Source organism: Rissa tridactyla, chromosome 5 (assembly GCF_028500815.1).
Source record: "Rissa tridactyla isolate bRisTri1 chromosome 5, bRisTri1.patW.cur.20221130, whole genome shotgun sequence".
Taxonomy (NCBI): domain Eukaryota; kingdom Metazoa; phylum Chordata; class Aves; order Charadriiformes; family Laridae; genus Rissa; species Rissa tridactyla.
Genome location: NC_071470.1, coordinates 15,380,179 through 15,624,768, shown reverse-complemented (window position 1 = coordinate 15,624,768; position 244,590 = coordinate 15,380,179). Strand labels below are relative to the sequence as shown.

Here is a 244,590-nt window from a genome sequence, read left to right as displayed (position 1 = left end):
GTAGTGGCCCCGGACCCCGCGGCCCCGGCCGGGCTATCCTCCGCCCCGCGGCTCCCCGGCACCGACACCCGCGGACCCTGCGCGCCCCCCGCGCTCCCCCCCTCCCCCCCCCCCACCCCGCGCTTTGGTCGTGCCCTGCTCCTCCCTCTCCCCCCGCCGCGGAGCGCAGTGGGCCAGCCCACCCCGATATAAGAGGCGGGTGGGCGGCTCCGCGCCGCAGCGCTGAGGGCTGCGGGGGTCGCCGAGTCGAGCGCCGCCGGGAGGGAGACATCGTCGTGCTCGGGGCGCAGCCTGCCTTCTTCTCGATTCCCCACCGCCCGCCTTCTTCCCGGCTCCCCGCCGACCTGCAGTCATGGCCTGGCAGCCGATGGAGATCAACCCCGAGGTGCGCGACGGGCGGCGGGGCCGTGGGTAGGGGATGGGGAGCGAGGGGCGAGATGGGGCCGGGGGCAGGCGGTGTGGCGCCGTCTCTCCCCCGCACTCACCCTTCTTTTTTTTCCCTCCCCTTATTGTCTTCCAGATGCTGAACAAAGTGAGTCTCCGCCGCAGGACCGCCGCGGGCGGACGGGCGCCGCCCCTTCTCCCTCCATCCCTCGGCATCCTGCCCTGCCGGGGCAGCGCCGGCCGGAGCGGGGCAGCGCGGTACCGCTACGCCGGGCGCGGCCGCACCTGCGGAGCGGCGCCGGGGCCGCGCCCTGCCCCGGCGGCGGCGGCGGCGCCCCCTCGGGTGGGCGGTGTCTGGTGCGCGGCCGGCAGGGGGCGCCGCGGGGCCGCGCGTTGTGCTGTGTCACCGGGGCGCGGCGGCCCGGGGGGGCGGCCGGGCCCCGTTGTTGAGGGGCGTGTAGGTGGGGGGGAATGGGGTGACCGGGCCACCCGCTCGTTGTGCCCCGTACAGGTGCTGTCCCGCTTGGGGGTGGGTCCCGGCTGGCGCTTCGTGGACGTGCTGGGCTTCGAGGAGGAGTCGCTGGGCGCCGTGCCGGCCCCGGCCTGCGCGCTGCTGCTGCTGTTCCCCCTCACCGAGCAGGTAGGCGGTGGGGGGGGGGGGTGGTTGTGCCCCTCCTGGACCGCTCTCCTTCACAAGCCCGCTGGGCTGCAGCCCTGGAGGTGACAGTGGGATGGGCTGGGTTCAGGCACACGGCCTGTGGCTGCCCCGGTGCTGTGTGGCAGCTGGTGCCCTGCGGGGCTTCTGTCACCCCGGCTAGGCCATCTCTGGCACAGATTTCCCTGGAGGGAAAAGCAGGCTGTTGTCACTAGGGATGCGTGTACCTGCTGGCTGCTGTCATCTCTGCAAGCATCAGGTGGTTGGGAGTGGGCTTGGTTTGCAGTGAGGCTGGTGGGTGGTACCTGCTTGGCCCCAGCCTCCGAATAGCCTGAACTAAAACGAACTGAGCAACAAAATAAGGCCTCTTATTTCAATACCCCTCTTAACGCTTTGGTCTGTGTATCAGACTGAGGAAAAAATACAAGCAGTCTTGAGAGCAAGGAACAGCAGTTCTATTACCATGCTGAATCATTGCGTCTGGAGAGGCCTAGATTGCTTCTCTGTGACTAATGCATTTTGTCCACTAGATGCTAAGGAAGTAGATGAGGAGATGGATGTTGAAATAAACTATATTTAACAGGTTCTTTAAAAGAAGAATTTCAGCCTTTCAGTAGTGATGGATTTAACGCTTGTCTGGACATTGTTGTGATGGGGAGGGGTTAATGAAGGGAACCTAAAGGTACAAAGGCAAACTATTGCAGAGGTGCTGAGTAGTCTCATTAAACAGACCAAAACAATTGAGAGGGGATATAAAAGAGCCTATCCATTATATGATTTTCCCATCCCAAGCTATTTCCAGTGTACAGACAGATGGAGAGGCTAAGAACAGTGCCTTTGGATATGTCTGAGTCATGCAGGTAGTCCATTAATACTTGGCCTATGTCCAATACAGACATAACGATGCCTTACTGGACTTATGCCACGAAGATGACTTTATGGGTGAATCTGTCCAGTCCTGGTATTGATTCTCCTGCACAACTTGCTTGTCTAGTAGTTTGCACAATAAAAAGATGTCACTCTGAAATGCTTAAAACGGTTACATGTTTACAGCATGAGAACTTCAGGAAACAACAAACTGAGAAAATAAAGGATCAAGAAATCAGTTCCAAGGTGTATTTCCTGAAGCAGACAGTCAGTAACTCCTGTGGGACAATTGGTCTGATACATGCAGTTGCTAATAATAAAGACAAACTGAAGCTTGGTGAGTATGAATGTTCTGAAGTGGTTGAATTTCCATTTTCTTGTGACAGAAATCGAGTGGGTATAGGCTATAGGAGGCACCTGGGGTGTTCATGCAAGCCATGCCAAGGTGTGCTCTAGTGCTTCAGTTGGTGAGTGGGTCTTTCAGCTCTTGGAGAGGCATGTGTGGTCTCACCTGCTGCCTGAATTGCAGAAAGGAACTTTGACTCCTGTCTGGGAGTTGCAGAGGTACCATCCTAGTGAGCAATGCAAGAGGGAAAAGGGCAGGGAGTAGCACTGGCCAAAGTCTGTTTGTAACTGGGAAGTATCATGTTCAGAGGTAGCTGTTGACACTGCTGTTAATCTCAACTGAAGAGAGAAGGTTATTCATGCTACTTAATGCCTAATGTAAACAGACTTGCTCAGTGTAGTTTGTAAATCAGTCTAAAACATGTTTTCATTTTGCTGGGAAAGTAGTATAAGGGTTAGTAAGTAAACTTTTCCTGCAGAGGTAATAGTTTTGATGGTTCTCTTCCTATAGAAAAGGGTATAAAACTGCCTTAGGCAGCTGGTGGCTGGAAACCCCTAGAAAATGGGATTGCAAGGTATTGACAAAATAGGGTTGTCAGAGTCCAGAAAATACTTAATTATTCAAAGCTAGAGATCTGCGAAATATAACTTAGTTTTGTTATTCCAAGAGAACTTGTTAACTCTTTGGGTGGTGTGGGATTCCTTCTTATACACAGGAAAACACATATGGAAGGCTAAATGAGAGCAGCTTTGCTTTACTCTTCTGGAAAGGATTCTCTGAAATAACACGCTCTTGATGAGTGAAATGAATAATGCAGCACATCACGTAAGACCTACAACTCGGCACATCTTAACACTGCACTAGTAATCTATGTTCTGGAAAACCACAGTAAGCCTATCAAGAGCAAGTGCTGTGTTCTTTGAAGGCAGGGAGACAACTTCATCTACCCATATTCTGTTAGTTGATATTTAGGTGTCCTCACAGCTGGCACCTTTCTTGAATTTCTTCAAAATGGGACCAAACACCTCTGCCAAATCTGCAAGGTGGAAATCAGAAAAGCTAAATCCCATTTGAAAGTGAGTTCCAAGACAAGCACCCAGAGTACCCTGAAGCACCTGAACTCAGGCTGTTTGTGTAGATTGTTGTTAATAGCATCTGGATAAATAGCTTGCTTCAAGTGGTAGTTACAATATGCTTATGCTGGACGTGGTTCCAGGCTAAATGCAGTGACTCCTGGTTAGTGCAACAAATGTTGACTACTGTGGGCTGCACCTGAACTGTAACTGATGCTTTGCTTATACTGAATAAAATCTTTGATCGTCTTGTGTAGATGAGGGGTCTGCCCTGAAGAAGTTTCTTGAAGAAACAGCTGATATGTCTCCTGAAGAGAGAGCTAAGCATTTTGCAAATAATAAGGTACATGAATGATGCAAACTGCTGACACCTGTTGGCACTTAAGGATGTAGTAACCTTTATCTGCTTTCTCTTAAGGCTATACAAGAAGTCCACAATTCGGTTGCACAAGAAGGACAATGTCGGGTAAGATATGAATGTGTAAAATCTTGGGAGCAGGGGTTAATGAAGGTGGTAGAGCAATACAATTTTTTTTTTGTCTGGCACATAGCTGTTGCAGCTCATGAGGAAAGAGAAGTGAGTGACTCTCAGGTAAATGCTTGTGCAGGGTTTTCTCTTCAAACATGGAAAATTTGGGTTCAGACCCAAACCTCACCCAGTCTGAAAATGTGAATGTATATTAGGATTTCTGGTGCTTGACCTTTTAGAGGTCTTGGCAGAAATATCTTCAGCTGAGCTCAAGTTTAATCCTTTGCTGTTGACACGTCCTCTGTCCTGTAGTCACAAGTAGGGTTTGCAGGACTAGGCTTTTTTCAGCCTAACAAAGGTGTCTAATGGTCTCTCCTAAGGTTGAGGACAACAGTATGAACTTCCACTTCATCCTGTTTGTCAACGTGGATGGACATCTGTATGAATTGGGTAAGGTCCTGAGGACACTGCAGTTGGACTGGGCTTACTTTACACTGTACAGCAGTGTTGGGGGCTCAGGCTAGATGCTTGATGCTAATTAAGCTGTTTGCTGAGGCTCTCAACTCTCAAAGCCAACACATAATTTCTACCTTCACATGAAGACTTTTAACTGAAGGTGGGTTGTACTGAAGGCCTAGAACTTCTTGTAAAGGATGTAATTTCCTGTAGAGCTGGGAATACTTGGTCCCCTCCTCACTCAAGCTGTGTATTGACAATTTATTCTGACTTGCCCAGTATCTTCATGTGTGTATTTGTTTCTTGGGCCCAGCATGCTCAGTTCTGCTAATTTGGAAGTAATACTAGTACACTGACTGATACGACTTTATTTCACAGATGGGCTTATGCCATTCCCTGTAAATCACGGCACAAGCTCGGATGACTTGCTATTGACGGTAAGAGTTTTCCCTTGCTACTTGTTTCCTTGAAAACAAGGCTTTTAAGAGGGTGAGCGGTGTGTATTCAGTGTGTAGGGGCTGCACCTACTTGCTGTACAAGTTGGTGATTCTTATACTGTGGTAACAAGGCAGTATTGTGCCACAAAGCTAGATACCTCTTAAGTGTGTTTATTAGCTGGTGCTGCAGGACCTTGTAACCTAGTTGGTGGGACCCAGAGAGGAGCTGCAAAGACTTGATCTCTACAGCAAGTGTATTCTGATAGTCTAATTGGCTTTTTCTTTTCCTTCCAAGGATTCTGCTAAGATCTGCAGACAATTTACAGAACGTGAAAAGGGGGAAGTTCGTTTTTCTGCTGTGGCTTTTTGCAAGTCTGCTTGAGGCTCTGAAGAGATGCAAGGAAAACAGTCTTAATAGCACACCAGTAAATGCAGTCTAAACTCCAGTGCTTCAGTACTTGTTAAACACAGCTGTTCTGGTAACTTAAATTGTTTCCACCTTTTGCTATACACAGGAGCAACATCAGCTGAGCTTATGCAAAAGGATGAGCTCAAGTTTTAATGTGAACAGTTTGGACACATCAGATGTCTTTAGACTTTTTTCACATGTTAAGTAGAAAATGCTTAACAGGGCTTGTTTAATCTGTATCATGTGATTTGAGCTGTTGGTTGATATTTCCTTGTCTTTAATGAGAATAAAACATTCTGCTGGAAGACAAGTAGACTAAGTGATTACTGTAACTTTCTCCAAAAGGAGTTGTGTGGCATCCTCTATAAACCTTGTTTTCAAAGGGACCCTCAAAGCTCTCCTTGCAGTGGAAGTTAATGTCAGCCTCAGGTTAGCAGGACAATTGCTTTTTCTAGTGTCCCAAAGGCCTCTAAGGATGGAGAGACGCACCACTGTTTGTGTAGCATGTCCCAGTGCTTTACTACCCTTCTGGTAAAGCTTGTCCCAATGTCCAGTCTGAAACTTAAGTGGCAATTTGCCATCCTGAATACATTTTAGTTAGAGGGGTAGGGTGTGATAAACACTCAACTGCCAACCTGAAGCTGTCTGCTCCTAAACAGAGGGTATTTGTATTAATGGTCCAAGCAATAGAACACCCACTTGAAAGGGTTGGTGGTGTGTTTCCTCATAGGAGACAAGTTGTTTTGGGTTTTTTTTTCCCCTTACCTGTGGTTAAAAGAAATCTGGCTAATGCCGAACACAATCTTTGGGTAGTGAGTGTGCGCTTACTAACTTGTGATTGAGTTAGCCTTAAAAGAGGTTATACTACCTCTCCCAAAATTACCTGAAAAAGGAGAAACCCACACTATGTGAAATCTTAATACTGGGATGAAACTTTGGGTTTGGAGGAGATAAATATTTTATATATATTATGTATTCCTTGACCACCTGAGTCTGGCTGCTGTTTATCTGCAGCTCCTTGCTGATAGCTCAGGTAACTGTAAGAAGGGATAAAACGCCCTTAACCTCAGGCCTTTCTTCTAATGCTTTATGTCCTGGTCTGTGCCTGCCAGCCATGTTGTATGGTGCTGGGTAACGTATGTTCTTAGGTGGTTGCTGGTGCTCTGTGTATGTTGCAAGCATAATGGCTTCCAAGCTTTTTTGGAAGGTAATTTAAAAATATAAGCTTTGATTAAAGCCACGTGTGGTCTGAAGGTGTTGGGTTACTGGGCCTTGTTACTGCTTGTATAATTGCCTGATAGCTGAAGCTAGCGGGCGGTTGCAACACATTTTAATTCAAATTTTGAGGATTAGCTAGAGCTCAGTGTACTTAATTCAATTCTGAACATCAGTCTCCTTCAGTTTCTGTTAGCAGGGAGGTGAAAGCTATCTGCGGGGGAAAGGTCTGTTGCGTGTCACTCGCTGTTATCTACAGCAGCATCTTATGCTGCCTGTTGGTGGTTGTGGCAGGGTGGACAGACGCCTCCTGGGGCATCTCTGCTGCAGCCTCCGGCTCCAGCGCAGGCTCGGAGCCGTGCCTGCGGCTCAGGCTGCTTAGCAACAAAGGCTGCAGGAGAGGAAATGCGTGTGGCATGAGCGCAGGAGGATGGAAGGAGCAATAAAAATCAGATATGGTGGGAGGGGACAGGAGAGAGCAGAGTCCAGCCAGCTGTATGTCGTACCTGGGGAAGCGTGTTCTAATTCTGCAGGGGACCATTTTCATGCCTTTAAGGCCACTGCTGAGGGTACCTGCCATAACTCTGCCTGCGTACAGGTACTATGTCAATGCTGAAGCAATGTGAAAGTGCCTTTGAGATACCTCTGTATTTTTCTTACAGTGATTGCAGCAGTAAAATGTTACTGGTTTTGTTTTTGTTACCTTTGAACTCCTACACTTCCTTGATTTCCTGTGCATCCTCCCTAATTTAAGTAGCTCTTTTGACCCTCTCCATTTCTCATCTAAGCTCCTACATGTTGTTCCTGAATTTACCCCTAAATTTTCACTGTGACAATTACTGAGAAGGGCAGGAGCTTGTGAAGCCTGTTTTGTGTTTTATGCCTGCTCTGAGAGAAACCTGCAACTGGCAGTTTGCCGCTGCTGCTCTTCCAGGTATGTGAGAAGTCTATTGAGCAAATTGCTTAATTTGAATTATCAGGTTCCTGCCATGTGGAGCGGGTCCAGAGGAGGGCCACAAAAAGCACCTCTCCTGTGAGGACAGGCTGAGAGAGTTGGGGTTGTTCAGCCTGGAGAAGAGAAGGCTCCGGGGAGACCTTATAGCGGCCTTCCAGTACCTAAAGGGGGCCTACAGGAAAGACGGGGACAAACTTTTTAGCAGGGCCTGTTGCAACAGCACAAGAGGTAATGGCTTTAAACTGAAAGAGGGAAGATTTAGACTAGATAGAAGGAAGAAATTTTTTATTATGAGGGTGGTGAAACACTGGCCCGGGTTGCCCAGAGAGGTGGTAGATGACCCATCCCTGGAAACACTCAAGGTCAGGTTGGACGGGGCTCTGAGCAACCTGATCTAGTTGAAGATGTCCCTGCTTGTGGCAGGGGAGGTTGGACCAGATGACCTTTAAAGGTGCTTTCCAACCCAAACTATTCTATGATTCTGTGATTTTTGTGCAGCCTTCCAGTGCTGGACTTTCGGCAGCTAATATATAGAACTGTCCTTGGAAATACTTGAGAAATATTTAAGAATCTCATGTAGGATTTCAGGCTTATCTCTTTAGACCTGTGCACTGCTAATTTAGAACCGTATCCAGTGTTGACTGTGCACAATTTATCATTTTCTTAACAGTTTTCTTCTCGGCTGTGTTGAAAGCTGTAGTTAACCTGTTCTGTAGGTGGCAGCATTGGGAAACTTTCAGCAACAAGTCTGATTCAGGAGCCACCAATGGCCAAACTGATCCAGGCGCAATGTTACTCAACCACGTATGTAATGTGAAGTCCACAGGTTGTCCTATGGCTTTCAGTGGGACCACTCGCATGCTTCAGCACACTTCTGATTTCAGAGCCAAATATCCAATCCTTAATTTAGTCAAAAGTTAACTTAGGCGTGATGTAATGTCCAAAGCCTCTGACACTTTTCAATAGCTTTGGCTTAGCTCCATAGCTTATTTGCAGCTGACGCAGCACTACACCCCTTCTTTGTCCAGTATATACTGCTGTGCAACGTATGCACTATTTCCATGCTAAATAGGATTCTTTTTGGGGGGAGTAAAGAAAGAAAGGGTAGGAATAACTCCAGCAGCATCCAGCTTTTGATGCACAGACCAGTTTATCAATCTATGAATACTTAAGGTGGAGAACTAGTTATGTGAAAAAGGGAACTAGACATACTAATATCCTCTGCCTTTGATGCAAAGGCACCGGGGGGCTCTTGGGGCCAGTCCCATTAGCCCGTGTGCTGGGCCTAGGGAGAAAACAAGAGACTGGCCATAAACCTCATCACAGGATCCCTCTCCTGGCACTGCTGACAGCCGAGAGGAGGCTGATGACAGGACCACAGCTCGGTGAGACCGTGGACCAAATGGGAGCAAACAAGAACTGGGCAAAATGCAGCCAGATGCTGAGTAACAGCATTAAAATTCCTTTGTGGCCAAAGGAATTTAAAATATCACTTGCATTTTGTCATTTTTAAATTATTGCACAGGATGATATTAAGTTACAGGGAGCGGTTGATATTCCAAGTGCTTCGAACCCAAAGGACCTCAATAGATGAGAGAATGGGGCTAGAAGAAACCTCACAGAGGTCAACCCGGTGAGGTGCAGAGCTTGGAACCTGGCTGGAGCCACCAAGGCTGGGAGGTGGTGGGGCATGTTGCAGCCCTGCTCTGCAAGCCCTAGGTCTTGCGGCAGGTGCCAAATTTAATACAAGCCCGTGTGTTTTGTGTTTTCCTCGCAAGTAAGGCAGATTGCATACTATGTTGGGAGTTGTTGGGAGGAGGAAGGCCAGCAGATGGAGGGAAGTTATTATCCATCTCTGCTTGGCACTGGTGAGGCTGCACCTGGAATAGCATGTTCAGTTCTGGGTTGTCCCATCTCCATCCCCCCACCCCACCCCCTGCATCAGTCCAAGAAGGACATGGAGGAATCTGGTGAGGGTCCAGTAGAAGACTACTGAGGCAGCCAGAGGCAGGAAGCATACGGCCTACATGGAGAGGCTGGTGGAGCTGGGCAGGTATAGTCTGGTACGGAGCAGACTAAGGCAGATCTAATTGTGGCCTACAACTACTTCAAGGGCAGTTGCAAAGATGACAAAGCCAATTTTTTTTTTTTCCTGGTAGTAGGAGATGGTACATCAAAGGGCAGTAACCACAAATTGCAGGTTGGAAGGTTCAGTTCAGGACATCCAGAAACTAGAAGAGTACTCCTTCACTGGGAAGGTAGTACAGTACTGGAACAAGCCATCAGAGAAACAGGGGCATCTCCATCCTTGGAAATTTGCCAAGGACTAGGATTTAACAACCAGCTTCTGTTAAATTGCCCCAGATTACCTGTTACAGTATGAAAAAATTGGAGCAGCGAGCAGAGTTGTTCCAGCCTTGGGAAGGGAGTGCTGTGTTGCTTGATGAGGAGCTAACTGTGAGTCTCCTCCCTGTGCCATGTGTAGGGGATCATTCCCTGCAGAAAGGGCTGGAGGCTGATGTGCTGACAGCTGCTTTTCTGCTCTGGCTGTGGTGGAAGGACCAGAATGGCTGCAGGAACAGCAGCCGATGTGCTGAGGAGGTGGTGTGGTTTTTGCTGCTGATGGGAAGGTTGTCTCTTCACAAAGAGTTGGGGAAAAGCAGAGGCCAGGGGCAGATCTGAGGTAGCTCTTCCATGGTCAATGAATCAGAAATAGAAGTATGGGGAGTCATCCCCATGGGTGGCTTCCACCTCCTCCTGTTTCTTGCCCATGCTGCATGTGTTGGTGTAGAAGCACTTCGACACCAGAGGCTGACTGGTCTGTCGGCCATGTCACTTTCTTAGAGTGACATGAAACGCACTTTAATTCCTTTGAGGTATGTGAGAGACTGGAACCTCAAAATAATTGTTTCAAAGCTTGCTTAAGCTTCTGCAAATCAGCGGCAGGCTTGCAGGCCAGTAAGAAGCTTGCTTGTGTCTATTTAACACTTTCTGCAGACCATTCTTTTGCTTATCAGTCACTACCCACGATTGCCACCAGCTGAAAAGGGTGTAGGCCTTTGGTTATCAGAATGGCCAGACCCTGCCTACCCCAAGGCTTGCCTGGACTTGTCCCGCTACCTCAAACTCGCTGAGATACAATGACTGTGCTGAACCCAGCTCTGCCCAAGCAACAGAGGCAGGAAAAGCTCATATGGTGACCGTGTTAAATGACAATTAGCTGGGCAAAGGCCACCATCACGCTGACTGGTCAAGCTATAGGTCGACCTGGACTATAACTGGTATGGTGACCCACCACAATTGGGACCAGGACCCCCACCACCATGACGACTTGAGAACCACGGATCAACGGGATGCCGCTGAACTCCAGAGGACTGTCGGAACTCAGTTGGGGCTGTGATGGTGACTATAGTCTTGCTGTGCTCCATAATACTGCTTCTCCTTTCTGCCTTTCCTCGTCTTGGTGACTATTGTTGGGGAATAACAATAGAGCTACAGTGATCGGCATCTAACCTCGTTTGTGTCTGAATCTCACGCTTGGAATCATTGCAAACCTCTCCTGGGCCTAACATAGTTGGACCGGGATGTAAAATGGTATCTCACTGGTGTTCTCCTGTTGGCTCCTTCCATAACCTCAGGAGCCCTTTCCTCATCTCTCTAAGACTTCAAGTGTGCTCCCGTGTACCCAGCATGCATCAGAGCAACAGGCTGAGGGCCCTCATTAGCACCCCATCCTTCTACCTTGGTGTGTTCTCCTTCTGTGGTGACTACACAGGCAAGCCTGATATTGTCCCACTCCCCCTTCAAGCCTAGTTGAAGGCTCTGTCAATGAGCTCCACTTACTCCTGAGCAAAGACCCCCTTCCCCATTTCAGAAAGATGACACCAGCAAGCCTCATGCTGTGCAGGCCGCCCCAATCTCAAAAACCACAAAACTGTGCAGGTGACCCGAGCCATGGAGATATAGACTCTGTCGGTCTCTTTATTCCATGGCTGCTGCACACAACTGGAAAGAGAGAGGAGAAAATACCCTGTGGTCCAGATTCCCTTACCAACTGTCCTGATGCACTGGAGTCTCATTTGATGGCTTTTGGACTCTGTGTTGTGGCTTCATGATCCCCACGTGGAAGAGCAGTAATGGGTAATGGTCCGAGGTCCGTACCGGGCTGGGAAGTTTCCTGTGATGTCCTTAACTTGGGCCCCAGGGAGGCAGCAGACTTCCCTAAGAGGAGGCTCTGCCTGGCATAGTGGAGCCTCGGTTCCCCGCAGAAGGGAGTCGCCTACAACTCTAACCCATTTCTCCTTCGTCGTCAAGGTGGTCGTGATATGGGATGTAGGCCTTTCTGACCTCGGGCACACCTCTGGGGAGATGGACCGTCCTCCCCATCTTCATCCATTGACTGGCCTTCCCCATCCAGAGCCTCCTACCTGTGGTACAGAGGCACCTGGGAAGGTAGGCTGGGCAAGGAGGGGATTCTCCTGCCACCCTGCCTGTGGACTTGCCTCCATTCACTCCTTTCCTTGAAGCTACTCTCTTCAGCCTGGTGGGGGGAGCTTGCAGGATGCCCTTCACCTTCTTGGGTTTTTTTTTGGTGGCTGTTCCTGTTTCTGTCTCGGGGAGGGCAGAGCAAGATTCCACCAGTCTATCACTTCCTTGGGCTCCCTGATGACCCTAAAACCTCCCAATACCCCTCTGTAGACACCTCAAAACCAACTGGAGACCCCCGCAGCCCCTCCCAAATCCCGTCAGGAGCCCCTAAAGTCCCAGAAACACCCTCTTAACCCCCTAATCCCCCCCAGGACCCTCCTCAGTCCCACCCATGGCACCAAAAACCCCCTCAATATCCCCCAGAGGGAACCCCAAAACACCCATGGGAACCCCACCAAGTTGGATAGACCTGTACAGGTCTTCGTATGTGGTCCTACCTGCTAGACTTGGGTATTTTATGGAGACTGCCAGGGGAGTTGCATTTGTTCGTGGTGGCTGGGGTTGAAAATGCAAATGCTAAGTGGGAAGACGATTAGGAGTCTGTTGCAGTACACGTAGCTCCAACAAAACTTGCAATACTGTTGTGTTTGTGGCATTTTTAGTGGCATTGGTGGAAAGAGGCGGTTTGTGTTTTGAGGTTCCCTTCAGCCTTCTGCCTGGCTTTGCAAATCTGACTTGAGCATGCGCTCTGAGGAAATGTGGGCCTTGAACCCGGGAGTGTTGCTGCTTAAAAGCACTGGCTCTGGCGATAGCTTCTCTTAAATACAAGTGTTTTTCGGGTACCGAGCTTCCAACGCGAGGCTCGCAAGAATTCTTCTGTTCTAACTGCGGTAGATGTTCATGGCAATAATGCCTTACAATGAGCAAGAGACACTGCTACTTGTGAAAACGTGCTTTCTCGGTCTACCTTCCTCTTTCCCAAAAGCCCCTTTCCCCTTCTTTGCTTTCCTTTAAAAGCTTGGGGTCTTTTAGAGACAGTGCCTAGTGCTCTGTACATCTTTTATTTCCTCTGCTGTGTTGGTCCACCGAGCCCAGGGACTCCAGGGCTCTGCCCCACGGCAACGTGGACCGCGGGAACGCACAGCTCGGCCGCAGAGAGGGGCTGCGCAGGGGCTCAGGGCCGGTCCTGGTCCCCCCCACCTCTGTGATGTCGTTATGGGGCACGTTCCGGAGCCACCAGGCAGGCAGGGGTTCTACGAGGGTGTTGGAGGGAGGGCAAGGACACACTGCTGTCGGCACCCCAGAGAGAAGCATCTCCCACTGCCTGAGGCTTCCACGTGGGCGATAGCTTGTCTGGCACCGCGTCCTCATCCTCAGCCAGGGAGAGGAAGATGAGTGCTCGCACCGCCTTCCATGGGCTTTGCCTGGAAGGGAACCTGGGCAACGTGATCATCATCGTGGATGGTGTTGAATTCGTTGCCCACAAGACGATCCTGTGTAGCTGCAGTCAATACTTCAGGTGAGTGCTTGACAGAGGAGGGGATGGGGCCCAACAGTATTTCCCGCTCTGTGCCACACGGCCTTCGTGTATCTCCAGCGCTTACCTCGGCACTCCAACTCTCCTCCGGCAGTTCCCCCTAGTCCTGGGACCTCCCCGGACACCAGAATTCATCCGCACACTGGGGTCGAAGAGCAGCGCTGGAAGTGGTGTCTGACGAGGCCCCAGATGCGGTGCAGGGCTGGGAGCGTGGCCAGCCTGGCTGCTCTGCTGTCAGGCGGGAGGCTTTCCTCCCCCACACCCCGTTATTCTCTGGTGCTCTTGCTGAAGCGAGGTGCCCACTCGCCCTGTGCCTCTCCGTCCACAGCCAGAGGCTGTCACTCCGTTTTAAAACAGGCGGCTAGGAAACCCTTCCTTGAGAAAACTCCACGGCCTCCCAGCATGGGTACTGCTGGTGCCCAAACTGGTGCCCGGGGAAGGAGGCAGAGGGGATAACGGGGTCAGGGTTTAACGCAGCAAGGCCGCTTTCTTCCCCAGCGCTGCTTTGTTTTTTTCAGGGCTTTGTTTTCCAGACACTGGAGCAATGCCGAGAAGACCGTCTACAAAATCCCCGGCACTTCCCCTGAAATGATGGGGCTCATTATCCAGTACGCCTACACCGGGACGGTGCCGGTCACAGCTGACAACGTTGTCAGTTTGCTGATCGCCGCAGACCAGTTCAATGTCCTGGGCATCATCAGGCTGTGCTGCGAGTTCCTGAAATCCCAGCTCCACTTGGAAAACTGCATCGGCATCTGGAGATTCACGGGCCACTACTACTGCCCTGACCTGCGAGAAGCAGCCCACGACTTCATCCTGCGGCACTTCGAGGAGGTGACCAGGGCGTCCACAGAGCTCCTGGAGCTCTCCGTCAGCGACCTGGAGCGCCTCCTGGAGGAGAAGGAGGAGCTCCCTCTGAAAGAAGAGGCCGTGTTCGAGGCCCTTCTCAAATGGCTTGCTCATGACCTGCAGGCAAGGAGGCAGCACGTTGCAGTCTTGCTGGGCCAGGAAGGCTGGAGGAATGGACAGAAGGGCTTTTTTTTCTTTAAATAAACTCAGCGTTACTGACAGTTAAGACACTTTTGAACTCCTACGTGCGCAAGGGTATGCGTTTGTAGTTCCTATTCCCTGTACTTACACGTCACTCTTCCAAATCTGCAAGTGCCATTTCTACCAGTTCCATATGAACTAGATTGTCCCAGAAGGTCCTATTGACCGACTCCTTGAGGAGCTGGAAGTTTGCTTTCCTCAAATCCAGGGTCCTGACTTTCCTCTTCCCCCCGACACCCACACCCCTCAGGACTCTGAACTCCACCGGTGCCTGACCACTGCAGCCCAGGCTGCCTCCAATCTTGATCTCACCCGTTAGCTCATTGGCGTTGGTGCCCATCAGGTCCGGTATGGCCTCTCCTCTGGTGGGGCTGTCTCTTACCTGGCTTAAGGAGTTCTCTTCCAGGCACTCCGCCGCGGGAGTCTCCGACAGCTCGCCGTGCTGCTTTTCCGGCAGCTGCGGGGCTGGTTGAAGCCCCCCGGCAGGACGAGAACCTGTGAGCGCGATGCCTGCCGCTGTAGCTGGAGGAAGCAGGCGCTGCCAAGAGGCTCCCCTTGATCGGGCGGCCTGTAGTAGACACCAGCCACAAGGCTGGGTTTCTTGCCTGGCTCTCTAATTCTTACCCATAAGCTTTCAACCTGCTCTTGGCTATTCTTCAGAGACAGCTCTTCACGCTCCCTCCGTTTCTTGACCTAGAGGGCAGCCCCTCTGCCCCTCCTTCCTTCCTTCCCCGTCACTGGCCATCCATTGCCACACTCCAGTCATGGGATTCATCCCACCGAGTTTCAGTATTGTCTAGTAGGTGTCAGCTTTCTAGCAGCACGGCGGCTTCCAACTCCTCCTCTTTGTGGCTCCTGCTGGGTTGGTGGCGGTGGGAGGTTGTGGGGGCTGGCTGGGCAGTGCGCTGGCTTGGTTTTGTTGGTAGCTTTCCTGGGCAGGTTTGCTGGGTAGGTTTCCTGGGTACCTGAACTGGGCAGGTTTGCTGGGGATGTTGGCTCAGGACTTGTCTGGGTCGTTGCCTCGATAGTTGGCTGGGTAGTTGTCTGTGTAGTTTTGCTGGGTAGGGTGGCTGGGTGGTTGAGTGGGTATGTTGCCTGGGTGGTCGGCTGGGCAGCTGTGCTGGGTAGTTTTCTTCTCTGTGTACTTTTCTTTGGTTGGTTGGGTGTGTGGTTGGGTGGGTGGTTGGGTGGGTAGTTTCCTTGGTTCGGGTGGGTGGGTGGGTGGTTGGCTGGTAGTTTTCTTGTGGCTGTCCAGGTATGTTGGCTGGGTAGGGTGGCTGGGTAGCGGGCTCAGTGTTTGGCTCAGTAGATTTCTTGGGTAGGTTGGGTGGGTGGCTGTGTGGTTAGATGGGTGGTGGCGTGGCTGGGTGGGTGATTGGGTAGATGGCTGGGTAGGTTGGCTGGGTAGTGTGCTCAGATGGCTCCGCCTGGGGGAAGAGCGGTAATGGGTAACGGTCCGAGGTCCGTACCGGGCTGGGAAGTTTCCTGTGATGTCCTTAACTTGGGCCCCAGGGAGGCAGCAGACTTCCCTAAGAGGAGGCTCTGCCTGGCATAGTGGAGCCTCGGTTCCCCGCAGAAGGGAGTCGCCTACAACTCTAACCCATTTCTCCTTCGTCGTCAAGGTGGTCGTGATATGGGATGTAGGCCTTTCTGACCTCAGGCATACCTCTGGGGAGATGGACCGTCCTCCCCATCTTCATCCATTGACTGGCCTTCCCCATCCAGAGCCTCCTACCTGTGGTACAGAGGCACCTGGGAAGGTAGGCTGGGCAAGGAGGGGATTCTCCTGCCACCCTGCCTGTGGACTTGCCTCCATTCACTCCTTTCCTTGAAGCTACTCTCTTCAGCCTGGTGGGGGGAGCTTGCAGGATGCCCTTCACCTTCTTGGGTTTTTTTTTGGTGGCTGTTCCTGTTTCTGTCTCGGGGAGGGCAGAGCAAGATTCCACCAGTCTATCACTTCCTTGGGCTCCCTGATGACCCTAAAACCTCCCAATACCCCTCTGTAGACACCTCAAAACCAACTGGAGACCCCCGCAGCCCCTCCCAAATCCCGTCAGGAGCCCCTAAAGTCCCAGAAACACCCTCTTAACCCCCTAATCCCCCCCAGGACCCTCCTCAGTCCCACCCATGGCACCAAAAACCCCCTCAATATCCCCCAGAGGGAACCCCAAAACATCCATGGGAACCCCACCAAGTTGGATAGACCTGTACAGCTCTTCATATGTGGTCCTACCTGCTAGACTTGGGTATTTTATGGAGACTGCCAGGGGAGTTGCATTTGTTCGTGGTGGCTGGGGTGGAAAATGCAAATGCTAAGTGGGAAGACGATTAGGAGACTGTTGCAGTTCATGTAGCTCCAACAAAACTTGCAATACTGTTGTGTTTGTGGCATTTTTAGTGGCATTGGTGGAAAGAGGCAGTTTGTGTTTTGAGGTTCCCTTCAGCCTTCTGCCTGGCTTTGCAAATCTGCAGACACAGCTCTTCACTCTCCCTCCATTTCTTGACCTAGAGGGCATCCCCTCTGCCCCTCTTTCCTTCCCTGTTGCTGGCCATTGATCCTGAGGAGGACCCTTAAGGGTGACAGGGAACCTTACTGGAAACAGGTTCAGAAAAAGCGTGGAGAATACTTTATAACTAAATGGGGAAAGGAGAGAATTCCTTCTTGTTTTTTCACAGTCATCTTTCCAGCAGTACTATAAACAACATGAGAGAGTTTAATGAATTTTCCCAAATCCTTGAAGAATTGCCGTGCATCAGAAATGTAGTTCTAGATGAAGCCTAATGCACAAGCAACAACCAGCATAGAACTGATTTGAAAATTTCTTATGCGCTTTTTGCTTAAATGAGTTTCAGATGGGGTTAGCTGATATTGTAAGGCCTGCAGCAGGATATAAAAAGTGAGGCAATCTGCATGAAGTTGGAGGAACAAGACCAAGCAAAGGTATTCCAGTGGGTTTAGCATTTCAAGCAGAGTACCATAAAAAAACAAGACAGTCAGTTCCATTGCTTAAGAACACTCAGTACCATACTGAGGGTTATTATTACTTACAGCGCCGCAGCCAGACTGAATTGCATTTTCTTTTCGAGTCTTTAAACATGTGCATGTTAACATCTTACCAGAACAGCTTTGACTCTTAATGTATGAAGAGTGGGACACTTTTACTGTCCCCACTTTGCAAGTAAGGAACTGAGATTCAGTGATTTGCCTAAGGTGGTGCTTGAAATTGATGGCAGGGTTGGAATTAAAACTAACTTTATAACTACACGTGGAGCTTTTTGCAGGCAGAGTTTTATATTTACACTAGTTTGGCTTGGGGCCTGAGTTAATATACCTTACCTCTTAGCATGGCTTATTAGCTAAAGCTCAGTGTTCGGCTAACCACAACTTGATTGACTTGGAGAACAGTCAGGTGAACTCATGTCTGTCTGCAAAAGAGGGTCTGTATTGACGTATAGTCCCTTGAGCCCCCTTCTAACGCCTCCAGATATTTCTCCAGTAGACTTCTATTGGAGATTCAAGAATATAACTTTCTCCCTCGTTTTCCCCCTCCCGTTCTGCAACAATGTTTAGCAACACCAGGAAGCTGCGGAGTCTGCGTAAACCTGAACTGCAGATCCTTCCAGAAAAGAGGCTGGTTGCAGTGTTCAGGCTTCCTGACATACAGAAGAGTCAGGTGGCAAAGTTGTGGCCTTGTTCCTGGGGGTTTTATGGAATGGCTTGAAGAAGTATCAATGAAGGAAAAAGATAGTTCAGAAAATAATATCATTGTTTGGCTACCTTGATACTTTTTCTGACTTTACCAACCGTTCTTTCTCCTTTCACTGAACAATGGACCTGAAGGTCAAGTCGTGCCAATAAACAGCATATTTGTCAGGATCAATTTTTACTGAACAAAGCGAGAGAAGCGATAGTGGGTGGTTAAGTTTTCCCTAGGTCAGAAAGCAGCTATTAGAGTTTTCTGATGCAGCCCGATGCTACACACTGAGGCAGACATGATCTCCTTAAATATGACACACAGTTTGGGACTTGGCCTTCAACTTTCTGTATCCCAACAAGGCAGAAAGTAACACGCGCTGTGTTTTGAGAAATGATGGGCACGGGCAGCAGTGATGGCAAACTTGCCTGTAAAATGTCACGCAAATCTTTTATAAAAGGTGGCAAAATCCTCTGTCTGGTTTGAATCAGTCTGATGCGTGTTCATGGCCCTGGATGAGGCTGTGAGGCTGAGGAAAGTTTTCCTGCAGGCACACGGTTGCTCTCTGGGAAAGCGCGGTGTTTCAGGGCGATGACAAACTGCTGGTTGGGCAGCCGGGGATCTTGCACAACATGTTTTACAAAAGTTGCTTCATTTCTACCGCCCCATGTGCCGCGGCTGCTGCAGGGATACATGTCACTGGGATGAGTGACTTCAATCCTTTGCTTGGCTGCAGTTTGGATGTGGAGAGCTTGTAGCTGCCAGTCTTGAGGCTTGGTACGGGAGAGAGCCCCTGGAGAGCCTGGGACCGCTGCCTCTGTTTCCTGCAGGGAACAGGCTTGCTATGTTGCAAGCCGAGAACCACACACTCACGGACAGACTGAAAGAACATGGGAAGAAATTAGTTTAAAAATCTCCTTGACTTTCAAAACTTGAGATATTTCTCCCACCAGCAGTTAACAATATGCAGGTCTTAGGGTTGTGGGTTTTTTTAATCCTATAGGCTTGGCTGGAACATTTGAAAGGAGAATCCACAAGTGCACTTGGGCCCCTGCGAGATGCAATCAAAAAGAGACAAATAATGCTTCTCAAAAAACTGAAATATTAGCTCCACAGCAACATTATTTCTGTTACTGACGTTCATTTGATATATGTGTATCAGGAAATGTAATTTTACCACTCTGGCAGTAGACTCCATCAGATTCAGTGGGGCAGGGAAAAGTTCTCTGCTCAAATATGCTAGCTAAATTCAGCTCCTAGGCTGCCGCAGGAGAACTTATTTTTAATTACTGTGTACCACTGATTTTGCAAAGCACCTCAGCTCGCGGTCAGTCCATGATTTCAACTGAAATCAAGCCTTCAGCTAGGCTCGAGCACATGGTTGGAGTTATGTTTAGGCTGAAGTGACTTCCTTAGTCAGACACTTGATGATATTTCCATGTCTGCTGATATTCAGAGCCTGATCCCATCGTATTAGGAGGGCAAAAATCCATTTGCTTTCAAGCGGAAGCCTCTCACTTGGCATTTTTCACTCTGGATTGGACAGGGAATTAGCAAACTGCCAATCCTTCTTACAAAATTATACTAATTCTACTACATCAAGCGGGACAGCTTTCCTTGGAATGATTAAACTTTTCCAAGATTTCATATCCTCACTCATCAGACTCCATTTACCGCAGGAAATTACAGTTAAGCTGCACGAAGACTTTCCCTGACTAAATCCAATGTTTATAAATTATAACCAGGCAGAAAATGTGAATCTCAACAATGTAACTATAGTCTGAAGCGTAAGCCTTCACAAATTCAACTGCTTTCCAAAATATTTTTTACCGCAGCAGTAACATGAGTTTGTATAAATAAAGTATACATTTTTAGCATATTTGCATACTGCAATATAATATATAACGTTTGTGTGTATTAGGAGAGCACAGACCTGTGTGGGCTGTCTCTGCCTTCATTCTCAGACAGGAGATTTTTGGACTTTTCACCAGCAGTGACCACCAACAGAGAAACTTCCTTCTGTTCAGGGTTTTTTTCCATAAGAATGCTGCTGGAAAGCTTCTTAAGAAACGAGCTCTATAAAGCTTCTTAAGAAATAAAACAATAACAAGTTGGATATGGTTTATCCAGTTCCACATTATTCTTCATGTTTATGGCAAGATCTCAATATTCTTCCTTCCAGTACTTCAGCAGTCTTGCCAAGGTATGCTTCTTCTTATATCCGCACAATAACTTCATACATACAGTACATGCCAACAGGTGAAGAAAAGGCTCTCTCCAGAGAAAAAAGCAGAACTAGGGGCAATGAGGGACAGAACCGGTCACACAGTTTATCTTTAGGTTTTCTTGCACTGTCCTGAACAAATCACTGACTGGACCCAAATTCATTACTTTCTCTTATGCACGTAACAGATTTCATACCTTATCCACATTGTGTAAAATATGCAGCATACAGCATGAATCGTCATAATACAGAGAAGAGTTTAAAAACTTTAGGTCTACGTAAGAAATCATAAAACTTAAATGCAGACAACACATCCTGCATGGTACTTCTTTAAAATGCTTAAGATAGATCTACTGCTCAGAAGCATATTCACGTGTAAGAGGAAAAGAATTTTTTAGGAACAAAAAGAAGATCGGTTACGGCATTGAATTTAGGGCAAGTTTTTCATACACTGACTACTGGAATAGGCTAGCATTTAAATCTCTAGGGTTTAAATTAGGGTCTTAGTACCTAAATGTAGGTGCAGAGAGACTGGGCTCCAACTATATTTTGTTGAGCTCCTCTTCTTTATGGATGATCGCAAGCCACCCCTCCAGGTATCCCTCTAGAACACTGCCAAAGCCAACAACAAAATCCCCGGCGGCGAATGTATGGGATGGGGAGTGTAAATTAGGGAACTTCAACATCAGGTTAGTGCTTGGCCATGGCAGAGTGAGTGGCCAGGCCCTCGGGGAGAGAGAGGACTTCACCCCTTGACTCTACACGGAACCAACAACAGCTAAACTAGGCATGACACTCAGCATTCCCATTTAGGACCAGCTTTAAAAAGGAAAATAGCTCCACTGTGCACCGACAAATTCAGCTTAATTGAAAATGTTAGCACCCAGGAGAATTCTGGCCCGTGACCTAGATAATACAGAGGCAAACCATTGTGTGACTGCGTCTCTTTAGTAAATGTAGTACCACAGTCAGCAGTCTGCAAAAATACTCATTTTCAAAGCAAGCTTTCAGTGAAGCTTTCAGAATGACTTCTGTTTCAGGAGGGAAACACAGATGCAGGAACTAGAAAGGGCTTTCAATGCCTGCTTGTTTCTTTCTTTATATTCATTCTTAGCTGGAGCAAAAGAAATGTTCGTGCATATTTTATTTGCAAATAAAGCATGAACTGTGAAATCCATCATAAAGCAAAAGGCTACACAATGGTACCCTTAAAAAAAAATCTGTCCAGTGTATACAAGGTAACTAGCTGGAGGAAACCTCTACAAATACTAACAGGTATATTCTTTATAAGCTGTGAAAAGAAAGAAATCACCCATAATGCAACAAAGTGCACTGCAATTCATGTCATTTCTTGCAGGGAATTGTAGTTGAACTTTCTGCATCGAAAATGGATAGGACACCCAAAATTATTGGAACGAACTACTGGAAAAGGCTTCCCAAACTCCAGCCGATGCATGCGTATGGTATTCGGCTCTACAACAGCTGCCCACAGGACCGATGGACAGGCCTCTCATTTCATGGTTCATTTAAAACTATAGCTGATCTGAAAAATGTTCATGGTCTGGAATGGTCTTCTTACATAGAAATGTACTGTATTCTAACACACAGATTTTGTACTTGAATCAGTAATGACTTTCACTGATGTCTTGTGGCCCAGATGTGCTGGTTTTAGTACATCTCTCGGTCTGGTCGTCTGGGGAGTCTTCAGGATGAGACACAACAGATGGACAGAAGAAACCCAGGTCTGCATTCCTTCACAGCAGCCAGACAGCGTGAGCTATGCTGGAGTTTAACTGATATGCAATGATGCGGGGGCTGTTTTCCACAACGGCCTTTGTCTTAAGATATCCCCTCAGTTCCCACCATATCTCGAAGGGTGACAGCCTCCCTCGATCGTGCACAGAATACCTCTGCCCAAGAGACTCCATGGAGCTCTCATCTCATGATTCTCATTGTCACGCCCTTATTTTTGTGGAGTGTCATCTCACTCTGTGCTACTTTCTACAGGCTGGTGGGCAATTAGAAAAAAAGAAGTATTCACTTAGATGACAGGCAAAGCAAGGTGTCAGCGGGGAAAGAACTACAGGTCTGTATTTCTGGAGCAGCAGCATCTAGACTCTCATCTCAGCTAGTCAGACTTCTGTGTTTTAACAACTTTTTTGTTACTTCCCTAGAACTAAGATCCTAAGCATTAGTCCTGCAGGAAGGCAAATTTTAATTCTCCTCACTCATTCAAAATATTTTCCCCAAACCTAAGATGTCAAAGGCTTTTGAAAAGATAACACAGCATTTTCTGTGAATACCAAATACATTTTTAAAGTAGTTTTCAGTAGTGGAAGAGTTTAAACTGTTTCTTTAAAAAACATCTGTGATTTTTTGTGTTATTTCTTTTGTTTTCGTATTCTCACAGTTGTTTTGCAAGTGTTGAAAATGGAAGCACATTGCTGTAAGCACATTGCACAAGAAAGTCAGATGCAGTGAAACTGTTTTTTTCGATCTTGTGTCCTCTAGAATCAGGGTCTGAATGAAGCAAGTTCAGGCAGGAAGACATTATAAAAGTAACTGGCATTAATCATTCCTTTCATTTAGCTTAAGAACAGTTCATCCAGTTTCTTCAGGGTCATAAAACCAGCTCCTAAGCCAGATGAAAGGAGGTTGTAGAGAGGTGGGGGTTGGTCTCTTCTCACAAGTAACAGGCGATGGGATAAGAGGAAACGGCTCAAGTTGTGCCAGGGGAGGTTTAGACTGGATATTAGGAAAAATTTCTTCACTGAAAGCGTTATCAAGCATTGGAACAGGCTGCCCAGGGAAGTGGTTGAGGCACCATCCCTGGAGGTATTTAAAAGACGGGTAGACACAGTGCTTAGAGATATGGTTTAGTGATGGTTTTTGACAAGAGTTAGGTTGATGGTTGGTCTAGATGATCTGAAAGGTCCCTTCCAACCTAGATGACTCTATGATTCTATGAAGTTGGTGGCAAAATGCCAAATGATGGTAAACGGTACTACATCAGATCCTGCGTCTTCTTTTACTCACCAAACCATAATCTACAGACTTACTAGAGGCAGAGAGAGAGTTTGCAAACCAAAGCCATTATTGCCCAAAGCAATGCTTAGTGATAAGCCACAGTGCTGTAGCCAAGTGGTAGAAAAAAGCGGGGGTGGGGGGGTTAGGCTAGGTCACCAGAGCCTCACATTAGATGCATCAGCTTTCTCCAGCAAACTACACGTGGGCTAATTCCTCAGTCAACGGCGAGTGTGGCAAAGCCCCGCTCCTGCACGCTCCATCACTCAAGAAACCTCAGCCATGATCCCCTACAAAACCAACAGGAGGAACGAGGGGCTTATGGCTGGGGAGCAGCACAGAATGCAACAAGCTGAGCGGGGCATTGCTGAACTTAGCAGGTGGGAAATACTGAGTCTAGGCACTGGTTTACTCCAAAAGGAGTCAAGCACTTTGTGATGGCAAGAAGGAGGTGTTTATCTCTGCTTAATACTCTTACCATGAATACCCTTCTAATGTTAGGTGCCCTTTTAAATGAGAGAAAAAGAGACACGACAGACAGCCCTAGGTTATGTCCCTTCTCTGGCTAGGCTTTTTTGGCTTCTTCTTCTTCTTCTGCTCTGCGACCAAAACATGTGCTGAAGCCCTCTATGTTCAACTAAGTTTAACTACTAAGCTATTTGGCACTTCATGGGGAATGATTCTCTCTCTCTCTTCCTGCAGTGGTCTTACACTTTGTAAGCAACGGAATAGTTACTAGAACAGGGACTTGAATCTGATTCTTCCACACCACTTTCTAACTCTTCGTCATGAAGCCAACATCTCCCCTTGGCTTAATGCATATCCAGTTTCTTTACGCAAACCATGATTCAGAGAGCTGTACAGCTCACTGTACACTGCAACTATCTGCTGGTGGTTGCCATGTCCGAAAATAGGGAAGCACCAGCTTGCAGGTACAATAGGGAGCTCAAGGTAGACCCCTAACCTCCCAGTCAGACCCTTTCCCACTCGGTGGTAACTGGACGTGCACACTGACAATTATAAGACTTTGCTCAATTCTGTCCTGTGCAAAGCCTCACCTATGTACCTTTAGTAACCCACCCCCTTGGCAAGGGGAAGGCCAAGTTTAAGAGTCTCCTAGCACTTAACTGAGACCACCAAGCAGCTCTGTGTTACCAGGAGATGGAGGCCCGCTAGAACAAACAAATGCGAGACTGGGACAGCACTGGCAGGAAAATATCGTCTGAGGGAAGTAGGGAGGGGGAAGCTGAACAGGTTTTCTGAGGATTTCAGTAATGCCTAAAGATTCAGTACAGTACTCGGAGTTTTCAGTTGGATTTAACTTCTAGTTACAGCTGATGATTAAAACAGTGGCCTGGTTGCTGAAGGTACAAAGTAAGGTTTTTGAAGGCAATGAGACCTCAGTTTGCAGGCTGGTGCTGTGTTCCTTCTGTAGATGGCACTGTAACTTACCAAATGCTTTGCTTCCCTGCCCATTATTTTTTCTAAGGCTATCAGCATTATGCCGTCTCAAAAAAGCACACTGAAGGTAAAAAAACCCTCAAAACCATCGGTAACATCGAGATGTACCTCAAATCACAAGTGTGATTTCTGGTCTCAAGAGCATTATAGTGTCATATGGGATCTGATCAAAAAGCATCCTAGTTCAGTATCCAGCCTCTGTGAACAGCCAATAGCATGACCTTGGTGTAGAATATAAGAGGAGACTAAACACATAGTGGTGTGCCCTTACATGCCGTACCAGCTTACAAGAAGCTGAAAGGCCACCATACAGGCAGATGTGGTATCTCTACATTTAATATCCCTTGACAGATTTCTCTTCAGGGGATTTCTTCAATTGCTTTTGCACTCATATAAAGTTTAAACACCCACAGCAAACCAGATGGTCCTGGTTGAAACGTAACTTCTGACTTTTTTCCAGAGTGAACATAAACCCAAATGCACTGTAAGACATTTGAAGCAATTAATGTGCAAATGATTATGATTACGAGCAGGAGCTAACTAAAAACAACTGCTAACACATGACAAGGCATACATGGTTTCCTCCATTATCTTTCTTTTTGCACATAACTTCTTCACGATAAGGACTCTTCTATCTTAACAACACCGTGTATAAATGGCACTGTCAGCATCCCTAGTGCTCATCGCCAGTTTAACAAACAATATTCTCAGTAACACCAGTTCGCTTAACTCTATTTATAACCACAAAACATTTCTAAAAATATCATTGGATGAAAACACCCTCCATAAGATGACAGGTTAATTCAACAAATTTACAGGAGTATCAACAAATTACCTTCATTCACAGAGTGAAACGCCTTTGTGGAATCCACCTGGACAGTCCAAAGCCTGGCTTCTCCTCTCACAGCAAGGTGGGCTTGGTAAGTATTACAGACAGAAAGCTACCACAGCACCAACAAACACCACATCCCTGAAAGCAAAGTAACGAGTAGTTACACACATCCTAGATCCTATACATTCCACACACTGAGAAAAAACACGCCATTCCTTTTTAAGCTGTAACGAAAGGTATATTTCTACGTAATGCAACTATCTCAATTGTGCCCCAAAATACTTCATGTTATTTCTTCAGTAACCTCAAAATATATATATTAAAAAGTTTTTAAAGCAATATCAATATTCTGTTTCCAGTCCCAGGTGCAACTTTAGTTGCGTATATAATTTTAAGATAAATTATCCTCATATACCTTCCTTTCCAAGAGTACTCCTGCTGTTATCACCCAGAACTAGTAACTTGTAAATATCTATGAAAAAAATTAACCACTTTATCTTTCGGAAATTTACAGCAGCATTCTTCAAAAGTAAATACACAGATAGTAGAATGTATACAATAACTGAGCCAGATTTATACAATAACTGAGCCAGATTTACGATTACGATTATGAAGAAATAGGCCATGGTTTATACCCGATAAGCACAGTGTATTTATTCTGCAGAGAGCAAAAGATTTATTACGTGTTTAAGCATTCATTTCCTTATTTTTGTGCATGTTTTCTGTAAAGGATGTGTTAACTGTATTATGATCACTTGAGAACTTAAATGGGTTTGGAAAATCAGTCCTAAGTTTCGCAATCATTCACCATGTTATAAACTAAGGCTATCTATTGATGTAAACATCTCCCTCCGTACTTCTGAATGATGTTTCTGTAAGAAGAAATCAGTCAGAGGATGGCTTTTGTGTTATAATGTTCCGATAAAGTAATTTCAATTCAGGCTTTGAGGGCCAGAAAATTGAAGAGGGAGATGAGGAGTGGATGCTGGATGTTAGGATGCTCTCCCCACCGTACAGCCTCCTCTCTGGGACGAGCTGCAGAAACCCCATCTCTCTTTCTCCTCTCTGGGTTTCACAGCCTTGAGCATTGAAAAATACAAAAGTATTCACAAAGTCCATGTGCTCTTGCCGAGCTCATGAGGGGGATACAGCAGAATTAGTAAAAAAACCAACAAAGGTCCATATCTGATGTATGGAAAAGTGGATTATCCTTTCACCCCGCCCCCGCCTCAGAGCTCCTTCTCGCCTGCCCAAGGGCTGAAGAGTTTTCCCTGCATTGCTCCTGGAGGCACCAGCACTTTCAAGCCCTTGGAAAACAAGAGCCATACAGTCTTTGCAGTGAAGCAGCCCTAAGAACCGGCAGGTTTAATGGACCATATGTAGAGTGCTCACACTTCTCCACGGCACCTCCAGCCTGTGCATATGCACACCAGGATGGTTTCCAGCTGGGCTCTCCTATGCAGGGAGTGCCTTCTGCTGCTTTCAGCGCTCTGTACTCAGCTCTTTCAGCAGCTCAAGAAACTAACTGCTGTAGAAAGCACAAAGGAAGACTGTAGCAACCTGGTGATGCTGGGACATGCCCACAGAATGCCATAGAACATGCCTTGAAGAACCACTGTTTCTCCAGAAGGAGATGTCATGATCTCCACACATAAACCTCCATTTTCCTTGCTGAAATGCCCCCCCTCCTCTAGGTTTAGATCATGAACACTTGAGTGCTGTATCTTCTCCAAAGTACAAAGGCAGTATTGGCTCCTAGCAAGACAGCAAAAGGATAGAGTTTCACATCGCAAGAGCTTCCACAGCTGACAGCTCAGTCACTCAGCACTGCTGGAAAATCTTCCACTCTGTAGAACCACTTGCATGCCTTTCCTGACTCACTGGGGTGAAGATCCCACAGGTCTTCATTGCCAACAAGATTTGACAGTCTTTATTCCTGACAGGCTTATGATTTCCCAGTTTCACTGAGGCATGTAAGATGTTGCCCAATCTCACAAGATGCTTCAGAGACTGGTCATCCCTTCCTGCACAACAATCTTTGCTACATTCTGGTTGCAAAGGTGGTCTATAAAGAGAACGATTTGCTATGAAGCTTGATTGAAAAGTCTGGAAGTAGTGCACAGACACAAATTTGGCATATAGATGGGTCTAATTCAGCACTGAAAACTGATTAAAATACTAATTTTCAGAGAAATATTCTGCAAACTGTCTAGAGTTAACTGGAGGCCCCTCGTCCTTTAGAAAAGGTTGATGCTGAACTGAAGTTTGTCAATTGATGAATTATTCGTTTTCCCTGTGCTGTCTGACCTGAACTTAGAGCTATGACTTCTACAAGGTTTTCTTACTGCTAGCACTCCAATCTCTTAGACACATGCCATCATTTTGATCTTTTGCTGACCTACTAGCATGCTAAGCAAACATGGTGTCTTAGGACTGGAATTTTTTAAGGCACGGATGGGACTTAGGTGCTTGATCCCATTAATTTTGATGAGCTTTGAGCACCTAACTCCTTTAATGTCTTATGAAAATCCCTATCCAGTTTCCTGGGCATGGGTCGTCAATCCAGTGAGGACACATTCCATGAATTCTATATTTCAGGAAGAAAAAACACTCCGTATGGTCCTTATGACTCACATGGTCCTTGTGAAAAGCAATGATTAATGAAAAAATGTAGATATACTCCAAAGCGTTGGCTTGGATTAGCTACAGGTATGACAGTTCTGCAACCTGTGGATTGCCTGTCCTTTCTGCTGGCTAGATCAGGAGCTCTTGTGATAGGCAGTCCCACCAGTGCCCCAAAAATGCCAGAGAATAAGAGTCAACAGGTATTGCCAATCATTCAAGTAACATGGATTGTCAACTCCCAGAAAGTACTTTCCGTTCTCTTGAGTGATCAGTTGAGGTTTTCTTGACCTTTGGGCTTCTTTCGGAGGCCCACAGAGGAGCACTGAGGCCTCTAAACTGGGAAAAACTCCAGACACTTTTTCTGGCCAGACAGAAAGACATAATTAAAAAAGTAATAATAAGAGAAAGTTATGAAAATAACTTTAAAGGCATTTTCCCCCCCAATTTTGCTATTTTAAGGGCAGCCCTCATGAACTTTTTTGGCTGTACACTCAATAGCAGTGATTTCTTGGCAATCTCATTAGCTCCACTTTTGTATGAGTGGGCAGCTCTCATTAATAAATCATTTAGCAGTTCAGACAGTGATTCAACAAAGTGTAATATCCTTCTCTTCCCTGACAGTTTGTCAACATGGACTACGGTCCAACAGACAGACCTATGTCACCGCATCCACTCCTAAAGCAGGCTGGAAAGGAGCCAACTCTGCTCCAAAATGTGCTCCACGGTACTTGGGCTTGAGGGAATAAGCCAGTTTGTCAAGCCAGAGTCAGTGGTACAGTAAAGGCTTTACTGGTTTGGAGTTGGCTCATGTCTGACCAGCTGGGAGCAGAATGAACTTATGTCTGGGTTCGAAAGAGCAGAGTGAAAAGCTTACGTGAACCCTCCAGGCCCTGAGAGGTGTGGAAGGCCCTGCTGGACCCACACTCTTGCAGGATAGAGCCTTCTACCTTCACAGAAGTTCCCCAGGATTTCTACGAAGTCATGTTTGACCTCCAAGAGGTCCAGAAGACAGCAGAGGAAGTAATTCTCTAAGGAGCACTGAATGATTATAAGAAGGTCCAGCAAATATTCATAATACCGCTTGTTTCTTTAATACTTAAATGTTGCACATATGTCAAGAAGTATTCTATATCTGTGGTCACACATAACGTTTTCTGCCATCAGTAGCTCCAGTGAATGGGTTTTCAGCTGGTGTGTGCAAGTGGTGAAATAATATTGCTAAGATATATCAACCTGTTGGTGCTTGCAGTTTAGAGAATTTCAAGAAAGGTTGCTGTCTGGGGAGATGTCCACCAGTCCTCCTAACTCACAGTAGTAATTTAGGCGGGGTTGCAAATAATACTCCATCCTTTGAAACGGTGGGTGGAACAAAATAAAGAAAACATAATAGCTTTCATTTTGAGTTTGAACTGATGGCTGTTTTTGACACCCTAAGTCTTATGAATATGTGACCATCCATGTCTGCGATGGCATGACGGATGCCGTCTGTCCCTGTTGCACCAAAGCACCTCCACAGGCTTTGATGAGTGTCTTGTTCTGCAAGGATTGTCAGGCCACAGGAGATCACTGAGCAAGAGAGCCTGCCTTCAGGGAATCAACTCACCCATATCGTACGCTACACTGCTTTCTCTTGCTTCCTTTGCTAAATATTATCCTTTAGAAATTCAATACGTAGGAGGAAAAAAAAAAACGCCACCCAATATTCCTGTGTCATGGAACTAAACTCTAATGTTGCTAAATAAGATATATTGTTGTCCTGCTGCATGAAGATGATTTTCTTCTTGTTTTCTGCCCCTGCTTCTCATCTTCCTTCCCATCTTCCACTTCTGGCTGCCTATTTCCTTGTCTTGAGTAAATGCATATTCCAATTCACTGTGTGAACCAGCTAACACCCCAAACAAATTTGGATAAAGCCCAGAGTTAATTCCAGATACAGTTTTTCCCTTTTGATCTGTTCCACGGGGAAAGTTGCTAAGAAAAGAAAAGGGAAGATATCGTTCACCAGTTCTTTCTGCATGATGTAACTCACTGCTAAAAGTAAAGGGGGAATGTGATGTGGCTTTTCCCAGATTTCTCGGACCTTCACAAGCAGCTACCTAACAAATAGCTGTTCTAACATCTGTGAGACCATTTTTTGCTGTTCCTTTTGCACATTTGATAAAAACAACGTGGTTTGGTGACCTACATGGTTACACCACCACTACAGAAAATTTGTTATACACCAAGAAAATGAATATCAGAACTCAGGAATTTACTTTGGAAGCTAGGAGCCGGTTTCCAAATCACCTTTTTTGCCATGTATAGTTTTTTATTTTCATCCCACTTGACACCAGCTTGGCAAAACTTTCTAACTGACTTTGTTGCATGCTGTCTCATACATGATAGCCCCTGCCTTCTCCCAAATATCACAACTCAGTAGCACTCGTTTGAAGCTATGGCTTGCTGCAGAGGTTTGCAGGCTGCTGAACAGCCTGCTCTGGCAACTTATTTCATGTACTGAGCCTAGAAACACTCAGCCACACTTAATGAACTTGCAGCTGGCATGGGCTCTCTAAGCATGTTAGCCAACTTAAAAAACCCTCTTCCTAGGTGATGGCATGATGAAAGAGGCATTTAGAAACATCATCCCGAGAGTACCAAAACCCCTCTACCATGTAACGTCACTCCTTACCAAGAAAGACTTGAGTAAATCTGTATGTTCGAAAAAAATTCACTCAGGATGGGGTAAGATGCGATGGGGTAAGATGCATACTGGGCGGGTGGCAGCAGGGGAAGGCGCTGCATTTAAATGGGCAGAATGCAGAATCAGCTGGAAGACTATTGCAAGTACAAACTGGAAGTGGAGATTCCTGCTCCGCATCGGACTGCGTTTGGAAGAACACCCTGCTTCCACTTCCAGTCTTTAATGAAGAAGGTTGTAAGAAAGTAGCTGAAAAGCAGTCCAACTCAGAAAAAAAGTGGAAGGGAAATACCGTTCGCCCTTCTGTACTGCTTCCAGCTCAGCATAGAAGCAAAGGCTGTTTGTTGTTTTTGCGTTAAACAAACCGGGTGTCACACTGGCAGGTACACAAACCTACAAGCATCGGCTCCCCACCAACGTGCTTTTGTTTTAACGAGCTAAAAAGATCCTTGATAGCAGCTGGTGAAAGGCTCATTGTCTTGCCACATCCTTTCCCCGACTTGACCGGGTCAAGAGAGTAGAACTGGGCAGCTCTGGGAGCAGAGAGCAGGGTGGGAGACCCACGCCTTCCTCCGGAGCCCTCTTTCAGTTGCTGGTTTGTGCGTGTGGTCATTTTCCTTTCATAATATGTATTTTACGGGAGGCCCTGGAAAGAACATTTATGGACCTGGACCTTACTGCACTTGGTAGCTACAAATACAGAATGAAAGGATGCTCTGTGGCCTGACAAGTTCACTGGTTTTGTGCTCAGGTGTATTCTTTCCTTTAACTTTGGTACCTCTTTCCTCTTTCTTTTGAGTTGCTTCACTTCCCTTTCAGCACACCTCCTTCTGTCAATGCTGCCTCCATTTGTTTTTTACATAATTGCACTTCAGTCAACCCAGTTTATGTCTTTTTAACCATGTGTAACTTAGTATCACTTGTGATATTTCTCCTTTCCCTAGCCTTCTTTCTGCTCTTCTTTCCTGGTGGTTTCCATGGTTTGTATTTGCTGTGCTGCCTCTCCACCTACTATATGTGAAGAAGAGGAAGGAAGAATTACCTGGGACCAGAGAGACAGAGAATGGGGTTGAATGTAGGCAGAACCGAGAGACTGGAGACTACGGCAGGCTAGGATGGAGAAAAGCAGGCTGGTGGAGAAAAAATAAGATGTTCGTTAAAGAGGATGCTGGATATAGGAATTTCCTACACCAGAGGAAAGGCAGGTCTTGCTGAGAACAATATAAAGAAGGAAGGAAGCGGTTGTTTGGGAGAGTTGGGAGAACTGACCATGGCTGCGGATGAAAGGAGAAGCTGAGCCAGGCTGGGTGCGATCAGCAGGGCCGTCAGCCTGGAGACAGCCTCCAGGAGAGGCAGAACCAAGTGTCAAAACCACAAAGGAGGGCCAGGCAGGGAAAAACCCACACCTACAAGCACAGCAGCACTCAAAACGCAGAGATATTGATCAGGGATTTGCTGCACAGGGAACAGAAAGGATGGTGAAAGCCCCCAAAAGTTTACTTTGTAAGCGACATTGAATATTTACAGACATTTATGCATGTGATCTCTCATTTTGAATCTCCTGCACTCTGATTCATTAGGCTTATAGCTAGTTAAACAGCAATGTGTGGTAGTATATCAGATCCTGGATAGTCAACAGCTTTTAAAATCTAAATTTAATTAAATTTAATTAAATGCAAAGACAGGCAAATAGGAAAACGTCAAATGCTGCTCAGCTACCAGGTGACAACTGGATGTATTAGCTTTCAAAAATCAGCATAAAATTCCAAAATAGAGAAAAACCGCTTCACAAAAGGCCTTCACACTCGCCCAGGACAGGGTGAGAAGGGATAATACTGCTTTTCTCCAAGGAAAGAACAAACTCGGATGGTCCATCCACTCCTGTAATTCCCAGAACGACACAGAACATGAATGCCAAGCCTGACAATATGTTGCTGAGTGAGGGGTAGCAGAGAGAAAGTGACTGTGATAGAAGACAGCATGGCAGGGATAAACAAACAGGTGCTGTCAGCCAAATGCTGAACGCTGCAAATGCACCACAGCAGATGCCCTGATTAAATAAAATGTGAAGTCACAACATTTGTCTGAGTGATTGAAAAAAATCAACATGCTCTCACGATTCATTGATTTTTTCATGAGAAGTTAAAATAACTAAAGCTCTGGTGTTACTTTTCTTTTAGCTTGTAAGTTTGTAAAAAAATAAATTGAAAAAACCTCTTGAATGGTTTCCTCTGAGTCATTTTTCAAAATTAGGTTTTCTCTTTCTCTTGCTTCTGAGTGGATATCTTTACCAGCTTGCTCTCAAAGACAGCTGGCATGTCATGGAGAATTGAACTGTCTTTGAATGTAGTTTTATCAAGGAATAAAATGCTAAACTTCTGGCAAAGATCTCTTCCACCACCTTCCTCTGCCTTGATAGATGCTGCTGTAAGGGCTCTTCTCATCTGCTCACCTCTCAGTTCACACTTTCACACATGACAAGCTGTGAAAGTGCACAACCTGCCTTCAGTAGTGAGTAAAAAAATCTCCAAATACTCTCCAGCAGGATTAATATCTGTTGAGAGGTCTTAATACCAAAGATGCCTTATGCCAGGGCTGCCCAAGTCCCGCACCATCACCAGGTTCCTCTTTGCAATGGTCTGAGCCCCGTGATGGCTCAGGGGCTGCACCTCTGAGCAGCTTTAAAATAACCTAGAGGTTATACGCATCTGGATGTGCCTGCCCCTGTTTTATTCACTAGAGAACGAAGGAATTCCATGCAGAATTTTTACAATAAATACCATACGGCCTCAAGTTCTCTGTGTGACATTCGGTGGTTTGTTGAAGAACAAGAAAACCAATGAAATGTATAAAAGTCCTGAGCAAACAATTGAGAAGATATTTAGCCAGAGCAGTCTGCTTATGGCTCGGCTCAGATTTCTCCAAAATCTGGCACAGGATTGCACAAGGTCCCCAACTATGACCATTATGGCCTGGGGGGAAAAGAAGCTCTGGTCAGAGAATATCAGACAGGGCTGACAGATTGCAGAGGAGATAAGGAGGCAGAAAAGCCCCGGTGCCAGCAGGATAACTTCCCTTCTTAACCAGCCCAGGGGCCCCCATGGTTTAAGGTATATTTATAAAAGCTCACAAAGAAAAGACTAATAAGCCAGGTAAAACAGAATAGAAACAGAGGATCTTTTAATGTTCTACCCATTTGCTCTTTATGCAATGTTTTTTGGGTAAAAGTAATTTTTTCCAAATGCAGTGTGTCCATGTTGCTGGAAGCATGTTGTGTCAGATCCGCTTTGAAGAAAAAGGTTTATTGTCAGGTTCGTAGAACCAGAAAAAAGAGCAAGAGCACAAAGATGCCACCTAGGAGTAGTTTTGCACAGAGCTCGGTCTCGAACACCAGACCCGTTCCTTCAGGGAGACCCATCTCAGCAGCAGAAGCTGCCCAGGGCACAGCTCCCTCCCTGCAAGCTGTTCGGCGCTGCTGCCGGATAAGATCAGGCCTGCCACGACACCAATCAGGCCTTATTAACTCCCTGCTCCTGCTATGCAAGCCGATTAAAGATTTTAGACGTTATGTCGAAGACAAAAAGGAACAGGACAGTTCCTCTTCCAGCGGAGAAAACTAAATTGGGTAGAAGACCAAATTAATGCAAGTTCAACCCTCACTCTGCCCGATACTGTACCTTCCAAAAGGCCTCTATTTCTCTCCCTGCGCACAGCAGCAGAGAGAACCCTGATAATCAGAGAAGACCCTCTTCTTCTGCTTATAGCTTCTCCTATAACTGCCATAATACACATTTTTCCACAAATACTTGCGCATAGGCACGGTCTCCTTTCAGGAAGAGGGGACGCACCTGGACAAAGATATGCAGCTCGGCACTGATGTTGGCTTCGCCATAGGTTTTCCCCTGTATAATAAGCACAGAGGCAAGTTTGTTGCAGGTGATAAAGACTACTGAGACTCTAACTTGAGTTTTACTGGAAAGAAAACCCAAATCTAAACCAAAGCTTTTGTTTTAAAAGAAGACAGTTTTGCAAACAGCTACAAGAAAAATTCTCCTATTTTCTTGCTGTTCCATTGCAATGTTTCTGGTAATGATTCCGGTGAGGAGCAGCAGAGTGACCTCAGGAAAACCTTGCTGGAATCTCTAAGGTGCTTGTTTTCATATTTTGCCTCCTGTACCAGTTGCCAGGGCAGCTGTAATAGGGACAGCAAAACCGATGAAAAACCTGTAGCTGCTATAGAAGGGGCTTAGAACAAGCCCTGCAACTCCTCAGGCAGATGGTGGTTTAAAAAAAAAAAAAGCAAGCTGGCTGATGCTAGAAATGTGTTTCCATGGGAACGGGGAGGTAGGGATGCTGCCTCATACTTGACCAAATGGGAAGCAGGTTCAGGATTAGGATTAGGACAGAAGTGGCCAGATTCCTGCTGCCAATCAGGGTGACTTTTACACTCCTTTTACACGACAGACGTCTAAAGGACTGCACTAGCTCCACAGCTGCATGTTTTTTGTGTGGATTTAATCAATTTTAAAAGATGTGTATGCTTGTATGTAGATGTGCGTACAAGAGTGTGTATAAGAGTATGCATTAAAAGCACATCACCTTTACTGATCCATGAAAACCGAGTATATAAATGAGAAACGAATGTCCACCTCTCAGTTTAAGACAAGGTACGTGATGGTGGTCCCTGTATCAAACGGTTGCTCTGTGTGGTATGGTGCTTACCTCAGCCCATTCTGGCTCTTCTAGTTCTCCGAGAGATGATGCTGAGATCACCAGGCAGCAAAATCATACATTTGATACCGCACAGTAATAAACAAAAAAAAGAGATAGGGTAATTATTTTAAATTGTTAGTCTCCCGCTGCCCCGAGAGAATAAATCTAATTGATGTCTGATATACATCAGTGTTATTTAAATATTACAAGAATCAGAAAACAGTTTGTGTTAGCATAAGCATTTCAAAATACACTTATAATTTATCTTTAAATGTTTGAGATTAGATTACCATTCATCTAGTTTTTATCTGGTTGCAGTTCTCAGAAAAATCCCTATAAAATCATCTCCTGTTTTTAGGCCCTTTGTTATTCCAGTAAACTTCAAACAATAAACAAAGACCAAAACAAAAGGTAGAGAACAATAAAGACAAAGTCCGAGAATGGAAATAGAGTTAAATATACGCATTTACGTGATATATTTATATTTGAAGAGTTAGGGGGTTTTTGACTAATTTATAACAATAAACGAGATTCAAAATCCCGAGTTTTGAAATGAGGCCAATTCATGCCTAAAATAAGGGCATGTTGAAGAGTAGATCCTACAGTTTTCTTCTTGTCAAAATTTGTTGACAACGATCACAAACTGAAAATGTGACCAGTTATGACTCCTCTCAAAAAAACCCCATAGTAGTAAGGGTTAATGTCCACATACCTGTGTTGCCAGCATGCAGATATCTTTCTATGCTTGAATAAATATAAACAAGTAACTTTAGCTCCTCTTTCAAAAACTTATGAGTGGAGATTTTTGCGATTCAACTTTACAAAGGCCTTGAGAAGAATTTTTCTTCCTTATTTCCTGAAACTTCTATACTTAACCTCAGGCTCAGGAGCATCTGTTTGAGCTAGGCCTACTCACACGATGCAAGTTCGGTGTGCAAGTCTCTGCAGGACAGAGTTTTCTTACCCTGCATGAAGAGAAAAAAAAAAGTATATTCACATACGGGGTTTTTAAGCACACCTTGATACTTGCTTTGCTTTTGGACGAAGAGAAGCACTGTCTGGTACTGTCCTGACCCTCATGTATTTTTGCAAGGCCCCATTTGCCCCTCAGCAGCAGGAGGAGATGTCTGCAGGAGCGTCTGAGGCACCTGCAGGAGCCCTGTGGCCCCTGGGCAGCTGGGTGAGCGTCTGGGCAGGGAAGCGAAGCCTTTTCCTGCTGCAGGAGGGGCTGGAAGGTCTCAGGTGCTTCAAGCAATCATAGAATCATAGAATGGTTCAGGTTGGAAGGGACCTTAAAGATCACCTAATTCCAATCCTCCTGCCGTGGGCAGGGGCACCTCCCACTAGACCAGGCTGCTCAAGGCCCCATCCAGCCTGGCCTTGAACATCTCCAGGGGTGGGGCCTCCACAACTTCTCTGGGCAACATGTTCCAGTGTCTCACCAACCCCACAGTAAAGGATTTCTTCCTGATACCGAATCAAAATTTACCCTCTTTCAGTTTAAAACCATTACCCCTTGTCCTATCACTACGTGCCCTTGTAAAAAGTCCCTCCCCATCTTTCCTGTAGGCCCTCTTTAGGTACTGGAAGGGGTATAAGGTCTCCCTGGAGCCTTCTCTTCTCCAGGCTGAACAACCCCAGCTCCCTCAGCGTGTCCTCACAGGAGAGGTGCTCCATCTTCTGATCATTTTTGTGACCCTCCTCTGGACTCGCTCCAACAGGTCCATGTCTTTCCTGTGCTGACGGCTCCAAAGCTGGACGCAGCACTCCACAATAACTTCAATTAACGTTAACGTGTTTAACGCAACAGCCGCAACCAGCAGCTCGCCGCCTGCACGGCCGGCTCCGTGCCCTCCAGGAGCTGCGGGGTGTGTGGGGGATCGGGGTGCGGGGGATCGGCTGCCCCCCCAAAACCTTGCCATCGTCCCCCCCCTCCCCCGCAGGGTGCCCCCTGCTCCCAGTGGATGCTCCCGGCGGGGGGGCGGCGGCGTCGCGGGTATTTGCATGGGGCTGAAGGCAAAAGCGGCTTCTCCCGTCTGTTTTATTTTTAGCCGGCAGCTCAGCGCAGCGCAGCGCGGTTCCGCTCCGCCGGCGGGGCGGGCGGGGCGGCGGGTGAGGGAGGACCGAGCCGGCGGGGCGGGCGGACCGGGCACCGGCGGAGAGAGAGAGAGGAGAGGAGAGAAGAGAGAGGTTACCGCAGGCGAGCCGCAGCCAGGCGGGCTGCGGAGCTCCGCCGCACCCCCACCACCACTCCGGGCCCTGCCAGGCAGGGAGAGGCCGGCCTCCGGTGTCCGTCCCCCCCCGCCTCCCGCCGCTGCGGCCGCGGCTCACCTCGGGCTGGCGGCCCGGTGCCCGGTCGCTCCGCCGCCGCAGCCCTGCAGATGGCCGGTGCCGGGCTGGAGCTGGGAGAGGTTCAGCCTCCCCCCGAACCCCCCCAGCCGGACCTGGCCTTCACCGAGGCTCAGAAGTGGATCGAGGTAAGGAGGGCGGGTGCGGGCGCCTGAACACCCGCATCGGGGGCGACACGGTGTCCTTCCCGCCCCTCGGCGCGGGGACTGGAGGCGTTTTATTCCACGCCGAGCTCCGTCCCGGCTCCAGCCCCCCCGCCGGCTTTGCTCGCTGCAGGGAAGGCGGCCGGGGCCCGCCGAGACGCTGCTCAGCCCCCGCGCAGGGTGCGCGCCTTTGGATGGACCCATGGACCCCTCCTCCTTCCCCCCCACGCATCCCTTCCAAACTTAATCCCTTAATCGCATTTCCCCTCCCCGCCCCCGGGGTTGGGGTGAACGGGGCGGCTGTAAACAGGAGCCGCGCAGGTGCGCGGAGCGGGCGCGGAGGTGTCCCCCCGGCCGCGGCGTCCCGGGGGCGGGCGGCGGGGATGTGTGTCGTGTCCCCCCCGCCATCCCTCACACGGGTCCCTGCGGGGGAAGCCTCTGTCCCTGCGCCCCCGCGGCCGCGCAGCGAACGCTCCGCAGTGCGCGGAGAGGCGGGCCGGGGGCGGGACACACACACACACACACACTGGGTGCGCGGTGTCCCGCGGGGGGGCAGCCCCGCAACCCCTTCTCCCATCGCTCAGCCGAGGCGCGGAGAGACCGTCAGTCCCTCTCTTCAGGGCAGAAAAATAGCGCTGTTTGCTGTTTGCTCGCGCCGTAAAACGCAAAGACGGGCAGGTGGCGGGTGAAATTCAATAGTTAAATGTTTTGGCATGTAACAATAGAGACACTTTAAATAGCTTTTCGTCTGATTGCCGGTACGGAACACGCGTGAAGGTGGTATAAACCCAGATACCAGGGTAACAGCTCCCTTCAGCTGCGGGCTTTCGATTTAATCTGCAGCTTTTAGTAAGCCTTGGTGGAGTCTGTTTTCTGACAGTGGTTAGGCAAATTGCTGTTGAAATTGTTGTGACTTTTAAGATTCCCCGAAGCCCTGGGAATTTCAGACTGTAATGGTTCACTCCAATATCAGCTGGAAAGGTAATGCTGTGTCAGACTTCAGGGAATTGGCACTGACACAGTAAGCCGGCTGGTGTAGGTCCAGAGGCAGAAGAACAATGAGGAATGTGAAAAGGAGGGCTTTTGTGCCAAGGAAAGGTGAGCATGCAACCTGGAAGAGGAAAAGTGGAGTGCGTGTAAACATTAGTTGTCTTGGGAAGATGAGTACGGTGGTTTCTATGTAGCCTTCTTTATAGTACAGGAACAAGAGAGAGGCACATGACTCTGTCGTACAGAAGATACATAAAATACCTTGTGACTTCTGCTGACTGCTAATGAAGCCAAGAACTCAATGGTGAAGCAATTCTCTGTAGGTAACAAAGCTGCCAGCGATCACTCCAGGCATGATAATAATTAAGGGACTATAAGTCTTCCTGTATAAGAGCAGAAACTTGTGGGTCAGGCGGAAACTTCCCTCTTGGGCAGTTAATTCTGCAGTTCACTGTGGCGGGAGGTCTCGTGCCTGTTCTTGTGCGACCCGGAGCCTGGTGAGCAGAGCAGAAGGGCTCTTGTGCCCTCCATGCAGGCCCGAGAAGTCCACGCCTACAAAGGAAGCTGGCTATAACTTCTTGTGCTTCCTCCTTCACTTTTTTAATTGGCTTGATGCATGAATGACAAAGCTGTGATGTGCTGTTACTATTGCCACTGTCGTCTTGCCTATGGGAGTGTGTCAGGAGCCTGGAACATCGCCATGGCTGTGGTGCGAGAGGGAAGCATCTGCCTTTCCAGCAATGCCCAGAGTGGATGATCCTACTAAGAGAAAGGAGGAAGAAGCTCCCAGTCAAGCAGACGTGGCTTAATTTGCCTAACACATTATATTCCCTTTTAATTCCAGTTTGGCTTAAACTCTGGAGCAGGAGAGTTATTATCTCTTCCAAAAATCTGCTCAGCATTCGCCATTCTAAATCTGGATGATTTGGACTGAGCGAATTATGCAGAACTTGACACATTAGTCCCAAGTTATTGAAAAGCAATGGCAATCTTAAAAAGAAATAAATAAAAAATTGAGAAAAGTTATAGGTATCAACATTCAGCGTGCCAAGCCCTATTGATTTGGGTGAAAACCAGAAATAGGAGTCATACTGTGTCTGGCTACCAGACCCATCTGCTTCAGCTGGCTCTGTAATTTTTCTCTCACCAATTTATTCTTTGGCCTAGAGATGTTAGCAAATGTCCAGTGTGTCGTGTCTTCCAGCTCGCCTCTGACCATTTAAAAGGTCATGTCTCTCAAACGAAAATAAAAGAAACCATTATGGTTGCAAGCAGGGGCTGGTGGACCTCCCTAGTACGGAGAAGAGGAGAAGACAGGCGAGTGAGGATGTTAGTGGTGTGAGGCAGTTTAAAACCTGTCTTATGCTGTAAAATGGTGCCATGCAAGGAAATTAAAGCAGAAATGTACATATTGAAAACTGAGCTTGCTGCGCATTTTTATTTCTAATGATTAAGTTGTGCGAGTTGCTAGTTGGATTCTCATCTGGTTTAAATCCTTGTGTGAGTGCTGTCACCATTGTGTAGCGCTGACAGGAATCCACCCTGCGGTCTGCAGCGCATTTCTCCTCTGGTGGGGCTGGGAAGGGAGGCTGTCCTCTTCTTACAGATGGGGAGCCAAGATATGAAGTGATGAATGTCTAGATCTGCGAGGATCGAGGTACTTCCCTTCCTCTGGTCCAGAGGTCTTAGAGGATCCCACTCCTTGGGTCTGTGACCTTTTACCAGAGGAGGTCTTCTGGGTGCCACAGGTCCTCTTTTTTCTCTGCCATCGTTACTTTAATCTGGACGCTGCAGGGTAGGGGAGTCTCAGTTGCATTGTTGGGTGGATCCTCGTAATAATCCTCTTGTCTCTCCCTGGAGCTCTGAACCAGAGGCACTAAGGTGTTCCGCTGAGTGGGGAAAAGCGCCAGAGCTCTGACTTTTACCGCCAATGCTGCTTATATATTTAACAGTTTGTGTTTTGTAAGAGAGTATTTTGAGCGGTGGTAGATTTGGTGTCATCTCTATGTTGTAGAAGGTGGTGGGATTTTGGAATTCTGTGGACTTTCTGCTTTGATCGCAAGCCGCTTTGGGTAGGAAACCGGAGTTCAGCCTTAACAGTGTATTTAATTTTACATAAATATCAACTGTGCTTCCCTCTGTGTAACAGTAAACCACTCCTATTATTTTAGTTTAGCTTGGCATGTGCTACTTAAGTGAAGAATGCCCTCTTAATGATAAAATGAACCATATTAGTAGCACTCAGAGGAATTAAAATAAAGGCACCAAATGAAAAACCCTGTGAGAGAGTTACACCAATCTGCATTATTAAAGGTGCGGTATCTCCTTTCAATTAATGCATCTCAGTTTCACTGAAAGAATATATCAGCCTTGTAAAGCCTAGTGCGTTACTATAGCAAAATAACAAATCTAATTTAATCTAATGGCCTGTAATTTTAAAATGTCAAGGTTCCCTGTATGTGTGCTTAAACTAGAATAACTGATGGTTGAAAGAACATCTGTATAAACAGAGTTATTCCTGCTGCAGAGATTCCTAAGAGTAATACAGTAATAAAGTCGCATTTAATACCGGTGTAGCTCCTAAGGGTATTGTTATCTCCTCATCGCACCTCCTAGCCTTGCCTCATTAATATGCTCTCTCCTCATTGTTGAGACTTGGTTCAATTAGGGATGGCTTTTCCATAGACTTATGTTCCTTAGAAACTTTGCCAGCTGATAAGAATGCTTCCTTTATAGTTGTATGGTAATAATAAACATGTCATGTTTTTCTGTCCCCTATGGTCAGCGCTTGACTTTGCGGTTCCCTCTAGATGTGTGTAGGCTAAAACTCATCAGCTTCCAGTAAGTCTGCTACTTTTGTCCTATATATATCCCTCTTGAGAATTCTCTTGTTAAGGAGAAATTTGCCAGCCAGAGGGGTTTTTTGGGTGTGGGGGTGTTATTTTCTTTTTTCCCTGCTAGCAGAACACTTACCTCTGTTAGATTTCTGCATTGAAGGTGGCAGTTTTGAGTTGGTAGCAGTGACATCGCTTCTTGGAGAAGCGGTGGGGCCAGGTGTGTTTCTAAAGTTCTTCTGGATGTGTCACCTCATACAGCAGAATAGGCATGCCGCTTCTGCGCCATCATCTCCGTGAAAGAGTATGAGGGGTATAAAACCAGGAAAGGGACTCAGGCAAATAAACTTCATGTGACTGTCTTGTGCCAGGAGTCTGGAAACAAGGTTTCTTTAGGGTGTCTCTCCTTGGTGTGGGTGAAGCGCGAGAAAACTCAGGCTTACGGCTCTGATCACAAAAATGTAACTTCAAAGGAGATGAAGGTAGTTACCTGACAAAATCTTGCCTGCTTGGTGAAGGAACTTGTTTGGAAAGTCTGCTGGGAGGGTCTGGAACTTGAAGAATACACAAGTTTGTTCATATGACCTTCAAAATGTGGAATGACACTAAGTGAGATGCTCTGACTTTGAAGAACATCAGAGATAAAGCTCTTTTGATGAAACGTATTGATTAAGCTAATTGATTCACTAATTATATGACTAACCTGTGTCCCACAGGAGTGTTTCTATTTCCAAATATGTGTAGACATCTACTTTTCCTTTGCTTTGAAGCTGATTTTAAGATCCTTGAATAGGGACTCTAGTTGTGCTGGACACTGTCACAGTTCCTAGAATGGTGGTGCCTCTAGCCAGATTGGGACCTTTGGGTGCCACTGCGGTCTTGCCGTTATCTGGATAGGAATGGATCAAATCCAACAAACATTTTATCCAGCAAGCAGTTCTGGAGAAGTCAGTCCTACTGCCTTATGAGAGTGTTTGAATACAACCATTTAAGTGTAGAATGATGCACTAAGCTTCAAGACTGCGTGGTTTTATTAATTAACTACTGTAGGAAAGTTGTTGAATGAGCCTCCAAGCAATGTCCACAGTTCAAATTTCTCAGTGTTTAGTCTTTCTTTCTTTTTTTCCCTCTTTTTCTTCTGCTGGAAGAGTGTCTTACCGACATACTTTACATAATATATCGGGAATGAATTTATTAATGTGAGCAAGTGTATTCTCAGACTAGAAGGAATCTATGCAAATGGATTAGACAAGTTGCCTGATTTGTGGACAGCTGAATTTAGGCCAGATGAATCCTTCCCACAGTGTCTATAAAGCAACCATGAAGAGCTAAAAGGTGTGTGGCTGGCTTCTGGTCCTAGATGGATGCAAATGCAGAATAACTTTACTGTGGTTATAGTGGCTGGGCTGGGAGAGGAATTCTTCCCTGCTATCTGTACATCTCCTCCTGGGCAGCGTTTAGGGACTGCAGACAGGGCAGATGGGATGCTCTTCATTCTGGTGAAGTTAGTCATTCATTGGAATGAAAACTAATTTGATTTAAAGGGGGTGGAAGAACCCACCCAAACCCTCTGACTCTATCAGACTACCACCTTCTAGAAATTTTGTCCTCTCCCAGTTGCCTGGCAGCTGACCTTCTGTCCTGTATGCATGGACCTAATTCCCTTGTCATGAGATCCGTTTAAGCCACGTTACAAGTAGCGCTTGGCACGGGAGTGAGAATAATCAGAACAACAATACTATTGATAAAGGGATAATGTCAGGAAATGCAGGACTGAGCTGTTAATTGTCTTAAAACTGAATTAATTTCTCCTTTCAGTACTAAAATTTTAAAATAGGTAAAAGATCTGCCCTTAACACCAGAGTCTGGAATGCCATTATGCAATTGGTGGTGAAGATCAGTTAATGCAGCTATGTAACCTCATTGCACTTGTTGTGCTGGGGGTAACTAGGTTTGGGGGTTTTTTGTTTGTTTTTTTAAGGAAAGTATTGGGCCTCTAGAAAGGAAGGTGCAATCTTTTCCAAGTATGGAGAACAAATAGAAGGTCGACACAACAGAATTATTTTCTAGCTTCTTGGCTGATTTGTGAAGAGTTGTTTTATGGCAGGTTATAAAAACTGCGTGATCTTTTGTTTGGAAAAGCTAACAGTCTAGAAGCTTTTTGGCCATGGATTAATACCTCTGTGCATTGGTTCTCTGCAAAGAGAACAAGAACAGTTTTGGAACAATGTTACAGAAAAAGCAAGATTTATAGGGGTGAAAGTGTAATTTAAAAGGGCAGCTGCATAGGGGGAAGGTATGAACGTTCTGGCATGCAGACACTGAAGATCTAAGCTTTCCCTTCTTCTCCTTCCGATATATCACTTCAAGAAGAAAGTACTGACTGCAACAGCTACTATGGCACCAATAACATAACATTAAAATTGATAGCTGAAACTTCTCCCAGCTATGTTAATCGCTGTCTGAGGTGAAGGGGCTGCAGCGCGTGTCCTCGAGACAGCCTTGTAAGAATGTGGAGAACTATAACACGCCACACCTTAAAATGGGAAAAAAACCCCTGCCTATTACTGCCTTTTATTTTATAAACAGAATAAATGTGCTCCCTGTACCTGGGGAAGGGTGGGGAGCGACTGCTGGGGCAGCAGCTCTGCTGGGAAGGACCTGGGTGAACCTGCGGGACAACAGGCCCGGCACGAGCCTGCAGCGCCCTGGCAGCAGGAGAGGTTGGCCCTTCCGTAGCTTGGTGGAAACGGCTGTTTGCTTCTGCTTGGCGCTTGCTAGGCCACACCTGAACCACTGTTGGAGCGAGGACTGTTGGACCTGTTGGAGCGGGTCCAGAGGAGGGCCACGAAGATGATCAGAGGGCTGGAGCACCTCTCCTGTGAGGACAGGCTGAGGGAGCTGGGGTTGTTCAGCCTGGAGAAGAGAAGACTCTGGGGAGAACTTATACCCCTTCCAGTACCTAAAGGGGGCCTACAGGAAAGAGGGGGAGGCACTCTTTACAAGGGCATGTAGTGATAGGACAAGGGTTAACGGTTTTAAACTGAAAGAGGGTAAATTTCAATTAGGTATCAGGAAGAAACTCTTTACTGTGAGGGTGGTGAGGCACTGGAACAGGTTGCCCAGAGAAGTTGTGTAGGCCCCACCCCTGGAGATGTTCAAGGCCAGGGTGGATGGGGCTTTGAGCAACCTGGTCTAGTGGGAGGTGTCCCTGCTTATGGCAGGGGAGTTGGTCTAGATGGCATTTTAAAGGTCCCTTTCCAACCTAAACTGTTCTATGATTCTATACTGCATCCAGTTTTGGGGCCCAGAGTATGTGAGGGACGCTGGTAAGCTGGAGGGAGCCGAGTAGAGAGCCCCCAGGCTGGCTGGGGCTGGAGAACTTCCCCTGAGAGGCTGACAGTGCTGGGCTTCTTCAGGAGAGGTGGCTTTCTGGGGACATGGCAGCAGCCTTCCAGCACCTGTGGGCAGGTTTTTGAGAGGACAAGAGCCAGGCATTTCACAGAGGTACGTGGCAGAAGGGTGGGATACTTGTCATAGACTAAAATAGGGACGGTTATGACTTGGCATAAGGAAACGTTTCTTCACCACAAGGCCAGTTAGGCCTTGATGCAGGTCACCCAGAGAGGCTGGGAGATCACCATCTCTGGAAGGTTTCATGCCTGGCTGGGCAAAGCTGGAAACAGCCTGGTCAGATCTGAGGGCTGCCCTTGCGTGGAGCAGGCGGTTGGAGTATAGGCACTCTGAGGTCCCTACCAACCTGAATTACTCTGTGCATCTATGACTTCTTGACAGTGGGTGAGTGAACATCACTTAATTTTATTTTTAATGCCTGTTTATTTGTTGCTTACATTGTTGTAGTGCTTAAGAGCCTGTTCACATGAACAAAATCCTTCTCCATACAAAAGCAAAACTCCTATGGCTTATGGCAGGCATTTTAGGGTATGCTACCGAGTTTCCTTTGTAGAAACTCCTCAAGGATGTGTTTGACTTCCAATCTAACTATTTTTGCTAAACCTGTTTTATTTTAGAAAACTGTAAATAGGACTGATTTTGGTGAGATTGGTGAGGTTTTTTTTTTTTTAATTTATTTTTTTGTTATTTAATTTGTTGGGCACTGCTATAATTGACCGATAAGGAATTAAAATTATTTCCCTTGCTTTTCAGATCTTGAGAAGATGATGTGCAGGCTTGATTCTTGAGAATTCAGATGCTAAATCATTAAGAAGTTTTTTGTTTATAAGAACCCTCTGCCCTGACAGTCACTTTACTCAGTTCTAGTATAACTTGCTATGGTTAACTACTTTTTTTTATTTTATGTGTGTGTATATATAATAATTATTGCTAGTAATCCTTACCTTAGCAGAATAGCTATCTTAACAATAGAGTTAATAATATAACTTGCATCTGATGTTAAAATTGACTTAAAATAGTCTAGTGACTTCTTGGTTGGCGAGGAAAGGAGAAAATCCACTTCATTCACCCATTTGAAGAGAAACCCTATTTTGCTGGTTTCTGCTGTTTCGAGGTATCATGCCTGGTATCAAAGACAGCTTGATTTTGAAATCAACTTTGACAAGCTAAGATATTGAAAAATAGTACTGCCTTGGCTTCTTGGCTCTGGTGTCATTGTCAGTGGTTCACAGAGCACCTCACAGGCTAAGGAGCAGCGTGGTGGAGGCAGGGGAAGCAATTCTTTAATTCCGCTTTGTACGGCTGAATGAGTAAGGTAAGAGGGAAATGCTCTTCATTAATCTTCTCCTTCAGAGTTTTCTCCATGATCCTGGTTCATGCTGGAAATAAGACAGGGATTTCTGCACTATGTGATCCTGCAGTTAGTTTCAGGAAGAGCATGAAAGGAAGAATTCTCTGTGATGTCTTTTCCCTGTACTATTCCAACCTCCAAAATCTCCCTACCTCCATCTGAGCTTTCCACAGGCTTCAGAAAATTCCCAGCCCTCTGGTTATCTACAAGCTATAGGGAAAGTGGCTGCACATACTCTATGTAGCGCAAAGAAACAGGAGTCCTCATCCTGAGACTGTAAATACATCCTCTATTGTTTCCTTTCCTGTAGGTGTTGGTAGATCTCAGTACAGTATTGCAGTTGTGAGCAATCAAGTCTCTGGCTGGATTACAGTGTCATTTAAAAGATAAATTAGGCTGTTACTTGCCTTCTGTTCCTCAGATCATACATTGCTGTGATTCCGGTTTTTCTCACCAACAGTGAGGAGCTGAAATCTGTAGAAAGATTAATACATGAGAGTGGCTCCGATTTATTTTAGATCTGATACATTCATCAGAAGTGCAGGTCAAGGACTTTATCATACAGTATTGATAATGCCTGATAGCACTGCATCATGTGAAGTGCCTTACATGGGATAGGACTATTGGAAGGAGAAGTTGTGAACTGAAGATGAAGAAAAGTGTATCTTCTGGTATCGGAACTTTGCATTTCCAGAGTGGCAGAAGGAAGCTCCAAGTGACCTTTCCACTAAAACCAGAAGGCCAAGAAACTCAGATGAATTTATAGTTCAGGAGCGGGCCACAAACTGGCACAAATATTCGTAACCTTTGCTCTGGCTTGAGAAGCACAGTCTTGCTTTTGCGTAAGCAGAGGCTGATGCCCATAAATAACTGATTTCAAGAAGGAGCAGAACAGTTGCATGGCTACAGAGGACAGGGGGCCGAGGTTAAGATCTCTTTGTGGTGCTTCTTTCTGCAAGCACCGCTTTCCATGAAATGCACAGGGCTACATTATGCTGTTGTAGCACAGCAGAAGTTTGTGGCTCTGGTGGAGTTTGGAGGTCTTCCTACAATGTCTTAAAATGAATGTAACCCCCAAATCCAAACCTATCGCTTCAGTCTTCAATAGCATGTAAATGTTATAGGAAATTGTGGATCTTATAATGATTTAATTTCCTGAGTGTCAGTGATGCATGTTTTATACCTGACATGGGTGTATTGGGCACTCCCCTCCATCTCCCCCCAAACAAACTCTGAAAACCCTTCATCCATATGCCTGCTTTACTAATCTAGAAAATTCTTAAACAGGAGATTTTTCTTCAGCCTGCTGTCAGAGAAAGGAAGCCTCAGTGTCTGAGGAAAAACAGTGAAGTCTCCCCCCTACTCATTTTTTTTGCATAATTATTTTAAGTATTATTAACTGCTTGCCTTGGCTAACAATTTTTCTCGTATTTTCCAATTTTTTTTTTCCAATTTAAAAAGGAGCCGTGGTGTGTTAGCTGAAGTTAGCTATTTGGCAGTGAGCATTTTCTGACTGTGTTTGGGGAAGGGGAGGGAGGAATGAGGAGAGGCAGAAGTGACCGCCCTGGTCTCTGTCAGACTGGCGTGGGCAGGGATGTCCAGTGTGCCAGGGCAGTCAGCGCTGAACCCCTTGGCTCTCTGTCCCTGCGATTACCATGATTCATTTCAGTGAACTAACTCGCATGTATTGTTGCAACAAAAAAAACTCTGGAAATTTTCTTTCGGTCCAGAAGCATAACTGTAAATATGTAATCTAAACAGAAAAAAAAAATGACAGCAACTATAGAAGTGTTTTGGTTTTTCTTTTTTTTTCTGTTTATAATTTTCCTGATTCTGATGAATTTGTTTTTTATAGTTGTGGTTTGGAAAAAGGACAGCCCTGATTTGGGAGCATGCATGTGTGGTGTCTGTCTTCTGCCAGTGTTTGGATCAATTAAAGATAGCCAAGAAAATAAACTGTTTTCCAGAAAAAATTACGCTGGCAAGAAAAAGGAGGTGTCAGAATTGGTGAGTCATAGAGGTGACTCTCTCCTGAGTTGAAAGAAATGATATAAAAGCTTAGCCTAACATCCTACCCCTCCCAAAACCAATTTTTATTTCGACAAGGGGGCCTTCAGTTTTGGAATAACATGAAAAAACTCATAAATCAACAAAGTTCAAGTGACTCGAATGATCCTTTATTAGAAACAGCTTGCCTTTTCTAAAGAGAAGCAAAAATACCCTCAAAACATTTTAATTATGAACATGCAGATCTTCAATCTTGCTGGGGCTGTATTTTCTCCTTCCCTCAGACCGGTGCTGCTCTGCCCATGTCGCTCCTCAGCTGAGGGTGCTGGGCTGGTGGGTGCTTTCTCTCGAGGTCGTACTTCTGCTGGCTGGACGTATGGGCTGTAGGCAATGCTATGTTTTTCCTTCTGGACAGCCCAGGCACGCAGCCGCTTCGGAAGGCAGAGGTGGTGGCTCTTGTGTGGTGGTTCCCGGCATCCCGAGCCTCTTAGATTGGCACGGAGCAGCTGAGGGTTGAGAAGTTCCCTACGAGGAGATGAGTGTAAAGGGAGCAGCGTGGTAAAAATAAAGCTGGTGAAGCTGCAGAGTAATTTCACCTCCCTCATTTATCTTTCAATGATTATTTTCTCCCGGAAAGCAGTCCCCAGTTAGATTTGCAGGGGTACGAGTGCTCTTCAAAGACGAACATCAAATGGGATTTATTCCAGCCTCACGTAGGAAGGATGCACTGCAGTCGGTGCTAGAGCCTTCTTGGAGTATCCTAAACAAAAAGATCTATATTTTCATTTAAAAATGTATCTCTGTAATAAATGCTTTGCTACTTCATTCCTTTCCCTCATTTTGCTTCTTTGTGAGTAGCTTCAGGGGAGAAAGTAAGCAAAGCTGTTGTAGATAGCTGTGGGATAACTGAATGAAAATTCACGGGGGTAGCTCTGAGGTGACGTTCCTTTAAGATTTAATAGGAAACTTGCCTACCAGTGTTTGTGGGATTTTATCCATTAATTTCCATTCATTGTAGTTTGCTAGTGTCTCTGATGTAGCACTACTGAATAATAGTTTTAATTCCTTACTTTTTATTTTTGGATTTCAACCAAGACTCTTGAGTGCATATTCTGGTTATAGGCAGATCTGGTATTTGTGGGTTTTCCGCCCCCATCAATATTTGTTAGTTTTTCAGTGCAGCGCTTAATTCTCCAGCGCCATACTGGGTTTTCTCTTTCATTTCAGAATTGTGTGGAGAAAACTTGCATTTCAGCTTCCCACATTAAGGGCCTTGAAATCAATAGATCAAAGCCAGAGAAGGCTTCTTGGAAGTGGTGCAGTCTCAAACTGTGTTGAAAGCTTTTGTTTTCTGCCTTTTTCCTGTCTCTTGGAATCTCCCAAGAGAAGGAAGAGAGTGAGGGGGATCTCTGTGTAGTGAAAGGGGAGTATCCCCTCACTGTATATTTTGGGGTATGGAGCTACATGACTAGGAAGAGCTGACTTCCAGAAGTAGCAGTGGTGGTAGCCTTTGTACAGGATGGGGAGCTCCGATATGAAACCTCAAAGTGTCAGTTCCCTGCAGCTTGAAGTGGGCTGTGGTACTCCCAGGAAATAGGTGGTGTTGGAAAAAGTGCTGTTGGAGAAGGGGCTGACTGTTAGCTATGGGCATCGAACATTTTCCAATGTGTGCAGCCTCAACTGGGTTCAGGTTTTCTTTTTTAGGATTGAGAGGGTGGGCATCTCATACACCAAAAGGCATGGAGAAAGCAAAACATATGCTCCTATTTTTGTATTTGGTGGGTTGGGAGAGGGCTTTAGACTTAAAACTGCAACTGCATGCAAGGCGTAAGTGGTTGGTGAAGCAAATGTGGTAGAGTTAACAAAATTGAGATGCCTATGCACATTAAAACTCTTGCTGGTACTCTGTGTTTACTTTGAGTATGAGGAAGAGCTTTCATTTCTTAACAAAAAACAAGTTAAAAAAAAAATCACTCTTCTACAATGTAGAAAGCATCTGGCAAGGGGAGAAGGTCACTCGAACTGTGTACACCCATGTCCTGTGTTGTCCGGAGGTGTATCGTAGCAGTTTTCCTTAGGACAATGGCATGAGAATGAAGGAGCTGCTGTCTGACAATTCCTCCACAACCACTTGCATTTGTGGATTGCCATGAGTGTGTCTTATAAATGACTGAACTCAAAGCAGTATTTGTTGGCCTGTGCACTTGTTCTGCTCCTCAGAGACGTGATTACTTCCTGCCAGAAGTCTAATGAGGCTGTTGGAGGGAAAGAACGCACTTGGGAATTTCTAGAGTGTGGTAACTATAGCTCTTTCCCTCCCAGTGCAGTGACAGATTATTTGGACTAATACAACTAGGAGAATTATGACTTTGTTCTTGCAAATAAATCAAAGTGCCTCTTTCTTGCTCATCAACAGCCCATCTTATTTCAAATCTGACTTTTGATTGACTAGAGGGCTCTGGGCCATTTTACTTGCTGTTTGTGTGGGCAAGGCTGGGGGATTTTGTTGCCTGTAAATGACAGCTGAGTAACCCATCTGTCAGTGCAGAGCAGTACAGGTGGCAAAAGGCACCCACTTGATGCATCTGTCAGAGGGGTGTTGCCAGCTGTCTGCATCCTATGTGCCCCAAGTGCTTTAAATATCCTTATGTAGGAGAAGGGCTATTGCAAGCTCACTTGAATAATTTGTGTGTAGTTGGTCATCCATCCTCCTTGTATCGCCGTATCTTCTGGTGCATATAGCTTCAAGGTTTTTCTTCCAAACGTGTTCCTGGGTTTCTGAAAAGGCCCTTCTTCTTAGTGCTATTTTGAAGGACTGGTAAAGCTGCATTGCCACTTCAAGCGCCATCATGGGAACCAGAGTATATTTCTTAGGTAAGTAATGCAGTATCTCTTATTTTCTGTACTGTATGTTGGAGCTTAACCAAGTAGGTACGGTCTTGACTCAGAGCAACTGCTATGCCTTGAGCTTCTGATGAATGATCTTATCCCGACTCACCATTTGGACAAGCCAGTCCAAATATGATGCAGAGAAAAAAAAGTTTAAGGAATTCAGTTAAGAGACGAGGAGGAACAGAGTCTGGACAAAGAGCATTAAGAGAATGCAGCCTGTAAAAGACAGTCACTTCAGAGGATATAAGCTAGATCAGGCATTTCTAATCCACTGTAAAATCCTTTTATTTTTCTGGGGAGTCCTGCTTGGAGGCAGGATCATGATGCAGGGGAGATGCAGCTCTTTCTGCTGGAAAAATAGAATAGCAATTCTGCCTTCGGTAAGTGGCTCAGCAGAAGCTAATAGAGCTCATCTGGTACACAGTTTCTGTGAAGTTGTTTATGTGAAACAGTTACTCTGTGCCAGCATTTAGTATCCCTTTAGTGGGAAGTGAGAAGCATTGAGTACAGATAGGTACTGGTTTGCCTCATCTTCTCTGTGAAAGACACTTGGATAACTCAAATTCATTCCAGAGTTATACTGCTGTGTTTCTGAAGAGAACAGTTGCTTCCTTCCCATGCTGCTTCTGCCTTCCTCCTTCATACTCCCATTTTTAAGGTAGAAGATGGTGGTGGTGGTGGCAGATGTTAGTTAAACCGTGGTGTCAGCTCCTGCTCTTTTGCTTTGAGGTTGGGCCGAGCATATTGCTTTCCAACTCCAGGCAGTTGTTCCTCTAGTCAACTTGAACAGCATTTCATCCTGACAGCTGTTTTGCTGACATTATTCCCAGTTAGTTATTCATTGGGATTAAGGGCTTTCTGCAGCCAGAACACTTCGCCGGGAGTGTGCTGTCATTTGGCAGACCCATTAAACCAGTAATTCTGTAGCACTTAAAATTTTTAATTTGCCCTGCATCCTTCATATTTAGAGTTCCAGCTTAATTGCCCCATGTGCAAAGAGTAAAGACTTACCATATATACTCTCCTTTTTCTACCTTATCCCCTCTCCTGCAATATTTTTCAAGCCAAAACCTTAAAAGCCAGACTTTGTTCAGCTTTGCTTGTTCTTGGTGCACCACAGATACCATGTGTGTGCTTGGTGCTCTGTATACAACTGTTCTCTGTATACAACTGTTCTTCCCTGAACACTTACTGAAGTCTGTAACCAACAAGAATGTCTCTCTCAGCATGAGTTTGTATTCTTCGCTCCCTGAAGATGATTATTGCAGTTTCCAAATTTGGTCACATGGGTAGCACAGTCTTGGGAAAAGAGTTCTTACAATGCTGGTGATGATGGCACGGCTGCCAGTGCCTGCTGCCAGTGCTGAAGGTGCAGGTGGTGTCCCTCCAACCTGGTGTCCTACTCTCTCGTGGAGGTGGCAACAGTGGTTCTTGTCAGCACAGTTGAGCTGGGTGTAGCTAGAGGAGAGTGTTTTGAGGACACTTGGTGCTTGAATGGCCATTTTTCTTGCTTCTCTGCTGCTTGGCAGTCACCTGGAAGTAACTTGTGCCTTATGGTTTGGTAGCTCCAGTTTTAAGCTAATGTGTGAGCATTCCTCCTGTAATTAAAATCAAGAATCAGTTCTATTTTGGATCTGTAGCTTAGTTTGTCCTGGCAGTGGTCCAGGCTGGATGGAGAGCATTTGTTTCCTTATGCAGGTTGTTTTGCTGCTGCTAAGCAGGTAAAGGAAGAACTCTGGGGTGCATGTTCTTGCCACATCTGTTTCTTTTCTAATACGTTTCTCTCTGGCCTTGGGTCTCACGCATGATGAAGAGAATGTTAAACATATGTATTGGTCTCTCATGGTCTGCATCTGACTTCAGCTCTAGAGACACCTATTCCCACATTGTGTCTATAATGTTTGGTGCAATTCTGGAAAGAATTGTGATAACCCTTGAATTTTTATCATACCCATGCCCTTTTCCTAGACTCATCAATTTGTTCTACTTTATCCTGCTGTCAGAGTGCACTGAATGAATTTGATATGCTTCTGGTGAGCGGTTCTTTCGTGGGCTAACCATGGGTGTGAAAGGAGAAAAACAAAGGTGGTTTTCATTATTAGAAAGAACAAAGCCATGAATAGAAGGGCAAAAGAACTGATGTCCCTTTCAACAGGAGATAAATTTCCAATACTCTGTTCAGCTGATGTCTGTTGTATTTTTAGACTTAAGTGACTTAGGTTTAGGACATTACCGATTTCAGATACCAGCCCATTTTATATTTGGAAGTGCAGGTCTGTGTTTGTGAGTATGATCTGACACAACAGAATTCTGTCTCTAGAATGACAGAATAATATTAAATCATAATTAAAAAAAAATAAAAATCCTGCTCAAAAGGTTATCTTGAAGTTGAAGACTATAAAAACTGACTTGCTTTCTTTAATTTCATCAGCAGAAAGATTTAATAGGTAAGTACTGAGAAACTGATATTTTTTTTCTTAAATGGGAGACTCAGTTTACACGTCCAGCTTTCTCTTGAAGATGAAATAATTAAAATTCCATGCCTTCTGTTTGTACTGTCTTGCACTTGGCTATCCCAAGGATAAGTTTTGGGCCACATTGCAGACCAAGCAGATGACCCAGCTAAGCTTGGTGGAAGTGGGAGTGGAACATGGCTTTCCAGTACTTTGTTTTTGCAATTAAAGTGAAAACTGCCAGCCCTGCCCTGCAAACCTAAAGCCCATTGGTGCCCAAAAGCCCCCCAGTTTGCTTCTATTTTCATTTTTATAAATTAGCCTATAGAGATTCCTGTATAGTACATCTATTATCAGTATTGCCTGGAGTTTCACAGCCCGTGACAGTGGTCCGGGCTGGAGTCAAGATTCTAGCTCGAGATGAACTCTTTAATTATTTAGTCCCTGACTAGGACATTTTTTGCATTTCCATCATTGCTGATGGCTTCTTATTTCCTTACTGAATCCTGATGTTCGCTAGCTTTGTTCTCTAGTTCTCCGAATTTAGGGTAAGTTTTGTAACTTGATAGAGCGACTCTTTGTTTCTTGGTGGTTGTTACCCTTACCATAAGATTATACACTTCAATTTTTACAGGACACTTATAATTTTGCCTTAGAAATTTAGCTAAGAGTAACTTGGCCTTAGTCAGTTTGCGTTCTTTTGTTGTGGCTTTAGGTTAGAGTAACAAAAGTAAATTTCATAACTCAAATGGGAAAATAAATTATTTGCATTTTTTCAGTACATTGATGGTTTTTTTAATCTATCATGATGGCTTCTCATACCGTACAGATCAGTTGGTATAATATTGCAGAGAGCTGAGGAAGGCTCAGTGTGTTCCTCTGAGAATACCTGACTTTCTCCACCACTAGAACTTTCATGTATACGGCACCAGAAAATCCAGCTACATGCCCTCACGAGCAACAGAGCTTGTGAGAAGGCAAGTGAATACTAATGCAAATGTTAATTACCTGTATACATAGAATATCTCTGCTATGCCTGGGCTACTGCTGGAGTTTTAGCCTCCACTAAAGCCCAGCCAAGCTGTATGACTTCAGAACAGCACAGAAAAACTTCTTCCATTTGACTTCTTAATTTTTTTTCTTACTGTTTTTCATTTGAGCATATACTTTGTCTTACTGTTCACTCTTTCAGCACTTCATCTCCTATCCTGTGCTTGCAGCATTTATTAGGCTTACATGTACAAACTTAAAACCATCAAATTACCAAGAGGTGTGCTGTATTCTTTCTGGGGAAATAGATACGTTTTTACTTTAGTCATCCAGTAACCAGCATCTTAGAACCTGACCTCTCTGAAGACTGCTAAATACAAGTGAAATAAGAATTATTTCTGAATAATTACATGTGTTAGTTTCTGTCTTCAGCCTTGGAGAACGTGATGAAATTTGCAAGGTCAAGCCTGCTAAAATAATACAATAGTGTTGTCTCTGCAAGCTCAATTCTCCTTCATGGGCATGCATATTAAATACATGGTCACTGCTGTGTTTCTTCTGAGTATCTCTTTGGTGCGCAGAATGAATAGCGCAGCTCTTAATGAACAGCTATTCAGTGTTTCACTTTCTCCTTACTGTTCAACATGCAGTCCTATGCCATGTTTATTGTGTGCTATTCAAACGAAATCCCAAGGACAGAATTACTTTCTCAGACTTTTGTGGTTCTCATCATGACAGTATCTTTGCAAAAAAATTCTTTGCAAAGATGAATCTTATTTCATGCCATCCCTGTAAGTAGCAGCACTGTGGTATGGAGCAAAATGATTCAAGACTATGCTAATTTGAGACTCTTAAGACTTTGTATTCTTTGCTATGTACTTAGCATTCTGTAGCATTATACAGGCACAGCTATGGCTCTCTTCCATGCGCTGGGATGTCAGGCTCTCATAGCAAATGAGCAACGTGTGACTAGTAATCAGCAATCAAAAGCTTGGTTTAAATGACTTGACTAGTAACACAACTGAGTCCAGTGGCACAAGCCAGGAAAGTATGCAAATCTCAGAGCAAGGCGTGTAGCTGGCCGAAATATAAGATCATCTCTTCAGCTCCCTGCAATTCTTTTCTACTTTTGCTGCCTACATACAAATCAAACAGGCAAGGAAATATCATTGTCCTTGCCTGAACTGTTTCTCTCTAAGGCTTTCAATCTCAGTCTCCTGTGATATGAGTGACCTAATGAATTTTTCTTGTTTTAATTCCAGTTCTTTGTTCTTTCCCATTCTCAGGCAGTTTCCTTTTCTCCTGTCTTCTCATTTCCATCGCAGTCATACCTCACTGGACTGTGTGCTTTGAAGCTGGCACCAGCCTAAATGAGAGAGCACCGGGAGTGCTGTTGAGTCACAAGATTTGGGACCGTGTGCCACCCTTACCTGTTCTAACAGGAAAGAAGCAGGGCTGAAATGCCCTTAGCTAGAAAACTTTTTTTTAATCCTAGCAGGATAGAGTCCTAGTGATTTATTTTCCTTGCTAACAGATAATAAACTGCTGTAATTATTAGCACTCTTCTGACTAGCATCGCAGACCTTCTGTCTTCACCTCCCTGGATAAAGCTGATCAAAGACTTGTCCAGCAAGAATTTTCTGGCTTTCTGTACACATTTCAAATGGAACATAACATTTTTCATGCTTATGATTCCTTTTTGGAAATAGGAAGTAATGATGAATTAGGAGTCCATACCTTCGGAGTTTTGAAATGGCCTGTGGTAGGAGAGAGGGCTGGGCAGGCTACTCAGTAACATCTGTCCTGTTGTGTGGAGTCGTCTGTTCCTTGGTATTCAGGTTGTCTGAATTCTTTGGCTGAAATTCAGCATGTGAAGGTTAATAGATCAAAATTTGTCTGTCGTAAAGGCTGTGGAAGCTTACTGTCAGTTTGTCTTGGTAGTGGATCTGCTTGCTATCACTATGCTATTCTAAATCTGCTTTATCTCAATAACATCTTCACTAACTTCTGTAATTAGAATGAAAAGCCAAACTGAAATGATTCATTTAATACCCATTATACCATTAATTTACTTTTTTTGTATACAGTACAATAGTATTCATTTGGAACTCTCTAAAATCTAAAATGTCCTGTGGCAGATCTGAGGTAGAGATCTATTTTTTTAGTTTAAAAATCTACAGATTTCACTTTCTTTTTTGACCAAACTACAGGCAATGAAAACTGCCTAAGGCTCTTAGATACATTTAACCAGACTAGATGTGTGTCATTTTTTTGTAATGGTGGAAGGAGAAATTAAAGAATTTCTGTGTAATAAAGGATCCAGAATAAATTTGACTAGGAACCATAATAAATGGAACTATAATAAATTTGTCTTCATCTTGGTAATCAATAAATCAATTCATTATTATGGAAGTAGGATGACTTAGAGTCCAAGTAGTATGTCTGGTGTGACCCACAATACAACAATGTTTTGAACGTAAAGTGTGCTAAATGTTCACAGGTAGTGGGCATGAAACAAAATGAAGGATTCTTAAGGGAATATTGTGTGGGACCTGGGATCAACCTAAACCAGTATAGTTGGCTTTCTTTACTTTTTTTGTCCCCATGGTCCGTCTTTGGGCAGGTACAAGTCGGTGCAGTCGTAGGGGCAGCACTGCCTCAACTTATAACCCTTTAGTTGTAAAATACACCAAGTATTTTTGAGGCAAACTGTTGATAAACTCACGTCCTACTAGCTGGTGATTCCTCGTGGTACTGGGAGGTCTAAAGAGAAGGTGCATGTCAAGTGTGCACACAGGCACACCAACCATGTGTCTAAAGTCATGTCATATTTCCCTGCAGCTAATTCTTGGAAGGCTGTGGGGACAGAAAAGTGATACTATCACTTTCAGGTAGGAAGTAAATTTCTGGCTCGTCTCAGAGAGTCACTTTTCCCTTGGAGACCCTTCAGGTTTTAAAAAATTTTGGCTATTTCCAACATATATGGCGACCCTTGAAATGTTAGGATGGAAGCTTGTTTTTTGTATCTGCTTTTGTGCTACGTAAGATGGCTGATCTCAAATAAAAGCTTCAGGGAATCAGAAAACTATATATTTAAGTTGACTTAAGTTTTAGGATGCCGTTGTGAGACTTCTATTACCATTTTTGTAAGATAAGTGTTGATCAGAAAGGAAACCTTATCTGTCTGGCTTTGAAGCACGGGGTCTACATCACACAAGTCTCTCTTGGTGTGTTGGCATGAAATCATCGCTCAGAACAATAGTTGCACTATGACAGTGGGCAGAAGTAGAGGATAGGCTCCCAAATGGGGACACAGGTAAGCAGAATAAAAGTTTTGGCTGGAACCCTGGGAAAATGCTTGCAGGTAGTGTCTCTTGTGGAAAGGAAGAGAAACTTGAGATTTTAGCACAAGGTAGCTTTGTGCAGGTTTCTGCTGATGGCAAAGGGAACGTGGAAAGCTGCATGGCAGACACTTGATAACCAGGCACCAAGAAAAATACCTTTTGATGTTAAATCCTGTAGGTCCAGGTGGTTTCTGAAAAAACTGAGAATACACCTTTTCTCCCAAAGTAGCTGACCTTGAAGTAAGGGGAGGAGCTGGCAGAATGAAGCTACCCGAAAGAGGATTTTTGAAGCTGGAGTGTGCCTGCTGCACTAATTTGATCCAGACACTATGTCTTGCGGGCTCTAGAAAAAGCCCCCAATACGTTAAAGAAGGTAGTTGTGTCCTGCTGGCAAGAGTGTGGTCGTCATATCTGGGGCTTGTTTAATTTTCCCATTCCTTCATATGTGTGAGCACCATTAGTTCCCCATCTCTGAACATCAGACTTCCTGTTCTGTGGAAGAAGGCAGCTGGCTAACACCCGCTGTGCTTTCTTGGGTGCTCTTGCAGAAAGCCTTACAGAAGACAGGAACAATTCCTCAGTCTTTATCTAGTTACCCTAAAATTTGAGGGCTGATCGAGGTTATGGGCAGTAGGATATGCTTTTGTAGTGTTTTCCCTGTGATTTCTCTGACTAGGGTATCACAGCATTTGCTGAAACTGTTATGACTTTTCTAAGTCCTGTTGTGGGTTTGTTTAATGTGGTATTAGAAAAACACCGAACATTTTGAGTAAAAGACTGTGCTTTATTGATATCTTCTACTGTACGGCCATTCAGTTCACCCATTGGATGTTACTGAGGACCCAGTTTCTGAATACAAATATAAAGTGGGGAGGAAATAAACATGCAGACAAATACACATGAAGGAAAGGTTTGCATAGGAACTCCTAGTCACAAATTTGAATAAACAAAGTTGATTCAAGACTTAGTCATGTCTTACCACGTCTTAAAGAGCTTGATGGTTTTTCTTCCAGCACTTAAGTAAATGTGGTGAATGAAAATTCTAAAGCTAGAATTTTTCTTAATTGGTTTTGTCAAAAAGTGGATTATCGGCTCACATAAACTAAATATCTGACCTTTATGTAAACTATTTACTTGGCATATTAATTTTTGACTTGGGAAAGATGATGTTGAAGCTTAAATTTATATTGCAAATTCAATTCCTGTGGAGATTTTTGTGACTGCCAGCATGAGGAGCATCACCATCTTTATTTCAGGGGAAAATGAGTTTCAACATAACAATGTTATGACATATTCAGTTGAAGTTCCTTTTACATGCATTTATGAGTCAAAGCAGGATGACACACAGAGACTGAAGTAGGAGTTTGATTGTCAGTCTGCAGCTGGCTTTTATTCCGTCTAGTCATATATATAGTGTTGAATATATGTAGGTATTGGACACCTGACCTTTTCATCCCTCCCTCTTGGATTCAGTTAAGGGATCAAGGTTAGAGGAATGAAGACAGTGACCAGTGTCACACAGCTGGCGGCAGCTCCTGACACCCGCTCTAGGCTGGCTCTTAGCTCTAGCCAAAAGACCACCCATCTCCAAGGGCTGACCTCAGGGATGGACTTTGCTATGAAGTGAGGCTGTCTGAGCACAGCATCCTTTTCCATCATGCTTGGCTGGCGTGCTGGGAAATAACTTGTATGTGGATTTTCTTTTCTAGTTGCAAGGGTTTAACTCACTATAGCACAGATCTTATCGTTGCTGAACCTAGGAACATGCTTAGCTATTGATGTGGGCCTCTGCCAGATTCCTGACCTAACTCTTGCCTTTCAAAAAGATCCCCAGGTGCTGTTGTTGCATGGCATGACTAAGAACCTCAATGCCTCAGTAAGATTAAGGATGTCTGCTGGTTGCAGCTCTTCTACCCAAGCCACTGAGCTTCTGTGGCAGTATTTCCCCCTTATTTTTCTCCTGCTGTTATTTTCATGCTGTTGGTTTCTTGGCCTTGCAGCTGTGACCCCCCAGAGCGTTATGAGGCAGGTTCCCCTGGGAGGTAATTCTCCCTGCTGTCAGTCAACTCTTTTTCCCTTGTTTTCCTTGTCTCTTGCTTTGTAGATTTAGCTCATATTAGAGGAAGAACAAGACCTAGTGCACAGCAAAGTAGATGAGTCATTTGAATACTTGATAACTATTATTCCATTGTATATGTACACAGAATCTTAACAGCTAATCAGTATGAAACACTTGTACCTAATTGACATCCTCCAATCATCACTAATAGCATCATAAATGGGAACAACTGTACTCCTCCAACATTCAGGTGCAAAATCTTCCTCTAGTTGGGGAGCTGTGCAGGTAAATGGGCATTGTCTCCAGCTGAACCTAGGAATGGGCCTTTTGAACTTGGAGGTCTGAAACGACACAGGGTATTGTTAGCCACTCTGCTGCCCGGAAAATGTTCTGTAATGGGAGTGTCTTCACTGAAGTGCCTGGCCTGTCAGTTTGGTGTCCTGTAGCCTGTTCCTCATGTAAGACAGTGTGCCAGCCTGCTTGCAGACTCATCCAGCTGTACCACTGATGCAGCGCAGTGGGGGATACTCCAGAAGGGGAAGGCTGTATCAAGAGCACAGCTTGACTGAAGCCTGTGGCCATCTTTAAGCATGCCATTCCTTTTCTAAAATATACACTGAAACCAAATATCCCTGACACGTCCAACTGCTCCCGGAATTCCCTCCTCCTCCCTCTCCCTGCAGATCTCCTGATGCTCTCCCTCCTCTTCTGTCTCGCCCAAATGGTCTCTTGGCCTCAAAAAAGACGACTGCTAACCTGGTGTCAGACACTCTTCCTGGCCGTGAGACTTGCAGTGTTTCCCCTCTGTTTGTAAATGCTGTCCCCATGCTGCCAGCAGAAGGGGTGCCATGGAGATGGCTTGCTGTCTTGGGTACCTTTTCAGCCCAGACAAGAGCCGTTCGAGCAATGGGCTGAGCCACTCAAATGCTGAGTAGGCCCTGCAACAGCCTTTAGGTGGGGCTTTATCAAGGAAAAAGTGTCAACTGAAAATGCAATAGATCGAAATACACCAGGATGTGGATTTAATGTCTGATTTCATTGCAGCTGATATATGGGTAGATTGTTACCACTGCCATAATCCATCTATCAAGGAGGGAATATGGTGGACACAATTATTGACCAAGCCTCTAGCTCTCTCAGGGGCAATGGGCTCAAAGAAAGAATGTAAAACTTTGTATTTTTTAAGTGTCATGTTTAAGTTAAGCCAGAAAAAATGGCAGGTCCTTGCTGGTCTTGGAGCTACGAGGGCAGGGCCGTGCTGTGATGGCTGTCTAGTTAAAAGCAGGGTGGCTGCTCTTAAATGTCCCACCAGGTGATGCTTCACCCCAGCCTCTCAGTGCCTGAGGTTGGCCTTGGTGCTCAGCTGCGCTGCAGGACTTCCTGTATGCTGCTGGGGCCAGAAGTGGGCTCTCATGGGGTTTCTGTTTAGTTCAAAGATGAGAAAAAATTAGCTGGCTGGAGAAAAAAAGCAACAACCAAACCCAAAACTGAAGGACCGCAGATGATGATTGATATACACAGATTTTAAGGAAAAAGTGGTTTCTAAACTACAGCTTTGTCTTCACAAATATGTTTTTTCAGAGAAGTTAAAGACAGCTTCATCCTTTTCCTTCTGTACATCAGTCATTTAGGGGTGATATATGTTCGGGGAATCAGGTTTTGTAACAAAGTGAGCTCCTGTAATGTCCTCGGCAGATGCTCTGCAGGGTCAGAGCATTTTGAATTCTCAGGTTTGGGGTTGGGGTTTTTTTTCCATTTTCTTAAATTTGTTTTTCCCCCTTTCTAGAAGCTGTGTTTGTGTGTGGCTTTTTGAGTTGTGTTTGCATGTGGCTTTTTCTTTTTTTCTTTTTCTTTCCCTTCTTTTATTTCCCCCCCTTTAAGGGGCAGTTATGAAACTCTTAGCATTTCTGGGTGTTCTTATTTGCAGTTGATGTGTGTGGTTCATTTTCACCACCGAATGGGAAAGAAGAGGGATAGGTTAAGGCTCCTATAGCAGCCTGCCTAAACTTATTGCAGCAAAAAAACCCCAAACCAGCATTGCTTGTCTTTGAATTTATATGGGTAAAATAAAAGTATCTCAGATTTCTTTTTGGTTGCCCGTTGCTGTTGGCATGTATATATATTCATTAAACTATCTCAGCATTCCCAGGGAGGGCAGCTGAGGTAGTCCTGCCTTGTGCCAAGTCCAGCGGCGTGCTCTTGTTGTGACATTGCTTACAGCTGCTGGGCTGAACTGTCTCAATTAGTTGTGGAATTAATCTGGTAGCAAAGGGCATTGTTTGTCTTTTGCCAGGGAGGTCTTCAAAATGGTTCAGTGGTTCAGGTCTGGAGCTTCTGAATCGGTCTTCTTTTTTTTTTTTTTCTGTCCTCTATCCTTCAGCTTTTGCAACAAGTCCAAATGGCTTCTTCCTTTTGGACAAATTTAGGAACTGCTATCATGTTGCTTGTAGCTTGTGGCATGCAGTAGGACTGGGAACAAATGTCTGTGCAATGATACATTTGATACCATTTCATCTATGGAATGCCACACTCCACCCCCATCACCCAATTTTTTTCTCCATTTCCCAACCCCCTCACTCCTGTGGAGCTGCCTAGGGGTTTAAAATTCTGCCGTCTCTTAAGAACTACAAAATCATCCACATGTTGTACCGGAAGACTGATAAAATGAAAATTTTCTATTTGCAGAACATGACGCTAAAGCCTTTATTACAAAAAAATCAACTCCTTCAAAAAATCAGGCTTTTGGAGCAAAGTGGCGTTCTTAGTGGGTGTGTGTGTTGAGTCTGTGATGTGAAAACCCACTATGAAACTGCAGTTACTTAAACCTTCCTGCACTGTGCTGACTGGCTTTTGTGTGGGACGTTGAAAGCTTTCACTGCTATGCAGTTTCTCCCTCCGTGGCTGATGCTGTGATCCTTCTGCTTTCTAACTCTTGGTACTTAAGCAAGGGGGAAATGAAGGCTCTTGTTCACAGAGTTACTGTCCCAAAGAATTCCTTTTAGCAAGGGGCCTCTCTGGTTTTGGTGGGGTTTTTTTTCTTCCCCTTTTTCCTGGCTGTTGACTATTAGCAATGTATTGGAAGAGTCTTTCTAATTTATGGCCATACAAAATTAAGGTGTCAGCTGTCTCACACAAAAGTTGTCACTGATTAATTTAGAAATTAGTAGTAGACTGATTTTAAAAGTGTGCTTTTCCCACTCAGCTTTACATGGCTTATCAATAAAGGTGTATTCCTAGCAACGAAATTGTACCCTATTTTTTCAAACCATAATGTTAACATATTTGCATTATAAATGAAGGTAGGATGGGCTTTGGGACAGCCCCGTTGCTGCTGAATTTTCTCCTTTAAAGCTGAAAGTTGCTAGATTTATTAAACAGATGCTACCTGGCAACCTTGCTCTTGGCACTGGCTCCTGTTGTACAGGTCAGCATTGTAGCCGTGAGGAGCCGATCCAGCTCATGCTTGGCCCCTGTAGGCAGTGATGAGTCCCTGGCATTGCCGGTGCCTCACACCGATGATCACCCCGTGACTTGTGTTCTGTATTACAGTGACCAAAGACATAGCAGTGAGCCAGCAGCAGGTAGAGAAGGTGGCTGCATTTGAAAAGTAGGTGAGTGCTAACTCAAAGGAAGGTTTGACTCAGAGACTGCTCACTAGTCTCCAAGGGAAGGAGAGACCCTGGGAACTCAATGGACAGTAACCATTCTTCTTCAGAGACATCTGCTCTGTGAAGTGAGGAGAGAGGACATGGTTTGAGAATGGATGTTCTGCAAAATGTTCCTGTGAACCTGCTGGATTACTTTTTTTTTTTTTTTAATGCTCAGCTGCTCTTCATGTTTCAATCTGGTCCTACCACGAATGGTCTCTTGCAGTGCACTGTGCAATCTCTTACTGGGGAAAGGGCAGCCAAACAATAAACAGTAGATTTATGTTTGGTCTCTGACTGTAAATTAAAACAATTCTTTTAAGTTGGCGTAGTGCTGAGGTTTGACTTTCCATAAGTCATATCTCATCAGTATTTTGCCAGCATTTCTGGCCACATGTAACAAAATGGTTTAAATCCTCTGGAACAGATTTTTGGAGGCCTTATGTACTTGGACACTTCACTTATTAGTGGCTGCTATCAAACGCCATCATCAACTTTATGCTGGTGTATTAGTTTTGCTCAGCCCTACAGGTCAGAGCACACATTGGCAGGAAAGGTCCCAGGTTTAGGGGACAGGAAATTACACCGGACAGGAAAAATGGCACTGCTGATAAAGGTGTGATTTCAGCCTAGGTTGTGGTTGTCAAGCGTCAGGACTGGAAAGGCAGCTGTTGGGTTATATTAAATGATGTTATGATAAAGGACCTGGACAGGAATATCCCGTTTTAGACTAGTCAAGCAAAATGGCTTCTGTGCAGAGTATTTTGTGTAGGAGTTTTTTAAATGGTAAGTTAAAATTGCCCACTTCTTTTTCCTTACTATAAAATCACCCTTATTTACACACTTTTAAAATATCTGTAGTACAGTAAGTAGATAAAATGTATAGATTCTTTGCTCCTCTTCCCTATTTGTAATATTAATTAGTATCTTCAAACAATAAATGGAAATAAAGGTCAAAGATATGATTTTTATTGTGCTAAAGAAAACACCATTATGTGGGAAAAAAGTAACAGCTGCTTATAAGCAAGATAACATTTCAGTCTTAGATGATGTTACCATCTCTGTCTGAAGATAAACTACTGACAGCATGTAAAGAGGTCAGTGTCAGGAATTATTCAGTTTTCATCAGCTTAGAATGTTTCTCCTTCAGTATTTCAAGTGTTCTGTATGAAATTATATCTGTGCATGATATTGCAAAATGTTTGGGAAAATGCAAAAGAAAACACAGTGGCAAATAACTAGAATAATTACTTGACTCAGAATTTCATATGCACTGATGATTTGTGGTTGTTGTAGTTATTGTCCTAAAAGACTTATATGAGGCATGAAAAGATCTAGAGGAGGAGTGTTGTTCTGCCAGGAAAATTTTAATAATTAAAGCTATTTCACAAGAGCAAATGACTGAGGAAGTGTTTGTATGAAGATTTTTTTGTGTCTGTAGAATTCTAGTAGTTTTGAAGATGTCTACTATTCCTTACTTGGTTTCATTTATAAATTCCCTCCCAAGTAGTTTATGGTGTTCATTAAAATCAATCTTGGGTTTGACCTGGCATAGAAACTCTCCATGAAGAACTGCAAATGCGGAAAGATTTGGCTATGCTAAATACACAGCTAATATAAGTAACAACTAGCTAAGATACGCATAGATATCCATAGATATGGAGTACTGGTTTTGTAGAATCCCATTATTTTGTCTTTTAAAACTTTTTTTAAAATTTATTTAAAATATTATTTAAAGTATTATTTAAAATACCACTTTTATACATTGTTTAAACCCTCCTTCAGACCCGTGGGTGCTGCTTCAAACGCAGAGCTGGGGCAGAAATGCAAAAGTCTGTGAAGTGTATGCGGAGCTAGGAGAGCTCTCAGACCCTCTGCTCACTGCAGAATTACATTGTGCAGGGACTGATAGTTGAGGAGGGGTCCTCCCTTTTATATGACTTTCAAAGAAATGAAACTGGCTGTGTCTTTCAGTTAATCTACTCAAACTCTTTTGTAAGAATCATAGATAAGATACTCTTGCCACCAAGGTTCTCATGGGACTGAAGTTAAAGACAGTCCCCAGCTTGCAGGTTGGTTGCGATCAAAATAGTTATTTCTTTTGCAGTCTGGTGTTAAAAGCAACGCTTCTAGGCACTGTTTTGGCCTTGTTTGATTTAACAGCTCCTTGAATGAGCATGACTTAGTGCTTCTGGTGGAACTTTGTGTAGAGCAGAGTCCTGCCGTGTGGGTGGGAGCTGGGAACCAGTCTTCATTAGGTCCTTGGGATACCTACCACTTGGAACTTGAATTGGCCCATTGCATTGATACTGGATTCAGTGAGTGAAGAGTGCAAAGAGTACTGTGGAGCTTCCTCTAAGCCTTAACACTTCAAGGTATATAGCTGTCCTGGTTTGGGGTGGAGCAGAGCCAACTTTCTGTTCAGTGAGAGGCTGTTGCTTACATGTGTTGCCGTGGCAACCAGGGCCAGCTGAGTTGGGTGTTTGCCCCACGGAGGGGTCTCAGCTGTGGGCAGGAGGGGACAGGTCAGGTGACCCAGACTGACCAATCGGGTGTTCCATCCCATCTGCCTGCTCAGTATAAAAGCTGAGGGATCAAAGGGGGTTAGTTTTCTTCTTCAATGGCTTGGGCTCTTCAGTGGCTATCTTTCTTTGATGATTAATGTCCAAGGAAGACCCTGTGAGTTCATCTGCCTCTGATCCTAACCAGTGCATTCCTGAATCTTGATTCGGAATACAGTTCCCATCTGTTGCTGAGTCCAGTCTGGAACTTCCCCAGTGCCTACTGGTGACATCTTCCTGGGAACCTGATGTGGTTGTATATGTGTATATATATAGTATTTATTTCATTATTTCCTTTTTATTTTATTATTAATATTTTATTAAAATAGTTTAGTTTTTTCTAAACTCATAAATCTCTTTATCTCTGTCCTTCCTTCCTTGGAGTGAGATGTGGGGGAGAGCATCTGTTGTCTCATCATTGGCCAACCAGGCCCAAACTGTGACAATAGTTGGCCTCCCTCACTCCCCACAACTTCTCTTTGCTTATTATGGTCACAGCCGTGTATAGAAAATGAAATCTTCTTGCTTATTGCAGCTCTATGTCTAGTTAATCAAATTGAACATAGTGTCACACTTGTCTTCACTGGAGACTTGGATAATAGACCTGAGCTTCCTTTGAGTTGTTTCTCAAGAAGCTGGTATGGTAACAAGAGGGACACTGAAGTACTGGAGCGTGTCCAGAGGAGAGCTACCAAGCTGGTGAGGGGTCTGGAGACCAAGTCCTATGAGGAGAGGCTGAGGGAGCTGGGCATGTTTAGTCTGGCGAAGAGGAGGTTGAGGGGAGACCTCATTGTCCTCTACAGCTACCTGGAAGGAGGTTGTAGAGGGGTGGGTGTTGGCCTCTTCTCCCAAGTAAATCATGATAGGACCAGAGGAAATGGTCCGAAGTTGCGGCAGGGGAGGTTTAGATTAGATATTAGGAAGAATTACTTTACTGCAAGAGTGGTCAGGCACTGGAACAGCCTGCCCAGGGAGGTGGTTGAGTCACCATCCCTGGAGGTGTTTAAGAAACGTCTAGATGTGGCACTTCAGGGCATGCTCTAGTGACAGAGATTGTAGGGTGGGTTTTTTTGTGTGTGTATGGTTGGACTCGATCTCAAAGGTCCTTTCCAACCATGAAGATTCTATGATACTAGTTGGTAATTCCTACTAAAAACACCTGTCTTGTATACTTCATACTAACTTACCAGTTTCAGTCCCTAAACCTTTTTTTTTTTTTACTTTTACTGATACTTTAGTTGCAGTGTGAAACAATCTTGGTATGTAGTGACTCATTTTTGCAGCTCAGGCCTCCTTTTGGCAGGAAAATGTTTTCCCTCTCTTAAATTCTTTCTGTCTCTTTCACACTTTGGTACAGGTTGTAGTTAAAGACATTTCATGTGTCTACTGTGTAGGATTTCCTCAGTGTAAGGATTGAAAGCAGATGTGTGAATACGCACACGCACACTCTCCCATACTCGCGTACAGGCGTACGGAGCTAATGAGTTTTGACTGAGCCACAGATGATGTAATAAATTTATATGGCAGGTTTGGGAGTGTTGCCACTTGTAGATATATGCATATGGTTTGTCCACTTTCCTTTTTGCTCTCTCCTTCTCCAATATTACTTGTATCTAAACAAAAGGCATATCAGGATGACCCTTGGGAATGCTAGTATGAACATATTTTTTTAATTTTGTGACTTAAAAAAGTTTAGAGCAATTCTTGCTGGATTTTTCTTTTCCCCTACAAAATGATGAAAGATGCTGGCTGATTTTCTTCCCATTATGACTGCCTTTCTGTGGCATTTTGCTGTGGTACAGAATAAGGCTAATGTGTAAGTTTTGGTGGGTGGCATTATTTTGTTTCTGACATGGAGGATTTCAGGAGAGAAATACTTGGAATTAATGATCTGAAAGAATGGAGTGATTAGAGTTCTGTACGGAGACAAAATCAACCTCCGTAGCAGTAAAGCTTAAAAATGACATAATCTTCTGTATCATTCATTTGCCAGGTTCATCCTTTATGTAATGCTTTTGCTATGGACAAAATAATTGGTGGTTGTGTCAGGATACCAAATTAGGCTCTGCTATTGAGCAAGGAGAGGAAAACCAAGCCTCTTTCTTTACTTCTAAGGCATTTGCTTTCTCACTTGTTTCTACAGTTCCTCCTGAGCTCTCAAGTCCATGTCAGTTTTATAGTGAAGGCTCTGTTACAAACGCACACCCACATCTCCTAAGGAACCTTTATCCTTGAGAAAGCAAGTTGGTTTTGCCCTGCATCCCTGTCCCAGGACCCTTGCCATACTTACGTGGCACGGTTATCTGTGCTACTCCCACACTGTGTGGGTTGTCCTCTTCTTCGCCATGAGCACTGCGTGTGTGAAGCAGAGGAAGGAAAGCGCAAGGCAAGAAAATTCTGATTGAAAACTGACTTGGGACTTTGTTGTGGGTGATGACCATGATGAATGGTCTGGCTATTTGGACATCTTTTAGATTAGTCATACCATGTAGGGTCCCTTCTCTGACTCCCACCCACAAGCTGACAGGAGAAACCCACTGCAATTATGTATGACAAATCCGGCAATATTCCTTGCAAAGCTGCTGTCTGTAGCCAGTCAGCGCTGACTGGGGGATATCAAGGGATAGATGTATCAGTAAATGCATTTACTGATGCTGCTGCTGAAGCAACCATGAACCCTGAGCTCTTATTTTTAACCCATTAGCTCTAGAGAGTTTAGGACTTGGTTTCTCTTGACTTTTAATCATTTTGAGTACAGTTTGGTGTGCAATGCAAGTTGCACCTTAAGGGAGACGAAGTGCAATTAAGAACATGAAAAGCTGTAATAGGTTTTACTTGAGTTTCTGTTGATCCTTACCAAAGTTGTCTCCTTTAAGTTTACTGAAGGTCTGTAACAGGCAAAAAACAGGTGAGGAATTTAAAGTGGGTGTTTGAGCATCAGAGACCACTTTTAAGTTCCACACCTGCACCTTATAAGCTGCAGAATTCTAGGAATTGCTTCTCTTACTGTGAAGACAGCCCCAATGTAATGCTGGAATGTGGTGCTACCTGGAAGTTCAGAATGGTTTGCATGTAGGAGTGAATGATCTGTAGCTGTTGGAATATGAGTTAAAGTATTTTTAATGTATTTTTCTGATCAATTGGAGTTTTTTCCTCCTGCATCCCAAATCCAATATACTATGTCAAGTTCTGAATAGTTTTTCAGAGTTGATTTTTTAATGGTTATTCTGTACTAAAGCCTCATGTTATTTACAGTTTGTTGGACTTGAGTCATATTGCATGAAATAGTGTCTTTTTAGCCTCTAATAAATCACAATTGGTGATGTTTGGTGTAATGAACGGGGTTGAGAGGCTTTATCAATGTAATAAGCCTATATAGATCACCCCCCAATGCAAATTTGGTCTTGAACTGACTGAGCAAAATCCTGTTAAATGAATGGTTTAGCCACAAAGTCAATTTCATAATGTAAACCTTAGTATATAAAATTGTTTCACCTTTCCCACTTCCTAAATCATGACTGTTGATGTACATTTGTGATGACTTCTGGAGAAGTTGTTTGTGGCACAAGATTCAAATAAGTAGCTAAATATATGGTTTCAAGTCTCTCAATACATCAGGAAGGTAATATGAACAAATTAATATGCTTTTTGTGAAATTAATATGAGCAAATTAAGATCTCCAGAACTCCATCTAGATTTGGTCTCAGTGGTAGATGGCAGAAAAAAAATGTATGGCTTGTTGAAAGATTGAATGACAGTAAACTTCCTGTTGGAGAAGATAGAAGACGGGTATCCTGGAAAATGGTATAGGAATTGCTATGACTCTAGGTGAGAACATCTAAATTTTTTTTAAGCCAAATCTTTTAACTGAGAAAACTGAGTAGGTCTTATGAATTTTCTTAATATTAGCCAGTGCAGTGTCTGCTTCACATCTAGTGGTAACTGGTAAAGCTTACAAAGAACAAAAACTTCAGTAGGAATTACTCTTGGGGCTGTTACAGCCAGTGATTGCTGATTACAGCACGTGGAATACCGTAATCATGCTTTGAACAAATGCCTTTTTCTCCTGATAGAGCAAGGTGGCCCTCTGCCCCTGGAGACCCTGCCCACACACTGCATGGTCTAGTTTTTCTGGTTTCCCTACCGACCTGCAATACTAAAACAAAGACACTCTAAGCTTAATACAACAGGGCTAGTCAGTAGTGGGAACAGTGAAAAAAGTCTTGCTAAACTGTCTCAACCTTAAATCTCATTAATAGTGTTGGCTGCAATGTGAGTGGCAAATACATGTCCATTGCTGAAGCTTCATTATTGATCACTGTGCCTTCTGTAGTGGTTTTGTAGTTAGAGAAAGGAGAAAACCTGAATCCCATTGAATTTCAGGAAGACTTACATATGCATCCCTGGCTTGGAGCCTGCACCTGTGGTTTTGGAGCGTGTCTGGACATTCAGATATGGCCAAGTTTTCTCCAGAACAGCTGTTCTTATAAGATTTAGAACAAGAAGAGGAAATCTCCCAAGAACTGCTGATTGTTGTGAAACTCCTTGCCATTTTGGCAGAAAACTTGCTTTAAAAATTAAGGACAGATCCTAAAGTGCTTAAGCATATAAGTAACTTTACACACCCGAGTAGTTCTACTGCACTCAGAGGACGTCCATCTCTAAGCAGAAAACTGCTGCAGCACTTGAGTGCTTGCAGGTTCAGGCTTGAGTAGTATTTTGTTGATGAGCCTCATGTTCTTGAAACTTGAATCCACAGATGGAAGACATGTAGGCCTGAGTTTTGAAGTCATGGGAAAGGCAGAAGCTGAAATACAAACATAAAACTAAATCTTGAGCATACTTATGCATATAGAAACGTGGGCATCAATAGTGTTCAGGTCTTAAAATTGGTGAGGGAAGAATGAAGTATTGTTAGATGCCTGAAGTTATATGGTGCATCAAGAAAGGGTAGGAATTGGTTTTCTTAGGTGCCTGTAAGTCGATGGAGTCGGGCCCCTTAAGTTCAGCTCCTGGTGGAAAAACCTTTAAAGTTAGGTGACAAAGTTGGTTGGTAGGATTTGCCTTCTCTGCCAAGTGTCAAGACATAGCCAGTGTAGTCAACACTAAGGATGCAACTCCCAGGCATGGCAAAACTCAAGTTCAGTCATTATTTTAAATGGCCATACTACTAAGTGATGAGTAATTGCCCATAAAATGGAGGAAACGTGGGGAAGTGACTTCTTGTGCCAGATGATAGTACTTAAATAAGTGTAAAAAGTAGAAGTTTTTGATGGGAGCTGAAATGCAATGGGAAGGGCAGTTAGGATGAGGTACATATGGTGGTGCTGAGAAAGGGGCTTTTTTCCGTTTCTTTTGAAATTGGAAAAGCTAGCTTTCTTTGTGACGTCTGCATAACTGTGTGCAAGGAGAGCTGTCCGTATTTGTGTCAGGCTAAATAGAGATCCCAAAGAAAAGCAAACCAAGGCAGTGATGTGCTGAAGGTATATAATGCATACTCTTTGTTCAGGAGATATACTGCATGTGATCAAGTTGTAATTGTGCTACTTGTTACTCTGATGATTGAGATCATCTGTTTTGTGTAAAAGCTCATAAAGAGAGGTTCTATGATAATTTTTACTGGTGCTGAGATGCTAGGATAGACCAGCTTGGGGCAATTTTTCTGTCTCGCTCTTTTTTTTTTTTAAATGAAAGATCCTTCCTCCTCCCCACACAACGTATAGGCACATTTCCAAAACACTGTACTAACGAATGCACTAATTTAACAGCATGCAGTCTGTAGTACCGGATTTGGGAACTTTCTGTGAGCAGATGGAATTTCCCCCCCGCTACAATGAACAGATGAAGTGAGAGACAAGACAGGCTTCTTGGATTTCCCAAGGGTTTTTTTCATTGATAAGATGCCGAAGCCCTTCTTTCGTAGGGGTAGACTGTGCTTTCCTGTCAAACTTCCATGTTTCAGTTCAGAGTGGTCTGTGGTCAAGTCTGTGACTTGCTTTCAGAGTTCACTTTCTGAATATATGTGGCTTCCTATTGCAGGCTTGTGTTAAAAAACCCCAACACTTCTTTAAATGTGGAATGCTTGCAGCTAAAGCCAACTTGTGGAATTGCTTTGAAATGAGACAGCTTAAACTGCTCAGAGCTGGGAGATGGAATCAGTACTTTCGTGCAACTCCTTGAAGTCATTGCAGGACTACTTTAGTCCAAGATATTTAACTTTCCAAGCCAGTGAATTTTACTGCAAGAGTTACAGGTTATTGCTTTGTTTGGCTGCCCCAGTCACATCTGAGTTACTAAATTTTGTAGAGGTGTCAGCAGAGAATCTCATGGGATGAGGACACTAGATTGATGGATGGAGTGGGAATGCTTAACCAGTTTTAATAGGGTGGGGGCTAACCTATTTACATGGTAGCCAAGGCAGGAAGAGCGTTTTTCAAAGACAGTGCTGTGTTAAAACAAAGGGATAAAATTTTATATTAGTACACAGGAATTGGTGGGAATCACTTTATATCATTGCTGCAGTTACTCTGCAGATGTGGTTCATTGGGATTTTGCAAGCTTCTTTCCAAAATGAATCTGGCTGCTTTGGCTTTTAAAGAATTTTTTTCTTTTGTCTGTGAAAACATGTGGTATCAACTCATTAAAAAAAAAAAAAAGAAAAACCCAACAGAAAACCCTTTACTGCTTATTGCCTTTAGCAGTAAATGGTTACCAACTGTATAAACAATGAAAGACTTTATGAAAGTCTCAGTTTGCGTATGTCTTGGTGTGTAGTGTGTCTTCAAGTCTCTGAGCTTTGAGTTAGCATAAACTGGGACTGTTACATGGTTATCATGAAGACTTGGTCAAATTGAAACATTTTCATTTTGTTACCCAAGTTAATTTTGTAAAGGTTTACAGCATAACTGATGCAAACCTATTTCTCTGGAACTTCTTCACTGCTCTTGCATTGTGATAGAGGCAAAACTTTGTCCACACTTCAGTCACGTGTTTTGAAAGGCATGGTTTTATATTCCTAAATAAAATTTTAAGGTTGACATAGCAAATGTGCTATATACTGATTTTGAATTCAGTAGGACATCCCATTGTGGATCTTGGAAGTTCATTAGAACCCTTGTCTTGCCTTTTTTTTAATCTGCAATGCACACTCCCTGATTCTTGGGTATGTTTTACCTGCAATGAAGTGGAAGGAAAGCAGGGACCAGCTATCTTCTTATCTGGGTGCAGCTTGCGTTGCTGGGCCGGTGAGAGTGATTGCAGTGTTGGATCTGCTGGATGAAGCAAAAAGAGCAGCTGTTCTCTGGAGTTGTGGGCCAAACAAGAGTTTTTTATTGGGTAGGGAGAGGTCATCAAGAAAAGGTAAGTATCACTAGTATGCCAAAACCCTTTCCTGGAGGAACTTTACGAAGAATTTAGGGGTTTTTTTTGATCCATCAGGTTGCATGCATGTTGTTGGGAAGGTTTGTGCCTTGGCCATAGCAGAAGCACAAAGGACACAGGCGCAAAGACCTCATTGACAGCACTCTTTGTTTTGTGTGTTTTTTGAGTCACCTTACATTTTCACGGGGGGCAAAAATAAGGAACTGTGTTTTACTGTAAAGTGGATATTTTAGTCTTGTCCTTTTAAATCCATATTAATATGTTTTATTTTGACTTTCCATTGATTTGAGTTTAGGCTGTTTGAAGTTGGGCAGATGTTGGCATAGCTTGTTTCTGCCATTTTATAAAAGCCATTGTGGCTACGAGACAGATGTTGTTTGCATTGCTAGCTAGCCATCAAAATATTTTTAATGTTTTCTCTAAATATTGTACATAACTTAATGAGTAAAACTCAGATGGTTCTCAAGTGCTGAGTAGTTCAGTGGCTTACTGTATTTGAGCTTCAGTATTTTATTTTTGTCCCTGATGGCTTAGTGGCTAGGAGATTATTAACCTTGTTTTCTTCTGAGACTGGCTTAGATTTGTCATTTGTCATTTCTGAATGGTATTATATGAATTTCTTAACTATTAATTATTTTAATTTTCTTGCAGTCTTAATGCATGCACACGAAGCCTCCTCTTTTGCCATATGTCTATTTTGGTAATGTAACAAACTCAAGACTTTTTCTTTTTGGTTGGTTATAACTAAATGAAAATAAACAGGCAGCTGGCTATGTAATGACATCAGAAAGCCTACATAAGCCAGGAAAATGTTACAGTCATAGCTAAATTGAAAAGATGCTCTCAGAAAATTCTGTTCTGATGGAAGAAGAAATCCTTCCACCTAGGAAAGGAAACTGCAACATATGTTTCTTTTTTTAATCTCAAGTCCTAGTAGGCTTAAACAATAGTGGAAATTGTTTTCAATATTGTGTAGCTTAAATAGAACTGGTTCTCTTTCTCTGGGTTGTGAATGATTACTTTGGTCCAAAGGTACAACTGGTTTAACACTACAGAGTGAATGCAGATGAAGTTCAGTAGATAAGATATAATTCATAAGATGAAATACCATTACATAAGCTATATAGCTGTCTATCAGTAATTAGCAATAGCAGCTATTGATTATCTGTTGCAAAAATCCTCCCTGTGTTTGCAGAAGAGGAAACTTTATTCTTGAGTTTCTTTTTGGTAGCCTTTCTACTCCTTTTGATGCCTTTGCATCAATCCTTCATACCATATTCTGTGGGAGCTTTATGACTGCACATTTCTGACTATTATGACTAATTGTGCTTGTAAATGGGCCTGGAAAGTTTCACAAACTGTTTGCTAATACTGTGTGCTAGAGGTAGTTGTGTGAGATAAGGGATGAAGAACTGTCACTAGGGAAAAGTCCATGCCTTTCCATCCCTCCTTGTGCAGAGATGCTATTGAGGAAAAATGTGTGCAAGTGGCGTTACATATACTTTGAACAAAATCATGAATATAGATGGACCTTTATAGATGTACAGAGCTTTGTCTTTTGTAATCTATGACCTTAATGACCAAGTATTCCCACATGTGCAGTATTGGAAAGGGGAGTATAAATTGCAAACTTACTCTGTCCTTAAGGAAAGTATTATTTGTTTCACCAAAAAAAAGCAAGAGCCCACAGAACTGTTATCGCATGTGTAAGGTTAAAAATGTTAAAAAATATTGCCAGCTCTGCACAATAATTATGTCAATGCAGGGCTCAGCTGGATTCTAGCTGAATTACTGGGCATCTTCCTCACGAGGAGCTTTCCAGTCCTTCCTTCTGGTCTTTCAGTGTTATTTTTTTCTCTGTTACTCTTCTTTTCCTGAGCTGCACCCAAACTGTGCTGATAATGTGGGCTGATATGACTCTTGCAATGCTATAGTATGCATTGTGGGGATAGAAAACAGGGACAATCATGTTATTCCCACAGCAATTTTGCAAATGCACATCAGATGACTAAAGTTCCTTATTTATTTATTTTTAAGCCTCTTTGGCAAGGATTTATAGGTTTTAGCACTAGCAACTATTTTGCCAGGTGTCAGTAAAGATTATGCATTCTTGAAATTCTCAGTATTTTTCACTGCTATCTGTGCAGTCTGCTTTGAACTTCCAGTTGGACCTTAAGTGTGGAGTGACTTTTAGTAGCAGGAAGGTAGCTTGGGAAATAGTGAAACATTGCTTACTACTAAAGACTGTTCCTATGCATAGCTGCTCCAGAAGTCTTGGAGGGGTGCATGTGTGTGTTGGGCTTACTTCTTCAAGCTGGAGGATTCAGTGTTTTCGTACCGTGTTTCATTCTGAGTATGGCATGAAGTTTCATTTCTCACATTTGACTCTCATACAGCTCTCTTGCTTGGACAGTAAGCTTGAAGTATGGCTAGGGTTGTCAGCATGTAGTTGGGAAAGGTATTGATTGAAAAAATAAAATTGGAAAATGTCTCTTCAGCTGAGTAGTCTATACTGTAGACTAGCAGAAGAGCAGACTTGAAGCCACTTTGGAAAAGGATGTTGTGTACATGTCTTCTGACAGTCTGCTCCTAGCTAAGAAAAAGACGGCTTTGCAGGGAGCAGAAGCCTAAGAAGCTGGAAGGTGTTGTCCACAAAGGCCAAAACTGAAGCAAATCTACAGCTAACTATCTGAAGTGCTGCAGCCTTCTGTAGGCCCTTTGAACCATGACCATGTGACTCATGGCACTATGAGTGTCCAAGCAGAGGAGATGGCCTACTAGGCAATGTCAAAACTCTACCCCTTGAAAAGCCTGAGGGAAGGATTCCTGATAAAAATCTTCTCATGGAAGATGGCCTCCATCTTTTACTTCTCCTTGATCCATGCTTGACCTTATAAATAAAAATACTTGAACATTAGTCTAGATGTAGTGCAGTTTATTAGCGGTCTCCAGTTTTTCCGAGAGCTTCTTTCTGTTGTCGAAATCCAAACATTCATTCAGCTTTCTCATTAGACAATCATATTTTAATACTCAAACAGAAGATAAATATACCAGACTACTTTCACTCTGGCTCCCCAACAACTGTACAAAGGCTCTGTTATTTGAGTATTGGACATCTGGACTCTGTTTCCCTTTGTGATAGTCAAATCCTTCTGAAAATTCCATGAATGCTGGAGATCAAGATCCTCAAAATGATAAACAAAGACTGTGTTGTCAAATTCCATGACTGCCTCTTTCATTTCTTCCTTTTCCATTTTCTTAAGAATACTGAAAAGCTAGACTGACATCAGTGCATATTCCTGATGCACTTAAATTAAGCTCTTCAGCCTCTAAAGAATTCAGGTGGTCGCTAAAGGTATGTTGGACCTCTGTGGAAGTCACGCCTGAAGTTGTTCTGGGAAATGCCCTGTGTTGGATCCTCTGTATTCCAAACAACCGGGTCTTCTGTGGATTGTGAGAGAAGAGCAAAGCCAGAGCACTGATTTTTGGTTGTGCTTTTTGACTGTTAGCTCACCAAAGATTATGTAAAGCAAATGTAATCATGTGGTTTCCTGTATCATGAAACTGTGCATGGCCTGGAAGCTGCAGTCCATACCCCTAGTAGTTGTTTCTGAGTCTTTTGACACAGGTGCTGGACAAGCTGACTAGCAGAGCAGTTCTGTCAGATCTACTCGTGAATATGGAAGAATGGATTTGGGATTGACGACAGCTTTGGCAGCAGCAACTGTGAAATGGTGACACTTAAAAATGTCAGGGAAGAGAAAGCAGATAACAGAACTACCACTTTGGACTTCAGAAGAGGAGACTTCAGCTTGCTCAGGGAACTGGTAGGAGGGATTCTGTAGGAGGCTGATCTGAAGGAGAGAGACCCAGGGGAGTTTTCTGGTCTTCAGGGACAAATTCCTCAACTCCATTTCTCAGTCTCTTCCACACTGATATGCAGGAAGTCAGGCAGATGCCAGTGAATGGGAATGCAAACAGATTATATGGAAGGTGAAAACAGGAACAAGCAGGCTGTCTGGGAGGAGTACAGGAACTTTACCTGGGCATGCAGGGAGCAAAATGGGAAGGCCAAAATACAGCTGGAGTTGAGATGTATTGGGGATGTAAACAGCAACAAAAGGGTCTTCCACAGGATGTTGGCAGTGAAAAGAAGACAGGAAAATGTGGACCTTCTGCTGAATGGAGCAGAAGATGTAGTGATCAACGGCATAGAAAACAGTGAGGTGTTCATTGCCTTCTTTGCTTCTCTCAGGCCTCACATTCCCCTGTCCCTAGTGACAGTGTTGAAGGGAATGAAATACAATCCACAATGGGAGAAGATCAAGTGAGGGACTCTTTAAATAAAACTGTACATGCAGACCTCCAGGGAATGTGATGGGGTGCACTGAGGTCCTGAGAGAAATGGCTGATGTCACTTTCAGTGACTGACTGTCATTGAAAAGTCATGGTAATCGGGAGAGTTCCACCATGGCTGGAATGGGGCGAACATCAGGCTTATCTTCTCAAGGAGCCCTGGGGGGAGTAAGTCTTGCCTTAGTCTGCAGGAGGATTATGGCAGAAGTAGATTCTCCTGGAAGCTGTTTGCAGGTATCTGAAGAACAAGGAGGTGATTTGGAATAGTCAGTTTGAATTTTCTAAGGGCAAATTATGGCTCACCAACTTGATTGCCTTCTCTGAGAACTGGCCCAGTGGCTGTGAGGAGTGCAGCGGGTGTCATTTGCATTGATTTTTGACATTGTCTCCCATAGTGTTCTTCAGGACAAATTGGAAAGCAATTGACTGAAGTCTGCCAGATAGGTGGAAAACAGGCTGAACACAAAGTGATTTGTAATTAAGTCCAGCTGGTGGCCATTTACTGGAGTTCAGTAAACTCAGCTGGTGTTTCTCTGGAGATCTATATTGTGACCAAGGCTGGTCTTTCCATTCTTTTTATCTTTCTGTAGGCATCAACCTAAAAAAATTCTGACCATGTAGCTTTCTCTCAGGAAGCTTGCAGACTTCTGGGCTGATTCATCATTAGCCACCTAGCCACATACAAGCACACTTAGACTGTTTCTTCTGAGATCCCACACTTGTTCCTCTTTCGTTACTGCTGTTGGCTGTCATCCAGCTTCCTCTATATGAGCCATGCTAGTGCTTTGGATTTTGCTTTCTGCTTTGCTGTACACCGTGCAAGTGTCCACAGTCCTCTGCTTAGCAGTGGCCTTACACTGCATGTTAGTTGTTACACACAGTGACAGAATCTAGTGTGTTTTGCTGAGCTCAGTTTGGTTGTGTGGTGTGATTTTATTTATTTAAATGCAAGGATAGATGTGCATAATGCATCTAATAGATTGTGCTGTGCTATACAGAAAGCCAAAGGAATTACATCCTGACTCAGGTCATTGGCTTTATGCTCTGAATATCATTATCATTAGCTGGGCTTGTATAGCTTCACAGCTACTCTGCACATCTTGGTTCTGTTAGGGATGCCTGTTTTGTGAGGCAGAAGGGGAAGAGAAGAAAGACCATAGAGACCAGAACGTGGTTTCTCTGGCTTCTGTCCACAAGCAGCCTTTAGGAGGAATTGAGAGCAAGCTGGCTGAAGATGTCAAGCTCCCATAATTGTCAGGTATTTAAGAGAATCCCAGAAAAAGGAAACGGGAAGAGAACACTTTCCTTTTAAGGAGCGTTGTTGCTTCCTCATGAAAAAAAAACCTCTCCATGTAGGGCTAATATTATTTTTGGATCATGTTTTAGTCAGGTCTGCAACACAGGTATGAGAAGTCTTACATGTGGCAAAGTGGGAAGCATTTCTGTGTTCAATATGTGTCTTAAGAGGCATAAATGCCAGAGCTCAGGCTGGACTCCATGCTTGGACTCCTTTGATGCCTGGCATTTAAAACTATTATTGGTTCCATGACAGGTGAGCTGTGATGGCCAGTGATGGTTTTCATTACAAATCAAAAGAAATCTTTATGTTCAGTGCAAACCTCTGTTTATCCAGCTGCTGCATGTGTTGGATGATGACTACTGCACGAGTGTGAACTAGTGGGAGATGCAAGATTTTCTTTGCAGTCTTCAAACACCAGAGCAAGGCATTTGGTGTGTCAGTTCCAGTGTCTGAGAAATGAGGCTGAGAGTCCTTCCACGAGCTAGATTGTAGAGCTTTGCAACAGAGACTTTGGATTGTCTGACTACATTGGCCTTTTTGGTTGGAAGCTTTTGGCCTATCTAATCATCTTTGTGTAAAAAATTTTCTGGAGGCTGTGATACTCCAATCTCCTCATCTGTCTCCTGTGAATAAGGACCAAAGCATTTAAAAGCAGAGGGACTGTGGTAGCTACTGTAATCTGATTCTATAAAGCATAAAAGTGATTTCATGTGCTGTTATCCACAAATTGGTTTATTTGTTACAAACTGGGACATAAAGTGCGTTGAAGGTATGTACTTCCTCAGCTGTTCTTTCTGCTCCCACTTGCCCAAAGCACAGCTTTGTTTGTTCCTAACTTGTAAAGCTGTGTCTTGAGGTTCATTCTTCATGCACACCATTTCTGGTCCTTTTACATAAAGCCTAAAATCAACTCTTTAGAGTTGCCTGGAGCAGGATTCTTTTGAACAACTTGTTCTGTAAAACTTAGATATCTAAGATCTGGCAATCTAGACTGTGTTTTCACATCCCTTTCCAAGTAACCCTTTTGTCCTTCATGAAGCAAAACAAATGTAGAATTGATGACTTCTCTGATAGCTCATATACTTGTCTAAATATCTAAACTATGTTCTAGGCAAGGGCTGTCCACTTGTTCAAGGGTTGCTCTGAAATGCCATGTGTGCTTATCACTGAAGGTTTTTCTTAGAATTAGGAGCACTTTATACTGAAATAATTTGGACGTGTACGTGTTTAGGAGCTGCTCTCAAAGGCAGTACAAAGAATTAATCATTTTCCTAATTGAGCTTGCAGTTTTTAGGGCTTACTGAATTTCTTGCAGTTATTAGGGCTTATTGAATACTTCAGATTTCTGTGTGTAAATTCTGCCATGGTTCAAACAAGATCTAGCAATACTCACTTGTGGACATTCTAATAAGGTGTCATAGCTACCACATTCTTGAGGAGGCTTTAAATTTGTATTCAATATTTGTACATTAATTGCATTAAACTAATAAAAAAACCAGAGTGAATTTGAAGATAAGGACTCAAAAGTCGGTGGTTAGTATTTAAGTTGCCTCTCTAATCTTACTTCTAAGATACAGCATAGGTTGTGATCATTGGTTCTCTTTGTCCAGCAGTCTTTTTCTTTCAATGTTTAAGACACACAGAGCCAGGACAGCTGTTCAATATTGATCTTCTTTATTTGGCGTGTGGCATCACTCCAGGCTTACTGCACAGTATTTAAACACAGTACTGAAAACAGCTTTAAGTTAATTCATTGTTTTGACTTTTCATCCTGTTCTTAATTATATTTCAGTGCCCCTGGGTAGTTCAGTGAGTTCGCAGATAGGAGAAGAAAAATAACTACTTGCCTGTCCTATTGGTCCTGTTCTTAGCTTATCTAACCTGTTAGGCCTTCCTCTACAGTGGGGTTGACTGTGCTTCACCATCTAATTATAGCACAAGCATATCTTCCTTCACTTACGGAGAACCTAATCCTAGCACAAGCATATTTCAGCCTTGAAATACCACCAACAAAAAGCTGCTCAGAGATTGCATGTGCTTTTGTAGCAGAAATAAGATATTAAAAAACTTGAATAAAGCTGAAATAGGTGGACAGAAGAGCACTGTATGAAGTTATGGATCTACAGTAGTCGTGAGAGGGAACTTGGTATATATGAATGTGGCTGAAATCTTGACTGCTGTCAGCACTAGGCTAGTTTTGGAAAGAGACCTCCGAATGCAGGACTAGAGAGGATGGTGTTGGGTGGAAATCCCCTCTACTGCAGGTAACTGGGGCATATAATTCCATAAAGCCAAGAGATGGTCAACTTCATCTTAAAAGTAGTAAGGAACAGCAAAGCTATGCACCTGTGTAATTCTGGCTGAATAGCCATTGAGCCTTTCCATGTCTAGAAATGCTCTAATTTTCAACCTAGATGCAGTTGTGACTGATATATACCTGTTTATTCCTGTGAGGAATATATATATATTTATAACATAGCTAAAATATAGCTCAGCAATCTCAACAACAGGAGGCTGAATGAGTTAAGAGTGGAAATATTTTCTCTGGGTGAGGTGGTAGTTTGAAAGCTAGCACTGGCTTGGGGATCTTTTGATTAGGAATTAAAAAAAAACTTGAATGCAAAACAGAACTCTTGAGTTTATATATGTTATTACTATGCAATGTATTCCATGTAGGAAGAGGTGATGTCTCAGCCCCAGGCTCATTGGAGCATTATTAATACAAGTTGTAATGGGAAACCAGAAATAGGCCACCTCTGAAATATAATTGAAAATAGACTGCTGTGAAAGATTTTGTGTGTATGTAAAAAATTGATTACATACCATTCCAAATCAGAATATAATTTCTCTGCTTGTGAAACTATATTTCAAAGGGATTTGCTTTTCAATTTCTTTTGCTTGTGGATAACACCATAACAACCCCTTCATTTCCTGACTCTTCACACACCAAGTTTTCAACAGCCATTGAATTGGCTTTGAATTGCTGAGGGGTGAAGTTATCTTTGCCTTTATGTTTACTTTTAAACAATGTAAACTGTAAAAAAAAAAAAAAAAAAAAAAAAAAAACAACAAAACAAAACACCCCACAACAACCCAACAAAAACCCAACAGTATTTATTGCCTTGCAACTGTGCTTTTGTCTCTTAAGAGCGTGATGCTCGTGTGTTTAGTAGGCAACAGAGAACTTTCTTCTGTTTACCCAGTAGGCAGGCTGCTTCGTTAGGTGATGGGCCAATTTGCTCTTAGTGTGGATCAGAAAGACCTGTCTGAAGCTACATTTGGGGAAGCTGCGTGGAAGACTTGCTTCTTAAGGGGTTAATGATCTGGAATTTCACACATAATGCAAAATGATTATGCTGTATGCATTCTCTGCGAATTTTCTCACTGGTCACAAAAGACTTTTGTTTGGTGTGCTAGAATGGCCCATAGACTAAACATACCCCATTATTTTAATTGGATGGAAAATAACTCTGCTAATTGGAGAAAACTGAATAAAGCAGTTGGTGCTACTTGCCAAATGACAAATCTCTTACAAGAAATATACCTTATTCTTTATATGCATCAACAGCTCTAGTATAAACATGTAATACAAAATCAAGCTGACTTATTAAGAACCAATTCTCTCACTTTAGAGAGACAAGTTTTAGAAGGCTTCCTTACCTGAGATGTGTTAGTCTTTATTTTCCAAGCTAAGGCAGATGTGGAAAACTGGCTTTGCCTGAGAAGTATGTGATGGAGCAGGTGATAAGGATGGTGTTCCTTTAGCATTTCTCCAGCAGAACAGCCTCTAATGCAGAAGAAAAGTGCAACACATTCCCCTCCGCCCCCAGTCTGCGTGGCAAAGGGAAGGGTTGGATGCCCTTTTAATAATGACTGAGTACTTGGTGTGGGGGATCGCACATCTTTAAGATCATGACTCTAGCTTGTCCCATGTTTACAAGAGTGGCTTGCATTCACTAGTAAGCTTACTATTAGGGATGATTAATTTCACTAATAAAGGAGGCTCAGAAGGATGAAAATGCCCCTCTAGCATAGCTTTATTCCTTTTATACTTCTGATGAGGAAATAAATAGCACTGGTGATGGTTCCTAGGTAAATGCTTCAGCATCCTAGTAAAAATCCCCTAATCCTTTTAGCATTACTCCGTAGTGTGAAAAGCAGGTTGATAGTGACAGTGCATCTTGCAGTGCTGCCTTCTAAATAAAATGTTTTAGAGAAAACAGAGCATTCCTTATCAGGCTGAGACCTTGCAGGAGACTTGAAATTCCAAAATCTTATACTGGTTCCATCAAGTAACAGAACAAAAGGATGCTGGTGACATACAAATCGTGTGAAATTGCTTGCAAAACATGCAGTCTACTAACTTGATAATTTGAGAAGAGGATGCAAAGATATTTTTGTTTGTCATTGTAAATTATCCTATGGCTTCTGTGTTCTGCAGCTGAATGCTTGGTGTGTCTCTGTTAAGGAGCACTGTCTATCAGGCAGCCACCTTCATGAATTTGTGAGAATTAGTGTTAAATGGGTGTGAGTGGAGTAAATGCTGGTTTGCCTTCCAGCAATATTTATGGTATTGTAACTAACTGAAATGATATTGGTGAGGAAAAACTAGAATAAAAATTAAAACCACATTTGAAGATAGGGAGGAGAGGACTGAGAATACTTGAATGCATGTAAATTACTCTGTGTTAAGGTGTTGGAATTAGTTCTTCTTTCAGGATGAACAAAATGAGACTTCATGGATGTAGGCAATAAAACTGTAGATACTTGTCTTTATGTGGTTGGGTTTTGTCTGATATAGAATAAACAGAATGCATTGACAGAAATTTTGTGAAGGGTAAGTAAAAGGGAAAGGTGCATAGGCTTGTTTGTTTTTATAAATTACTTTGGACCAAAGTTGTCATGTGAAAAACATGGATCTGATTAATAGTGACTGTTGAACAGGTATGCTTTCATTCCCATTTGCATGGCATGGAGCAATTCCTGATATATTGCTATTTTCCCTGGGACAAATAGTGAGTCATTCAAATATAGATGGTAAACACTTAATGTTTCTCAAAATTATAATTTCTGTAGTAAATAGCAAGTTATGGCCTTGAATAGAGTGGTAAAGTAGCCACCAGAATTTTTTGTAGAGTTCATTGCTCATTGAGGGGATCTGAAGGAGAAATAAGAATTGCATGACATACAATACAGCGTAAAAAAAAAAAGGCAAATTTCTTTTATTTATTACAAATAAACTGTCACAGTACATTCGTCCATAAGGACTGTTCTCCCTTATGGAGTATGCAGCTGCAAGATTTTTATGACTCCAGCTGGAAGCACAGACTAGCTGAATTCAACTTCTAAAGGCATATCAAGGGATAGGTAGCAACTTATATATACCTCAGTTTTTAAAATCTACCTTCAGAAAGACCTTTTTAGATGCTACTCCTGAAAAAGTAAGTCTTGAAGTTAAATGATTTTGGGGAAACCACTCTTGCACACTCCTCTGTCACACTTTGTGGTCCTGGGTGGTTGGTGAGCTGGTCAGGGTTCATTGGGGATTCAGGGCTGGTGAAGAAGGGGCAATTGAGCTTCTCCAAGTGTGCAGGTGGAGAGGCAGGTCCTTGGAGCTGGTGTGGGGAGTGGGGGATAGTGTACAGCTCTAGCAGCCCCATAAGTCACTCTTTTGTGGCAGTCCTCTGCTGGGACTGGAGATCATGTTCTTTCATAAGACGTGGGAGCCTGGAGATGGGTCTCATTCTTGTGCATGCCTGGGGCTGTGTACTGTGTGATGCAGGCAGTATTTCTCTCCCAGGCTGGATCAAGTGCCTTTTCCTGCTGCTTTTCTTTCCCTGTCAAGCTTAAAGCAGTCTTCTCGTGGCTCTCAATGTTGCTTTTCTCCATTGACCAACAACTGACCATGACTGAGTTGCATACAGTCCTGGGCACTCTGTTGACAGCCTGTACCCACGTTTTGGGGCCGCTGCTGTTTTTCTGTGCATCTAGTCTGTGCTGTAATGAGCAGCACCGGGAGCCAAGCATCAGCTCAAGCAGCAGGTTCTCCTGATGTGCTAGTAAAGAGCCCAACAGGCCAGGAATGGGGCACTGCAAAGTTAGCATGAGGTGTGCTGAGCATAAGGCTGGATTTCCTAAGGGAAGAATAGCTGCTGCTGTAGAGGAGTTTTCTTGGTAATGGTTAATGACAAAATAGTTGTTCTTTACTGAGTTTGATTTCAACTAAACTTCAAATATTTTGAATTTGAAATATTTGATTGAACTTTGAGACAGAGATGATTTAGCCTCTAAGGGCCTTTCAGAACATCAGGTTGTTTTTTGTTCCCCAGCAGAGCCTCTAAATGAAGCAAGTGACCACCTGGGAATAATGCAAGATAAAGCAATATTGCCATCATAGTAGAGGAGGAAATGCTTGTATTTATGTTCTTACTCCTTGGGAGGGCGCTTACTTGAAAAGGTAATATGCAGACTGCCATTACATCTCTTAGTTCCAGTTGACTGAGTTTTGAGTGATAGGTTAACCAGAATATTCTGTGTTCAGATGCCCTAGGAGAAGTTAGATGCTGTAGTCAATTCTCACTTGGCCTAAGTATCTACTGAATTGAATTCATATAGCTTCATGACTGAAAAGTGCTATTGCAGAAGGTGAGAACTGATCTGAGAAGGGAGAGGAAGAAAAATGTGAGAACACGAAGCTGGTCCTTGGTGCCTCTCTGATTTGAGAAGTGGAGAAAAGCTCATCTCCAGAGAGAGTAATTGAGATGGCAAATGCAAATTGGTACATGAAATGTATTTCATGCTGTTTACACGCCTTGTTTTTAGCTGCGTGACTAGTGGGAGCCTCAGGAACTGAGAGCAGTTTGCTTTGAATCATAGATGATTTTCTTCCAACAAAACGATCATTGTATTCTATATAGGGAAAGAAATTTTAGCTCTTAACTGTGGAGAAAGCTTTCTATTTGTTTCTATAATTCTAGAGAACTTCAGATAAATACTCAATTTTCAGAAGTTACTTATTTTTAATGAAGAGAGCATTTGAGGAGGTTTAGCATCTGTTTTTACAGAACTATTAGTCCAAGATGCTTGCATTCCTTTGTGTGTCCTACTTAATCTGACAGTTGTGAACAGTTGGGTTTTTTGTAATTGTAGTGAATGTATATAAGTGCTTATACCTGCAAATAGGGTGGTCTGATTTGTGCAAAGTAACTATTATGTGAGAGACTGGTATAGAAATATAATCAGATTTTAAAAGCTGGTAAGAGGTGCATTGTTTTACAAAGCAATAAATTGATTAAATAGCTAATCTGAAAGATAACATTAAAAAAAGTCCCCCCACAAAGACAGACTGGAAATACTGGCCAAGTGACTGGGTTTGTATAATGCAGTTGATATGTTGAGATTTAAGTCTAAGACAAGCAGCTCATGGCTGAGCTGCAAACTGGACCCAGATACCTGTGTCTTAGGCATCATTGCTCCAGGAGAACTTGTTTTGACCTTAATGTTTGTCGTCTTCCTGCTGAATGCCAGATTTCTCTAGGATTCACTAATGACCCTCACAGTCAGCCTGGGAGTGGCGGTGAAGTTTTTTCTGGCAGCTGGAGGTGGTGTTGGGAAGGGGAGAACCAGTGGGAGCTGCTGGTGGGAGGTGGTGTGATAGGGTCCTGGGAGGTCTCCAGCAGGGCTCAGGGAGGTGCTGGGCTGGTCCAGTCGTGGCTCAAGGAGGTGCTGGGATGCAGGTGCAGGCATTTGGTTTGGGCTTAGGGTGTAACAGGGAATTCCCAGTTTCCTGACTTTTGGATCAATAGCTGCTTTTATCGCATGCCTTGGTCATGTGAGTAACTAGGGTATGGGAGTGGAGATAACCTCTCCAGAGCACGCATATATTTGGTGTGGCTCTACTTAGTTGAGAAGTTGCACAGCTGGATGTTTCTAAACTTTCTCTTTTAGAAGAGTTCATTTTTGCCCTCTGTCCCAAGAGCAAAAAGACTGAATTTTGAGCCCAGCAGGAAATGTAGAAAATGTTTTAATTGCAGGAAGCACTGTTTTAATCTGAATTTCATAGATAGTGTTTAACAAGTCTGACCTCTGGCTGGGTTTTGTTTCTGGACCTTTTCCTGAAGAAGGGTTAGATACTTAAAACCTATTAGCTCCTTTTCAAAAAATAAATTAAACTCTTAAACAGAATTTTGAGATGAAGCTTTGGCATCTGTTCATTGAATCAAATGAATATTAAAAAATTCCTAGCTAAACCACAAATAGTTACATGTGAAATACTAAAAAGAAAAGCAGCTGACATGTTTCCAAACACATTTTTAAAATTTAAATTTGTTTTTATTTTGCAGCTTCCTTCAAAAGCCTTCGGTACAGGGTAGGCTCAATGTTCATAACCAATTAAGTTCTTTAGGTTTTGGGTTTATTTTATTTTCTACTTGATTTTTAAAGATTTAGTGAATATAAAAATGGTATTGAATGTTTGTAATACTACTATTTAATACAGCTGAGATGTGGCAACTGCTGATACTGAGGAGCCTGAAGTCTCTGATGGGAGTCAGCTGCCTGCTGTCGTGCATCAGGACCTGTTTAGTCACACACACGTTGCAGACATGGACACAAGCTGCAAACACTCTGTTAGCAGCGGAACCTCGTGGTTTCACTAATGCATATAGATACTTTGCAGACAGAAATCTTGGAAGGGGCTAGGGATCCATTGCTCTCCGCTTCCTCTCCTCTCTCACACCCTCAGCCTTTACTCCGGGAGGCTCTGCCAATATTTCTCAGCTCCCTCCTACTCTCTGGGGTTGCCGTCAGCCTAAGAGCTGGCAGGTTTATTGCTGATGTTTCTTTTCTCTGAGCTAATTACAAACAGCCTCATTAGTATCTTGTTCTGCGACTATGTCAAACTTGGGGTTTTTTTTTCTTATTTGGAAAGGTGCTGTTCCGGAGTCCTTCTTTAGGCACTGATCTCACAGCATTAAAGTGACTTTGAGCAGAGATTCAGGTTGTGCCATATTCCTAAGAATTTGGAATTAGTTCTGACTTCTAAAGTATGGGAAAAAAATTATTTTAGTGGTATTTGTTTATGCTAATACTGCAGTCAGCACACACCTTGTTTTGTTTACTAAATATCTTCTGAGGACTGCAGATTTTGTTTGTTTTGATTGTGAGACATGTGTTAGTCCCTGGGAGGTTGCTCTGTGAATTTGCAAACTGATAAAACCTGTAAAATGTGTTAGTTGGAGAGATCATCTCATCTGTTAAATTGTTGGGTTGTATTTAGCTGTTGACTGAATACAAATCAACAATATGAAGATTTGAAAGACTTTAATGTAGATAGATATAAAAATGATAGATTGTAGATAGATTAAAAAATTATTTTTGTGCAGAAGGCCATCAAGAAGTTGTGTAAGATCTAGGAATGACATGGATAAAACCAGCTGTTTATAATAAAAAGGATATAATCAGGAAAACCTTCGTTTGATTTTTCCCATCTGGTCACTCCTGTTACTACAAGGGGAAGGAACAAAGGGGTTTGTTTATTTTAGGGCACTTGAAAGCAGCAGCAAATCACAACCTTCTTGCCCTGTGTGGGAGTTACTAGCTGCAGACAGTAGCACCTTCTTTAATTCTTGTACAGAAATGGTCTGCAAATAGCTGAACTGGCTAAGACACAGTTGGGACCCTGTGGAGCACTGAATGGCTTAGTTTTCACTGATCTTAATAGAAGTCGGGATGGCTGTTATTACCTTGGGATCAAATACCACGTGCCTAACTGAAAATGAATGAGAAACCAACCTGGAAGCTCAAGGGATTTTTAGCTAGACATTAGTTTCCACTCCTGAGTGGAAATACTTATTTTCTATTCTTGATGTAGAAAACTGGATAAATCAGAGGAAATGTGGTACTGTGGCTATCACGGCAAGAGTGAGATGATAAAAAAATGAGAAGATAGATGGTACATGAGTGGCAATAGCAAACCAGAGGAGTTTGAAGAGGGTCACAGTAATATTAGTGAAGATAAAGGGATCATGAGCTAGCATTAGGAATAGATGGAAATAAACTTTGCGTTTTCACTTTTAGTTTTATCTCCTCCGTGCAGTATTGTGACAGCTCATTTAAATGCATCAGCTTGGATTTCTGCTGTTTCTATTTGTTGGGTTTTTTCTCATTATCCACATGTGCCTTATCTCATAAATGACAGGAGTTATGGGTTCTGCATGATCATGTGGGTCACTGACTTTCCGTGGACAAGTCTTTAAAAAGACCTTGTCTTTCATCTTAGCAAGCTGAGCAGAGGTACTCACTCAACTCTGCAAGTGTTATTTTGCAAATTCTTATAGAAGAAACAAATGGTAGATTTGGGCATCTAGATGTAGTGGCCTGCTTCTACTTATGAGGTCTGCAAAAGACATCAGCATTGGTTGGTGATGTAGCAAGGGACAGCATATTTGTTATTTAATTTGCCTGTTCAATATTACTTTTTAATTTTGGCTTTAGACAGGGTCATTCCATCTTCCCTTGCTACCTGAAGCCAAAAAGAATGCCACTAAAATGTGAAAATACGAGGTCATTTAATCTGAAGCTTGTCTCTACAGAATCCTGCTTCAGTTCCCCTATCAGGTGGCCAAAATTGGCCCTATTGTATGGGGTTAAGCCGGAGAGGGGAGAAAATGGCACGACAGAATCATGGAGAGGATGTGGTTTTGTGCACAGCTCAAGAGGTAGTTCAGACCTAGGTGGAGGGGTGCTAAACAGTATTCAAAACCCAGCTTCAGTTGTCTAAATGTTCATTTGCATTTGCTGTCTGGTTTAAATTGTAAACCCTGCTACGTAAAAACAGAGTTTTAAAGCAATGTCTCTGGTTTTAACCCAGTAACCAAAGACCGCAAAGTAACTTAACTTTTATTAGTCTTGGAGAAAATTCTAGTGCTGGCTGGCTTGTGGTTTGGATGCAAAACATACAAAAATAGTATTTTTTTTCTGATGTTGAATCTGTTTTTTTATGTTAATAGACATCCAGTTTTGTTCCATTATATAATGATTCTTCAGACAGGCCATAAGAAGACACAATTAACTGTTGAGACATAGTTTATTTAACTTGATAATTTTGTACTGTTGCAAATGCCTTTGCATTACACAGTGTCAGCTCATTAAGATAAAAATGAAATAACTAGAGTGAGTGTTGTGAGGCTGCCTCTTGTGTTCCTGGAATTTGGATGAACATGGTTTTTGTAATTTTTGGAGATGGCAGCTATGCTTGTCTGTAGGAGTTAACCTGCATCAAAAGGACTTACCTGTAGATCCTAATGGATAAAGTACACTCTGTCTGGAACTTCATTTTTACCCTCATGTGTCTTTTTGTTTTTACCCAAGTCAAACTCTGAGACAGCAGAGAAAATGCATGCACTGACTTCATCTGAAAGTGATATGAATAAAATTTATGGGATGCAATCAAGGCACCTTGCACTCTTTGCTCTTCTCTTCCTCCTACCCCCTTGCCTCCACCATCCACCATGTGTTGAGGCAGCAGGAAGGTTCACTTTCTGTCTTTTAATATCCCTTTATTAAATTCCTTTGTTCCCACATAAGCATTTGTCCTACTAAACATTTGTACCTGCTGGTGATATGTGATGGAGGAAAAAGGTCTCTCTTTATTGATGAGGAGTGAAAATCACTGATGTTTTGAAAGGTAGAGAGTGAGGAGAATAAGCAAGTATCCCTTCAAGTTAATTGGAGAAAATATCTAGCAATTTTCTAAAATGTGGACTCAGAGTGCAGAGTATGCAAAACACTACAAAAGCGCTGGACTTTAAAATTATTTGGCCAAGTTTGCAGTGTATGGTAAAAACAGATGGTTGGGGAGTATGCTGGTATTCCTGTTTTGGCTAAAATGAGCCAGCTCATACTCAGATACCTGGTGACTCTTGTCATGAGCAAACCCAGCCATGGTAGGATTGATACTAGAAGAAAAATTAGCTTTAAGACAGACTAACTGGCATAGCTAAATCAGGTGGTGGCTGCAAATGTATCAGCAGATCCATCTCAGTGAAATAACATTGGTTTTCCAACAGCCTCTCCAACTCTGTATAAACCTTTTTGTATTCTGCTGAGCAGTCTGCTTCTAGTCATGGAGTGACAAATTAGGAAGCATATTCAAAACTGGATTGACTGTTAGAATGAAACTGTCCAAATTTCAGTGTGGTGTCAACTGATGCTTTTGTAGCAAATAACACCTGTGTCAGTTGCTTTTTTGTTTTCCTTTTTCTTTTTCCCCTCTCAAGGGAAGTCTTAAACATTTGCCCTTAATTCAAGATGACAGGTTGTTATCAGACAGCTGTTCTGGTAGCACGCCATAGGTGACTGCTTCTTCCAGCCTAAGCTGGGCAATATTTAGCATGAGAGGTTTAGAATTTGCACCTATTAGTCAGCTGATTGCAAGAGACACTTTTAATTTTAGCCAGGGAGAAAGAAGCTTTGGGTTCTTCCTGAGCTTTCCCTTTTAAAACATCTCAGGGGTTATCATCTTAAGTTTTAATATGGCTTTGGTGCACCTGCAGACTGTCAGGCTTGAAAAACTGTACGAGCATGTAAACTCTGCAACAAAGCCCCTGCTGTCATGCAGATACCTTTTCACATTAAAAACACAAGGGGAGAGAAATATATTTTCCTTTAAGTGATCGCCTTGTCAAAAGAATGTTGTGGTGTTGTCCAAAAAATGTATGCTGATGCACAGAATATCTGTATTATTTAAATACATTCTAGAGTGTTTTTGTTGGGGGTGGGGTGTGTGGTGGTGTGGGTGCTTTTTTTGTTTGTTTGGCGTTTTTTTTCCTCCACGCTGTGTATAATTTTACTTGTAGATTAGGCAGGTATTCCTGTTCTGACAGTTCTGGTTCATTTTCCCGTTTGTAAGATAGTAGTGCTCTTCCATGGTTGGAAGTAAAATATTATTGATGAGTGCCACATAACATTGTAAACCCATGTGCTTTTTAATAGGAATGGAGAAAGTTGTTAATGATATGTATTTGCCCCTAAATTCATCTACTATTTGAATAATATGTGAAATTTGAAAACAACTTATTTAGGAAAGCAACTTAAATAAACTTTATTTCCCGTTTTATATAGTTGTATGAATAATGGTTTCAAGAGCTCTGGATTTTCTTAATTTATTTCAGATTTGAAGAAGGTTGCTCAGTGTACATGACTGTTAGGAGGTCCATGGAAAACCACTGTGCTGGTAAAGAACTTCAGTCAATCATGCTTTTCCATCTCACTCTGACAGCTGGAAGTTGTGAATTAACCAACTAATTCTGAAACGTGCTTTGCAAGCCAACGCTGATAATATTTAAATACACTTTTCAGCGTTGAGTCCTGCCAATGCTTCGTGTTTAAAGTAGCATTTGAGTTGCCCCGTTGGCATGAGTGAGGTTCTCCAGTTTGGTAGCGTGAGGGAAGCGTGAAAATGTTCATGGGACAGGGCCCGATTCTGCTGGGGGAGTGACCAACTCAAAAGATTTCTTGGAATTGTAGAAATGTAGCAAATGCTTTGAAACTTGCAGTTCTTATTGTTTAGATTGGAAACATTAAGCATGTTTTTAATACCTCCTTTTCCACTATTAAAGCATTACAGTGAAATAATTACATTCCTTTCAATCCATTTTAGACCTTACATGGTTTCCACTAACAGTAAAAATAAAAGTAAGAGCAATTAAAATAGTTGTCAGGTTTTCTTCTCTCTTCAGGAATTTATTTGCTACAAGCCTAAACTGACAAATTTTATTGAAGGCAAATTTCTTTTATTCCTCTGTCTGTATTCGACCCAGATGCTTAGTCTAATTGCTCCTACTATTTGTCTCACCCGGCAATAAACAGGGAGGAGAATGAGTGCTAGTGCAGCTCATTGATTAGATAATGAGAGGTTGCTCGTCCTGTGCCTTGCTCCTTGGTCAGATCTGCCATGGCTTCAGAGCCGGTGCTTCTGGAGCCCTCGCGGCTGGTGTGCTGCATAATGGATGAGCCTGAACTGATGGAGGCAGCAGGTGCTCCGGCAATAGAAAAGAGCAGTGTTTGTTATTGTTGTAAGCATCATCAATCCTCCTCCCTTTCTCCCTCTGTTCTCAATGTCCTCCAAACAAAAGCTCCCTGTATCTGCAGCAGCAGGGGAGAAAATAGCAACAACTTACCCCCTGTAACATTGCTATTTTCTGTCTCAGGGGTGACTTTGTAAATAGGTCTTGATTTGATGCTCTGGATCTGTAAGTGGCATGTTTATCATTGCAGGGGACAACAATACTGATTTATGAATTCCATTTAGCAGAAAACTCTATCGGTTCCTATGTCTAACTGCCCTGTTCTGGCTAAATCAGATGAATGAAAAATGGCTTTCAATTCTAGTACTCATTATGCACTGCAAGATTGCTAGCTCCAATGGCAGTAATCTGCTGAAAGATAGATATAAACATTCTTTAGTTGGGGGAAAAATGTGATTTTGGAGAGGAGGAGGGGAGAGAAGTAAATAGAGCAGAAGGTGGAAGTTTTGTTTAAGCTGGTGGTTGTTCTTGGAAGTGCCTTTTCAAGAGTAGGCTGTGATTTGAAATCTTAAAGTACTTTCTTTTCTATTTAAAGGCAGTCAAATCTACCACCGTATTGTGTCCACTTGCTCTAAAACATCAGTCACTATTTCCTTCTGCAGGGCCTCTCCTTCAGGATTTGGGACGTGGGAGGCCTGGAGCAGAGCTGGGAAGAACAGAAAACCAGATTGCTCCAGTAAAGGCTGCAGAAGGCTTTCTATCTGTTTGTAATGTCATTGTAATTTGGAGATAAACAGTTGGTCTGTTTCACCATACCTTCCTATTTCTTTTCTTTTTTTGCTTCTTCCCTGAGAGCAGCGTTCTCTTTGTGGATGTGTTATCCTCTCCAATTATCATGCAAGGTGTGAGGGGAGAAGAAAGGGGTTTTTATATTGCTGTAAGATGGGTAAAGTGAATCGGTGTTGCTGAGAACCAGTAATTGTGGTGCATTGCAGGAGCATCACCATTTCTGTTATGTCCAGAGTCTCTGGCAGCAGAGATGGCATCTGCAGAGTGAGCCTTCTGGTTGCTCGTTCTGTTTCTTGCTCCATGGTCAGGTTTGTCATGGTTTCAGAGCTGGTGCTTCTGGAGCTGTTGCTGTTGATGCACAGCATAATGCTGTAGGTACCTCATCTCTTGGACAGACCCCTTGTATGGTACATTGTAGGTTGTGTCTGTTCCTTGTCTTTAGTCCTGGCTCCTGGATGAGCTTTGGACCCACACTGCAGCCTTGTTTTCAGTCCTGTCTCTGGCCTTGTCTCCTTTTACTCCTGACTGGACTCCCTGGACAGACCCCAGATGCAGTTCATCACTTTGCCATGTCTGATGCTGTGGATGGACCTTGTTACCAACACCTGGCTTTACCTCTCAGCTCATGCTCTGTGCGACTGTCCCCCAGTGGTGAGGACACAGCCTGTGCTGGGGCTGCCCTTCTCTCCTGGCTTGCCTGCCCTCAGGGAGCAGGTGGCCCTTGCCGCTCCCTGACAGCACTACAAATGTAGCTCCACCCTTGCTCAGTGGCCAAATGGTGTTTAAAAACTGGCTTAGCTGGAAAAGCATTCAGAGTGTGAATGCTTTTCCTTAACTTTGTCTCTATAGAGGCAGGAACAAAATAGATCTACTTCCAAAGAGTTATTAATGAAGGCCTCAAAAGCGTATGGCTGAATTAAGGTTAGCCTTCTTTCTGCAGCCAAGTAGATAATTTTTCTTCGTTCTGTGATTTTTGAAATGCACATTTTTTCCTGTTTAGAAGCTGGTAGTTCTGCGGTTTGTTTGCAAGTGACTGCAAAGCTGTGGCATGCAGCTCTGTTCTGGAGAATGTGCCAAGTGACGATCCAGAGTTCAGAGCGAACATCCAAGGAGCTCAGATACTGCTCTCAGAAGTGTTGGTATTTTTCCTCTTTCCCTTTTATTTGAAAGGAGCAAAGTTTTGCAGAGTTATACTGATGGTAGATAGAATTATGCTTTTCAGCGTTGTCTGCATGAAGTGACTTATTCCCCATTGACAGTTTCATGGTTTGCTTGCCCTGGGCTTCCAGGCTTATTGTCTGGAGAACCAGGTCTTAAAATGCGTTGCTGAGCTATACTTTTTATATATATATTTAAATTGTACAGACTGTAAATGGGACACTTTACATAAGGTCTTGTCTTGATATGACTTGATGACATTAAATTTAAAAGCTTCAAGGTAGACTGGTGCCTAGTGATGCTCATCATTGACATTTCAGAGGCTCTGATGAGACCTTAAGACATTAAGTGTCGTCTTTAAACGGATGGTTAAATTCAGTAATGGTTTGCTCAAGTGAACACCTAATTTCTTCAAAAAGGGAAGCTGGTGTCTCCTGGCAGACATTTTTCATTGCAAAACTCAGTAACAGTACTGCGTTTCGGTAGTCTCTCTGACAGTGGTTAACGACAAGCTGAAGTGCTTCTAGTGTTGGGCCTCTTGAACTTGCAGCTTTTTGTATGTTTGTATTCCCGTCTCTGTCCAGCTTTAAGTGTGTGCAGTTTTAAAGTTGTCTGCCAAGATGCACATTCCTGGCAAAAAACCCCACACTGGTGTCAAAAATTTGCTCATCCAAGAAGTAGCACAGTGGTCTTGTCAAACACAAATGCAGCGATAATGTAAAATAGGTTAGAGCAGTATGAAGTGGGGATTAACAACTCTAGATACTGCGGCGATCCCATCATCTCCCACAGAGCTGTTGATCTCTTCATTGCTTTGAGGGTGAGACAAGACGTGGGACTCAATGAGGAGTCTGCTGCCTGTGTCTTGCTCTGCAGCTGTAATTAGTTGACAGAGCTTTAAACACTTCTGATTCAGGACTGTCTAAACTTTCTAAAGCTGGAGAAGAGAAAATAGAGGGTTTTATTAGCAGATGCTTCAGATACAACATGAGGATGATGCAATGTAGTATATATTTTGGAGGAGCAGTTTTTCAAGATCATGGGATACTGCAACTAGAAAAAGGATTTAAAGGATAAAACAATGGCTGTTCTAATTCTTTGCTCTTTTAGAGGTGGCCAGAAACCCAACTCCCTGTTTTGCTGGCTAGTTGCTAGTGTAATCAACCTGAGGCAAAGGAAAAAATGTCTCCTGGCCTTTGCTAAAAAAGTTTTGGCTTGGTGATAATGTGAGGTTCTGGTCTGACAGCTGCTTTGAGTTCAGTAGCCAGAACTTGAGTTATCTCTCTGCATCAGCACTGAGTCCAGCTTCAAGATGCATCACGTTAGGGAAATAATAAGGGCTAAATCAACAGTTACTGCTTTTGAGAGTAGTTCCCTGTATGTGCATTTTTTTTTTCTGCATGCAACTGAAGAGGGACAATAGAAGGCAGTGCAGGTGCTTGTCTGCTCATGGCAAGCCCCAGGGGATCGCAGTGAAGAGGCTGGAAAATTCATAATAACTTTAATCAGCCTTTCATTTTTCAGTGAGCAGACTGCTTGTTTAGCCTGGCTGTGTAAGAAAATAAGACCTTGGGAAAAAGGTGTTCGTGATAGCTAGTAATTATTAGTCATCTGCTCCTCTTCCCTTCAAAGCTGCAGGAACTGCCATTAAGTACCGGTTTGCCCTGAACTGGTGTAGGTTGTGCAGCAGTAAAAGGGGTAGCTGAACAGGGAGCTTTCTCCAGATGGTGTAGAGGAGCGAGGCCAGGCTCTCCAGATGGCCAGGACTAGATTAAATGAGGGTCTCAAATTGAGGAGGTGCATTCTGTGCTCTTGTTGACTCTACGTTGTCCACACTAATCCTGATCTCTGCTCCTCTGACCATCTACATGGGGTCTTGTATTTAGAGAAAAGCGTACAGAGCTAAAGAACATTTCATTATGGTTAGATGTAGCTTCCATCTAATACAAGATCTTTTCCTGAAATGATGCTTCATTCCTCCTTCTCCCCAGTCAAGGAGGATGAACACTCCACTGATAAATCTATGGCAGGAGCCTACAAACCCCCCTTCTTTGATTCACATTAAAACTAGCAAAGAGATGATATATCCCACAGTACAGGAAACAAGTTTTTCTCATAGAGATGTTTTTTTCTTGTTGTTTTAGCAATAAAAAGAACCCTAAATTGAACGACTGATTAAAACCAGGTATCTTAGAGTGTTCTGTTATGTCTGTCATCTGGTATCTAATTTTGATAATACTGCTTGAAGTACAGATAAGAAGCTGGTTACCCATAAAACAACGATGCAATGCTAACTTACTGACTGTCAAATACAAATTTGATGTAACAGATGACCTGCTGCTAGGTGACGCTTTCAGGGCTTGTGCTGTAGCCAGGAGAAATTTGACAGACGACTCTTAAGTTTTCTCTTGTTGCTCTTTGTTCTTTCTCCACAAAATGTTCAACCTTGAATGAAATGTTTTCTGCCCCACCCCACCCCAAAGGGAAGGCTGCAATGTTTGGCAATGCACCTGGGAATGTATACAAACAGCATTAGGGAGGGGAGATGAAAAAGGAGATTGATTTTTCTCTATCATGAAATTTTAACACTCCTCAGCAGCTTGCCAGCCAAGCGGGATTATACTACCAGATGTCCTGGCAGAAATGCGTGTGGCTCTGCAAGATCATAAATCCAAAACAACGTATGGCAACCCTGTGTGTATAATGCTGCTGTTAGCAATGCAGAATTTCAGTGTGGAAAGCTATGGTGATGGGCAGGATTAGCAAGGACAAAACCTTACCAGACTTAGCTTTAAAGCATTGGGCAGGTAATAGCTGCTGATGGCAGTGGTATGTTAATGGGGAAAGGAGGAATATAGCAATGCCTGTGCTTTATCAGCAGCAATAAGCCTCGTTGGCTTGCAGTTGTCTTCTCCCATCATGTCTTGGCCTTTCAGCAGGCAGAATTGTAGTGCAGATGCTCTGAGACTGACCTCTCTGTTGTCGTGTATGAAAGTGCTGAGGGGGTGCTGTCAAAGACCTGCTGAACTCAAGGCCCAAGTCAACAGAGCAGTGCTGCTCCATAGCAGTTTAGAGTTGGCCTGTGGTCTTTCTTGAGTGTCAGTGGAGTCCTGTTGTCTTCATCTTGGTAAATTCTTGTTTAGTAGGAAGAACAGGGATGGTGGAGGCCCGGGGTGGAAGTTAGTGTCTTTCTGTGTTTCTTTTGTCATGTTTCCTAAACGGAGTACTGGTTGGACCTGTTCTTTTAGTCTATACACTAAATATAAATGCATGTGTCCATTCATAGGATCATTTCCTCACTAAACTATGCAAAGAATTGGAAAAAATCAGCTGTTGTGGGGTTTTTGATTGGTTTTGGCTCTTTTTTAGTTGCCTCTCCCTTCATGGAAAAGAAGAGGTACTCACTGGCATCCCATAGCAAAGAAATCATTCACAGAATCACAGAATGGTAGGGGTTGGAAGGGACCTCTGGAGATCATCTAGTCCAACCCCCCTGCCAGAGCAGGGTCACCCAGAGCAGGTTGCACAGGAACGCGTCCAGGCAGGTTTTGAACATCTCCAGAGATGGAGACTCCACCACCTCTCTGGGCAGCCTGTTCCAGTGCTCTGCCACCCTCAAAGTAAAGAAGTTCCTCCTCATGTTTAGGTGGAACTTCCTATGCTCAAGTTTGTGCCCATTACCTCTTGTCCTGTCCCCAGGCACCACTGAAAAGAGCCTGGCCCCATCCTCCTGACACCCACCCTTTACGTATTTATAAGTGTTGATAAGGTCCCCCCTCAGTCATCTTTTTTCCAGACTGAAGAGACTCAAATCCCTCAGCCTTTCTTCATGAGAGGTGTTCCAATCCTCTACTCATCTTTGTAGCCCTTTGCTGTACCTTTGCTTTCATTTGGTGAGGACTTAATCAGGTCCACCAAAAGAGTTGGCAGTATGTTTATGTTAGTGGGTATGGTTCTCCCATGCTATATGTTGACACCAAATTGTCAGCTAACCCAAGTGACAGTGTGGCAGATGGAAGTTTAAAGCAAATGGAGGAGAATGTGCTCTCCCCTATTTTATTCTGTTGTTGCTAGAAAAAAATTGAGTTCCTATGAAGTGTGAAAAAGAGCAAGCCAACTCTCTGGCTCTTTAAAGAATAATATGAGGGTGAACAGCCAGAGGAAAAGAACAAAGGGAGCATCAGCATGGCTAGTTAACTTTGCAGATTGCAGTTAAGCTTAAGTGACCAGAAAGTGGAAGATCTAAAACTAAATAATGTTAAGTGCTTTCTTTGCAGATTAATCTTGTTACCCAAGTGTGAAATCTCCCCCCTTCCTCCCATGCATTCTTTAAATTTTCAGGTTCCATGCTACGGGATTTCAGGTGTTTTGTTGCTGACTACATTAGTCATTCTGAGCTCATGCTGGCTTTGTCCTTGAGAGTAGAAATACACACTAAAGATATTCAAGTTGTCCGCCCTTTTATTGATTTGAGTAGTAAATTACCTCAATACTGTAAGGCCTTGGAAAGTTTTGTGTGGAGTGCTTGTCATCATTCAGCCTTCCTGGAAGATAGGTATTGCCTAGACCAGGGTTTGTTGCTCTTGGGAAGTTCCATTCATGCAGTCCTCAAGTTTGTCTGTCACTCTTCCTAATATTTGTAATAAAGCTGTTTAGGACTAGCTTATACTGCTATAATTTTAGCAATTTAAATCCCTCTGCTGTGCAGGAAGAGGGAGGGAGCTCATGCCTAGATGATGTGTTCTATCCCCTTTCGCAGACAGAGCGAAGCATCGCCTGTGCAGGATGTGGCAGAACCAGGAGTTGGTGAAGGATCTCCAAGTCCCATTGTGCTGCCATAGCAGTGTGGCACACTTCTGGTCCGCAAATGTAAAGCCGACTTTAAATTTGTCAGTGGTGTTTAGTTCAGAAATCTCTTGTCTGTGCTACCTGAAAAAGGAATTTAATTCGCATATTCATGTTATTAGCTCAAATGATATGTCAGAAATGGGGAAGTAGGAATTCATTACTAAAGGCACCAAATCCTGATGCCCTAAAAACTCTCATGCTTCTTTTGGTGGTTTCTGTTCCCTACTGCTTACATTATCCAATGCTTTCTGTGTAGATATGTGTGATTATTACAGTTTAAGCCCTACTTTTGCATCTTCCTGAAGTAAAAGCAGCATGTTTTTGAGTTAAGTAGCAGGGTGGGCTTTTTTTCGTTTAAGTAAAAAAATCATATGGGGGAAAATACTGGCTGTACAAAATTGAAATGCAGCGTACCCACATACAAAGAAATGAGCAGCCTACCAAACTTTTTGAAAATGTTTCTTTCACTGCTGTCATGCTTCACAAGCTCTCCAAAGAGCATCATGAGTAACAAAGACCTTTCCCTGCTGTGTCTATATTTCTGTTCACTGCTTTACATGCCACTTTCAGATATGCCCATAGACAATGAAGCTAACTGTTTTCAAAGTGTTGTCCCTGATGACTTAATGTTTATTCAACTACTTGCATCTTGTTGGCCGAGGTAAATTTCACCTGAGGCCAGCATCTGCTCACTAATTTGTCACCTTTTCTTTTTCATGCCCTTAAGCTATTTTGACACCAGAGGCTTTGCAAGCTCCATCTCAGGAAGCACCAGCAGCAATACAAAACACAAGGAAAACAATGTGAACTGAAGCTTAGTGAAAATAGAGTTGTGTAATATGGCACTGGTTAGTGGCTGGATGACAGCCATCCTTGATGACATAAATTTAGTGGCATGTGTAACTGCAAAGAACAAAGGAGTTAATCAGCAACAATACTGTATATAAGAAGTGTTACTGTGTGTAAGTATATATTAAAGCTATTGCCATAAGCTTGTGATAGAGAGTCAGTGTGCTGTGGTTTAGTCTGCTAATATTCCTTTTGGAAAAACTTTTATTATAAATTCTACGTTCATTTTCTGGGTTGTTAAGTGGCAGTGAAACTGAGAAACACGTCCGGCAGTCAAATAATTGCCTTGGTGGAAGATGCTTGCAGCTTTTTACAGAGAAGAAAATATCATCCAGATGATGAATAAAAACAACCCCTCCTCACATAAATGAAGCACAACAATAAATTATATTGTTTCACTTCTGTTCTCTATTTTTAATTTTCAGTACGATATGGAAAGGCAGCTCTTTTTCTCCAGCTTTATAGAACTTATTAAAGAGGAGGCAGGCTTTTTTGGTAATTGTTAGCAGGATACAGCTTGTGTTTTGCCTTTAAGGTGCTTCGTTCTAATGTTGGTACCCTTGCACTACAGAGAATTACAGTGTACTGGCATTGCAGGAGTGAATAGGAGACTCTACCATGTATCCTGCTGCCTCCTGTACTACCCAAACGTGCTGGTCTGTACCAGTGACGTGGGGGCCATGCTAGGTAGCAGATGGAGTTGTCTCGAAAGCATGTAAAGTCTAGGGATTGTCTTGCAAAGAAAGGCCAGGTCTCAATGTTTTCTTAGTTACCATCTTCATTGGGTTTTGGTGTTGCCTTTTTTTTTTTGCCTTTCCTGAAGGCAGCAGTCCAGGATACAGACTACCTTGCATTTGTCCATCACTGGTTTTGTGCATGTTCAGTTTTGAATACCAGTTCTCTGTACTACGGAATCTTGATGGGCTACAGATCTGTTCCCCCATTTTCCAGTTTTCTGTACCTTGCTGCAGATTTGCAATTTTCTTTTGTCCAGTGAAGCTCAGTGGAAGCACTGTAAATGCTACCCTCTAGTCCTTGTATGTCAGTGTGTTCAGAGTTTCATCCAGCAGTCAAACTGGAGTGTTTTTCCAGAGGTAGAAGATGATAATGTAATAGGAACAGAGCAGTGCTCAGATTAATAACATGAACACAGTCCTGCGATGCACGCAGCGGTTTTGTGATACCATGGCTAATGCACCTGCTTTCCTTCTTATGTGGGTTTGGGCAAGCTTGAGTATGTGCTTAGCTATGTGGGAGACTGCAAATATGAGAGTGCCAATCCTTTTGCTTGAAGCCACTTTAAATCATTGCTCCTCCTGGTCTCGGTGTGCTGAGCAAAGGTTATCTCAGACATGTGTGGGCCTGTGGGTCTGCCGTGGTTGTTCCTGAGGGTAACTTGGCAGTGCTAGGTGAACCATTGGACTTGATGGTCTTCAAGGTCCCTTCCAACCAAAACGATTCTATGATTCTGTGGCCCAAAGTGGTCTCTGCAGAGAGGGGTGTGTATGGGGGGGGTGTGCGTGTGTGTGCATGCACATGTGTATGTGTGTGCATATGCCAGGAAACTGAGCTGTCATTTCCACTGGAAAAGGTGGACCCAGCTTCTTGCTCCTCTCAGTCCCCCTTTGGGTTTATCTTTGTCATTTATAATGTCATCTTCATGTGTATTTTTAGTTTCTAGCCTTTCTCCCTTGAACTATTCTTACATTTTAATTGGCTAAATCGGGAGACTTGTAGCTGATTAATGTTTCCCCTCTGTAGCTGGATCATCTAGAGCAGGCACAAACCTTTCCATGCCTCACATACTTCCAGTTCCTTTTCAAACAGGCATGCACTGTTCCTGGACCTTCCTGTCTTTCCTCACCTGCTGCCAGTTTTTGTTGTACCTCTTGCTGGGTGAATTGTTGTTCCAGCTGTGCATTTGCATTTCATGATTTTATTTGTGCGGCCAGAAACTATGTGTGAAACCTTCCTACATCATCAGTAACGACAGCAATACTCAGGTGACAGCTTTTGGCAGGTAGATTTTTACCTGAATTCTGTTAACAGTTTCAGTACTGGTCTCTGCTGAATGAGGCTGTTCAACAAGCACATAAAAAGATTGATTTCCATAGCTGGAATGTTTGATGTTGAGGAGTGAAGTAAGATGCCTTTCTTTTTTTTTTTTTTTTCTCCCTCTGCATAGATGAAAAAACCACTATGAGTCAGGCTGTCATGAAATAGCTCTTCCTGTTCCTTTCTGTACTGTTCTTTATTCTATGGATGAAATAAAAGTCAGTTTTGATGTGCTCCATCTATCATTCATCCCAAGCGCTAATGGTTTTATTATCATGATTTCCCTTTGTCCCAGCAGATTGAGATTAGAGATTATTTACTATGATTAGAGATAGTTTAAATGATTAGAGGTCATTTACTACTGGCAAATTGCATCTGGTGTCTTCTGAGGTACAAGGGCAACGCAGTGCCTTGTTCTACTTTATATATTTGCATAAAATATGATTGTCAACTGGTGTCTTTGATACACTTTTTAGAGTATAAGGGGTTTAAGTTTGCACACTGTCACACCAGTTTGTTGGGAGAAGTTCCTTCATGTTGAAAAAAACAATATCCTTATAGTTAAGTGGAGGATTAGGTTTTAGGCTTTGCATTTGCACTTCGATTCAAAAAAAGTGTTGTTCCCCGTCTAAGACTGCGCGTAGCTATAACCAGCATTTGTGAAGCCAGTGCATTCGCTAATCCCGTGGGAAAGTGCCAAACTTGTCAGTTTTTATAAATTGCTGTCTTTATGACAGGAAGCTGGGAGGGGAAGGGTCTTGTATCTGAACGGAACAGCACGGAGAAAATGGGGATGTAAGGACAGATGTGTCCCCAAGTCACTGTTCTCTATGGTGGAAGCAACGCCCAGAGCAAGGGTCTTGCTGAAAGATTGGATGGGAGCCATGAGAACTCTATAAGCATCCGGTGAATGTTTTGGCTGAGTGAGAAGACCTCCTGGAGGACAATTAAAAACTGGGCAGGCTTTTTTTTTTGCTTTGTTTTGTTTCTGTTCAGCGCTCTCAAAACACAGCAACTATTTTTATATATTTGTTGGTGGTAATAATAACTATTCTTTACTCTTAACTGAACGCATCATCTGTTGAGAATAATTTGAGGATGAATGGCAAGCCATTGTCAGCATAGTAGTGAGTCATAAATGAGGGTTCATCCATGCTTGTAGCGTCCGGCACCCTGAGGCGAGATTGGGATTCCTAGACAGTTCCTAGATGGTCCGTCCCTAAGCAGCACAGATTGGCTTAAGAGCTCGTAGTGCAGCATGTACCTCCTGGTCCAAGCATCCCTGACAGGCTGCGGACTGTGAGTAGGTGCCTAAACCTCAGCTTCCACTGAGTTTGCATTCATGCTCTCAGTTGACTTAATGACGTAAAGTATCATTTAATATGACCAGGAGTTTTGTGGTGTATGGCTATATCTCACATGAGTGCTTCCAATTGCCTTTGCTTATTCTATAAAGGTGACGGGTTAAAGGCCAAAAATTCAAGTTCAGTATGAGATTTTTAATGTGGTGCAAAAAAAAAAAGGCAATAAAGATACATAGTTTGTCTAAATGTTTTAAATAGTTTTAAAATTCAAAATGCTATTAAATGCAGTTTTAAAAATATCCTGAAAATTACATTGAAGTTTTTGGTAGTTTTTGTTGGTTTACTCCTAGAAAGCAGCTCAGATAGAATCTGTAATTGCACTGGCCAGCGCAAAAACTTTAGTCTATGTGTTAAATAGTTTGATGAAATGGGAAGGAGGAAACTGGTTGATGGGCATAACTTAGTCCTTTAGCAAGATCTGTAAAGCTCAGATGTTTCCTATGCAGCAGATGCTTTAACTGAATGTTATGAATGGCTCTTGAAAAGTATGCCTTCTTATAGATGTCACTCTTTTGTTTCCCCCTACTCTTCTGCAGCAAGTGACGGGCAGAAGTTTTGGTGAGAAAGATTTTCGTTCTGGATTAGAAAACGGCATTCTTCTGTGTGAGTAAGTAACACTTATAATTTTGAGCCTTGAATACAATCTTGACTAAAGCTGAAATGAACTTTAGCTAATATGTCCAATTGTTGATTTCCTTTTGTGAGTTTTGACATTGTGCATGCTGGTATTTTGCTGCAGCATCATTTCGGTGCCAAAGCTATTGTTATGGTGAGGATTGATATGTGGCTTAAAGAAAACAGGTTTTGCAAAATGCTTCCCTCACTCCACCCCAGCTCCTTAGTTGAGTTATGTAAAGTAAAAATGATGTTTGCTTTTTGGTTTCCTTTTATTTAAAGATGTTAACCACAGATTGGCAAATGGTGTTCCACACCTGCCTGTGGACATCTCTGCTACAGCGAGGCGTTTTGGACTGACTCCAGGTCCGAGCACTGTCAAGAGTTAGCCATCTGAATACCATCAATACTCAGCTGCCTTTTATAGTTTCTGGAAAGGTTAGGCATCCTCTAAATTTTACCTAAAGGTGTATTTGAATGATGTGTTCTGTAATTTTTGGACAAGAGACGATAGTTAGCTTTTGCACGTTTCTCTCTGGTTTTAATAGCTAGTTTTTTAGTCAGAATCTTACAAAAGCATGTTGTGGGCTTAGATGCCAAAGCTGGTGACTTCTAAAAGCAATTTGGAAGTGTGCCCTAATGCCTGTAGTTCTTTGAAAATCCCGTGCAGGTTGTCAGGAGTTTGGCATCTGAATCACCTGTACAGACCGATTTCTTTCCCTGGGCATGCAGGGTTGTCACTGAAGCTGGTAAAAGCTGTCTTTGCACACCAGAAAGACGAAGCTTGTGCAGAACTGAATGCATATTGACATTTGAAAATGAGATCTCCTGGGGCATTTACCTGGACCATTGCAGCTATTGGTTAAGTTCTATACTATGAAAGGCACTGGAACTTGGAAACTGTTTTCAGCGGTAGATATTGAGCTAATATCCTGTTACTTAGGTCTAGGTAGCTTATGATAGCTTCGAAGCCTACCTGTGAAAATACTGTTCTATATCTTACTGGTGTCATTAATCAGACAGCTTGAACTTTAGCTGTTAAAGGGAAAAAAAACATAAAGGAAATGATATGGTCTGGTTTAATTGTAGTTGCATGTCTTTGCTGAGGAGTGGCTTTGGGAGGAGGGAAGTAGTTGTTATTGTTGATCAAAAGTTGTGTAACTCAGAAGGAGTGTGTAGTTTACCTCTTTGTATTTAAGGGTTGCCTCTTGCACAAGGTCTCTCTCCTCTGTGTGTTCAAGGGAAGTACTGTGTGCTGAATCATTTCAGCGCTCTTTAAATATTAAGGTTGAATTGTGTTGCATGAAAAATAAGGGATGTGTGTTTCAAGATTAGATTGTAATCTTATCTGCAAGTAAGCAGAGGTAGTCTGATTTAAATGCTATAAATCTTTAAGATTTAAAGTTTAACTAACTAATGTTTTGCTAATGAAATGCATAAATATGTATTTCTTAAGAGGCTGTGAGCTCCAGTAATAAGCAAGTCAAGGGACACCACTTGGTTGTACTACTAAAATGCTCTGTGATGTTGGGCAAATTGCTTGTCTTTGATTACCACCTGTAGATCAGAGCAAAACAATCTGGAGGGTTCTGTCTCCTCAACCTCAAATCTGAGAGGCTGTGATGTTTGTATTGCACCCTGCTCCTGGCAGCCATGGCCAGTGGATGATACTCCATAGGCTACAGGGCATTAACCAGAGCGCTACCAATTTGGCCTTCAAGTTTGGCTTTCTGATGATGAACAAATTGAGGCCAACAATAAAGTGTGTTCCTCATTAGTTCTGAGTCCACTGTAAAATAAAGATCTCAACAGAAATTTGGGGTGTGACACTGAAAGCTCTTACTGTATCTTCAAAAACTACAGGGTTTGGTAGGCAAAGCACTGATAGTTAATTTTTTTATCTCTTCTTCAGTGAAGAAGTGCTAGTGAAACTGCCACAGGCAATATTGTCTCCGTAAGCAGGAGTTTTCTGGTTTATCAGAGACCTACCTGGGTACCTCATGAACAAAATGTAGCGGTATTTAAGCTCTCTCTCAATGTCTTTCTAATCTGTATGCTTTCATCACAGCTGACCTCAACAAAGAGATGACAATTTGATCTTAAAGTCTCTGATAAGCTACTGAAGGCAAGAAAGAAATTACAGCTGTCTTAGTTTTCTGAAGATGGAAGAATTCATTGCCTCTAGTCTGGTTTATCTGATTTGTTGAAATTTTAGGGAGAAGCTAAATTTGCCCCAGTTTATCTCCACAGGACAGTAGTTGCTGCTGGTGTCATTAACTGGCAACTCGTAGCCAGACACTTGTGTGGGTGATGTCCACGTGAGTGTGGAGTGGTCCTTACTTCCACATGGCTGTTCCAGTGTTTTTCTTGCCTGTTGTATTTTGTGATGAGGCCTGAAAGCGAGCTCGGGTCCTGAGCGATCCCAGCAGCTAGAGATCTGGAAATTGATGTCAGGAACAGGGACACAGCAGTATGCCCTGAGTCTTCCAAACATGGCTCAAGCTACCCTTGGACTTCACAGGCATTTTGCAGAAGGGAGGGGATGGGGGTAGCCGCCATGCTAGAGTCTGTTCCCCAAACAAGGTCAGATAAGCCATGTGCAAAACGGCACAGGGGAAATCTTTTGTCTGTGTCTACAGCAGGATTGTTGGAGCTTTACGCACAGTAGGGCCTGTCACTCCCTCCAGTTGATCCTGATGTCTGTGGCCTATGCAGCCTGCAAACTCAAGCAGATATGATTACGCTGGTTGTAAAGGATTCATTCACGTCTAGCAACTATCCACATATTTAATAAATGAAAACTAATACAACTGAGCGATACCAAAAGCTTGGGCTCTGGGGAGGGACATGTTATGGGCCACCAGCCTGATTAGCAGAGCAGCCCTGCAGGTGTGTGCTAGCCACGGGCACCCACTCGCCTCCTGCATGCCTCTCCAGTGGTGTTTACACTGCGCCTGGCATCTCAGTCTGGCCTCATGATGACACTTGTATAGCTTGCCATGCTCCACTTCGGAGCCGAGGAGCATATTTAAATGACGCAGGGTGCCATAAAGTGGCAAGCTGATAGATGAGAGTAACACAAGCCCTTCCTTCTTTCTGGCTATTTGAAAGCCTGCTTGTGCGGTTGCCTTGACAGTGACGGCTCCGATTGTTCACCCAGCTGCGCCAAGAAGCTGGTGACTATGACTTCTGTTCATCTGACATGAGTTCATGGCTTTTTAGCATAGCTGCCTGACATCAGCGCAGATGGCAATTTCAGCAAGGGACATCATAACTAGGCAGAGGCAATGCTTGCTCTGTTCTCGCTTTGTGTATTAAATTCTCATATTCAAAAATTGAGGAGTTTCCTGGCCACACTTCTGCATGGGTGGGCAAATGTGCCCTCCTTGTGACGTGGTGGAAAGCTATATGAGGCAGGAATACCCCACCACTAGTGAGAAATACCACTAGAAATCCCCAATTTCCGCTCCAGCACGTTCTTTTTTTTTCTTGTTACATAGCTTTAACATTTACGTTTGACCCAGATATCGCAAGAAGCTAGAAGATTAATCAGGAATAAATTAGATCTGGTTGTTGCAATGCTTAGGTGTTCCTATTCTATGGAGTCAGATATTTGAATGTTGATTGGAAAAGAAAAAGTATGTTGTCTCCCATCTGCCTGCCCCACTGATTTGGGTAGTTCTGTTGCTTTTCTGAAACAGCAGATAGGGAAGTTGAAGTCGCTTTTATTTCTATCCATGCAACAACTGCTATTAACAAGTTTAATAATTACTACATAAGACAAAAACGCATACATCTTCCTGCAACCTTGCCCAGTTGTTACTGGTCTAATATTCTTGCAAGTGTGTTTATTAAGGTGAGCAGTTCCTTTCTGTTCTCCTTGCTGCCTGTCTCTCCTTGTCCAGCTCTGCTGCTGCAGGATTCCTTCTTTCACACTGGGCATTCAGCAGTTAGAGAGGTCTCTGTGGGGATGTGGGACTTGGAAAATCCAACTTAATTACTTGCTTTGTGACTATCCAAGGGTGATAAATATCCAGTATATCTGTAAGCATTTCTGACATGCAATTGAGATCCTATTTTTCTCTCAAGCTTTCTCTGGAATTAGGCAGTCCAGCCACCCTGAAAGTTTGTATTAGTGGTAATGAGAGTCTGATGTCAGGAATAGGACCAAACCATAAAGAAGAGTAACAACAACAGCTGGGACATGGATCTTGGGCAAAGGACCTTAAACAATGAACATAAACAGAATCCAGGTTTAGGTATCAGCAGAAATTATTTGGCTTTGCAGGGGAGTCCAGCAGTGTCATGTTTGGGTGTAATACCTTGGGTTCTGTATGTAGAACAGTTTAGCTGTGTGTCTGTTTTACGTACGCATGCAAATCAATTTATAGCAGTAAATGCAGGCACAATAAATCTTTGATTTTTTTTTTCTCAGGCATGAAAGTTCTAATGAATATTTAACAGCATACCTTGAGAAGCCATGGCATAAACATAGAAGTGAAAGAAGAATAACTGTATGTGGTTAAAGACAGATGTCACTTGCATATACAATTCTGGATATCAACTTATGAACATTTTCCCAAACTTTTCTTTGAGACACTTACTTTGTATATTAGCACATGGTGATACGTACCTTAGTAATGCTACGTAACTTGCTTATTGTTTGAAAGCAGAATTCTTTGACTCTAACCTGTTCTTTATTTTTTGAGAGAGCAAATATGAAGGTAACTTAATGTTTTTAAGTACTCCCGGTAGAACTTGCTACATACAGTGAATTAAGGAAAAAGTTGGACACTTTCTTGTGTGGACAATATCTAGAAAAGGCAGTTCCCTTCAGATACGTATGTTACGAATATATGCTTTTTATAAGTACAAGAAAGTTTTTTAGGTTTTACTTCTAAATAAAAGTGAGAAGTTAGTCATGCACATAGATCATTTTAATAGTATTTAAAGAAAAAGTGAAGTGTGACTATAAAGCTGTGTGAGCTGAAAGTGATTGTGATCAAGAATTACTTAATGGAGTTTATCATTTACTCTGTCATGAGCATAATTTTCATCTATAAATAAGAAATCTCCTTGGCTTGTGTTCTTTATGTCACTGGTGATGAATGAGCTGCTTTCTCTCAGAGAGCTGAGTTTCTCTGGGCTTGCATCATGGTTATGTGCATCTGACCAAGCCTTGGGCTGACATGAATGCTGTTTTCAGCAAGGGCTGGATATGTGCCAGATCAGTGCAAGTGTAATGCTATGGAATAGTAAAACTTTGTCTTCTGAGTCAGTGGTGCCATTAGGTATGGAGAACAGACTTTGTTGTATATCTGGTGTTTCAGTTGTTTGGCTGTTGAAAAATCAAGTTCTTCTTTCAAGTTGATGTCACTTATGTAAAATTGCCAGGCTGCTTATGGACACCTAGTAGGGGAAAACAAATACTCAGTCGCCTTTGTAGATTGTAGGATTTCGCGTATAGGTTATTTTATTTGTCTGTCAGCGGTATAGGCCTTGGCATCAACTTGGTGCTTGTCTGTGTGGTGCACAGTGCAGAGGCTCTTGTCTTGCCAGATACCTGACTGGAGAAGTTACTGGATGCCCAGCTCCTTATGCTTAATTAGGCTTTTGCTTGAATTTCCTATTCTTGGAAACTAAGAAGGTATTTGAGTTTCATTGGCATACTTGAAGTTCTGCATGTGAACCATGCCTTGAGGTGAGAAGGGATTGGTGTTCTCCTGCGGTTTTCAGGCTCTGCGTTGTAAGGGCAAAACATTATCAGCATCATGGTTTTGGCATGTCTCCAGCTTGGAGAGACGGGCCCCAAGGCTCATTAAGCATTAAGATTTAGGTTCATGTGAGGACATTTGAAACAGCTTTATATGAATCCAGAGTTTTTAATCTTTAAGTTTTATTGCTGTGTTATAACGAAGAGCTATTTATTAGTGTGGTTTAGGTGAGGGGTCAAAGGTAACGTAAACCATAATGCTCAGCTGTGTGCGGGAGGAGAATAGCCATTGAGGGGCATGCTTGAGTACACCCAGAATTGCCTGTCTTTGTATTTATGTTAAAAAATATATATATAAATGCATCTCAGCAGACTAAATAGTAGAGGTTTTTTCAGTGGAGCTTAGTAATTGACAGGGCAAGAAACCGTTGAACACTGACCCATTCAAACGGAGTGTTGCTGAAGTGCAAAGCAAGGTAATTCTGTGAGAGGTTTCAGCTTTCCGAGAGTGTATGTTTCAGAAATTATATTGGATATGTACTTTGGGCAATTATCCATGGCAGTTGCTAGTCAGTGTAAAACTGTGCGAATTGTAAATCTATAGGTGCATGGGACAGTCTTCGTGTCACTGTGGTGGTAGGTTCTGTGTAAATTGCTTGTGAAAGCATTTACACAATCTTCTCTGCCTTCATTGAGCTGTTTTGCAAGGCCTCTATCTTGTTCATATTTTTAGTCTTTGGCAGAGCAAGACCCATGCTACCCTGAGTTTGACATGCTCGGTTTCTCAATCCTATGCATTTGCGTAGTTCTTTATTCACCTTTTACTTATCAGACTGGACTGTGAGCCCTTTATAGGACAAAGTCAGTTCTGTCTTGCTTGTTAAAAAAGCACCTTGTTCATCTGATCCTAAATAAATAATGTCAGGGGCATCATTAGCAATCACTCAAGAATGTTTTCCCAAAAATATTTTTGTGACCTCAGGAACATCTCTATATTTTGAAACTCCTTTACCACTTCCTTTGCAACAAAATATTTTGACTTTTCATTGTGTGCTGTTTCAATATGATTTGTTCATCTTTAAGACTAATATTGGATTTTTGTCTCCTTGTCAACTGTTTTGGGGCATTTTGGAGCTGCCACTAGAGCATGAGTTTAAAATATGTGGATACTGAAGCTGCCTGGGCTAATAATTGTCAAGTGCTGAAAGGCTGCTTGTTAGAATGTAAATCTGTAAAACTTAATTTAAAGAGAGAAATGACTCTGTGAACGTTTACTGTGGATAGAATTTCCTGAACTCTCAAATATGAAATGCCCTTTTACTTTAAGATCTGGTCATTAGTCAGCTTTTCTTTTTAGGAATATGATCTGTTATTTGAGCAAGGAACTCTGTTGGATACTTATCCCTGCAGCCCAGATTGATCTGTGAACACACATCACTTCAACCTTTCTTTTTTTCTGTTTCTGAAGCTTATTCTCTGAAAGTGCTTCTCTTCCATTTCCTCTTAAAAACAAGGTCTTCTTGGAGGCTGGATGTTGGCAGCCATCCTCTGAATATTTTCTTAACTGACGCTTTCTTGCAAGAATTTCATGAGCAGTTGTCTTGGTGCTTTTCATTAGATCTTTTATCAGCTGTTGCCTGAAACGCCTTCTTTTCCTGGCAGTTTTTTCAAATTCTTAACTGGTGATAAACAACCCCAGGAAGGTCTTGTAGGTTAGTCACACAGTGGCTAGTACTGATTTCAGCTTGCCTGTCCTGCTGTGGAGATACCTTATCTCCTGGAATGCCAAGCCTTGGGGACAGCACCGAATAGAGCAATTGATTCTTCCCATACCTATCAGAGATGGTTTTTATCAGGGAAAGGAAATGACCTAGCTTCTCCCTATAAGAGTGGGGATGGAGCAGCTTTCCGCTTCCATCGTGCCCTGTCGTTTCCATAAGGTAAGGCAGCTCTGAGGTTTTAGCTTCTGTGCAGTGTCTTGCTGTGCTTCATCTAACAGCTAGGACTTTGAGAAGCGAACAGAGGGCTGTCCTGACTCAGGACAGGTGCATAAATGCCAGGGGTGGTGGGCAGAAATCCAAGCTGAGAGCCTGAAGGTCTGGATGATAGGTCAGGTGTGTGTTTAGAGACTCAGGTTTTGTGGATGCAGCCTGAAGAAGTTTGGTTTTATCCTGTTTTGGGTTATTGTCTTTTGTGGTTTTGGTGGGGTTGTTGGGGGTTTTGCCTTCATCAAACTTTGTTTGAATTCTCTTAAAAACTTTTAAATCTGTGTTTCTTTTTGTCATGTCTCTGCTCCTTTTACTGTTAAAAAGTTCCTTGAGATTTCATTATCGTATCTTCCTTCTGGTCATGTTAGAGAAACGCTGGCTGTATCAGGTACCAGGAAGCCTCAGTGGAAGTATTACAGTCTTTGTATTTCTTTTCTTTCTTTTTTCCTGGCTGTGTCATTTAACTTCTTGCATAAGTAGCTGTTAATACTCCAAAAAGCTTTCAGCCAACTTGTCTCTCACAGAAATCAAAAGTTTTTTTAAAAAGTCCTCCTTAAACTTGTTTTGCCAGTCACTTCTAAAATGTCTGCTGGTCACCAAACCCCAGCTACCAAAAAGGTCAACCCTGGGGAGTGTACCTACATTGTCCTTTTGAAAATAGTGCTGAAGGACATTGTTTTATGGTTTAACCACTGTTCCCTCACCATGTGGTGTCAGACCTTAAATTAGCAGTATTTTACTGGAGGGGAAGGAAAAAGCAGAAAATAATGGAAGATTTAAAATCATGCTGTTTTGTTATCTCTCAGTTGCTTAGTTGGACTTGTCCCATTGGCATCTGTTTCCCTAGATGCAGGATTATGAAAAACAGTACCAATACCTTAAAAACAAAGTAAAAACAAAAAAACCCACAAAAATTCCAAACAAACAAACCCCAACAAAAACAACGCTTCTATTCCAACTTGGACAGTTCCACTCTCTGACCATTTATACAGTAGCTCAGCAACCTTGGTGTAGCAGAACATGGTACCCAGTGATATAAAGGTTTTGCTTTGTTCTTTAGAAAGTGCATATCCACTTGAGGATTTTCTGTGTTTGAAGAACACAGCTGTACAAAAACCTGAACTAAATTTGTGCTTGGGAAAACCTGGGCTTGCAACTGGCGGTAGCTGGGTGCAAGACTGGGGTCTGACATTTACATTGGGAGTGAGCAATGTGTCTGCCCTCGATGGCCTCACGAGGATGGATATACCTGCGTCCTGATGATTTTTAATACACAAGGGAAAGCACTGCTTGGAGGAAAGAGTATCAGACAGGGTCTGCAGGAGCTGGGAGGTACACAGAGAAGAGAGTGATCATTCTCTGTACAACTCGGGACCTGTTAGGCTCCAACGCTTTGTCTGAACCTGCCCGTAGGGACCTTAGTGCCTGCCTGATCAGTGTTGCTAAATTGACCAGACAGATGGATGTCTGAGGCAGAGCATCTTAATGTGCCATCAAGTAGGTGTGTTTTTTGAGCAAGTGTCTTCCTGCTCCAAGAATGGGTGATGGAAGTAACTTGTCTAACATGGTCTGGGGACAGGGCCTTAAATGTATGTTGTAGTAAGGTGTACATTGATTGCCTGCCCTTGGTGACTTGGTATGAAGGTGATACAGTTAACTTCTGTAGCGGAAGTAAATGTGAAAATAAAGCACTGAACAATGTGTGTGTGTTTCAGCTGATGTAGAAGCTGATGGGTTCTATGTTTCTCTGGTAACGCTTGTCCTGCCACTGTGCTTCCCTTACCTTTCCTCAGGGTTTGCTGCAATACAAATGTATTTTTAAAGATTTAATGTCCTAGAACAACCCATTCAGCAGGATTTCTGATGCCTTTTTAAGTTATCAAATTTGTGATTCCAGAAGAATGTAGTGCTGAGAGATATGGTTTAGTGATGGTTTTTGTTGGAGTTAGGTTGATAGTTGGACTTGGATGATCTGAAAGGTCCCTTCCAGCCTAGGCAATTCTATGATTCTATAATGTGAAGTTGTTTTGTCTTCTTTTATGGAGAGAGGGTGGGAATAATGTAATGCCATACAGAATTTTCAGAGATAACTGTAAGGTTGGGCAACAGATGTTGGAATTGTTCCCCTGTCCATAGATGCCTATAGTGGGGGTATCTAGAATTGCTGTGCAGTGAAGTGCAGAAAAATGCTGCTTCTGGTCATGTTGATGATTGCCTGATGTCTGGCTTTTCTGCTGTCTGCAGTGCAGCAGGCAGGACAGAACTCTGCCATGTACTGGTTGCCAAGGTTTCTGAATAGTAACCAGTAGGGCTTTTTTACAAAATCTTTTTTTGAGAGGTACAGAAAAATGACAACAAATGTTTATTAACAGGTCAACACACATTATTATGGTCAGGTTTAGGGCTGGGGGAGTGGCAAAGCCCAGAGCTATAACTGTAATTGGGCTGGAAATGGGGCCAGGGGAAGGTTTAGGCTGCAGATGTGTTCTCCTGTGTGAATTTGGTCACTGGGGTCATGTCTGAGTGCAGTCACCTCAGAATGAGCCCAGGGTTAGGATTAGGATTGGGGGAGGAACAAAGGCTAGAGCTGCTGATGCAGTGGGGCTGCCAAGGGAAGGTGTGCACTGCAAGTTTTCTTCCTTGCAAACCTTGAACCCAACCCATGGCTGGTGACGTGATGCCCAGGGCAGCCAGGTCCTTCAGTTAGGATTGGCAGGGCAAGAATGCGTGGACTGAGGTTGTAGGGGGCTGCCAGGGGAAGGTATGGGTTAGGAAGTTTCTTCTCCCCTGCAGGCTTTCTCTTGGGCTGTGGCGAAAGGTCCCTGGTGTGAAATGGTTAGGGGTTTTGTTTGCCCTGTATTTCAGTAAAAACCTGCTAGAGCTGATAAAACTTTACATATCAATACAGATGCTCTATATGAGTCTAAATCATCATAGAAAACGTAGTTTGTGTGTAGTGACCTAGGTAGGAAGGGGTGTCCTCTTATGAGGAGCTGCTGAGGGAGCTGGGGGTGTTCAGTCTGGAGAAAAGGAGGTGGAGGGGAGACCTTATCGGTCTCTACAGCTCCCTGAAAGGAGGGTGTAGCCAGGTGGGGGTCGGTCTCTTCTCCCAGGTAACAGGATACAGGACAAGAGGAAATGGCCTCAAGTTGTGCCAGGGGAGGTTTAAATTGGATATTAGGAAAAATTTTTACACTGAAAGGGTTGTTAAGCATTGGAACAGGCTGCCCAGGGAAGTGGTTGAGTCACCATCCCTGGAGGTATTTAAAAGTCGGGTAGACATAGTGCTAGGAGATATGGTTTAGTGATGGTTTTTGTCAGTGTTAAGTTGAAGGTTGAACTCAATGATCTGAGAGATCCCTTCCAACCTAGACAATTCCATGACTTTTTTTGAGACACAGGGACAAGTAGCGACTGTGTGACTGAAGGTGACCATTGAGACACTCCGCATAAACAGTGCGGCTTTTCAGCCAAGTTGGTGGCCGAGCAAGTTTAAGCCAGTTGCTATTTTGGCATCTGGACTGTTGCTCTAGATGAGGCAATAATTTAGAAGCAGCCAGTCTGCTCTGGAAGAAATCTCTTTGGCACATTCTGCAGTGAGCAAGTCCTGGGGGTTTTGGTGCCAGACTGTTTAAGAATGTTTCCAACAGGAGGTAAACATTTTAATAATAGAGACCTTTCTTCCTCAGGCTTTTCCATGTTGCCCCATCCCATTTCCTCCCTCTTCAGACTCCAAGTAGTGATCTAAAATGTTGTTTATTCCCTGTTCCTTTCCTTCCTCTCATTTTAGCCTTCTCCCATATTTCTCAGGGAAGCCTGTACAAGCCATTTTGAAGATTTGTTTAGAATGGGCTTTGGCGTTTGAGGTTTCCATTAAGAAGTCTTTATTTTACTTTCTATTATTGTCTGTGGCTTTTGATCTGCACCTGCAATATTGGTTTTGGTGCCTGATGTATTCACGTTTGAGTAATACAGAAAATGGGATGCTTTAACCAATATATCCTTTTTTTCCTGAGACAGAATAGGCTGTCTGAAAATTGAAATCACGACAGAGCCTACAGTATTTGGAAAGAAGTACTCTGACCAAAAAAATTAAAAAAAGTTTTAAATTGCCTGTTGCAGCAGCTAAATGGAAAATAATAGTTTCATAAGGTTGCTGCTGTGCAGGGCTGAAAGGTAGCTTAGTGCATTTTTGGGAAAAAAGTAATGTTTGTTTTCCACCTGTGAAATAAAATTATGGTTATAGGAAGTGACATGTTCGATTCTTTTCTTGCCATTCTGCACATCTAGGGGGAAAAGTTCACTGTCTTGTATGTGAAACATATATTCTTTCATCATTTGTTTTTGGGACATATAGTGTTAGATTCTACCTTAAGCAGAAGGCAGGAATAGCACAGCAATTTGTATCAGCTTGAGTTACAGAGTTTTTAACTGCAGGTTAAAGAAAATATCCCCGACTCCCCAAAATGTCACTCGCACTGGGTTTGTTGCCACTCTTGATTATGGTGATGTCAGAGATCTGGAGACTCCAAGTGCGTCATAATGCGGGTACTATTTGGGACAGGTCAGACAGAAGCTTTATTTTAACTATTGTGATTAGGGAATGTTCAGAACAGCATCTCTCTCACGCCTCCCCCTTCTTTCCAAGTGATTGCAGAGACCCAACCTATGTACTGTTTCAGGGAAAAAAAAAAAAAGGGAAAGGTGAGGAAAAACAATCATTTCAAATGTTAAAAAAGCCAGGTATCCACCCCTGGGAGGGAAGGACACCTTAACGAGCTTGCTAACTGACACAGTCCTAAGAAGGAATCAAACAGTAAATAAGGTGACACTATGGAGTGGTGGAGCCTGATAAGGGGTGGCTCACCCAGTATTATCTTAGCTCAGAAGTGTGGAGTTTGAAACAATCACAGACTGTGAGCTTTTAATTGAAAGGAATGTTTTTTTAGTTAGGATAAACTTCTTGGCCAGATCTCTCAAGTCTTAAATGTTAACAATTTTACCACCACTGTTGACCGACAGAAGAGTTGGTTCTTGAATGGAGAGAGTGTCAGCACAAAGTGAGATTCCTTTCTTCTGTAGTGGAGATTCTAATTTGTAGTGAGTTCTACATTATCATAGACATCATTGTTTCTCTTCAAAGATCTTGCAATTTGAGTGTCTTGATCCTGATGACTTTCTTCCCCATGGATGGGACTGGTTGAATTTTATTCCTGTGGATAAAAGGCATAAGGGTTTTCTCTTGGGGGAAGGGTGGTAAAGAAGCAGTGTTTGTTGCAACAGGAATTTATAATTAAAATTCCTCACTTTCAGAGGCTTGGTCATTTTTTGGAATATTCTAACAATAAGTCATGTCAGCACTTCTCATTAACATGTTCATGGGTGGTGGGGAACTTTGTTTGGGAGGGTTACTAATCTTTGGATGCTGAACAGTGTTCAACTGTGATATTGCTGGCCTAATGATGCTTCTGTGATGAGGTGGGTTTTTTTGGACTCCTTTTTTTATTTGTCTTCTCACATTTTTATATTTTATGCGGAGCTCTGTTCTCCACAACATGCGCAAGGATGGCATTTAATTTCAAGGACAGACGCAGAAAAACAGATGGCCCACCCATAAAGCATACATCCTTTCTTACTGTCCTGCAGTATAGAAACTGCTGGACTGCTCTTCCCAAGCTGTGGTGACACCCACGTGTGCTCTGGGTTTCTGCTCTCAGGCCTTTCTAGGCATGACCTGCCTCTAGGCAATGGGGATGGATTGAAGTGTGAAAACTGGTGTGATTTAGGTACATTGACAGTATAAAAGAAATATTGTTGTGGTATCATGCTGTGGATATTTTCCCTCCTAATTTTTCTTCATTTCAGTGATGGATCTTTGGGTACACATATGTGTTTTCAGGAGGGAAGAAAGGGGAACATCTCTTCCAGTTGTACTGAAATCCTTATGTGCTGGGGACAAGTGTTTGATAATTGGATTTTGTGACTTATCACTCATAAATACTCCTTTCTTGTAACAGGTTGCTGAATGCAATAAAGCCGGGATTGGTAAAAAAGATCAATAGACTACCGACCCCCATTGCAGGTTTGGTGAGTATGTCAAATGGAGACAGAATCTTTCAGTGCTGTTTTTTGCACCTTGATTTTATGACTGTGTGATTTGGATAACAGTACTTTTGTAATTTGAACTCTTCTTACCTACTAAACTCAGACAGTCCCTCTGAAATTTCGGTGTAGTCACCTTAAGACCTTCCAGTCTTTTTTGTTTATAGAGGAAAAATATCTTTGTTATACCTCATCTTCCAGTTGTGGTGCTAGCTTTAGAAAGATTGGAATGTATGTGTTAGAAGCTGTCACCACAAAAAGATAGCTTTTTGGAAAGAAAGAGAAATGTACTTGTATATTTTGTCTCACTTTCTCTTTCCCCAGAATACCACAGTCTGCAGATAACATTCATTGCAGGACTGTCTAGGGAACTGTATAATGTTGACTTTAAGGGCAGAGTAAAAGTTGGCCATAATCTGTTATAAGTGAGGAAGACCACAGAGGACATGCTGACAGCCCGTGGGCTCTCAGGAGCACTGGGTGCTCAGAAGGTCACCTCAGGGGTGGCTCAGTCCTGTGGCTGCTGTTGAGGAAGAAGGTGGGGTTATGAATGGGTGTTGGGTCTAACAGGATTAGCCATGTAGAAATAAGGCTGTATTGATCTGGAGACCAAGTCATATGAGGAGAGGCTGAGGGAGAAGCTGATGTTTAGCTTGGAGAAGAGGAGGCTGAGGGGAGACCTCATTGCCCTCTACAACTACCTGAAAGGAGGGTGCGGAGAGGTGGGTGTTGGCCTCTTCTCCCAGGTGAATAATGACAGGACCAGAGGAAATGGTCTGAAGCTGCGGCAGGGGAGGTTTAGATTAGATATTAGGAAGAATTACTTTACTGAAAGAGTGGTGAGGCACTGGAACAGCCTGCCCAGGGAGGTGGTTGAGTCACCATCCCTGGGAGGTGTTTAAGAAGCGTCTAGATGTGGCACTTCAGGGCATGCTTTAGTGGCAGAGATTGTAGGTTGTTTGGTTGGACTCGATGATCTTAAGTGTCCTTTCCAACCATGAAGATTCTGTGATTTTTACCTTGAGATGTGGCTGGGAGTAAAAGGGCCCTCAAGCATGTGAAAGGTGGCCATCCTTGATTTAGACTAGTGATGTACTTATTTGTATATGTGGTTCCTTTCTGTTCTGGCACTACTCACATTGTAGTTTAGTTGTGTAAGATTCAGAACATATTACTTGTTGATAGCTGAGGTTAATGTTCCTGTATATAAACTGCATTAAAAAGTTTCAGTGTATTAGAAACCCCATTACATTCACTTTTAAATTGGTTCTATAATGTAATTACATAGCCTTTGAGGCTGGGTCCTTCATCCTCTAGATTGACAGGCATATTTCTGCGTGAATACTGCATAGGTTTAGGACTTGATTTGTGATCCCCACCAGCCTTTCCCCTAAAGTTTCCTTGTGAGCCTTTCTTTTGCCTCTCAAACCCATCCAGTTTTATTCCTATGCAGTCCTATTTGAAAGGAACATTTGATATAAACAGCTGCAAAAGACACCAGTAGTGCAGTTTTCTTTTCCTTGGCTCCCTTTCAGGAAAGACTCAATTTTTGTTATGACTGTTTTAAGAGGATGATATTGAATTACATTGTGTTTTTTTTCTTATTCATATGTAAAATCCCAAAGGTAAGGTGGTTGTAGTAGGAGGGACATAGAAAAAGTCATTATGTGTGTGTATTTTTCTCATTCCTTGAGATAAATCTCTCTTGTAAGATGTATATCTTCAAGGCATTACCCAAAAAGCGCCTTTCAGGCTATTAATGATACAGCAGATCTCTTTTGTGTTGGAAAGTGACTTTTTTACCTCTGTGCCTGTGTCCTCTACTTACCTTTAGTAATTACTCTTCTAAATATTTTTCCTAACAAATAATTAGGCTATTAAAAAAATAGGCTATTAAAAGTTCACTGGTGTTTCTGGCTTCTTGAACATTACCAGTAGGTGTTTTTATCTACCATTCTGTGAATAAATTGCTCTAAGCAAAGCAAGTCATCCAAGTGTCCCCTTGCTTTCAAAGATGTCTAGTTCTGTACTTGATGACTTTTGTTGCCATTTTTACTTAGTGATGGGTAAGTGGCTGTTTTAAGGATTGCATATGAATTTAAGAGATCAAGTGTTCTAGTCGTTTATGCATATTTATGGTGCATTATTTTAGAGTACAGACATCAGGAGTATGTTTGAGCGCAGGGTGTATCTTTTCTCTTACCTGAACCATGTCAGTATGTCTGAGAAACCACCCCTAAAATATTGACACTGTAGTCCAGAAGCAGTTATACTTCCTAGTTAGTTGACCACATATGAAGGACATTCCTTTATTGACAGTCTTTCTTTATTATCTTAGCTTTGGTTGGTTTGACATAGTATATAGTTACTTCTTTCCAGTTATTTCACCCCAGTGAGTGTGATTTCCTCCAGTACATGTAGAAATACTGTGAAAGTTTCAGTACCTCTTCTGCCTTGTGCGAGATACATGCTTTTGAACTCCTAGATACTGCATCTGTCTAAAAAAGTGTAACTTAATAATTCTTAATTAATTTCTTCCCAATAGCTGATAGAATACATATTTAGTTCACTAGTAGAGACAATAGGTAGGTTTTCTTTTTTACAGAGTTAGAGCTAAAACTTATGAGTAATTGTGAAGTACTCAAAGTGCCTTTTGTTACCTCTCTAACCTCTGGAGACACAAACAGTCATATTATGTAGCTCTACAAAATGTCTACTTGCATTAAATTCTCCAGATGATACTCTGTTCTTCTCCTTTGTTAGTGTAAGGACAAATAAAGAAGTATGCTTTATTGAAGGAAAATAACAGTAAACTTGAAGCCTGTATTGGAGACATGCTGAGATGTTCATCTGGGAGTATTATCAGGTGTAAAAAATTCTGCCTGTATTTTGTGTTTGAGTGACTTCTCATAACACTGCAGTGAAGCATTATGTGTAACTGGTCTGGTATTGACAGATTGTATTCTTCAAACTTTTTCTGGTGTTTAAAGCTAGATGAATCAGCAGTTATTCTGCAGTTCTTACCAGTGACTTCTTTGTGTGGCATAAGAGGGAATGGCTTATTTGCAGACCTTTTGTATACCAGAACACCAATCTTGTAAGCCAAATTTATTGGTTATAGTGTTGCAGTGTTAAAGTAAGGACTTGAGGATCTGCACACCACCGTACTAAGCCCAGGCCATATAAATGCACAAAGATGATCTTTGTCTAGTTGCAAGTCTAAGTCAGGATGTGGATTGTATGCAGCGTTACATATAGAATTACATATGTTCGTCTTGGCAGGCTTGTTTGTAATTCACTTTGATCTCCAGAAGTGCCGACTACTTCTGTTATCACAGCAGAAATGATGCATTGCTTTAATGAAATAAAGCATAGGACCAACAGTTTGGTATTCAGACTTAGAGAGAGTCTTAAATTTGTTGAAATGCTTTCTCATTCCTGTTCAGTATTCATTAATCCAGAAAGCTAATGCTCCCACCAAAAAATCAAATTCACAAAACATCCAAAGGACATATTAAACCTAGGTAGGAATAACAGGCTTTGCTGAAAGAGCCGTGTTGCTAGAAGAAATTGTCTCATGTGAGAAATTGATGCTGAACATCTTTGTTTTAAGACTGTCAGCTTTCCAGAACCCTCATTTCATGCTGGAAAAGTATTTTGGCTGAGTTATTAATTAAAAGACCATCTGAAAGCTGCAGAAGTCTTACAAAGATGAATTATTAGAGTACAATGAATATAATTAATGTATAAGTGATTTTTACAAAGCCAGCAATTTTTTCAGTGAGTTTACTGTTGGTTTCTTTCATTTTGTATGACATTCATAGTGGGCACAAGTAATTTCTAAGGTTTCTACTAATTGCAATTTTGTACAACTATGCCTTATTATATATTTAATTCTGTAGGGGAAAAAAAAAAAACATTTCCAGCATCATCGTAGATAAGCTTTGCTCTATAATGCTAACCACTGTATGTTGACTATCTTTGTCCCTTAAAAAAATTTCTAGTTTTTGCTTCCTGTCCCTGAATAATGTCACTCTGTGAGAAAAGAAAAGGTTTCTGCCTTATCTTTTGTTTGACAGGGCTTAGGAGAGTTTATAGCATTACTTCAGTTCCTTGAACAATCCCCACAGGAGCTCAGACACTTACTTCAGAGGCTGTGTGAAAGAGTCGCACATATAATAGTAGGAAGTAGTCAAGACAAAGTTGGAGGGCTGAACTCTAGCTTGGATCTTGGCTCATGTTTCAGCACTACTGAATAAAAATCTGTTTACTGTGGCATCCGGTTTTCAGCTTGCGTACGGTCCTCAACTTTGTGACATTTGTATGATTTAGCGATGGAAAATAAGCTCTGCAAAAGTCACCTGGTTGTGTGGTTGTTGCACCAAGATGAACAGAACTGTAATGTGCTGTTTAAAAAAGCTTGTTTCTTTGAAAACAAGGTGGTTGGTTTTTTCTGTCATTTTCCTAGGAAGTTTCTCTTGGCAAAGTGTTCTCTGAGAAATTGCTTATTAAGAATAGCTATCTGTCTACTGGTGCTGGTAATTTGCTCTTATGTTGTACTGTTGCATAAATTCCAAGGTTTTTTAATGTGATGTCCCAAAGAAATTTCAGTATTGTATTAGTTTTCAGGATTTTGTGCTTCTAATTAAGTTCAGCAAATGAGATGTAATTTTATTTTCAGGTTCACATCTGCTTGAAGAAAAACACAAGACCCAAATATAGTATAGTGTGTTTCACAGAATTAAAAATAGAGAAGATAAATACATGATTCTTTAACTGATGTGCATTATTTTTATCACTCTTCCACTGATACTTCAGTGTTACTATGGGGGTTTTTTTCTTAAAAAATTGTCTTCTCAAGTCTTCCTTTTAATTTCTCACTCTCCCTTTAATTCTTTGTAGTACTTTCTGGAAAGAGCCTGCTCCTATTGTAATATCTAGATTCATAATAATGATAATTTCAGTTTCTTTATTTTCTACTTCTTGCTGCTGGACAAATGCATTTGCTAGCACAATTGTATCCATAAAACAGTCTTGCTGTGTGAGTTGTGGTACATGGGAAGTAAACAGAAGCAACATTTCCTAACTGTCTAAAAACAGTAAGTTCTTGGCACTCGCATCCCAAAACCGTTTTTGTGAATGTTGATGGAAAGCAAATTGTCAACATCATAGCAAAATGCTGTGCGAACCATTCTGCCATGGTTTGTGGATCTTCCTTGCTAAATGGTAATTGGCTTCTCTACACCTCCTGTGCCTGCCTTCAGTTCTCTTATTGGAGTATTTGATTAAAACAATACTTAGGGTCTGGCCAATGGTTTGGAGTAGCACTGTGTGCTTTTACCCATCACATACTGTACTATGTACTGAATCCTTTCACTAAAACAATAGTATCCGTAAATAATTAAAAAAATAAAAATGGTTTGTATCATTGTATCCTTGTATGCTTGTATTGTTTGGGGTTTTACCTCCTAAGCTTTCTACACTCTGCCTTCAAATTAATTTTTCATTTAGATTTTCCCACCTATTTGTTTGGTTGTCATCTGAGCAGGACAGAACTACCTTATAGAATTCCGGTTTGATTAATTTAGCCATATGCTGTACTCGCAAACATTTCTAAGTTTCCTGAAGAATACAAAAGTAAGCTAACAGGTGTTTCTTAACCAGGCTGTTTGTAAACAGAGTCTGTGTGAAACAATCTACAGTGAGCTGTAGTTAATTCATTGCTGAAGAGGAAAACAGGCGTTAGCTCAAATTTGGCAGGAAGCATAGAGGAAGCAGCACTGATGGGGGAAAAAATGAGATGCAAACCAATAAAAACTAAAACTTTACACTGAAATACAGCTGGTTTTTTTGAAGGTTATTATTGCTCCCAGTTAACCATGCAGATGCTGTCCAGAAAGCATTGCTCTCCTTCCCTTTACAGAAAAAGTAAGCGTGTCAAGTGCAAAACACAATGCTGGCATCTCATTTGGTATTGTATTAGTTGAAATGGGTGTGCTTGCTCTGGTGTTGGGTTTGGCTCCACAACTCACATACTTTTGATGCTGGAAGCTAATCATCAATCTGACAGTAGCATATGTGCTGGAGATGTTCCACTGCAGCACTTGGAAGCCTGGACAATACAGGCTGAACCCAAGTTTGAACTTTAACCTGATGGATGGATGGATGTAAGAGAGGCTGAAATAATAGGAAATGAATAAAATCCGTGCACCATCAAAAAAAACCCAAGGGAGGTAAAGGACCCCACTTTGTTTATTTGCTTTTGATGGTCTGAGCTGCGTTTAGCTATAAAGCGTACCCTCAGAGAAGTGAGTTCAGCCAGCTCCCAGTAGTCTTCATGTTCAGCATCCCACTCTGGCTCATGAGCTGTCCTTAACATCCATGAGCGGTCCCTTCTCTCCTCAGCTACCCGCTGCAGTGTTGCTTTTATGATGGCTGGATGTGAAACTTGGAGCGAGTGACACCTTGTTTGCTTCTGAATTGGCCATTATTGATGCCTCCCAGGTTTCTGTGGGCTACCTGCACTGCAGGCCCCAGCCAGCACTCAGCCAGGGCTTCTGCAGACCAACCTCAGTGCTGGCCTTAAAGTCCCTTCTGCTTCTGGATGCTTCCTTGGCTGCAATGCTTACAATGCACTCAAGCTGAGCTGTTTGTTGGCTGGGACCACTACTTGTCATACTAAGGATATGGTCCTTTTCTGCCAGTGTACAGGAATTTGTCCCTTGTCATAAGCTGCAGTCTCTTGCTTAGCACCCCGAGTGCCCTGAACGGTTTCCTTGTTGGGTCAGGATGGCACCAGCCAAGATGGGTAAAAGTTTGTAGGATACACATGAAGGACAGCTGTGAACTATAGCAGCTGTGGACAGATGCAAACTTTGTCATGTTGTTGAGGCCCGTTCCCAAACTAGCTTGGTTTAGGATTCAGAGGTGCAGCAGTTTCACAGTCGGCTTAAACCATGCCCTGAGCCTGTTGAGCTCTGCTGCTGAGACTGTCACGACTTGATTTGGCCAAATGCTAATAATATGTGTAAGCTCTCTGTGGCAAGGATCATCTGCTAGTCTGTTTTTGTCTAACACCTCACGCCATGAGTCCTGCTTCATGGCCAGGACTCCTAGACAGTATGTTAATACAAATAATAAATAACACTTATAAAAATATCACAGGCACTCCTGTGTCATTCACAGTCTGTTTTTAGACTGCTCTCCCAACTTGAGTCTTCAACCATGACTTTAATCAATAGGTTTATAATTAGCTTTATTCACATTGAATAATTTAAAATGTTAAGATGCAAATTCAGAGGTAAGGAGAACCTTTTCAGGGTTAAAACCAAGAGAGGATGGTCACTGCAGAGGGTCTCCTTTTTGAATTACTCTTTTTGTTTTACACAGAGACAGTTTTATTGCCCAGCCTTGAGAAGGGAAAACCAACTACCAGCTTTAGAAGAAAGTGCTTGATTAAAAGAAAAGAGTCTACCTGTTTTGGGGCTGTCAAGTGACTTCACAAAGTGTTATTTATAAAACTATACAGGCTTAGTGGAATGATTGTTTTGGGGGTTTTTTTTGGACACAGGAGGTTTAATTTAGTGAAGGATTCCAGGGATAACATTTGAAAATGGCAAAAAGAAAAACATTGCTGCTGATGAAACCCTAATGCTAGGCAGCTGAAATGTGAACTTGCCCTTATTGTGGCATTAACCTTTACTATAAATGACAGAGTCTTTCCTTGGGTTGGGGAGGGCAGCTGGTTTCCAGGAGGAGCTCATTTTGTACCCGTGGAAAATGCAGGTTGCCCGCTGGATTAGTTTTTAGATTTGCTTTCAGATCCTAAAGTGTCCTTCTGCAAGTTTGGCCATGACTTGCATTATGTTATTTTACTGACTCTGGTTGAGTGAGCTTTTCAGAAATGGCAAGCTTTTGAAGAATAATCTCTAAGTATCTGTAATTATCAGAAAAAATGATAGTTTAGCAAACAAAATGCTATTCACCGTGTAGCTTAGGGCTGCACTAAATGAAGAATCGAGTGCCTTCCTCGAACTGTTGTCTTAGAAACGAAAGGCTTCCTGAGCAGAATGACTTAAACTTTTCAAGAGAAATCCCACTGTTGAAGCTTATGACTTCTCCTAATAGTTGGGCAAATGCCATGTGCTCTGGAGGTGTGTACCGTTTTGAGGAGTTTTCAGCGGTGGAGTTGGATGCCCTGAGTCTGCAAATGTGTCAGCAGTGTCCTGTGATGAATATGGCACCGTTGGAGTTGTATCCAGGCACTTGCGGTCTTTGGGTGACTTCTGTTGCAGAAGTGATTAGTTTGCTAAAGAGGATATAAAAATAAGCACTGAGCTGGTGTGATGCATGTAAGCATGTGTGGTGAGCTACCAATATTCGTGTCTTGAGGCTGAAAGAAGTATCAGCTGTATTTTCTACTTTTGTCCTTAACAAGAAAAACTAGATGTGAGGCTATGGTTGCTTCCAGCTGTTCTAAATTTGACTTTCCTACACCTTCTACCATGCCAGCAGCAGCCCACCAGCTGGAATGGGCAACTGATGCAGCTGAAAAATACCCTTCTCCTTCATCTTACAGCATGTAACTGTGTGAGCAGGAGGGAAGGAACAGGCTCACTGCGTTGAGGGAAGGAGGCACCATTTGATCAGTTTAAAGTAGTTGCGAAGCTGCTGCTAGGGAGTTTAAACTTAGATGCAACCTTCAAGTTATTGGCCAAAATCAAAGGACACAGAGACCTGTGAAAGTCTCATCCCAAAATCCCCGGTTTAAAGGTTGTCTGTGTTTAAAACTATACTTAGTAGCACTCTCACTCCCTAATTCTGGAAACCCTCTCACAGGTTGGAGTCTGTAGGTCTGCACTATAAATACCATCTCTGATCCTCAACTGTCTTTTTCAGTGACGTGTAGCCTCTGCTGCAGGGAACGGCTAGATGCCAGTATTTATTAGACAGTGACAGCTAACCTAAGTGTAAATGGGGTTGACTGGAGTAAGAATATTTGCTGTGTTTGCTGCTACCCTGCATTCTCACAGCATCTGAAAGGCACGTGCTGCTGGCTGTAAAATCCATGTGATACTGTCTGGAGAATGTCGATGACCAGGTAATGGTAGCACTGGAGATGTGAAAGGGGAGGGTACCATCCAAAGAGCTCTTAACCTGTCCAGATCCAAGAGGCAAGCGTGAACGAAAGCTTCCACAGTGTGGCCCGACCGACAAATCTGCCACCTCAAAATGGGCCAGGGAGGCTCAAGCTTCCTATTACCTCCTCCTCTCATGAAAAGGGGGCAATCGTGAGTTGGCAAGGGTCTGTTGTGACCCCAGCCCTTAGGCTGAGGATGGTGGCAGGAGAATGCTCCCTCTAATCCCCTTCCTGGCTGCAAATCAACTTGAAGTCTGTTGCAGTTTACGTCTGCTAGCAACTGTTTGTACTGTTTCTATGCTGAAAACCTTTCCGGGTGCTGTAAGTGGATTTCTGTCAGATGATGTGCGTGTCGCTATCAGGAGCGTACGTGCTGAATGCAGATGATGGAACGTGTCTCACTCCAAAGATCACGCTGTGGTTGTTTCCCTGACTTACAGAAAACAAGCAAAAAGGCAATCTAGTGCCTTAAAGATTTGTGCGCAGTGATTTCTTTGCTTTAAAGCCTAGTAGAATTCTGCAGTCCGGTGCCGTGGTCAAGAGTTCATAGAGGCTGAAATATCTGACACTGAAGTCTCCTTGCCTTCTGCATTCCTCAGTGCTCCTGGATTAAAGCCACTCGCTTCCTGCTTGGCACGGTACTTTCCAATTGTAACGCGCTTCCTCTTAAATGTCCAGAGGTTTAATGATACTATTGTAAACCTGTTAAAATTAATGCTGCAGAGGAAGCAGCTTAGTTAATTGCTTGTGCAAAAATACGGTGGTAGGCTGAGCTATCTGACTGAGGGACACCAAAGTCATTAACTATTAACAGTTTGAAAGCTGAATAGCCTGGTGATACTCTGTGGAAATCTGTCCCACAGCTTAGTAGGAGAATTACATGTTCATTTCTGGACAAGCAATATGACTAACGGTCTAGAAAATTAATATTGCAGTACAGAGGCAATCCTCAGCTATTTGGAGTGGTGTCCTTCTGTTAAAGTCTTTGCTATCACCACGTTTTTGTTGGCTTCTGCCTCCTCATCTTCATGCAGGAAGCACTTACTTAGATGGCGAATGTCTGTTTCTGTTTGGGGCAATAGTGTGCACTGATTTATTACTGTGCCATGTGTGAAAGGGAGTTTTCTTTTCAGGCTTTTCAGTAAGGGGAGAGTATTGAACTTGCTAAATGCGTGCATGCATCCAAGTGTGTACTGAGTTCAACTCAGCTTTTTTCAGTCCATTCTGTATGCTTCTTCATCATCTCGGCTTTTCTCTTTGAATTGTATTACTTCTCATGCATAATTTAGAATCAAGCTTGTGTTTCCCCATAAGGCCGATGGCAAACATTATGCTTTTCCCCCTTTCCCCTTTCTTTTCCTTTTCAGTCGTAATGTTGGTAGTATTTGGTCTCCTTTTACTGGAGCAGCTAGGGAGATGTTACACAGCTTGGCGTGTTGCGAAGTTGTATGGGTGTGTTGGGAGGCACGTTGGACTGAGTGCCAGATGTGATTCTCACCCTCGCACCTGTTGTGGGGCAACAAACTTCAGGCCTTAAACTGATAGCCTGGGCTGCTGGTGCTCTGTAGCTTCTTGCCTTTTATAACTGTTGGGTTCATTGGGTGCTGTGTAGCTTGGCTGCACAGCCAACAAATCCCATAGGTGTTTCCAGGCATTCCTGGATGTTTCCAATACCTTCTCTTAATGAAAGCTGCCTTGTCACTGTTGTCCTTCGAATACCATTTCTAGTTTGGTTGGAAGGAGGCTTGCTGTTTTTTCCAAAACCAATCCTAATGTTACCACTCCTGCCTAGCAACAGCATTAGAGGTCTTGGAGTTAATGCCTGGTATTGGCTGAACGTGTGAGTTGCCAGCAGGTCTTTGCATCCTCATCTTCACATCCAAGCTCCGATGGTGCAGTTGTACAGGTTCTTGTGAAGCTGCTTGGTGAGTGCTTTCAGGGCGAAGCTGCAGGCCTGATTGCCTGGTGATGGGCACAAGGAGATGGAGCCCAGGAGCTGCAACTATAAAAGCTCAAGTGTCTGTCAGTGGGGTGTATACTTAACTGCGCAGGCAGCAGCAAATCTTTGGCTGACTACAGGATGGACCGAAGGTCGTTTTGTTAGCTAGGGAGGGCTGAACTGTGAAGCAGCTCTGTTTCCTTGGCCAGCAGTGCATGGATCAGGAATCTTAGTCAATGGTTTTTGGTTTTAACCTTCCTGTCCTTCCTATCTCCTCCTGCCCTACAGCCCGTGGCAGTGAGTAGGACCATGCTATAAATGCTCTCCGCCTCTTGAGCCTGGTTTTCAGTCCAAAGCTGACAGGCCTGATAGATAAGTAGTGTGACGTTTATGTATTAATTTCTGGAGTTACAGGGATCAGCCACAAAGTATTAGCACCACTATACAGTGTGTCCTCTGTTATTTAAAAGGAAGGACAGTGAATAGGTTTAGTTATTTGAGGTTTCAAGTAATCCAGGGCAATTTTCAGTGTAATTAATACACGTCAGGAATTTGACCCTCGTTGGGATAACAAGAAGTTCTGGATAACTGAGGTGATACTGTAAACAAGTCATGAAAATTGTGCCAGAAAGCTGTCTGCACAGGTCAGTAGCACAAGCTAATAAAATCTCTCAACTTATGGTCTAGAAAGATAATTTATACAGCTTTTACTTGACATATGCAGAAGTAGAAAAAAACCCTTTTCTTTTTGTACAATTCTCGGATGTTGTTTTTTTCATTAAGTTTCTCCTGTTACCCCTAAAGAGGTCAGACAATAGTTGCTTCTTAAACCATAACAACTGCTTGAAAAGCATAACTTGAAATGTCCTGAGAGTGCCACATGCATCAGACACAGACACCCTGTTTTGCTGTGCTGTTGATTTTCAAAGAAAATACATGCAACTTTAAAAAGCCAACAAAAACTTACTACTACAGGCTTGATACTATATATTGAAAACAATGTATATTCTGACATTTCATGAAACAACTTATCAACAAATGCAGGGATTACATCAATCATTGGCAAAACTAGTTGCAAACTGGTAAATCAAATGCAGTGATCTTCAAAAAGCCCTCTCAGAGCTTTTATAAAAGCCTATGAAGGGGCAAAGAGAGGCAAGTAAATAAATGCTATGCACCAGAAGAACACAAAATTCGTTACTAAAGTCAGTGTTTAGTCACAGACTTATGTAAAAAAGAAACATGACATAAAGTTTGTCATAGGAAGCTAGGTTTTGTTTTGTTCTGGGTTTTTGGAGAAGCAGAGCCAGGCTAGCTTGATGTTCCTTCTTAGTGTGCACTCCTGTATTTTATTTTTACAGTGCTGAATAGTGGCTGGGTGGAATCTGGTAGGTCAGTGGCCTAGAATTTTAGGCAAGGAAGAAGCAAGATAATTACATCCTCTCGGAGAAGTGTTGAAGTCAAACAAAAAATTTGAGTAAGCAAGGTATTAGCAGAATGATAGTAGAATGGGTGATACTTTATCTTCAGCAATATCATACCCCTTGTTACTTGTTCTTTCATTCTGTCTAAAACAACCGAAAGAGCAAAAGTCAATCCAATATTACGATTACTTTGAAGGGAGTTTAGGAGCTGTATCTTCAGATATGCCTGACCACAATTTCTGAGTGTCTCGGATCTTTGAATGATACAGTCAGCAATGATCAAAATCTGCTTTCCTGCAAAGCAAGCATCAGGCTCAGTGGTATGAGTCTCTGCCTTCAGAAGATTGTAATTAAGAAACAACCCATAGGTGCGGTTAGAAAGGACACAGAGAAACGAGTTATTTGTCAGCACAGTGTTATCAGCAAACCCGGTATCTAACTGCTGTTGGCTCTTCCTAAGTATAACTGTAATGCAGAATTTTGGGGAAGATAATGGAGTAGTTCTAGTGAAATTTAGAGGAGGCAACTCATAAGCTTGAGGACTGTGTGTGAGAAAATCCCAAATCTGCCTAGAGTCAGCACCCACAGTATTAGACTAAGTTGGCCAGTTCCCAGGGGTGTTTGAGACCTTAAATGCTCTTTAGTCCTTACCCTCTGGTTGATCGGAGATTAATCACTTGCTTTTTTAAATACTATTACCCAATCTCTTGAGCCACCCAATCCTGATTAAAATTTACTTTCTAAAATATGATCTTAACTGAAACTCCTCAGATTCCAGACTGCTACATATTTCTTGAAGAACTGTGAGTTCTTGGTGTTCTTGTGGTACTTACATCAAAAATTCTCTCGCAGATAGTTTATCTTCCCGAGAGCGGTTCACCTTGCTTATTCTAATTTTTTTTTTGACTGAAATTTGATGAGCGCTATTAGAAATCCAGCACTTAAGCCTGCATGCAAACTATTATGTAAGCAAATTGCAGACCAGGAACTTCAAAGACTGTGGTCAGTATTCTCCACCACAGCTTCCAGTATGATTTATTCTCTTTGCATAACAGCGTACAAATATTCTTGTCCTTTATAACTTTACAATACAAGTTGGAGGAATAAAAGCACCAGACTGAGGTTAGGAAGCGGATGGGAAGTAAATAAGGGGAAAAATAGCCAAGTGCTCAGTTCAGCATAATGGAAGGTGGAGTTTGGGATATGTCGGAGAATGGGAAACCCTGGATAACCTCTGTGTTGTGGGTGTGGGCAACTGACGGAACAGCCTGCTTGGGTTGGGCAGCAGCATCTGTCACCCTGGCTCAGCACAGCCAGAGGACGGCTCTTGCAGGAGAGCGGCTTGACGCCAGCGCCTTTCCCCTTCGGGGCAAGTGGCCCAAAGGCATGAGATCAGCCGAGCCATGAAGCATAGCACAGTCACGGATTTCCAGGTGGTCAAAAAGCCCCAGAAAGCGGGCGCTTTCTGTGCTAGCTGACTTTCCAGACTCCCTGCAGTCATTCTGCATGCAGAAGCCCCTGTGGAGCTCTGGGCTGGCTGGCATGTACAGGCACAGGTACAAAGAGCATGTGTGACCACGGTCTGGGACCTCCTGGGTGGTTAGTCTCCCTTTGCTGCAGTTTTGGCAGTGTCCCTGCATCACCTACGGTGGTTGTGTAGCTCTGTAGCCCCTGTATTTGGATGGCGCTCCGTCTGTTGACCTTGTAAACCCCAGGTAGCTCTCAGTAGGGTCTGCAGAATGAAGGGCTGATTAGCTTCAGCACAGTGCTGTTGTCCTTAAATAAGGGTTCTTCACCCAGTGTGTGAGAGCCAATCAACACACTGACTCGAGATACTTGTTTTTATTTCAGTTCTGCAGCATTGGGTGCTGGGCATTTAACGACAACCGGCACACCTCATGTTTCAAACCGCCCAATATTTATAATGATAAAATACAGCTGACTGGTTAATAATGATTCATTTACCACTCCTAATTATAAATATGCATCTAAGCTCATGTTTAAAACATTTAGGGACGTTACCTGATTAACATGCTCATTATTCACAAGGAGGTGGCTGTTTTGTTTAGTTTGGGATATGCTCTTTGCTCAACTTTGGTCCAGAAGTTGCATTTTTGCTATCTTATGTCTAAGTCAGCAACTGCAAAAGAACACGTAAGACACATTGTTTCATTTCATATCCTCTTCAAGCTTAGGTATTAGGTACCTTCTCTGATGTCTCCACCATGTCCCAACTGAAACTTCTTGATAAACTTTTAACTTTGTTCTCCAGAGGTCACATGCATTCAAGCAAGGCAGTACTGTGCCTGATGAATATTCCCCAGTCGCTAGGAACGGCAGCGTAGAGGGCCTTGCCAAAGCCAGTAAGTCCCACTGGCCTAGAGCTGATTTTGGGTAGCCATTTGCATTCTCCAGAAAGCTGCGTCTGCAGGAGTGGTTTGGAGACATGCGAGCTGGCCGGGGACTGGGGCTCTGCAGTGCTTTAAATCAGCTAAATTGCTGGCGGCTTCTTGTTGGCTCTGGAGCTAGTACAGCTGCTTTCATGGCCCGTGAAGCCTGGCCTAATAATCTTGCTGGACTCTACTGGTTCTGCTGTCTAGATACACCTCTCTCCGATCAACCAACTGAACTCTGAGTCCCTCTGTTGAGGGAAGGAAAAAAATCATATTTGCTTTAAATTTACCCTTTTCCTTTATACAGTCTCGTCAGCTAAGTTTTACTTCAGTCTATATAACGTAGCTTTAAATTGCAAAGGTTTTCAGAAGTAGCAGGTGAGGAGTTGGAGGCTTGTTGTTTGAGGGTGCATGAACATCTCTGCCAGCCTTATTTATGACTCTTCCGAGCAGGAGCCACTGGTTACACCCAGGTAAGCTGAATTATAAGCATGGTTTGGCTGTTTTCCTCTACAAACAAAAGATGATCTCGAGTCTAGTTAGGACAGAAAGCAGGGTATAAACTGAAATTTTAGGAATAAATTAGCAGTGATAGCCAATTTTTTCTCCCTTTCTTTTTCTTCTGCCAATAAAGGTGACAAGCTATTTCTGTCATCTCCACCCCTTAGTTCCAGTTCCGAAGACTTGGTGTGATGCATGTATTCATCTTCCTAGCCTTGTTGCTTTATGCATTCCCAGGGGAGAGAGGATGTTGCAGAACTATGCCTCAAGTACACCTCTCGTGTGTTGACAGTAAACGGAAGAACAGGAATATCTGTCCTGTAGGAGGGGAGATCCTTTTCTGTCCTCTGTTGTGCTGCCTGAAGGAACCAGAAACAAGACATTGTGAAAGAGCTGGGAGAAAGCCTTGCAATAGGAATACACTGTATTAAAGAGGAGTTCCTTCCTGTCCCTCTTGTTTTAATCATTGATTTTATGCCCATTAATTTGAGGAAATTCTCCTTCTTAAATACAGTATATTATTGTACTACCTTTTATTTGTCCCGTCCCGAAAGCTTAGTCTTCATAAACTGCAAATGCGTCTGGCATCCAGATACAATCCATGAATCCTGCTTTCCAAACGGCCCTTCAAAGCCATATTTGCATGACCTCTATAGACTTAATGAATAGTAGTAATTTCAGTTGACTGCATAGTCCATCTATGTTTGCAGCTACCGTAGCTTTATGAATAATTGTGCCAATTCCTGAATTACATCTAGTGAATGCTTTACTGATGGTTGAAAAGAGATGGAAAAGAAATCAATGCCAGACTATTGGGTAGCTCATCTTGTCTTGAATGTTTGCCATAAAAAAAAACACCCCAACACTGGAGATGTTCAAGATGACTGACAGCTATGGCCATGCTACCTAGACACCAAATGTATGTTTTCAAATCTGAGAAACACATCGATTGGGTGTTGTGGTATTTAGTAATTTAGGCAGTTACACTATATATGGTCAAAGTTAAGAATGGGCATTGATTTACTTAGCATCTTTTTGCACAGATATTTTGGTTGTCTGTGAAATGCAGTTTCAACAAATTGAAAATTATTGATTTTCTTCCCTTCCTTTTCCTCACTGAAATCATTCTAGACATCTAAATGTGAAAGCTTTCTATTTATTTTTTTTACTGGAAGTAAAAACAATAATGTAGGTTTTCCAAGTGGAACGTACTGGAACTTCATTCAGTACAAAAAGCCAATTAAAATGTTTTTTTGGACTTGAGCGGCTTCTTTTAGAAGTATTTGCAAGGAAACCCCAACCTGTACATTAAAGAAGTCCAGTATGTTTTATGTAATGTTGGCATGAAAATGCAAAGCTATGAGTGGGGGGGGAAATGTATGTCAGGTATCATGTAACAGCAGCAAAGAGACTTCTGATGTTTATCAAACGTTGAACACCATAGATTATTAAAACATATTCCTTGGCAATAAAGAGTAGATGTTTAATTTGAAAGGAGAAATGGAATTTGTTGCTTTTTTTGCAGAGGTCACGAACTGAGCAGGAATGAGTCCTCCTTGGCGGTTTCACTATTTTGCTGTTTGCCTTGGGGAATAGAGATTTGGTCTGATTTTAACAGCTACTGCCAGGCCCCCGGCTCCCACAGACAGCTTTCTTGCATCTTTAGAGGCCCACCTACAGCAGTTGTACTTGGACATTGGGACACAGAGGCCCTCCAACAGCTCCGGCTGTGTCGTATCCTGATCCTTGCATAGCGGATTGCCATCTTTGCTGAGAGAAGTCTGAGTGTTGGCCAACTGTTACTATTTTTTGGCTTTAAATGGAAGATAGCTTTGCTTAATGTACCAAGCAAAAGAGGACATAACACATAAAAGAAAGGGACAAGAAAGTAAAGTCGTATTAGTAATGAGTAGTTTCCGCAATAGAAGAAGCATTATGAGACTGCTAGGCAGTGGTCATACATTCAATTTCAGAGGTTTCATGTCAAACTGATTTTTATTCTAGGTACCTTTTTTTTGTATCTTTACAGTTGGAAACTTTAAAAATCCGTTATACAAAACTTCATCTGTTTTCTGGCCTTGGGTATTCAAAGTTTTGTGCTCAGCTAGTTCAATACAGCTGGATGCAGCAAAACTTTTCAAATGAGATTCATCACGCACATATTTTCATAAAAATCCTGTATTTTCTTGGACTGTAAACCTTGGGTGAAATTAAGTTCCTCAGTAGGAAGAGAGCTGATAAAAGACACGGGGAAACTAAGAACTGAGGCTATAACTCCAATACAGATTTTTGTCTATGAATAATTAGATTCTTGTGTATCAGAAAAGCATCAAGTATAAATCTCACTATTGCTCACTTCCAGTTACTTGTTTTGTCCTCGCTATCTGCTTTGGATGTAGTGAGAGAGGAAAACTAGAAACAGTCTGTAGTGATCACTGCAGTGTTTCTGCAGGTAGTCATCTCTGAATGTGGATGCAGGTGCACTGGTTATGCTTTAAGTTACTTATATATTGGTTCATAATAGATTATGCTGGTCAGGTAACTAATGACCCTCAGACACGCTTTCGCAGGTGGAGAGGCTCATGATGCACAGGATTTTTCCTCATTTTCTTCTCTGCCAGCCTCACCCTTTCCCAAAGGTCCTGTGGCAAGTCTCATCTGACAGTTCCCTGGAGCTGTGTCCCTTAAATAGTCAACACTGCTCTTCCCAGAAAACAAGTTTATTTTCTCTCCAGTCAAGTCAAAATATAGAAAGCAGGCGTTGGGTAACAGTGCCCTGAAATATCAAATGTGATCAAAGGGATCCCACGAAGCTTGGAATCTGTAGGCAGAGAAAGGAAGACAGGGTATGTAAAAAAAGGCAGTGCCTTTTAGTAGACCTGATAATATAATGAAGGAAAACACAGAGTAGATTTTTAGCACATGCATTTGTTTTGCACAGATAAACTTCTTTATTACCATAGTCCAATATCTTAGCAGGAACACGTATATAAATAGCTTTTGAGAAGTGTCTGTTGTGCCATGGCTTAACACACGACTGCCCTGGCAGCAGTCAGGGAAGGCAAAGGTTTGTTCAGCAGTGGTTGGTTGTAGTTGATGGCTGTACGTAACATGTAAAGGCCGTGTTTTTTGTTGAAGCTTAAGCTATTTGCAGTGTTCCTCTGGATTATCCTCGGGCTGTGCTTTTTTGGGTATATCACTTGGGAGGTAATTCAACTTTATTCATCTATGAATTTCCTTTTTTTTCCTGTATGTAGGCTGATAAGCTTTAACAGTACACCTAGTGAAAACCGTATTGTCCCATATTTAAGGCTCAGGTTGGTTTCTTTAGAGGTCCCATTGCTTGGACCCTCCTGACTTACATACTGGTTTTGTTTTCACAATAAGTGAAATTATTGTGAAATTATTATTATCACAATAAGAACTTATTCTTATGACTTGTAACTCCAGATTTAAAGTTTATGTATTTTTTTTTTTGTTTACTTCAGGCAGTTTGTTTGGGATGGCTGCCTTTGAGATCTTCTAAATCTGTAGCCAGACCGTGTGCTTTCCTTAATGCTTTGTCATATCCTGATAACTACACACAAATAAACCGAGCTTAGAAAACAGCATGTTCTCCCTAGCTGTGAATTTCTTGCCCAATTTTATTTTTTGCTGTAGAGCTCAGCTGTGGGGGCAGCAGCCACAGGGATGTGCTGAAAATGGAGAGTGTACGGTTTCCCCAAGAAGATGTCCTGAGGGAAGTGTTGTGGCACCACTAACCGTGGTTTCAGCATTCCTTGAAATCTGTGTTTAGGTTAGTCATACTCCCAGCACTCATCATGTGAGTGCAACTAAAGGTCAAATTTGTCTTCATGACCTTTTTTTTCCTTCCTTCAGATAGAGACAGCACAATTATTGCCAGGAGGATGGGTAAAGAAGGGGTAGATGCCACAGATGCTGAGCTCTGGCTGCACTGTGAACATTGCTGTTGTGATGGTTCTTTCATTCTCATCTTTTTTTGTAGCTGTTTACCCAACCCTGTGCTATGTTTTTTACTGACCCACATCATAGCCCACTAATGAGGCAAAGCAAGGTAAATAAGAGTCCTTTCCATTGCGGCAAAAGGAGCCAGGCTTTGCTTTTTGGGTGGTGTCTCCCCTCTCCTTGTGTTCTTACCCATCTGGCTCTGGATTTGCAAGGTGAATTCCCAGCAGCTTCTAGGAGTGCTTGGCTGCACTTTACTGCACATGAGCTTGATTTTAATCCTGTCCTTGGAGAGCTTTATTCATCAAAAATGTGAAAAGTGAGTAACAGAAGTCATGAAACTGATGTCCAAACCCTCACAAGCCAAGCGTTATCATCTGGTACTAAAAAGCAATGGAGAGGGGATGGAAAAGGAAATGTTGTCCTCTTCCTTGGCCATGCCGTGGCTGTTACCATAGAATATGGCATCCAATAGGCACCCCGTCTCCAAGGTTGGGAGACATCTGGCTGACATCTGGCTGTGATTTCACCAGCATCGGAGCCAATGAATAGCCTGGAACTGCTTTGACCCTTTTTCCCCTGCCTGCCTGTGTTCCGTCTTCGTTGCTGTAAACAAAGGCATCTTACTCTGGGTGTATCGTGGGTTTGGCGCATCTGAGGGAATTCATATCATCTGATTGCTCTCTCCCCCAAAGACAAGGATGTTGACTGAGCCCCCATTTGTTTAAATGTTTTATTTGTGCCTTCAGGGATAATGACCTGATGCAGCAAGGAGAATATCAGGACCGACTTAACTAGTGAAGTCATAGGGTCAGCCTTGTGCACCCCTCCCACCCCCCCGTGGTTTGCTTTTGCCCATTGAGTTGAAGGCTGCTCTTGCTCATGTTCTTTTGTATGGTTCCCTCCCATGATTTTCTTCTCTCTTTCCCTGTTATCCTTCTCCTTTCCTGTCCACAGTGTCTTTTCCCTCCTTTTACATCATACCATCCAGCAGAGATTTTAAGCTCATTTTAAAAATTTGCAGAAATAAGGTACATCATCAATTCTGTACCCAGCATCAAATTTTCACTACCTGCCCAGGACCTGCAGTGCCATTTTATATTCTGAGCTCCTTGCATTTGCCTTTCATTATATACAATGTGGCCATTCCAGATTCTGTTTGGGGATTTTAGTTATATCTATTACTATATAATAGATTAATATTATATCTATATTACTATCAAACAAATTATAGTAATACACTGCATTGCATAAGAAGCATATAAATGTGGTTAAAATTTGCTACAGGGCAAAGATCTTAAAAAGCAAACAATCTGATGGTGAAGGACAGATTTAGGAAAATGTCAAAGACCATTTCTTAAGTAGTGCTGCTGTACTTCTGATTTTCTTAAAGAATTGCAAAATTTTAATTTTAAACATTGTGCTTTTGGATATCTGGAGGACAAGTTTACTCACAATTGGATTTGCTTAACACATTTCATTTATTTTGGGCTTGCTTTTTAGGGGCCCCCATCATTCTCATGGTGTGATTTTGAGGGGTTTTTTTGCTGTTGCTTATTTTCAGTTTATTAATCTAGACTGAATGGGCTTGTGTTTTATATGAGACTAATGATTGGAACTATTAGCAAAAGATTTTGCTGGAAGCCAAAAATGATAAGAGCAGCCCTCTGAAGAGATAAATGGAGTATGTTTTTTTCCTTTGCCCAGCTTTCCCTGCACACAGGATAAGTTTTATACTACCAAAGTAGCGTAAAGAAGTGGTATCAGAATATCTTCTTGCTCTAGGCACTTGCAATTTTCTGAACTAGTAAGCCTGGCTGGAAGCAGCAGGATCTAAGCACCCTGGTAGGAATTTGGCACTTCCAGCTAGATCTTGGGGGTCTGGTACTGAACATCTTCTGGCAGATACAATATCTTAGATATTATCTGAAGATTGCTTAGAACCATGTTTTGGGTTTCTGGTGTTTTGTGTAGTTGCGGTATGTTCCCAACAGACTCATTTTCTTCACAGAATTTTTAGGTGCTTTTTGCCTTTTTGTTAAGGCGGTGGAGCTGTTATTTGAGCAGACACATCTTCTCCTTGTTGATTTCCCAAAAAGAAGAGGAAAAAGGCTTGGCTTTCTTTGTGAAGGCAGTCTCTGCTGTCGTCTTTGCTGAGCTTTTGAAGGTGCTGCTCGTCAGGCTTTCTGGCCTGCTGGTGCTCCTGACAAGCCTGGCCCTTCTCCCTGCTATTCCTGCAGCCAGCCCTGCCTTTGGAGTGGTTCAGTTTCATCTTCTGCCAGCACGTGTTATTCCTGATGTTTTAATCTAATCAGCTCTGTATCTATTCTCTGGACCTGTTTTTTTTCCTTTGGGACTCACGTGATTCTGCACACACTGATCATTTTTAGAGTCATAGAATGGTTTGGCTTGGAAGGGACCTTAAAGATCATCTAGTTCGAGGCCTCTGCCATGGACAGGGACACCTCCCACTAGACCAGGTTGCTCAAAACCCCATCCAACCTGTCCTCGAACACTTCCAGGGATGGGGCCTCCGCAACTTCTCTCAGCAACCTGTTCCAGTGTCTCACCACCGTCACAGTAAAGAATTTCTTCCTAATATCTAATCTAAACCTTCCCTCTTTCAGTTTAAAACTGTTACTCCTTGTCCTGTCACTCTTCTCTCTGATAAAGAGTCCCTCCCCATCCCGACTATAGGCCCCCTTTAGGTACTGGAAGGCCGCTATAAGGTCTCCCCGGAGCCTTCTCTTCTCCAGGCTGAACAACCCCAGCTCTCTCAGCCTGTCCTCATCACAGAGGTGCTCTAGCCCTCTGATCGTCTTTATGGCCCTCCTCTGGACCCACTCCAACTGGTCCATGTCTTTCCTGTACTGAGGACTCAGAGCTGGACGCAGGACTCCAGGTGGGGTCTCACCAGAGCAGAGGGGCAGAATCCCCTCTCTCGACCTGCCCGCCATGCTGCTTTTGTGCAGCCCAGGATGCGGTTGGCCTTCTGGGCTGTGAGTGCACGCTGCCGGCTCACGTGGAGCTTCTCATCCACTGACACCCCCAAGTCCTTCTCCTCAGGGCTGCTCTCAATCCGTTCTCCACTCAGCCTGTATTTGTGCTTGGGATTGCCATGACCCAGGTGCAGGACCTTGCACTTGGCCTTGTTGAACCTCATGAGGTTCGCACGGGCCCACCTCTCAAGCCTCTCTGGGTCCCTCTGGATGCCATCCATCCCTTCTCCTCTTCTCCCTTCTGCCGCTTTCTGCCGGCTGCCGGCCAGCGCTGCTCGGCGGGGGGAGCCAGCCCCGCCGCCTGTCAGGCTCTGTGGCGGGGTGTCGGGGCTGCTGTGCGGCCCCGGGGGGGGGGCGGTGGGAGGAGTTGGGGGGTTGCAGCCCCCGCCGGCGGCAGCGCAGCGGCTCCGGCCGGCTGTCGGTCGTGCCGCTCCGCAGGCTCCGGGAGGCGAGGATCGGCTCGGGCTGACGGGCTGGTAAGTCCTGCTTTCCCTCCCGGAGCCCCTCTTTTTCTGTTTTTCCCCGTCTAGCGTTTAATTTTGACTAGGTGAGGCTGCTGTTGTGTGCCAGAATCCCTTTGGGGTGCAGTAACTTGTGTCCCCCCCCGCCATTACCGCCCCTGGTGGGGCTCGCCTTCCGTTCTGGTGCGCTGTCATCCTTCATCTTCCCACGCATCCTAAGTTTCTGAGTGGACGTGTCCTGGCTATGATCGGGTTCCTCCCAAATCTGCTGATTTGGAATCTGCCACAGAAAACAGCGTTCTGTGAATGTGTAGTTTTACTGTATATACAGTAAAGTATACTGTATAAACAGTAAAAGGTTATATATATATAGTAAAACATATATATTAGTAAAATATATATATAGTGATGCATATTGGATAAATAATAAAACATATATATGTATATGTGTGTGTATATATAGGAAAAGTTCCCGGCCTCTCTCTCATAAAAGTTCTTACCTGGTGGACTTGAACTGAATATTTCAGTGTTTCCTTTCCGTCTGCTTGTGGATCTGTCAAGATCCATTGCTTTTATATGAATAAGCAATCACCGCTAATTATTTATGTAAAATGGAAAAATGAGGGAATTGGGAAGAAATGTTGAGGGTAAACAATAGGCTTTTATGAGTCTGTATTGGAAATTGCTTAGAAAAGCAGTTTGGAAAAATACATATAGATATTTAGAAATCTTCCAATTTCTCCTGGAACAGGGAAAATTTCAGCATTCCAGAAATGAAAAAGGCCACCTGTTTGTCTGCAGCTGTCCCGCAAAACAGCGCAGTCCTACTGGCAACTAATAATATCTCCAGCTTGCAGAAGTGGCATGCACTTGGTATTTTATTCAGCGTTCTGTGCAGACATACAGCTTGGCTTGCTTTTGTTTTTCCCCGATTTTATCTGTATATCTCACCCAGGCCGTGCAGTAGCACATCTGACAAATGATGGTTCCACAGTGATAAGCTGCAGGTCCGATTTGCAGCGTGGATACAGTGAGAATATTTTGTATACTATTGTGGCAGATGAAAGGAATGGAAGTGGGCCAAATTCAAGCTGTTTGCCATTGCATCTGATCAGCAGATCCTATGGAGGGAATTTGCCTGCTGTGAATATTTGATTCTCGCTAGCTTGAACTGTCTTGTGTGTTGGCAGTGCTACTGTGTGAATTTGCGGTGGCTTTCCAGGGTGTCTGTCCTGCACAACTGCCAATTTCTGTGCGTTGTTTTGTTTTTTTTTTAACAGGGTTCAGGATTTTGTGTTCCACTTTGTGTGTGAGGAAGATGACTTAACGCAATATAGAGAATGTTTTTTCGTATTTATAGCACATGGGTTATCAGTCTTTTAAAAATGGGGAAAAAAAAAAAAATGTTTACAAGTGAGCAGCGTATTATTTCTTCCTCCCTCCTTCCACCTTCGTGGAGGTGTAACCCCTCCACCTTCCATTCTCTCTGCATTACCTGCAGGTGGTTGTCCTGGCAAAGTGATTTTGTAGAGGTGAGTTGTGCAGGTTACACACCAGAAAGGATGAAAAGGTTACGGCGTTGAAATGCAGTTATGAGAGCAGGAGCAGTCCCTTCCTTCCCGTGCATCCTTCTGACTCCGGACTCGGGGGGTCAGTGTTCTGCACCCCTGTGTGTCCGTCCCTGCTCCTCTCCGGTCCTTCCTGCTTTGCCTGAGAGTTTGTAATGTTTTATGTGTTGGTTGATTTTTCTGTTGAGAAATTCAGCATAGCAAAACCTTTACATTAATAACTTTTGGATCTCTAATACTTACAAGCAAACGACATTGATTATAGTGCTGATCTAATAGTAACTGTCATGACTCTGCTAAGGCAAGCAGAAAAGGGTTGGGGTTTGACCTCTCAGTGTATCTTGTGCTTGTGTCCTCTGTCTGTCACCACGCTGAAGCATTTGTCTTCTGTAAGCAGTCTGTTCAGAGTTTATGTCGTTTTATAGATAACACATAGGTAAAATTTTATAGATATCTATAGATTATAGATATCTATAAATATCTATTTTAATAGATACAAAAATTTATACATTAAAAAATAGATAAAACTTATGAAGAAATTTAGACTGGAAGCTCGCTCTTCCTCTGGGGTGCATGAAGGACAAAAGCCAGAAGAAGATTTTTTTTTTTTTTTGATTGAATAGTGTGGGCTAAAATGTAGATGAGCCAGCAGGAGCCAGTTGTGGGTCCTCTGGGGCTGTAGGAAATGATGTGCTGACCAAGTGACCCACCCTCCATCTACTCCAACTCTGCGACTGCAGCAAGTAACCACTGACAAAAAGGCAATATCATCTCCATTTAATGTATTGAGGTAATAGTATGGTAGTGCCTTGCAGGGGCTGCAGGAGGGACTCAATTCTGGTCGCGTGTCTTCCGAGACCACGGTAAAAGATACTGCCCTGTTAGCTGGGACACGACAGCTGGCCGCGCTTGCCATTGCAGTGTGACCCATTTGCGTGACCTATTTAACTCTGCCCAGTTGTAAGGAGCTGGACATGCACATTAAGTGTCTGGGTTTTGTCCCCTATTTTTAAGGTAAGGATGTTTTATATACGTTGCTGCTTGTAAACTTTTTTTTCTCTTTTAGTTCCGTCAACAGCAACACAGAAGTGGCACTTCAGGTGACTAAAAAAATTATGTAGTTACAGATAACAGATACGGAACTATAATTTCAAAAAATTTGAGCAACGTTTTCTGAGAACTGAAGAAACCGGGACTTGGCCAATGCAAAGTGTAGTAATCCAGAGAGAAACCTTTCCTGGGAGCTGGGTCTTCATGATAAGACTCCTTGCTCCTTATAGTGGCTTAGGAGTGGTGTTCTCCAGCATCTCAGTAGAACTAACAAATACAAATTTCAACTGTAATGAAGCAAATCAGGAGAAGTTTAGTTTTGCAGTAGTATGAGATACATTTGGGCTTGGGAATATGCAGCCTAGGCAGGTTTACCTGAATATCTGTCATGTGAAAACAATTTCTGTGTTGGCTTTTTTTTTTAATCCTTTTAAACAAATTGCCATTTTTAGGACTATTGGGAAATAAAACTATGAGATTGTTAACAGAAGCAAAAGCCTTCAGTGCTGCCTGATTGCATCTTGTTGACATGCATGGCTATTTATGCCCATATAAGATACAAGCCTTCTGAGGAATTGTTTGGGTGATGGTGTTAGTGATTGTTGGCAAATGTTGTTATTATTATGATGACCATCAAAATTAAAGCATGTATGAAAACAGGCTTAGGATGGTGACACTTTTTTTTTTTTTGAGAAGTGGGCATTTGTTCATCAGCAGAACAACTGAGTTTCCAAACTACATGGCTGCCAAGTGGCTGATATTTTTGTTACTGCTTATCATAACTTGGATGTGAACTTTTGGCATAAAGATGGGTGCAATTAGTTATCCCCAGAGTTCCCCCTCCTTTGATTGTTTTCTAAACCTATTAGGTTACTATGTCCTGTGTGTCCTGTATATTTTTGTTAGGAAATACTGTTAGGAACTTTCTTTTAATGCTTTTGCATTTTTATTAGATTTACACATTGCTCCACCCACCATTTGGAAGTGACCAGAACTGTCCTCCATCAAAGGCTAAACACAAGAGTTATTCACGATGCCGTTGGAAAAATTATAATGCAAACAGTAAGCCAGATGGGGAATTTTACAAGCATCTTTTCATGTCATGAATGATGCTGTCTCTCTGGGTTATGGGCTCTCTGCTCTCTCGACTGCCGTTCCTTTCCCCCTGGCTTCCCTCCAGAGCTGTTAAGTTTCAGCCAGGGAAGAAAGGGAGATTTGGACTCCTCTGAATTTCCAAGTCCGTATTTTTTTGTGGTGTGGCTGGTGACAGCGAGCTTTGTGTGCGAGAGCGTTGGCATGCAGAGTGCGGCGGCGATTAGCATGCTGATGGCTGCGCCCCGGCAGAGTAAACAGGGCTGCTCTTGCCGAACTGTGGCCGTGCCACCCAAACAAAGGCCTGGGAGCAGATGTGGGGAGAGCCCTGCTCCCGAATCCTGCTCTGTCATACTCTGAATGCTGCCCAGGCTCCTCTGCCTCCCAGTTTTTTACCAAAACAGAGGTCTCTGCCCCAGGCTGAGGTTCTGCTCCTCTCTGACCCTTCACGTGGCACCTCCAGTTGGAGGTTTGAGATGAGAGGCCTCAGAGAATATCAAGCTGTACGTTACATCCTTCCTTGTCCACATACCTACTATTGCAGTTGTTGATCCAGCAATGTATATATCTTAAAAACTTGTTCTCTCCTCACCTTCAAGATTTATCTGTATAAGAAAGGTTCACTGGTTCTATAAAAGGGGGGCGGTGTACATGCATATGTGTAAGTATAAAACATAACATATATTAAATGTGTACGCACACATGCTGATTTAATCCCGTTGGTACAAACCATATGTCTTGTATTTGGTTTGAAAGAGGCTCATATCATTTTGTGCGTAATCTCTCCTAGTTATTGACTTTTATACTCTGAAAACTGTAAATCTTCCATAAAAAGTGTTACAAAATTGCTGTTGTTTCTTCTTACAGACAGTAGTCACATGAAGTGTAACTTCAAGCATTTTATTTGGGCACCTACCTCTTTTCCTAGTGGCTTCTGGCTGGTTAAGGTTGGAGAGGCAGGAGCTATGTTAACTAGGAGTAACTGGCTTGTTTGTATCAACATGCAAGATGTTTTCTGAACAGACTGCTTGCTTAAATGGTGGTGGGCTGTTTTGTGTGGGCTGCATCAAAAAGGCATCGCCAGCAGGTCGAGGGAGGTGACTCTACCTCTCTGCTCTGCTCTTGTGAGACCCCACCTGGAGTACAGCATCCAGCTCTGGGGACCACAGGACATGTTGGAGCAAGTCCAGAGGAGGAATACAAAGGTGATCAGAGGGCTGGAGCACCTCTGCTGTGAGGACAGGCTGAGGGAGTTGGGGTTGTTCAACCTGGGGAAGAGAAGGCTCTGGGGAGACCTTATAGGAGCCTTCCAGTACCTAAAGGGGGACTATTTATCAGGGAGCGTAGTGATAGGACGAGAGGTAACAATTTTAAACTGAAAAGAGGGTAGATTTAGATTGGACCTAAGGAAGAAATTCTTTACTGCGAGGGTGGTGAGACACTGGCCCAGGTTGCCCAGAGAAGCTGTGGATGCCCCATCCCTGGAGGTGTTCAAGGCCAGGCTGGATGGGGCTTTGAGCAACCTGGTCTAGTGGGAGGTGTCCCTGCCCAGGGCAGGGGGGTTGGAACTAGATGATCTTTAAGGTCCCTTCCAAGTCAAACCATTCTGTGATACCCTTCCTGCTTCCCTCAGAAATCCAGCCTTTTCTTTTCTGCCCTGTAACATGCCGAAGCTGTGTTGGCAGCCTCCAGCAGTAGGTGAGGAAATTAGCAGGGCTTTTTCAGTTAAAGAAGTTGCCGACATCTGGGTTTGGAAAGAGAAAAGTCAAGAAGCTTGTTGCAGTTACATATTTAAAATTCTTTTAAAAAAAAAAAGGTTTTTTTCATATTTATGTGGTTTTCAAACAAAACATGTACTGATTTCTTAAATTATGTGACTGGAAGTATCTTTGGTTATTCATTTCAGTAATTATACAACTGTGAGCTGTTACTGAGTCAGGGAGAGGTTGGTTCAGTAGGATCATTTTTTTCAATGAAGAAGAGTTTAAAATATTGTATTTTTTTGCCTTGTTTCAGGATAATATCATCTTATTCTTAAGAGGCTGCAAAGAGCTGGGACTTAAAGAATCTCAGCTTTTTGATCCTGGTGATCTGCAGGACACATCAAACAGAGTAACCATCAAGTAAGTACAACAGCAGTTTGTGATTAGCGAGTTACAACCTCAGACGCATGTGATGCAATAGTAAATATTTAAGGATGGACAAAAAGACTATAGAATTGTCATTTGTATAAAGCAAGTAGGACGCTGAGGTTTGGGAAACCTTCAGCACTGGGAAGAATACATTGTTCCCTTCAACAAGCTTTCTCTAAGGGCTGTGATTTTTCCCAGAGAGATCAACCACAGCTCTTTTAAAATACTGTTTTAGTTAAGCAATGAGATTCTGTGGGATTTAGGGGTTTTCCTGAGTCTAAATTGATGGCATTCTTTTTTGTCTGTCCAACTAATGAACTATATAGGCTGGGGGGAAAAATAAATCACAGCTCTGTTATTTCAGATTAAACTGTTTTGAAGGTGTGTTATAGGCCATTTATAGGCCTCTCAGACTCTACAAGGTGCAGACACGAGCATAGTCTTTATTTTCTAACCAGAACTATAGGTTGGGACACGATAGTTGGGCTGAGGATGTTTGTGTGAACTGTGGAAATGCCACAGTTTCAATAGTTTTTCACCAAAGCCACATGCCTACTACCACACAAATTACCCCATATGTGTATTAAGAGGTTCCCTTTCTTAACTAATTCATGTTTTTTGGGGGGTGAAGTGATTTTTAAAACATTTCCTTTTAATCAACAGCTTTTTACCCATGGTATGTGCACATTCCTCACTGCAAAGAGTACTAGGTGCTTGAATTCCAGTGCTTGTATTTCCAGCATTTCACCCCACAAAGTGGTTTAAAATATAGATGCGAAACCGGCAGAGAGAGAATTACTGTCTTGCTTAAGGTCACACAAAGCAGGCTTGAATCAAAGTCCGCATAGTCATAGATTGAAGTCTTAAATAGGAACTGTTGTCCCTTTCAGGGAAGACTTTGTCATCATGGACTAGAGGAACAGAAGCAGTCAAACTGTATTTTTCTCTTGTTTATATTAATGGCAATCAAGCTCTCCGCCCCCCAAAAGCAAGAGCACCCCATACTTTCATAAAACTAACAAAATTTTTAATTGGTGTTATTTAGAAGTTTTTGTGAAATTTTTGGGTCTATCATGTGTAATGTTAAAAAGTTGTTGCTCTACAGACAAGCAAATACTGCTCAGTTGATTGAATGGCCTTGTTTCATTTGGCCAAAAAGATCACTAATGAAATCCTGGTCAGACATACCCATTTTAGAAAAGTATGTGGAAACAATTTACTAAATTTCAGTGGCATTCTATTTTTTTTTTTTCCCCCTTCTGGCAGTGGAAGCTGGGCAAGTTTTCATGGTGTTCAAGCACTGTCTGGGAAAATTCAAAGGTTCTGAAAATCGAATTGGCCACTTTCCTTGTTTTAAGGAATAGTCTTCCATTTCTTGCTCCTTTTCAAATTTCTGGCTGTAATATGAGGTTCTTCTTGCCTGTACATACGAGTGAGAGGGGACTGGTGTAAGGTATTTCTTCTAAATCTGATAATATTCCAATGAAAGAAATTCTTCATGACATCCTGTAAAATTGTGACAATGAGTGGCTGGAGAGAGTTGCAAACCAATTCCTAATCCCCATATAAAACCCTAATCTCCATATAAAACCGGAGAGAAAGAGTCTTTCTGGTAAGAAGCTTGATCTTTTGGGGTTGAGGATGGTGGAGTACCTTGGAGGAGGCAGGCTGAGAGGCTGGGGCTGGCATGGAGCTCCGAGGAGGGCTGTCCAGCACGTACACCAGTTAAGCCAGTTAAATAAGCTCCGCGGAGCTGGTTTGGCCCTCCGCTGAATGTGATGCGATAGATGTGAAGTGTCTCACTGGCATGGGTTTTTTTTTTCCCCCCCATCAACTCTTCAGAGAAAGCAGCTGTGGAAACGAGCCAAATGTTTTTCTAGCACTGTCCAAGTTCACGCTGAGTAACTGAGTTGAGGTGTACAAGCCAAGTCCATGACTGTTGTAGAGAAATATGTTCAAGACTGTCTTCTGCTAGCTAGTTCCCAAAGCATGAAGGTGATTATTTTTTTCCCCCTCTTTGAAGACTTTTGGGTTGTTTTTTTTAAACATGGTAAAAATGGTATTTGTTCTGCGGTAAAGGATGAATATGACATTATTGCACATGATTAAGATAATGACATTTTTCACAAGTTTTTTCATATAGATGTTAATTGAAGTATGCATTAGATCTATTTTTTTGGAACATTCAGCTTATAAAAATTATGAGCTAATGCTGTAAAGAATTTCTTCTTGACTTGTTAAACAAGACTCTTTTCCACTGCTATTTTATTAAGAAAAAAATTAGGACTGTTTTATTTTTCTTAGTATGTGGGTATTGGTGGATCCAATTTTGGCTTAAAAAAGATGTTATCAAAAATACTTTGGTTTAGTATTGCCTATATTCAGGCTTTTGTTGTTCTCACGCATTTAAGTACATTTATTTTTGTTTATATCAGGTAACCTTTAATGATAGAGTGGACTTACTGTTATAGTAGAAGGCAATTCCATTATAAATAATCAGGAGACAGTCTATACTAAATCTGAAATGCTTGTTTATTTTTCAGCACCTAAATGTGATACACGTTTCCCCCATTCTTTTTTTTGTAATGGTTTCTTTGCTGAATTTTGAAATGTTGTTTATGTTTGGGCAAACTTTGTGCTTTGTTGTTTCTAACACAGAACTTCCACCCTTTGAACATTAGTGAAAAACTACATTGGGAAGGATGCCAATGTTTAGCCTGAGTGCTTGAGTATACATTCAAAAAACAAATGTTTTTTCCACAGCAGGTTTTGTTGCAAGTGGCGGGATCTTTCCTTCACCCATCTACTTTCTTTGTGGTGCTTGTTTCCTCAGAAGCACCTGCTCCATTTCCTTAATGTTTGGTGGTGATTTCCTCCATCTCCTGTGCATGTTCAGTTGCTGCCAGAATCTGTATGGGTCGCGTGATTTATCACACAGCAGAATCTGACTGTTGGATTACTGCAGATGCATTTTAGCAGTGAGGACTTTGGTCTTCTCTTTTGAAGAAATCAGCAACACTGTTTAAAGGAAATATTTTTGGCTTTGTCCTACTTTACTGTGGGACCATTATAAACGCATTTTCTTTTTGTATTTCCAGAATTCTAATTTAATGATTGAAATAATGGTGACAAAATACTCCCACGTTATGAATAAATGAATGTGTGAACTACATCTGCTTAGCTTTCATGTGTTTCCAGCTAGCAGAAGCAGTCTGCAGGCTTTTGTTAGAGAAAACGTGATCGGCTGCATACATGCTCTTAAAAAGTGTGTCTGCTTTCTGATTATTTTTTTTCCTCTTTTTCTTGTGTGTGTGCGTGTGCAACCAGGAACATTGACTATAGTAGGAAGCTGAAAAATGTAAGTACATGACTTGGAGTATTTATTATTTTTTTTTGTCTGGTTAATCCTGTACTTGGCCTGAGCAAGAATTATGTCAGTAAAAACTTAGTGCAGATGAGTATCGCTGAAAAGTTCTTCTGAACACAAACCTAACCAGGTTCTACTGCAAACTCCAGTAGAGCTGCTATGGCAAAGCAGCCTTACGATAAAAATATAATGGAGAATCTTTGTCTCTGCTTAATTAAGGGATAAAGAATGTGATCTCTGTGCTGTCCATCATGGTTTTCACTGGGAATGGTCTGACTCGCCCATGAAGGCTTTTGGAGCTTTTCATGAATATATAGGCATAAAGTAAATTTGCACAAAGTATTTAAAATTAAGCCAAATGATCCTTAGATCTGGATGTAAGTCTTTACTGTTAGATTTGCTAGCTTTCTCTTTGTTCTTCCAAATAAATGTTTTCCCAGAAAGACTAATTCCATTTAACTTTAATTTCTTGTTGATTTAAACTAATAGCAATGATAGTGGATCCTGTAATTGTTAAATAGAAAAGAAAATGGCTAAACTTTGCTGTTCCCAGTTGTTATCCTGAAGCCTAGCAAGCTCTCTGCCCTTCAGTCAGCTGTAAACAGCTATAAAGTCATTTTATATTTGGCTCACATCCCTATAAACTGCTAGGAAATGCCAAGACCTTTTCCTAATAACTTTGCAAGCCAGTAATCATGACTTCAGGTAAAAAAAAAAAAAATTAAAAAAACACAAAACATTTAAAAAAAAAAAACAACCCAAATTATTTCATCCTGTCTTTCCCATCATCATTAGAGTAATATCTTCCGCATCCAGCACACAAAGTTGCAGGGAAGGAGTTCAGTTTTGGCATTTAGCACCCTTGTGGGCACTGGCTAAATATCTTTGTACAGATGTATTATTTTAAAGGTAAAGTTTCAGAAGTATCCTCTACAATGTGCTTGTAGGCAATATATGCTTTCCAGGTGTGTGATCCTGCAAACTCGGCTGGCAGCCAGTCAGAATTGCTTGCAAATGTGACATTATTTGGGGAAAAAAACCCAAACACGTGGATAAAGAAAGAAGAAAAGAGAAAGTGATCAAATGCTAGCAGAAATAAATAAAAATGCCACAACCTTCATCAGAGAACTGAATGGCAAAATGAATTGGACAGCTTCCTGGTTGCTAGGAATACTGTATTTGCAAGTGTTTTCACTTAACTTGAGAACATGTACTGTAAGAATTTTTTACATAAATTTGTTGAGTACTGCTGGTTGAAGGAAAACAGCTCAGATAAAGGTTATTTCAAGACAAAGAAAATCAATATTGGCAAAACCACCTCCTTTCCCTCAGCACAGTAGTATCAATTTGGATGTAATTCTAAAAACAAGGGGAAAAATTCTTAACTTTTATTAAAAATGTTACTCAGTTATTTCATGGCATGTATATTATTTATAAACTAAAGGGAAGTATAAACTATATTTAAATATATATAATATATTTTACGTTATGCACCACAGTTATTTCTAAACAGGGGATCTGTATGACACATGCTGTATCCTTTTCTGGCAGGGCCTCAGCTGGAGTGCTGTGTGTGATTTTTGGACATCGCACTTAAATGAAATATGGGGATGGTGGAGAAAGTTGATGAGAAAAGGCTAATCAGAAGTCTAGCATGTGTGACTGAGGAGAAGCACTGAAGGAATGTGGGTGCATGTTTTAGGGAAGAGTCTGACCGAGACGTTTGTCACCAACACCCCCTTGGGATTTCTCCCAGTCCAGTTTTCTTTAGTTCACTATTTAATATGAATTATATGGCCCTGTCCCATAAAAACATTAAATGCTATATTTCAGTTTATTTGACTTTGAGACAGTTAACGGCAACTATTATTTATTATTGGTTGCACATCTTTTCCACGTGAACAGATTTCCTGTTTGTTCTGCAGTTAAATCCGTTGCAGTGTCATGGAATGTGCAGACATAACGAGCATTAAATGAGAAAAAGCCCTAAGTTCTGAGGTGATGGTTTGGCATTTTTAACCAGTGCAAAACACTGAACTGAACTGCCTTTGACGATCAGTTTCCAGTCCAAATTGCTGCTGCACAGGTACCATTAAAGACATTGCTATAAGTGGAGCCATATGTGGGCGCAGAGAAGGGCTTTTTGCTTTCCCTGCATGATATAAATATTGGCGGTTTTGGAGGTGTTGGATTTGACCATCCTGAGCATCTTGATTTCTCCTTTCCTAAAACAAGTGCAGCACCAGCAGTGTAAGATCAGATTTCTTCGCTACCCAAAGGAGTGAGAGGGTATATAAACATTTGCAAGAGCAATTCTTGGCTTTTTTTTTTTTCCACACTAGTTTTGAAGTGACTTTTGGGTTATGGAGAGACATCAGGTCAGAACTTGAATGAAACCACTAACTCTTCCCGCTTTAGGCTGATAGAAACAGCCAGATGCTCATAGCTTTTGATTAATCTTGCGCTAAGCATTTCTTAAGGTAGCAGAAGGCTGGAAGTAAATATTCCCGTGTCATCCGTTTAATTACAGTAAGATGATTAAAAATGGAACTACCTTTTCGACTACTTTTCAACCTTTCTTAGTCGAAAGACTAAGAAAGTAGTCTTTCTACTACCTTAAGGTAGTAACTAACTACCTTACTGGTAGTAGAAACTACCAGTTTCTACCAACTACCTGGCCTTGAAATAGGCAGGCACGCATTTCAGATGTTTTATTTATTCCATTAGTCTTATCAATTTTAATTAATAATCACTACTATTAGTACTTTTTAGAGATTTTTGTCCTATTGGATTTACAAACAGATATATTTATGTGTGTGTCTTCTAGACAGTTTCAAATATCTTGCCTAGTTTTTCTATTCAGACTTATTTTTGCTGCTTATTTTCCAGGCAGATATGACAGTTCAATTTTTTTTTTATAAAAATTCCAGGAAGATAATGTGTTAAGTTATATATCCTGTAGGACTGTTTAAATTTTGATAGCTGCCCAATGGATTTGTGTTTAACCGCTGACAGACACTTCCCTTTCAATTCTGATTTGTAACAAAATCTTGTGCAGTTTAGAATAAATGAGAGGTGCTGAGGGGAAGTAGATTTAACTAAGTAACTGTGTAGATGGCTTCAATTAATTCTTATTAACTTCTGCAGGTATTAGTCACCATTTATTGGCTAGGGAAAGCGGCAAACAGCTGCACATCATATAGTGGATCAACCCTGAACCTGAAGGAGTTTGAAGGTTTGCTGGCACAAATGAGAAAGGTATCTCTTTGTTATGTTTTGGGAATGGAAATTTCATTTGAATTATTACTACCATAAATAACCTGTTTGTTGCTAAATATAAGAAAAATAGAGGACTGGAGTACAAATTACTTAGTGAACCCCTACCTTCTTTGAAAACGTTTCTGACTCTACTAAGCCAGCTTTGCGGTGATATCAGTGGTGCAGCACTTGATGTCAAACAGAGCTTTAGAATTGTCACGTGGCTCTGTCATCTTCGTTTCCATAGATTTTGGGTTGAATTATTTTCACTTATGACACAGAGCTCCAGGTAAAGAGCTGAGGCTCAAAAGTTAACTGGCAGGACGCAACAGGAGCAGAGATTTTTCTTCTTTAAAACATTCAGTCTCGTGGGCAGCTCTTTTGTTTTTAAGTTGCAACATAAAGCATCAAACCCCAAAGTATCTAAATAAAGCTGAAGGGGAGGAGGAGGTGATCGTGTTTCACCAAGGGCATAGTTATGATGAATCTGTGTTTTGCCAAGCTCTCAATTCTGGCTGCAGTCATATTCGGTGGTTTATGATGAGCTGAGCTGTGTTGGAAAGGAAAACTTGTGATTGCTTTAGGGTGGTTTGGGGACTTTTGGTTGAGCGCTCCAGCATGCCCTGAACCTCGACGTGAGACACTTAACCATGGTAATGGTTAGCATTGATATCCAAGCATGCCTTTACTGGGGATGGAAGGGGCGAGCAGCAGGCATGTAAGAAGACGGCAGCACCTGGTGCTAACGTTGCATGTGTTGGACATGCTGCTCATGAAAGGCCACGCAGATATGTTCTCCAGCCCACAGAGAACTTTGTGCCTGCTACTCCCTCCCCATCTCATGTAACAGCCAGGTCACCACAGTCAGTAGGGTTTGGGGACCATGGGAGACTCTCTGCTCTTTACTCTCCTTGAGCTCTGTGCTGCTGCATTTGCACCAGCTGCAGCTCTTCATTGTGGGATCTCAGAGGGCCAGCACCAATTGCCACCGGAGAGGAAGAAATACCTAGCTGACTGATAGCATTTCCTACACCCTAGTGTGACCAGAGAGCCTTAACTAGGTGGGTAAAATCCCTGTTTGTGAGCTCGGTTCCTGTGAACAAGCAGGTGGAAATGGAGAGGAAAAGAGAACATCCTGCTGCTCTGTAGAGGTTTATTTTGGTCTTCACTTGAAATGACCTGCGCTAGTCACTTGGGACTTTTCCACTCGTGGGTGATATGACTGAGACCAAGCAATAAAGAAATGAAGTTAATTCTTGAGTTGTTTCCAAGTAGAAGATGCAGGGAAGGAGCAGTCCCCACTCTGAAGGGTCTGAAAGGTGAAACAAAGATAAAGAAGGGAGCTAAAGCAGAAAAATTGCCAAAGTGCAGGTTGTTAGAATGTTAGTTCCGCATGGTATTGTGGTTTATTTTTTAATGTTTAATCTCGCAGCATGGGGCTCCTCCTTTTCCAGGTAATGCTTACCCGTCAAACTAATCATCAGAGCATTTTGGAGGTCCCATGTTGAGCCCTTTTGTGGGATGAAGTAAGCTGGGGCCGAAAGGCAGTGTTCTCCAGGGAGCTGATGACCGTGGAGTGCCTGGCTGGGCAGCGCAGGTCGAGGACAAATGCAAGAGGCTGGAACTTGATTCGTTGCAGATGTTGGAGTTGGGAGAAGGGTAGAGATCTCATAAAAGCTGAAAGCTATATATTCCTTTTAATATAAGAACAGAGTGCTTTGCAGTCCTGAAAAGTCTTGTTTAGGTGATACTGTTACGACGGCCACTGGCGACTTACTTTAAGGTCACCTCCCTACTCCTGTACCCCTGCAGTATTTCCCGTTGGCAATTGTGGGCTTGTCTGTTACTGAATTTGAAGAGGATTTGGTTGTAAAATAAAACATGTTAATCATGCTGTGCAACACTCTGATGTTCTTTATAGCTGAGCTCGAGTGATGAAAAGACACTTTATCACATTCTCTACTGGCATTTTTTCCACAGAATTTAACAATTAAAGTGGCCATAAATTCACTCTGGCTTAGTTTTTCTGTTATAAGTCCTCTCTGCCCTCCTTTTTTAATAAGCAAATCAAAAGACAGCTCGGATGTAAGTTGTCTTGGACTCATCTTTTTCTACTTTTCATACTGAAAGGGCTATTCATTTCTAATTTTATTCATGCTAACTCTGTTTTTAATTTCATTAACTCTCTGGCTACGCATTCTTCTGTACTTTTAAACTGGAAATTCCCAATGACAAAATGTCCATGGCTTTTTGATTATATTTAGTGGGTGGAACTTCCTGGAGAAATGCATCTTTTATTTGGCAATCACGTTTTTACTACCACTCGGTGACATACTGTGTTTTCAATTAGATAATATGAAAGACTAATGCGCTCTTGTGTGTCATGTTACGGTGTTATCAGTCCTGCAGATAACCACTTTCTTTTTCCCATTGATAACATTTGGGAGATGACGTTTGCTCGGAGCAGGACAAGGACCCGTCTGTGAGACGGCTTTGGACTGGGAGAGTGGCTTTGCCAAGGGGAAGGCTGTAAAGAACACGTTTACAGAAATCTAGGATCCCGTCCTGGTGCCTGCCTCCTAATTCCTGGTGAGCGGCCTGCAAAATTAACATCAACAGGCCTTTGAAAGTAGGGTCTGCAGAACTCATTAGTTCACAATTGGACTGTTTTCAGGCTCTGGGAGATAGTGGATGCAGGATGGGGCTTTTTGCCCAAGTTTAAGTCCCCGTAGCAGCTGAGCAGTTCTGTGTCATTTGAATACAGTAAGTTAGGAAAATGGAAGTGTGCCTGAAAATTGAGAATAGCTGCTTGGTATAAAGGGATGAGGGGATTTAGGGAATTTGGATTTTTAAAAAGATTTTTGGATCGTGTCACAAACAGGATTTTGATAGGATTTTTAGATTTGTTCTTGGGTGTGTGTAACTCATGCAGATTTCAGGGAGACAGATCTTTGTTGTCTAGTGTTTCTATCAGTATGTTAGTTCACTAAGCAGGACTGGGGAAGGAAATTACATAGGATCTAATTACTACTTTTAGATGAATTTTATTTGTTTTTAGAAAAAACCTTTGCTTCAGTTTGCAGTGAGGTTACTTACTGACATTACCACAGTTTAACGTGGCCTTAGGGGACCTTTGCCGCTGCCCTTAATGTGGTATTTTGGCAGCGTAATAGCGAGTGGCACTAATTAAGCCTTCTTCCTGAAAAGTCTGTGCAGGACCTTGGGTCTGATCTCTCTGTCTCGCTTTGAGCCTCCCTCTTTTCCAGCATGGAAGCCTTGATATGTTCCTGCAGGGCTCTCCTCCTTCCCTGGCTTCTCCAGCAAACCCGCTTTCTTGTAGAGGTGACCTGCCACAGCATACTGTGATGTTCTCGATTGATCTTCTCATTGGCAATATTAGTGACAAGTAAAACCTTAGCAGTCAAGGACAGTGGGAGCTGTGCTCAACATAGCCATTGTGCTCCAGCTAGTGGTAAGCGGGGGGTGCTTCTTAATTAGGAATTAATATTCAAATGCTTCTGGGGGAAAAAAAAAAAAGGAAAAAAAAAAATCACATTCCAACCTCTTTGGGTCACAAAATGTCAGCCTGATAATGGCACCCACATCTCTGACTTTACTTACTGTCGGGGGAGAAAAAAACAGATTTATCTTTGCATAAAAGTAGTTATTTTTGGTTTTTCTCAGCCTGTGCGATTGTAATTAATGTTAAGACGCTCTCTGAAACAAGGGATTTATTATAATGCAAGGGTGAGGATGGCTTCTATTGACCTTTTCCTCTGCTGGAGTTTCAGTGTTTTAGTATGTGCTGCTTGCACTGGAAAGAATTTATAATCACAGGGCTGTCAAAGACAACCATTGTTCTCCCTGCTCTGAACATGTGGGTCAGCTACAAGTGCTTTCATATCCCCCAGAGCCAGGAGCTGGCAAAGAGTAAAGAGCAAAACTGAATTCTTCTGAGGCATCAGGAAAAGCATTTTGCATATTTTTCATTGCTGATTGCTTCAGAAAGACATCCCTCTTTCATAACAGGAATTTCTCTTCAAGGTAGAGGGAGGCTGGGGCACACTGCTTCATTATTTTGCCGAGCTGAAGCAGCAACAACAAATGCTGTCTGCTGATGTCCCGGCCAGATACAATAGATGGGCAAGGGAAGGGGGGGATCTTTTGGAAAGCAGCAGACTTAAACCTGATGCAGAGACGATGCTAAAACTGTAGTGCCTTTGCCTGTGCTATGGACTATGGACGACAAGTCAAGTTTCAGGTTCCTTTCAGTTTTGATTGGTTTATTAACTTGCCTGTTGCAACTTTTTCTCAGTTCTTCCTACTAATCTAATGAGCGGGGTTTCCTCTTAATCAGCATAAAATTGGGGTTTACTGCAAGCTTGCACTTTTGTTTCGAAATGGAGAAGGGGCAGAAAACAAGGAAACCCTTTTTTGGGGAGGAAATTTTTGGTGTTTGGGAAGGTTCTTTGCTGTCTGCTGTGTAGTGGTCTCACAGGTATGTCAGTGGCTTCTTTATGAAGAGATACCTGCTGTAATTCCATGTAGGAAACAGAGGATATTGAGAGCCCAAAGCGCAGCATTCGTGACAGCGGCTATATAGACTGCTGGGACTCGGAACGCAGCGATTCCCTCTCCCCGCCTCGCCACGGCAGAGATGATTCCTTTGACAGTCTCGACTCCTTTGGCTCCCGCTCGCAGCAGACACCGTCTCCAGATGTAGTGCTCAGAGGGAGCAGCGATGGTAAGTACTGGTCACAGTGCCGCACATGCATAATGCTGACAGAGAAGCAACGTTTCGGGAGCAAATGTGCTATTCGGAAGCTGGACACAGCCTCTGAATTGTGCTAAACCAGTGGGAGAACTTTTCTGTGAATGCTGATTTGTGCTCCCCAAGGTTTAGATGACTTTGCCAACAACTTGAAGTCTGTCTCAGTCAGGGTAGCGTAGCATTGGAAAATGAGTTACATCATTCCGGTGTAATTTTATGATGGGGAGAGTGCTTTTCTGGGTTACGGTGTAAGAGGATGTTATGCAGACTCATTTTAACTTATAAACTAGGCTGGAGCAAGAAATAAAAGCACAGGAACAAGGGAAATATTGAAGTGAATAAAATGCTGCCGAAGTAAACCATGGGCAGATAAATGACATAGAAATATCTTGGAGATGTCTGATACTTGACAGTTTTGAAGCCTGATGTACAACATCTTACCAAATATCATATTTGTTTTCATGGTATTTAGAAAATTGAGTAAATTAGTAGCTCCTGGCATCTGAGCTGTGGCCATCTTTGTACACCTTTGAGTGAGGACATGCAGCTCTAGGCTTACAGAAGGGGTGCTGCTTCTCTGCCTTTCTTGTCTGATTCCCAGAGGCTTCCAGAGGCTTGCAAACACAGCGTGCTGGATGAGGAAGGATTTGCTAGGGGTAGGTGTGAAGCATGCACTTAGGTTACCTGTTGTGAGCAGGATTCTGGTGCAGAACAAAAGGATGCTTGATTGAGGCTCCCTCTGCGTGGTTACATTCCCCATGAACGGATGAATCAATAGACTTCATCAGATTAAGTTTTGTTCCACACATTAATCACTTCTCCTTAGTAATGTTATTTATTCGATTTATTCGATTTCGATTCGAAAAAAAAGGAAGGGCAGAAGGACTTTTTGGTAGGAACTAGATGTCCATGCTCTCATTTTGGCAGTGTGAAAGAAACTGGTGCTAATCATAACTGGACACATGAGAGATTTCCTGAGGTGATGGGGAAACTCCTAAAACTGAAAAGCTGGCAGGGAGAGCTGGTATCACAGCTGAATTACGAAAGAGCCAGGGGGAAAGCAGGGCTAAGATCTGCTCTGCTGTTTGGAGTGGCCTGTGGTATTGGGGCTGTTGCTGGTTGACCATCCAGAATCAGCTACTGGGTTGAAACAGCTTCATGCCCCCTCAGACACTGAACACGGCACAATCTCCACATTATAGAACATTTCTCTGCCTTCCCAAATGAGACAAAAGTGTGGTTTTGGCAAATAGGAACACCTCATATGTCCCAATCAAGACGTGTTGCTCCGTCCTGAGTGCTCAAGGGGTATCCAGTGTCCCTGCCTACTTAGAGCTGGTGGCCAGCCAGTTACATGTGTCCTGTACCTGCTTCCTATCAACTTCTGCTGTATTAGCAGATTTCGGTAAGGTTTTGTGGTTGATTACTTGCCACAGCTAAGACATACCATCTTGTCACATTCTTGAGTCCATAACAAACACAAAATAAGATGGAAGCATATAAAGCTTGTTCTTAAAAATTAGTCTTTAACCATCTCCAGACCCGTGGTGCATGCAGGTGCTGTGTGCACACGTATGACTTGTCCAGCCGGCCCTTTCTAATGTGTCCCATTTTCCCTGCTTGCTGCTGCCATAACTTCACTGCTGTCTCCTCCAAGAGCTGCGGGTGAGGTGTAGCTTGGCTGACCTCTTTTCTTTCGAACTTCGTCCTGTGGCCCCAGCAGGCCAGTGTTTCACTCAGCTAGCTGCATGTAGTTTTTGATAGAAATAACGTTTATGCAAAGCTGGATGGAGAAAAAGATTCTTCTTGCATTACTTCGCTCTCCATTCAGATAGGAGCTTTATAAACCCAATAAAATGGTAGCGAAATAAAACTATGATTCCTTCTGTTCACAGAAAAAAAAAAAAGAGATTATTTAAGTGGTCCTAAGGTGATGATTAGTTTAGGTGGAAGCAATAAGTAGTACTTAATTACACTTCCCGCTATTTAGGAACTGCTCTGGTGTCCAATGCGGACCCTGTCCCTTGGCAAAAAGCGAACAAAACCAGTAGTGGAGCAGAACAGTTTATTTAAAACACAGTAGAATTGCAGACTGACCTGCCCGTAGAGTTGCTAATGTACTCAGAAATGAATGAAATCCTCTGCTTGGCCGGCAGTTGTGCATGGATCCTTGTATGAAGGCTCTGTGCATGTCTGTGGTGTATAACTGCTTGTTACGGGCTGTGGAAACTGGCTGCTGCTGCTTCTACTGGGAAATGCAGAACAACAAAGGTTGTAAATGTAAAGCACGGCTGCATCTTCCATTCGGTGCTTTGGCTTCAAGTGCCTTTTTTTTTTTTTTCCCAAATTTAAGCTGAAAATAATTTCACGAGTAAAACATGAATAATTAAAGAAGCTGTTTGTCTTTGAAGTACTCAACTTGGGGATGCTGGAAGGCACATCAGTAATGAGGGAGAGGAATCTGTTCTAATCCCTGTGCTACTGTGGTTATCTATTCCAGCGTTTCTGTCTGCCAGTTCAAGACTGGTTTTCATGTGATACAAAAATAAACACCAGAACAAAGTCAAGCGCAAACAGAATAGCAAAGAACAGTAAGGGATCTTTGAATTTTCTTTTAGCTCTTCTGTGGCACTGCTCAGTCTAATGATATTACTCTTCAAACCTTGGCTGTCCCCAGACACCCGTGGTTCTGCGGTTGCGTCCCCGCTTCTTGTTTAGACAGACTCGGGTTACCAGTCATGGTGCTTGCTATCATATGCTCTTAACCAAAATTGTTCAAGCAAAAGATTGCTGGCAAAAAGTGCATCGTAATTTTTGTCTAACTAGCTCGTTTCCATTGTGTCTTGTCTTTTCTTACTGTTCCCTTTCACTCTTCTTCATCTCTCTCCAAGCAAACATTGAATAACTCAATCTGCTGCAAAAGCTCTTTGCAAATAACATTCCTAGCATATTTAGACCTCTTTTCCTCCCCCCACTTTGAATTATACACAAGCTACTTGTGATTTTTATGACTTCATTGTTTTCGGTTGTTCATTAGGTAGCTCAGTGAATTAGCCAGTAATTTACTAGCATGGTGAATTAGCAAGAGGACACAACCTGGGTGGCTTCCCCTCACCTCAAAGAGGGGAACAGCTATTGCACAGGCAAGTGTTGCAAAGGGACCAAGGGCCAGAGAGTTCCAGTGCTCCAAAGCTGGGAGAAGATTTGAATACTGGTGGAAGAAATGGCTGAATGTGCTCCATTTCGCTCTTCAAACCAGGGCCTGTGGTGATGTTACACTGCTGGGAGAGTGTTTACATAGCTTCTTTGTGAATTGCTTAAAAAGGCTCATGGTGGTACAGGGAATCTAGTGAATGTCTATGAAGTGGCTTCCAAAAGGGCTATGAGGGCAGTTCCACTGCAAAGGCTCTTTAAGGTGTTTGTCCTACCATTTGGGAGGCTTTTTTCAAGTTGGAAAAGTCTTGCATGAGTTTCTGTGAATATGTTTTTTCGAAGGGGTTGAAAAATATCAAGAAGCTTTGTTCATTTGAACAAAATAAAGTAGTCACTCAGCTCTCTTTATCTTCCAGCTTATTCTATGTAACTCTTAATTTTTCACTCTCACCTTATTTCTTTTCTTTCCCAACAAGCATTCTTCAATCTTTGCTGTACTGATCTAACCTCTAAATCCTGAGATCCCTTCCCACTCTTCCTGCCCTTTTCCATATGAGGGTCAAGTCTCTCTGTTTTGCAGTGTGCTAGACTGATTGACCAGGCAGCTGGTGGGACTGAGAGAGACACATCTGAGTCTTCTGGTTTATGGCAGCTGATGCTCACTCTTAGATTTTGATCAAAGCTGAAGCTGTGTGCATTCAAAGTGCCATTAATATGTGCCTGTAGAAACATCCACAGATTCCTGTGACCTGTGGCTGAAGATGATTTTTTTGGGGGTAGAAAATAAGGGTTGATTGGAAAAAACTGTTCGCTGCCTGTGTAGATAATATAGCTACTACCTTCAGTGACTGATTTTAAAATACAAATGCAGGTAAAAGTGGCTTAATTTTTTGGTGCTCACATGCTAAATGTAATTTTTTTTGTGGTGTGTTTTCTGATTTATAATTTAAAAAAAAAAAAAAAAAAAAAAAAAAAAAAAACAAAACCAAAACCCTGTATGGAAGTGAAAAGAAGTGGGATTTTTTTTTTTTCTCCTTCCTCACTAGGGAGAGGAAGTGACTCGGAAACTGACCTGCCACACAGAAAGATGCCAGATGTGAAAAAAGATGATATGTTGGCGAGGCGGACCTCACACGGTGAACCTAAATCAGCTGTGCCTTTTAACCAGTACCTCCCGAACAAGAGTAATCAGACTTTCTATGTACCTGCTCCACTTCGGAAAAAGAAAGCTGAACGAGAAGAGTACCGAAAGAGCTGGAGCACGGTGACTTCACCGCTAGGAGACAGACCTTTCAGGTAAGACCAGCCTGGCTGAATTCTCCCTTCCTTGGTGATGGTGCTTTAACGCTTACCTAATTTTCATTCTTTTCATGAGATGTATGAAGCAACCTCTGCTGTGATAAATGTATTGCTGAGATGGTACTGATAAATTTGTAGCAATTGGCAAAGGTTGTGGTAGAAAAGCAGTGAGTGGAAAATCATTGTCTTGATGTCATTATTGTTGGCCATACAATGCAATGGATAGCTTGCATTTGACAAGATGTTGGTTAATACTGTGGATGTTGACTCCAAAACCAAGGCTGGACAAAAATGTTCTGGATGATCTGTTGAAGTTCTCAAGACAGTTACCCACGGACAAATGACACTTATAAGTAATGTTTGATGTATTCAATCGAAATAGGTAATACTTTTGCTGTGTTTTTAAAAATCAATTTATTTGTATGTTATATTCTATACACCAGTACTGTTCATGTAGTTGTGACTGTGTTTCTGCATGTTGGTTTCGTCAACTGATATTTCACTTCTGATTTGGCCTAAGAAGCAACACTTCCATTAAAGAGGATAATTATCTTCCTGGATCATTCATCAGAATATCCTTTGGCGTCTTGATATCAACAAAATGTGCTTATAATAAGTGTGTATGTTTCAGGCACGGTATACATTAAACCACCTTGTATAATTCAATAGCAAACAACACCCTGAAACCATTGAAGAAGAACAGAATGAAACATCAGGACTGTGTGAAAAGGAGAAAGTGGGCTCCATGGCTCCTGAGGCAAGCTCCCTTAAAAGTCAAGTAGGTTTGAATCAAAACGAAGGAAACTCCATAGACCAGTCTCCTTCGTGTAGTGCAAAAGAAACACCAGCACCCAAGGGGAAAGATGTAGAAGAGATCAGAAAGTTAAGAAGACTCGAAGAAGCTGGCATTAAGGTCATGTCGGCAGCCCAGCGCTATGGCAGGTTAGCCCAACAGTGTGGGAAATTGTGCACACTTCACACTTCTGGGATTGGCTGAAGTGTGGGTTTCCTCAATCCGCTGTGATTTCACTTCTAACAAAAATCCAGTCTGCTAAGCACTCACCATTGCTAGTGAAAGTCTTGGTCTGGAAAGGCTTGTGATGTGGCAGCTGTGGATTGCAGAATTGTATGATGCTAACTGCATTTGTGTGGAGAAATTGCATCGTCTTACAGCGTAATGTAAACAAACTCCAAGAAAAGTACTGCACAGACTACTTGTCACCTTCCACCTAAAGGTTTCTTGCATTTAATAAAAAATACATATACATGTACACTAAAAATGCCTTGTTTGTGAAAAAGTTTCGGAAACTTACTTGTTGGTGATGGGATGGTTTAGTTTACTGCACCACACTTTTTATGTGGTAATATTTTTAGCTGTGTTAATAACCGATGCATTTATTTTTAATGGCAGGAAGTATAAAAGTACAGTGCTTGTTAACACATGTACCAGTTAAAGCATGGAGGCATAGTTCAGCAATCAAAATTTGACTGACTTTGGCATGGAGTATCAGTAGTTATTCACTTATTACCTGTGCTATTTATTTTTGGGTGTTGTTCAGTTTGGTTATTTCCTGTTCTTTGACTCGAGAGCTGAATGATGGCTAGGCTCACTGCCCACGCCTTTCCATCATCTGATATTGGATCCTCATGAAAAATCTATCTTTCTCATGGGGATGGCCCACAAAGCAGAGTTTTAACCAACGCGTCAGAAGACTGGGCTCTTATAAATGATAAAAATGGTTTGGCTAAAGGGTAAGTGTCCAAGCGTCCTCCCATCTAAAACACTTTATTTTGGATTGTGGGGTGAAATCCTGGCAGTGAGTAGTTTAGCAGATGGTGGTTTACATTGTGCGCTTTGAGGTGTAGTAGTAAAAAGTACAACTCTTATGTGATACAGCCTGTTTATAGGTACAGTGAGGCTTGTCTGTGGCCCTATACAACCGCGCCACGTGCGGTTAAAACAGTCACAGTGTATATGCTGTCACATGTCCTCTTTTCAGGTTTGCTTCGCTGTTGTCGAGCTGTAGCTAACCAGTGTTTGTGTGTGGTCGTATGGTACTACCTTAACAAAGCTAAATACTAATGAAGAGGAACTATCGGTCATAAATTAGCCCTTCAGGCTGAGTTATTTTCTTAGTTGATCAGGAATCCATAAACCAGCAGGATAATACCGCTTTTAATTTGATACTAATCCTGTTCTGAGTCCAAGGACATATTAATAGCTTGTGTTTAGCAGTGCTGTGCACAGCAAATAGCACTGTTTGCACTTGCATTTGGAGGATGCTCGCCGTGTTATCTGAGAGTCCCTTTTCCAACCCTGTGCTTGATCTGCTGGATTGATCACCACAAAAGAAGCACATGTGAATCAAAAGTGTGGTTCTTTGGCATGAAATCGGGTCTTCTCTTTCCTTGGGCAATCTGTTGTCCTGAGAGGGCTGAAGGAGAAGGGAACAGAAATAACAAGCTATTTTCCCCCCTTGCTCTCAGCAGAAGCAGCTCCTGGAATTTGGCAGCTGGAAGAAGGAGGTGCTGCTGGTTTTCTACCCCAGCTGAGCATCAAAGAGCAGAGCTTTGTAGCCCAAGCTTCACCCTAGTGAAGCAGGAGCCTGCTCCTGGCAATTGCAGAAAGACACAGCAGAAAAGGCAGTGCAGTCAGAGGTCTGTAAGGAAAATTATTTGTATGTGTAAGTGGAAGAATAGTGGGTGAGAAGGGAATAGTTCAGTAGTGAAGCTTTAGGATACAGGGGAGCATTTGATCATCTCTCTTAATGTCTGATTCTCATTCCCTGTTCTTTGAACCTCTCAACTTTCTCCTCTTCTTGGCATCAAATTCAAATTTATGTGCACTAATGGCACTGAGCAATTCTCAATCCCTCTTGTTTCTGTATTCTGATCTTTTATTTTCTCTTTCACCCCTCATACCCCTCATCTTTCTATGATGCCAGCCTCTTTTTTTTTTTTTTTTTCACCTGAGGTTGTCAGTTGTCTTCCACTTGCTCCGAGTTGTTTACAGGCTGTTTTCTCTCAACATTTTGACCTCTGGAGGACACCCACTGTGACTTTGAGTTCTACAAGGCATCTAATTGTTCCTAAAGCTGAAACTCAGTTGGGGACCTTTCTGGGTCCAACACAGGAAGGATTTGAACTTGTATGCAAATGCATTTTTTGCTTGGAATCTAAGTACTTATCTCCATTGCTGTAACATGTTCTAGGAAAGGACTCCATTGAACTAGATGCTATACAAATGCATGCCAAAAAGCATTGTCCCTTCCCAAAGGAGTATATCATCTCTTTATAGCATGTTGTTTTATTGATATGTGATCCTCCTTGCTTGCTTGTTGTCTGCATCTGTCTCTTATTTACACTGTTGTATCTGGAAGATAATGATCATGTTCATGGAGACTCCCTAAAAAAAGGAGGCGAATTAAATCTATTCTAATAAATGATGGAGAGGGGGAGGGTAAGAGAGGAATGTGAGCAAATGAAGAATTCTTGGCACGTTCGTTGCAAAAGGGACATGGGCTCTTACCTTGACAGTGCCTAAGTATGCAAAACCCTTTCATTGTTCTGAAATGGAGTAGAAGGATCCACAAACCTGTATAAGACCCTGCTTCAGCAAGTGGAAACACCCATGGTCTGACACTTTGGAAGTGCCTAGTGTAGCAGCATGGACCTGTGTGGTGTTTCTGGGTCCCTTTGGAGTGCTGTGTGCCAGTGATGTCTGTTGCCTTAAATGAAATCTTGATCCCTTACGGAGATCTAAGGAAAAAGTTGCCTTTGACTAATTTGAGAGTTTGATTTTTAAATGGGAGAGTCGCATAGCTCTTGCCATCTGTCTTATCAGTTTGCTTGAGAGTATTGACCGTTACAAGTTAAAATAAGCTTAATTGTTCTGGGTGCCAGCTGTCAAGGGTCTTTATTGTTGTAATCTCCAGTAACAACAAGTCTGTGTTGGTATCGGTCTCGTTTCTGACCAAGGCAGGTGCCAGTGTGTTCCAGCATGCCGGTATCGTTGGCAAACTGGTGCTGTCATTGTAGCTACTGTATGTCAGGATTGGCAGAGAAGGCTTATTCTGGGGGAAAGGGAAGATTAGTTAGGGAAAGAATCAAGCGTGGATGTGTGTGAGAAGAAAAGCAGTTAAGAATATTAGGGCAAACACCCTCAGTGATTACTCAGGTCTTTAAAAAATAAAAAAAAGAGCCATTAAGAAGAAAAAGTGCCAAATATCTGGTATTTCAGGATTCAGCAACGTTGGCCAGGGATCAGGTATTTTCATCAAATCTCCTTCTTTGTTTGAAGTGTTCAAGAAGTTTAATACTGCCATTTACAGTACTACTTCACTGCATGTAGTATGTTAAACTAGTTGTTACTGGTTCTTCTGGCTACAGCTAAATTGAGTAAAAATCCAACATGCTGTTTTTCTGTGTGAAGTCCTTGGGGATTTGTTACTTGTGTATGATAAGTTTTATTTATAACAAGGCTTTGGCCAATCTAACAGCAGCCTGGAGCATATTTGATTAACTGTGCTTGTTTTGTGACCTGGAGACGAGTGCTGCTACTGCCCCCTCCTCCCCATGTGCATCGAGAGCTTTATTTAATTTTGCTCTGTGTCAGTAAAAAGCCAACATGGGAAGACAACACCCCAGACATCATCCTTCGCAAGGACAACCCCTTCATGACACATTATCAAGGGAAGGATTCTGGTTCAGAAGATGAAGCAGTCAGCAGAGTTCCTGATTTAGAAAAGGATGACTTCGCCACCCGGAGAGCCAGAATGAATCAACCCAAACACGTAGTTCCGTTTAACTCCTTTTTAATTGGACCCTATACAAGTAAAGATAAAGGTAAACTGGAAGATGTTAAAAAGCCATTGCAGATGGAAAAGCAGGAACATGCAAGGTGTGCATTCATGGTCTTTTTCTTTCTATTATAATGCTGAATTTCACGTGGCTTATTGCTGTGTAGGACTAAAGCTGACTTGGCTACAGAAAACTTTCAGGGTAAAGTAAATGCAAATGCTTTATAAAGTGAACAGGAAAAAAAAATAATGTAGATTACCAACTGTAATTATTTGGGACCAGGAGCTTAAATTGGCTGTGAGTGTAAACAACATGAAGACTAGACACTTCTGTTATCTAAGCTCATGGGACAGCTCATGAGCATGAGTAGTGGAGAATAAACTTAGAAGGTACGCTTTTCATCTCGGCTCTTTTGCTGAGCATTTTCAGTGCACACTTTTGGATGTATTTGTTTCATCGAATGCCCTTTTAATACCCTGCATGAAACACAGACTCAGATAAGTCTTCGGTTAAGGCACTGAATATATATGTCTGCTATACTGCACTGAATTGTGTTGCACATAGTCCTAATGTTTCTTATACAGCATTGTTTTTGGAAATGGAGCATGAGTTAAAAGGTTTCAGCCTAGAAAAATCTCTTCTTTCTTCAGTGATACGGACCTTTAAGGATTTGCTGAACACACGTATCTGCTAGGCACAGATCTTGAGGAAACAAGTATATTTATTTGTGCAAAGGGAAGTGATCCTAGATAAAAACACTATGTACACATTACAGTGGACCTTGACTGTAATAACTGATACATTCTGAAAACTTCTCTTAATATCTAGTAGCTCTTTTCAATAATGCAAAACATGCCTTTCAGCTGCTGGTAATTTGATTATATTAACATTTTCTAATGACTAGTTTGGCAGGGCATCTGAAGAGCACATAACCAAATTTTAATATTCTAATGCTATTGACATGACTCTAAGATCAAAGAAATTCTGTAGTATGTTTGCAAGCAAAACTTAAAATAACTTTGCTAATAATATGAAAATGAGATATTTGTAACTATTTAAGAGAAAGCTTATTGCAGAAATGCTTAGTACAGTAATAACTTAAAGATATTTCTTGCTTGAGCTAGGAATAGGAGTCATGCAATGAAGTAGTCTCAATAGTACGAGCGGGGCAGCGTAGATGAGAGGTTTCATCTTCAAATGATTCATTCCATGTTTACTTCCTAAAATTAATGTAAAACTAATCTTATAAATTCTCTTTTATCTTCTTGTGCTCTGAACTTCTTCTATTGACACTGATTTATGATTGCTCCCTCAAAATATCTTTTCTTGCTGAACTGGAATGTGCATTATATTAGAAGACAACGGGTGCACGTGGCACCAGCAAGGCAAATAGTGACAAGCAAGGACAGCCCACTTCTGCAAACTGAGACGACTGAGTCAGAGGAGAAACAGCAGGTGAAAGAGCCTGATACTGAGAGAGATGATTTGCCTAAGTGGAAATCTCAAACTACCCTTCCTGAGCTTCAAGAAGATGTGATTTTTGTGAATGCCTCTATAACAAAAGCAGATCTGGAGACCTGGAAAAGATTGAAACTGTCAGGGGAGCCCAGGTATGGTTTCTGCCTGTGGAGAGGATTGCCACCCTCGGAAGCATGTTTAGTTTGCCACGATCCATTGTGTGTGCTTGGGGTTTTAAACTTGAAGAATGCTTTGGTGACAACCAGTCCTTACCTATTTGAATTTTCAGGAAGAGTCCAAAATCTGTACAGGGATGCTATCTATCATGAAATGAAAGTGTGTCCATCATTTAAAGCACTATAGTAGTTTCACAGTCGCTCTCCTGGTGGACACTTCATGTCATATTGGAAAGGATTCTTGTCTTGTGGATCAGTCTCCTTTGAAGCCACTCTAAGTTGAACGGTGCAAAGGTCCACGTGGCTCCACTAACTCAGTAGCACTCTGCTGCTGCTAACGAAGCTTTCTTCAGGGCTCGGGGCGTTACACCTTGGGGGTATTAAGTGAGAATGAGCATCTCTTTGCATGAATGTGGCTATACTGCTTTTGAGACCTGAGCTAATATATCTGCATGGCATTGTACTCCAGTGCTGAGTAAACACAGCAGCACTGTTTGTCAGTGCAGCAGGGGTTTCAGAAGCCTCGTTGTGTGGTGTAGATGTGCTCTTATAAACTAAACCTCCACAAAGACAGCTGGTATGTAAAGCAGTTATTCTAAGCTATTTTCCTATGGAGATGGGCTATCACATATGCAGGTGATTTGTGACTCCAGTAGGAAAGGATAACAACTCCAAGCCATCCTGTTTAGGTACGTGCCATTTTCCAATGAAAGGTGGCCATCTGTTCAGGCATTCTTCTGATAATGTGGTTAGTGTATGTAATTTTAGTTCTAATACAAACTATCAAAACTCAATCATTCTCTCATCTCAAAGATATTAGAAGTCTCTTCATTACTTTTGAGGTAATTTATTAAAATCAAGGTTCAGTCCCCTTGGTTTAGGATAAGTGAATTGCCCTTGCTAGTGCTCTCATGCCTCTGGAGCACCCCCCATGACAAGGGTGTGCTGCTGCTTGCGCAGTCCCATGTAACGCATGGCCCAGGTCTGCGTGAGCGGAGAAGGGAACTATGGCTTTGCTAGGGTGAAGAGCCGGGTCTGGAATGGGCCGTATGCTACATTTCTTCCCCTAAGAAGAGCTTCCATAGATGAGCTCCCAGAGTTTCCCCAAAAGGTCTGCAGTGTCTTTGGATTTTATCTGTCATTTGGGCCTCAGTGTGCCACAGCTGTTTGTACCTGTGTCCTTGGATTTTAAAATAAAAACCCTTCAAAACCTTAGGAGCATTTAATTTGCTTTATTCTGGGGTCTCATGTTGGGGGGATTCTTTTATTCCTCATTCCGACCAGCGAAGAAGACTTCAAACGTCCTAGAGACACTCTGCCACCAGCTGAAATCACGGTGAAAGCCGCAGCCCACGATGATTTTGCTGTCCGCAAAGCCAGAGCAAACAAAAAGGCTGGTACCCCCAAGCAAAAGTTTGTGCATTTTGGGCCAGTAACTGAGATTGATCAACAGAAATGGGACAAGCTTGTTGTTGGCAGAGCTTCTTCCAAGAAGGGAACAGAAGAGGAAAGCAAGAAAGATGGTGTGGAGAGTCGCTCTGGTGTTGACAGCTCTCCTTCATCCACTGCGGGCAGTCTGGGGTTTGCTGAACACAGCGATGAAGTATCTAAGCCACAGAATGAGTCCAGGTATTTGGTGTGGCTTTGGAAGTGCTGCTGAGCTGGAAATGAGACCTGTTCTTGCCAGATGCTGATCTGCATGGGGGTGGACTGCCGCCTAGACCTAAGAGCTGTTTATGCACACGGCTGTGTTCAGTAGTCATCTGACGCCTTCACAGTATCTTACCATGTTTTGGGTTACGCAAAACGCTGTGCAAAGGTCTTCTGAGAACTTGCCTCAAAATTTCTGATGGACAGTGAAATCACTGGTATCTCAGAATCTGAGCTGTCATTCAAGCTTTTTCTGCTTCATGAATTCCAGCGGCTTTGCTGTGCCTGCTTTCAGCACATTAGGAATTTGTCGTTCAGCTCGCTGGCCTTACTTGATGTTCAAAAAAATGCTTTCTTCAAACCCAATGGATTTACTTTCTTTTTGAAGATGTAATGCTGAAACCAGAGTGTATTGGGTGCTCTGCGTTTCTGGCATTTATCTAGAGGAGAATTACAGCTCTGGGAAATTAACGTATTAACAGAGCTTACATTTCTTTGGCTTGTCTTTAATTGCTTAGTCTGTGGCTGCGGCAAGAATTTTTAACGAATGCTTTTAGCAAGCAATTAATTCAGTTAAGTTTGTGTGTTTATAAAACATTTGCAAACTGAGTTGGAGGACTCCTTTTCTTACCTTTCATTTGACCTGAGAATGTTCCATCTATCTCGCCCCTCTTCTCAATCTCATTGCTAGTGAGGTAGCCAAGTCAGGTACAGCTGACTCTTGCAGGAGAATGCAATCACCTGTCCCAGCTTTTGGCATCGTCTCTGAGAAACAAACCCCGTGCGGTTTGAACAAACAGCAAGAAAGCACCAAGGAAGAACGTGACGGGCATTTACCAGATGTTGAGAGAGATGATATGTTGGTTAGAAGGATGGGAACTTTTCAGAGGCGTACTACTAGCCCCATTCCCGTACATTGTCCTCTGTCAGTAGCTCCTCATCCACTGCAGCAGCGGCAAGGGGAGGCAGTAGCTCGTGAGAAGGATTTGAAGACTCCGCGGGAAACAGAAAGGTCAGAGAACAGAAGCAGATCCCTCTGAGCTTCATGCCTGGTTTGTGTGTGCTGTTAGCTGGGACCAGTCAGCAGTGTTGTTCCATTCTTCACACGACCTTTAAAGATGTGTTTTACTCATTCATCATGGCATGTGTTCTGTTTTATGAAATTACTTACAAGAATGTATCCTATGAACATAAAAGTCTGTTTTCTTTCATAATATTTAAGTACTTCAGTGGTTAATTACTGTTCAGCATGAAAACAGTCTTTCATCTTTTGGGGGGATTTCTTTTGCAATCTGTGGTGCTTTGTCCAGGCTTTTATGCTAGCTTCCAAGTGAATAATTCCTCCCATACATTTTTTTTTTATGCAATCCCCAACTTCTAATGTATCACCTACATAAGTGTGGCATTCAAGAGAGTTTCCTCTTGCTCTCACTCCCTGCGCTGTAGCGAAAGTTGCCTAGTTGTCCATCATTCTGCAACTGTCTTTTGAGTAACAGCACCCCATGTTGCCTGAGCAGCCGCTTGCCTTTGGGCTGCAGAAGTGAGCATTATCATGGAACAGTGTCACTTGTCTCTCTGAGCAGCACTGTCACACGAGAAGAGAGCCAAAAGCAGCTTGAAATCCCTCAGCAGCAGAGCGGTGGAACAGAAAACATAGTGAAATTTCCAGACCCACAAAGAGATGACATGTTGGCCAGAAGAACTGGAGCTTTCCTAAAACAGCCTGGGCCCAGTGTTAAGCAGTTCCTTCCCATGCCATTTTCAAAGCAGCAGAATAAGCAGGGCACAGCTAGAGAACTTGAGAAGAAAACTGCGAGGTAAGAAAGTTGCGCTTTCTCTTTCCCTTGCAACTGGCCCTGTGGGCTGTTTGTCAAGATTTCTTGATCTGGAAGAGTTGCTGCTGGCCCAGCACCGGTTTCTTCCATACTTGTCCTGAACTTTGTGCTGACTCTTTCTGCTCATAAGGTGGCAGTGCAGGGTTTCTGGCCCTTTTGGTAGAGCCCTGTAAGGACTCAGAGCTCTACCAGATGCAAAATCCTAACAGCATGAGGAAATGGATATGCATAGCAAGATTGTGTTACATTTGCAGAGGTTTCTGGTTAAATATGAGCTCATCATTACAAATGTTTCCAGCTAGAAATAGAGGTGATGGATAATGGTAGGTTAGATGCTTGTCTATGGCTTAGCTGGTGCCAGTGACTTCCAAACAGGAAATATGGAGATCCCGAGATCCCTCCTGATAACGCTCGGTGTATTTCTAAGCACCTTTGTTCAGATGCGTGAGGCTATGTGAGGTGAGGAAGCCTTTGAACAGAGTTATCGTTGGCTGGTTGAGCCACATGCAAGCAGGAGCAGAAAGGTTCTTACTCATCAGCCGCTTCAAAGTACATGAGGAGAAGCATATGCATGTGTCTATGCATACACAGATGAAAAATTAATGTACAGCTCAGACAGGAGAAGAAAAACTGTCATCTACCATAGAATTGAACAGTGGTTTGGTGTTGAGAAGACCTGAAGTTGAAAAGCTTAGTTAAAATATGTACTTAATACTTTAATCTTTGGTGGTGTCCAGGACAGTTTGTGTTTCTGACTTAGAGGAATGAAGTACAAGTGTTTGAGACTCTAATAAAATTGTTTTGCGTACCTGCCTCACTTAGCTTGTCACCTATCAGCTATTTGGGGTTGTGGAGGTTTTTTTTTGTTAACTTACAGTTATGCTTTTCATTATGTATGTGTTTTTTCAAATGTTGCTTAATACATCTCTTTGCACTGCTGCCTTTGGCTCACTCAGGCCTGAAAAATGTCCACAAGTCTGCATTAATAGCTCTGGAAAACCTGTAATACAACCGTCACAAGAAGAGCAGCAAGGCCAGGAAAAATGCAATCTCCCTCCTGCAGGACAAGATGAGACTATTTGTACTGCCCAAGTGGATGAAGGTAGCCTTAATGAAGTCCACCTTGGTCAAACGTCTAAGCTTCAGGAAGTTCCCGAGGAAAGCAAAAGGGAGACATTGTCATCCAAGGATGAGCATCTGCAAACGTGAGCTCTCTGTGGTGTGAATCACGCAGCTTGTACGCCCCTGTGTGCACACTTCAGAATTCAGATTGTACATTGCCTGGCGTGTTCTCAGTCCAGACTAAAATATTGTATGTCAGTAATGCACTTTTTAGAAACAAACAGAATAGTTGTGTAATGCATTTTCTTTTGACATACTTGAAATATTGAAATGAAAGCTAATTGAAAGGAAATATTTGATTACAGTATATATATTGAATTGCAGAAAGTGTTTATGAATTGCAGAGGTTCCACTGGACTCTGCTCTTTGAGAGATATGTATCTTGCTCCTCCATGGTTAGAAAACGTTGCAGTGTCGACTTTTGTACTTGTTATTCTTTTATGATAAATCCCAGATACAAATATATGGTTTGCATGACTCTAAACAAAACCGTCACTTTAGTGAATGACATCGACTTGTGTATTACCAGTACCTTTTTTCAGCTACACTCCCTCCACCCCCCCAAAAAACCCCCCGACAACAACAGAAAAAAAAAAAAAAAAAAGGGAAATCCTGTGGCTCACTTTCTGCCTGCAATATTTGTCTCTTCCATGCTTCAGTAATGGTGATTCTGAGCACTGCTGTGGAATGTAACTGTTAAGTTTTGTCTCCATTCATCACATGTGGGGCACTTAATGTAAATGTTAATATACTGTCTATTTTCAGTAACTATTTTCCATACCCATTTTAGGTATACTTCAGCAGGTTTTTATAATGGGGACGTTAGTATGGGGTCAGGGAGGGATGGGTGGTGGTCTGATGTGGTTTGGCTTCCAGATGATTAGGTAAGTCTTGATTGCTGAATACGTAATCCTTGAACAGTATGATTTGGTTTTGGTCAGCTTTACTAGTACAGGTTGGATGTTCAAGTGACAGTTACCCAAATTGTATGGGTCCAGTTGCAATTACTACTAAATGTATTTATCAACGCTCTAATTCTATATTTGGTCTTGTAGATTCGGCCCCAGAACTGCTGTGTCTGATGACGCAGAGTAAGTTGTCTTGTGTTCACAAGATTCTATTTTAAACAACTTACACTGCATGCTTTCCCGTCTTTCTACTAATTTAAAATGCAGTTGATGCCTCATTGTTATTTTGCAGTGTTCCAGCAAATAAATTTTTCAGAAAAGCACTGAAAAATGGAATGCAATATGGCTTACGTTGCAGCTAAAAATAATTTTATATAAAAGCCCATCAAAACTGAGCGTAACACTAATGTTGCTTAAAGTATTGTTTCCTCTTCTTTTTCTTTTCTTTTGTTTTTCTTCTGAATTTCCATTGCCTCTAGTCAGCTACAGGTAAAGAGAGTTGGGTTGAATCTGGGCTGGGTGTTGAGGAAAAAAAATGAAGTATGACCGACACAGGAAGAAAAAAGAAATCCCAAAATAAAATAAAATCCATTGTGATCTTCAGAATCAGGAAAATACATCTTCAGCTGATCCTTTATTGTCTTTTGAATCCCTTCTAGGTTAGATTTGATTTAATAATGTAATAAACTTTTTTTTTTAAGCTCTTCACCTTGATGCTTTACTTTTGACAGAAGGAGTAGGCCTGTGACATTTATTGCACTCAAACATATTTTAATTGTGTGTATATGTATGTAAACTGTAGTTCAGAATAGTATGCAATGTCATTTAGAATGCTCTGTGAAAGTATTAGCTATTCTTACAAAGTGCAGGCATTTAGAAGCAAAGAAATGGTTGGGAACTACCCACATAATATTGTCCTTAATATCCTTCTTCTGTTCACAGAAATGCTCGTGACCTTCTCTGTCTCCCAGATTAAATCACAACATAGAAACAACACAGAGGGTTTTGGGTTTTTTTTTAATAACAAGTATATGCAGGGACTCATATATCATTTTTAACCCTTTCCTCTAATGATAAAGGCTAGAAGCATGGAGTGAATATTCTTTACAAGACCTTTAATACCTTTATGCTGAGCAAAGCCTCTGTCCTCTCACCACAGTAAATGTGATCATTTTCATGCAGCAGAAATCTGTCTAAGCAAATGAAGAGATGAGATAAAATGAGCGTAACAACACAGAAGTGCTATGCTTAACAATAGGGACTTTCCTGCCATTTCAGAAAGCCTACCTGATTGATTTGTTCATTGGTTTTCCCACATTTTTGCATGTCTGTATTAAATGCAAACATGAGAGAAGGTACGTGGAGATGCCTTCAAAAAGGCTTTGCAATGGGTTTGATTGTATAATGTGAGAGTAGCAAAGATTGAATAAATCATATTGTCTATTCCACATTGATTCAGATTTTGTTTTAAAAGGCAAACCAATAAAAGTTCAAGCCTTGTTGTCATCCTTTCCAGATGTGCCACGGTTTACAGAGCAAGTATTTTCCTAAATTGTCTTTTAGTTCTTATAAACGTAAGATTGTGTTCTGAAGACAAAGTATTTATGAAGAATCTAATAAAACTTGGCTCTCAAGTGGGGAAAAATAAATTGAACTGACATTTAAAATGCTTCCAAAATGTTTGTCAAGTCTCCTTTGAAGACTTTGTAACTTGAATTCAGTCTTAGACTAGGCGCTCTTTATTCCAGCAGCAAAACTAGAAACTCCTTTATTAGACTGATAAAGTTCCCTTTGCTGGTCAGGGAACGCTAGATATTGTCACCAGCTCTGGTCTGTCTCAAGGTCCAGAAGAGGCAATGCTTAGTGTGTTGCCCCAAAGAGATGGGGCTGAATTCTGGTAGTAGCATGACAGTCCAGTGTGAGTTTGGGCTTATGCTTTATACTTTAAGCCTGGTAAGAAAATAACAGTGAGATGAGATTTTTGAGTATTTGTTTACTAGAGTCTGGTTCTTTAGCCAGCCAGCCCTGTTGCTTTTTATGTTTTATTGGGGTTTCTTAAGTCTTAGTATGCCTGTAAAATGTTAATGCAGCCATATAATAAATGCCTTGCATAAGGATTTTTAAAATATTCTCATAAAAATAAGTGTTTAACCTTATTTCTCACTTTCAAATTAAATAGTCTGAACACTCAAGTCCTTGAGGACTTTTTTTATCCAACACTTGTTCAGACCCGTTTAAAAAAAAAATAATTGCTGCATGATATCACTGACAAGAACAAATGTAATTTGTGAGAAATAAAGTAGCATAACTTAAAAATCACCTCATCCCGAAGATCTAGCCCTCCAAAATACACTGTTTGGTCTGCACAGTGTTTTTCCCAGATCTTTTTTAGAACGGCAGGTCTGGTACACTGGTCAGCAGAAAGGCCTCTTGCTTCCAGACAGAGTTTGGATACAATCCCCAGAGCTTTGCTAATGGCAGAAAATTCATTAACACAAATTCAGTACAGTTACATCTCCCCCGTCTGCTTGCGTGCTGTGTGCCTGCTGGCCCAGCGCATGGTTGAAGGAAGGAGTGAACCTGTTTCTGTTAATGCAGGTGTTAGTGATGGGCTGGAGCTATTTGTGCTTTATATAAAAAAGAAATAGGATGAAATGATGTGGGACTCGTTGTGAAAGTGTCTTTTGGAAGCAGTTCAGAGTTTTGGCCCCTTTGATCCTTTTCTAAGGATGAACTTCTCAAGCAGAGAAGTCGATGTAGACCTTTCAGTTGGCCTTGCCCATGTGTTCAGGAAAGTAGGTGGTTCTCCTTAACGGTTATGACGTGTTGGTCAGAGCAGAGCACAGTGCTTTGAGATGCGACTTCTTCAGATTGCTCTTGTGAGAAGATATATTTGCGCAATAACACGTTGCTGCAGAGTTGATGTTTGAACCTACCTGGCTGCTTATCCATGGCAATGAAGGCCCAGCAGCGGGAGGTGACAACTAGAGTACAAGGTACATGTGGGGTTGTAGGGTATAGTTTGATTCCTGGCCTAGGCTGAAGACTTCTCCAGAGTACCTTTTTTATTGCATTGTTAATAGCTATAAAACCTTTGGTTCTGCTGTCTTTGGACACCCTGGGAGACCTGAGTGAGCACAGGGGATAAATGTTGGCCTTTTATTAGGACATCTAGGGACTCTTGGTAGAAAGTATTTTTATTTTCCTATCCCAAGTGGCAGAAGGCAAGTACCCATGCACTCTGCTGGAACCAGTTGCCACCATTTCAGGTCTTCTGTTTTCTTCTACTGTATGGGAATGAAAAATTTGTTGACATGAGGGAAGGGTACAAGAAAAGAAATACACAACCGGTTTGACCCAGTAGGCACAAGGTGGCAAATACTTAACGCTAAAGGCTTTCTTAGTGTGAGTTTCAAAAGCTCTTAAACTGGAATAAACCCTTTAAGGGTGATTCTATTGCAAGTTATGCATCTCACCAGTCTACAAAATATGAATGATATTTAAATGTCCCTTGGTAGGTGATATGCCATTAGTTTTAAAAACAACAAAACTTGCCATCTCTTTAGGTTCTGTTATTTAGGAGTGCTCCAATCCAATCCTGAGCAATACAACCCACAGAGAAACCCAGATTAGCGTACCCCCCAGCACTCTGTTTAAGGGGTGAAGCATGGTATTATGCTAACCTTGCTGTTCATGCGTAAAGGCAATAACATGTGTATTCTGTCCTTCATTTCTGAGTAAATACCTGCAGACAGGATGGGATCTGTGCATGTCCTTTTCCATCCACTGTCCTGACCTTTCAGTTTTCCCTTGAGAGCGGTTCATTCCCATCTTTGCTTGCCTGAATACAAACGTTGGCTAAATACATATATGCACAGCTTTCTGTGTCTGTTCACTTTGATTACTGTGGACACAGTTGCCTACAATTTTATCTTCATTGGGTGCTTCTCCTGCTAATGGGAATATTTGGCTTGTTGGCTCACCTAAAGCTACAGACGATCATTTGAAGACTGCTGTGAAATCACTTCCTGTGGAATTGCATGGCTTTTATTTTTTTTTTGCTTTTAATGGCACAACTGAGGTCATGTTTTACTAATAACAGGTAGTAGGGGGGGAGCAGTAAGTACTTTATCTTCATGTGAAAATCTTTATATGATACGAATGGATGTATAATATCAAACCATGACCTTTTTTTTCCTTTAACTCTCCAAAGGTCGGGGACAGAAATAGTATGTGTAAAAAGAGACTGTTTTATCCTGAACGTCAGCTTCGCTTTGTTAGGTTAGCTGTATTAATGAGTTGGTGCTGATAGCATTGAGTTTCTTTGAGGCAGGGAGGGGAGAGGAGGAAGTACCATGCTGTTTGCGCTGCGTGTACTTCTCTGGGCAGGCTCTCCCCGGTTTTGTAGCAATAGCATTTAGCCAGCCATGCTGCCCTTAATATACTTCTCAAGCCTCTCTTGTTTTACACTAAAATGGAAACTTCTGTCTTCGATGTTCATTGGCGGCATCTTGAAAACTCACTGGGAACAAACCTTCAGAAAGTAAAATGTTCTGAACTCTGTTCTGAATAGGACGATTTTAATAAGAGCTATTGACAGACGCATAACGTTAGTAATGCTTCTTACTGAGAGGCAAAGTTGCAGTCAAATAACAAAAACAAGAGAAAGTTGAGGAGTATAATGCCTGAAGTACTGTGTGGGAGCCATAGGGATGCGAACTGGGCCTTCTAGGGGACTGCTGCTTTTGGGAGCTTCGAAACGGTGCAGGTGTCTGATTCTGCTGTAGCACCCTCGTGTGGCTTTAGCTCTAACAAGCTGAAGGAATACGAGCCTCCGAATAATGCTGCGCCACTTCTTCTTTCCCCCTTGTTCAGGAGCATGAGCATGTTTGACATGAGATGTGAAGAAGAAGCTGTGACTCAGCCTCACAGCAAAGCTCGCCATGAGAAACTGCAGAACGTACACAACCAGCTGAAAGAGGACGAGACCAGATGGCAAGACGTGAGTATACAACATCGTCTGCAGTGCTGGCGTTGAGGCCAGCTAGCCAGGCAAAACAGTACAACCCGCTACATCTACAGTTGCTCTGTACCCCTAAAATAACCAGGAGCACTTTATTCCCCTCCCCTTCTCCTGCAATGGATGGTTGCTAAAAGCACAGAAGTTCATAATTTGATGTAAATTACAGAATACGAGGTCTTCTGGTGCCTCTGCATGCCCAACAACTAATTTGCTTTTTTAAAAAATGTAATTAAACTGTGATTAGGGAAAAATGGAAGCAGAAAGCAGCTTCTAATGGCTCACTTCTCCAACTTCTCTAAATAGTGAATACCCAAAGTGACAAAATACAAAACTAAGCAGGACAGTGAATAAATAGGTTGGGCTTGGCTTTAATCAGTTTGCATAGATACAGAAAATGCTAACATTTTCCATTTTGTCTAAGCAAACAAATTGCCTTTCAAGTTAGCTATACCCTACTTGGGTTACAAGTCTTTTCCAAACCCTCTTTCCTCAATGTCCTGGCATTTGGCACTATCTTCAGCAAATTAGCAAGGACTGAAAAGCATGATTTGCAGGTAAGTTGGTATCAGGAGTTTTAGTATAAATTCTGTTCGTTCTTAAAGACTGATTTTAAGTAAGGAATTTGGGGCATATTTTTTAATCAAAACAAAACACATCTTTTCAAGCAGCTAGTACAGTAATTTGCTGTTATAAGGACAGCTACTGTGAAACGTCTGAGAGGTTTTTGGTAGAAAATTCAAGGAAAAGTCCAAAAAAGAACAGTACATACCACTAAGAAATAACTTTTTGTAATAAAACAATGAAGAACTTCAGCTGAGAGGTCTGTATGTGTGGGAAGCCATAATTTCCCAGCAGAGATAAGAATGAGTCCAAAGGCATTCAAGAGGTTTGAGAACTCTGTGCTGTTGAATGGAAAATCCTCTGAGCTAAAGTGTGTAAGTTTTCTAAGCCCTCAGCACCTTCTACACTGAACTAAAACTTCTGAAGAGGTACTAAAAATGCCCTTACTGGAATGTCCTTGGCATTCAGAGGGCTTTATGGAGGTGACACCGCATTCATGGTCTCATATTTTTTATGTGCCCATGCTGTAAATTTGCCAACAATTAACAGTTTCATGGCTTTTTTATTATTGTTATTCTAAAGTATCAGAGCTGGAAAAGATAAATATGTCTGGGTTTTAATTACAAAAAGAGGAGGAGGGCTTATGTTATGAAATTTGCTAATGAAAAACTAATTTCCAAACAACAGGCAATAGTGGGAGTAGCTGAATAAAGAAATGCTTTGGTACTTCAATGAGAATAATTAGTAACTGAGGAAAATGAAAGGCCTATGTTTCAAGGAGGGGATTATAGACTGATATATGTAGGTCATGTGAAGAAATAGTTTAATGAGCATTCCCTTGAGTCTAACGTCAATAATTTGTGGTTTTAAGCTAAATTAAAAGTGACAAGGTTTGTTCCTGGTTTTAATAAAATAAGTTATGCTTGCAGTACCTTCTGTTGTTTACCAATAAAAATGCAATTAAAATATTTGGAGAACCATGTAATTAATGAAATAGCCTTTGAATTGAGTATGTGTGCAGAATTTCTGGTTTTCATTAAAACCAGAATTTGTTAGAGTGCATGAAATATAATCTGTATACTAATCTCCTGATGTTGTAAAGTTAATGAAAAATGTGCCGCTGCAGTTTCCTAGGAAGTTATTTTTCTTTGCAGAGGTTCTACAGAGGTTGTTTTTTATGTGTAAAGTTTTGTTCCTTTACTGATTAATTGCAGAGAAATTTTATGGCTTAAAAAAATTCTTTACTGTAATACTAGAAAAATTCTTTACTGTAGTACTTTTACTGTGAGAAATAGCTTGTCTCCGTACTCTCCCAAACTTGTGAATTCATAACCCAAGCAGGGTGCAAGACATAGGTGCCCATAACAGGTATCTCCTGTGGCTCTCTGGTTTAATGTCAGGCTGGTTTTGCAGGAACGGTAAAGAACCAGAATCAGTGGATCTTCTGGACAATTTTGGACAGACAGCTTCCAAAAAGAATACGATCATTGCTTCAGCAAGGACATATCTACATAGATGGATACATAGGCTTTTTGCTCTTTCCTGTCTCAACCCAACCAGGCATGCACCACTTTAGTCCCTAGCCTGTGTTGCTCAGATCTTGACCCAAAATATTGGAGGGTGTCCATGAGGAAGAATTTTTGGATGCTGCACTGGACTTTTCTGTCAAAAAAAAAAAAAAGCATGGGTCAACCATGCTTGCATGTAGTTGGCTGATAGCATGGGACTGGGCTTTCCAAGGCAGATTCTCAGTGCGGCTGTAGTTCATGGTGAAATGACATCCCTTCCTCCAGTCGACTCCTATCTTCCACACATCTGATTATTAAAATTCTTCACCAAACATAATTTTTCTACTTCATCTTCCTGGGGAATCAGATTTTGTCCCTAACATCCCAAAATGAGTGCCTTTACTGGTCCTTTTAGACCAGATTTCTTGGTCTTATTACCTAGTGCCCTTCTGCAACACTACAAAGCCAAAATGAAAATACACCAGTGGAGCCATGAAATCCTTACTGCATCCTGCTGTTGGGAGGAAAATCAGTCAGGAAACATCTTCATTTTCTGGTACAATCTCCTTTTCTCTTTAAAATAAACTGCCGCCTGCAGGTGATGGGAGCAAGTGTTTCTGTGTCCGGTTTTTAGCTATTTGCAGCTCTGCATTCAGGTGCCTTCCTTCTCTCGCAGGACCTGGCTCGGTGGAAGAGTCGTCGAAGGAGCGCTTCACAGGATTTAATTAAAAAAGAAGCTGAGAGAAAGAAAATGGAGAGGTTATTGTCTGGAGACGGAACAAACGAGCGCAGAAAAAGCATCAAAACCTACCGAGAAATTGTGGAAGAGAAGTAAGTTTGTTTGTTTTTACTGAAATGCAGAGGCGTGTCTGAAACTGCTGTGTGCTCCATACGTGATAGGCGGCTGTGGGCAGCTATGTCTGCAAGCCTGGGATGAGGGAGAGGGAAGGATGTTGACGGAGCAGAGGGAAATAGGAGTGATTTCCAGTGTTAATTTCAGTCCAATGATCTTTTTTCTGTTGTCTCTCATGCAGAGAGAGAAGAGAGCGGGAGCTTCATGAGGCGTACAAGAATGCAAAGTCGCAGGAGGAGGCTGAGAGCATCCTCCAGCAGTACATCGAAAGATTCACTATCAGTGAAGCTGTCCTTGAGCGTTTGCAGATGCCAAAAATTCTGGAAAGAAGCCATTCAGTGGAGCCAAATTCCCCACTGAAAGACCCAAATCCTCTGAGATACTTAAGGCAACAGTCGCTGCCTGCTCCAAAATTCACTGCCACCATTGAAGCAACCATTGTTCCCACCACTGAACTAGAGCCCAGCGGTTCGACGGGCCGTACATCTCCCAGCAAAAGTGTTGTCTCCAAGGCTGTGCCTATGCTGACACCCAAGCCTTACTCCCAGCCCAAAAATACACAGGAAGTTTTAAAGAGCTTTAAGGTAGGATACGTTGCACTCCCCAAAGTCAATCAGGATGCAAAGGAGATCCTAACTAAATCACCTAAATGTATAAATGTTTAATGCAGTTAAGCAGAATATGGTTGAAGCATTCTGATGTTATAAAACTCAGCTCTGTGCTGCCCAGTCTAGTGATCTCTTCTTGGTTACCAGTCTTTTTAGAAACTTGACCTGTTCAGATTGACATATTTGTGCTGGTTATTTTTCCTCAGGCTAAATTTGTTTGGGGAAAGACAGGGAAAGGGAGGTCTCTAAGAAAAACGCAAGACATTTTCCGAGAAAGAGGTTAGGTAAAAGTACATTGTCATGGGTTTTGTTTTTAAAAAAAAAAAAGGGAAGGGGCAGGGAACGTGAGGCCTTGACTTTGGGAGCAAGACCTGAATCACAGAATGGCTGGGGTTGGAAGGGACCTCTGGAGATCATCTAGTCCAACCCCCCCTGCCAGAGCAGGGTCACCTAGAGCAGGTTGCACAGGAACACGTCCAGGTGGATTTTGAATGTCTCCAGAGATGGAGACTCCACCACCTCTCTGGGCAGCCTGTGCCAGCGCTCTGCCACCCTCAAAGTAAAGAAGTTCCTCCTCATGTTCAGATGGAATTTCCTGTGTTCCAGTTTGTGCCTGTTGCCCCTTGTCCTGTGTCCTGTCGCTGGGCACCACTGAAAAGATCTGGCCCCATCCTTTTGACACCCACCCTTTAGATATTTATAAGCATTGACAAGGTTCCCTCTCAGTCTTCTCTTCTCCAGGCTAAACAGACCCTGGAAAATCGGAACCCTTTTGTGCCAGGGGTCTGGTTTTTGCCATACCCAAACAAGTCTGTCCCATTCAGCCAAGTCATAAGCCTTTGAAACACTGCAGTGTGCATGTATTCAGTGTGGAGAGTCCTTACTCCTTCAGAGTCAAGAGCCAGCTTGCCCAAGGATACTGTCTGTCCTAAACATGCTTCTCACCGGGGATGAACGGGGAAAGCTGCTTCACTGGCATAAAGAGGGAATGTAGGCTGTCTGTGCAGGTTTGGGGAAACAGGTTGGTACTGGGGCAGCGGTGTAACTGGGGATTGCTGGTGAGAGATGTGGAGTGACTGTGCAGGGTTGCAAGAATTGCATAAAGATTGTGGGAATAAAAGAAGAGAGCTTGGACGAAAGCAAGGCTGCCTGGAATATGGAGCCAGCTAGGAGATTTGTGGGCAAAGGGGATAGGAAAAGAGACTGAAGCTAGGGTATGAAACCTGAGTATAGCTTTGGGCTGGGTGGCTGTGGAGAATGGGAGTAAGGTACTGAATGAATGGTGGAGAAAGCAAAGAACTGGGATGTGTTAGAGAGAACAGGCCTGAATACATAAAGTTGGAAGAAATCTGCTTCTCACAGTGCCTGTGACAAAACTGGAGCTTCCCCAAGTCTCATTGTAGCTTTGTTGTAAGCTGTGGGAAGTATGGGTGCCCACAGCTCGTAGAGTTCAGGTTCCCTTGTGTCTGCCATTGGTGTCTACTACTTTGCTAGTGGCATGCAGGGGTCCCTGCAGCCCTGCTGATGTCCCAGTAGCATTGCTATCATCTATATTCAAGTTGTTTACTTTTTAAAAAATAAGTCAGCTTTGTAAAGATATTGAAAAAGCGTGTTGTCGTGTCTGTAATTTCCTGAAGTCTGCCCCAGCTCTTGTGGAAACCCCCCCACCATGTTTCCTAGTTGAAACGTGAAACCGGTAATTCCTATTTTTCCTATACCTCAGCTAGCGTTCCCCTGGCATTTATATTTTAGACAACAGTGAATCATGGATCTTTGGGGGTTTTTTTTCTGATCCATGCCACTTTTTTCCTCAGAGGACGAAGATATATGTGTGTATGACCTTCATGTTAATGCATATATAGTTCTTGTATGGAGAAACTAACCCATGGCTGCTTCTCCCCCCCCACCAACCACTACTAAAAGCCTGCCTAGGTCTTGTTCGCTTGATGTGGAAGAATGTGATTTGTCTCAGTAGGAATCATTCCCTAGCACATGTAGCTGTAGCATTATTTTCCCCTGAAACACCAGTCTGTGGATGATTCTGGGCTCTGGTGACAATGTGTTGACTTGCTCCAGATCAGAAGGAAAGGAGTATGTTTGTTTAACTCTGCAGCCAGGGCATCTGTCCTGATCATTCAAACATTTGGTTTTCCTCCCTAATATAAATAGAGAAATGTCTTAGTCTAAACAGAGACACTAAAATGGATGGTGTGACCTGCCAGTGTTTTCCTGGCTTTTTTATTTCTGAGATCTTTCATGACCTGCTTCTCTAGTAGATAAACCAGCACACAGTCCCAGAAGACTTGCGGCTCGGTGTCTGCCCACACTTGGGTTTGGAAATAAACCCTAAGAGTATTACTGTGTTGAGTGGATGATGGCAGTGAGGAAAGGGAGGGAACTTTTTCATCTGAAAAGTAGTCAGAAGAGGTGAAACCGTGGAGCTGGGCTGTTTCTCCTCTGCCTGGGAGCTGATTGCGCAAGGTGCTAACTGCCTTCCCCTCCCCATGCTCCTGTCAGAGATGAGGATGCCCAGCCTCTTGGAGATAGCCCCTTAGTTAATCGCCCTCAGATAGAGAACAGACCTGTGGATGCGCGTATACAAGAAGTCCACGGGAGGAGTTTGCCCCCAGCTTAGAGCTGATGGCATATGCTAAGTTGGAGTTCTGCTCTTGAAGTATCTAAGCTGTTTACTCGAGAAATAAAGTACTGAAGATAAGTAAATGGTGAAATAAGGAGTGGGGCAGGGAGGATGAGGTGGGAAGAACTTTGTTTTCTTAAGCTGTGTTTACATTTGATAAAGTAGTTTTGACACTTGTTGCATCAGTTTTCAGTAGCAGTGAAATAAGTGAAAAGTTCCCATGGAATGGCTTACATCTGAGCTTGTTTTCATGTCTGTTTTTTGTTTATGCAGTGTAGAAACCTGAAATGACTAATCACTATGTATATCCCAGATAGCTTCTCTAAGAAATCACTGATCCATGCCATTATTCCCCCAAAGTCCAACGATAAATAGAGAAGAGTCTGTCCATATTTACTCCCTCACCTTTGCGTTGTCTCCCGTGGTGGTCATTTTGCAAGGAAGGATCTCTGTGCAGAGAGTAGCAAAGCCCTCCTTCAAGTCTATTTGAAACTCACCCCTGCTGACAAGCCTGTAAATGTCTGTGCTGTAGCTGGACAGGAGCAGGATGGTGTTAGTGATACCTGGTCATCCTCTCCTGGTCTCTCTCCAGCAGGGCCCTCTGATGGTGAATGGCTGGCGAGTTCTTTGTAGCAAGACTTTTTTCACCTATACCATGGCTTCTACAAACAGCCCTCCAAACTGAAGGAAGTCTTTACATGCCACCTCCATTCAGAACATAATCATGAAGTATTAAAGTCCCAAGAGGAAGCTGTATCAGTGCAGAGGAAGAACCGAGAGCTTATTTTGTATTTTCTTCCTTGCTTAAGGTTTTCTTAGTGGGAATATATGCCCACCAAGGAGCTCGCTTGACCCTGAGAACAAAGTAGTTAAACTGTTTCTGCTTTCTCCTTTTCATGGAGACAGCATAAAATCATTTTCTGGGAAAGCAGCTATTTATTTTATCGCCTCGTAGAGAAGGTGGAATGCCCAGTTTTACTTTCTGGTTCCCTGCTTCAATGTTATGAACAGGATGAACTCTGCTGCTCCTGACCCTTCAAAGTTCACATGACAGCGCTTCAGAAAGCATGGTCTACTAATACTGTGGTGAGGTCATCAGGTTACATAGCAGTTCATCAGTGTAATTAGTCTTGGAAAACCTGCTTGCCTCTTGCATGAGGCAATGCAAAACCCAGCAGTTTTGGTCTAAATTTAACATGAAGATTTGTTGTTCTTTTAAAGGCCACTGATCTGCGAAACATATAAAGGCTGTCTGTATGTTACTGGGACAACGCAATGTGGGAAACAAGGGAATCCAGAAAAATTATTACCTTCTGTCTGTATTTTGTTTATGACCCCCCTGGAATAGAGTTTTCTTCTGTCTCAGCCCATTGAATGAAATGTGTTTGGCTCTGTCCTTCACTAGTGGCACAGACTGTGTTAACAATTGTAATATCACGTTGAAGTCCTAATTTCCTAAATTCCTTTGAATGCTAATTGCCTCAGCGTATTTATTTAACTGTGTTCTGCAGGTAGATGGAAAAGTCAGCATGAATGGAGAGAATTTCAACGGCGTGGAAGAGAAGGATAAAGAGTGTACAACAGTAATATTGACTCCGTCACCAAGCAGATCTCTGAAATTTGACGGAGTAGCCAGAGGGGACAGGCCCCCAGTAGAGTTGAAGAAGGACCCCACAAGTGTTGAGCTCAGTTTACAGAGGCCTGCCACTCAGAGTGTGCACAAAGAGCCAACAGTAAGACCAACACGAACAAACCAGCCTTACTTTCTCTGCCAATTTTCTGTCTCATAACGTATTTAATCACTAACTAATGAAACCCGAGTGCTTATGTTTGCTTTATTTCAAGAGGGTGTGCCCAGACCAGCCTGGGGGGGGGCGGGGGGAAGAAAATCCTTTGTAAATGAAAGGCTTCTTCCTTTGGGATGCGGGTAGAGAAATGGGAGGGGAAGGTTCAAAAAACTTTTTGCAACCATCATCTTTTTTTTTCTTTTTTTTTTTTTGGATGTCATGTAGCTGATAAGCATGCTTTAAATGTGCTGGGCCAGGGAGAAATCGACTCTGTGTCCCAGCTATTGTGCAGATTTATTCAGCGCTTCTCCTGATGTTAGCTGATTAGATCAGCAACATAATTGGACTGTGCAAGCCATTATAATTAGTCTCAGTTTTCAGTTTTCAAAGAAGAGGATGTGGATGTGCTGGCAGTTTTGAGCATTCAGCTTTCATTCCCGTCTCAAAAATATTAGAAAAGGGGATAAGCTATTGAAGTGCTCGGAGGGGCCATCGTGCTGCTTAACTGCCTTATCAAGGAAACAAATTAATTTTACCTTTTCATCTTTCTCTCCCCTTCTTCCCCAGAGAAAAAGGCAGGAATAAAACTAGAGCATATCACAGCAGGAATCTAGATGCTACAAAACTGTAATAAAAGTAGATGGTAAAGACAAAGTAAGAAATAAGGACTGGACTGCAAATAAAGCATCTAAAAGGGTTGCAAACAAGTGGCAAGAGGGGGAATTCTGGCCCTTCTTTTCTGTGTAACAACAAAGAGAATCGGAGATGTTGTGAGAGTTGGAGTATGATAATTTTTGCTTTCATCTCAGATTCCTTCCAAGCATTGGCCAGATGGATAACAGGGAACGGGCAGGGATCTGTCCCTGGGAGTGATGGTTCATTCATGCCAAAGGGCTTATCTTACTCCCCTGCTTCATGCCAGCCTCTGGCCATGGACAAGCACGCTGTGGAGCCTGCAGCAAGCATGGGAGCTGGGATGTGCCATAAGCATGGACTTGATCCTGTCAGAGGAAACTGGTATAGAGTCAAGAGTGAATGATTTGCAGGAAAGCAGGCAGGGATGGCAGAGCAGAGGCTGCTCCTGGCAGAATTAATTGTCTGTAAGGGAAAAGGCAGGTAAGCATTGTGTCTGATATGGGGGAGCTGGTAATGGGAGTGTTTGGAGGATGAAGAAGAGCCTCAGCTTGCTGTAGGTTAGAAGCACAGTGTCCATCAGAAAAGGAGAAAAATTAAAAGTGCTAATGTCTCCTTTTTTAGGATTTCTAAACCAGCGTAGCTATGGAAAAGTCAAGAGGAAATTCAGCAGCAAAACCCGATGTTAGGGCTTAGGTGTATTTGTACCTGTTTGATGCCCCCTCATCCTTCCCTTTCTACAGCTTTGAGGATGATGTGGACAGCTGACCACAGATTTTTCTGTGTCCAGTTCCCAGTGACTTAGCCGTCATGATGATACTGGCAAAGGAGGCTGATTCCTTGTGACTCTGATCTTTGTGGAATAACTTCCTGGTTTGTGAGCTTGGGTGCCCTTAATGATGAAGCCTTCTAGAGAGAGTGAGCGTGCACCCAAATGGTGCTATTGACAGAGTTTCTCTGCTCTAAGAGTTTTATATCACTAGCTTCATGATTTCATGAAGTGAAACGATTTCACGGGTAGTGGAAACCACTATAATTACTCCTGGCATTTCAGCTTCAAGGAAAGGTATGTGTGTTAAGCAAGTCAAGGGTAGAGCAAGGAGAGGAGGCTGCTTTGAGGGGGGATCCTCCACGGGGAAACAAGGAGAATGCACTAAGTGTGATGGGGGCGGGGGGGAAGAAGGAGACTTGTCTGTGGCTGGAAGGGAGTACGTGCTTCCAGCCCAGGTAAAATTTACAAGCTCTGTTTCTTCTAGAGATTTGCTTTTCTTTACCTAGCTGCTTTGTTTTGATTTTCCAGGTCCCCATGCCTTAGAATAAGGCATAGGCAGTAATTTAGCTATTGGGCATGGAGGAGTGCCCTTGTTCATGGATGGAAAGGGCTTAGATGCCAGGTTAGAGATGGGCCATGGTATTGATACTTGGCTTCTTCACTGTGTGTGTTGGGGTGCAGACCAGCACTGCTACAGCGCAGCTCAATATGAATGCGGTTCGTTACCTGCAAGAATTGGGCAGCTATGATGGACTTGCTTCATTCAGCCTTCTCCCTGTACCTATTTTACTTTGGTTTCTGGACAACTAACACAACGATGTCAGCCAGCATCTGTAGAGTCTGAAACGCTAAACTCCTCTCTGAAGGTGGAACCCTTCCTAGGAAGGCTGGGGATCCAAATGAGGAAAGAAAAGAGCCTCCTGGGCTTCTCCCACTGATAACGCGGGGCCTGTTGGTGGGCAGGATGCTGAATAACTCTGCAGCCGTCACTGTGAGCCCTCCAGAGGGGAAGAAGGGGTTTGCTTTTTGCTCCAGCAGGATGAGGCTGCCAAGCTACACATTCTGGGAAGTAAGAAAGCCTTCTGAAACTGCCACTCTGTCGCCTCCCACGAGGAGAAACCAGGGCTATAGTTATGTCTGATGCTTAACGCTACTGAATTTTTAGGACAGGAGAAGGCGGCGACAGAAACAGGGATGGAAATGCAGCTGAGATGAAGAAGCAGAGCTTTCCGGAGTGGAAGAAACAACTACATTTCTTTTGCCTTGAGAAAACTTTTACAAATTGAGCATGTTTTCAAAGCTTTTTCTAAACTTCCTTTCACTGCCTTTATCTGTATACTTGCCTTTACTGATATAGTTCTTGCTAGCTATGTCCTTCCCAGGCTTTGAATAACATTCACAGACACTAGTTCCTCTGCCTGTTAAGAGATGCTCTTTCTAGTGGGTTTTTTCCCCCCTCTAGTCACTTTGAGATTTATTTTGGTTTTGTATTTTATTCATTCCTTTTCTGCCCTGAGTCTCTTTTGTGAAGTATATATTCCTTTTCATATATCCATTACCTTTGGCCTTCCTGTCCTCCCCTTCTGATTCTCTTCCTGTTCTTTGCAGCCCCTTCCTCCTGTTCCTCCATCCCTCTTAGGGCTGCTCCCCTGCTGTTTCGGTTCAGTTGTCAAATGGACTAGTCCTGTCTTCTCTCCGCCTGGCAGGCTTCCCTTTGAAGCTCCGTAGCCCTGCTCTAAATCTGTCCAGCTGGCCTCAGGCGTTGTCTGCAATACCAGAAGATGCTGTGCAGCTGTACTTCAACAACTCTTTTGGCCTGAAGTTTGGAAAGCGGTTTAGTCAAGTTGCACCACTTATGACGCTACTATGATTGAGGTTTTTGGGGAGCTAGAGAAGTGTAGGGCTCATTTCTTATGGGTGAGACCTCAGCATCAGTTGTCTTTTTGATGGGGAAGAACCCCGTCTATATGTGAATCAAATAATGATTGGCAATCAGAGACTGATTGGGAAACATACGTAACTCCTGCCTAAATCTACTATGAGATGAGATGCAAAAAGCTGCAGCAGGTGGGAAGGATGGTAAAGAAAAATATTTTTAAAAAACTATACCTGTGTCTGTAGTGTATAGGTGGAGTACTTAGATTTGGGGCGGGGGGGGATTTTACAAGAGACTTACCTTTACTCTAAGTAGCTCAGCAAATTTTGCCTGTGATTTAAGGCTAAGGATAAATTTGGTTTATAAGCAGGATGAAAATATCCCACTGGTGTTTGTGGAGTGATGTGTTGCTAAGAGAGGCAGTAGGTAAAGCACACCTCTCTTATTGCAGCTGGAGAAACAGGGGCAAATGGCCTGAAGACTGAATGGTCAGTCAGTGGCAATGTCAACGATAATGTGAGAATCATCTCCTCACTTTGGTCCTACCTGGAGCCTTTAGGTCATGTTGTCTTTCCATTGTACAGAACAGTTGCGCGCATTACAAATGCTGAGAAGGTGTTATCCTTTAGCTCTTTGAATGAGAAGTTGGCAAAGTAAATGTTTTGTTTTAAAACAACATTTGTGCAGATTTTAGTGTAGGGGAATTAATTTGTCGCTGAGTAACATCACTTTATTTTAACCAATCTTTGCATGAGCGCTTAGAAATTATTGGCTTGTTATAGCTGTAATTGTAGCTTTGCTCTGATCAACCAAAAAAAAATAAATATAGACAGCAACTTTAAAAAGATCAGGGCGGGGTGGTGATGGTGGGGAGAGATTTTGGCTTTCTTTTAATTTTTTGCTAGCTAGCTTAAACTTGTCCATTTCTACTCACTGCATGCTTGGCACAAAATAAACTTTTTTTTATATATCCAAGTAACACTCTCCTTCATCTTCAAAAATCCACTGATTGAACTGAGATTAAAGTATAAGCTTTCTTGTGGTTGGGGATTGTTGGCCAAGCTACAGGAGAGCAGCGTTGAAATCCTGATTTGTACTTATCTGGTAGGATGAGTCTTTGTTCTTTGATTTGTTACAAGAAACACTTGTAGAGTAAGTGCATCTGTTCCAGATTGACAGCTTTGCCTTGAACCACACATGGGAAGATGCACAGAGGGCTGGACTACCTGGAGGGAGAAAGGTTTAGGATGAGAAGTGAGAGCAGCAAAGCTTCAAAGCAGCTAGAAGGGAGCTCTGCTCAGGATTTGGTTACGAATCTAGCATCCGTGTCTCCTGTCCTCCAGACACCCGTGCACTTTTCAGTGTCTATGATATTTTATGTCCCAATTGAGCAGTAATAACTCTAGAAAAATGACTAGCAGGAATACTTTGCAACACTTTCAAGGCCTCTCTGTCAATTACTGATCCACCCTGCTCTTTGGTTGTACTAGCTGGCCTGAGTATAGCATTACATAGCTGCCAGATGAAGCAGATGAGTTAACGTGTCAGAGCAGTGTTCTGGCTGTAGTACTGTACTGGCATAGCATGCAAGGCGCTTAGCCTTGGTCGTGCCACTGTTACTGCTTACAACAACGGAAAACACTAGCTTTGATGAGGAAACCATCGTATGAAAATTTTAAAGTCAATGATGCATGTACAATTTCAGTCACCGAAGCGATGTTTCAGGCAATTTCTACGTGTGGCTATCGATACTGCAACCACTTTCATTCCTGGGTGATTTTACAGAATTTAAACTGTAGTTCTAACCTGATTCTTTGCGATATGTCTGCATTCTCGCGGTTCCAGACAGCTTGTTTTGCCATGTTTTCATAGAAAATGCAGTAATGATATTTCACGTGTTTTTGTGTACAAGTAGTGTTAACTGACCTAAGTTTTGATTTAATTTACAATAAGGATTAATAAAGTTCTACTGTAACTTCCTTTGGAGTTTGAATTCTTGTAGTAGTTGTGACGTTCGGTGTTTTAGGAGTTCCTAGTTACTGTATTTTTAGGGTTTTATAAGGGTGTGAGGCTCTGCCACAGCAATAGGCAATGTGGCTATTTCTGGATAATTCTAAAATGCTCTTAATTAAAGAAATACTTGGGCTGAAATGGGATAAAAATCCTGTCTGCCACAAACTGAACTGATTTATTTTCATGGCTAATAGTTGGTTGGTAACACTGTATAGACAGCTGTGCTTGTGTCTTTGTTAAATGGATGCCTGGGTTAGCAGAACTGAGGTGTTGCTTTGTCCTCTCATACTGACATGCTCATAACTGCAACTGCAATCACAATATTTAACTTTCCATCGTGGACTGAGGCTTCTAAATCCTAAATGGGAAGCTCACTTTAACTCCTGGGTAGCTAGATACACGGGGTAATAAAAACATCAATCCGAGTAGATGGCATTCTTCAGTTTTCAGGGGTTCCTGGGACAGAGTCTTCACACCAGCCTGGATCTGGGGGCAGAGATAGCCACATGCCTTACACAGCAAGGTTTTTCCTCCTTCCCTTGAAGGCTTCATTGCCTGTGGCGGTGGGCAAGGAAGTGTTGTGTGACATGGAGTGGCTCTGTGGCCCTGCAGAATGATACCTGTGCCCACACGAAGGCATGTGGCTGCAGCGGGATGGTGCCCAGAGGCTGCCTGGGTCCGGTCCTTCATCCCAAAGCCTGAGAGCTCCTCTGAAACCCCTCGGGAACATCACTCACCAAGTTGTTTGGCTTTTCAGTGTCCATGTCAAAATACGCTTAGGTAGAATTAAATGTTTGTATGCCTTTTTCGTGATCAGTGATAACATCATCATTTGATTACAAAATATTTATGAAATGTGAATGGTGATAGTCTGTGGGAGAAAAGACCTTTTATCGGCTGTATAAGTACAGGAATTTTCCTAAGTGTATCATATACCTGTGGATAAAATACTAGGTAATACTACATTACTGGGTATTATAAATAGAATTAGATATAGTGGGAATGAGAGAGTTCCCCAGTGAAGTTGACTTAATTTTTTTATAAATTACTTACTAATCAGTTTTATATTTTTAGCTTTTATGTCACTAGCATTTAATTGCTCAGCGGAGGGAGGAGGAAGAGTCAAGTCTCGTGAGCAGGAACAGAACTTGTGTAGCATGCCATTGCAAAATTCAATTTTCCAGCAGCAAGTAGTAGCTCTTTCTATTATTTTTTTTTTCCCTCTTTGAAAGAATTTCTATAAATAACATCTATGTCAATACCAACCTCCTGGATATAGGTTATGGGTAGGTTTAGTTGTTGCACTTGTGCAGGATAGCTACATGACACAGCACCATGTTCAGGTTGCTGGGGTAACTCTAAACTCAGAGGTGATAAAAGTGCCTCATGTTTGTGCATTCGCTGAGCTTTTTAAACCCTCCGAGAGGCCAGAGTGGCTGTGCTCTTTCCCCAGTTCCAGCTGCCATCAGCACTTGACTTCCCTGGGTGTATGTAATGCTGTTTAATGCTTTTTGTATTGGCCCCAGTTTATCACTGTTTAAAGCTTTAAAGCCTCTGAGGTTGAAATTAAAGCTCAATTTCATCTTTTCTTTTTTTTTTTAATTTTTCAATTTGGGCAGTTTCTTTTTGAGAGTGGAGGGTGAATTCCATTACTTTACCAAAAATAATAATGACATAAACATTAATAATTGAAATTTGCAACAATTTCTCTGGAAGGGTTTATGCTTTGGAGCAGCGGGTAGAATTGTTGGGTAGGTGCCTCTTGCTTTTCCAGTTAAAATCCACCTTGTTTAGGGCAAACCCTGAGTTCTTGATAATAGCCATTCGTTTAGGTTTAACGGAGGTTTGTAGGTTGTAGAATGACAGAATAACTCGGATTGTAGGTCTCTAGCTAAGTCTTCTGCTCAAAGCAGGACCAGGCATGAGATCAGACCAAGTTGCTAAGGGCTTGATCATTCGAGTCTTGAAAATCTCCGAGGATGGAGATGGCACAACCTGTCTGGACAGCCTTTTATGCTGGCCTGGCTGTCCTCGTGGAGACAAGAGGTATTCATTTCTGCATTGAGCAAGGTTGGGAAGGGTTTCCAGTAGCTTCTCCCGTGACTGCTGTTGTGTCAGGAGCCAGGACGGGCTGAAGGAGGCGTTTTCTTTAGTTACAGTGTTCTTCTGCTGGGGCTTTCAGGGAGAAAGCTGTCCCTGACACACAGGCTGGCATCATGATGGGCTGGGGAAGGGAGAGGTGGGTTATACGGGAGGAAAGAGCAACAGAATGGCAAGGGGCAAATCTCTGGGGCATGGGACTTGCAGGCTTTGCAGCATTTCTCTGGGGCCTGTTTTTTAGCCCGTGCTTCATTTCCAGTGACTATCCCTCCTTGGAGTGTGACACATGGAGGGGGACCTCTGTGCCTTGTTTGCCCTATAGGCACCTTCAGAGGTGGACATGGTGGAGAAGTTTTCCATGCTGCCTTTTTGGAGTGTGTATTTCACCCCCTGCCTCCTCCAGTTTGAGAACCGTTTTTAGGCCAGAGGGGGGACGTGTCCCTGTGCCTTGCGGAGGCGAGTGTGCAGTGGAAAGAGGTGGGGAGGACAGCGGGCAGCCAGCCCCAGCAGGCGCCGGAGCAGACGCGCGCTGCCACTTGGAGAGGCTGGTGGCTGGGATCTGGCGCCTGTCCTGCTGCGAGGTGGCGGCACAGCCCTTGGCAGCCGCGGGCTCCTTCTGTTGTTCCCGGCACTGCTCGCTGCCCGCTGGGCTTGCCCGGGTCGTTGCCCCTGGCCACAGCCCCACACTGGTCCCCACCATTTCCTCACAGGGCATCTTCCCAGACACGTTCCCTGCTCCTCTCTGGAGCATGCCTCCTTCCAGAGAGGAGGAGAGGCTGGGATTCCCGAGCACTGCCAACAGCAAAGCTCTCTGGAGCCAAAGTCTGTCCACAGGCATTGGCGTCCTGTTGGCACTGCCAGCAGACGTCCCCGATGACCGAGCTGTGAGAGCCCAGGTCTGCTCTTCATGGGGCACGAGCAGATGAGGGGCCGTAGGCTCATGTGGGTCTGCAGGGATGGGAAACGGGATCCGTGCAGAAGGTGGAGGTCTGAATCCAGCCCCCAGAAAAGAGGAAATTTCATCAGATTTCCTCCCTTGCAGCTGTTAATGAGATGGAGGGGGTGGGAGGAGGACAGGAAAGCGAGTCTACAATAGACTACTTCTGAAATATGTTATTTTTTGTTTCTAAAACTAGTCTGCTTTTTTATTTTCCTTTGTTGAATGTGCCGTTTTCTAGATCTTTCATGCATTAGAAGCACTGTGCAGTGGCTGATTGGTTTGCTGCAGATTTTTCTTGATTTGCCTCCTGGGAAAGCCGACGTATGGCGGAAGCTGCTAAATAGATCAGCTGAAGTGCTACCCTTGTTTTGACAGTGTGGTTTTAGCTCTGCAACAGCTTTGTCCTGGGTCAGGAAGCTGGCTTTTCAAAGGCATTTGGATTATTGGCTCGATACGGTCTCACCATATTTTTTCAGTCCTCTCGTAATAGTGTTTCAAGTATTTCATTACCTTTAATACTGACTCTGGCTTTTCCCTTCAGATAACAGATTGTTTAGACAACCGTGAAATAAAGGAAGTATTTAATTACTTTGCCACTTTTCAAACCCTAGTATGTGCTATGTGTTCACTAATGCATACGTTTTTGTGTTATTCTGGAAGAGGAAATTAGGGGTGAAATGTATGCTTATCTCCAGCTAACACAATCCAAGATATCCTACAATTTTAAAAGCTCGTAGGAGCTATTCCAAACTAACCACATTAATGGCTGCTGATGAACGGGTTGAAAAGGAGATTAAAGCCCAGTGATTCAACACCCGAGCGGCACGTAGTGCTCCGAAACGTACTCCCCAGCTCCCTGCTGAGCTGTAAACCAGCCTGCTTCAAACACATCACAAAGCAGCAGCAAGTACTGCCTTGAGGAATTAACACATACTTTTATTTCCACTGTGATCACTGTGTTTCTGCTGCGTTCTTCTCTGCAGGCCTCCCCAGTGGAAGCAGATAGAGCCGCCCACCAGCAGGTCGAGGCCAGCCCTGGAAGCGTGGGACCTGCGAGTCCGGCGTCCCCGTCCCCAGGTGGGTTGTTTCTGCTGCCTTTGCCCCTGCCCTTGCCCACCTGGGGCTGGGGGTTAGGCCCACCCTGCAGCAGGACTTCCATAAGTGCATCTGCAGCGGCACCAAGAGGGTTTATTAGAAAATGCAGAAGATGTTAGAAATCTCTACAGAAAGAGGATATTTTTTTACAGTAAGAATGATCATTCACTGCAACAACCTCCCCAGGGACGTGGTAGAGTCCCCATGGCTGGAGGTTTTCAAGGTGCGACTGAACAGTGTGCTAGACAATCTCATCCAGGGTCCCTTTCCCAGGAAAGGTGGGACCAGATGATCTTTTGAGGACCCTTCCAACTTGGGCTGTTCCGTGATTGTGTGGTTGAAATGACACACCTGACTGCACGTTGCTCAGGATGCGAGTTGTCTGCTCTGCTGTTCGTGTGCGTGAAAAGCTGGTGCTACGGCGTGCTGTAACCAGAAAGTGATCAGGGCAGAAACTGTCTGTCAGGAATACTTTTTTTCCCTCAAGACATTAAGAAATGGAGAAGGAGAATAGGAAGGGGCATTTTGTAGGGACTTTAAATGGACGGCATTGTGCACACTCATGATTTTCTGCTTTAAAGCCTTTATGCATGATTCCTGACCTGGGGAAAGGAGTTTACTGGTAAAATGTGAAGCTACTTTCCTCAAAAGGGCGTTTCTGAAACGTTACCTTTGAGTAAGCATTTTATCTACTGCCTGCTATCATACTAAGTTAATGGTGGTTTTTTGTTGTTAATTTTTTTAAATGGGTCTATCAAAGTTCAGCTTGGTATAGGTAAGTAAAAAGCACTGTTTGAAGTAGATATTTAAATGAGACCTTTGGCTGTAATTGGTATATAAGCATAATGCTCCTATTTGTTGAGGATAAATGTGACTTAAACAATTGAGCTTTGCCCTCAAACATCAATGGGGTACCACTCCTCCGAGATTAGAACCTTTACAGTCTTTTCTTGATGTGCTGCAAGACTCTGAAGCACATGGGCTGTTAGCAAGAGCTCATCAGCTGACTTAATTACTTTGGCTTATAGATGCCAATGCACAGAGGTTAGCAATCTTGAATTGCACCTGGCAGTTGATGTAGAAGCTGCAATCTTGCGGTGAACCAACCAAATTCTCCTCTCAAGAGTCAGCAGTGATGAGCTGGTGATACTCGTCTACAAATCACAAAGCCACCTTGTGTCAGGCTCCACACCTGTGAGAAATGCTAAATGTTAAGAATTGATAGCAAAGTTTAATATTGTCTGCCAAGAAAAACTGAGATAACATTGCAAAAGCTGAAATGGGAAAGGAACGTGGATTTTCATTATGTCTGCTTTGGAGGGATGGATGTGGTCCAAACTGTGTTACCTTCTGGTAGAATAAGCAACCTCCTCTGCTGTTCAGTACGAGCCAGATACTTGCATGCTGTGACCCCTGTGCCACTAATGGTGTGGGAACTGCTCCAAAGTGGTGTGCATCTGCCAGGCAGCAGGAGCAGCTCTTGTCTCTGCTTGTGTGCAGGTTCGTAGTGGAGCCTTGGAGTGCATCTCTACAGGATCTGAAGCTGAGATTCTGCTTTAGGTAGTTAGAGAGATGTCTGGGTGCTTGTGCACTGCCCGGGATGCTGGAAACTGCTCTGCTTCCAGTCGTGGTACCAGCTGACAGTAGTGAGCTGTCAGAGTCTTCAGCTGTAGGCCCATGTGCTCCTGGTTCCTCCTCCCATAAACCAGCATAAACTTGGGTTTTTTGAAGAGCTGAATGCTAACCAGGTTATTCCAGTTCAAAGCTTCCTCTTAGCACAGCTTCTTCATTTTCTGATGCTTGACTGACGTGGTTTAGTGGCAACAGCCAAGCTGGAATACCCTCCAGTGCTGATAGTGAGACCATGTTAATTGTGGTATAGCTACTTCTCTGGGTAGCATCTTAGGATAGGATGAGAGAGAAGGAACTTCTTTACTTGAGAAGGAACTTCTTTACTTTGAGGGTGGCAGAGCCCTGGCACAGGCTGCCCAGAGAGGTGGTGGAGTCTCCATCTCTGGAGACATTCAAAACCCGCCTGGACGCGTTCCTGTGCAACCTGCTCTGGGTGACCCTGCTCTGGCAGGGGGGGTTGGACTAGATGATCTCCAGAGGTCCCTTCCAACCCTACAATTCTGTGATTCATCACACAACTTCAGGAATTGACAATAAAGAGATTTATAACTCAATAGGCATGTTGTTACATGTAGGCATGTTACAGCTCATCTCAGCCAAAGAGAAATGTCTAAAATAGTTTGGGTGACTCTTCCCCAAGAACTGCCTCTCTGTCTTCGTTGACCATGAAGGGTGCCCCGTGGTGCCCAGGTCAAGTTTAAGCATTTACATTTTATCAGGTGAATTTCACCCTTAAAGCCTTGTCTTCTCTGAGAGATTAATTTTGCCTGTTTTGAAGAATAAATATTTTTTTTTTTAAAAGCATCCAGTTTATGGGCACACAGTATATCCAGTAAGAAACTGGATTGTAAGAAATAGGTCTACACTTTATTTGAAAAGATGACTTAACCTTGCAACGTTATTTCTTTTATGTGTGGATTAGGTTCAGATCAAAAGCAATTGAAGTCAACTGCAGCTTGTGCCAGCCCTGTTGTGAAGAGATTAGAATTTCTTCCCAGTCCTGTCCCTTCAGAGGAAGCTGCTTCAAACGAGAAAGATGTGAAGAAACCTGAAATGGAGCAGCAGAAGGAAGCAGCATGCCCTGCTATACCGGAGGTAGGTACAGGCAAGAAAGAGAGGGAATGGAAAACAAGACAAAAAAGAAGGAGGATCTCACAAGGAAATGTTTATTGTGCAAATTGTTATTTTTCTTTATATAATGTCACATCAGGGGTTCAGGGAATGACCCTGGAGGATGGTTTCTGTGCCAAATCCTATGGTCATCAGGGAGTTGCCCCTCCAAAGGAACTCCCCGGTGTCTGCTTGCAGTGTTTGAACCTGTAAACTGGCTGGAGCAGAAATGAGAACTTAACCTGGAAACCCCAGTCCCACTGCGTGTCGGGAGGGCAGAGTGTCCGGAAGGTGTAGACAGTGGAGCTTACCCTCTTAGTCCTCTTGAAGTGCTGAGCAGGGCGGGTGGTGGCACAGGTAACAAATGGCCATGACCGTACTGCTCTGTCAGGTAAGTTAGATGTTAGTCCTGGGTTGGGATCGGTTTTGGTGCTCAGGGCAGTTGGAACGTCAATAACAAATAGCTATGGTTATTTCCAGGACTTCAGTATTGCAACTGCAGGTTGTAATTCTGGAGATAGGGGCTTCATCTTTGATAATGATGATTCAAAAAAGTAGAAAGGGTGTAAGTTAACCTTTGATTGAACCTGTAGATTTTTGAATGCTTTTTTTTTTGCTCCCAAATGGCTGAACAGGTGATGAAACCAAAAGCCCTGGAACAAGAGGGAAGCGTAGTATTGCCATTTTTAAAGAAGCTACCCGAGACCAGCCAGGTTACTCTGCATAATTCTACTCTACAAGGTGAGCAAACAGCATTGGGAGAACTCAGCCAGACAGTAACTGGATGTGTGTGGGTGGTGTTCAGGGAGAATTGCCTAATCAATGACCTGGAAAGTTTTGGAGATAAAATGGTTACTTTCTAGTTGCATCTGACTGATATGGGTAGTGTGGCTTCTGTGATGCAAAGGACTTTTCTAGCTGTTCCCCTTAAAAACAACAGCAGAATTGTGACACAGAGCAAGGCAGGGAGAGCCCTGTCTTGCACTTACCTGACCTAGCAATAAACGCTGTATTATTGTCAATGAGTATTATATTTTATTAGTACGGCTGCTCACAGACAAAAATGGCTTAGTGATTGGTTTTCTCTCACAGCAAAAACTTCTGGAGACAAATTCTGCACTCAGCTGCTCATGTGGAGCTCCTTTTCGTACATGAACAATACACATATCTGGCCACGTCCCTGAATTTGACCTGTGCACATCGCGAATTCTTGCAAAGCAGAACTTTTTTTTTGCCTTTGTGACAAAGTTTTGCTTGAGATTGTTTAGTAGTTTGATTTTATATTGATTTGAGAGATGTATATATGTAGATACTGCAAAAGAGAGAGAGAAAAATCATCTGAAGTTTTCTCCCCCCTGAGATCCTACTAGGTTGTTAGTTATGTATAGTTAATATACTGATTATCCCAGTGTTTTCAAGATTGAAACTACTGGAGGTGGTCTGCTGTGGAAAACGGGATTCTCTGAAAAGGAACAGAAATCTCACTTAAGTGGGGAGGTGCTTTCCAAACAGACTTTGAGAACAACATCATTTTATGTTAGGCACGAAGCAATCCGAACATCAAGTAGCAGATTGTAGGTCTCTAACCTATTTTCTGAGAGCGCTGAAACACTTGGCTGCTCTCTAGTGTTCACAGCACGTAAAGCGCTGAAAGGGTCACATAGTCCTTTAAAATGTGCATGTGCAGTGGGAACGAACGCGAGCACCATGCCAAGACTTGAAGGGGTGGTTGCCCTTGACTTGCTTTAGTTTTCTAGAGCTCTCCTGTAATTTGATGCCATGTTACCACCGTAGCATTTAGATACGGGCAGTCCGCGTGATCTGCAGGTCCGCTGTAAACTAGCTGTGATGGGCCCAAGTAGCCAAAACCCCTCTCGTGGCCGAGGCGGCTCGGGTCTGAGAGTCCGTCATCGCCTTTTGACCGCGCTGTGTTTCTTGTTTTGTCTCCGTGCCCTCGCCTGCAGAGCCGCCCCGCGGGGCTGCGGTTCCCCTTAGGGTTCGCAACAACTGGCGGCGCTCACAGTTTTTCTCGCAGTCAGGTAAACACGGCGCTAAGACCAGCTTCATCCCTTCTGCTGCCTCCAGTCGTAGGTGTCTTCGGACGTGGGGCCGGGGCGAAAGCTGATGATGACGGGGACTTGTTCTACCTCTTGCTTTCGTAGAAAGTGTCTATTCCGGCTGCACAGTTGACAAAGAGCTGTTGGGCTGCACTTTGTTGTGATGCTCTGGTTTCAGGCACCCAAATGAAATTACTTGCCTATAAATACCTTTTCCTTAATTTCTTTAAATCAGCCCCATTCTCAAAGACATTTGGATAAAGAATGGCAATGGCTCTCTTCATAACTGTGACTCTTGAATAGTGTAGTCCCATCCTTTTAGCTTTGCTGTACTTTTTCCTTCCTTGCACTGAATCACGAAGGGAAAAGTAGATTAAAATAGGTAACACTCAGAGTCTGAACACTGCTAACGTCTGTGGCCAGAAGTAGATGGCATTAGCTAGCGGTAGAGTAGAACCTGATGGTAGTTAATATTGTGCTCGTCTATACCCAGGTAGAAAGTAGTTTTGTTGGTGATGGGTGTAATCTGTTTTTCTGGTTTATTTGCTTGCGATTCGTCCTTGCATTTGGTTGCGGGAGCAAATAGGAAACTAACATGAAGCTTTTTTATTTAGATACATTGCAGCCTAAGCACATTTTGCTGTGTTAAATTTAATTTTTCCTTTTTCTGTTTTCTTTTTTTTTTTTTTTTAGTAGCTGATTCTGATACTGGTGACAAATCAAACGTGAGTACCTTTTTTGCATCACTGTTTCGTTTAAAGATATGCATTTAGCAAAAGTGATGTTTTTAAGCAAACTGTCTTGTAACATCCCCAAATTGGAATGAGAATTTATTTCTCATAGAAATAATGAGAGAAAAAATACAACCCAAATCAAGACTTGGTCTGAATCTGAAATTTATGTGTTCTTCCTTTATCTGGAAGGAATGCTTGCTACACAGTACTGGTTTGCTGGAACCCCTAAATCTTCATAATCTCAAAATAACATGTAACTCCAAGTTATCCGTTCTACTTGAAATGCATAGAAATTAGAGACCACAATCCTACTGTCTCCCCAATAAAAAAAAGAACCAAAAACCGCCACCACAGAAGCTACACTGAAGTACACAGTATTTCATATTCTGTTTGATAGACATATAGACATTATCTCTTCCTATCAGATTCTAATATGACTCTTAGTGGAAAGGAATAGGACATCAAGTGTTTAAAATTGCCCTTGATTATAAGGATTTTAAACATGTATCACGTAATGAGGTCCCTACTGAAGCCTGAGATTTTATTTCATTATGGATAAAAATTTAAAACAAGGCTATAGGCTGTTATGCTGGCAGCCATATGAAATGAGAGACTATATTTTACAATCACAAATTGCTTTGCACGTTGCACAGAAAATTATAGAAAATAAAAATACATATTTTCTTTAAATTTGAATACCTGCAGGCGTCTCTGTTCGGTGCTGCTTAGAGCTTTCTTTCAGATCTTTTTCCTTTTTTTCCCCTCCAGTTGAAGTTTCCCAAGCCTTTCTTTGCAAACCAAATTATTATTTTATCATTTGGATACCTGTGGGCAATCCCAAGTGTCAGTGAAGCTAAGAATATTGTCTGCTAACTGAGAGAACCATTATCTGTTTCTCAATTTCCCATTTTAACATCATTGCCAGGGGTGGGCCAGATGAAGTGCAGCTTTCTCTGGTAGCCGTGTGAAGTATAGTGTCAAAGTCTAATAACTTGGTTTTCCTTCATGCAAGCGCTTCAATTTCTGGTCCTGGGATCCAGAAGAAGAGCGAAAGCGCCAGGAAAGGTGGCAGCATGAGCAAGAACGCTTGCTTCAGGTACGGAAGAAACTACATGCCTTGAACCATGTGGTTCAGCTGTTGAATTGTCCTTTTGGACAAACGTTGGACGTTTCATATCGTGTTTTCCACATCCTCTGTGAATGCTTGAGCGAATTATGTGGCAGATGTGCAATAAAATGAGCATATGCGCATGTTCTCTGTGGTTTGGGCACTCTTACGTCTCCCTTCCCCACTCACTGGAAAGACCAAAAGGACTTAGTTCTGCATTTCAGTGAGGAGTTAAACCAAATGTTGATCCTCATCTGTATTTAAAGTATGTTGAGCATAGGCTGTGAGACTCTTAATTACTTGGAGCCTCTTGAGACTGACCATTTGCTGACCTTGACACCTATGCACCTCTTCTTTAAAATGATGGTCTTAATAGATTTTTGTAGACTTCTGCGTTTTTCACAGGTTCATCTTGGTAAACATAAAACAAAGTTTGGACATGAAGGGTTTGGTTTTTGGGGTTTTTTTTGTGAGGGGGTAAAACCCTTCAAACCAACCACTGGTTTGGCCTAGTGGTAGAGTAAAAGGTCTGGTTTTGCGTCCTAGTTGGGAGAAATGCAGTGGTCCTGAGAACTTGAATTTCCCCATTGGTCAGTATTGTCTTTTGAAACTGTGATTAGGATTAGTCCCAAAGAAATCATACCTTTCCTCCATGTAACAGAAGAGCAAACAACCATCAAAGGATGGAGAATAATAAAATGGAGTCTTTTCATCTTTTAAGAATGACTTGTGTGTCTCTCTACTTTCTTGAGATTATTTCTTTTTAGCTAATATGGTTGTTTCTTCTCAAAATGGTGTAAAATTCTCATCATAATTTTTCTGGCAGATGTGGGTGTTCTCTCAACAGTAAATGCATCTTTTCTGGATTAGGCAGATGTGGTTTCTAATTTGAACAGAATTTGGAACTGGTATAAAAGGGATATGGAAGTCGCCCCAGTCTTCCCGTATTCAAACCAGTTCTGTCAAACAATTTTAAAGATCTCTTTGAGATAATTTTTCATGCAAAACTGTGTGAAAACAATTCTCAAGACACAATTCCTTCAAGGAGGAAAATAAACTACTTAGTTAATTATAAGCTTACCCTCTTCAAACCTTACACACTATTATCTTTACACACATTTATCTTTTAAACTTGCACAGGTATTCATCATTCATTAAATTGTACTGGCATCTCTCTTAAATTAGTACCAGTATCTGCAAAACCTGCTTGTTTGTATGCTACTTTGCTGAAGTTATTAATGTAGAATCCATGCCCAAGTGTTTTGGGGTATGTGATAGCTTTTTGGAACTCTTAATACTGTATAATAAACAAGGAATTATTGAAATTGATAAGCATAAATTTCATTTCTGACCAAAGATTTTAAAACTTCTAACAAATTAAACAACTTCTAGGACGTTAAAAGTTCCTTGTGGTTTGAAGGTGTTAAATGAAAGTGCTAGAAACAAGTGGGAAGAGCAGGAAAATAAGGGTTTTTTTGATACCCATGGGTGTTTCAAATTTTTACCTTCCAATTTCCGATTAAACCACTTTTGGCAGGTTCATTTTCACTGTGGAGATACTACAGAATTTACTCCTAATACAGAATGTTCTGAATTTACCTGTATTTGTATCCTCTTACAGGAGAAGTATCAGAAGGAGCAGGACAAGCTGAAAGAGGAATGGGAAAAGGCGCAGAGAGAAGTTGAAGAGGAGGAGCGTAGATACTACGAGGAGGTATAAGGCTCAAAGGAGGAGGTTGTTTATTGACTTTTTTTGTATTTAAATGCACCCACTTACGTAACTAAAAAAATCCCATACCTAGATTAATTAGTGAAAAGCCTTCTCAAGGCTGAATTCTCAGGAGAATTGTTTCTCTTAAACACTACCATAGGCGCTGAGGAAAAATATTTAAATATTTAGACAGGTATCCTCAGAAGCTCTGCATAGGTGGAGCTGTCTAATTGCTGTGCAAGTCAGGGTGAGGCAGTATGGTTGTGTCTGGGCACGCTCAGACTTCCCTCCAGAGACAGAACCTTGTGCATTTTGGCATATGCTTAGTGCCTGGGCTTGGTGGAACTCCAGATGAAGTTGTTGCCTGCCTTGGGTTTGATCATGTACATATTTTGTAAACTGGCCTTGTTTTAAAAAAAAAAAAAAAAAAAAAATTCACAGGAAATGTTCAAAGCTTGCCGTTGTAGAATTTGACAATATAAAAGGTAGTGGTTTTCTTGTGGTGTATGTGGGTCATTATTGCAGGAAATTGGAAAATATTCATGTTTTCAGTTTAACTAGTTGTACATTATGCAAATTGATGTCTTACCATCTGTGCTTGAGGGCCATACTTGTGATCTGCAAGTTTCTCATGTACAATTTTTTTATATGAAATTTAATAAACTGGTGGTGTGAGAAACAGTGATGCCATCCCAAGTGGAATATTCTTTCCAGTTTTTGGCATCCCGTCTCAAAGATGGTAATGGTGAAAGGAAAGGGAGTGCAACACCTTGAAGCAGATTAAAAATTGAGGTGTTACCAGATTAAAAATTGAGGTTCTGGGTACCACAGGTCCTTACCTAGCCATCTAAATGTGACATGTAGCCAAACTTCATGCTTCTACTTTTTAAGCTCATAGTTTACATTCTGTATTTTTAACCCCCACTTGCTCCTGATCCTCTTTTTTTAGGAACGTAAGATAATTGAGGATACTGTAGTTCCATTCATTGTTTCTTCAAACTCTGCTGACCTCCTCTCCTCTTCTTCCTCTACCACTGAAGGAAACAAGACAGTGGTGAGTTTCTCGCAGAGCAGTGAGGCAATAAAGACTAAGCCATCTTTAGTGAGAAGTGTCATTCTTCACTAAAGGCTAACAAAGTCTGGGAACAGAGTATTCCCAGGATCCCTTCCATAATTGGTAATACCTCAGAGTGCTATAGGTTGTATATTTGTATAACTGAAGAGCCATACTCCCAAGCAAACTGCTACCATCTCATTTTGGACTAGAGCAGAGGGTGAGACTTTCTCTCTTTGCAGCTGCTTCTTTTCTTTAACTGGTGCTATGAAAAAACAGTCCCCTGTTTCTGTTTGTTTTCACTACCTTCTCAAAGCCAACAACATCTGAAGTGATTTTACAGCATACAAAATCTTGAGTGTAAGACAGTGCTTTAAGCATATATGAGATGAGACTGAATCCGGCCTCCCCACTTTTTCTCCGTTTCTCTCCCACCATCCATCCTAGAAAGCAGCAAAACAAATGGAGGAATATTTACTCTCTGATTTTTTTTTATTTTTTTTATGCGTCACAAAATGTTTAATTTGATGCATCTAGCATCTAATTAAATAAGTATTCGCCAGAGATCACAGAATGACACTCCAGTTGAGATGAGTGGAATGAATGTGGGGTTCCCAGACATAATTTTCTCCTGCCTAAGGCACCCACACCCAAGAAGTCATCTGCCTTTTTGTGTTCAACTCCAGGATTTAGGAGTTCTGTATCATCTGGTTTTACTCTCACCCTTCCTGCCCCTTCTTATCACTCATCCCTGTGCAGGGGCATCAGCCATTATCCACATGGCTGCGTAGCAGCAGCTTCCTGGGTGGAGTTGCTTATGCCACGTTCAGGGCAGTGCCTGCACCCAGAAGTGAAGGATCTCATGCCATGGCTTACCCAAGCTCCACCAGTCCGGTATGACCCACTCCAGTACCATTTTGGAAGTAGTACTGGTGTTGCCATTTGAGAATGCCCAGAGCATGTGAGTAATGCTCTGCCCCAAGACAGAGACAGCAAGCTGAGGTCCCTCACAAAGTCCTCCCAAGTCCAGTGGGAGAGGGTCTAGACTCTCAAAGTCATTCAAGGCTTCCTGCCAAAAATATGTAGTGTAGTTTTCTTTTGTTATCCTGAACACCATCTCATAATTGGTCAGTCCCTCACTTTTTTGTTTCACACTGAATTTAATACAATTAGTTGATTGTTTTAGCTGAAGTCTTTGTTAAATCCAAAGTTGGCCTTAGCAAGGTCAAATGATTCCGCTGTACAACGCAAGATGTTCTGTATGATAATGAGGTGTGTCATATATGTGGGGCAGCCTGTGCTTTTCTCATGCGTGCGCTGATTCAAGGAAAGCTCCTTGTTCCCTCCCCTGCTGTCTTCTAGAACACAACTGACTCAAACAGCTCTCCAGAGGAGGGCAAACAAAAAGAAGTTACAAGGCAGAAAAAGCTGCTCTGGGAGCAGGACAGCATGCCGTCTCTGAAAAGCAAGGAAAATGAACTCTGGCAAGAAAAGAGGAGGTATGGATCAAGCCTAAGTATTTCTTAGCCCGGTGAAGCTTTGCGTTCTGTAAACTTCTGGGATGTCACATCTGCCTATGATTGATGTGGGAGCATCAGCATCTGGTGGCCTGGTGATAGGTGTAATATATCCCGATCGATATTCACTTGCTGCAGACTTATGCATATATGGCAACGTACAGGGCTAGTTTTGCATATCAGAAGGCTTGCCTTTGCAGCATACGGCTTCGCTGAAACTCTCGCATCAACCAGATCGGAGCTCAGATAGCTCAGACATCTCTGTGTGTCGCTGCACTGTGTCTTGCATACAAGTTTCACAAGCCATTTGGAGGAATAAAGGAGCAGTAGCTGTTTTCATTCAGAATCTGTGTGAGATTGCCTGGCTGTCTTGGAAGTGCCGGACCCTGACTTGCCCGATGGTGTTCAAAGTCCTTTGCCCAACTGCTAATAACGCCTTTCACAGAGATGAGAAGCATCTGATGATGCTGAGCACTGGATAGAGAACACTGAGAAAAGGTGTTTCTCTGGCAAATAAGCCATTTTCCACAAATCTGGAATGATCTTTCCTGCCTGTAAAGTGGCAGTGTGTGAGGGAGGCAGGAAGACTTGGCATGTTTAGGGACTTGTTAATTCATGGCTATATTTTGCTTTATCATTGCAGACACAATAACAATATTCCTGTTGCAAAAAATAGACTGATATTAAGAAGTCTGATTTTGCCATTATATTCTAGGCGGCATTTTTCCTGGCTTTATTTATACAATGTGACTTATTTTTATTGGCAGTGGAAATAGAGTGCTCTCAGGACACCCAGAGACGGGTATCTTGAAAGGAGGTGAACAGGAGCACCAGGTCATGGAGCGGAGCTCGCCTGCCAGGCTGAATCTGCCGTTGACTCAGGGTGAGAGTCAAGACTCTTCATACGTGTGTCTTCTTTTCCTGCATGTATTCTTTTCCTAATAGAAATCTCACAGGTATTTACAGTGGCTTGAAATCTCAACTCAAAGAATTTTGGAAATTAACAGCACATGCGTATCTTCAAAACTTGAATACCTCAGATGCAAAAGTTGCTTTCTTTTAGTAAAGATAAATATGTTAAGATGAAATTTAAAATCTTATTTTCATCAGAGGTGAGCGTTTCAGCTGCAGGTATGAATCTTGTTTTTAGGCCCATGTGTTCACAGTAGTAGTTAAACACAGTTATCTTCCATCTTTTATGTAATCTTACATACATATAGGATTTATCTTGATACGGAGAGCATATTTCCAACACTTATTTTGTGTTTTGATAGTTAATTCGATTCTTCATGTCCATTTCAGTCTGGTAAAAATCACTACCTGTGATGCGTAACCTTTTCAAGCTAAGTCTAAAGTGACACCTGTCTCAATTTTGTCATTAGAAATGTCTGATGGCATTTAAAATTAATAGATTTTTTTAAGATCCCGTAAGTATTGATGTTTCTTGAATGAAGGAATTTCCCCAAAATGTTTCTGTCAACAGGATCATCCTAAAAGAAGGCAAATTCACTAATTTAGCATTATTGTCTAATGCAAGTGAATGGTGGAAAGTGAATAAGCAGGACTAACAACAAAAAGCAAATGTAGATTTTGAAATCGAATTTTAGATTTTTGTCTTCTGTCTAGCATAAAAATTGATTATTCTAAAAACTGAAATGCCTATGGATAGAAAAGACTTCAATGTTATTACTTGCTCCAAATGCAAATTCAGTTTATTAAATTTGGTGGGCTTGCATTCTCTGGCACGGTTTTATTGTATTCTTAGTGCTTTGATAAACATTGCTCAAATAGAGAAAGCAGAAGATATTACCCAGCAATCCATCCTTGTGGATTTGTAGTAGTGATTAAGCAAACTTCAAAGGTTTGACAGTTTTTAATTTCTGCTGATCAGCCGTTTTTCTAGGTTCTCTTCACCAACTTGGTCCCCTACAAATATTCTGACAGCTCCTTTCTTGCCCCTAAAAGCAGCATGTCCTTCCTCTCTTCTTAAGTCCTTAGGCTAGTCAGAACTAGGGTGGAGGTTTTTTTGTCTTGATACCAAAAATAGGAAACGGGCCTTTCATAGGCCCCAGCAAAGTCTGTCTTCTCCTCTAAACCAGGTGGTTGGTGTGCAGCAGGGTAAGGCTCTCCCCAGCCTGTGAGCCACAGAATTTGTCTGGAAGGATCCAGGCAGTGTGCTGTGTCTCAAAGGTGGGATGGCCAGCTGCCTGAGCATCACACGGATCATTGCCTATTGCTGGGAGGCGGCGACCATCACTGAGCCTTGTGCAACCATCTGAAACACAGAAGGAAATTACAAGGGAAGAAGTCCATTTATCAGTAGGCTCATGGAGAACAGTGACTACGCCACCTTCCTCTTAACTCTTGCTGTTGAGAAGTTTGGATCCCCAGCCACCACGGGAAGTTTCTGTCTCTCTGGTGCTTCCATCCTTAGGAAAGAAATATGTTATTTTCTCAAGTGCTACCCATGGACGGCTGTTTGACCTCTCCCTTTCCCCTTTCATAAACTGAGATTCAGCAGCAGGGCAGGTCATGTGTATGTGGAGGTAATGCAGGGGGACATTGTCCCAGAGAGGTCTTCTGGTGTAGCAGAGCCTGTCTCTGACTTCGTGTGGGGTTTCTGAGAACTTATTTTTAAGTAACGTCTCATGTCTCCTTCATGGTGTGCCCATAAGCTATGCTGGTCTATAAGTATTGACAAAAGTATTTTATCACAAGTATTGAGATTTCCCCACCTCCCGTGGTAGATGTCTCCTGGAATCAGCAGTTGCTGACAAAGCAGTCCCCACATCGTGCAGAGGACATTCGGCAGAGACCATTCCTGGGCCAGAGTGCGGGACAACAGCCGAGCTCCGCAGGAGAAACAAAGAGGTAAGAATGCGAAATAAATGTTATTGCAGGGGTTGAGAAGTCCTGCTCACTCTGCTCTCCCTTGCATTCCTACTGAGCGTTCTTTATCGGTTAAGTTTCATGGGTAGTCCTGCAGTGTGCAGACACCTTTGATTCCTGGCTTTCCCACCACAACTGCTAACGTTTATCCACTTTGTTTCTCGTTACGGGTACCCCAGTAACTAGTTTCACGAGGGAGGACACCTCCTGCTTGCCATTTTCTGTCCTCTCTCTCCTTAGCTCTTTAAACACTCATTTGCGTAACTGTTCACGTGCTTCATTTAAGTCCCTAAAACAAACATTTATAGCCAGTAAGTGATTAAATACCAGGGGGGAAATGTCAGGTGAAGTCTGCCTCTTTGAAGTTGGTACCCGAGAGCTTCATTCCCCAGCTTCGAAATGTGCATTGAGTGCTACTCTCTAGTTTTTTAAGGATTATAGCCTTTAAAAGAAGATTAGTAGTTTCTTTCTCCTTTACATTTGATGAGGTGTTTTTTTCTTCTCTGCTGCTTTGCCTCATGTTTTGGAGTGAGCATTACTAAAAAGCAACACCAGTTCTTTCAGTAAACAAGAGATACGTTTACCTCATATTTGCAAAAAGTGTACCTATATAATGAGAAAGGAGCATCTGTTTTCATTAGCATATATATGAACACAGCCTCCTGCAAAATAAGCGTTAGGTCTCTGAAGCTTGTATCCAGCCAAAACTAATGCAGATTGAGGTTTGATTACCTAATCCTCATAACAGACTGCTCCTGTGTGTTTGAGAAAATTGTTACTTAATCTGTAAACAGCTTTGAGCAGTGAGCGGTTGAATCAATCCTATGATTTCTGATAACCAAAAACATGCATGGTTTTTCTCACCAAACTCTTGCAGGGTAGAATGGATAGAAATAGTAGTAAACTATGGAAATGATGTGTCAAAATGGAGAGCAAATTTATACCTTGTTTTCTTTAGATAAAGTCTTTAGAGCTGGGTAATCCTGAAATCCGTCAGCTGGAATTTCTCCATACAAACCCTCTGTTTTCACTAGTTCTTCAGCTGTAGTAATGCATTTTCTCTCCTGTATTTTAGGGCAGGCTATCATGAGAACTTCCGATCCGGGCCATCGTCTCCCTGCTCTCCTGCTGCTCCAATTCAGTCACCCAACAGGTACAAAAGGTCAATAAGGAATTTTGCAGACCTGAATACATCTTGCTGGTGAACTGCTGCAGTGTAAATCACACTAATAGTATGTGGATGCACTATTAATTCTTCTAAATGTGGCAATTCATAACCATCCACGTAATAAACATGTAGCTCCCTCTGCCGTATTTCTTGCCTACTGCAGCAGTATTGTTGTGTTTTAAAATAACACAGTTGAGAAGGCAGCTGTAGGACTCTGCTTGATCATTGAAATTTTACTGAAATTAGAATGGGATAATATAAGGCCCAGTCAAAGTCAGCAGCAGAGCGTGAGCTCAGAGCGCTCAATTTACAAACTTGAAACACATTTTGCTTTTCTGCTTTTTTTTTTTTTGCTTTGTTTTTTAATTTGCCTGCATTCACGGTAGTCTCCTGGAGGTTTGATTCCCTCGGGCAATGAACTGTGCAGCTTTCAATGAGATACATGTACAAACTCTAAATAAATGTTAACTGTAGCCTGATAGAATCACTGATAATTTAGGACATATTAAAACCAGTTGGCTCATTAAATAGGGTGAAGTCATGCAACACAGAAGCCATAGCAGGTTTTTGTTCTATTTAAATAACATTTTTCTTCATGTTTGATAGCAAAGCCCTCCTTCTGGTGCCATTTGCATTGACATGAATCTATTGGGCCATTTTTTATATGAACAATTTCTTCTCTTTTTGCTAATTATAGCTGCAGTTTTGGTGGTATTGCAGATCATTTCTGGCGACATGTAGCTAGTCTTGATAGCTACTTCACAGTACTTAGTAGCTATATCCTGATCTGAGATCTTTTCCAAGATCTTTTCCTGAAATAAACCTTAATTTTGGAAATAATGGGTGGGATGTAATTCATTGTTCCACTAAAACATTAGAAAACATCTCTTAAAAAAAAATCCCAAAGCACTTTATTCTTTGATTCAATGCATTAACTTGTCCTCACGATAATTCTGGTACTGGAGAAGTGAAAACAAAGATGGACTCAAGAATAACACAGAGGGTTGTGAGCAAAAGGCTTAAAGTTGTAGAGGAGGAGAAGAAACCAGGGAAATTATTCCGAAAGGAATAACGAGAATGAAGCAACAAGAAAAGACAGTGATGTGCCTGGGCTGTCACTGTGCATGCTGGGATAAAGAAGGATGGGCTCAGGAGTGACAGAGATTAGATGGAAGCAAGGACAGTTTTCTGGTCATGATGAGTCTTTCTGCTGCTTCTGTCTCTTTTTTCTCTCTTTTTTTAATGGCTTTTTTATAATGATACAGTCCAGATCCATCTCTGTTGGTGGCTTATTATGTTGTTGCACCATAAACATAAAGCAAGATATTGTAAACTTGCTCATCTGTGTACAATTTCATCAATCCATCTTTTTGAAACTTATGAAGTCTCCTGAAATTCCTCTCCCGGTTTCATCCCGGGCTGAAACAAACATGGATGACACATGACAAGGGATCCCTTTTTGCCTCGGGTTCGTCTCACTAGACGAACGTCAGCTCTGGCAGGCTGGCAGACAGGTGAGAAGGGAAGAGTGTGAAACACATGCAAGTGCACACCTGCAGTGCCGTTAAAAACCCTACGAAAAGGGTACCAGTTATTCCTGGGGCACCGATCCCTCCCCCAGCTGTCATCAAACAGATGATTTACTGGAAAGGTCTAGACAGGACTGAAGTGTAAGGAGAGAGTTGAAGTATTTTTGCATTGCATTTGGAGATCTGATTTCAGCTTTCCTCTAACTAGTTGGAATGCTAACAGGCGTGTAGCTGCAGCAGCGTGGACTGCAGTTACCAAGTGCCCGGTGCCTGCTCTGTGCTCCCGCAGTCACGCGGCTAGTGTTGACTTTGCCAGCTTGTTTGGGTGTACAAGCACATCCCCGCCTTCTGCCTTGCGCAAAGCAAACCTATTTGCAAACAAACAGGAAATTTTCCAGGCTGAGAATCTGGCTTAGGTAACTCATATGAATGTCTGCTTTGATTGCTGTGGCGTTGACTGGGTCTGGGTAATCCACAGGCATGGTTCCCTGCCATCCGGGCCTCTGTTAAGAGGCTCGCATCTCTCTTGATCTAGCACAGCAGACTGGAGGGGTAACGGAGCTGAGCTGCTGTGCGTTCAAGCATTTTAAGTTCTCTGCTTGCTTGTCTGCGAGGCAGACTCAGCAACATGGCTGAAGGACCAACGTGTATTTACGTGAAACCCCCCAGTGCTCCTTCCTCCCATCCTGTCCCTCTCCGTAAACCTGTGCAAACATTTGGCTACGTTTTAGCATCAGTCACTGTTTGCTTTTCTTAAAGTCATGTTTGTCTCCTAGGTCTGTCAGTGGAAAGAAGCTTTGCTCAACCTGTGGGCTTCCTCTTGGAAAAGGAGCTGCCATGATTATTGAGACGCTCGGTCTTTATTTCCATATTCAGTGCTTCAGGGTATGCCTCCTGCTTTGTTAAGAAAAATCTCAAGTTGTGCACAGTGTGAGGAGAGAGTATATTGACGGCTGTAGATGTGAAATTGAAAAGGAGAGGACCAAGGGATTTGTTATGTATGTATGTTTGTTTGCGTGTGTGTTTGTAGAGAAGTGAAAGAAACGCAGCTAATGTGTTATTTTGCTGTCAGACATGGTAATTGGACTAAAACCTGTGATTTAGCAAGCAAACTTAGCTTCTCACTTACAGAGGGAAGCATCATATAATTTCCCTGTTTTACTCATTGTTTTTAAATATAACATTCGTTACTTTGTGATTTCTTTTTTTTTTTCTGAAAAAAAATGATCAGTCCCAAAGCCATCTTTGATCTGACCCATGATTGGAAATCTTGGGCTGTGGGATGGATGATGTATTCTGGCTTTCACCACAGCTGTCAACAGAAATACTCCTTGACTCTTCTTGAGTGTTTCAGTCTTTAAATGGCTCAAGAAAGTGTTTTCTAGAGAACTCAGAAATTGTCCATTTCTATTGTCTCTGGCCTAATTGATATTAGACATTCCTGAGGCCTTCTTTTTTCTAAACATTTACCCAAGCTAAACCTCTGGCCTCTCTAAGCTTTGTCCATCACAAATGGACTGGCTCCAGAATGCAACGTTAAAAATCAGATGTCCCTTAAAATTACTAGACTTCACTTCTGTGTAAGCGGAGATTGCTGAAATCCAGTCCTAAATACCCTTGGCGCTAAAAAACCCTTTCACTGATTTGCAGTGCTCCCTAGGAGTATGGACTGGCTTCTGGGGGGTTATTTTTTCTCACTGCTCCAAGAACTGTTGAAACAAAAGTCAGAATTTGGAAGAGTTGTGACAGGGCATAGTGTCTCTCTTACTTCCTCTGCTCTTCAATTGACAGTGTGGCATTTGCAAGGGACAGCTGGGAGACGCAGCAAGTGGGACAGATGTCAGGATTAGAAATGGTCTTCTTAACTGCAACGATTGTTATATCCGATCCAGAAGTAAGTACCAAATCCTGTCCGAAGGACAATGAACTCTAACAATACTGTTGCTATGATTTTAACTGATGGGTTTGTCTCCTCCTGGCTTTGCCACTCAGGCATGGCTTCGCCATGGGGAGGGGAACCTTCCCATGCCATTTTAATCATCCTCTTGTGTCAAAAAAAGGTTTCTAAGCCCATTAAATCTTGCCCAGAGGATCTCTGCTCAACAGTATTAGACTTAAAGGCTGTTTCTGTGCATAAATATAAACTCCTACACCAGGCACACATATTGCATGTCCTGGAGGCTTGGATCTGTCACATCACATGAGACTATGTAGATACTTCTACTAGGTCTAGGACCCTGGGCCTGGTTTGGAGAAGTTCCCATTTTTTATGTCTCCAGGCCTCCCTTTGCAGACAAAATGGCCATGTAAAATATTAGGAACATTCTGTAACTTGTGATGAATCCTTGTGTTGGTATCCCCAGACGTGTGCTAAAGCGTCGCTTGCTGCACGTTTGGAAGAACGAGCCAGACATGAGCATGTCAGAAAAAAACTTGATGCATTTTTCTGCCTTAGAGCAGGTCACTTTAATGCCCTTCCTAGTCCTGGATTTCTGTGACTGATACCAAATTGCTAGAGCATTTCAGCTTCACCCCGATGTCACCAGTGGTATGAGATGGGCAGTGCTCCTGCGGGGTCCTACTTTGTGGAAAACAGTAAGATGCAGGAGAAAACCATGGGAGTAACCGTTGCCTTCCTGTTACGTGTTAGTGTTTGGTATATTCACTGCCTACGGTCCTAACTGATAAGTGTCTCTTTTCACTTACTATTTCCTGTCTTTTCTCTCAAAAGCAGTGGCTGTAGAAATCCAGAAGTAGGAAAAATACCTCCCTACCTTTGCCAGCACAAGAACAGATTATTTTTTTTTCTCTGATGAGAAATTTTTTTTTCCCCGTGATCTCAGGAGGGAGATATTTCCCCATCAGCAGAGCTAGAGGGTGCTATTGTATAACCATTTGTTTGGTGATTTTTTATTTTTTTTTTAAATTCTGCTAAGAAATGTTAGCAACATTTTATTATTATTTATTTAACCTGACACATTTAAAAACAGCTTTTCCTCTTCAGGCTGGATACTATAAACCTTCCTCATGTGGATGAGGTCCTGGCCTTTAAAATGCACGTTTGCATATCCATCTTTACACACACAAAAAAAAAAAAAAAAAAAAAAAAAAACGAGGAAGGTGATAAAAGTCATATTTTCCTTTTCTTCTTAATCCTTTTTGCTTAAATAAAAAGTCAGGTCCCTTAAGGATAGATGAAGGCTCAAATAAGTTATTTATCAGATTATATGCTGTAGAAATCACCCCCTCCATCATCGTTTCTACAGCAGCAGTGCTAGAAAATGCAGTACGGAGCTGCGTACAGGGTTTTGTGCAGTCAGGTTTTGCATTTGTACATCCCTGGCACAACAGTAACCAGGTCCGCGACAGAGGCAATAGGTTTTGAGGAAATGTATGGTTCCTGAGGAATAATAATGGCAAGGGTTTGTCTTTTTTTCCTACAAATTGCCACTTCCCGTTGTGTTCATTCCTCATGAAAAAATCTCAAATACGAGTTAGTTGAATTTAAGTTACACTGACTCTTGATGGCAGTTTCAAAGGAACTGATTTTGATAGAACTGCAAATATGCTTTGTTGTTCATTTTTAACTAGAAATTGACCAACTCCATGTCTGAAATGAAGAACAAACTGATGCAATGTTGGTGTTTTGCCTTTCAGTTCAGGGAAGTCTGATGCTAAATATAAAATCAGTTGCTTGATTGCACAGCTTGTGCCTTCCTGCCCCTGCGGCTACATCTGAAAACCTGTGCAGCAATGCGCACAACTGCCCGTCTCTGACCAACCCTGAATTAATCACTATTGTTTTGAGATGCTTATGGACATCTCGATTAAATATTTTGGCTGCAAGAAGCTTATTTGAAACTGCAGACAATTCTGTTTCAAAATAAATTATTGAAAACTGAGAAAAAAACATTAAAAATTATGTACTGGTCCAGGATCCAAAATATTTCTGTTTTTCAAATAAACAAAACCTCTCACAAGAAAGGGAGCTCAGTGTTCAGTGTCAAACATGGGGAATAGTTACAGGTTTGTGAGTGTCGAAGTCAAAGGCAAGAAGTAAATTCCTGAGATTCCCTGTATGGCCAAATAACACAAGGGCTCTGTATTACCACGTAACACAACCCAGGCACAGCTAAAGACGACTCGTCAGTCCTTTGCTTTACTATTTTGCCACTGCAGGGCCTGAAAGTAAATACACCCACAAGTATTTTGGGAGGAAAATGAAATAGAAGTGCATGCAGAATCTATCTGTCCATGTGGCACGGAAAATAGATTTCCACTGGAGTTATCCTGAATCTTTCTTTGCAGTTAGTGCCCCAGCTTTGCAGGAGGAAAGAGAAGCAGGGCACGAATGATACATATATTTACAGATGCGGGTTTTTGAGTCTTAGAGATCACATTAAAAAAAGCCTATGTATGTTTGTTAAAATTTGTCAACTAATGACTTGTTTTGGTTTTGTTTTGCCCAGCTGCTGGACAGCCAACTACATTGTGACATGACTTTCAGTCCTAATAACTTCCAAGAAGGAACTCTCCTCTCGTATGTATCGGCTGCCTCCAGACAATCACTTGTAAGAGCTTGAATCCATGGACATCATGGCTCTCATCTCATTTTGAAAAACTCATAAAAACGCAGCATCTGCTCCTTTAAAATGCAATATGTTGGTTTTTCCCTTTCTTGAGAAATTTGCAAAATATGTATGATCATGTTTGGGAAGGCAAAGCCTAAGTACTATTGGAAAAAAAAAAATCCCACCTTTCAGGTATGCTTATGATTTCCAGTCTGTTACCTTATTCTTTTGAAAGTAATAAGAAAATAAACATGCAATAAAGCTGTTTTGTTTTAATATTTCTAGGAATTAAAATGTTTAAGTTTACAGAACCTTTATAGAATATGCCAACTTGAGAAGTAATTTTAAGATAGTATCTAATCAGTGCATTTGAAAAACTAAACATCACAGCACGACTTCTCTGTTATAACTGAAGCTATAACTTTTTTTATACAGAGACTAGTTTGATAATACATCCTGTAATTCTGCAGCGTTTTGTGTTTATATTACCTTCAGTGGAGGGTAGGAGTTATACAAATAAATTATTGCACCTTTAGTTGATAGGATTTTTTTGTTTTGTTTTTGTTTGTGTACCTCAAGTAATGTTCATGACTATAGCTTAATATTCTCTCAAATAAAGATTTCTTCATTAAACTTAAAGCCTGTATACCGTTAACGATGGCAAGGTTCCCATCAGGAGCAATCCTTCTTCCTAAGTTCAGCAGCTGAGTTGTTATTGAACTGGCTGAAAGGTGACATTGGGGGAGAGGCGGCCGAGGGGGTGGACACGGCTGAACTGTGAGGCTCTGAGCCGCGGTTTGGTGCTTGGGCGAAGCTCTTCTCTTTGGCCTGTAACTTGCCCACGGATGGGCCGAGCTGGTGTGAGATCTGCTCCTTCGCTTCCTACACTGCGGTAGATGGAACTCTCACGCGGAGAAACACATGTGGTTTGGATGCCCTCCAGAGCAGGGAATTGAACAGCCTGGAACCTGCGTTCCTCCATCCACCCACTCCAAAAAAGCCAGAAAAACCCGGGATCGCAGGAGCGGGGCAGGGAGGAGGCTAGCAGCAATAGGCAAAAAAAACCCCACCTTTAACTTGCTTATGTTTGGGCCAGTTTTCCTTTGTGCTTTTTGATTAAGCACGTGTTCCTTACTAAAGTGATCCAGCAGCTCGGTTGGAGCTGTGTCACTTGATCTGCAATACACGGACAAGGTCAGGGGACGTGTTACAAGTATAAAATATCCTAGCACAGTTTGGTAAACAGTTATTGGAAATATCCCATTTTAGCAGTTCATGATGCAACTTAAAATGGAGGGGGAAAAAAAAAAATCTACTTATTCTGCCTTAAAACCACGTTAAAACAAAATTGATAGAGATGTATTTGGTCTATGTGCACATCTTTTGATGTGTCGATAAATGGGAACGAAGTGGTTATTAGGGAAGCAATAATTTGGAGTTGTTCTGTAGCTAGCAACTATTTATTTAAACACTAGGCAGTTGTCTGCATGTGCATCGCATACCCGTGCAAAACTGGGTGTCGTTGAAAACCCATGTACGATATTGTCACCGGAGGACATTGTGACTATCTGCTGGAAAGTTACCTGTTAATTCCTTAAAATTGTGCCTTAGAAAATGCAAAGCTCTTGCACACAGTCAACCGATGACTTATGGATGCAATAAATCCAAAAAGCTGGAGTCCTTCATGGACTTCACCTGGGGAATATTTTTTAAAAAAAGAATAAAAAAATAAAAAAAATCACAAATACGTTTTGGAAATGAAAGAGTGATGTCCAATATTTTGATTAACCATCTGCATGGTTTACTGTTAAAGGGGTTTGATAACCAGGATGCTACGCTTTGCATGTGGTCATCATAACGTTTTCCCGCAAATAATGCGTAACGTGGAAATTCAAGAAGCAGATTTTATAACCGACTTTGTACGTCTGTATAATTCTGTGCGCTGCATTAAGGATATGTGAATATATGATGTCTGGGCCTGATTTTTAAACGAGACCATGCATGCTTGTCCATCTGTGTGGTATGAGGCACTAACACCGCTTCACCCCGGGGGTAGAGTTTAGAAGTGCCAAGCGGTCCCCAAGTGTATTAAAGGGTCGTTTGTCGCACAGGTTAGATCCGCTTCTCGTTGACGTAGGGGTAAGTGCCCAACGGGCTTAGGAGCATGGCTGGGACGAAAATGCATGGGCAGGGGTGGGGTGGGGGCATGCGCCGCGCTGCAGACACACTGCTGGGTCTCTGAAGCTGCTTAGAAGTTGATCCCAGTGTCTGTCGATTAGTTTCATATATGCATGTTTTAGTGAAGTTTGATTGTATGTGCAGCAAAACGAAGTGGCTTTCTCAGACAGCATTTTATTCCCCTCCACGAACATCTGTCTATTCACCAGCACAGACTAATTTTCAACAGTTTTCTAAATTGTACCTGACAACTACTTATGTTTGATTTTATATTTCCTTTGGAGTCTTACCTGGCAAACTCATTCAGGCTCAAATTTCCCACACACACTTTTTTTCCCCCCCCCCCCCACTTTAAACACATAAATATGATATGTTTCTTACCGGGAACTTTGGGCACAGACAAAAAATAACGCTTTACTACAGTTGAACTACAATGTAAATGTATGTGTTGCAAAAAAAAAAAAAAAAAAAAAGATTTATTATTGCTAAGCAAGTACAACGTACGTAATGGGTTTTAGGTGTCTCAGAATTTATTTAGCCTCTTACTGCTTCAGAGAACCTGAGCAGGTGTCATAACCCATCTGTATTTCACGACCCCATTTTCCCTGGTGTATTTTGTCCTTACTCTTGCTCTGTAGTGTTATTGATGCAATACATCTGTAGTTCTCGGTGAATGTCCTAAAGGCTGGTGAACCAGAAGGGGACCATCCTTATCTGCATGCCCATTCAAGGGAAAGGATTGCTGTCCTAGCTGGGGCTAATGTTGGATACCCATTATGCTAACCTTTCTTTTATTTATTCTAAAATGCCTCTGGAAATTAGCAACACTTGTCTAAAATGCAACAGCTTTTATAGTAAATGTATGTTTATAAATAAAACGTTGATTACCTTTGGTGGTGTTGATTTTACTTATTATAACTAACTTGTATTGCATGCAATGTGTCTGTGAAACTGGACTGCAGCGTGTGTACGTCCTGTTGGTAAATGCTTCTGCTTGATTGGGGTAGGCTGAACCAAGCTAATATTCCACAAAGCTTAGTACATGAGATGAGACACTAAAGAAAGACATGCTTGTGGTGGTACAATACCCTGTGCTTTGCTACTGTGAGCTGTAGCCGAGTATTTCCAAGAGCACACGTGGCTGTCGTGGTAAAAGATGAGCAGAGGTGGCTTTCTATGAGTCGCACCCAAAGTCCTCAGCAGACCTTTCGTTGATGGCGTTGGACTGTGGTTCAGACTTTGACTCAATAAAGCACTTTATGTTCTGCAAAGCTAAATATGTGTTTGGTTAATTCCGTTTCTACATAGCAAAGATCCTTGAGTTTGTGCCGTTATGCCTGTGCTGCAGTATCACTCATTCTCGAATCTCGATGAGTGTGTGACTTCACCGGTAACCAGCAGAAAGTTCACACAAAATTTTAAACTAATAACTGCCTCTTTTTCTTCCTTTTAATTGGGTCTTCAATGGATGACGGGTTTGGTTTTGTGCCAGAAGCGCATCTCGGCTGTTAGATGAGTCACGGGGAAGTACTGACAATTTAATTTTTTGAAAGCAGACTTTTATCCCGGTGCCTTAATGGAAATGGTAGTGGTCTGACATTATTTCTGCGTGTACGTCTCCCGAGAAGGGTTGCTGTGCGGTGGCAGAGGTACGTGGGGGTGGCTGGCGGCCGCGGCCGTGCCTGTGCGGGAGCAGCTGGCTGCCGCTGGAGGTTGCTCTGAGGCTGGGTTCGGAGGCAGGCAGGCAGGCAGCTCCTTCTGCTTCAGCAGCTCTGCACCATGGTTTTTGGTGACTGTGGCCCTTGTGAGACAAATCATACCAGGTGAAAATCCTGATTTTTTTTTTTATGTATTTATTTTTTTAATTTTCTTGCGAACATGACCTGGCAGCTCTGACCTGACCACAACCATTTGTGATGCTAAAAGGGCACCGATGGGGGTGCACTCTACCGACACTGATTTAATGCCAAAATAATTCCACGGACCTTATAAAAGGGGCATCATGTCACCTGCTCCCCTCACCAGCACCTTTGTTTGCAGGTGGCAAAGGCTGCCAGGAGGTTCCCGAGGGACGCTACCCTGCTAACAGGGCCTCGGCGTGTCCCAGGAGAGGACAATAACTGGCCGAGCAGCGGGATGAGGCTAGGGGCATATGGAAGAAATAGGGGGTGGTGTGGGAAGGGAGATGGCTGCAACAGCTGAGGCTCAGGCATCGGGAACCCCATGCAACAGGGGACGGGTGCCAGGTGCCCCAGGAGGGCTCCGTGCCTCCTCCCACCCCATCCAGGTGCGATGCCTCCATCCCTCCACTTTCCCCAGGCGGGACGGGGGCTCCGTGTCCTCCTCTGAGCCCTTGCTCCAGGGTCCAGCCATCTCCCTTTGTTTTGCTCTTTGTTTTCTCTCTTCAGCGCGTGTTTTGGTGCAGAGATAGCAGTGAGCACAGCCAGGCGCTGGTAGCTGTTGGAGGCTCTAGGCACAGGTAATAAACAGCAGTAGCTTGCTCATCTTGTGAGTATTGATCCTTCTCCAGACAACTCTTCTGGGGGCTAGTTAAAAGCAGGCAGCTACCACTTTGTTTAGAAAATTAGCTTCAGGTACAGTTCTTGCTGCCCAATTTAGCGAAGATTTGGTCTCAGATGGATCTCCTTCCTGATAATGGGAAGCTGGTTAAGTGTTTACTCAATAAACTTTGCGGAGAGGGGACTCGCCCCACTTTTCTCCCCCCACCTTGTCTTTGCTCTCCTGAGGAGAGGTTAGGTAACTGGGGAACAAGACGGCAAAATGCTCATTTTCAGAGACACGTCTGCAGTGAAAATCAGAAGGGGTTGTGGGCACTGGAAGGGAGCAGATGACCACCACTTGGCTGGGAAAAAAAAAGAAAAGATGCCAGAAAAATACATCTCCCGTAAAGGCAAACAGGACTCCTCTATACCTCTAAAAGCCTCCGGTAGGAATGTAATTTCATCTGAATTTCCTGATAAGGGGAAATGACTAAACTGGAAGCGGCTCAAGTTTTGCAAGCGGTAAGAGCCCAAAACAGAGATAAAACGTACAGGGTGGGCTGTGACTCTTCTCATGGTATGGTGTGGGGCTGGGATTTGGGGGGGCGTGTGTGTGTGTGTTCTGTTTTCTTCATCTTTATTATAAAGCGTAGCATGAGTTAAACATGCAAGAGGGATGCTTACCCCTCTGCAAGGCTATAGCCGCTGCTCCGTAGACTTTACTGAATACCCCATGCTCTGCAAGAGTCGCTGTTGGGGCTCTCCTCCCCAGAGCATGTGGGGTTTTAAGCCATTTAGGGGAGAAAAAAAAAATCCATTATTGAAGACAATCCTGTGAGTCACTGTTAACTCATCCGTAGAGCCCATCTGCTTCGCTGCACGTGATGCACTGCAAATTCTCTTAGCTAATTCCATATCCGCAGTTCACAGATGTGGGGTTTTTTCCTAAGCAGGTAACCTGCTGCTTAAAACACGCAGAAGCCAGTCGCGTGGGTCTAGAAACTAAACAAAAATTAACAGAAACGCAAATATTTCCTTGATATAATAGAATTTATCAAATAGAAAGAAGAAAGCAGGATTTTAAAAGTTCCTTTTGTCTGTCACCTCTGATTCTAGACAACAAATTAGTCCAATGACAAGCAGAGGAACAGACATGCCATCCACATCACTGGAAGCCACCTGGTAACTCCCCATGCTGAGTGTCAGAGCAGAACGTTACGGCTTGTGGGACAAAAAGCGTCTCAGCTGGTTGGGTTAAACCTTTTCTTCCAAAAGGGTAAGCACCGATATCAGATAGCAAATGATGCTTGTTCTGTAACACATGATGTAGCTCTTCAAAGTACCCTTTTGTCTAGTCTCTGGTTTGCAGGAGCTCGCTAAAACATAATTTCCATACCATACACCTGGCACCTGACACATTTCTTGTGGAAGGGCGAAGAGGATCTCTGGCGCTACCGCACCTCAAGCGTGTGATGCTCTGTTGGAAACCCTTTGCTCACCACAGTGTGCTCAGGTTTTGGGACTCTCCTAGAGAATTTTGCATGACCCTAAATGTAGTTACCTACTTCTGATGTTTGTATACCTCCTGCAAGGACTGGTTCCATTAGTCATTCAGCAGTTTAAAGAGCTTGCAAAAATCATCACAAAAACACCCAAACTGTGTTTTCAGGCCATTCGCAAACATGCATTACCGAATAAGAGGATGATCATTAAGTCTGTATTCCCAGAAACAAAATCGCCAATACAACAGGTGTCAGCGAGTCATGCTATTTCTATATAGGTTCAGCAGCATAAACTATGAAGATCAAAATTTTCTGCAGGAAATGAGAAAATTTCCTGTCTTCAGTCCTAGCTGAGAGAGTACTAAAATATGTTTTGGGAGAAGCCTTTCACAACAGAATAAAATTGTGTGCCTGTACCTGGCACCCAAGGATGGGATGTCATGTTCTGGCATGGCACGACACTTACAATTGCCGTGTCTCAAAGCATCCTCGATCACTTAAAAGACCTGTTTTCACGTGAATATGAACTTTTATGAAATATATACTTTGAAGGAGCCCTGTCAGGCGCTAACAGGGATAAAAAGGTTACAAACAGATCAGAAAGGTCTCAGAAACAGGGTCATCAAACCTTTTTCCAGCTCAGAAGATGAAGAGGATGTACCAGACAAAAGAGCTGCTTCTGAAATAACCGCTGTGTTAATGTTAGTGCCAGGACTGCTGTTCCGGGGACCTGGACTCAGGTGCCTACAATAGACATCCCCCCTTCTCTATGGCCGAGTGCTCTTCGGTGGCCTTTGGGGTGGTTCCTGAAACTGTGAAAGTGCCTAAGTAAGTCCAAGGGGGAGGCATTGCACTAATCCTCCTGTTTCTCAGTGTGTCCCTATCACTCAGACTGGAGGTGTCACCTCCAGGTGCATGTTCCTGGGACCACTTCTAAACACTGCCGTAAACATAGTTGTTTTTCCGAATGATCTGGAACGTAAGGATATTTTTAGTCTAACTACAAACTTTCCTTAGGAAAAATGAACTGTGATGAGTAATTTGGCGTCTGTATGGTCTATTAACTAATGCAAAAGTACTGAAGTAGGCTAGATATCAGCATGGGCTTTCTGTGTTAGACTTTGTGCTGCTGTTCAAGTCTTAACTTAAAACTTTTCCTTATTGACACAGGATGATAACACTCAGATCATCGCCAGCCTGAGGGTGAAACAGAGCTTTCTGAACTGTTTCATGGACTTGGAGGCTTTTTTTTTTTAATATATATATTTAGATTTGTTCATGTTTGACATAGCTTTTTGGTGCCCTTCCTGGATCCATGGGTTTATATTGGAAGCACTCATGGGCATAGGGCTCATGATGTGCCAGTCCCCTGGACGGGCACTGATTACAGAGGCTGGGGGGGGAAAGCCTTGAGCTGAAGCTGTACGTGATTCCCGCAAACCCTCTGTGCCCAACCATGTCCCAGTTAGGCTTTAGGAAAGCGTGAAGAGAGCAATGTTGGAGCTGTGAAATGCATTCTGCCTTCTTGTTCTAAGTATTCACAGGTCTTAGGCTGAGTTTAAAACATAAGGACAAAAGGACAGCCTTTACATAAAGAATCCAGTTAACACATATCTTACCAATAGCCCTGTGTTTTGTAGCTTGTTCTTAGTTTGGAAAAGGTAGGATGACATGGAAGAGGGAGCTATGACAAAGTGTGCTGCTAACTCATATAATTACAAGTCTGTTGCAATGGGCCAAGGCTGAATTTCATAATTAATTTGCAGCCTCACAAAGCCAACGCTTATTTTGGGATGAAACCTATGCGGTGATGTGGTTTGAGATGCAACGGACGCTGACGGCAAAACGGGGAGGTAGCGGCGGAGGCAAATCAGCCGGTCCCAACTCTCATCCGTTTTCCTCAGCCAAAGCTGTTATCTCTCAGAGCTTTTGTTACAGATCCACATGGGCACGCAACAGTTGAAAAGCCATTATCTATTTTAAAGGTAGTGACTAATGTGCTTTTGCCCACAGCGATGTGAAAATACACGGGAAGATGTAGCTGCACAATCATCTGCTCTATTCACCTTGCAGAAAAGCAGCTGCACTTTTCAAATCTTTTTAGAGGAGCAGAGATCTTTATTTCTTGCAAACCTTTGCAGGTAGATTTCTTCTATTTGTCCCGGAACTGTTGATTAACATTTTTATATCCTTCTGTCCTTAGCAAATAGTCAATTTGAAGGTTTTTTTTCTGTGAGTAGTGTAAACGAATATGTCGCTTGGCTGGATGATACAGTTAGTATAAGTGCATGCGGTTTGATCACCAAAACTAGAAATAACTTTCAACAAAAAAGGTGACACCTGACTTTTTTCTGCCTGCGGTGGCAAAGCCCATCTACCACCGTACTGGTTCTGTGATATTGGGCTCAGGCGTGTCCCCGACTGCTAACAACGCACCGAGGCTTTCCCTGAGTCACAGGTAACTGACGGCTTCGCTGCGCTGTGTTTATGCAGAAGGGGATGGTGCCCGTAGGTTCATCTGAGAGGCTTACCTCGTTAAATCTCCTGTGCGGATGACGGACTTCTGAGAAACCTTTGGGTGAAGGGAAGAGGGAGGAGGTGAGGCGGCTGCGCTGCCTTCCCAGCCGTTCCCTTCAGCGTGTGGGGAGAAGGGGAAGGAGAAAGCTTTGGACTTGCACAAGCTGTAGTTGGGTTTACGTCTCAGGAAAAAAAGCCTGGGTGACCACGTACAGTGACATTCACAGCTATTGCATTTCATTATATACTATTCACACTTCTGTAGGTGATCCGTTATCTTCAAAGCTGTATTTTTTCACATGGGGCTGTGCATTAAGCAGGCAAAATAATTGAGCAAGGTATAGATGCTGATAAGCAGTTTATGACGGAATATTATCACTCAATACTTGGCTTTCCCAGTATCTCTCTTCATCTTGAATGGTTAAAATCTGCTTACAGCGTGAATACAATTAAACACGAGTGCTTTTCTCTTTGCTGCTTCAAGGCTTTTCAGGCATCCTCTATACCTGAACAACAACCCTCGCGCATTTGTCACCCGGGAGCTGAAGGCTTGCACTGTACTCAGGAAGCTTGGACGTAAAAAGTAATCCACTTTAGCTCCTACCAGCTATAGGCAAGGTAAAGTGAAGAAGGTGGATAAATCGTCAGAGTTGTGATAGATAGCGGCAAAGAACTGCATGCCTACCATGGAAAAATGATTTCAGCAAGGAAATCCAAGCAAGCTCTGGAAGGGTAAATGGTGGAGTTGCAGCGCGTCTCCCCTCTTGCTCTCGACTTAGGACGTCGCCCGTTTCTCAGCCTCGTCCTGCACACAAATAAAATCCAGCTGTGCTCCCGTGGCACATCCCAGCTCGCCGGGAGCCGCGTTTGCCAGCGCCAGCTCTGCCCTGCCCGGCACAGCCCGGCTCCATTCGCAGTTAGAAAGAAGGGCTGGAAATAAACATGGTGGGCTTTGGAAAGGTGGGTGCAAACAGGGCAGACGCCGCTGCCGGGGGAGCTCCGGCAGAACCAGGGGAAGAATAAGATGGTTGAAGCGGCCCGAGTGTGGCGAAGCAGCGTGCGCGCCGCACTGAGAATCTTTATTAAATCATTGCGGCTAGCGAGGCAAATGTAAGAAGACATATTTCTCCACAGGCTGCCATGGTACTTTTCATCATGTAAAGGAAATAAATTCTACAATATCATTTTATTTGTTTACAGTTTTAAGGCAAGATGGTTCTCTTTTGGCAGTACTGAGCTGCAGCTTGAATACAAATATCCGCCACTTCCTTTGTATTGCAGCAATGTAAAGAAATTTGGACAGGACTTTGAATCATTTTTGAATAGCACAAAACCTGAGCGCCCAACGCCAGGGACTTGGAAACAGCTGGATTTTCAAGGATACCTCATTGCACATTCCCAGCTCACCAGACATCTTTAGCAGGCCCCAAGTCAGGCACCCAGAGCCACTGGCCTTGTGTGAAAGCATAGGTACCTAGACTTGTTTTTTTCAGGTTTTCAACTATTTTCAGGTTTTTCAACTGTATTTCAAGTAGCTGAAACAGAAAAGGGTGACCGGAGTCTGTGGGGTGCTTCACACACTTAATGGCAGAGCCCATCATCGCCAGAAAAGAGTAAAGCACTTTGCAATCATCAGTCGAATAAGATTTAAGAACACTGCTGTGAGGCAGAAAAATATTATTATTATAGCTATTTCCAAATGGATGAGTCGGACACAGAAACTAGTTTGTCCAGAGAAAGAATATCTTCAGTGGGGAATTTAATTTAGGTTACAACCTGGCAATAAAGATGCTAGAAACTCGGTGTGGATAACAAAAAAAAAAAAAAAAAAGAAAAAATGCATGCATTTAACAGGTGCAGTAGTCACTGTGCCTACAGCGTAGTGACTGCGGAGTCCAGAAGGACCAGGCTATCCAGGTACTGCAGTAAAAGCCTCCCGCGCAAGAAGGCCATCTGAGGAGTGGAGTCAGCCTGTCTAGAAACACGGTACCCGCAGCGGCCCCGCGCATTGCGCCGCCTCAGCCAGGCTCCGGGAGCGGGCAGCTGGGCTGACGCCGGCTCCAGCATCTCCCCGCAGACCCCAGCTACTCAGCGTCCAGATCTGTTGCCTTGGCAGGTCATTTCCTATGCCCGGAGCCAAGTGAGGCGAGCTGAATCCTCCTGGTCAAACGCCCTTTTGAGAGGAAAACGTGGCAAAAGGTGTTCGTTTTCGGGAAGACAGGGGATTTAAAAACTGTAAAGAGAATATTTTCATGAGTGATGGCAGCTGCAGTGAGGCAGGTGCGTGTGCTTTGTTTATCTGGTCTTCTCTATGGGCTGGGCTTCTTAGCAAGGTGATGTTAGCTCGGCTTCCCATGTCTAACCTATGGAGAAGGAGAGCTGGAAACATCCGCACTGCTGTTCCCGCAGCAGCAGGTATATCTTCTGCCTGGACAATAAGAGACACTTTATCTTCGTAAAATAAATGTAAAAAGATATAAAAATCTATTTACTGGGAGGAGAGGTGAAGAAAAGATTTTTCACTAAGTTTTGGTGCCACATCATCTTCTCCAGTTAATTACACAATTACTCAAATAAATGGTCCGCATGGTGCTTATCCTTTGGAGGTGATTATGCTGCATAACATGCCTGTCGGGATGCTGGGACATGACACCTACCCCTGCCAAGAGCAGGCAGCAGCCTAGAGGCAGATGTTTGTGGTCATCATTTATTTTTCATGCCCATCCTGTAGGGCTTCATGATATGAAGTGCCACCTCACGTACCCCTCACATGAAAAAAACCCGATTTCCCAGGAAAATTATGGTCCTCACAAGGTTGGGGTTCGCCTATAGCTGAGCAAATGGTCCTGCTGGCTCAGCAGTGGCCCACAGCTCTACGTGGGATGAGCACCCAAAAAGCAGCCTGACCTTACTGCTGGTGAGGAGAAGCCCAAAGCTAGGCTGGGCTGGAAGGAGAACACGGAGTCCAAAAGATTTCTACATTAACTGTTGGACCAACTCATCCAAAACAAATATCGTAAAAATAAACTGCATAGATGCTACCTGTACTCCGCACCAAGAGCTTAATGTATGTTGCAAAACAAAAAATCCACTGTTTCCTTTGGAGTGTGGCAGACATGGCGTGGCAGTATTTTCTGGACTGATCTTATTGGGGGGTGAGGACATTAAATGGTTAAAAGGATTCTTTCCTCTCAGTGAATCCTCCACTAGAAGAAAATAAACAAACAAGGAAAAGCTGCCCAGATTTGTGCTGCTACTTCAGGCCATGACAAGTGTTGTGATGGTGACTGCTGCCGCCCAGCTAAAGGACTGAGGCACTTTGTAAATCAAATTTCACGTAAAGAGATTGGTTTGCGAAACCTCCTCGGCGTGGAGTCACGAGCTGTCAGAGTGTATTAGCATTATGTTACTGGAGTAAAAAGCAAAACAAATTAAGATGTTTAACAGCTGAAATCTGAAACAAAATTGTGTTTAATGCTGAAAATCTTGTTAACATATTTTCAGGCTTCCCTTTCCCCAGATATTAAATCTCAGCCTGTGTTTGCAAGCGTCTTTTTATCACACGTAGAAACCTTCTGCGGGAGAATGAGAACTATACGCGACATATGGTAAGGACGGGTATTTCAGCCTGAATGCAGAAGCCTGCTCAGCACTGCCGCAGCGTTCAGCGGCACACGGGGAGATTTTAAGGACCATGGGACAAGCGCACCTGGAATTCCCCGTGTGTCCCCGGTGACAGAAAGCATTGCATCGACAGCGACGGGCCCAACCTGAAGATTACACGTGTTCCAGCATTTAATGTGAGGGGTAATTTGAACTCCCAAACTGGTTTTTCTTTCCTATTGGCTTCCACAATGAAAGAACCATTAAGGGTTTTAGCGATCTTCCAAGTCTCTGCTTCCAGCAGAAAATTGGCTGCTTCTCCTTAGACACAAGACCAATTTTTAATTGAATTTTGAGAGATGATGGATGTTGTACTTTATTCCAAGACTATATGCTAAATTAACAAGGCTGTCTGCTTAGTTTCCTCTTTTGAAACCACATTGAGATGAGTTTCTGCTAATTCTCTTAAACAGGGCATTAGACATGTGAACCAAGTCCTTATTCAAGAGCTGAAATAATAGACATTTTTGCCAAGGTTATTACTTTGGATAATAAATTGGAGCTGTGAGGCAGCGACAATAATTTGCTTTCTGAAAAAGACTTACCAGCTGAATTGTTTCAAATGGAATAAGACTAAATGTATCATATATTTTCACCAAAGTATTTAAAAAATATTAGTTAACACTTAAAAAGTCTTATCTCGGAGCGGGGATCGTTCCATCAATTCTGCACATTTAGTATTTGTTTTTTCTGCATGCTCCCTCCGGTCGCTTCAAAGATAACAGAAAGTCCCTCAGGAGTACACTAGACTGTGGAATACGCTTAGCCTGAATTAGGTTTATTTATCCAGCTTTTTACATGTTAACAGATGCCATTGGTAAGTTAAATATTTGGGTTTGTGAAACACAGAAAAAAAATGCCATAAAAGCAAATGTTTTGTCTTAACTCTGGCCGCCACAGTAGTATTTACATTGTACTGTAGGGGAAGAAGGTGCCTCGCAGAGATAAAGCCGTTGGGAAGACAATTTAGAGTGAAATTTTGGGCTGAACATAGAAAATTTGAAAGCGAAATTCTGACTAACTCGGGCAAACGCAGGGGGCAGCCCTATTAAGTGTGCGTGTAGTTGTCTACTGGTAGAAGCTGGGTTGTTTCTGGAAAATATTTGGGTAGGCAAAAAGGAGGCCACCTTCTCCCAGGACGATGGGTGGCATTGCTTGATGAGCAATGAGCCTTTGCGTGTATGTTTATTCTTTCCAAAGGGCAGCATTTAAAAGCAATCGTGTGTGTAATTTTCAAGTGGCTCAGGATAGCAATGAACAGTCTTAATGGTCGTCTTTCGGCAGGACGGGGCTAGCCGACTTCCTCACCTCGCAAGGAGGTTTTCAGATGGGTTGAACAAAGCCATGGCGATTGGGGTTTGCACTTCATTTGTCACAAAATTGGGGTTTTCCACTGCAAAAGAAAAAACAACGTGCAAATACGGCTACAGTCTTTATCAAGAGGAAGTCAAAAAACAAGGTGGTGTTTATCAACTAGTGAAAGCAACAGGCTGGAAGACTGTGGTTTAAATAGCTGAGTAATTTAAACATGGGATTAATGGAACAATGTAATGCATTCAGCGTAACTGAATAATGACCTTCCCACAGGTGACACAGTGTGGAGAAGCAAGTTCAGGTCTTTATCCAGATGTGATTATGCTTACAAAGGGTAGCCTATTAAATAAAATAGTAATAAAATGCCAATTTTTTCTCCTAGCCCTGCATTTCAACTGCATTTCAGCCCTCACCTCTGTCAGACACCAGTCTCATCCTATTCCTCCCTTGCATGGAGGCTGCCAAAGATTTTTCTTTTCCCTTTTGTTAATGTTTTGTGCTACAACAGAATGACTCAGGACCAGCTTTAATTATGGCTGTAGCCTCAATGATCCTGCAGAGCATATCATTAGATCCCGAGAGAAGCTAATGGCTTATCTGTCTTCTATAATTGTTCAAATCTTCTTTTCCATCAGTTTTCCACCAGTGACGTCTCATTTGTTTGAGTTCTATGCTGGTGAGACAACTACCCAGCCCAGGACTCCTATTACCAAAAAAAAATTTAAAATTATGCTGCGGCAAACAAATAAGGAATTCTTTGAAGCTCTTTCTTTAGAACAAGTAGTTGGTGTGGGTTTTTAAATACCGTATCCTGACGGAGCTGCACTGATTAGCAGTAACTGATACTTTTTATAGCTATTGCTAGTCTAACTCAATGACACAAGCGATTAAGTGGTTCATGCCTCTTGACATAGTAACATAAAAAACTTATTTCTCAACTCTCTTGCAGGCAGCCACTGAAGGTAAGCGATAATTTTAGTATCTTTGCTCAACAGCCAGCAGCGTGGTTAATGCCAAGTTTGTTAAACTCACAAATCCCACTTTAACAATGCTACATGGACAAATAGAGGTGCCTCTACTGAAAGCAAGGGGGTTTTTCTTTCACAGCTCCTCGAGGCACGAGGCGGTGGCTCTGTCAGCAGCGCAGGGTTGTCAAGCGTCGATGGGGACACACGGGTATTCTGAGACTTGTCACCGCGGCCCTTTAAACTGTGCGGGAATTTGGTGCCAGGGTGGAAAGGGAGGGTCCGGGTGCTCGCAGCAAAGAGAACAGAATGGCTTTCAGGAGGAAAAATTGTTTGGGGACAATTCATAACCTCAGCGAGCAAACACGTGACATACAAAAGCGGGTTTGGTGCACTGTGTGGCACGGGGTTGAGCATCCCCCGGAGCCTTGTGGCCACTTCTGGGTGGGTGAAACCCGTGGTTGCTGTGAGAGAAGCAGCAGTTATTACGGACGGGGGTAAATGGCATTTCTAGCGCACCTGCCCCTGAGAAAAATTCAACACACCTCAAGGGGCACATGTCTCAGCTTTTACCTCTGTGCAGGAAAATTTGGGAGGCATGACTCCCCACCGGATAACAGGATACTCCCAGCTGAAATCTGTGCTCTTCTCTGCCTGAAACTGCCACGCTGAGGGAGCCTAAGGTCTGTGTGACCCTCTGATGTCCTCTTCAGAAAACACATCCCTTGCAGCTGATGTATCACTGGGAGGAAAAGGAGACCCCGGAATCCGAACTGCTCTGGGAAATGTGGAAGAAATACACAGATGAGGTTTTTGAGCCTGCGCTTAGAGGCTATGGAGAGGTTTCATCGCAGCCCAGTTTCAGCGGGACGGCAGCCCTCTCGACAGGCGCAGCAGCACATCTCCCCCTTCCCTTCTCCTCTGCCCAAGGACTGAGAAAGGAGTCTTTAAGGGTCTGGTACCCACTCTGCCCACAACAGGCATAGTTTTCCTGGGGACTTTTTGGGAATGAACCCATGTGATCCATCTCTCTTCCCTGCTACCCTGACTAAACGCCTGTAAAAGAGTCTTTCTCCTCCCATTGCTTTTCAGCTTCAGTAGAAAATTAAGAGTCCGCCAAGGTTTTATTGGTTTTATTCTGGTTTTATTCTTAAAAGCGGTATGCTGAGTAGATCCCACTGAAACCAGTATCAGCTGAAACCTCTCGACAGCTGTGGGTCCAGAAGAACCTCATGTGTTCGTGTATGTCACAAGGCTCTTCCCGCTGTCCTCAGACGAGTTTCATTTCAGAGCACCGTTATGGCTTCGGTTGGTCGTTAATCCTCATATACTGGTGATACTGGGGGTTATTGCCATTTTGGGGTGTTTACCCTCAGACCTTCACAGATTTTTCTTCTTCTTTAAAATTCTAGATTAAGGTGATGGACCCACTACAGCTGTTTTCATTCCTTTTTGGGAGGGGCAAGGTCAACACAGAGCTCCTCTTGTCTTTCTGTAACTCTGCTCAAGAGGACTCTTCACCAACAGTTTTCATGTAGACGAGCCCGAGAGTGAAAGAGCAGTGACCTCAGAACTGGCAGGGGAATTAACTCTGTAATCTAATAGGGTTTCTTTTTCCATTTCTAAATCATGGGATTCTATTAGACCCAACTGTAGTCTCGTCTTAATGATAATTTATTGTGTAGCATATCTGAATTTTGCCTTTTATAAATCATTGAGAATTACAATACACAGTTATATAATTGAATCTTCTCTTGTATCGTTAATATTTTTCATTGTTTAGAGAAGCCCCTTTTTGTTCAGAACTCATGTAACTGGGTTTAGAAATTACAGGGGGTTTAATACGCCTATTTTTTACGCAATCAAATATTTTCATTTTTATTATTTTTAAATATTTTGTAAAGAGTCTTTAAAAGTAGAATACTTTTAAAGTATTTTATGCTTATGAGGTTTTGTACAAATGATTCTGGACAATTTAAAGACAAATCTGGCCATAAGTTTATGTATATATCCCAAAACCTCAGGAAAAAAATAATCATGATCTTTGAAAGGAAATAATCAAGGATAATTAATCCCCACATTGGCATTTAAATGTATTAGTGGTATGCACCAGTGAAAGTATTGATCGGTGAAAGTAATCAGTAATAATAAGAAAAAATAATCACTTTTGCAGATGTATTTGACTTCAGCTGTGGAGCATACTTTGGGCAGGATTGAAGCTGACCCTGTGAATATAACAGGGACTATTACCCACCAAAAATGACAAGGAAGAAATGTAAAGGAAGCAAATTTGGGAGGCCATGCTTTCAGTTGCTATTAGAATATAGAAACATAGTGAGTGATGTACAGCCTAAAATTTGTGATCTACAGTTTGTAAACCCATCGCCGGATTTGACCAGCAGCAGGTGATTTAGAAGAACACACAAGAAATCTTTTGGGGGGGCAAATATTTGTTAAAGGTCTCATCTTTGATAAGTAGAGATTGGTTGAAATTTGAAACCCCCCTGAGATGGTTGGGTTTATATCAGTAATATTTCATAATCATGTATTAGCCCAGACTGTCCTGACTGGATATTCTTACTTAAGAGCTAATTTTTTTGCAGAATTTAGTTAAAATCTTGACCTCAGCAAAATCTTGTGGCAACGAGTCTCAGTCTGCTCGGAAGCATTTCCCTTTATGCTAAACTTGCTAAGGCAGGAATCAAACAATCACCCTGTTATATGTTACCCTACTTTTTTTTTTTTCTCCCAACCAACATCAGGAAAGAGCTTGAGTGATGTGGTCACAGGTGAAATTAAATGGGTAAAAACTAAAAGTGCCTAATTTAACTTCTCCAGTTTTGTCAGTATTTTAGTATTCATATATACATCATATTGTACAGTACAGCACAACCCCTTGTTAATGCAAATAACTTTTCCACCTCTCTTGAATGATATTTGCCCTCCATCATTCTTGCCACCTTTCTGTGAATTCTGTCAAATTCACAGCTTTGACAGTGAATCTGCCCAGAAATATTTTAGGAGTGCTACATTGCCAGTGGGAACTGAATACGAATGGAGCGAAGGCTTAGACGTCCGTCCAGTGCATCCTCTTTTCCTGCGGCAGGACAGAACCGCCCACGCCATGTCTATCTAACTTTTTCTCTCCATGGAGATATTCCTAGTGATAATTAGATCTGTGTGTTTAAAGCATCACCGTTCTAAAATAGGCTGTCACATAATGCATTACGAGTGCATGCAGTAGCAATAGATACGGTTTTAACTACCGCTCTTTCTTCCAGATGTAAGAAGACTTTGTTATTAAAAATGAAGAGATGCTCGGTTTGTATAGAAAGTGTGTAACTTTGGAATTAAAGTGAGAGGGAGTTCCTCGAATGTCTACGTCCTAGATGTGGTGGCATTGTGTTTGTAATATTTACCTATGGAGATTCCTGAACTGCTCATTTTCGAGCTTGTCCCTTTTGGTAACCTTTTTAAAGATAATACAGCAAGAGTATTAATACAGCACAAGTATTTTGGTAGCTGTTTCTAGAAACGGTTTGATATTGTGAAATCAATACAGGGCCAGGAGCTTTTGGCTTCTCCTGACAGCACTGATTTGAGGAGGTTATTTTGAACTATGATATCAGACTCTTTAGGTTTAAAAAAGAAAAACTAAGGCTAACCTGCAGCTTGTGACAGCCTGTGGAATGTATCTGTGCATTGCGTTGAACTCCATTAACATCATGACAATAAACCCCAATGACAATTAAAGGTTCCACTTTGTAGCAACTCTGCTGTCTCTCCCCCGCTCCACCGTACTGTCTGCAAAGCTGAGATGAAGCAACCACGGACTCACTGAAGCTAAATTGTCTTCTACTTGGTTCTCTGGAAGAGAGTCCTACAAGCCCAAGGAGGCCACCATGGTGGAAAGCTGCAGAGAGCCTCACGGAAGGAAAGCAGGCCAGCGCTGAGCCCAGTCCAGCATCTTTGTGGTTACCCACAGAGGCAGGAAGAGCTTATTCCTGGCTCTGCTTGGAAATGAGCAGCAGAAAGTAACTGCTAGGTGCTGCCACTGGCTCTCTGTGGCTTGGCTCCCTTGTCGCTGGGGGGACTGAATGGTCTGGGAAAGCTCCGGTAGCTCCTGCGGCTTCACGGACTCCCCGGTTCCTTACATGACTTGGGACAGGTGAGGGGCTTCCCGTTGCTCTTCAAAGCATAGGTGGGTATTTAACAGCCCTGAGAGCACAGGGGTTTGTGGCCGTATCTTGGGGCAGGGACTGCTGTGGGCACTCTCTCAGGAGAAGGTTTCAGGGAGCGGTTTGACATTTCAAGGCGACGAGCACCCACAGCTCCAGCTGGGAGCTCTGGGCAACCCATGCCTCTGAAACGAGCAACCCAAGCTTTCTCAAATACCGCGTCCATGCGAGATAACCAATCCTCTCAGCCACCGGTTTCGCAATCTCCAGTCACTTCTCTTCCTTAACCAAATAACCACAGCAGCTCATAAAATTTGTGCTTTGTTCCCTGGATAGATTTTCTCCTTAGGGAAAATTAATGTATTGATTCATTTTCTATAAACATATTTCTGTGAAACGATACTGAAATTAATGCTCCTGAAGACCCCATCCGTACTTTCAGCCTATTGGTAGAGGCCTTAATGCTGACCTTAGATTTCAGACTGCTGGAAAGACATAGTTTCTCTCACTTACACTTCCCAAGGCTGCTTTGAACTTTTATCTAATCCTGTTGATAGGCTTTATACCTTATTTGAACGCTCTTTGAAGCAACACGAGATGTTATGGGCATTCCCTTACTACCTGTGTGTCAGAAAGAAATGGGGAGAAGTGTAGCCTCGGCCTGCAATAACAGCATGAAATAATACTCCTGCTCAAGTGCAAATACTTTAATTTCCTGTTGATACAATAGTTGTGAGAAGTATCAACCCAAAAGGTGATTTCCTCTCTCCAAAGGAAATTTCCAACCTAGAATATGGCAGCATGAGCTTCATTTCCACAGCTAAAGTTTCTTGAGCTGTTTCTGTGTGAATTCCCCACAAATTGAGAAGACGGGTTTCCTTTCAAATCATTCCTTGGCCTGTTTGATGACCTCTTGTGCGAAGTACAAGGTGCAAAATTGTTTTTTCTAAGATGGAGCCATATTTTAGTAGCACCCTGGATGAAGCCACCGGTTTATTTCGTAACAGTTGTCAGGTGACAGCTTGTAAAGGACCAAATGAAACTGGTGACAGAAGCAGAAGGCTTCATCTCCCGTTGTAATATGGCCTTCACAGCATCTGCTTTATGGGTGATGAGGGTAATCTATAGATTAATGTTTGACTCTCAATGATTCACACTAAATGTGCAGCGAGAATTACAGACAGGTAATAGTTTAGTTGCTGCCTAAGAACTACTGGGGAGCTTCATGTCCCATTCCTCCCTTGTACAGCGGGGACCCTTCCCGCGTGAAGAGACCCTTCAGAAAGAGCTCACACTTCAGACCACAGCAGTAAGCTGCTGGCCCCAGCTGGAGTCAGGCTGGTTCAGGGTACATCTATCAGCACTTTCTACGGTGTCAAAAAAAGGTGGGAGGAAAAGAGGATTTAAAAAATATTCTAATGGACCACAGGCGCTTTTCATGACGCCTCCTTTTCCCACTGGTTGGTAATAGTTTCATAACTTTATTAAGTCAGTGCGGATATGTAAAGATTAAACTACTTAGACACACTTGCTTCTCAGTGAAAGGGATTGTTTTTATTAATTGTAGTTTTCCTGTATGCCAGGTACGCATTCTTTAGTAGCAACATTAATGTTTGCATTGTCATGCATCCATCCAAGAGATTCGCACTGCAGTCAGGAATTACTTTTTCTGTTCATGTATTGGAGAGAAGAGAGCAAGAGTGTGTGCAAGAGCTATCCCAGAGCCAAATTTGACCTTAGACCTGAATTCCAAGTCTTGGTATTTAGAAGACCAGACAACAAAATGCACAAGTTGCTTCAAACACACAATGTTAATTTACCTCTGAACTCTTCAAGATACAGCATGTGTTCATACTGAATTTGAGTTGGATAATAAAACAAATTATTCTTTATTTGGACAACATGTGGGGGTAAAACCAATACAAATAACAAACCTTACCCTCATTTCTTTACTGGAGCATCTTTTGACTTGTTAGGTCCTTCTGCCCAGTCCTCCTTGCCTTGTGAACCGCAGAGCATCTCTTGGTGTTACGGATCATCTTGCCCGTTCGGCTTTCACTGGTACCACTGGTAAGCAGCCTTTTGGCATTTTCTCTCTGCCTGGGCTCCTGCTGCGTACCCCGTCACCCTCCTCTAGCTTCTGTGCTTGTAAAGGTCAGCAGCAATCCTGTAGATTACTTATTTAATTAATACTCCTTTTCAAACTCCTGCCTTTGCAGAGAGGTGGGGGAAATAAACTTCATGTATTTTCAAAGCATCCATTTCTACCTGACTGAGCCATTACGAAGGCTGATGAACTAACCGTTCCAACTGGTCTGCCACAGGCATGCTGGTCCTTGCAAACGGTGGGTGCCCTACGCCTCAGGCCTCCCACCACTCCTTGTGCTGTGGAGGTTGCCAGAATATGGAAAGCAGTGGCTTGGGAAAGGATTTACGGGTCAGAGGGAATAAGTGATGGAACAGGAGTTTCCAAAAAGGACTAATGAGATGCTTAGACACCTAACTGGAAAAACGTGATCAGAAATAGGGAGGTGATCTTGGCTCTGTCTGAACCACTAGTGAGACACCGCAGTGTTTGGTTCTGTCCTGGTATCCCTTTTGCAAGGCATCTTCAGAAACAGGAGAGAGTGGTTCCAGCTCTGGAAAAGATTTTAAAAGTTTGAGCCCTAATGAATGTGGGAGACGTGAAGGATGCACACTATTTAGTTTATCAGGAAGAAGATAGATCAAGATGCAAATCAATTTACAGAGTAGTAAAATTAAGAGAGAGAAAAGGTCCAGCAGACATAGCTAGATCCACTGCTTGGAAGCTGAAGGCATCATATTAGAAATAAACCCCAAGTTTTAGCAGAAAAAGTAGTGAACTTGGCAAAAAAAAAATACCCAAAGAAGTAGCGTATTGTCATCTCCCATGTTTTCAAATAACTACTGCATGCCACAAAATGGAAGCTCATCACCTTCACATAGCAAGGCCTGACCAGGATTCATACCTTTAATTCACCCTTGGCTGGCTGATTGGTTTACTGGTAATTCAGGTCTCGCCTTCTCTAAGAGCTCAGGGATCAGTTCAGCCATGGCAAAGCAGATGGACTGAGCACTGCAGCTTCTCCAGCGGGAAACTCTTTCCATGTAGATCACTACTGGCAGAGCTGCACTGCAGTCCACAGCTGGCTAATTCCTAAAGACAGTCCATTTACTTTGAACAAAGATATCCTTAGATCATGAAATTACTTTTGGAAGAAAAAGTAAAATGGCAAAAGCTACCCACATTATAACAAAACATATATTCAAGAAATGCATACAGGGTTTTTTCCTCCAGAAAATAGACTGCGTATTTTATTGCAGCATTTTAAAACCGATTATTGAAGTATTTTTTATTAGTGAAACAGCACTTGACCCAATTTGTCCTGGCTCCTTTAATTGTGCTCTTTGGGGTGGCACCCTCTCCCCAGCACCCCAGCCGTGCAGAGGAACGCTTTTGCCGTATTTGCTTCTTGGCCAAATCCCCAGTCAGTCTTTTTTTTCTTTCTTCCTTTCTTCCTTTCTTTCTTCCTTTCTTTCTTCCTTTCTTTCTTCCTTTCTTTCTTCCTTTCTTTCCTTCCTTCTTTCTTTCTTTCTTTCTTTCTTTCTTTCTTTCTTTCTTTCTTTCTTTCTTTCTTTCTTTCTTTCTTTCCTTCCTTCCTTCCTTCCTTCCTTCCTTCCTTCCTTCCTTCCTTCCTTCCTTCCTTCCTTTCTTTCTTTCTTTTCTTTTTTTCCACTGACTCTGCCAGAGTCAGAGAGAGTTCATCGCCCCGGGAGGCGTCCCCGCAAGTGCCCCGACTGCAGGGACAGCCCCGAGAGGCGACACCGGGATGTGCTGCAGCCCCGGGGCCCCACTGTTGTTCTGCCCGAGGGGCTTTCGGTGAAGCTGGATGCCGGCTCGCCTTGGTCCGAGATGCTACCCCGTGCCCTGCGGGGGTGCCGTCCCCGCCGCCCGCTCCCCCTGGGACAGGGCCGGGCGAGCGGCGGGGGAGCCGTCGGGGCCGGGCCGCCGGGGCTCCGGCTGCGGCGGCGGCTGGGCTGGGGGCTACCTCGGCCACCGGCTGCCGGGCGGTGACAGCAAAGCGAGTCACCAGGTGTGAGGCCACCGGACGAGTCCTGACCCGGGTGGGAACAGAGCCCGCGGCCGCCTTAGTCCCCGCGGAGGGCCCCGTCCCTGCAGTGAAAGCAGAGGGTTTCGGCAGAAGAACCGTTTGCGAAAAGCTGCGAAAAGCTGCAAAAAGCTGTAAAGCCAATTTTCCCTTCCAGGTGTTGGTGTGACGGCCGGCGACAGCTCCCAGCCGGGCTGCAGGATGCTCACCCGCCGGCAAGCCAGACCCGTAGTTTATGCCCCCCCTTTTTTTTTTTTTTCTTCTTTTAACGGATATCACTTAATATTGGCCATCTCCAGTTTTCGAGGTAGCGACAAAAGGTCAGACCTGACGCATCTTCCGCACCCCGCACCCACCCCAATCGGCCTGTTTGCAAATAATTAATAACGGCGCAGTTAGGCAGTAATGATGAGACCCGCAGTTATGGCCTTCCTGATGGTAATGCAGATTAAAAATAATGCTGCCGAGCCCATCTCCTTTTGATGACTCAGTCCAGATTCCGCGATGTGCGCCTTCGATCTCTATCAGAGAAAAAAAAAAAAAAAAAAAAAAAAAACAAAACAAAAAAACAAAAACCCGAGCCCTCCCCCCAGATAAAGCCCTAACAAGAAGTCAAAAGAGCTACGGTGCTATATTTGCTTTTGGGTTTTATTATCAACAATCAATTAATGGTACACTCTTGGAAAACTATATGCACATGTAGAAATATTTCCCCTTTTAAATAGAAGCATTCATTTTAACCACATATAAATAAATCTGAAAACCCTGAACATAATTTATGACGATTATGCTCACAAACATATTCCAACAGGTAGGGAAAAAAAAATAAAATAAAAATGAGACGACATGCAACCGATAACAAAAATATATATCATCGCTTGAACCTGGTCTCTCTAAACGCAAAGGGAACCGAACCCGTGAGAACCTTATTTCTCCATAAAGACACGCCATAGAGACTACGAGAAGGGAAAACATTATTTATACGGTCAACTAGACAAGTCTGTACTGATATTAACACTATACAGTTGAGTCACAGAACACAGTTGTAGAAAGACACGGAAAAAGAGAAAGCATACCTGTCAACATTCAACTAAGAGCTATAGCTTGTGCCTTTTAAAATAAAATTAGAAAACCCTAACGGAGATGCCTAAAAACTGCGAGGACCGTGTAATAATAATAATTAATAATAATTAATAATTAATAATAAATACAAGCCGTCCACCGTCAGGGGGCCGGATCCGCGGTGCGGAGGCGGCGGCGGCCGCCGGGCCAGGGCCGAGCCCGGCGTCGGCGGCGGCGGCAACGGAGAGACCCAGGACCCAACCGGGCGGGGGAGGGACGGGACAGTGACACCGGACGGCGGAGCAAGGAGCGCCCCGGGGGCGGCGGGGGGGGGGGTGGCGGAGGAGAAGGCGGGGGTGGGGGGATGGAGAAGACACTTTGTCGCTCGGGCTGGCCGTGAAAAGGAGCTTGTAAAATAAAAACCTAAACTCCCCGGGGCGGGCGAGGGCGCGCTGCCCGCCGCCGGGCCGCCACCGGGCGCAAGTCTCCGCGGCCCGACGCCGCCTCCGCGCCCGCGGGGGCCGGCCCCGCCGCCGGGCCGGGGGGCGAGGGGAGCCGGGCGCGGCCCCCCTCGAGGGGGCGCGGGGTCCCTGCCCCGCGGAGCCCGGCGCTGCCCGGGCCCCCTGGTCATCGCTATGGGCGGGCGGCGGGGACTAACGAGCGGGAGGGGCCGGGGCCGGGGCCGCCGCCGCCGCTCAGAACATGCCGCTCTTGACGAGGCTGCCTTTGGTGCCGCCGGGCCGCTGCAGCGAGGAGAGGACGCTGGCGAAGGGGCCGCCTAACGAGTCGGGGATGGAGGTGATGGGCCCGGGCCCCGGCGCCCAGCCCTGCCCCGGCCCCGCCGCCGCCAGCCCGCCGGGCCCCGCCGCTCCTTTACCCGGTTCCCCCCCCGGCCCGCCGGGCCCCGCCGCTCCCTGCCCGGCGGCGGGGCTGGGGCCGCCGCCGCCCCCTCCCCCGCAGCTGGGCGCGGGGTTGGGGTTGGGGCCGGGGCCGCCGGTGCTGTCGGGGTCGGTGCTCTTGGCCTCTTTGCTCTCGTCGTCGCGGGAGGCGTCGGATTTCTTGCCGGCCGCCCCGTTCTTGGCGGCCGCCGCCGCCGCCGCCGCCGCCCGCTCCTGCTTGCGGAACTTGGCGCGGCGGTTCTGGAACCAGACCTGGGGAAGGTGGGGGGAGGCGGGAAGCAGGGGGTGGGCAGCACGGCGGCACCCCTGCCGCCGCCGCCTCCCGCCGAGAGACCCCCTCCCGCTCCGGCCACCGCAACCGTCCCGGAGCCCCGGTCCCCCGTCGCGGTCCCTCCGCGACCACCGCCCCCCACCCCCCCCCATCACCCCATCACCCGCATCCCCCGCATACCTGCACTCTGGCCTCGGTGAGGTCTATTTTGAGCGCCAGCTCCTCCCGGGTGTATATGTCAGGGTAATGAGTCTCTGCGAACACCCTCTCCAGCTCCTTGAGCTGGGCGCTGGTGAACGTGGTTCTGATTCGCCTCTGTTTCCTCTTCTCGTTTAAACCCCCGTGGTCG

At 43.0% G+C, this 244,590-nt stretch overlaps 5 protein-coding genes and 1 long non-coding RNA gene across 14 annotated transcripts in view; 4 read left to right on the top strand and 2 right to left on the bottom strand.

The window, feature by feature from the left end:
- The first annotated feature begins 229 nt into the window (after nucleotides 1-229).
- UCHL1 (ubiquitin C-terminal hydrolase L1) lies at nucleotides 230-5,406 on the top strand. Its single transcript, XM_054202463.1, has 9 exons — nucleotides 230-385; nucleotides 521-532; nucleotides 896-1,024; nucleotides 2,093-2,243; nucleotides 3,583-3,668; nucleotides 3,744-3,791; nucleotides 4,175-4,244; nucleotides 4,629-4,687; nucleotides 4,983-5,406. The coding sequence occupies exons 1-9, from the start codon at nucleotides 353-355 to the stop codon at nucleotides 5,067-5,069; spliced, it is 675 nt and encodes a 224-aa protein (XP_054058438.1). The 5' UTR covers nucleotides 230-352; the 3' UTR covers nucleotides 5,070-5,406.
- A 6,003-nt stretch (nucleotides 5,407-11,409) lies between these two features.
- LOC128909926 (uncharacterized) lies at nucleotides 11,410-32,981 on the top strand. 2 transcript variants are annotated; one of them, XM_054202462.1, is made up of 4 exons: nucleotides 11,410-11,718; nucleotides 15,904-16,041; nucleotides 25,533-25,605; nucleotides 28,764-32,981. In XM_054202462.1, the coding sequence occupies exons 1-4, from the start codon at nucleotides 11,410-11,412 to the stop codon at nucleotides 28,886-28,888; spliced, it is 645 nt and encodes a 214-aa protein (XP_054058437.1). In that variant the 3' UTR covers nucleotides 28,889-32,981. The 2 variants fall into 2 exon arrangements, with proteins under 2 accessions (XP_054058437.1, XP_054058435.1); XM_054202460.1 differs by lacking the exons at nucleotides 25,533-25,605; nucleotides 28,764-32,981 and adding an exon at nucleotides 21,558-22,557.
- On the top strand, nucleotides 11,718-14,306 carry LOC128909928 (kelch-like protein 10). Its single transcript, XM_054202464.1, has 2 exons — nucleotides 11,718-13,213; nucleotides 13,750-14,306. Exons 1-2 carry the CDS (start codon nucleotides 13,086-13,088, stop codon nucleotides 14,282-14,284), a joined length of 663 nt encoding a protein of 220 aa, XP_054058439.1. The 5' UTR covers nucleotides 11,718-13,085; the 3' UTR covers nucleotides 14,285-14,306.
- On the bottom strand, nucleotides 18,278-34,724 carry LOC128909929 (uncharacterized). Its single transcript, XR_008466554.1, has 3 exons — nucleotides 34,671-34,724; nucleotides 25,521-25,655; nucleotides 18,278-19,027 (listed from the first exon to the last, which is right to left on the bottom strand). It is a non-coding gene; the product is annotated as an uncharacterized LOC128909929 (long non-coding RNA).
- A 2,922-nt stretch (nucleotides 34,725-37,646) lies between these two features.
- LIMCH1 (LIM and calponin homology domains 1) lies at nucleotides 37,647-219,700 on the top strand. Of its 8 annotated transcripts, none has more exons than XM_054202415.1 (34): nucleotides 37,647-38,012; nucleotides 105,232-105,302; nucleotides 119,029-119,098; nucleotides 147,662-147,768; nucleotides 151,105-151,135; nucleotides 154,292-154,402; nucleotides 158,951-159,146; nucleotides 163,373-163,622; nucleotides 164,295-164,567; nucleotides 168,241-168,525; nucleotides 169,781-170,035; nucleotides 171,344-171,688; nucleotides 172,401-172,721; nucleotides 173,293-173,526; nucleotides 174,501-174,749; nucleotides 175,722-175,757; nucleotides 180,450-180,576; nucleotides 183,343-183,497; nucleotides 183,701-184,103; nucleotides 188,277-188,498; nucleotides 197,870-197,963; nucleotides 200,536-200,708; nucleotides 201,359-201,464; nucleotides 203,477-203,505; nucleotides 204,527-204,610; nucleotides 206,244-206,336; nucleotides 207,283-207,387; nucleotides 208,750-208,886; nucleotides 209,672-209,787; nucleotides 211,652-211,775; nucleotides 212,869-212,955; nucleotides 215,267-215,375; nucleotides 216,282-216,384; nucleotides 218,960-219,700. In XM_054202415.1, the coding sequence occupies exons 1-34, from the start codon at nucleotides 37,917-37,919 to the stop codon at nucleotides 218,983-218,985; spliced, it is 5,223 nt and encodes a 1,740-aa protein (XP_054058390.1). In that variant the 5' UTR covers nucleotides 37,647-37,916; the 3' UTR covers nucleotides 218,986-219,700. The 8 variants fall into 8 exon arrangements, with proteins under 8 accessions (XP_054058390.1, XP_054058391.1, XP_054058389.1 ...); XM_054202416.1 differs by having other exon boundaries at nucleotides 37,648-38,012; nucleotides 203,474-203,505; nucleotides 212,869-212,946; XM_054202414.1 differs by having other exon boundaries at nucleotides 37,648-38,012; nucleotides 203,474-203,505.
- Nucleotides 219,701-243,766: 24,066 nt separating this feature from the next.
- Nucleotides 243,767-244,590, bottom strand: part of PHOX2B (paired like homeobox 2B) — a 2,009-nt gene continuing 1,185 nt past the window's right edge. Inside the window, exons 2-3 of the mRNA XM_054203403.1 lie at nucleotides 244,422-244,590; nucleotides 243,767-244,222 (exon numbers count right to left, since the gene is read on the bottom strand). The exon at nucleotides 244,422-244,590 is cut by the window's right edge and continues 19 nt beyond it. Of these exons, the coding sequence (XP_054059378.1) occupies nucleotides 243,767-244,222; nucleotides 244,422-244,590 (625 nt within the window). The remainder of the gene's footprint in view (nucleotides 244,223-244,421) is intronic.

Bases quoted from the DNA above. Each gene is read 5' to 3' on its own strand.
- UCHL1 (XM_054202463.1), top strand. From the start codon at position 353: ATGGCCTGGCAGCCGATGGAGATCAACCCCGAG. The intron at 3,669-3,743 runs GTACATGAATGA...CTTTCTCTTAAG, and splicing joins AGCATTTTGCAAATAATAAG to GCTATACAAGAAGTCCACAA. The intron at 3,792-4,174 runs GTAAGATATGAA...GTCTCTCCTAAG, and splicing joins CACAAGAAGGACAATGTCGG to GTTGAGGACAACAGTATGAA.
- LOC128909926 (XM_054202460.1), top strand. From the start codon at position 11,410: ATGGTCCGAGGTCCGTACCGGGCTGGGAAGTTTCCTGTGATGTCCTTA. The intron at 11,719-15,903 runs GTAGGCTGGGCA...TTCGTCGTCAAG, and splicing joins GTACAGAGGCACCTGGGAAG to GTGGTCGTGATATGGGATGT. The intron at 16,042-21,557 runs GTAGGCTGGGCA...CATTTCTTGCAG, and splicing joins GTACAGAGGCACCTGGGAAG to GGAATTGTAGTTGAACTTTC.
- LOC128909928 (XM_054202464.1), top strand. From the start codon at position 13,086: ATGAGTGCTCGCACCGCCTTCCATGGGCTTTGCCTGGAAGGGAACCTG. The intron at 13,214-13,749 runs GTGAGTGCTTGA...TGTTTTTTTCAG, and splicing joins AGCTGCAGTCAATACTTCAG to GGCTTTGTTTTCCAGACACT.
- LIMCH1 (XM_054202414.1), top strand. From the start codon at position 37,917: ATGGCCGGTGCCGGGCTGGAGCTGGGAGAGGTTCAGCCTCCCCCCGAA. The intron at 171,689-172,400 runs GTATTTGGTGTG...TCTCATTGCTAG, and splicing joins AAGCCACAGAATGAGTCCAG to TGAGGTAGCCAAGTCAGGTA. The intron at 174,750-175,721 runs GTGAGCTCTCTG...TTGGTCTTGTAG, and splicing joins AAGGATGAGCATCTGCAAAC to ATTCGGCCCCAGAACTGCTG.